At 46.1% G+C, this 254,740-nt stretch overlaps 6 protein-coding genes, 2 long non-coding RNA genes and 1 pseudogene across 22 annotated transcripts; 3 read left to right on the top strand and 6 right to left on the bottom strand.

Annotated features, from left to right (window-relative positions):
• Positions 1 to 35,631: 35,631 nt before the first annotated feature.
• On the top strand, positions 35,632 to 59,971 carry LOC145541576 (uncharacterized). The gene is made up of 9 exons (XR_014079129.1): positions 35,632 to 35,770; positions 55,097 to 55,226; positions 55,374 to 55,602; positions 55,843 to 56,413; positions 56,694 to 57,364; positions 57,443 to 57,560; positions 57,833 to 58,148; positions 58,406 to 58,730; positions 59,172 to 59,971. It is a non-coding gene; the product is annotated as an uncharacterized LOC145541576 (long non-coding RNA).
• Positions 45,462 to 50,306, bottom strand: LOC145541578 (uncharacterized). Its single transcript, XR_014079131.1, has 2 exons — positions 45,894 to 50,306; positions 45,462 to 45,715 (listed from the first exon to the last, which is right to left on the bottom strand). It is a non-coding gene; the product is annotated as an uncharacterized LOC145541578 (long non-coding RNA).
• LOC145541564 (myosin-3) lies at positions 54,247 to 95,127 on the bottom strand. Of its 2 annotated transcripts, XM_081578282.1 has the most exons (43): positions 95,039 to 95,127; positions 78,325 to 78,625; positions 74,711 to 74,826; positions 74,437 to 74,492; positions 73,598 to 73,809; positions 71,810 to 71,953; positions 71,064 to 71,220; positions 70,068 to 70,095; positions 69,622 to 69,730; positions 68,949 to 69,041; positions 68,237 to 68,300; positions 68,059 to 68,157; positions 67,183 to 67,286; positions 66,952 to 67,090; positions 66,445 to 66,563; positions 66,205 to 66,354; positions 65,521 to 65,691; positions 65,115 to 65,421; positions 64,937 to 65,007; positions 64,294 to 64,381; positions 64,091 to 64,208; positions 63,377 to 63,500; positions 63,152 to 63,288; positions 62,812 to 63,067; positions 62,256 to 62,498; positions 61,993 to 62,169; positions 61,739 to 61,884; positions 61,569 to 61,659; positions 60,793 to 61,182; positions 60,580 to 60,706; positions 60,070 to 60,188; positions 59,670 to 59,866; positions 59,142 to 59,325; positions 58,376 to 58,541; positions 57,969 to 58,093; positions 57,182 to 57,490; positions 56,862 to 57,065; positions 56,662 to 56,787; positions 55,801 to 55,971; positions 55,600 to 55,704; positions 55,349 to 55,444; positions 55,115 to 55,252; positions 54,247 to 54,392 (listed from the first exon to the last, which is right to left on the bottom strand). In XM_081578282.1, exons 5-43 carry the CDS (start codon positions 73,799 to 73,801, stop codon positions 54,366 to 54,368), a joined length of 5,823 nt encoding a protein of 1,940 aa, XP_081434408.1. In that variant the 5' UTR covers positions 73,802 to 73,809; positions 74,437 to 74,492; positions 74,711 to 74,826; positions 78,325 to 78,625; positions 95,039 to 95,127; the 3' UTR covers positions 54,247 to 54,365. The 2 variants fall into 2 exon arrangements, with proteins under 2 accessions (XP_081434408.1, XP_081434407.1); XM_081578281.1 differs by lacking the exons at positions 74,711 to 74,826; positions 78,325 to 78,625; positions 95,039 to 95,127 and adding exons at positions 74,608 to 74,643; positions 75,136 to 75,231.
• LOC145542342 (small ribosomal subunit protein uS8 pseudogene) lies at positions 83,548 to 87,271 on the top strand (annotated as a pseudogene). The gene has a single exon (XR_014079784.1). The product of XR_014079784.1 is annotated as a small ribosomal subunit protein uS8 pseudogene (transcript).
• Positions 95,128 to 97,190: 2,063 nt separating the features above from the next.
• SCO1 (synthesis of cytochrome C oxidase 1) lies at positions 97,191 to 118,034 on the bottom strand. 8 transcript variants are annotated; one of them, XR_014079125.1, is made up of 9 exons: positions 117,725 to 118,034; positions 116,461 to 116,554; positions 113,597 to 113,794; positions 113,017 to 113,109; positions 108,272 to 108,387; positions 102,841 to 103,288; positions 101,550 to 102,051; positions 99,237 to 99,436; positions 97,191 to 97,329 (listed from the first exon to the last, which is right to left on the bottom strand). XR_014079125.1 is itself a non-coding variant. In XM_081578326.1 (6 exons), exons 2-6 carry the CDS (start codon positions 116,489 to 116,491, stop codon positions 103,154 to 103,156), a joined length of 573 nt encoding a protein of 190 aa, XP_081434452.1. In that variant the 5' UTR covers positions 116,492 to 116,554; positions 117,725 to 118,034; the 3' UTR covers positions 100,244 to 103,153. The 8 variants fall into 8 exon arrangements, 4 of the variants coding, with proteins under 4 accessions (XP_081434452.1, XP_081434449.1, XP_081434450.1 ...); XR_014079121.1 differs by having other exon boundaries at positions 116,461 to 116,551; XR_014079124.1 differs by lacking the exon at positions 101,550 to 102,051.
• Positions 118,035 to 118,105: 71 nt separating this feature from the next.
• Positions 118,106 to 254,475, top strand: ADPRM (ADP-ribose/CDP-alcohol diphosphatase, manganese dependent). Of its 3 annotated transcripts, XR_014079120.1 has the most exons (11): positions 118,106 to 118,170; positions 120,960 to 121,577; positions 122,424 to 122,540; positions 214,737 to 214,799; positions 217,959 to 218,109; positions 218,883 to 218,978; positions 234,616 to 234,661; positions 240,940 to 241,063; positions 242,597 to 244,656; positions 253,647 to 253,837; positions 254,250 to 254,475. XR_014079120.1 is itself a non-coding variant. In XM_081578320.1 (4 exons), exons 2-4 carry the CDS (start codon positions 120,977 to 120,979, stop codon positions 125,883 to 125,885), a joined length of 1,014 nt encoding a protein of 337 aa, XP_081434446.1. In that variant the 5' UTR covers positions 118,106 to 118,170; positions 120,960 to 120,976; the 3' UTR covers positions 125,886 to 131,519. The 3 variants fall into 3 exon arrangements, 2 of the variants coding, with proteins under 2 accessions (XP_081434446.1, XP_081434448.1); XM_081578320.1 differs by lacking the exons at positions 214,737 to 214,799; positions 217,959 to 218,109; positions 218,883 to 218,978; ... (3 more) ...; positions 253,647 to 253,837; positions 254,250 to 254,475 and adding an exon at positions 125,590 to 131,519; XM_081578322.1 differs by lacking the exons at positions 214,737 to 214,799; positions 217,959 to 218,109; positions 218,883 to 218,978; ... (3 more) ...; positions 253,647 to 253,837; positions 254,250 to 254,475 and adding an exon at positions 125,590 to 131,519 and having other exon boundaries at positions 118,106 to 118,692.
• TMEM220 (transmembrane protein 220) lies at positions 127,729 to 144,176 on the bottom strand. Of its 3 annotated transcripts, XM_081578327.1 has the most exons (6): positions 143,898 to 144,176; positions 143,099 to 143,128; positions 138,910 to 138,970; positions 136,549 to 136,672; positions 135,142 to 135,201; positions 127,729 to 128,974 (listed from the first exon to the last, which is right to left on the bottom strand). In XM_081578327.1, the coding sequence occupies exons 1-6, from the start codon at positions 144,168 to 144,170 to the stop codon at positions 128,839 to 128,841; spliced, it is 684 nt and encodes a 227-aa protein (XP_081434453.1). In that variant the 5' UTR covers positions 144,171 to 144,176; the 3' UTR covers positions 127,729 to 128,838. The 3 variants fall into 3 exon arrangements, with proteins under 3 accessions (XP_081434453.1, XP_081434454.1, XP_081434456.1); XM_081578328.1 differs by lacking the exon at positions 143,099 to 143,128 and having other exon boundaries at positions 143,898 to 144,052; XM_081578330.1 differs by lacking the exons at positions 135,142 to 135,201; positions 143,099 to 143,128 and having other exon boundaries at positions 143,898 to 144,052.
• Positions 202,401 to 202,640, bottom strand: TMEM238L (transmembrane protein 238 like). The gene has a single exon (XM_081579649.1). The coding sequence runs from the start codon at positions 202,638 to 202,640 to the stop codon at positions 202,401 to 202,403; it is 240 nt and encodes a 79-aa protein (XP_081435775.1).
• Positions 210,128 to 221,485, bottom strand: PIRT (phosphoinositide interacting regulator of transient receptor potential channels). 2 transcript variants are annotated; one of them, XM_081578332.1, is made up of 3 exons: positions 221,328 to 221,485; positions 219,402 to 219,550; positions 210,128 to 213,795 (listed from the first exon to the last, which is right to left on the bottom strand). In XM_081578332.1, exon 3 carries the CDS (start codon positions 213,678 to 213,680, stop codon positions 213,273 to 213,275), a length of 408 nt encoding a protein of 135 aa, XP_081434458.1. In that variant the 5' UTR covers positions 213,681 to 213,795; positions 219,402 to 219,550; positions 221,328 to 221,485; the 3' UTR covers positions 210,128 to 213,272. The 2 variants fall into 2 exon arrangements, with proteins under 2 accessions (XP_081434458.1, XP_081434457.1); XM_081578331.1 differs by lacking the exon at positions 219,402 to 219,550.
• Positions 254,476 to 254,740: the final 265 nt, after the last annotated feature.

Here is a 254,740-nt window from a genome sequence, read left to right as displayed (position 1 = left end):
ATCCTCACTCACCATGATAGCCATTCACTATTAGGGCCCTATTCTGCCCTTGATCTGCCTTGAGCTCTTCCTCCCTGGACTGCCCTTGCTCACACTGTCAGGACATCTAACTTTTCACCCTCTCGCTTGACCCTGGCCCTTCCTCGCACTGATGTCTCTTGAAGCTTGAAACAACTGTGACTTCTGCTCAGCTGCTATGCTGCCCTCCCAAACTCACTCACAGCCGGTGACCACAAGGGGCCTTGAAGGCTAGACAGAAGAGTCTGACATGAATAAAATAGATATTTAGTCTCCCAAATATGGGATATTAACCAAAACAACAGTCCACGAATTCAGAATGCGATACAGTTGAGCACTAAAATCTTCTCACACGTGGTTTAAAATAAAATCTACCCAATGTTTCTCTGAGAAAATTTTATCTGACTGTGATGGGATTTTTTTAAAGTCAATTTTTAGGAATGGAAAAAGTATTCAATTAAGTCTTTCTTTGCCTTTGTACCAGTTGCAATGAAAAAAGCTCAATCAAAATAATTTTTGTTCTGCCCTGCTAAGATCATTCCCCTCAGAAAAAAATCCCCCCAAAAAGTTAATCTAGAAAAGAGTATGAATTTGGGATGAGAATGGAATTTTCATGGTCAAAAGAAGAAAGATTTTTGCTCTTTCTGTGAACTTCATATTTCAAGGAGAACTGGCTTCCTCAAAACTGCTGCTTTTTCTTTGCTTTTGGCTTGTCCCAGTTGAGCAACTGGTCCAGTGGACAGGTGTTGATGAAAACAAGGCTGAGCTCCAAGTCTGAGGAGTATTTTTAGGTCTTGAGGAGGCAGGTTTCTTTATTTGAAGGAATTATCCCCTGATAATGTCATCCAAAGCACTGGTCCTGTGTAGAAGCTAGCTCTTGGCAGGACTCAGGGAGAACACTTCAGGAGAAATGCAGCCAGGGGCCAGGCATCCAGAGACCGAACGTGGTAGAGACCCAGTTGTTCTAATGGCCTGTCCCCAAAACCTGACAGCAGACTTTTGAGTGAATTTTCTCATCCTTTGTCCCTTTTATACACTGTCAGTGAACACAGGCATTGGCCGTGTTTTGATTGTCCCATGGGAGGTTTGAGCCTCCTGTTCTGTATTCTTTCCCCCTTGAGCAACAAGAATAACCATTGAAACCCCCAAGTCATGTCATAGTGTCATGGTATGCTAGCTGACCAATCTTCAACAGTCCTCAAAGTAAACGTTCTATGAAGAAACAATGGATTGAAAATGGAGGCCTGTGTGTGTACACACGTGGGTGCACTGTGCAACCTCAGACTCATCACAGGGTAGCTGGGTGTTTAGATAGGCCTCTCCCCTGAAGTCTTATAGAGCTAAGGATTCTAAGTTAGCATTCAGGGAAATCAATAATTTAGGTGAAATAAGGAAATCGAAGTCCGAGAAACTGCCTTTAACTGAACCTTGTGATGTTTGTTCAGCTCCTCAGGTCCCATGGGCAAAGGCTTAGGAACAGAAATTCTTTATCTGTAGATTGCCTTAAATGGTCTCCTGTATTCTTGGGAAGCTTTTCCAAAGATATCAGCTTTACTCAAAATGTGTCCTTAAGACTCTTGGTCCAGCATGACTGATGATTTAGTGGTCACATAAACTTGGGACACGCTGCCCTCCACGTCCTTCTCCTGAAGAGTGACTGTGCACACTGGAATGATAAAGTGTCTGAGCATAAATCTGATTTCATTGTTCTAAAGTTTTCATATATCTACTTGGCATGGGACATTTTTTTCTTTCCCACTTTGTACTTGCACCATATTGCTAAATGCAGAAAGTATTATAACACAATGTGTGTGGTGTTCAGTCATTAAGTCGTATCTGAGTCTTTGAGACCCCATGGACTGTAGCCCACCAGGCTCCTCTGTCCTTGGGATTTCTCAGGCAGGAACACTGGAGTTGGTTGCCATTTCCTCCTCCAGGGATCTTCCCGACCCAGGGATCAAACCCACATCTCATGTGTCTGCTGCATTGGCAGGCGGATTCTTTACCACTAGCACAACCTGTAGCTTTTCCTGAACTTGATTTTTCTGTGTGTATGTCATTAATTATATCAGAGGTAATCAAAGGGGGGTCTATGTGGATGGACTGCTATATGTGCTATATATGTGTTTTCATAAACTCTCCATAGAATTCTTGTCTATACCAAAATTTGAGAAGCCCCAATGCAACTATTCAGTCAGAACTGAGACCAACAGTTATGTCTTAAGGACAAACAGTCTACCAAACTTATGGATTCTGTCCTTGGTTTTTAAGCCCCCACCCAACCCTCCACCAGTCCAGACTTAGTTTACTTTTATCCCAAACTCCACACCCTGCCCCCTGTCTCCTGTGCTTCCTCTGTTCTCACAGCCACCCAGCCTTGCTAATGCTGTCTTTACCAGTTTTTGTGCCATAGACCCCCCCCAGAATAATTTTTAAATGCATACAATGAAATATGTAAGATTTCAAGAGAAACTTACACTAAAGTTATATGAAATACAGTTATCAAAATATTTTAAAAGATATATTGATTTTAAAAAACCCATATTTGCATTTCCTATAAGATCCAGAGGCAGACCTGTGACTGTTATAATTTCACAGAGGTAATGTCTATAAACAACATTTGAAATATCTATAGTTAACTGAAATATGATATGAAAATACCTGTAGTTTCTTTTGGTGACAAAGTCACAGGTGCTGCTACTAGTCCTGGGGTTTGTCACCAAATGGATTCAGTTAATTTGTCATTACTGTGGACTGTGTTAGTCACTCAGTCGTGTCTGACTCTTTGCAACCTCATGGACTGTAGCCCACCAGGCTTCTCTGTCCACGGACTTCTCCAGGCAAAAATACTGGAGTGGATTGCCATTCCCTTCTCCAGAGGAACTTCCCAACCCAGGGATCAAACCCTGGTCTCCTGCCTTGCAGGCAGATTCTTTACCGTTTGAGCTACAGGGAAGTCTCTAATTTTTCATTAATAACTTGCCAATTCCTGCCTGCCTATCCATATATCACTTAGATTTCTAGACCCAGCAGCCTTTTTAACCCTCTCCAATCTCCACCGAGGACACACATTTCTGGATCTTTTGTGTAAATGTAACAATAACACCCAGAAAGGTACTTCATTTGTTCATAAAATTCAGCTGTGTTTTATCTCTCCCATCTCACTGTGGGTTTCTTGGAAACAGAGACTGGACTTGTGCTTCTTTTGAAATTCCCTTATCAATGGCAAACAACATGGTGATGGCAGATGGTACTCCAGTGGTTCTTAAACCTGGATACCCATCAGAATCACTGCAGATGCTTGGGTCCTGTGCCCTAGGCTAGTGGTTGTCAAACTGTGGTCCCCGGACCAGCAGCATTGGCATCATCTGAATCTAAATTTGTTAGAAATGCACATTGTTGAACTCTACTCTGAGATAACTGAATCAGAAACTCTGGAGATGGAAAGGAAAGCAGTCTGGTTTTGATAGGCACTGAAGTTTGTGACTGTCCAGAAAGTATAGGGTGGAATTCAGGAAACTGTATGAAAAAGTACCATTATTCAGTAAACCCCATGAACTGAAGGGTATGGTTCAGTTTTTCTCACCATTCTTTCTCCATTGCCTGACATATGGTCAGGACTCAGAATTATTTGTCAAAAAAAAAGAAAAAGAACCAAAATGTGATGTTTCTGAAGCCCTCTAATTAAGTAATAAACAACTGTATGTCTCAGTGTCTGATGACTTTTTTAGGAATTAGGTGAAACAAACCTTTTGGAAGTTGAGTATTTCCTTCAAAGCTGCCATTTATTGCAGGGCATCAGTTATTTAATAAATGATGTACTTGTGGCTCATCTAATAGTTCCAGCTACTGATTTAGGTTGTGGGAGAATTTTGAGAAACAAGACTTGAAACCTAAAAGTTTTAACCAAGTTAAATTTTGCATTATTTTTTTCTATTAGGAGAACTTGCCATGTTGAACTTGCTACCAAACTGAACTGGGTCCAAAGCCTGACATGCAACAAAGTGAATCTACTGACCCCAGCTTGTGGAGAAGGTAAATACAGCATTTATTTGTAGAGCACTGAGCAAGGAAAATGGGAGCTCATGCTCAAAGACCTGAACTCCCCAATGGCTGTCAGGAAAGGGTTGTTGAAGAGAATGTGAGGGAAAGGGTCACAGATGTGTGATCAGCTTGTACACAGTTCTCTGATTGTTGATGATGAGGTAACAAGGTGATGTTTTAGGAATCATAATCAACCTTCTGGTTCTAGGGATATTATCTGTAGCCCTTGCGGAAGTACCAGGAATCCTTGACTTTGTTTTATAGCTAAATTATCATTATTCTCTTTTACTTGACTGCTTTCCTGTGTGTTTTCATTCTCTCATTTCTCTGATTAAATTTGCTCTTTGGAACTCAGAAGGCCTGGGAGGCTAAAATTTTTCTATTGATACAAACAAGAGGCAGGGGACACAGTGTGAGGGTTTTCCCCATGAAGGCCCTATAGGGTCCTGCTCAGGTTCAAATTCTTTGGGGTTTTCTGACCTTCCTGACTATAGTGAGTATGATGTGAGCTCTTGTACCCTACAGAATGAAGGACAATCCTTCTGCATTCCACCTTCAGATATAGGTAGAATAAACTAGAGCTAACGGGGTATAATTTCCAGAAAACCGTAATTTACATTCGAACAAAAGGTTGTCAGAGCATATACTTTGCTCTTTAAATAGTGTGTCACTGATGTATTGATTCTACTATGTGCAAATCATTGTTTAAGACCTTCAGGGAAATCTGAGAAATATTCCTACCCTCCAAGAGCTCACAACCCAGGAGAGAAGGTGAAGCAGGAATACAGCTCTAATCCCTCCTCATCCTCTTTAGTGCTCCCCAGGGCCTTAGCCAGTTGATTTCTTTACTTATCTTTTCACTTGATTGTGACAGAGCATTCTTTTCACAGTTGAGCGCTACCATGGTTTTCTATCTCTTGCTTTTCTTTTTCTTGTAAAAATCGTTGTTATTGCTGCTTGTTCAGTCACTCAGTTGAGTCTGACTCTTGATGACCCAATGGACTGCTGCATGCCAGGCTTCCCTGTCCATCACCAACTCCCAGAGCTTGCTCAAGCTCATGTCCATTGAGTCAGTGATGCCATCCAACTATCTTGTCCTCTGTCGTTCCCTTCTCCTCCTGCCTTCAATCTTTCCCTGCATCAGGGTCTTTTCTAATGAGACTGTTCTTCACATCGGGTGGCCAAAGTATTGGAGCTTCAGCTTCAGCCTCAGTCCTCTTAATGAATATTCAGGATTGATTTCCTTTAGGATTGACTGGTTTGATCTCCTTGCAGTGCAAAGGACTCTCAAAGAGTCTTCTCCAACACATTGGAAAATGCAAATCAGTAAACATTTACTAACCCTGGATCTGGGCTAAAAGAGTCTACTTATTCCTTGAAAACTACTTCTTACTGGGGAACTGGGCCTTGGATGGCAAAGCGAACAAAAAGCCCTGCTGGCCAGGGAGGATCTGGCTGTCACTTAGCACAAACATCCTTCTCTTGTGATAGCCTCTCGCAGACTTGACAAGCCTGTCTCCAGGCTTCCAAGGCTCTTCTCTCAGGCCTCTTTCCTCCTGCCACTACGTGCTGAAGTTAGGTGAAGATAAGGTTTTTTTTGTTTGTTTGTTTGTTTTAACAATAAATAATACATTGCTCTATGTAGTGAAAAACTTTTTAAAGTGACGTATGCAGGGTAAAAGTGAATCTCCTCCTCCCCTCTCTCCAGTTTAGCATTTAGAGCAAGCCCTCCAGATCAGTTGGTATGCGGCTTCGATATAAAGACATCTTTCTGTGCATTTTTCACTACATTTTCCAAATCTTTTCATGTCAGAGCATTTGTAAATATACTGATTCCATAGCATGAATGTGCGTCATGTAAATTCCGATGGACATTTCTTTTATTTGTTGTCTTTCTCACTCTCTCCCTTTGCTGTTACAAAGGATTCTCTGGTGGATATTCTTATACACACACACACACACACACACACACACACACACATATACACACACACACACAGATTTCTGAAGAAAACTTACAATCTTATACAATTAATGAATCTTTAATGTAGCTAAGTTTTATTTTAATACATTAATGTGATATAACCGTACTTTGAAAGAAATAGATAGCCTTTGTTCCCAACCATCTATTTAATAGGCCCTCTTGTTCCTGTTGGTCTAAGATGTAAACTGTATCCTGAACTAAATTTGCAGGTATACCTGCTTCTGACTCTTCCAGTGATTTGCCTTTCGGTAGATTTATTTGTCTAAACCAACCATACTTTCCATGTCACACAGTTAGGATAATCTTATAGGATGTTTTCAAATTTGGTGGGGCGGGTCTAAAATATTTTCTTTTTTTTAAAATTTCAATTTATTTATTTTAATTGGAGGCTAATTACTTTTTAATATTATAGTGGTTTTTGCCATACACTGACATGAATCAGCCATGGGTTTACATGTGTTCCCCATCCTGAACCCCCCTCCCACCTCCCTCCCCATCCCGTCCCTCTGGGTCATCCCAGTGCACCAGCCCTGAACACCTGTCTCATGCATCGAACCTGGACTGGCGATCTGTTTCACATATGATAATATACATGTTTCAATGCTATTCTCTCGGATCATCCCACCCTCGCCTTCTCCCACAGAATCCAAAAGACTGTCCTATACATCTGTGTCTCTTTTGCTGTCTCTTATATAGGGTTATTGTTACCATCTTTCTAAATTCCATATATATGTGTTAATATACTGTATTAGTGTTTTTCTTTCTGACTTACTTCACTCTGTATAATAGGCTCCAGTTTCATCCACCTCATTATAACTGATTCAAATGTATTCTTTTTAATGGCTGGGTAATATTCCATTGTGTATATGTACCACAGCTGACAAAGAATTAATCTCAAAAATATACAAGCAACTCCTGCAGCTCAATTTCAGAAAAATAAATGACCCAATCAAAAAATGGGCCAAAGAACTAAACAGACATTTCTCCAAAGAAGACATACAGATGGCTAACAAACACATGAAAAGATGCTCAACATCACTCATTATCAGAGAAATGCAAATCAAAACCACAATGAGGTACCATCTCACGCTGGTCAGAATGGCTGCTATCCAAAAATCTACAAACAATAAATGCTGGAGAGGGTGTGGAGAAAAGGGAATCCTCTTACACTGTTGGTGGGAATGCAAACTAGTACAGCCACTGTGGAGAACAGTGTGGCAATTCCTTAAAAAACTGGAAATAGAACTGCCGTATGACCCAGCAATCCTACTGCTGGGCATACACACTGAGGAAACCAGAATTGAAAGAGACATGTGTACCCCAATGTTCATCGCAGCACTGTTTACAATAGCCAGGACATGGAAGCAACCTAGATGTCCATCAGCAGACGAATGGATCAGAAAGCTGTGGTACATATATACACAATGGAATATTACTCAAAATATTTTCATTATTCTTGTTCATTTTTTTTCCTTATGGCTGCGCTTTAGTGTTAGTTTGTCAAGTTCTACTTAAAAATTACATTGGAATTTTTTAAAAAAATTAATATATAGTAGAATTAACTTTGGGGGAAATGTACAGTTCTGTGAGTACTGACGTGTGCAGATTTGTGTAGGTACCACCCCAGCCGGGATATGCAACACTTCCATCAACCCTTTTACTGTCAGACCTTCCTCCAACCGTAGCTCCTGTCATCCACTGTCTATCCTCTGCCACTATAATTTTGTCTTTTTGAGGATTTTATATGCATGGAATCGAATAGTATGTAGCCCTCTGAGACGGATCTCTCAGTCAGCACAGTGCCTTTGAGATTCACCCAAGTTCTTGAGTTTGTTTCTTGCATTGTAAAGTAATATCCCATGGCATGAATGCATCCCAGCTTATTCATTCTTCCCTGCTGAAGAACACTCAAGTTGTTTGCAGTTTGGGGCCACTCTGAAGAGAGAGTCATCTTAAACACTCATGTACGGATTTTCATGTGAACATAAATCTTCATTTTTCTTGGCTATATACCAAGATGTGGGATTTCTGGGTTGCATGCTGAGTTTATGTTTAATTGTAAAGACTGCCAAACTCTTCCAGAACAGCAGTCCTGGGACATGACAGTCCCAGTCATGTTTGAGAGTACAGGTCCCTCCGTTATCCTCATCAGCCCTTGGCGTCGTCAGTACTTTTTATTCTGTTGTTCTGATCCGTGGGATCTCATCATGGTTTTAGTTCGCGTTTGCCTTATGATGAACGATGCTGAACACTTTTTCGCGTCCTGGTTTGCCATTCTCACATTCTCTTTGGTACAAGTGTCTGTTCACATCTTTTGCTCATTTTAAAAATGGGCTATTTGTTTCTTTATTATTGAGTTTTGAGTGTTCTTTATATATTCTGGGTGCAAATCCTTTGTTGGCAAGGGTGGCTTCAGGGGAGTGTGACCCGTGTGGTCACACAGGCCTATGCTCAAAGGAGCCCCATTTAATGTTCTGCTGTTGCAGCTGAAATTCTTAATAAGTTTTCAACAAGGGGTCCCACATTTTCAATTGGTACTGGGCCTCATAAATTATGTAGCTCATCTTATTTGTTGGATATAAGATTTGCAGATATTTTTCCCTATCAGTAGCTTGTCTTTTTTTCCTCTTAACAGTGTCTTTCTCAGAGCAAAAGTTTTACACTTTGGTAAAGTTCAGTTTATGTGTTTTTTTTTTTTTTTTGACTGATTGTGCTTTTGGTGTCATGACCAAGATCCCTTTGATCACAAAAAGTTTCTCTTGTTATCTTATAAGTGCATTACAGTTTTATGTTTTACATTAAGATATATGATCTGCTTTCAGTTAATTTTTGTGTAGTATATATGATTATGATTTAGGTTTTACATTGAAACTTTGATTGGCAATGCATTTAATTTATAGATTCATTTAGGAAGCACTAGCATCTTTACAATGCAGTATCTTTATATCCAAGAACATGATCATGTTTTTTAAATGATTCAAGTCTTTTATGTTTGTAAAACTTTATAGTTTTATTCACATATATCGTGTTCATTTTTAGTAGTTTATTCCAAGATATTTTGGAGTTTTTGTTGCTACTTGAATGAGATTTGTTTACCATTATGTTAATCAATTCCTTTATAGTTGATGGATATAGTTGAAAAGAAAGCTGTTGTGTTTGCTCTTTGATCCTGTGTCACAACTGCTTTACTAAAGGGTCTTGCTCATTGTTTTCTTTAGGCAGGTTTCCAACAGTCCCTTCCCTCCCACTTCCTGTCTTTCCTTTCTGTCCGCTAGGAGTGGGAGTGGGGTGGGGTATCGGTCTTGTGAATTCTACTGAAATGACAGATGCTGGCCAGCGCTGAGGGTCAGGAACTGACCCCATTTGCTGTGAGGTACTTAATGCTATTGTTCTCAGCTCTGGGGTTTCAGAGAACATTTTATCAGTCCATATTTTATTCAGCTCAAGTAACAGACTAGTTGAGTGACATTTACTTTTTAAGATGTGTTTTGTTTTTCTCACAAGAAATCTGAAGGTAGGCTGTTGCTGGTGTTGGTTCAGCGCTTCAATAATACCACTAGGAATCCAAACTCTTTAAGACTTTTTAAAAAATAAACTTTTTACCTTGGAATAATTTTATATTCACAGGAAAATCACAAAGAAAGTACAAAGAGTTCTCATATACCCTTCCCCGAGTTTCTCCTAACATTATCATCTCATATAAAGAACATTTGTCAAAAGTAAAAAGTTGGTACATTCTTATTAAACCACAGTTTTTTGGAATTTCATCAGTTTTTCTACTAATGTGTTTGTCCTATTCCACAGTCCAATTCAGATATCACATTGCATTTAGATTTCATGCCTCCTTAGGATCCTTGTGTGTCTCTAAGCCTTGACTTGTTTTTCATGACTTTGACACTTTTTGAAGATTACTAGCCAGTTTGTAGATGGTTCCTCAACAGGTTTGGCTGGTGTTTCTGATACTTAGCCTGAGATTGTGGGTTTTGGGGAAGAATGCCCCAGAGGTGGAGTGCCCCTCTCACTGTACCATATTGGGGGCTACATGACCTCGACATGATTAATCCCCTGTGATGTTAGCCCTGTGACTGTCAACTGGTAGTGCTAAACTTGATTACAGAAGTAGTGTCTGCCAAATCTTTCAGTCTTTTTATTATGGAGAATTTGAAACATACACAGAAGTAGAGAGAAGATGCTTGTATGTCTAACTTCAACAGTTATCTTTCTATAATTGATCTTGTTTCATCTATACTTACACTCACTTTCCCAGCAGCCCCCACTGAGCTATTTTGAAGCAAGTGGTAGATATCATAGTAGTAGTGTGTAAATATTTCAGTATGGATCACTAAAGTATAAGGACTTCGAGAAAAACAGCCACAATATCACTGGGCTTCCCTGGTGGCTCAGTTGGTAAAGAATCTGCCTGCAATGCAGGAAACCTGGGTTCAATCCCTGGGTCGATATCATTACCATTTCTTAAAAACTTTATAATCTTGAAGCTGTTTCTATTTTCCCACTCTGCCCTCCTTGGCATGTGATTCTTTATCTTGCTGTTTTACAGTTGCAAGAAAGCTGCTCTGTCTTCAGCCATCACATCGAAGTTCAAGGCAAGACACTGCAAGGCAGAGTAGCAAGAAATCATCTTTCCCAGCCCCCTCCTCCCTCCCTCACACACACAGACCTCAGAGTGAGGTCTCGCCTTTCATCGGCCAGACCTATGTCGGTGGCTGCCACAACTAACAAGGGAAGTTGGAAAACTGAGTGTTGGACTTTCCAACCTCTGTAATAGAGGATTATATGGATTAATAAGGTGGGGGATAGTTGTTAATAAGCCAACATATAGTACCTTTCACAGTAGTTTTGGGAAGGGAAAATTTCACTTGGCACCTTTCTCCATTCTGTGAAACTAATCATTAGGGCTGGACGAGGACAGAGTGGAATTGGCAGCAGGAGTAGCTGAGCTGCTGAGCCATGGCGGTGATCACGTGTTACTGCTCTTGGCCTGATGAGGCCTTCAGGCTGGAACACGAATGAGCATATTAGTGGAGGAGCCCCAGGTGTGGATGCTAGAGCCACATTGGGCTGGAGCCAGGCAGCCATTGTAATTTGTCTTCAAACTACTCAGGAACATGGGTGTTAAAGACTATCATTCCATAGGTCATAAAATTGAGGCTTTTCTAGATTACTGAGTAGGCTAAGTAGGGAATCTGAGAAAAGTTTGATTTTGATAACTTTAGTAAGAACCTTGCAAAATAAAAAAAATTAGAAAGAAGAGACCAATTTTCAATGAATCTAAGATGTACCATTAGTTTATATACTTCTAGCAACAAAAATATGCTGCCAATAAACCATGATGTGCCATTGAGTATAAGGCATATCCTGACTTCAGGAATGTTAAAATATGTGGAAATGTGTCTTAGTATTGATAAAATATGGTGTTTTAATTATGTTAGACAAGTAAATTTCAGGTTTTACATATCACAGCATTTAAACTTTGTAGAAATTGAGGCAATCAGATCAGTGGAATTTCACCTGTGTAACTACCACCAAGGTTAACATATAACACTTTTTCACCATCTCAGAAAGTTTCTTTGCGTGCTTTCTCAGTCAGAGCCAACCACAAAGGTCACCACTTGCTGATTTTTCCACCACAAATTAGTTTTGTTTGTTTGGGGACTTCATATAAATGTAATCCTTCAGTTTGTTCTCTTTTGTGTCTGTCTTCTTAATTCAGCGTTATCAGTCTATATAAAAGTATAATCATTGTTTATCTATTCTCCTGTTGATGGACATTTGGGTCTTCTACATTTTTTCTTTTTTACTATTGTAGTAAAAGCATCTATGAGCATATGTGAACAAGTCTCTGTAGAGACTTGACTTTTTATTTCTTTGGGGTAAATACCTAGATTGGAATTACTAGATCATAGCGTGGTGCAGGCTTAACTTCATAGTAAGGCACCAAACAGCTTTTCAGAGTGGTTTTACTGGTTTATACTCTCAACTACAAAGTATAAGAGCTCCAATTTCTCCATATCCCTCAAACATTGAAATTGATAGTCTTTTCATAAAATTTTAACTAAGTAGTAGGTATAAAGAAGTATCTCATTGTGGTTTTAATTTGCATGTTCCAGACGGCTAATGAAGTTGAATGTATTATCATGTGCTTCTTGACCACTTGGATATCTTTTCTTGGGGAATTTTCATTCAAATCTTTTATGTGTTTTTAATAATTGAGTGATTTGGTTTTTTCTGATTGAATTGTAGGAATTCTTAAAGAGATTCAGGGCAGACAGAACACCTGTGTCCACCCTACCGCCTCTTCCTTCCTGCTCTCCCAGTTATGTGTAGACTTTGTCAGGGCATCCATCTCACACTAAATCTGATATCATCATCTTTATATTCTTTTTGATAAAATTGACAATTACTAGTATACTTCATAGTCATTTGCTATATAGGTAAAGCCTTTTTATTATGATTCCCCAAAATTGAGAGAGTAAATGACCCTAAATGGGAATCAAGTCTATTAGCAGGACATGTGATTTCCAAATCTTTGTTTCCAACAAAATTAAGAAAAAACTCTAACTGACCTACTAACTGATCATTAAAAAAAGATTTTTGCAGACCACTGTATGATTTTGGCTATCTGACCTGTGCAGCTAATAGTAAAATATTAATTTCTTTGATAGAATTCCTTTTCTTCTGTTTATTTATATGAATTGAGTTTCAGCACTTGTATCTATAAAAAGAAAAACAACAGCAAAAGAATTAATTCTGGAAACCTTTTCCCCAAATTAGTAACATCTATCCATAGATTTATGAACTAATTAAAATATAAAAACAGCCACATCCATCTCATTAAAAAATACCTTTTCAGTACAACTTTACTATTTATGTTTGGTCATTACTTATCAAAATCTGTCATATATTTAGACTTTTTAATCAAATTTTTACTTACAAAAATTTTGATAATAGCAATGCAGAGAAACCTTATGAACTTTATGGTTACAAAAAAACTAATCTCAAATAATAGACATATTTTATTGCACAAAGGAATGATGGTTCACTTAATAGCAACAGGGAACATTCATTACATTGTGAGCAAATTCTGGGGAAGAGATAGAATAGAAATACAATTTTAAGTAATAAAAAAGAACAGTGGAAACTTTGGCCTGTTATAGAAGAGCTTGTTCACATCTTTTAGATATTGGAAACCAGATGCCATGGTATTTAGATTCTGTTGTAGCCACATAAAAGAGTGAATTAATAGTTTTATTTTAAAATGTCAAATGTTACACAAGATTATTTCTTTTCCAGCCATTTAAAACTGATAATGAAGGATTTTGGATGTCAACCTAAAAATATGGGAGGGACTCAGTTTTTCAAAATTCTTAGTGGTACATGAAGGATAACAACAAATTGATCATGGCTTCAGTTTTGGTTCAGGCCACATGCCCCCTCCATCCCTGGAGGTAGCAGGGTGGGGGGAATCACCTTCTCTGGAACTGTCTAGATACACAAACAGAAAGCGGAGAATATTGGGAAGGGCCAAAAAAGGTTGGCTGATTCAGAGGCAGGCAATCAACAAGTATAAGAGGAGAGACCATTGAAAGGTCAGTAGAGTCAAGGTAAGCTTTCCCTCCATCTTTAGCAGGAGTATATGTGCTTGTTTGAAAGCAGAAAGGAAGAAGCACTGGTTAAATGGGGTCTAGGGGTCCAGTGGTGATGTCCTGGGGGAGGAGAGGAGGGGAAGAGAGAGAGATAGTGGGTGTGTGACTTTGTAAACAGGTTGTGGCAACTGACTGACACCCCTGAGCTTGAACTGCCTGGTAGATGGACAGGCACAGCTGGTTATGGCTGAGCAGAGTCTCCTGGGGATTCCTGTGGTAACAGAGCAGCTTTTTTCTGCAAGGTCTACTCTCAAGCCACAAGAGAACAAAACTCTCTGTTGAATAAATGGATACTGTTCAAAGGGTCCAAACTTCCAGTTGTAAGATGAATAAGTCCTGGGGATCTAATGTATAGCATAGTGATTATAGTTAATAATTCTGTATCATACACTTGAAAATTGTTAAGTGAGTAGATCCTGTATGTTCTCAACAAAGAAAAGAAATGGTAATTATATGACCTGATGGAGAGGTGAGCTTAGGTTATGGAGGTAATCATTTTAAAATACATAAGTGTATCAAGTCAACACATTGTATACCTTGAACTTACACAATGTTATATGCCAGTTGTATCTCAGTAAAGCTGGGGGGAAAAGAGAGATGTTGTTGTTTGTTATGCTTAGGCATACCCCAACAAATAAAAATGCACTTCCAGGGCATAAGATTGGGTCCCTGAGCTTATTACTCTTTCTTGGTTTCAGGCAACAACCATTGCAGTAATTTGACCAGAAAAGCTCTTGGTAAATCATATCCCCTTGGTAAATCATAACTGGCTATATCTCCTGTATCTTTATATGAAGATAGCATGTTTAGTTTTTAAAACTCTTTCTTGATATATAATGTAAACACAAGAAGGTAAATATATCATAAGATTATAGCTTGATGAATTTTTACAAACCGAATCCACCAGGTGGTCAGCATCCAGGTAAAAAGAGAGCAACACCTGTACCTCACAGCCCCTTCTCCATGTTAATCTGATAGTGTTTAAATTTAGCTTAGACCTGAAGCTAGGAAAACAAAAAACAAACCAAAAAAATTATAGTCTGCCTTTGAAGTAACATGACAGTGGTTTTAGAGTAAACTGTTAACTTAGTTCTCTGAGTATTTCACTGCTGGAAAACTGATTTCAGAAACACTTTGGCCCTAAAAACCACATATTTAAGCAAAAATCTGAATTGCTCATAGAAATGATGTTCTTCTTTCCATACATCAGCAGAATCTGTCAAATGAACTGGTAGATTGGAGAGAAGTAGAGGATGTGAGTTTTTATTCAGCAACAGTGAATGAGCAGAGAAGCAAAATATTAGCCCAAAAAGTGGGGACTAGACGTTAGTAATTTGATTTAGGATCCTGCTTTATAAATGTGCTCTGTGAGTGAAGTGTACCTAGTAGCTTTGTAAAGTGTTTTATTTTGTAAAGGTGATTATTGTTTGGAGAAGCCCTTTTTTTCCCACCTTGTTTTATACTATAATAATGTCAATAGTATCTAGTCACAGTATGTAGTTTTATATTTTTATAGATCGTCAATACATTCATTTTCATTGTTCTAATTCTTTCCTTTTTTATTTTGTATCTATACAGATCTGATGTCTATCTTCCTTTGTTCTAATTAGCATACGTATGCTTATGTCAGTGGAGGGTGAGGCATGTGAGTGTGGGTATGGCACCTGTCTTTTATAAAACATTGGTGTAGAGCTCCCATTTTTTTTTTTCTTTTTCCTGGAGTAAGGTAGAAAAAGCAGTTGAGGGTTGGAATGGGAAGGGGCAGGATGGGAAGGGAAGAGATCGGAGTCTGAAAGGTCCTGGGAGTTGTTCCTGCTGAAGTTGTTGGTTAAATCAGGGGACCAGATAGCCAAGCAGTGATAGACAGGACACTTCCTCCATGTCCTGGGCTCCCACCTGGCTCTGCTGGGAGTGAGGACTAGGAGGCAGCTGCTGTTGGCTGGTGCCTTCCAGTTCCCTTTCCTCTAACCATGCCCTGGCTCCTGGGGCTGGGCTAGGTCTTTTATATGTACATTTATTCATCAGTGAACACCCTCAGCCTGGCACATCTAGCTATCAGGAAAATAGCATTGACAGTTGTTTGCTTGATTATCAACAGTAGTTAGAGAAGTCAGGTGAGTGTCAATTTGTTTTTGGTAGTTAGAACATTTAGCATGAGGGTGAGAAAAGTCAAAGTGTTAGTTGCTCAGTTGTATCGAACTCTTTGCAACCCTATGGACTGTAACCTGCCAGGCTCCCCTGTCCTTGGGATTCTCCAGGCAACAGTACTGGAGTGAGTAGCCATTCCCTTCTCCAGGGGAGCTTCCTGACCCAGGGATCAAACCTGGGTCTCCCACATTGCAGGCAGGTTCTTTACCATCTCAGCCACCAGGGAAGCCACTTAATAATTTTTTAAGTGTACAATAAATATAGTACTGTTAGCTCTAGACACAATGTTGCACTGCAGATCTCTAGAACTTTTTCATCTTGCATGACTGAAATGTCACACCTGTTGACAAGCAACTCAGCATTTCCCCCTCCTCACAGCCCCTGGCATCCACCATTTTGCTTTCTGCTTCTATGAGTCTGACTATTGTAGGTTCTTCACTTAAGAGGAATCATATAATGTTTATCCTTTTGTGACTTATTTCACTTAGTTTGCTGTCATCAAGGTTCATCCATGTTGTGACAAATGGCAGGATTGCCTTCTTTTTCAAGGCTAATATTCTATTGTGTGTATAGTATAAAACACATTTTCTTTATCCATTCACCCATTGATGTACATCTAGGTTGTTTGTACATCTTGGCTATTTTGAATAATATTGCAATGAACAGGTGAGTGTAAATACCTCTTTGAAGTCCTGACGTCAATTCTTTTGAACAGATACCCAGAAATGGGATTGCTGGATCATATGGTAGTTCTATTTTTAATTTTTTGAAGAACCTCCATACTGTTTTCCATAGCAGCTGCACCATTTGTGAATATATGATATGTTATCTTAAGTTACTTAAGTAACTGTCTCATTGCAGTATGGTCACCATGGGTATAATTACCACTTCTCAAGAAATAACCTATGCCAGTAGCTGTAACTTTCTAGGCATTTAACTTTTGATAAGAAAGGAACTTGACTATCAGAAAGGAATTTGGAAATTGGGAAGATCTTGCTCTTTGATTTTTAAAAAATATATATGATTTTTTTTTTCTATCAAAGGTAGTTACCACTAGCTTTTCCTTTTTCCTTCCCAATTCAATATTTTAAGTTTATTACTTTTTGGCTTCATTTAAATGTCCACTTAAACTAATTTAAATGTAATACATGGCCCTTAACACTCTGGTAATTTCTGTCAAAATGGACTATTGAAAATGCAGCCTTTCAAGTGAAAAGGTTTCTTCCCACAGAGTGGGATTGTATCAGTACTCTGTGAAACAACAGTGACTCAGAAGCTCAGAACTGTAGGCTACTGACATGTTGAGGTCAAGAAAATTACAAATGTGTTCCTGTTAATGGAAAATTGTGAGGGTACCTGGTGATTGGAGATCAAGTAAAATATGGAGGGAGGAGTTAAGACAGTGGGCTGAGAAGTTGGAGGGAGGAGGCTGTGGGAGTTGAGGACCAGTATAAGTTTTAGGAGGGAGGACACTGATGATGGGAGAGCAGGGCTCAGAGAGTGGAGAGGGGAGGAGAAGGAGGCAGACAGGATGAAATTAGAGAGAGTGAAATCAGATGAGACGTGGCCCCTGGAATATGAGAGAAGAGGACACCATGATACTGTAGAAGGAGGGATGGAAGGGGAGCAGAGAAACCAAGGATGGCAGGACAGGTAGATGGGAGGAGGGGCAGTGAAATTAGTTGCCAGCAAACCCACCAGCATCCTATCTGCCTGTAGAACTATAGCCTTGAAATAGCTCCCATGGAATGCTAGAATATCTAGAAAGGTAATTGGATACAGAGCATCTGTCAGTTTACTGAGCTTCGGGAAAGGCAAGAGCTTGATTTCCTGACTTGTGAATAAACATTTACTCCACTAAGAAAAATTCAGGGACTCTACCTCATCCAAAGCAAAGTGAGTCCATTTTATTTTTGATCAGCTTAAAAAAATATTTTCATTTGTCAAGGGTTCCAGAAGTAATACATAAGAATATTGGTATTATATATTTTGCTAGCAACTAGTAATAATTATATCAGGCAACAATCTTAATAGAAATGAACATGTCTTATGCAGAGATTTCTTCTTTATTAATCAGTCCATCAAAATAAAAGAGTTTAGCCAAAGAATTAAAATCTCTCAGTTGAAATGTCCTCACTGTTACTGTCCTGAAAGAATGAAATAGGTTCATATGCAGGAGAGATGCCTCCATTTAAGAAATGAAATGTGTCTGCTAGTAATGAAAGAATACTGCCTTCCCTGTGTCTTCTGAGGCTTTATGCTGCCCAGGCACGTCCAGAGCCTAGAGTGCTAAGTAGAGTGTTGCCCTTGGGCGGTTCATGATCAACTCGATGAGAGATGACTTGTGTTGAAAGACATGCCGCCTTCATCTGGAACTCGTAAATTTGAGCTGGGGACACATTTGTCACATAGCGACCTTGAAATAAATAGGGTGGCTGCTCACCCAGAAAAAAGTTTTCATACGCTGAGGGGGCTGGATTAGATGATCTTTCTGGTCTTGATACAATTCTAGTCCTCTGTAGCCCATTCTTCTGCCTTTTAAATATGCCTATGGTGAGGGGTTCTCAACTCGTGTTGCTGGTGGTATACACTGAGGCAGTGTCTCTAAGAGGGCAACTTGGGAGTATCTATTAACACTTGCAATGCAAAAATTCTTTGGCCAAGCAGTTCTGCTTCTAGAAATTTAAATTGTACCCTTAGTCATACCGGCGCACCAGTATATATGCTGAAGACTCGTTGTAGCAGGTTTGTAACAGGAAAGAAAAAAACAAGATGGAAAAGGCCTATATATCCATCACTGGGAGACTGAATGACTATGTCATGAATACGCATTCAGTAAAATACTACTAATCCATCTAATCAGTATTAGAAAAAGTATGAGATAAATTTACATGTGTTATTACCTCTGTTAAGGCATATATTTTTGTCTTTTCCCTCTCCAACACTTACAACAGTACCCAGAACATAAATAGGTACTTGTAATTTTTTTAAGTGACTAAAAGAATGATGAATGGGTTTTTTAAATGAGTTTAAAAATACCTATTATAAATGCCCAAAGAGCACTCTGTAGTTCCCAGGGCATTTCATAATTGGATCCTTGGTCTTTTCCAGTTGTAATTGTAGGAGGTATAAATATTTTACACTACTCTATCCTTGAAGAGTAGTTTGTTTTGTTTAGTAGTGATTAGGCTTCATCCCAAATTCCAGTGACACCCCCTGGGGCTGTAGACTGTGAAAGAACCACTGAAGATCCACACAAACACTGTTCACCATTCAGAGCACTCCACAGACAAGATGCTTATGGCCACAGGTGGCTTTAACTATGCTTGAAAACTGAATAGAAAAGAGATTGCCAGCTGTTTCATTTAAAAACATTTTCCTAGATTCCATGTTAGTTTTAACACAAACTCAGCAAAGTTCACTCCTTAAATGAGACAAAATATTTCAAAAGAATGTGTGTTTGCAATGAGCATGATGAAGGTTCCAGTCAAAGAGTTTAAAGTGTTAAAAAGAACCATAAGGCCCCAACTGGAGTCACTCATGCAAAGTCCCATCAAGACTGACTACCTAACCTCACTGCAGTTTCAGCCAGGAGTAGAATTTTAAACCAGGCAGACTGAAATTTCACAGTCAACACTAGTGAGCTAGTCTGCAGGAGAAGACCCCCCTGCCCTCCCTTAAGGGCACATGACCTTGCCTGAGATAATCCACTCCTTTAATCTCTGTCTGTCCTTCCTTCTGCCCATAAAAGTTTTCCATTTTGTACACCTCCTAGAGCACTCTTCTCTTTGTTAGGTAGGATGCTGCCTTATCAGGACTCTTGAACAAAGCCAGTGGGATCTTTAAATTTACTTGGTTGAATTTTGTTTTTTACTAAAGATATATACTTAGTGAAAAGAAAATAAAAAGTGTTCTTTTCTTGAATAATAATGTAAGAAACTTTTAAGTCCTACCATGAACCTATTTGTTACTGTACTTTGAAAGGTTGGAAAGCATGATTTCCTTCCCTTTTGCCATTTCATTTCTTTACCTCATGTTTATTTTTGTTTTTCTACTCTGTGCATTTCAATAAAACACCTGGGGATATACTCTTACAGGAATTTGAAATTTATAGGGCCACACTCCCAAGTCCTTTGTAGAAGAAATTATAAAGCCAAATAAATACAGCCACACCTGTTGGTAAGATACATGTTACAGGAAATAGAGCTGCCATTCATTTTCCTTTGCGTGTTTGTGAGAATATTTAAGGACTTGTTTCAAAAGAACTGCTGAAAATGTAGAAACCTAACATCATCATAAAGCTTGCTGAGATGCTGGGTGCTGGATTTACAAATACACCCCCTCAGCAATCTCGTTGCACTGGATAAGCCAAGTCTTGGCAGCCTGTCGTGGCCACTGAAATTGGTATGACTCTTGTATAGTCTGACTTAGAAACTTCGAAGAGTATAGCTTTGGATTGGCAGCTCTAGGACCTTAAGGACCATGATATTGCCCTCCACACCTTCTTATTTGGGGAGACAGAATTGAAGGAGATTAACCACGTCACTGCTTACCATGAGCTAGATCCTGCCTGCACATCTACACCTTTCTAATGGACTAACTGAGGAATGTGAAGAAATATGTTGGAAATTTAGACTCCTCATATAAGTGGAGCCTACGGCCCCTTTGTCAGTTTATTCTATGGCAACAGTTCTCCCCATTCCCCACCCCCACTTTTTATGCCTTTAAAATATCCAACAGATTTTAGTTTTTCACCTCATATTCCTTTCATGTCCCAGGAGCCTGTGCAGCACACCGCATTTCGTTGAGATGTTCATGACCCTTTAGGCTCCTCTTGGCTGTGACAATTTCTCAGACTTCACTTGCTTTTGATGACCTTGACAGTTTTGAGGAGCACTGCTCTGGTGTTTTATAGGATAGTCCTCTAGTGTCTGATGTTCTCTCATGATTAGGTGGGTTTTGGGTTGGGGATTAATATCCCAGAGGTAGAATGCCATTTTCTGATAACACTGACTTTGACTACCTGACTGGGGTAGTATTGCAGGCTCTCCACTCTAAACTCTTCTTTCCCCTGCCTGTACTGCGTGCTCTGGAAGGAAGTCACTGCAAGCAGCCCATACCCCAGGAATGGGGAGTTACGTTCCTTCTTGTTGAGGGCCGCGTATCTACACAAATTACTTGGAATTTTTCTGCTCGGGAAATTTGCCTCTTCTCCCTCTTTGTTAATTTAATCAATCATTTGTTTATATCAGTATAGATTCACAGATATTTTATACTTTGAGTTATAATCCAATTCGATTTTTTTTTTTTTTTGCTCATGTTATTCCACATTTGGCCATTGAGAGCTCTTTTGGTTGACTCTAGTGTCCCTTTGACATAATTCCCATTATTGTTTGGGGGGTGGAGTGGGGTGGGGGGAGTGTTGGTTTTATCACTTCCTTACTTTCTAGCACCATGAGATGCTCCAGGCTCATTCTGTATTTCCCTCCCAATTCTTCATTAAGCTATTTCTCCAATAAATCCTCATTCCTTTTATTGGAGAATGCTATTGGAAACAAGTATCTAGGCTTAAAGGTGTGCTTGTTGCTCCTGGGGCCTTTTAGGCCTTAATAGCTGGCTGACAGCAAAGAAATATATGTGTGCCTACTAATCTGTGTACATACACATTTCTGTATGTAACCGTCTATCTGTTAAACTAAACATGAGTTCATCTTGATGGGCTTTAATCTATTACCACAGGGCTCATTCCAGCCTCCTTCCTTTGCTTGTATGACACCTGGCTCCCAACATTGGCCATTTACTTCATTGTTCAGCTTCAGTATACATGGATAAAGCATCAGAATTATCACCCTGATCCCCAAGAAACAATTTTATAAACTAGAGCACCATGTTTATGTTGAGTCCCGTTTGCTTTTGGTCTTGTAGACTCTATTTCCAAATTACTTAGGTCAGCACTTTTTAGCCTGACTCCCTTGAGTGAAATTGCTTCATACATTTGTAATATAGTTACAGTCTCTTATAGAGCTGTTCCTTACCTCCTTACCTCCTTTAGGAGGTCCCTGGCCTCCTAAATGTTTTTTTTTTCTCCCAAATTGCATACATCAAAGTTCACCCTTCATGGTATAAGTTCTATGGGTTCTGACAAATGCATAGTGTCCAACAAGTATCATGAAGAATAGTTTCAGTGCATGTCAGACAAAGACAGAAAATACTATATGATATCACTTATATGTGGAAACTAACAACCACAACAAACTAATGAATATAACAAAAGAGAAGCAGACTCATGGATATGGAGAACAAGCTAGTGGTTACTGGTGAGGAGGCAGCCCGGCATAGGGGTGGCGGAGTGGGAGGTACAAACTATTGGGTATAAAACAGGCTTATAGGGATGTATTATGCAGCACAGGAAATGGAGCCAATGTTTTGTAATAACCGTAAATAAAAACAAAAACTTTTGAAGTAAAACTTTAAAAGAAAAGGATATAACAGATACTGTAAAATGAAACAGTTGTTTCACTGGCCTAAATATCCCCCGTGATTCACCTGTTCATGACACTCCCTTTCCCTGAGTTCCTCGCAGCCGCTGATCTTTTTAGTGTTTCTACAGTTTTGCCTTTGACAGAATTCTATATATGTAATTGGAATCACACAGTGTGTAATCTTTGAAGTTTTTTTTTTTTCACATAGTCATATGCATATAAGTTTTCTTCATGTCTTTGTGGTTTGATAGCTCTTTTGTTTTTATCATTCAGTATTCACACCACACAGTTTGTTTATACATTCACTTATTGAAAGATAATTTGACTGCTTCCAGTTTTTGACGATTTCATACAGTTGTTAATACACATTTACGTGCAGGCTTTTGTGTGGAGATAAGTTTTCACATCAATTAGGTAAATCAATTCCATTTTGACATGAAACAGAGAAATGTGAATGTTTTTAATTTAACAATGATAGGAAAGGAGAAGCCACTTTCCAGTGGTTTATGACTCTTTTTCTTTCTAAGTTCTTAAAATGGCCATGTGATCAACCTTCATCCTGTTCTTCTACCCACCGTCACCTTGAGTTTTAACTAAACACAGTTGTACTAAGACATCCCACAAGTGGTTAGGACTGAGTAGTTTTGATAATATCTATTTGAGTACGAGTACCTCAATTATAACTGACGTAATGATGGACAAATTTCGTTTTTTCCTAGCTACCCCACCCCCTAAGCAAAATCTGCCCGATGCAAGAAGCCTCAAATGAGAAAATTCTCCAATGGAAATGCAATAACCTATTCTGGGTTCCAGTTAAAGGGGTGAGAGGGTCTTAGTTCTGCCGATATTTCAAGCTCATCTTTTGTCCATGGTCCCTTTCCCTGTAGTCTCCTGGGTAGTGTTTTCCTCATAATAACCCAGGGTTTTCTCTCATAATAGGCTCCCTGTTGTGACTGGGGAGAGAGAGTTACAGTTCTTAACCCTCACTGAACTGTGATGTTTGCCTAATGCTGCATACTGGAGAGGTGAGACCTCTCCATGCTCCAAGTCAGGAGCCATGGGCAACAGGATACTGAGAGTTCAAGAAGAGAGTCGTCGTAAGGGAACCCAAAGATGAGTACTTCCAAACTGGGGAGGAGGGGGCTGCATCATTATCTTCTGGGACTCCTGCTCACTGTTACAGCTGGTGGTCTGCTGTGGTAATGGGAGAAGATGTGGAGAGTGGCCTGTGCAGTGGTGAGCTGGGTCGTAGCCTATATAAGCCTCTGTCAGAGCCCCACTCCTTCAGTGTGTGCTCGAGGCGTCCCTCGCCTGTCCTCAGGATCGTCAGCAGTGTCATATTGCAAGAAAAGTTTCCCAAGATTCTGGGTGTCAGACTCATCTATACACTACCTTGGGACCCTACAAAGGTGTAAGGAAAAGCTGGAGTTTCTTTCAGTTCTACTATGAAATCTTTCATTCCATATCTCTATCAGGTTATGATTTATATTCCACATTTATAAGCACACAGTTTGCTAAATTGCCTTCTTTTTAATATATAGGATTATAGTGGTGTTTCAAAGCCTCTTTAGCAATTCATTTCATGTACATATTTGGCAACATCAACATCCTTGTTCTGGAAGAAATTGTGGCCGGCCCTATATACAGATTAAATAAGATATTATTTAAATATCTAAAAACAGAACATCAACTTCTAACTTACCAGCAGTGAGTGACACCATTGAACTCTTTAAATAATTTTTAGTGATATGAAGCATATTGTACATATAAAGGCATGTACAAAGTATATGCATAGTTTAAATAAAAATAAGTTTTCTTCACTTTGAAGTTGTGGCCTTTCACGATGTAGAAAGACCCCATGCATGTCACCTTGGGGTCTGCAGAGGTTTTCTGACTTCCAGCAGCAGGATTGGAACCTGGTTCCACTGATTCTTGATCTAGTGGGCTTTCACTGTTCAGCTGTACAATGCTATTATATCTTCTTTTTCTCTTTCAGTTTTGCTGAGATATAGTTGACATGCACAGCATAGTGAATTGACTTACATATGCCATGGAATGGTTACTGCAATAAGTTTAGTGAACGTCCATCATCTCATGTACATACAAAAAAGAAAAAGAAAACAAGCTTTTTCCTTGTGATGAGAACACTTAGATTTACTCTCCTGACAACATTCATATATAACACACTGCAGGGTTGATTATTTTTATCACATTGTGTATTACATCCTTCTTACTTATTTTATAACTGCAACTTGTGTCTTTTGACTGCCTCCATCCAACTCCCTCTCCCCCTGCCTCAGTAACCATAAGTCTTATCTCTTTCTCTATGGATAGTCTGTCTTAAAAAGCAAATATTTGACATTAATTCTGAACAAGGACCATCTTTCAAGTCAAAGTAGGTGCCTAATGATTATTACCTATAACCATTCTCTATTACTTTTCACTTGATATAAAAGTTCCCTTGTTCTAGACCCTCAGAGGAGCAAAGACCCAAAAATTTTGATCTCATTCTTTAATGAAGGAAGTGAGTGAATAGAAATAGTTTCTAAATTCTAGAAATGATGACCACACGGCTTTCAAATAGTGACAGACTCTAACAAAGTGCTACTTAGAAGCCTCTGTACTCTGTTGCTACTCAAAGGTGGTCCACAAGCCAGCAGCACCCACATCACCTGGAAGCTTGTTGGACATGCTGTGGCCCTGCTGAATCAGAAGCTGCATTTAGCAAGACCCCCAGGTGATCCCCATGTACCATAAAGCATGCTTCCTAGTCCAGTGTCCAGGATGCATAATCAGACGTTCACCTAATTCACATTTAGGGCACTGAAGATGATTCCCCAAATTCTAGCATCTCATGAGGAAGTAAGAGTGGGGGTTTCTAGAATGGCTTTATCTCCTAACATGTTGTTTCTTATATACATACATTAATGTATACCTTAGAGTGGGTAGTCAGTCTCTCTGTCTTTGTCACCCTTCTACTTGGCCGCCTGAAGCCATCCTGAGATACATACCTAAGAGTAGGAGCCAGTCTTGTCTCTGCAGGACTCAGGGCTAGAGAGAGAGCCTATGAAATTGCAGCTAACATCAAATAAGCTGGAGTCAGCTTCATTCAGTGTCATTGTTAAATGACAGTTTTGAGGATGCGGAGATAAAACAAGGAAATCTGTTGAGTCAGCAGGGCACGTCTCAAAAATGAAACGCTCTACAGTGTGACTGAGAGTATGCATCTCTAAAATTAATTCTCATGTCTGAATTTTTGGTTGTCAATCATACGTCAAACCCCGAGCTGTTAAGTCATGAGTTTCATGGGTTGTTAGCAGATTGATTTGAAGTAACGCTTGAAATACATTTCAACATCTTAAACTTTTATCTCCCTATTCTAGGGTTTCTCAACCTCTGCCCTGTTGATGTGGTCATTCTTTGCTGTGGGGGCAGACCTGTCTTTGTGCATAGTATGTTTAGCAGCATCCCTGGCCTTTCCTCTATGAGACACCAGTAGCATCTCCCCTCCTGAGATGCAACACAACCAAAAATGTTCCCAAGGGGGAACAAAATTGCCCCCAGTTGAGAACCACCACCATATGCGAAAGTGAACATTCACAAGAAAGGTAATGTCGGTTCCTTGGGAATTCTGCCTAGGTCATGACCACAATATATACCAGTGAAGCTTTTGCCTGGTGCCTCTGCAGCCATTAGAATCTGGAGATCCTGGGAGACAGCTGTAAACCAGGTAGGTCATTGTTTGGATATGCAGAACCATCAATTCTCAAGAGCAGAATGGTGACTCTTTCAGGAAGAGCGTCACAGCTGTGGTGACCCTTGTTCTTGACCATAGCCCTGGACTCCTGGTGACCCTATAATTTCTTAGTCAGTTCAGGCTGCTCTAACAAAATAACAACAGTGTCGCATTAGAATTGAATCCAATCATTATTCTAAAATTGTCCCCAATTCTTAGATTCTACATCCAGTGCAAATATCCTCGTTGAAAAAGCTTTAGGGATGGCTGGTAATAGCAACAGCCCCTAAAATGACCTCTGACACTTTGCCTTTCTTGAGACAGATCTGCCTTGGTCACTGCAATTCACATAAGTGCTGACTCAGAGGGAGTTTCTTCTCTTGTCTTCTCCCCAGCCCTGACTGTCTTCTTAGATGTTAGCTGGGTCAAAAAAATCATCCCCCTCTAGTCTCTTTGCTCCGCTTGAGACTCCTCTGGTTCTTCCACATTCACAGTTACTCCCTACTTCATTTACCTGCCTGCTGCTTTTGCTCCTTGCCTGCTATTTGCCTAAGACTCATCTCAGTTTTCATTTGTCCAACTTCTCTCCTTTGAAATCCCACTCCCACCCCTTCCCAAGATGCTTGTGTGGAAGGAGACTCTGAGACCATCACTGACCTGTCCTCCCATCCTGGGGAGAGGCTCCTGTGCCCCACCTGTGAATATTGAAGTCATCGTCCTCTTCCCGGAGCTCTATGCCTCAAAGGTGGGGACCACTCCCGACTGCATCACTTCAGCCTCACCACACTTATCCATCTGACTCAATTGTGGCTTTTATCATTTGTGTGAAAAAAGGGGGAAATTATATCACTCTAATGGATAGTTTGTACAGTTGACTCTCATTTTTTGATGATTCTACATTTGCTAGTTTGCCTGGTTGCTAAAATTAGTTGGTACCCCACTCCCAAAATAAGTACACATGAACTTTTGTGGTCATTTGTGGATAATGCTCAGGGTGGTGAAAACTTTGAGTCACCAATCTTGGACATTCTCAGCTGAGGGAAAGCAGGGTGACGCTCTGCCTTCTCACTGAAAGTATCTTCTCAGGGTCTATTTGGTGACACCTTTTTTTGGCAATTTTTTTGTTGTTGCATTTTTATGACTGTGTTGGTGATCTTGCTGTTTAAAATGGCCCCCAAGCATAATGATAGCATTCTGTCCAAAAGCACAAAAATGCTATGATGTGTCTTATGGAGAAAATGATGTGTTAGATAAGCTTCTTTCAGTCATCAGTGATAGTGTTATTAACTGTGGTTTCAAGGTTAATGGATCAACAATATGTATTAGACAAGGTGTCTTTAAGCAGAAACACACAAAACATTGCTTATTGATTGATGAAAATATTGTGACCAAAAGTTTGCAGGAACAGAACCTTGTATTTCCCCCTAGGAGCAATCAGTCAGTATTCACTAATTTAGTGTTCACAGCAGCAGTTTCATAGTACATGACAACCATGAATAACAAGACTCATATGTGTATATCGGTGTGTATATGTGTGTATGAGTGCTCACTTGAAGGATATGCAGACCACTAGTAGCGCTGATTGCTTCAGAGACAAAACCAGGCAGCTGGAGAACATCAGGGAGGAGACTTTTTACTATAATACCTTTCTGTTTTGTGCCATATAATTAATAACCATCAACAAACTAAACTAAAACAGTTTAAAATCAAATAATAAAATGAAAATAATACAGTTTAATCATTTTCTCCTCCATTTTAGGGAAACAAAGCAGCTCCCACCAAAACTCCAATCACTCAGACTCCCTCCCTGGTCTTCTAGGCCCTGCAGAAGCCACCCCCATGCTCTGTCTCCCCAGCTGTGCTTCTCACCACCCCCTTCATGAGCATCTCAGGCCATCCATCTGGTCTGCTTATTGCTCAGTACTTTGGCAACTTTGCCGTCGCTCACTCCATACTTGCCATCAGAAACCCTTTTGTCCCCTCTTCCTAGCAACACCCTGCTTTTCCTTCAAAGTCTTTGGCAATTTTACTGATCATCCCACCCAAGGAGGTCTTTCTCTTTTCCTTGTTGGAACCCTTTAGAGAAGTCCATGGCCCAGGAGGTTTCTCTAGTTTGGTGATTTTAAAGTCTGGTCCCCAGACCAGCAGCATTAGCATCACCTGGGACATCTTAGAATTGCAACTTCTAGGGCCCCACCTCAGACTCACTGATACAGAAACTCTGGGGTGGGGCTCAGCAATCGTGTTTTAAACCCTCCGAATGATTCTGATGTATGTAGTAAGGTGTGAGAACCACTGCTCTTGAAAATTCATGGAAAAGAAACACAAATAAACAAAGGAAAGTCAGTAAACAAATGAAAAAGCACTCAACCTCACAATTAAGGAAGTAGATGAAAACAACAAGGAGATATACTTTTTATCTTTCAGATTGGTAAAAATTTTAAAGATTGATTAAAATCTCGTGTAGTAGTAGGAGCCAGGAAACAGATACTTGCGTATTCCACTAGAAGCATAAACCAATATAACATATTTGGGAGATGGGATTGGTAGTTGAATTTAAAATTTAAAATATGCACATCTCATGACCAAGCAATTCCTCTTCTCAGCTTCTCTGTTAGAGAAACACTTGAATCAGTGCATAGATAGACACACAAAGACATTCATAGTGCTGTTGTTGGCAATGGGAGGAAGCTGGAAACAACGTAAACATTTCAGTAGAGAAGTGCCTAAGCACCCCAGCACAGCTACTGAGGAATATTATACAGCAGGTAAAAAGAATGGGGTGGCTGTATATGTACACATATGGGACTTACCTTGAGACATTGCTGAATGCAAAGGCAAGTTGCAGAAATATATATAAAATATGGCACCATTTAAGTTAGAAAAAACATACCCAAAAGCTCTAAATTTTCTCTGAGTGTGTAATTATGAAAGTGCATAGAAAAGTAGAACAATTATTACCTCTGTAGGGGGCAAAAGTAAGGAGGACAGATCTGGAACGGAATTTTAAAAAGACTTCCAATTTAGCTATAATTTTAAAAGTTCTTAGAAGGTTTGTGTATGCAAGTATTTCTTGACCAATAAACAATTTTCAATAGTGAAAAAAATACCTTTGGAAATAATATACTAATTTGATGGTTCTTAATCATTTTTCGGTCATGACTTCTGAGATTTTAATAAAGATTTTCCCCCTAAATTCCACAAAGTTATAGAAGTTTTAGTTTCATTTCAGGGAGTTTCTAGATACCCCAAAGCCCACCCCTAGAGCTCTCAGGCTTTCTGGACCCTGGGCCGAGAGTTTCTGGCCTGTATGAGGATCCTTCTTTGCTTTTTGCTCTGGGCTCCATGACCCTCTTTGGCATCCGTGTCCCAGAGGAGTCATAACGTCTGACAGCTATTTTTATGAGTGTCAGCAACTCTTCTTCGACAGATTAAATTTCCCCAGAAGGTAGATTTTCGCTGACATCTTATTACTTGGAAAGGAGCGGGTGATCCTTGAGGAGTGGGTGAATTTAGCATATGGGTTGCCGAGCCACAAACAGAAGCTGATCTGTGTCGAGGAAGCTTCAAGCGCCCTGCATTTGCTCTTGGAGTTCATCAAGTTCTTTTTTTAAGACCTGCCATGTCATTCTCCCATCACATGCACACAGAACCTTTTACAGTGTTTTCCACTTGGCTGTAAAAATAGATTTTGGTTTTTGATTTTATGTTTTTGAAGAAGAAAAGGGCTGACCGCTAGCCCTTTGGCTGACCACCATTTTCAGTCCTAAAATTTTAATCAATTTTCTTTCCACTGTTTCAAAATGGTTGCCAAAGGAAGGCTTTTATTTGCCCCTTTTTAGTGTTCTTTAAACTGTGTTAAGTGACGGAGTCAGTTCTCAGAAAAATAAGCTCCCTGGTAACCTACTTCTTGTTCTGTCCAGGAGCTGCCAGTGAATTTATGGTCCTTATGTGCCAAGTCTGATCCTAAATGTGCTATGCATACCTTTGCCATGCGTGCCTTGCACACAGGCTCTCTGGGGAAGCACTTTGAACCTTCTCTCTGTGCCCTGCCCCAGTCCCCACACCATGGCAAGTTTAGGGAAGCCCTGGAGAAGCTGGCTGTGGCTGGATTTATTCATCCTTTCCCTAGCTTCTCTTTGATTTACTTGTATCCTAAGAAGGAAATGAGAGATCTACACACTGTATAGTATTTTCTAAGAAATGTGGATGGGCATTCCTTTAAAACAACAATAGCAACAACTGGGCACTCTATTCAGTAGGAGTGCAGCTGAATATCCTCGAGTGCTTTCTCCTCTTGGGGAATATTTTCTGCAGGTGGCGTGGAAGCCTCTCCATGGGCTGCTCTGACCTGTCTTCTCAGGCTCACTGCTTGCTTCCATGAACTCTTGGGTCCAGCCACGCTTTAAAAACCCCTTCCTGCTTCTGAGTGTCTGCTTGTGCCCTTCTGACCCTCCCTCATATGGCCTCTGAAATGGTTTTATTCATCATGACTCAGATTCCCATCTGAGTTTTTCAGAGAGTATTTGCAGATAAAGCCAGATGACCATCCTCATTCTCCCTGAGTGTTTACAGAACTTCTGTCTTCCACTCACAGGGGACTTCTCTGTGGAACATTCGTTGTAGCTGCTGCTCAACAAGTGCACATTGTTTGGTAAGATGCTCTGGAGGGTTTCTGTGAGGAAAAAGCACCTGAGTTGAAATCTGTGTCATCAAAGGTACCAGCCATGCAAGAGAAAGAGCGTTAAGGTCCAAGGAACAGTAGGTGCAGAGGCCTTGAGGCAGGAAGGAGCTTAGCATATGGGTGATTGAAGGTTTCCTTTTTAAAAAGACTTTTTATACAAGGACTGTATCCCCTTACAGCCTCTAGCGTGTAGTAAGGCTGCTAGACTGTCATGTCCATGAGGGTAGATTCCAGCTGTCTCACTTTTCGTGACCAGGACAGTGATTGGTTCATACCAGACACTCAGACTGGTGGAGGGATGGATGGCTGCTCATTGAGTAACTGAACGACTTCTCTCTGGCCTGATGACAGTTTTGCATCAAAGCCAGAATGGACCAAAGGACTCCTTCCCTTCCTAAATGTGGGTCCGTGCGGAGCCAGCCCCTGCAGCTCTCTGTCTAGGTGGTTCAGTGCCACCACGCATTCAGTGAAATAAGAACAGGGCACTTCCTTTTTGGAGGGACATTGTCCACATGCATGAGATCTCATCTACCAAATGTTTGGGACTTTTGGAAGCTGCTCAATAAATTCAGACAATTCCTACAACATGGCTCAGCTAGCGGGCAGCCAGAAGTCATCGTATGTGAGGTTTCACCCCAACAGCACGGGAATCCACTGTGACGGTCCCTGCACTCGCCGCCGTAGGATTCCAAAGCCTGGCACCTCTTTTAAGCTTTTGGAATGTGGACAAAGCATTCCGTCATGTTAGCGGGGCACTCTCTTCCATGCTGCTCGGCTTATTGTTGTGGTCATTCCAGGGCTTCTGTCTGGCCTTTGTCTTGCATTCTCTCATGGAGAAGCCTCTGTTACAATCACTGAGAGTAATCCTTAGTGGAATGGTGCTTTTAGTGAATTGAGAAGGCTGTCCATTGACAGAAGCAGCTCTGTAGTAAAGTCAGTTTTCAGGAGCATCAGGTCTAATAAAGAATTATAATCAAGGGCTTTGTTAAGTAATGAGCCTTCCCTCTCAAACAACAGTAACAAGCACAACAGTTAAAACGCCTGGCCTGCGTCAGCACTCGGGATAAGCATCAGAAGCATAAACTACTCTAGACATCTTTAAAATGGCTAAGTGCAATTTATCCTTTCAGTGCTCTACTTTTCAGTATTGTTTCAGGGTTATAAAATAGTAGAAATAGTGGAAATAGTGGTCACTTGTTCAGATAGGGGAGTGGGTGAAGCACTTAGATGCTCTTTCTCCAGGGATATCAAGACATGCCAGTTCACCCCACCAAGGGGTCAAATGTTCTCTAAACAGCAAAAGGAAGTGCTGGTGGAGTGATAGTTTTTAGAAAGAATTCTCAGCCCACTCCTATTTGCAAACCCGTCCTGTTGTTATTACCACTGCCAGTGGCAGTCCAGACCTGAGGCAAGTGCAGAGACCATCTATAGGCACATAGCCTGTCCTGTGGTTCATGAGCCAAGCTAAACTCATGGTTCAGCTTTGTTTTTGCACAGCAACAAATGACCTGGGCTGTTTTTCGCACACAACCTGGTTGTTTTCACCATTCAGCTTGAAATGTCAGATCCAGCACCGACCTGGTGCAGTAGTCAGAGTCACACATTGTATGGGTGCTGGTGGTGGTGGTTTATTCACTAAGTCATGTCCAACTCTTGCAACCCCGTGGATTGTAGCCTGCCAGGCTCCTCTGTCCATGGGATTTCCTGTACTAACGTATAACTGGTAAGGGTGGGAAGAAGAGACAGGATGCAATGGCAGGGTCCATGCCTCCTGGCTTAGCCTGTTTTACCATCTTCCGATTACTGTCTCAGAGGGCATTGCCTGAGATGCAGTTTGAGCTTAGACACATGGCAGCACTGGACCTAATCATATGACCCTTTTTGCAAATTGAATTGGGGGGTCAGTTTGACAGCTGAATTCCCCCCATTGTTCCCTGGTGCACAAGTCACATCTCCAAAGCATTGTCCAGCCTCTAACATTAGAGGGCCTCTACCTCCCAGGACTCACAGTCCAGATGCTGCAAGGCGAGACCACCAGTGTCCCCAGGATAACCATGCTCTGGGGTCTCTCTAAGTAGAGCCCAGTTTAGAATGAACTGAAAAGACCCTCTTAGCAGCAGGAGAGCACATCATGAAAGACTATTATTTGTCCCACAGTTATAATAAAACTTGTCTCTAGCTGGTTTCTATTTATTTCCAGAAGAAGCAATTTTCCCTCTTTCTCAAGAGGTCCCAGGAAGGAATGTTTGACTCTTAATAGTCAATAGATAAGGAAAGTCTCCTTGAATCCTTCTGGATAAAAATCTTCCCACTAGACCCTTATGTGTCATCAAATAAACTCAGTTTTAAGGGCGTAATTTCCACCTGTTAGGACTAGTTTTCATAAAAATAAAATTCATGACTAGGAGACTGAGGGTTTACTCAATGGACTATTTTAGCTTTTGCCTTTAGTTCTTGTGTGATTTGCATAATGTTAATATGACTCTGAACCAAAACTGTGAGCCCTGGAGTCTGCAACTTCAAACTGAGCCCTAGGCTAACAATGCTCTCCAAAGTCCTAATTATATTTTCAATTAAATTCAGTTTATGCCTTCACTCATACAAGATAGTTTGAACACCCAATGTAATTAGGTACTGTAGTATTAGTATTTATTCACCATAAAGATGAGTAAAATAAATCAAGAGAGAACAACCATTGCCTTTGTTGAGTCTGGTGGGAAAGACAGACATGAACGTAAATGATAAAGAGCAATATGCCAGGGACTAGATTTGTGGGTCTGACACAGTGTGGTAGGGAGAGAGAGTCATTCTTGTGGGACTAGCGGAGGTTTTGCTGAGACAGGGACAGAACTGGAATTTGTTCTTGGACAGGGCTTTGCCAGACAGAGACTAGAGAAAGCGCAGTCCCAGTGGGGAAGCCACATGGGCGGGATCTGCCATGTTGGAGATTCAGGAGATCTTGATGTGTCTGTGTGGCAGGGAGAGAGTGCAGAAGTATCTGGAGACATACTAGAGACAAGAGACAAAGGGCCTTCACTTAGAACAATTCTGGACACTGTGACACATAAGCAACTACTACTAAAGTCCAAAGGGCTCTACCATGCAATTTTTTATTATTATTATTTATTTTATTTAATTTTTTCGCTGCGCTGGGTCTTCATTGCTTCACGTGGGCTTTCTCTAGTTGTGGCGAGCGGGGCTACTCTCTAGTTGTGGTGCATGGGCTTCTCATTGGGGTGACTTCTCCTGTTGCAGAGCACGAGCTCTAGAACATGAGGTCAGCAGTTTCAGTACATGGGCTTAGTTGCCCCATAGTATGTGGAATCTTCCTGGACCAGGGATCGAACCCATGTTCCCTGCATTGGCAGGCAGATTCTCAACCTCTGGACCACTAGAGAAGTCCCTCCCACACAGTCTTACCCATAATATTATTACATTATCTGTAAAATAGGGGTAAGAGTAGCGCCTTCTTAACTGGGAACATAAGGAACAAGGAAGAGAATATATGTGATGTGGTCAACCAATGCTGACTGCTAACTATTCACAAATGTTGAATTCATGTTAAACCAAGACTAAGGCTATCATTTTGTGGGAAACCTGTGATTGATGATATAGGTCAGGTTTCCTCGGTCAGGTCAGTACAGAAGTCCGGGGTCAGGTAGATCAGTTGAGGTCAGGTAACCCCACCACTTGGTTTCTGAGAACAGCCCGGATGGGATTTACAGCTTCAGCCCCATCTCTTGGCCAAGTTTGCAGTGTTGGGAGGACACTGAGCAGCTCATTCTGTCCTCAGATTTCTTTCCATGTGGGGATCAAGGAGGGGAGCCCAAGCCTTGGATCATTAAGATGTCCTTGCTTCTCCTTGTGTAAGACGATAATGTCAAGGGTGCCTGGCACCAGCAAGGGAACGTTTCCTCCCTCCAAGGCTCCTCATCCCCACATGATGACTAGGTGCCTGCTGATATTAGACCTTGCGGACTGCCTTGAAAGCCCTTGTTTCTCTCCCCTTTTTTCTTTGTTTAATAGCTGTGTTGTAGAGTGGGTTGTGTTTATGCCTCCTGACACTGATTATTACCTTAAGCAAATTTTTAGTAGACTTTTTTTTTCTTTTTATCTATCTTATGTTCACAGCAAATTGGGCAGAAAGCACAGAGAACACCCATTTACTTCTTCTCCCCTCAAACACACAAGAGCCCTCCCCCACTACCAACATCCCCCACTGGAAGGTACATTTGTGACAGTCGGTAGACCAACAATGACATGTCATTATCATCCAGATTCCATATTTTACTTTTAGTCTTCACTCTTGGTGTTATACCTTCTGTAGGAATTGCTGACTTTACACGAGAAATTGTCCCCAGGAAAACCCGTTCAAATAATTTAGTGTGAGGCTTGTGATACTAACTTATTTTCAAATAACCTGATTTGGAGAAAAGCATTTAAGGTGGAGTAGAAGGAGAAAAGAGAGAAAGACAGACATGATGTAAGGCAGGAAAGTAAGAAAGAAGAGAAAGAACCATCCACTCACCCAGGCAGGTCCCACCCCCAATCTCGGAAGCTCATCACCAATAGAGGTTAATGATTGTTCCTGCCTAAAATGTCCATACTTTTCTCCTGTTTCCTAAGTCTGTTTCTGCCATCTCACAGTGTCTCTGGGCCTTCCTCTTCCTGGAGGGAGAATTCCACCTTTGAATCTTTCCTTGAAGCTTTTCTCACAAATCCTCCAGGCCTCCGTGATGAGGTCCCCAAAATGTGAAAGAGGAAAATTTTATTTTGAAATAGAAGGCTCAGAAACAGATTGAGACAGTTCTGGAGAGATTTTTTTTTCAGCACCTAAGATAGCTTATTTTAATTGCTCTTGTAAAGTTCTTGTGAGGAAAGCTAAGTCAGCCTCCTGGGCTGACAGATGAAACCTTCTGAGAAGTTGGCTGCCTCCAGAGCCCCGGGCAATGCTGAGACATCCTTCCAAACAGGGACCCAAACAGCTGAAGGGCTCCAGTTACCCAAGACGTGAGTGACATGGACACTTGGGCAGTTGGAGAAAAGGAAGGAGTGGGCAAGAGAGCTGGGGGAGAAAAGGTCAGAGAAGAAAGAAGGGCAGTGACAAGAGGGAGGGGCAGTGAGGAGGAGGAAGCCAGGGCTGGCTGAGCCATGGCTGTCCATCAGTCTGAGAAGATCGAACTGCCCCCTGACCATACCCCCGTTGGACTTTGGGGACAGGGTGGTGCCCTGCTTTGAGCCTCAAGGTGTGGTTGATTATTTACCAACCCTGCTCACGCCTGAAGTAGAAACCCCTCTGGCCTTAATCAGTAAAGTGCCCTCATGGCAAACAACCACTGTAAACGAAGCTGGTCATCTTGGAGCCAGCAAGCAGAGTTTGTGCTGAACCTTTGATTTAGGATTTAAAGATGTTATTAAGTTTTTTCCAAACAGTATGTTAAAAGGCACACCCATTTAAATGTTTTTATTTTACCCTATTTCTGCTCTTTTGCACTTGCTGTATTTTTCTACAATGATTGTGGATGGCACTGACAGTGATAAAAATAAACGATTTCCATTATAAACATTGAATTGGCTTGAAAAAATTCACAAAATAATTTGGAAAATTTTATAGAGAAATCAAAAATTTAACCTTGGTTAATGTGTGAGATGGAATTGAAACAAGGGATGGGACTTGCCAACTTTTTAAACCGTGTCTATATTGTTTGACCGGTAAAACCAGTGTATATTAGTTTTATCATTTATTTTAAGGTAAACGCAAGAAAAATTTTTTTATTTTTGTCATTTGAAAAGAAATTTGTTGAACAGTATTTTCTTGGCTCTTTAGCAAGTCCTTTCTGTGGATTTTGCATGTATTGGACCACCTGACAAAAATTGAATTTGGCATTTGTCCCCTATATGGGTCATAGAGGCCTTTCTGTCACAAGCAGATGTTCACTGTATGAATTCACATGTGTGCATTAATTCAGAACTTCGATAGCTTCAATAGCTTTATTTCAACTATGAAATTTCAAGCTGACAGAATAGTCTGGAAAATAACAAATATTCCTGACCCACCATTTAGATTTAACAAATGTTATTTTTCCATACTTGCTTCACATCCTTAAAAAAGTAATAATAAAATACTTCAGTTATTCATCCTCTGCTTTCATCCCGGCAGCATCTGTTTCCCTGAAGTTGGTGTGTATCTTCCTCTCCAGTGTTTTACACTTTTATGTTATGTGTGTATCCTCAAGCAATATGCACTATTATTTCATATTTTAAAAGTGAAAGTTGCTCAGTCATGTTCGACTCTTTGTGACCCCATGGACTGTAAGTCCATAGAATTCTCCAGGCCAGAATAATGGAGTGGATAGCCGCTCCCTTCTCCAGGGGATCTTCCCAACCCAGGGATCAAACCCAAGTCTCTTCTCCAGGGGATCTTCCCAACCCAGGGATCGAACCCAGGTCTCCCATATTACAGGCAGATTCTTTATCAGCTTAGCCCCCAGGGAAGCCCAAGAATACAGGAGCGGGTAACCTATCCCTTCTCCAGCGGATCTTCCCAACCCAGGAATCAAACTGGGGTCTCCTGCATTGCAGGCAGATTCTTTACCAGCTGAACTGCCAGGGAAGCCCTATTTTAAAACTAAATCCAAATATTTTGGTGCTGCATACAAAATTACTTTTTGCTGTTTTTCATCAACTTTTTTTTTGAGATTTGTCCAAGTAAATATATGTAGCTCTGGTTCATGCATTTTCATTACTGAATAGCTATTCTATTGTATGACTCTATTGTAATTTATTAATCCATTCTCTTATTGATTCAAGACATTTCTGATTTTTCCCATTGTAAAAAATGCTGCATTGGACATCTTGTCTGTGTCTTTGTGTACACTTGAGTCAGACTACATTCCTGGGTTGTTCAAGCAGTGGAACTGATGGGTCATTGAAACACCTTTCAAAATGTAAGAGGAAGAGAGAAATGTACGTAGTCTTGGGTTTTCTTCTGGAAGGTTGGTTTTAATAATAATTCTGGGTCATTTCATTTCATCTCAGGATAAATTCTTCACTTCCATTTTCCACTTCTTTCCCAAAGTTGAAAACTGGGAAAAACCTCTTAATCGAAGCCCGGATTATGGACAATCTATCAATCAGAACTCAAAGAACTGGAAATTGCTGGGTGGTCCAGTGGGGTTAGGACTCTACGTTTTCACTGCCCAGGGCCCAAGTACAATCCTTGATCAGGGAACTAAGATCCCACAAAGCCACATGGTCAAAAAAAAAAAAAAGATCTAACTCACTCTGAAGCTTAAGTGGAGACTGGCCAATAAGTTACTTTCTCTTTCTTTCCTCTCCTAATATTGCATAGCAATTTGAAACATTAAACAAGACACCAAAATCAATGAGCTTATTCAAAAAAGAAAATAGGTTTTGGTAACTAGGATGATGGATTTAGAATCCTGAATGGTTCTGAACCAGACTGAAGGACAGCCCCGTGCTGTTCCCTGATGGGGGTCCCATAACGGTATTTTCCCCTCCTTCTAGATCAATTTCAGCATGTTGGCATCAGCAGATTCTGGGTGATGGATAGGCAGCTTCATTTTAATAGCCTGTTGGTTCCAAGTGACCTATGGCCTTTCCAGAAGAGGGAAGATAAATCCTGCTGTCATTACCCTGTTCCTGCCTCACGCCAACCCTGGTATCCATCATGCCTGTCAGTCTGAGTGCCCCCAAAGCTGACAGACCTCTGTCAGACCAGCGGCTGCCTGGTACCTGTGCTCACCTGAGCCTTCAGCCCCTCCCCGTGTGAGCACCTGCCCTGAAGGTGTGCAGCACCTGCTCCCGACCTTCCTGAGACTTCTAGGTGCTGCTGGCACCTCAGCCCACGCATCCCAAAGAGTGCCACGTACACTAAGCATGACACAGCGTGGACTCTGATGGCCTAGGGCTAAGCCTGTTGCATTTTAGTAGTTACTAATTTCCAGGCATATTTCACAAATTTTATTGCTAAGGACAAAGCTAAAAGGCTAAAATAAGCATTTAAGTTAAAAAAATAATAAAGTTTTAAAGAAAAATATTAAGTGCATAAAAGTGCATGTATCTGTGACAAATGCTTTGAAGAGTGTGTGCAGGTAACTAGATTTAGGAAACATCGCCTGAACCAAAGCAGTCTGGGGTAAGGACTCTAAGTCACTGGATTTCCATGCACATCACACTCGCGTGAGGGTTGGTTTGGGCTTGTCGCTTCGATTCTCTGTTTACCAACCTGGAAAATATGGGGGTTGGACTAATCAGTGATTCTTGGCCCCGTCTTTACTTTTGAATCTCCTGGGCAGTGTGTGAGTACTGATCCTCCCATCCTCTCCAGACCCACTCAGTTAACATCTCTAGCTCAGTGTTGTTTAGAAGCTTCTCCACGTAGTTGTAGGCAGGCGAGATTGAGCCCCACTAGACACGAAGATGTCTGAGGTTCCTCCCAGGTCTAAGATTAATTGATTTTTCTGATCCTGCAGATAGAAAATGAATGCAAAGTAAGTGCCAATGCAGTAACGGCAGAAGAGGCTGACTGTCCCCTCGGGCTCAGCCCCACAGGCGTAATCTTTAACCACTGCCCAGGCCTGGGGCGACACTGAGGGCAGGGACCATGTCCTTTCTCTTGGTTTCACCAGTTCCTATGACAGCAGTTGGTGTGGAGTGGAGTGGTTAATAGATATTGGATGAAAGAATGATAAACTGAAGTTCAGGAACATGAGTTTATCGGGACATCTCGCATTAATCATGTGATCAGAGATGAGTAGACAAATACACAGGAGAGGGTTTTTGTGCTATGATTCCAGTTTATCAGTTTTTCAAGGGATCTCTCCTGGGCCCAAGAAATGGAGCCAGTCTTTGTCCTCGTGTGTTCTCTTCCTGGTGAATGGGATCAGAAGGATGCTTGGGGACCACACAGAAAACGTGGACCTCCAGTATGTGCTATTTCTGCATGGTCCTGGTGATCCCATAGCCTGGCCTCCATTTCTTTAAGGCTATTTTTACGTAAAGGGTCAAAAACCAATCATCCAGAATCAGAGTGCCTGTGGGACTTCCTGGTGACACGCTGATAGATTTTCCTCCTCTAGTTTCCCTTTGTGAATATTCACACAGACCCTCACCGCCTCCTGAGTGTCGGGTTGTTTTGGGTTGGGTTGGGCTGCTTGCTCACAGCATACTTGGGACAGACGCTTTAATCTCCGCAGTAAATCGCTCAGATCACTCTGCAAGATGGGTTACTTCTGGAAAGCCATCCTGGAGACAGCTAATCCTCTCCTTCTTGCAGGCTTGACTTATGGGGATGGCATCTGCTGATCTCGCTTTCTGAGAGCAGTCTTATTTTGAGTACTGCAGTGCTTCGTCCACCTTCTACAATTACCGCGACTAAAAATACTTCAGAGAGTGAAGAATCTTCAAGGGGACTTTGCGACCTGGCCTGTCCTCCTTGTATCTTGATGCCATATTTCAAGGCAGTATCCTTGTTGCCGTGCTACGCTGCATATTAACTGCTAGACCAATATTTCAGGTGATGGTTGATTGTAGGCCAGTCTTTATGCTGTCCTTTCTGATCTTTTTGCCTTTTCCCTACAAATGTACCCAAGGCTCATGTTGCTGTGATTCTCCTGAACGCAGTACGATCACCGTTTTGACTCAATGTGCAGAATTAGCCACCTTCCCTGTGCCACATGACAAGGCTTCATTTTCTCACATAAATGTGAGCATCCATCCATGTGTGTCAGCCATGATAACCCTTCAGGCCCCCTTCCTCTCCAACCACCAACAGTATACTTTGGGAGCTTCCTAAGAAAACTAAGACCAGAAGAACAGAGATGTATTTGTGTGGCACAAGCACTATAATTTTCTAGAGAAAATTATGAAACATGCTGCTGCAAGTCCAAACAGAACTCTGGGTGCTCCACATCCCTGTTTGCCATTGATTCTGTTACTGAATGGAACTTGAGTGCAGCAAAGCCAGTCTACTGATACCAGGTTGTGCTGAAGGAAAGTACAGGGAGCCAAGCAAGGAGAATGGGCAGCTCATGCTCGAGAGACCTGAACTCCCTAATGGCCTTCAGGGAAGAAAGACAGGGTGAGAGAGAGGGTTGTGGGTGTATGATCAGCTTCTCCATAATTCCCTGATTGGTTGATGATGAAGTAACCAAAAGATGGTTTGGAAATCTCAGTCTTCTGGTTCCAACTGGTCTGGGGTCTATATGCTGGTGGTCAGCATACAGCTAACTTCTACCTGGGGGGGTTTTAGTATCTGCAAAACAACTCAAGGATATGGCTCAGGGTATTATCTACAGCTCTTGAGGAGCAACTAAAGGTCCCTGACTTTGTTTAATGACTAAACTATTATTAATTATTATTAATTTTGTCTTGTTTGACTGCTTTCCTTTGCTTCTGCATTTTCTCACTTCTCTGATTAAATCTGTTCTTTGGAACTTGGGGAAGGTCTGGGAGGCTAAAGGTTTTCTATGGACAAGAGGTAGAGGACACAGGCGAGTCTCTCCTGGGGAAGGCCCTACAGCTCTTGCTTGGTTTCAATTTGATGAGCTTTGTGAGTGTCACTCAGTGTCACTCGCATGCCAGTCAGTTGCCAGTCCTGGATTTCAGGCATATATTTGTCAGACTCCACCACCTGCTGCCCCCTGGTTTTCAGCATGATAAATAAAAGCAAGTGCTTCTACCATATAAAAATGGAGAAGTGACTTTGAGGACTTGCTCTTGTGTTAAGGAAAATCTTTCTTAAACTTAATTTCTATGTTTCATCCTGTACTTGTAGTCTAATTGCACCATAGGGAGTGTGTGTGTGTGTTTGTGTGTGTGTGTCTGTAGGTCCTTGCATGTGATTAGAACATTTAAAGGACATACCAAAAAGTGGAAACAGTGATTACTTTAGGGAAGAGAACTGATGAACTGGGGTGGGAAGAGACATTATTTTTTTTACTTTACTTTTAACTTTTTGTGCTGCTTTAGACTTCTTTATTCATTAAATAAGACAGTATGTCTGAGATTATATGATCTTCTGAGTCCCTTCTCTGCATGTGTGCTAACCCCATAGACTGTGGCCCACCGGGCTCCTTTGCCCATGGGGTTTCCCAGGCAAGAACACTGGAGTGGGTTGCTATTTCCTACTCCAAGGAATTTTCCCAACCCAGAGATTGAACTCATGTCTCCTGTGTCTCCTACATTAGCAGGTGGATTCTTTACCACTGAGCCACCTGAGGGGCAGTCCCTTCTCTAAGAGTTTGTAGTTCTCTTGCATGAGGGTTTATTTTGTACTTTCTTTCTTCAGTCTCTTTACTGAATTCAATTAGGTTGGTTATATAGAAACTCCTTGTTTTTCCAGCATTACCTTCGAATGAAATTTTTCACACTGTGAATTCTCCAGGTTAAGGATTCTAGTTCCTTTATATTGTTGAAGGTTGGAGTAATTACAATGGAATACTTATAAGTTGTATTACATACCTTCCTACCCTCTTTTTATACAACTTTATTGAGATATAGTTCACCTACCATAACATTCACCTATTGAAAGTTGAGTGATATTCAGCATATTCACAGAGATAGGCAACCATCACCACAGTCTAATTTTAGGGCATTTCAACACCCCTCAAAGAAACTCCATACCCAGTAAGCTGTCAGTCCTGCTAATGTAGTTCTGTCTCTATGGACTGGACTGTTCTAGACATTTCGCATAAATGGAATTGTATAATATGTGGTCCTTTGTTCCTATCGTCTTAAACAGGCCAGAGTTAACAGTGTTTTACCTTTTCCTGGTAATTTTGGCTTGCTGTTGTTGACAGTATGCTTATGATGACTTCAAGAAATACCAAGGCAGGGAGGCTGTTTGCCTTTACATTCCCTGGTCCATTAAGATGTACATAACCCTCTCTGTTGCCCAGGCCATCAAGTGACTTGAATGCCTTGTCCCATGACTTTTAACTCTTGTTTAAACCGTCAGTTCTTTTCTGGTTCCCCCAATTTTGCAAAGTTGGACCAACAGTACCTAAACTAGATCAGACCCAAAGTCTCATGCCTTCTCTTGACCCAGGCTCATAATATAACTCAAATGTAAACATCTTTGGTATCTTTCCTTCTCCTGGAGTGATTAAATGAGCCGACATCTTCCTCCTTTCATTACTATCTTGAGCATCTCGTATCATCCAGTCAGCTAAATTCCACTTTAGCAATAAATCCCCCACAAGTATTTTATGATCTCTCTGGTTTAAGTGGTGTTAAACCCTTTGATTCCTTGTATCCTTCCTCTCCCCTTTCTTAAAATAGTCTGTAGCCCTCATGTCAAGGACTTTCTCCATTTCCCTTTCTCTCGAATTGCCTAATTGTAAAGGAACACTTTCTTTTTTTTTTTTATTTTTTTTTTTATTTTTTTTTATAAATTTATTTATTTTAGTTGGGGGCTAATTACTTTACAATATTGTAATAGTTTTTGCCATACATTGACATGAATCAGCCATGGGTTTACATGTGTTTCCCTTCCCGGACCCCCCACCCACCTCCCTCCCCCTCCCATCCTTCTGGATCATCCCATTGCCCCGGCCCTGAGCCCTTGTCACATGCATCGAACATGGAATGGTGGTAACGATAACCCTATATGCGAGACAGAATAAGAGACACAGATGCATGGAACAATTTTATGGACTCTGAGGGAGAAGGTGAGGGTGGGACGTTCTGGGAGAATGGCATTGAGACATGTGTATTGTCATATGTGAAACAGGAACACTTTCTCTTAAGAACGTGCATGAGCATAACATTCCTGAATGCAAACCTCCAGGCAGGGTGGGGCAGGGCAACCCCTAAGTCAGTGGGGCACATGTCTGCCAAGTCCAAGGGCATCTGAGTGTTTACAGGGAGAGAGGATACTTGACTGTCCTGGGCAGTAGCATCTCTGTAAGTACCTTCTTTACCTTTCGGTGGGCATGGCGTGAAGAGGGTGAGTTTACTCTGGGGCACTGTTTCCAGTTTGGGTCAGACTCTTCCAGGGTTGCTGGAGGTCTGAGTCAGAATGGCAGGGAGGGAGTTGTCACCATTCTGAATTTGGCCAGAGGGGCATGAGAGGGTCAGACCGGGAGTATGTCAGAGGAGTTTGGGGTTTTGTGGCTCCTTACGCTCATTGTTACGATAAGCCCAGAAGTTTGAAAGGGCACCCTTGCCAGGAGCAATTCTAAGACATGGTGAATCTGGAGACCCAAGAAAATTGAGTCTGTGTCAAGGAAACCAAGCCGTCATTGGGCCTGATGTGGGCAGGGAAAGGATGACAAGAGAGCCTGGCGCAGAGCAGACCCAGGAAGTATCTGCCCAGTGACTGAACCACAGGTGTTGAATCCGAGCAGCTGGTGGCAACTTTCTGATGTGAGATGCTGAGGAAGATTTTCAGGCTTGGCTCTGTGAGAAAAGCTGTAATTTAGGACTGACCTGCGGGGGTGCAGATGAGCAAATAGAAGTCAATGTGCGTGTGGGAGTCCTGGTGTGGGAAGTGAGAAAAGAATCCGAACTTGAAATCACTTAAGTGGCCCTGAATTGCGGGCGGGCACCAGAGAACAGTCTGGGTGCATCCAGCCCCGGACAATCTAATAGCAGGGGAGCCTGCTGACCTCAGGCCTGGGCAAGGGACACCCTGGCTCAACCTGAGATAAGCAGAATCCAGGCAGCCCCACAGCACTGTGCTTGGTGGGTTCATATTTGATGGACCAGGAACCAGTCCCTCCATAAGTGGCCCAGCACTGCCCTCTGGTGGTACACTCCATCAAACGCACACTTACTTAAAAGGATCCCTTCAGGAGCCTCCTTTATTTACAACTTAGTGGATGCTCTCAGCGTTTGAGCTTTGGGACTAATTATGCTAACCTACATGGGCCCAATCCTGCTGTGATGTGAGAATAATAATCAGTAAAAACATTGTGCTTCGTGCCTCTCTCTGGTTCCACCAATTGTCTAATCCAGTTAGCCCTAAGGAACTCCCACTTAGTAGACGTTTGAGCATGCATGCTCAGTCGTATCCAACTCTTTGTGACCCCGTGGACTGTAGCCCGCCAGGCTCCTCTGTCCATGGGATTCTCCAGGCAAGAATACTGGAGTGGGTTGCCATGCCCTTCTCCAGGGGATCTTCCTGATCCAGGGATTGAACTCGCGTCTGCAGCATCTCTTGCATTGGTAAGCAATTCTTTACCACTGAGCTACCTGGGAAGAGTAAATGTTTAGTATGTGTTCACAGGCATTGTGCTAGACCCTTTACAGGCATCAGACTAACTTGTAATTGCTAGGAGAGGTGCTCTAATTTTTCACATGTTACAGATGCGTGAGCTGGTACTAAAGGGGACGTCTCACTCTTGCTGCAAAGGGGTGACCTTCAGTTCTGAGTGCCACCAACCTGGCACTCAGGTTAGCAACAGACCCCCCCCCCGCCCCACCCTTAACAGTGGGAGTGAGAGTGGAGAACAGAATGGGTGAGGGCACTTCTGTTTTATGTTTAGTTAACATAGTTTTATGATGACTATGTGTTATTGTTCTATTTATTTTAAAATTAGGCTAAATTCTGGGTGTCCCCATGATGAAGGGATGTGGTTGGTCTAGCATATCCAGATGAGGACAGCCAGGAAGGAGGGGCAGGAAAAGGAACCACGCTCTTTCACCCTGAGAGGCAGGGATCCAGACGAGTTTGGTAGGTGAACAGTCAGGGGGAGTAGTTTATTCTGTGTGCATCCACTGGGGAGTTGATACAGGAGACTCGTTGGTTGGGCAGGGGGAGACTCATTAGAAGGTGGGCCCTCAGTTCCAAAGCCTCTGCTGTCTGTCTGTCCCCGTCATCTGCCCTCTCACCACTGGGCAGGAGTGTACGTTCTCACCTGTATGTGGCAGCCTTGACTCAGTAGGGGCCCAGCCTGCTCCACGCAGAGGTTCTTACCTTTGGCCCTGTATCTTCTCAAGGAGAAGGGGACGACAGAGGATGAGATGTTTGGATGGAATCACCGACCATCAGGGACATGAGTTTGAGTAAGCTCTGGGAGTGGGTGATGGACAGGGAAGCCTGGCATGCTGCAGTCTATGGGGTCGCAAAGAGTCGGACACGACTGAGAGGCTGAACTGAAGTTCTCACCTGAGACGGTTTACGAACTCCTGATGCCTGGAGGGTGAGAGGCGGGAGAGGGGGAAGGACAGAACCCTCAGAGTGTGATTTAGTTGGTCTTGGGTGTGGCTTGGGCAATCATAGAGCTCCCAGGTAGTTCCAGAGGGAGTCACTGAGCTGTGACTCTGTCATTTCTGTGGAGTCAGTGGCCCGCTTTTTTCACTTCTGTGCTTTCAGTGTCTTCTGCAGGGGGTGCCTGGACACACAGGAGGAAACTGGGGGCATCAGGAGAGGTGTCACAAAAAGCTGGAAAGAACACAAGCTCGTTAGAAGAGAGATAAGACCCCCCCGAAACACGGGGAGAGAGGAGACAGGAGCCCACACGGTGCCCAGGAGGGAGCAGCAGGCATTGCATTCCCTCAGGAAATGAGTTCAGTCAGGCCATGCAGAGGGCAGGGAATCCTCTAGAATCCTCTGGAGGACAGGGCTGGGGAAGTTAGACTGATCTTCTGTAGCAGGAGCTTTGGCTTCTGGCCAAGTGGTGGCATTCCTGGGATTCAGGCCTCTTTGGGGACCTGGCAGAAGTGGATCCACAGGGAGGTTGAGGATCTCCTGAGACAGAAATTAGCCTGAGAGGAATTGGACTCCTGCCATGATGGTGAACTGACACCCAAGCGCCTACCCTCAGCTCTGCTCCAGCCCAGTGTTGGTATCCACAGAGAAGGGGCCCTCCATCCATCACAGCACACACAGCTCTTTCTATAGCGCCCAGCACACTGGGGAAAACCACGCTGCTCTGGCCAGGGTGGGACGAGGGTGAGGCAAGTCTGTGTCAAACTTAAGGAGGCAACAAAAGACTCGATCTGTAGTAAGACTGGTGAGATTTGACCAATATTTTCAAAATCAGAGTTGATGCAAAAGAATGCGTGATGAACAAAATATCAACATTTTGAATTAAGGCGGGATGGGATTAGTGGGTTTTCCTTTTGCCCTAATTCCAGTGTGGCACAGCTCTGCTCTAGACTCTCCGCCAAAGCGCCGGCAAAGGGCAGAGGGGTGTCTTCTCCCACTCTCCACCTGCACTTTGCCTGAGTCACCCATCAGCTCTGGCACCTAGAGAACAAGTCTTTGGTCCTGCTGGGGACTGTGGCGGCGGGCAGAGCAGAGGTGCCACCTAGAGGGAGACTCAGGCAGAGCACCAGAGATGCCCAGATGCTGTCCAGGAGAGGGCTTGTTAGACATGTGGAAGACGTGGCTGTGGACTAGCACAGGTGGCAGTGGAAGCGGGGCAGCCAGGGGCTTGGGAGCAGATGGACCAGGCAGTGGGGAGGCATGAGCAGTGTCGCTGAGATGCTATTAGTTCTTAGGGTATGCTTCCCTGGTGGCTCGGCTGGTAAACAATCCGCCTGCAATGCGGGAGACCTGGGTTTGATCCTTGGGTTGGGAAGATCCCCTGGAGAAGGGAAAGGCTACCCACTCCAGTATTCTGGCCCGGAGAATTCCATGGACTGTATAGTCCACAGGGTCACAAAGAGTTGGACACGACTGAGCGACTTTCACTTCACTTCGCCTCTAGGGCAGTGTGCTCCCATTAGACAGTACCAGGAATCTCGATCATTAGAATCAACAGGGGAGCCTTAGATGTAGATTCCCAGGCTCCAGCTTGGTTAGAAAGCTTGTGATTGTTACAATGGCTCATTTTCCAGGTAAGGACTCAAAACCTCGAGAATGAGCTGCCCGAGATAGTGAAAGAAACTGGAAGCCACCTCAAGACTGGAACTTGAATTTTCTTACTCCTAGTTCTTCTAGTGACTAAACTCTGTATGTTTAAAATAAAAAGATATTGAGGCAGGAACTGTATTACAAAGATAAGGAAGACAGTAAGTCCCAGCTCCTTAGGGAGAGTGGAAGGAATAAAAACATGCCCTCGGAAATGTGTGCCAAGTCTCAGGTTGTGACTGCTGGTGGGTGCAGAGGACCAAGGGGGCCTGAGATATGTTCAGATTTCAACACTTGGAGGTGGCCTTGGGGTAGGTGGCCAGGCAGGAGGAGCATGTTTGTGGGCGTGTGGGACACAGGTGAGCTGTCGTCGCAGGCGTGTGTGCTCAGCTGGAGGTAGAGGGGACTGTTGATGGCGTCTGAGCAGAGCAGTGATGGATCAGAGTCGTGTTTCGAATAATATGACTCGGGAAGCCGTCTCAAGTAATTTGCATGGACTTGGCTGTGATTTTGGTTGCCTTGAACCCAATCCTGTTTTGGCCAAGTGGCCTGAGTGGACCTCAGAGCCCACGTCCTCACATTACCAGCCTTCAGAGCCCAGGAGGGGTTTCTGTACAACCGTGAAAAGCAGGAGGAAACCTATCAAAATTGCTTCATCCTTTCACTGTGATGATTAGTATTCAAACTGTCTTTTTATCTCAGGAGCCCAGGATGATTTAAAACATGGAACTGCTATTAATATTTCCTTACGGAGATGGCTCGAGCCGCAAACAAAAGCCTGTGTTCATCGTCAAGCCCATATTTCAGACAATGAAACAAAGGCAGTAGACTGCTCAGGATTACAAGGCAGGACAGGTCGAGCAGGTGTGAACTGAGTGTCAGCGCCCACTCAGGCAGTGGCGATGGTCTTGGGACCAGAATTGGGAATTTAAATCCCCGCCTGTGGAGCTGTTTGGGGTTCCTCATGGCCAACAGGACTGATTCTAGGCTTGGAGGCAATCCATTGGTGCTGCCATGCTGACCCTCCCCAGGGGGACACAAAGGAAGGGAGAGAAGAAGTGGCGGGAGACACTATTTACGGCTCCCTGCAATTGCATCAGGACCAGCTGACCCTCCAGAGGGCCTGGCCGCTGTCCGGCCACGGGCTGCTTGCTCTTGGCCGTGGGAGGTTGATTGTGGCCACATCACACTGACTCAGTGCGTCTATGGGCCACTCATGACACTACACCCGGGACCTTCTGTGGTCTGGATTCACTGTGGGACTAAAGGCAAGTCACTTAAACCGAGAAGAACTCATGTCCTTTGGTCTACTTCCAAAAGGGACCACCCCATCTTTGTTGCCTCATGGGCTGGTGTAGGAATGACCTGCAAATGCCCTTGAGAAAGAGCCTAAATGGGGTCTGGCCACCGCAGGCATGTTCCCCTCATTGCCATGTTGGGCTCCCCAGTGTGAGCAGTGGGGTGAGTGATGGGAAGGGGCCGACTTCTCTCTGCCTCCCAGACTACTCGGTGGGCGTCTCAAGCAAGCCTGAGGGTGGAAGGGAGACAGGCCTGTAGGCCCTTCAGGAGACAGAAGGAGGAGATGTTCGGTTTCTGGCCTAGGACCCTTTATAAAGGCTGACTCCGGTCCCTGGGCCTGAGGCCAGGAAACCCCCAAAATAAATGCCCATGTAAATGCATTGATCCCAGTCTCTGCACCTGTTGCCCAGAGGACAGAGACCCCAGGCCCAAAATAGGCGCAGCTGCCGCGGATGCTAATCCTGCCTCGAGCTGAGGCTGCGCCATATTTGGGAATGTTTGTCCCTCCACCGGCCGGCCCGCCCCACTCGGCCCCGGGAGCCCAGAGCAAGGGGTCTCTCTCCATGTTCCTGATCTGGCTTTCTTGGAGACTTCTGTCCGCCCGTTTCCTGTTCCTAGGCACGGAGTAGGCAGTGGGTAAACACAGGTGGATGAGTCAATGTGAGACCACAAGCCTGAGATGGCAGCAGCATTGGAGCTTGGGGAGGTGCCACCTCTGCCCCGGGCAGTCTTCACACCTTGCCCCCCACCCCCTGCACCCCCTCCCAGGGCCTCCTCACTGATACTTGACTCTCTGCCCAGGTTTCTGAGCCAGTGTGAACTGCAAACAGCCGTGCCCACACCCGCTGTTTTGGGAAGCCAGGAAATTCATGTGCGTGGTTAGGATTGTTGACAGATTTGTAAAGAACAGCTTCTGGGTTGTTATTCTGTCTTTACCAGTGACAGGAGAGACAGAAAGTCAGAAGAACCAGTTCTCCCCAAGGGCACACCGAGTGCCCCCGTCTCCCTCTCTCACCAGGGGCTGAGTTCAGCCCGTGAGTGGAGCACCTGCCATGTACAGAGCACTGTGCTCACTGCTAAAGGGACTGACTTTCTTTTGGTTTCTGACTATAAAGCATGTCGCCCTGTCATCGTCCTCAGTTCCCCATTACCTCTGCGGTTTGTTTTCCATTGTCTTTGAGTACTCTTATTTCCTTGACTGTTCTTGAGGCTCTGACTTATTGACTCTGTATCTCTGGGTCACTGGATAACCCTCTGCCGATGACAATGGTCCATTTTCTTTACCTGAGCTGCCCTTTCTCTCTGCAGGCTGGCGTCAGGGGTCTTGATGAAGGCATCCTGAGGGTGTCTAGCACCCGTTCCCCTGCTCCTCCTTGGGGCTCTGAGGACCACCTCTTGTTTGATAAAACATGGAGAAGGCCCCCAGATGCCCAGGCTTCTTGCTCCTCACTGCCGTGGAAAGCATGACGCATCTTAGCTAAAAATAATTGGTACCATCCTGGGTCCCGGCTGCTGCCACCGTGGTCTTGAGGGCCTCTGGAACGTCTAGGCCTTGCTCAGGGTAACCGGACCGTGGCTGGGCCCCAGCAAGCAGCCTCAGGACGGCTCAGCCTCAGCTGTTTTTAGCAGTGGGATTATTGGGAGGGGTAGAAAAAGACCTCCACCTTCTGGGCGGCTTCCTCAGCCCACATTCCCAGGCGCACTGTGCTTTATTAAAGCTCTCAGCTGTCGCGGGGACTAGGCATGGAGAAAGGAGGGGGGCAGCCCTCTCCAGCAGGAGGAGGAGGAGGCTGCAGAGTGCAGCCAATTGTCCCCCTCCGCACCCCCCCGACCCCCGCCGCCATGAGGACATGTGGCTCTTATTAGCAGCCAAGTCCCTTACACATTGTGAGGAAGGGGGCCCCCTGACCATCATAACTCAGGATTTCGTCACTTCCAAATAAAGCAGTCTGCCATCCTAGCCCACAGTCCCTTTAGAGTTGACAGATGTATTTTTTAAATCCTGTGTTGGTCGTGTATTTCTTGTGTAATTAAAAAATTATAAAAGGTAATAAAAAATAGAAATCTACTGCCAAGAGATTTGGCTCAGTAAAGACTTCAGAAAGAGTTTTCTGGATAGTGTAAGAATTACAGGAGGAGAATTAATAAATTCTATGTTCAAGTACCAGGAAAAAAAAATAATAAAAGGCGAGGCTATCTATACAAAGGAAAAGTAACTTGAAATGGCTCTTAATCTGAAGGTGGTGGGATTCTACTCAGAGAACTTAGCCTGAAGAGGGGACCCTCACCCTTTTTTTGCCACCCTGTTTTGGGGCTCACATGCAAAAGGACCAGGCGATATTGCAGATGAGCTAAAGGTCACCAAGTTCCTAGTGACTTGGCCTGTCTGAGGGGAGACTCTCTGAAGACAGAGTGGGCTGGGCTAATGGGACAAGAAGGGTCAGAGTGGAGGCCTGGAGGAACTTAACAGGAATGGTAACAGTCAAAAGGAAAAAACGTGTGCGCGTGGGTTTATCTGTCCAGTTCTGATGGACTCTCATCCCCAAGCCCACCTCTTCAAGATACTTGTCGCGTCTGTTTCCCAGCTGCTCAGGGAGGCAGCGTTTTGTAGTGCAGAGGAGTTTGGGCACTAGAGAGAATCCCAGTTCTCGAGGCCAGTGTGACCTTGAGCTCATTACTCTGTGGTTCTGTTTCTTCCTATGTGAAGCAGGAGCGACAGCCCTGACTTGTCATCACTGGGTCAACACTCAGTGCTGAGAGCTGGGGAAGGAGTTCAGGGGACAGGCCCGAGTCCACCCTCCCGCTTTGCACTCCCAGACTCAACTCCCCCTCCTCCCACGTGGGGCATGGCTGGGGCTTATTTGGAATGAGGTTCATGCCCTCCTTTCTCTCTGCAGTAATAGGGCTTATATTTTCTATAGTCATGGGCATCCTTTGCTTCGTGGAATAAACAAACACTGGCACAGTTGGTCACAATATTAACAGAAAATGAATGTTACCATTTTGTTGTTGTTCATTGCTCAGTCATGTCCAACTCTTTGTAACCCCATGGACTGCAGCACACTGGGCTTCCCTGTCCTTTATCATCTCCCGGAGCTTGCTCAGACTCATGTCCATTGAGTTGATGATTCCATCCAACCATCTCGTCCTCTGTCATCCCCTTCTCCTCCTGCCCTCAATCTTTACCAACATCAGGGTCTTTTCTAATGAGTCTGTTCTTTGCATCAAGTAGCCAATGTATTGGAGCTTCAGCTTCAGCATCAATCCTTCCAATGAATATTCAGGACTGATTTCCTTTAGGATAGACTGGTTGGATCTCCTTGCAGTCCAAGGGACTCTCAAGAGTCTTCTCCAATACCATAGTTAAAAAGCATCAATTCTTCGGTGCTCAGCCTTCTTTATGCTCCACCTCTCACGTCCATACATGACCACTGGAAAAACCACAGCTTTGACTATACGAGCCTTTGTTGGCAAAGTAAAGTCCCTCACCAAATCAGAGCCTAATTGGAAAGTTACAGATTGCTTTCAGAACCCATCTGCTTACCTTCTTCATGTGAAGTGTTGCTCTTTGTCAGTGTGTGGAGGTGACAGGTCCTACAGCCTCAGAGGTTTTCAGTTTTATGGCTCCGGTCTACATAAAATGCATCAGGTATCTCTCTTATCAATTCTTTGCTTGAAATTCTATAAAATGAGTTCACTTCAAAGGTGGTCTTGCTTGCCTGCCTGCCTGCCTCTTTTTTCTTTCTTCCTTTCTTATCTGTATTTTATTATGTATTTTTAAAAGATAAGGACTATTTTAGAAAACATCATCACAGTGTCACCTTGACAATGAACAATAATCCCATATCATCATCTAATATCCAGTCATTATTCACATTTTACCCGATGGGATATACATGTGTATCCTAACAAGGTCCAAGCCAAGCAGTTGTTAGATAGGGCTGAGTCTCTTTTAATCTAGAATTCCTCCTTCCATTTCTTTCATGGATTTTTCCCTTGTGATTCATTTATTGGAACAACTAGATGTTGTGTTCCCCATATCCTAGAGTTTATTGTTCTATCTTGGGTCTGTTTCTGCTTTCCTGTAAGTTGGTGGATACACTTAGGGTCTGGATCAGACCCCAGTGTGATTGCTGGATGGGCATTTTTCCTGGGCAGTGGTGTATATGCTTCTTTCCATAGGCATGTCATGGCTTGTTGTCTTATTGTTGTGATACCAGTAGCCATAATTCATCAGGGGTTCATAATTCATATAAAAATGGTGACGTGCCAGGCCTTTCATTCCTTCTTCATCTACCAGTTTGAACACCTCTGTAACAAGCTTTGTCTGCTTTTTCCATCCCCCACTTTCCCCAGAAGGTGGCCTGTAGCCATCGGTGGGCAGCAGAGAGGCTCTGGGCAAACGCAACCCTTGGCTCAGCCTCAGGCCAGGCCTGGACCAGCCTTGGTCTCACTGCTGGGATTCCTTTCAACAGCAGACCCCCCACCCCCCACCCCAGGAGGACACAGCACGTTCTAGTCACAGCGTTGCCAGAAAGGATGAAAGCATGTCAGAGAGATGTGGTCTTTGAGGTAAAATTATCTGAAATTGCTGACAGGCCACAGTGGCCTTCTTTCTGTGGATGACAAATCCCAGAAGGCACGGAGCTCCCGTGGTGCTTTAACTCCTCCTGAGTAAGTCTGGGTCATCTAATCCCCCAGAATCAGATAAAGGAGGGCACTTGACAATATTTCTGATAATGACGAACAAATAATTCCAAGTTTGATGATTCTGTTTCTGTAGCAGTTTGCCCAGGTAGTATTCTGACTTCCTGCTATATTTTCTCGTAAAGACAGGCTTACCCTGGATAGGGGTGGGATTTTCTGCTGTGCGGTTTTGAAGCCATGCAGACTGAGCCAAGAACTCAGTGGTAGATGTAGCCTAAGCTCTGGGGGGACTGGCGCTATTTCACTCATTTGTGTATTCCCAGTAGTTAGTGCAGTGCTTGCGTGGAGTGCTGCCTGACAAACTTTTCCTGTATTCCAGGGCAGTTCCCTGAGAGGGTGTAGGGGAACTCTAGCCCCTGCCTTATAACCCAATTCAACTTGAGACAGGGCTTTCCCGAACCAAGCCTTCGTGCTTCCCTCATGTTGTACTGGGAGATGACTCTTTGGACAAACTCCCCATTCTCCTGCCAGAGCAGTGGTTAACCTAATCTCAAATGTAAACCAAAAACAATCTCTCCCTGTCCCCACATACACACCCCAGAAAATATGCAGAATAGCTTTATCAAGCCATCTGCTGAGATTTCCACATTGGGCATAAATATCACCAGTGAACCATTTCTACACTGGGAAGAGAAAACAAATACAATGAAACAGCCCCAAACTGAAAACAAAGTTTATTGCATGTGAAAAGCAGTCACATGGAAAGTAAGTATCAGGGTCAGGAACCATGAAAATATGCATTTTGCATATTTTCTGTCCTGTTGCAGAGGAGGAGGCTCACTCTTCACTCTCGTGGACCACCATCTGGGGAGAAAATGGACATCTCTAGTTCTGTCAGCAGAGCCTCACTTCCTGCTGCTCCCCCCCTCCCCGTAAGCATCTGGGGTGCTTGCTTGTCTGTCTCAGAGGGCACAGGGTACTCCTTGGATCGCAGGCAAATGGATACATGACTGTCTACGTGGTGGCAGTCACCCCAGGCCTGAGAGCCTGGTCCTCAGAACAGCCCGGGGGTGGTCTTCCCTGGTGTCTCAGCTGGTAAAGAATCCATCTGAAATGCGGGAGACCTGGGTTCGATCCCTGAGTTGGGAAGAGCCCCTGGAGAGGGGAATAGCTACCCGCTCCAGTATTCTTGCCTGGAGAATTCCATGAACAGAGGAGCCTGGTGGGGTACACTCTGTGGAGTCACAAAGAGTCAGACACGACTGAGCAACTTTGACTTAGGGACCTACACGCGGTGAATGCGGTGACGGAGGCCGGCGGCAGAGGGCGCCCGAGAGCTCCATTCTCACGAAGGGAGGGCTCCCTGCTCTCCGGGACAGTGTTCTATTGGGACTCACAGACCTGGGTTTAGCCAGGCTCTTCTCAGCTGTGTGGCTCTAAGCAAATCCCAGAGAGACCAGTACTAAAGTCGAGGGTGCTCCAGGGTCCCGTCCGTCTCAAAAATGTCTCCATCTTCGGGGGCTTCCTACCTGGGAGCCACACCTCCCCTCTTCGCCCTCCCTACCCAGCGCCTCAGGACCACCTACCCGGCTGGAGGAGAAGTCCCGGGTCTTCGCGCGCAGCTTATTGACTTGAGATTCGGCAATATCGGCCCGTTCTTCAGCCTCCTCCAGCTCATGCTGAGCTTTTCGGAACTTGGTGAGATGAGCGTTGGCTTGTTCATCCTAAAATAGAGTCGAGTGCATATATGCAGTGAGCGCCTCTCTGGAGCTCCCGGGCAGAAGCAGAGCGGGTGTCGCCCTGGGGTCTCGCTGACTTACAGCCTCCTCCGCCTGCCTCTTGTAGGACTTGACCTTCACTTGAAGTTTGTCCACCAGATCCTGTAATCTCAGCACATTCTTCCTGTCCTCTTCACTCTTCAAGAGAGAACATGGGATGGCCGGTCGCCAGGAGGGGACAGGGACGCACAAGGGCCCAGTGCCTGGGCTAAAGAGTTTCTGTTTTCTGGAGAGGACCCAGGGTGAGGTTCCGCGTTACAGAGGAAATGCCACTGGGGTTTCCTCCCACTTGCCTGGTAAGTTAACTCCTTGACCCGCCGCTCATACTTCCTCAGGCCCTTGACAGACTCAGTGTTCTTCTTCTGCTCCCCCTCAAGCTCGGACTCCAGCTCTCGGATCTGTGGGAGCACTTGGGAAGTTAGTCTGGGGCTGGAGCACGACCGGGGCAGGCTGGAAAGCTCCGCTTATTATGCTGGGGTCCCTCCCGCAAGTACCCGCGTCTCCAGCTTCTGGATCTGTTTCTTCCCGCCCTTCAGGGCCAGCTGCTCAGCCTCGTCCAGGCGGTGCTGCAGGTCCTTCACCGTCTGCTCCAGGTTCTTCTTCATCCGCTCCAGGTGGGCGCTGGTATCCTGCTCCTTCTTCAGCTCCTCGGCCATCATGGCCGCCTGAAAAGCACATCATCCCACTGAGATGTAAACAAAGGTCAGGTGCTTGGAACTGTCAAAATCTGGGGACCCAGCGGACTAGAGCCATGCTGCTGACAAAGGACACAAGTGACATGATACCTGAGCCCACCATGGACTCCGGGAAGAGCTGCACCAGGCGTGTAAGCCGGACAGTGAAACCTCCAAGGGCTGCATGGGAAATGATTTCTTCCCTTTCTTAAACTGGACCCTTTGGGACCTCCCCACCCCCAAGGAAACCCCTTCTTTCATTACCAACCCGTGAGTTATAGGACTCTGAGTCTATAACCCAGCATCACGGGTGTGCGGTCGGGAGGCTAAGGGAACTGGAGGTGAGGGGATAATCGCGGGGTAGTGCTATCCATCAACAGCAGGTGGCGCTGTGGGAACCGCGAGTGCCGGGACAGACCTCTGGAGCTGGAAGGTGGGTGCTGGGGCGGGAAGCCGGCTTTCTGTGAGGTGACGTTAGGTGGCATCCAAACAAGGCGGGGCAGTGTCTCATTTTCATACGTGTGGAAGGGCACACTCTGAGTTCTAGGGGTCAGGGGAGTGCTTCTAGAGCAGAATTCACACCACATGTGCCTCGGGGAGGCCCCACCCCGTCTGATGCGAACCAGCTCAGGGCTGGAGAGAGAGGGTCTGGATGAAATGCAGGGCAGGGAGGAGCCTCACATCCGTGATGGCCTTCTTTGCTTTCTCTTCAGCGTTCCTCGCATCCCTGCTGGCATCCTCAACCTCGCTCTGGAGCTGTGTGAGGTCCGTCTCCAGCTTCTTCTTGGTGTGGATGAGGCTGGTGTTCTAGGGCAGGAGGAGCAGGGTTACCACCTGGCACGTCTGAGGCCAGGACCCTGCCCTGCGTCTCCTCCACTCACCTGGGTGTGCAGGAGCTGCACCCTCTCATTGGCATCCAGGAGCTCCTGCTCTGCCATCTTCCTGCTCCTCTCTGTCTGCTCCAGGGTGGCCCGCAGCTCCTCCACCTCGGCCTGCAGCAGGTTGGCTCTGCGCTCCACGATTGCCAGCTGCTCCTTTAGGTCCTCCTGGCCACGGAGAGCGTCATCCAGGTGGAGCTGGGTATCCTGGCCAGACAGTAATGGAAGCGTCTGCTTGAAGTTGAGGCCAGAGGACCCTGAGGCTAGCCCATAGCTATGCATGTCTGAGGATGGAGAGGTTCCCCACCAGGGAGCCCGCACACCTTCAGCTGCCCCTGGACACTCCGGAGGTGTCTGAGGGTCTCTGCGGCCTGGCGATTGGCATGGCTCAGCTGGATCTCGATTTCGTTCAGGTCCCCCTCCATCTTCTTCTTGATCCTGATGGCCTCATTCCGGCTCCGCACCTCGGCGTCCAGGGCACTCTGCATCGTCTCTACAGTTCTCTGGTAGTTCCTCTTCAGCTGCTCGATCTCTTCATCTTTTTCGGCCATTTTTCTATCAATTTCTGATTTTACTTGTGTCAGTTCCAGCTGGATTCGGAGGATCTTGGCCTCTTCGTGCTCAAGGGCAGCCTTTGAAAGACAAAAACAAAACAGAAATGGTACCAGTGATGGGACAGAGCCTGCTACACTCTTCTCTGGGGTAAGAAAACTCCAATGGACTATTTGTAACTAACTCAACAATATTCAAAACTCTTTAAAAGAAAATCCCAACTTACCTTCAGTGCAGAAATAAAATATTTCATTGCAGTTTGTTTTTATTATACTATGAAACAATAGTAACATTTAGATATTTCTTAGGCACTTAAGAGACTTTATAGATATTTTAAATTCATCTCAGCCTTTTGTAAAATCTCATTTTTAGACCTATTTTAACGTAGTGATTTTCTCCAGTAATTTCAAGATTATTCACAGGTATTCACAGGTATTTGTCCACGTAGTTTGCTAGGAAAAGAGCCAACATGAGGACTGTGACTCTGCAGACCCCGAGTAGGGCCAGGCTGGAGCCCCGCCGTCTGCTCCCTCACTGCCTCGCTGGCATTCTGCTCACCTCTGCTTCCTCCAGAGCCAGCTGGATATCAGCCTTTTCCAGCTCTATCTGTTTCCTTGATTTCTCCAGTTCATGGATGGTTTTACCACTTTCAGCGATTTGCTCCGTGAGGTCTGCTATCTCCTCTGCAAAGAGAGAAGTTTGATTGCTCTTGAACTTCCGCACAGGTTTCCAAGCAGAGTAAGCACTAGCGGAATGCTCTTAACTAGTTTATCAAGCTCTAAGGATGCTGCTGGCTGGAGATAAGATACTGGGCACAGAGAGGCTCAGAAGCAAGCCCTCAGGTGCGGAATGCTTCCTGTGCCTGTGGTAACAGACACGCAGATGAGGTCGGGTCCTGAAGTCATGCTCCTGCAGCCTCACACTCTGGAGACAGCGTGAAGGGGGACTTTAGACAAACTGCTTACGCTCCAAATTCTTATTTTCTCGTTTCACAGTTTCAAGTTGATCTAAGGCTTCTTCGTAGGCGTTTTTCAGTTTGAAGAGCTCGGTGCTCAAGGAGCGGGACTCCTTCAGAGATGCCTCCAGCTCCGCCTGGCTCTCCTCACACTTGGTTTTCCACTCGGCGAGCACCTGCAGTGCCGGGGAGAACGGTGCCTCTGTTCATGACCCCTCACCTCCAGCTTCTATCTCAGGGCCCCAGTGAGTGTGAACACTCTGAGAATCGGGGTCCCCTTGGCCGTGTCGCTTGTCTAGCCCTGTGTTCCTGACTGTTGATTAACCAAGATTTCATTCCATAAATCAACTCAAGATCAGTCACTGGTCAGTAACAACTGCCATCTCCAAAAAGCAAGTGGGCCCTTTGGGAAGGAGTGAGCTGGGCCTACTTTCCCTTTTCCTACTACAAAAATGGCCCTGCACTTGTAAATATTTCATTAAAACCTCGGTTCAAATCAACCTTACTTGTCATACTGAAGGGGAAGCTGTCAGAAACCCTCCCACTGGACCCTGAGTTAGCTTCCCACATCAGCCACCCAGACAGACCAGCCATGCTGGGGACCAAGAATGCTTGGGGCTGGATGACACTGGAGGAGGTGGCTTGTCTCCACTGAAGTGTTTGAAAGGGACCCCCACCTGCATCCCACTCCCCTTTGGTTTCGAGGGCTCGCCCAAGGTCTCGATGCTCCTGGGGCAGTCAGGACTGGGGCCCCAGCTCCTGCGCCCACCCCACACCTTGTCAAAGTTCCTCTGCTTCTTGTCCAGGGCGGCGGCCAGGGAGTTGGCTCTGTCCACGTCGACCATCAGGTCCTCCACCTCCGCTTGCAGCCTCTGCTTGGTCTTCTCCAAGGACGCACACTTCGCGTTCACCGCCTCCACCTGCTCCTCGGAATCCTGGAGGCGCTGAGCCAGCTTTTTCCTTAAAACAAATGAGAAGCAGATGCTGTTTAAGCTTCAGTCCTCTTGAACATCACTATTCATCTAGCTGGAACCACTGACCTATGTGATTCAAACACCGCTTTCCTTTCATAAGCCCAGGAGAACCTCCTGTCTGCTAAAAATCAGTGATCAGTAGCCTGCCTGCCTGCTTCTAACCAAGATCACAGTCGTTTGTCTCAATGAAATGTGCTAACACAGGTCCTCTACTGGCACAGAACTGCCTTAAAAGACAGTAACATTCACTCTCGAGCAGTGCTGATGTCAGTGCCCTCTGTCGTTTGATCATTTAGGAGTGCTAGTGCTTCTGAAGACAGAGTTGCCTACTTGGCCTCCTCCAGCTCCTCCGTGCGCTGGATGGCGTCCGTCTCGTACTTGGTCCTCCACTGGGCCACCTCACTGTTGGCCTTGGACAGAGCCCTCTGCAGCTCAGCCTTGGATTCCTGCTCCTCCTCGTACTGTTCCCGCAGCAGGTCACAGTCGTGGCGGGAGGACTGCAGGGCGTGGGCCAGGGCATTCTTGGCCTGCGGAAGTCAGGAGAGAGGAGAGGCCCAATGCATGAATATGTGTGATGCAGTCCAAGTGCGTTCCCGCTGTCATCACCTATGAATAAAGTTGCCTTTTGTTTCTGTCGGTGGTGTCCTGGAGATTAGGTCAGGGAGCATTGTTTCTGTCGGTGGTGTCCTGGAGATTAGGGAGGTAAGGGAGCGTTCCCTCAGCTACGTACCTTGCTCTCTTCCTCTAACTGCCTCTTGAGCTCTTCTATTTGCTGGGTAAATGCTTGCTTGCTTCTGGAAAGTTGCGATACTGTGCTCTCCTTTTCCTCCAACTGACGACTCAGCTCACCTGTGCCCAGAAAGAAAACATTTTTATTTCATCCATCTATTCATTCACTCACAGGTTGCTACTGTGTGTAAGGCACTGTGCTGAGATCTGGGGGTGAAGGCATGTGTCCATGACAAGAAAGCTGAGCGTACACCCTGGTGAGACCCTGCTGTAAACTCTAGAGGGTGCTCAAGGAGCAGGGGGTGTTCCGAGCCCCTCCTCACTCCTCTTTCGTTACTGAACTCTCAGTGTTCACCTCCTCCAGGGCACTCTGAATGGTCTTTCGTAGGTTATTCTGATTGCCTCTCTCCCAAAAATCTGCTTCCCTAGAAGTCCTCCCCAAACAAATCCTGCCTTTGGTTTTGACCTGCTGTCCGGGAGGCTCCGCCCCTCCCGTTCCCCGCTCGCTCACCAGCCTCTGTCTGCAGCCGGGACTTCTGGGTGCTCAGCTCGCTCAGGCTCCTCTGAATCTCCTCGTTCTTGCCCCGGGCCTCGCTTAGCTGGTCCTCCAGGGTGCGGCAGATCTTCTCCAGATTCGCCTGCAGGGTAGGGAAGGGGAGAGAGCGGAGTCGGTGCTCAGATGTGGAGGGCCACATCTCCCCCGCCCCGCCTCCCACCCCCGAACCTTAGACTTGGACACGCTCTCCACGTTGCTGCCCAGGTCGTCGAGCTCCAGCTTGAACTCGCTCTTCTCCTTCTCCAGCTTCTGCTTGACCCTCTGCAGGTTGTCGATCTGCTCCCCCAGCTCGGCCACACTGTCCGCGTGCTTCTTGCGAAGAGCGGCCACCATGGCCTCGTGCTGCAGGGTGGCCTCCTCCAGGTCACGGCGCAGCTTCAGGAACTCAGCCTCCCGCTTCTTGTTCAGCTCGATCTGGGTGGACGTGACGCCCCCCGCCTCCTCCAGCCGCTCGCTCAGCTCCTCCAGCTCCCGCGCATAGTCGCTGCGCTGCTTCTCTGTCTTGGCGCGGGTTGCCCTCTCGGCCTCGATCTCTTCTTCCAGCTCCTCGATCCGGGCCTGTGCGGGCAGGCCGTCCCCGGGAGAATCCTGACTCCCAGTGTCAAAAACAGGCTAATTTCCCCTCCCATTAGACCAGCCAAGTCTTGGGCTGCTCCCGGAGCAATCCCAACACTGCGAGTTTCCTGACATGAGTCTCTCCTGCCTCAACCTGGGCATTATCCTGCAGCGGCTGATAATGAATATCCTCCACTCTGACTACGGGTTGATATGAAATACTTCAATTACGTGTTTTGTTTAAATTGTGGAAAAACTGTTCATTGCTACTGTCAGCCTGGACAGAGACGAGGCCCACGGTCCTGCCCCTTGCACTGATAATGCACAGCAGACACGCAGGCTCACCGTGTGTGACGGAGTGTGAAAGCAAAGTCCCAAGCGCCCCCTACCTGTAGCTCTTTGATTTTCTTCTGAAACTGCAGGCCCAGAGTCTGCTCATCTTCCACTTTGCTTTGCAGTTGACAGTACTCAAAATCCTTCCTGTGAAGGGAAATGCAGAACGCATGAGGACCCGACACTCAGGCACTGGAATCCTGAGCACAGCAGTGTCAGGGCTCACTTCTTGAGCCGCTCATCCAGCTGCTGCTTGTCATTCTCCAGATCCAGGATGGACTCCTGGGCGAGCTTCAGGTCTCCCTCCAGCTTCCTTTTGTTCCTTTCCAGGTCTACACGGAGCTTCTTTTCTTGTTCCAGGGAGCTTTCCAGCTGCAAAAGGCACCATCTCCTTTTAAGAACAAATGCTTTGCACCATGGGTGTCCCAGGGGCTCTTCCTGCCCTGAACTCAGGCCTCCCAATTGGCATCCTTCACTCACATCATCCACCTGCTGTTCCAGTTTGCTCTTGATTTTGCTCAAAGAATTGACTTTGTCCTCTTCCGCTTGCAGGTCATCCAGGGTCTGCTGGTGGGCCTCCTGGAGGGCCTTCTTCTCTCTGGTTAACTTTGCAATGGTTTCATCCAACCCAGCGAGTTCTTCAGTGAGGTTTTTAACCTAAGAAGATGCCACAGGCAATTATAAGAAAAGATCAAGTTGGGTTTGTATTGACCATATCAGTGGAAAGACCCACAGGAGTGTACCTTATTCTCTGTGGCATGTTTCTCCTTCTCAACCTTGGCCAGTGTCAGCTCAAGGTCGTCTATGTCTTTCTTCAGTTCCGAACATTCGTCCTCCAGTTTCCTCTTCTTGGCCGTCAGCTCAGCATTCATCTCTTCCTCATCCTCGGCTCGCTCGGTCACCTCCTTGATCTTAGCCTCCAGCTGGAACTTGGCTTTGATCAGCTGATCACATCTTTCCTCTGCATCCAACAAGTTTTCACTTTCCTTTAAAAAAAAAAAATCATGATTTCCTTTAATGGTTTAAAGGTAAAGTTTGTGACATTCCAGTATTTTGTTGAATGAGTGAATTTGAACAAACTCCAGGAGATAGTGAAGGACAGAGGAGCCTGGCATGCTGCAATCCATGGGGTTGCAGAGAGTCGGATACAACTCAGCAACTGAACAATGACAAAGTATTTTGTTATAAATGGAATCCTTTATGAAATATACCCAGTAAAAAGCAAAATTCCCACCCAAAATCCAGTTTTCTTAGATAATCAAATCTAGGAGAAAATTTTTTAAATTTCTAGACACATACGGCTTGTACTTGCAGCTGCAGGTCATTCTTCTCTTGTACTAGAGTCACTAGTTTTTCCTCCAGTTCCTTCCTTTTTGCCTCGGACTTGGCCAGTTCATCCTTGGTTTTCTGGAACTCTTCCTTCATGGTAGCCATCTCCTTCTCCGTCTCTGCACTCTTGAGAAGGGGCTTGATTTTGAAAAAGAGTTTCATCCAGGGCCAGTGCTTGACGTTCATGAAGGCTCGGATGTTGTACTGGATGCAGAAGATGGACTCCCTGAAAGCAAAACATCAGTTATTTCTAAGAGAGATTCCACACTTCTCCCAAAGAGCTCAGATCTGAGCACAGACCCTGCTTGACCTTCTCTGCACCATCTTCTGGAATTCCACACGCATGAGGAACCCTCTGCACACGGCCTGCGTCCGTGTGATCAGCTTGGCCAGGCGGTCATCCCTCATTTCCTCCAGGGTTCCCAGCAAGCCAGCCTTGAAGAACACCTTGAGGGAAGATGGATGCTCTGGGTCAGTTTTCTGGAAGAGTCTGTCAGAGACCACAGGCCAGTGTCTGTTGGAACTGACACAGTACCTTGGTGTGTCCAAACTTGTACTGAGTGTGGTCAATGTCAATGGATGCCAGCAGCTTTTCACACGCCTTCTTACTGTCAATAAACTGCCCCTCAGGGATGGCACTGGCATTCAGCACTCGGTATCTGCCGTGTGGACACAGAAACATTGTAGGCTATTAGCAAAGACGCCAACTTTGGAAATCAGTTCAGGCCTCTCTTCCAAGAGGCAAGAAGGCCAAGGTCCTGAGAGGTAAGGAAACTCGCCCTTGGTCACAGGCCAAACAGTGGCCTGAAATCTAGGCCTCCCGACTCTTCTTTGCCATGTCCTTTTCTGCCATGTTGTGTATCAGAGAATGCCCTGAGAAAGTGTGGGAGAAAGAAGCATATATACCTTGACCAGACGGTGGTTAAGTCATTTTACATGGAGTCCACAGCTGTTCAGTAGTTTTCCCTCTCAAATTCTAGCATTTACACACCTCCTCAAGAAACAAATGGAACATTTCTATCACATATGCATGTTCAGTTGCTAAGTCATGTCCAACTCTTTGCAACACCATAGACTGCAGCCTGCCAGGCTCCTCTGTTCATGGAATTCTCCAGGCAAGAATACCGGAGTGGGTTGCCATGCCCTCCTCCAGGGGATCTTCCCAACCCAGGGATCAAACCCGGGTCTCCAGCATGGCCAGGCAGGTTCTTTACCACTGAGCCACCGGGGAAGCCCTCTTACTACGCACCTCTGTTTGAAGTCCCCGTAGAGGATCCTGTTGGGGAAGCCCTTTCTGCAGATGCGGATGCCCTCCAGCACCCCGTTACAGCGCAGTTGGTGCAGGACTAGGCTGTGCTCCATGGCACCTGAGAAGAGAAGCAACGTCAGCTTCACACAGACTCTCCTAAAACCTGACCTGAGCACCGCCTCCAGAGCCGGTGGGTGTCTCACCTGGGGTTTTGGTCTCGTTGGGAATTATACAGCGCACAAAGTGAGGGTGTGTTGTTCTTAAATTTGACATCAGCTTGTTCAGGTTTTCCTAAAAGAGAAAGATTCAATTTGACAGGGAGCCGACTGTAGGCTTTTACAAACCCAAGAGATACAGTGTAACAAAAAAAAGATATCTTAAACTTCTCATGAATTCTAATAAAGGTCTTATTTAACTCTTTTCAAAAGGTCTTTCAATAGTCCATTTGGCAAGAAGTGTAGGCAAGTAACTGATATGACAGTCTTTTGCTTCACAGTGAGCCAGAGACAGCCAAGTAGAGGACGCCTGCTGAGTTAACTCAGGGGAGCTATCCGGCTCTGCTGGGCGCCTGAGATGCTGCTGCCTTGCGTCCTTCAGGCAAGTCATAAAGTTCATGCGGAGGACTCGCCTCCCAGGCGACCCAGCCAGTTGCATGTAAGATGGTTAAATTCTGGTCCTCCATTTGTTAGCCCTCACCTACATATCATACCACCACTCTCCTAAGTGACAGTAACCAGATTAAGACCACATCACTATTCTTAAATAAACCAAGTTCAACATCTCTACGTTGCTCATTTTGAGATGACTTAAACCCATTACAAGCAAATAAACTTCTATCTTTCTTACCCTGAAAAGGGCAGAGACAGTTTGGAAGGAAGAACCCTTTTTCTTGGCAACTTTCTTCTTTCCGCTGTCAGCTGAAAGAAAAGATGGTGTGTGGTGTTAGCAGCCCTCCAGAGCTGTCTCCTTTGTGGGTTGAGGTGGGGAAGAAATGTGGATTCAAGGCAGCCTGGGAGTCTGTTACCGTCCGCGGTGGTGAAGGTGGCGTAGAGGTGCGCCAGGAGCCTGTTGGAGGACTTCTGGTACAGCCCGACCACCGTCTCGTTCAGGGGGTCCTTGTTCTTCTCCAGCCAGCCGGAGACACTGTAGTCCACGGTGCCCGCGTAGTGGATCAGGGAGAAGTGGGCCTCGGCTCTGCCCTTGACCACCTTGGGCTTCTGGAAGTTGGCAGACTTGCCCAGGTGCTGGTCATACAGCTTGTTCTTGAAGGAGGTGTCTGTGGCCTTGGGGAACATGCACTCCTCTTCCAGGATGGAGAAGATGCCCATAGGCTGGACCAAGGCAGAGTGCACACGGGCTGAGTGAGTGTGAGCTGCAGTGACAAGCACCAGGCCTGTGAGGGGCGGTTACTGAGCACACATGGCAGGTACCTTCTCGATGAGCTCGATGCAGGCGGCCAGGTCCATCCCGAAGTCGATGAACGTCCACTCGATGCCTTCCTTCTTGTACTCCTCCTGCTCCAGCACGAACATGTGGTGGTTGAAAAACTGTTGCAGTTTCTCGTTGGTGAAGTTGATGCACAGCTGCTCCAGGCTGTTATACTAACATCACAAACATAATGTCCCCACGGAAGGTTAGACTGCTTTCAAAGTCAAAGACCCACCAACCTTTCTCCTCCTCGTCTCTGGCTCCCAGCAGCTCAGCTACGCTTTCAGGTGTGGTCACACTCTTGGGCTCAGCTCACATCACATCTTAAGAGTTTTCTCCAGAACTCGAGCTAGTAGATACCTCTCTCTCTCCTAAGTCCATGGCCTGGGCCTCTCCTGGACCCTGACCACAGTTTGTCTTACCTATAGTTGGTCTTCTGTGTACTTACATACTTCTCGTCATCATCTATAAACTACAAGCTCACCTTTTATTCACCTGCAAGTCTTATACCTGGGAGACATTGACAGCATGCTCTAATGGATGTACATGCTTCTACCTGACCCAGCCTCCATCTAGTGTTCCTCCCAGATATGATACGGGGTGACAAGTGGCTGCCTGGACATCTTGCCTGTGATTCTGAGAACCAGACCCCCATACAAAGCCACCTGAATATAGGGAACGCAAACCTCGAAGATCTCAAAGCCTGCAATGTCCAGGACACCAATGAAGTGCTGTCTCGGCAGCTTGGTGTCCAGCTGCTGGTTGATGCGGGTGACCATCCACAGGAACAACTTCTCGTAGACGGATTTGGAAAGGGCATTCACGGCATGGTGCACCTGTGTCGGGGGGTTAGCACCTGTGTTGAGTCTGTGGGCAGTAGCCATTGGGTGCCTGCATCCCTTCCCAGCCTCATGGCAGTCACTTACCTGATCCACGGTCTGGCCCTTAGTAACATACTCATTCCCAACTTTCACTCTGGGGAAGCATAAAGCTTTCAGGAGGTCCGAAGAGTTCAGGCCCATCAGATAGGCTGTCTTGTCAGCCACTGGCAGGAAAGAAGGCCAGTTACAAGGGAAACCCCCAGATAACGGCAAAGCCAAAGAGCCCCTCTGAAAATTCTCCAGATGTTTCAAGGCTCAGCTTAGCTCGTCTCTGTGTGTTAACATTACATGTCTCTAAACTGCTCACCTGTGGGCGCTAAGTCACTCAGAGAATATGATAGACTTTGTGAAAAGGCAGCACTGGGTTCCAGAAAACCCTGGTCACTCCTCATTTTGTCTGAAGCAGGACCACTCGAGTGACTCAGCAGACAGGGCAGTAACCTGTCGGCATCTGAGCCCTGCAGAGGTTTATCTCTCCAGGGGGAGGAAGGATCGATCACTTTCAAGGGAGGCCCCCAGCTCTAGCGCACGGCCCAGCGGGTGACGTGGTACCTTCTGTGCCATCCGGCTCTGCCTGCTCCTCCCGCTGCTTCTGCTTGAACTTCATGTTTCCGTAGTGCATCACAGCACCTGTCAGCTTGTAGAGCCCAGACTTCTCCTCGGGGGTGAAGCCCAGGATGTCAATGGCACTCTGGCATTGCAGGAGAGCGCATCAGCTGGCTGACCTCAGTGATGGATCAGGAGCCCCCGCCACACACCCATCCTTCTCCCTGATCTACTTACATCTGTGGCCAGCAGCTCCTCGGCATCGTCAATGCTGGCCACCAGGATCTCGCCCTGGCTGATGAAGGGGTAGTCATAAGGGTTGGTTGTGATGAGCAGCAGCTCTGCAATGATGACCAGTTAGAGGGGGTCACATTGATGCAAAGGAAGCACCCCCCTCCCCCGCCCCAGGGCTAAACAGCCTCCCGTACTCAGGCTGTGGCTGAATATAAAGTCCAGGGAAGACTCTGCACCCACCCTGGCCACACAGGGTACAAACCCCAGAGAGAACATTTAAACCCTTTTGCTTTGTGTGCAGACACCACAGATCCATGTCGGTTGGGAAAGATTAATCAGGAAAACAGGCTGAGTGTGGGCCAGGACACAGAGAGCCACTGGAGGGAAGCCCAGATGGTTTGGTAGAATCGTCGTCTTTTCCAAAACCTGTTGAAAGCTGCAGCCTGTTTCCAGGATTGGGCCCCGAATGCTGAGCAGACAGAGCCAGAGAGCATAGAAGGGCACGGAACCCCTGTTAGGTGCCAAATGAAAAGCGGGGTGGACATCCACCAGCTGGCGGTTCCTCTGACTTGGCGTGGGCCTCACAGCATTTGGTGGAAGATTGGTTTTATGGCTGACCACAAGGGGGCATCAGAGGACCACTAAACGCTAAGTCACTGAGCCAGTTTCCATGAACCAGAGCTAAAGGCAATTGTGCCTCCTTCTTTTTCTGTCCATTGGATCGCATTGGATCACATTTCTCAAATTGGCACATCACTGTCAAAACAGCCACACCCCATTTCTAAAACAAATTTCCTCTGCGAGTAGGCACAACTCTCTTCGGTCCACTCACCTAAGCGCTGACATGCCCCAGACCAGCCCCTCTGGGGGCATCCTCACCTATGAGCTCGGGCTTCTTGTTGGAAAGAATCTGGTAGAAGATGTGGTAGCTTCTCTCAGCCTTCAGCTGGAAGGTCACTCTTGATTTTTCCAGCAGATCTAGGAATGCAAACACAGAAGTGTCTTCCAAACTGTTCCCCTGATGTCCCCAAACATCTGATCCTAGGAATCTACTTACATGTTTCAATATCTGCAGAGGCCAGCTTCCCTGTGGTACCAAAATGGATGCGGATGAACTTGCCCTGTCGGGTAAGGGAGACCAGGTAACCTGACTCCAGGTGTTCCTACCCACCTGGGGAGTGTGAACAGAGCCTTCTTCCCCAGGAACTTGCAGTTCAGTGTCCTTGCAGCCTCTCTCCCTGCTTTGCTGTGCCTCCTTCCTCCACCCTGCATCCACATGCCACCCCAGTCAGCAGAGTCATGTTCTGTGCAAGATGCAAATCAAACCATATCCCTTCCCTCTAACAGGATCCTGACTTCTGGAATGAAACCAGACCTTTCTCCTGGCCTGCCTGCTCCCAGGCTCCCAGTCCCTTCCCACTGCCCCTCCTTACCTCGCAGAGCCTGCCTCACTCCAGCCAGTCAGACCCCCTGGAGATCCCTTGACTCCACCAGTCCCCTCCCTGCCTCTGCAACTGTGTCCCTCCTCACCCTGTGGATCTCGGGTTCACAGGCCAGCGCCCCCCAGGAGGGCTCCCCTGCCGGCCCTGTCTAAAGGAGACCCGGCCCCCTTTACTGCCCCATCTTCTAGGGAACTGTCAGAGTGTCTTGTGGACTTGTTTCCTCCTCCTTTCATTATCCACCCCCAGGACTGCAGGTTCCTGGAAGCAGGGATCGTGCCTCCTCGCTGGCCTTGGAGGACACCCCAGCTTGACCCAGCACAGACTCACAAAGCGGGACGAGTTGTCGTTCCTCACGGTCTTGGCATTCCCGAAGGCCTCCAGTAGCGGGTTGGCGCTGATGATCTGGTCTTCCAGAGTTCCCTGGAGCAGGGAGTCAGGGCAGGAAGAGCCCCGTGTGAAGGTGAGCTCCGATGCTCCTCCTCCCCAGCTGACGCTGGTCCCTCCCCCGTCCCCTGCTTTCCAACCTAGGGCCCAAGCACATCATTAGCACGTCTCACTCAGAGCCCTGTCGCCATGTCGTGTTTGGCTCTGGTTGGGTATCTTGATATAAACCTCCTTTAACCCTTCAGCTCCTCCATTCTCCAGGTGGTGAGGTCACCTGTGTTCACATCATACTGCTGGGATATATTTGTTTTGAAAGGCAAGTGGACGCTACAGTTCTCTCCGGTGGTGTGTGTGACTCTGGTGTATGTCAGATTGACTTTTCTTAGCGGAGCCTTAGAGCTTATCTTCTTGGCAATCACAGGATCTGGTCCTGTGAGATCACCCATGCGCTGGGTCTTCTAGGAGAGCCGGCTGTCCTCTGAGATTTTCAACCCTGCCGGCACTCCTTCCCTAAGGAGGTGGGTATCACCCCCCACACATACCCTGTGCCTCCTCACTGTGAAGTTGAGAAAAGGGTTGGCAGCGGAAGTAGAGCCAGCCTGTCTCCTCTCCTTACCCTCATCTTGGAGTCCTTCTTCTTGGCGAGGTCTCCAGTCGCTGCAATTGTTGCAAAGTACTGGATGACCCTTTTGGTGTTCACAGTCTTTCCTGCCCCGGATTCTCCACTATTCAGAGCGATCGAAAGAGAGAGGAGGAGAAAAAGAGTCCTGTGAGTGTAAACAGCCTCCTAAGCCACATCAGATGTGAGATTCCCAACAAAGAGGAGACCACTCAGAGAGACAAGGGCCCTGGGAGACCCACACCACTGAACAGCCTGAAATGGGGGAACCCTGCTTCCTGAGGCCTCACACGCCTTCTGGCCTGTCCCCCGTCCATCTTTGCATCACAGACTTTGTTGTCTGTACTTTCTCACTAACAGAACAAAGCAAGTGGCATCTTCCCCTTCTGCACTGGGGACAAAGAGCCACAGCTGTGAAAACGCTCTACACCTTGGATACTTACGTGATCAGAATAGACTGGTTTTCACGATCTGCCAAAGGGAAAAATAAAATAGGGTTGATGGTATTATAAAAAGAACTTTCTCAACCTAAATGTCCATCTACAGAGGAGTGGATTAAGAAGATGTGGTACACACATACAATGGAATATTACTCAGTCATAAAAAGGAATGAAGTAATGCCATTTGCAGCAACATGAATGAACCTAAAAATTACCATACTAACTGAAGTAAGTCAGGCAGAAAGACAAATACCATATATCACTTACGTGTGGTTATATGATACAATTGAACCTAGTTAGAAACTAGAAACAGACTCACATAGAAAACAAACCTATGGTTACCAAAGGGGAAGGAGGGGTGGGGGAGAGAGAAATTAGGATTTGGGAATTAGCAGATACAAACTACTATATATAAAATAAATAAGGTCCTACTGTATAACACAGGGAACTGTATTCAATATCCTATAATAAACCATAATGGAAAAAAATCTGAATATATATATATCTGAATCACTCTGCTGTAAACCAGAAGTTAACACAACATTGTAAATCAATTATATTTCAATCAAAAATTTTTAATAAAAATAAGAAGAGCTTCCCAGTTCACATCTGCAGCAGTCAGAGTTCACTGCACAATGACTCTGCTTCGTCCTACATGGGAGCTCAAAGAGACTCCTCCTTGAAAATACGGCTCAGAGAGGTTAAGCCCCTGCTTACAGCCAGCCACTGGCTGCCCATCATTTTAGGTTGAACCATATGAAACTCTCAGTCTTTGTTTTGGGCCCACAAAAACGTCAGTTTCACATGAGGTAACCCATGCTTGCATTAAATCCAAGCATCTCACCCAGGCCTGCAAGGCCTTAAAATCTCTGGCCTCTTTTTTTTTAAGCACCTCCACCCAGTTGTGTGAACGTTGCACACTAGAGGGGCGGCTGATGCCGGACTTGCAGCCTCCCTGAGCCCTGCCTGCCTCTCCAGGCTTCCTCCTTGGAGACCCACCTGTGAGCATGAACTGATAGGCGTTGTCAGAGATGGAGAAGATGTGGGGTGGGGCCTCCTGGCGCTTCTTGCCCCGGTAGCCCTCCACAACCTCAGGGTTGTACACCGGCAGCCACTTGTAGGGGTTGACGGTGACGCAGAAGAGGCCCGAGTAGGTCTGTGGAAGCGTAAAATAGACATATTTATGTGCACATGGGTGTGTGCCTATAAAACCCTCCCCCTTTGTTATTTCACTTTTCTTTATGATAAACTTGTAAAAGAGGCAAGATATGATTTCTCTCTATGGATGAGGCAGCTGAGACTCGAGGGATGTAGTGATCATCCACAGCTGCTGGGTGACAGCACCAGGACCCAGCCTCAGCCCCACCCCTCCTCCAGTCCCCTCCTGGGCCCACTCATCTCTCACTTTCTCATCCTCCATCACTCTCATCCCCCTTTCTTCATTTCCCCTCTTTTGTTGAATGGCCTCAGTTCAGTTGCTCAGTCACGTCCGACTCTTTGACGTCCGACTCTTTGCGACCCCATGGACTGCAGCACACCGGGTGTCCCTGTCCATCACTAACTCCCAGAGTTTACCCAAACTCATGTCCATTGAGTCAGTGATGCCATCCAACAGCCTAGTCAAACACTAATCCTTCTAAAGCCCATCCCCCCATGAGCATCTCCACCCCACTCCCACCCCACCCAAGGCCCCCCAGATGAGGGGGGGACCCCTCGTCTGGGAGCCCCCAGATGAGGGCACTGACGTAGATCATCCAGGAGGTGTAGCGGTCCTTGAGGTTGTACAGCACGGCTGGCTCATTCAGGTGCGTCAGCATGGCCATGTCCTCGATCCGGTCGAACTTGGGGGGGTTCATTGCGTACACGTCCTCTGGCTTCACCACCAGGGTCTGCAAGGGAAGGGGTACGGTGCACACCTGGGCTTCTGTGTGCAGGAGTGTCTCCCACGCCCAGATCAGGAGGGGTCGCTGGAGGAAAGGCCCGTCTGACAGGGAGGGAGTCGGGGCTGGGGCTGCTCATGGTGGAGATGGAATGGGGTGCGGTTCTGATACTCGCGCTTTTGTTTTTTCCGTCTCCAGTGGCTTGAGGTGAGGGAAGGACGACAGAAAGGAGAGGAGGGTCTCAGCGGGATTAGGGGAGGAGGAGGCAGGCCCAGGAGCCAGCAGGAACCCCTCAACTGGGTCATGCTGGCTGGGCCAAAACCCGGTTCCAGAGGCTCACGGGTCTTTGCCATCTACTTAGAGGGCACAGCAGGTGGATGGCGTCCCCAAGGCAGGGACAGAGAGGAGGAGGTCGGTGGCATGGACCTCCAGGCCGGCAGCCTGTGTCATCCTGAGCTCCCTGAAAGCAGCTCCCAGCCCCCACCCTGCATCTCGCCCATTCAGCCCCACCTGCCTGAGCTGTGAAAGGGGACCCGCCCCACTGGCTTTCTGGGACTGGAGAACTACAGGCCGGAAGGAGCCACTGGGCAGAGCAGTGGTGACAGGCCTCTTCGTGCTCCCCTTGAGAGGAACAGACCCCTGGCCCAGTGCCTGGGGTGGGCGGGGGGGCGGCGTTGGAGGGCCCAGCATCGTGGCATGGAGCTCACCTTCCGCTCTCCTACCCTCCCCTTACCCCCTTCCTGACACCTCCTTTGCAGATGATGATTTTCCTGGCCCTGAGTCTGGGCCAGGTGGTGGAAACCTGCCTTCAAGCAGGGCTTCACTTAAACCATCCAGGCCACAGCCATCCAGTGAGGTGAGGGTCTGGACATCTTGGACTGTCCTCCACCAGGTCTAGCTTCTGTGCTCCCTGCAGCCTCGGAAGCCATTCCCCACTCCATCATCTGAAATGTACCGAGACCTGCCCTTGGGCTTCAGAGCTTGGAAGGTAGTTTCAGTGGGTGGTTTCCATGCTGTTTTCTTTCACATCCAACCCAATGATACTATTTCCTTTACTCCTCTTATTTAGATCCCCACCCCCATTTTTTTTAACATTTCTTAGAACATTTCCAGATTCTTCTGGTCTAAATTCCAGACAGTTTGGATGTCCTGTATTCCTCCCAGCATCCCCATGCTAGCCTGAGCAGAAAGGAATGGGCTACACTGCTCATCGCCTTCACAATATGGGGAGGCTGCTAGTTCAGTCAAGCTTGTGGTCCACTAGGGTCCCTGACCCGCTTTCCTTACTTCCTTACATACTATCACCAGAAGAATCAGGGGGAAACCTAGTTTCCCAAAGGAGAGTGCTCTGAAGGAGGTCATCCTCTTGGTGGACTCCCAACTCCACACCCTTGGGACACACAGGGCTGGTCCCCGCTGACCTAGAGTGACATGAACATCAACAAAAGCACTTGAACGTGAACTGCTTTGGCCAGCCGCAGGCAGGTGGTTCTCCCACCGTGCAGCCTGAGGCCAGTGTTCACTCTGCTTTCTCCAAGGACACCTGGGAGGCAGTCGCGTGTGGGGAGGGCCAGGTGCGGGGCAGCCACACAGACCGGGCAGCCAGGGGGGCAGACAGAGGCTGTGGCTCGCAGAGGGGGTGGGGGGGCTCACCCTGCTGTCTTCGGTCTCCACCGTGATCTTCCCGTCCTGGGTGCCCTTAATTCGCCCCTTGGCATACTCTTCCTTAGAGTCAACCACGAAGCAGTAGGTTTTGGCATCAAAGGGCTGGTTCTGAGCCTCGATCCGCTCCTTTTCTGACTTCCGGAGGAAGGGAGCGGCGATGCCGAACACTTCCATTTCGGTGTCGCTACTCATGGTGTTGGCTGGAGGATGCACCCACCAGGTCAGCCCCCAACCCCCGACTCCAGCCCTGCCCCTTGGGAGCCCTCCAAGATGGGCCCGGAGCATTTGATTTTTCCCATCCACCTGGGGAAAAATCAAATGCACACGTATTTACTGTGCCGACTCTGTGCAAAGGGCATGGAGTGGATGCCACCCAAGCTCCCCCATCCAGTGAGGCTCAGAGGCGTGAAGGAACCCGAGGGAGGGGGCAGCTCTTGGGACTGTTTCCTTTTCTGAAAAGCCCAGGCATTGCCAAGGGGAAATTTAAAAATAAACACCATCAGAAATAAACACCATTCTTCAAAGAGAGTGTGCTAAATGGCAAACAGCTAAGGAATTTGGGGACTGTTTTGATTCAAGGTGGCCAACTCCTCATATGAGGAAACTGGCTTGTGCTTCCTTCAGTTCTGTTCTGAGAACAGAGGTGGCATCTGACCTCAGCATCTGCCGAGACCCTCTCCCCAGCCTGCCCTGTCCTGGTCTAAGGTCCTCTCCAATCCATCCTGTCCTGGTCTAGGCTCCACGGGCTCTTGCCCTCCAGGCCACTGGAAGTGGGAGGACCTGGACCCTGGAGACTTCTGAACCAAGGGACCCAACCTGCTCCTCACCTGAGAGTCACACCCACAGGAGGACAGCAGACAACAGCAGCCGTGGGAAATCAGACCTGTGGTAAATATGCAAAAAGAAAGCTCAGGACACCCAAATGTGTAGTTCAGTTCTGAATTGGGTCGTCAATTAACCAAATAAGGGGAAAGGACTAATAACTTAAAAAGTCTTACCCTGGAGACAGGCTGGAAGAGCAGATGGGATGTGACCTACAAGTGATTCATAAAGGTAGTCAAAGCCCCCAGCTGCCCCCAAACCTGGCTCCCAGCAGCCCACTAACGCACCCTCCTCAGTCTGCATGCAGTGCCTCTCCTTGAGAACGAGGCAGGAAGGACAGAATCTCTGTTGAAAAGGCCTGTGGTTCCAGGCAAGGATCAGGCCCCCTCTGACTTCTGTGAACAGGGAGAAGTCTCAAATTGGCTGACCGACGCAAGCCAGTGGGGCCTTGAGAGCATGGACATCTGCTCACCAGGCGTACAGCACAGGTGGGGAGGAAGGTGAGGGTGGGGGGAGGTGACCCCACAGCCTCTGCACAGATCAGAGAGGAAGAGGGGGTCGTCAGGCCACACTGACAGGCCGAGGTCCGTGGGACATCCGGAGGGATGCTGCCCAAGGGGGCGCTCGAAGACAAAGTCAAGGGGAGCTCGGGGAGGAGGAAGTGGGGTGCGGGAGGTGGAGACCCAGCTCCACCTCTAACTAACCTCACCACAGCCAGGCAGGGCCGCACCAGGTGGTCCTCCGAGCCACACACGGAAGAGAGCCGTGCGGGGCGCCCAGACTCCACCGCCCACAGCAGCGCCAGGGGGCTGCCGCTGTGGCTTTTATAGCCTGTCCCCCCACCACTCACTCCTGCTCTATATTTGGAAAGGGAATGACCGATGCCACGAGCTGAGGGCCAGCTCCCTTCCTCACGTTTTTTTGCTGTTGCCAAGGGAGAGGTATATATAGAAATGAGCAGGATCCATAACCATTCTCCAGCTGGAGAAAGCTGGAAGTTTGAGATGCCTTTCTCTGAACCTGGGGCTGGGGCGTCTTCACTCAGTGTGAGGGGCGGCCTCGTGGGGGTCCTGCCTAAATGCCATCCTGCAGGTGCCACGTGCTTGGAAATCAGGGTGCATTCTGGGGACAGAAATCTTGTCCTGTGGGGAAAAGGAGTGAAACTTGAGGACAGAAAGACGAAAATCCTCTTGGCATTTTGGGCAAGACTTTTGTCACAACACAGGGTTGTGACAGAATTGTGTGATTATAAAACTTGTGCCAGGAATGACAACAACAATTATAATCTTCCTTCTTCTCCTTTCACTGTGTAACTTTCTGTCTCATTAGTATCATTGTTAATTTAATCCTTTCTTAAGCGCCAGTAGGACCAACAAGTAAATTAATGACAGGGAGCCACCCGGCCAGACAGTATCCACAGCAACAGCTGCTTAAGGACCTGTTGTTATTAAGATACATGACCAATTAGGAAAGACCAGCTGCTGGCCAGGGTGGGGGTTAGGGGGTGGCATGCCTGCAGAGAAACGGGGGGATGGGAGGAGAGGGTCCAGCAAGCGTGGCCCTTTCTAAATCAGGGTTGAAGGAACAAAGCCAGGAGACCAGAGGTACGGCTGAAGCTCGGCCCACTCCCGTTCGACTTTCTGTCTGCTGCTTTTCTCCCTACCTTTCCTGACAAGCCTTTGGGAGGGTGGTTGGTGGGCATCCCATTGTCATTAACTGTCAGCAGTTCCCCCTTGAGAGGAAGAGCCGCCCCTTCCCAACACACAGCACCCGCGGAAGTGGAAGAGGTGTGGGCGGGGATGGGGCAGCAGGGCTGCGGACTCCAAGATGCAGGGACATACAATAATCACCCACTGTATGCTGGCCCCAGTGCAGAGTACTTCAAGAGGGCACAAAAGGAAGAGAGATGCAGCCTTTACCTGTAATGGTTTCCAGGATAATGGTGGTTTTTGAGATTCAGGTGATTTTAAGTCAAAGCACACTTGATGAACCGCCTGCTCTGTGAGGGCCAGGCAGGCACATGGCTGCAGGGAAAAAAAACAGGAAGCCTGCCCCCCTCAGCCTGCCGTGGGCTCGCTGCATGTGCACCCCACCTCTCTGCTCCCGCTGGGCCGAGACCCCCATCCCTAGAGCCCCTCCTCATCCAAGACGACAGCCCAGTGCTCCTAAAGGGTCCGTCTGTGTCTGAAAGGGGGTGGTCTCCTTGAGGTCCCATCCTGCCTGCCCAATGACACATCAGAGTCCACGTCTCTGTCCACAGGCTGGCCTTCTCCTGGGGAGGCCTGGTCAGGACAGGTACGGGTCACCTGTGGAGCAGAGGTGGGCTGAGGAAGAGTGCGAGGGGCCCTGGCCACCTCTCAGGCATTGTGGGAGCAGGGCGGCCGAGGGGAGGGTGCTGCTGGGGGTTCCTGCCCTGCCCCCTGGGGCCGTGGTTGGGAAGGGGTCTGTGGGCAGCAGAGTAAGGCTCAGTCTGCTCTTTACGTCTTCTTGTCACCGGTTTACCTGTCTCTGTATAACCACCTCCACACCCACCTCCGGGAAACTGCAAGGGTGTTTCCCGCACAGGGTTTGAGTTCCTTGTAAAACAGTCCCAGGTCACGTTAATTGAGCCCAACGTGAGCTCTGAGATGCGCCCGGCCTCCTCCAGGTTTTCCAGGTCACGTAGCCTGTCTTCCTCTCTGCATCACACTCCTTCCTCAAGCAGGAAGAGTGTGTTCAGCTTGGAGGTCTCACAGGTGGCTGGCTGGTCAAGCTGCTTTTGCACAGGAGGAGCTGGGAGGCAGGAGGGGAAGAAGGCCTGCCCGAGGCCATAGGAGGAGGCTCAGAGTCAGGCAGAGAGCCCCGCTCTCTGGAAACCCCAAGGATGGAAGTGACAACAAAACCACGGCAGAGAAATTAGTTCTAAAACCAGGCATCAGGGATCAAAAGGTACGGCCATTTGGGGACTTCCCTGGTGGTCCATGGGTTAGGACTCTGAGCTTTCACTGCTGAGGGTGCAGGTACAATTCCTGGTCAGGGAACTAAGATCCTGCAAGCTGCACGGTGCAGCAAAAAAAAAAAAGCACAGCCATTTGGAAACTTACCTGTTGGAGGAAAGAACTGCATGGACAGCAGCAGCTGCAGGCTGTGGAATTTTGGAGTCAGATGGGCTGGGGTGTGAATCCCACAGCTCACCCTCTGATTCGCTGTGTGATGACAGGCATTGTGCCTAACTTCTCTGAGCCTCTGTTTTCTCATCTGTGATATGGGGGTGAGGGCTTCCCAGGGGGCTTAAAGAATCTGCCTGCCAATGCAGGAGCCATGGGTTTGATCCCTGGGTTGGGAAGATCCCCTGGAGGAGGAAATGGCAACCCACTCTAGTATTCTTGCCTGGAAAATTCCATGGACAGAGGAGCCCGGCAGGCCACAGTCCAGGGGTTCATAAAGAGTCGGACACGATTGAGCACAAAGTGGGGACAATACGGCTGCCTTGAAGACTGGTTATGTGCATTCAATAGGATAATAAAATGTCAGGTACACCCGGTGCTGTGTTTAGCATGTTGTAGATTTTACATTTTCTTTTCTATCTGAAGGTTTCCACATGTTACACACAGTACTACTGGTTATCTTGGTGTCGTTGAGTAGATCACATTAGATGTTTGTTTTATTGAGGTGAGCAGGGAGAAGGGACGTGTGTGTGTTTTAAAAGATTTCCATCCAAAGAGGGATAAATCTTAGAGAAGGAGCCTCGGGATGCTGAAACAGGCAGCTTTCAGGGCTAACTGGCCCTGCGGCTGGTGTGAACCCCTTCTCTGATCAGCATGGGACAGATGGCATAGCAGTGTATTATTAGCCAACTTTACGGGAACAGGAGGAGGCCTTGTTCCTCCGGCCATCACCCAGCGAGAACCAACCTGCACAGCCTGGATGGAGCACTGCATCTACTCCTGGGTGCGCTGGAAGAAAGTGTGCTGTGTCTCCAGAACGCAGGCAGCTCAGGAGGCGCTAACTGGAGAGCAAGCAGCTGAATCCCCTCCCTAGACGATGGCTTTCTCCTGAGTGGTTTTCCTCCACTCCTGTGTGATGTCTGCTCCACATATGGACACAGGGCGCCTTGGGATGGCACCCGGCCAGAGCAGGAAGTCAGCCTCGGGAGCAGATGCCTCTGGAGTCAAGTGCCTTCTCCATGTCTTGCTCGAGGGGGGTCAGGTGTCACTGGAAGCAGTGAGCTCAGTTATTCTAAGACCCTTCCCTGCCCCTGAGGTGAAGGGCAGGGGTCCTGAACCCTTGTCCAGAGCCCCAGGTGGAAATTAAAGCTGAGAGGGCCCATGATACTCCTTTAATTCAATTCAACAAACACCCACTTTCCCCACCTTTCCATTATGCACAATGTACAATGTCAAACATACGGAGAAGACAAAGCATGGCATTGAAGATCCCGGGTAACACTGCGGTTGGATTGGATGTCAAAGCCGTGCTACAAACCACCTCACTAACTATACGAGAGGAGTTTGGGGAATGGATGGTTCTAGAATTATGACATGAGCTAGAAGCTTGTGAAGTCCATCAGAGCAAACTGCTTGAAAATGTTAAACCTCAATCTGTAGGTGAAAGGATGTGCATGTATGCTCAGTCACTCAGTCACGTCCAGCTCTGCGACCCCAAGGACTGAAGCCTATCCGGCGGCTCCTCTCTGCATGAGATTCTCCAGGCAAGAATACTGGAGTGGGGTGCCATTTCCTCCTCCAGGGGACCTTCTTGATTCAGGGATCAAACCTGTGTCTCTTGCATTGGCAGATTCTTTACCACTGAGCCACCAATAGCTGCTGCTAAAAGGGGATCAGGTAAAGAGAGGATTCCATACACGCTGAAAGCCAGAGAAGAAGAGTAAAGATGAGAGTGAGAGCAGGTTTGAGAGACAGTCCCTGGCAAAGAAGATATGAGCCCGTACCTGAGGTGGGGCAGCGGCAGCCGCTGTCACAAGTCTGCATGTGATTCAGAAGATTGATGGGCCCTTGTGGTTGGCAGCCTGGAGCAACATGATGGAAGCAGGGAAGAATGCTTTGAGAGGGACAGGAGAAGACAGGCATACCAAGGGAAAGGAGGTTATAAAGAGAAAGCATGACCCAGGGCTTTGCCAGGGGATTTGGAGATAGAAACGAAGAGTGGCATACGTGGTCTGAACAATGCCATAGAGAAGGAGGCGTGAAAACTAGTCCACCTGGTGCACGCGAGCATGGAAGGTAAAGATCAAAGGTCACCAGGAGGTCACCTCTGGAAGGAAATGGAGAACAAGTGGCTCCATGATAATAGAGAACGTGGAAGAAAGGTGGTCAGTCTGAGGCATGGTGGTTGATTAATTTAAGCCATAACCCTTAAATTGAAGGATAACACTGACTTTTCATTTAAAGTTGTGTTTTTCAAGAGAAAGGACCCAAATAAACAAAGTAAGAAATGAAAGAGGAGAAATAACCAATCCTGCAGAAACACAAAGATGCCATAAGAGAATACAGTGAGTGAAGATATCCCCACCAACTAGACAACCTAGAAATGGATACGGTTCTAGAAATTTACAGCCTGCAAAGCTGAATCAAGAAGAAATTGAACAGACCCATCACTGGAGGGGAAATAGGATCTGTAATTTAAAAAACTCCCTGCGAAAACAACAACAAAACTCACTGCAAACAAAAGTCTAGGACTGGGCAGCTTCACTGGGGAATTCCACCAAACATACAAAGAAGAATGTACATCCATCCTTCTCAAACTCTTCCAGAAGACTGCAGAGGAGGGAACATTCCCAAAGACATCCTTTGAACCTACTGTCTCCCTGATACAAAACCAGACAAAGACACCACCGAAAAAGAACATTACAGGCCACTGTTTGATGAATAAAGGTGTAAAAAATCCTCAACAAAATACTGGCAAACCTAATTCCACAACACATAATAAAAGTGATCAAGTGATCACCAGGATCATCCTAGGATCACAAGGATTCATCCTAGGGTGACAAGGATGGCTCAACATACATAAACCAATATGAACAAAAGAAAAGACAAAACCCACACAATCATCTCAATAGATGCAAAAAAGCATCTGATGAAAGTCAATGTCCATTCATGATAAAAACCCTCACCAAAGTGGGTATAGAGGGACCATATCTCAATACAATAAAAACTTTTTATGACAAACCCACAATCAACCTAATACTCAATGGTGAAAAGCTGAAAGTGTTCCTGCTAAAATCTGGAACAGGACAAGGATTCTGACCATTTCTGTTTAATATCATACTATAAGTCCTAGCTACAGCAATTAGATAGGAAATAAAATGTATCCAAATTGGAAGAGAAGAGGTAACACTGTCATTATATGCAGATGACATAACTCTATATAGAAAACTCTAAAGATTTCATAAAAACTATTAGAACTGATAAACAAATTTAGCAAGGTAGCAGGATAAAAGATTAATAGTCAGAAATCTGCTGCATTTCTTTATACCAGCAATGAAATACCAGAAAGAGAAAATGAGAAAACAATCCCTTTTAAAATCACATAAAAAAAACACCTAGGAATAAACCTGACCAAGGAGGTGAAAGACATATACACTGAGAATAAAACACTGATAAAGGAAACTGAAGATGACTCAAAGAAATGGAAAGCTATTTCATGCTCTTGGATTGGAAGAATTAATACTGTTAAAATGGCTGTACCACCCAAAGCAATCTATGGATTTAATACCATCCCTATCAAATTACCCATGACATTTTTCATAGAACCAGAACAAATAGTCCTAAAATTTATATGGAACCACAAAAGACCCAGAATTGCCAAGGCAATCCTGAGGAAAAAAGAAGAAATCAGGAAGCATAACTCTCCCAGACTTCATACGATAGTTCAAAGCTACAGTAATCAAAACAGCATGATACTGGCACAAAAACAGACATTTAGATCAATGGAACAGAATAGAGAGCTCAGAAGTTAACCCACACACTTATGGTCAATCTTCAACTAAGGAGGTAAGAATACATAATGGAGAAAAGACAGTCTCTTTAGCAAGTGATGCTGGGAAAGCTGGACAGCCACATATAAATTGATGAAGTTAGAACACTCCCTCACATCATACACAAAAATAAACTCAAAATGGCTTAAAGACTTATATATAAGACATGACACCATAAAACTCCTGGAAGAGAACATAGGCAAAATATTCTGACATAAATTGTAGCAGTGTTTTCTTAGGTCAGTTTCCCAAGGCAAAATAAATAAAAGCAAAAATAAACAAATGGGACCTAATCAGATTTATAAGCTTTTGCACAGCAAAGAAAATCATAAACAAAAAGACAACCTACAGAATAAGAGAAAACACTTGCAAACAATACAATTGACAAGAGCTTAATTTATAAATATACAAACAGCTCATATAGCTCAATATCAAAAAAACCCAAACACCCAATCAAAAGACAGACAGAACACCTAAACAGACATTTCTCCAAAGAAGACATGCAGATGGCCAACAAGCACATAAAAAGATGTTCAACACTACTAATTACTAGAGAAATGCCAATCAGAACTCCAGTGAAGTATCACCTCACACTGGTCAGAATGGCCATCATTAAAAAGTCTACAAATAACAAACGCTGGAGAGGGTGTGGAGAAAAGAACCCTGCTACGCTGTTAGCAGGAAAGTAAACTGGTGCAGCCAATATGGAGAACAATATGGAGGGTCCACAAAAAACTGAAAACAGAGCTACCATATGATCCACCAATCCTACTCCTAGACATGTATCTGGACAAAACTGGAATTCAGAAAGATACATGCTCCCCAGTGTTCACAGCAGTGCTATTTACAGTAGCCAAGACATGAAAGCAACCTAAGTGTCCATTGACAGACAAATGGATAAGGAAGATGCAGTATATTATGCACAATGGATTATTAGCCATACAAAAGAACGAAATAGTGCCATTTGCAGCAAAATGGATGGACCTAGAGATTATCATAGTAAGTGAAGTAAGTTAGACAAAGACAAATATCATATAATATCACTTACATGTGGCATCTAAAAAAAATGATACCAATGAACTTATTTACAAAACAGAAAAAGACATGTATACATAAAATACAAACCTATGGTTATCAATGGAGAGAGGTTGGGGAGGAATAATTTAGGAGTTTAGGATTAATAGATACACACCACTCTAAATAAACAACAAGGACCTACTGTTTAGTACAGGGAACAATATTCAGTATCACAATATTCAGTATCTTGTACTAACCTATAATGGAAAAGAATCTGAAAAATATGTGTGTATGTGTATATATATCTGAATCACTTTGCTGTACATCTGAAACTAACAACATTCTAAATCAACTACACCTCAATAAATAAAAAATAGAGTTGTGCTTCTCAAATTTGGCTGTGCCTTAGAATCATACAAGGAACTGTTAAAAATACATAAATTTTGCATAACCAATTGGAAGATCTGACCTCCTATGGAAGAAATGACTCTGTTAGCAGCAAATACTAAAGAACAAATTTAACAAGATATGGGCAAAACCTTAAAATGATACAAAAAGACAAATGTGTAGGTTTTCCTTGCTATTGGATAGGATGATTCAACATCATAAAGATTCCAGTTATATACAAATTAATATATGAATTTAATGCAATCTCAATAAAAAATACCAACTTTTTTTCTGGAGCTATATAGTTAATTCTAAATTTCATGCATACAAAGTAAAGAAAACGAAAACCCTGAAAACAGAAAAGTAAAAGGCAGGACATCCTACCAGATATTAAAACATACATGATAAAGTCTACATAATGCAGAAGGTTGTACTGATATTTGAAGAGATAGACTGACCAAAGGAACATACTAGAAAGGCCAGTAAGAGGCCCAAATACATTTGGAAATTTGATTCAGGATGAAGGGGGCATCTCAAGTCATCAGAGCAAAGATAGATTCCTTAATAAGTGGTGGAGTGACAACTGGATGGCCATTTGGAAAAAGATAAATTTGGATCCATACCTCATACCACACACATACCACATATTAAACAACGAATGTATCACACCCAAGTGTAAAGAGATGAAACGAGTACTGAAAGAAAACATGGGTGAATTCCTTTCCAATTTTGGGTGGGAGAGGCCAACTCTGACTCAAAATTCAGAGCTGTAAAAAAAATAAATAAATAAAGACAACATCATAGCAAGGAACAAGAACTCCATGGCAAAAAATAAATAAATAAATAAAATTAACAAAGGACAAATTGGGAGAAAATATTTGCAATTTGCATCACAAAGAGCCAATGTCTTTAATACATAAATAATTTTTAAAAGCTAAGAAAAAGATTTTTTAAAAACCCTCAGATGGAAATAAGTGGCAAGTAAACAAGTAGAAAATTCACACAAAAAGATATACAGGTGGTCTTTAAACGTGTGAAAAAATGCTCATCATTATTTCAAGAGAAAAGCATATTAACACCACAATTTCTCACTAATTAGAATGGAACAAATCCAAATGCTGCGCAAAACATTCTGTTGGCAAGCTGTGATAAAACACACACTCTCCATAATTTTCTAGTGGGTAAAAATTGCATAGCAACTGCTGTGGAGGGGAATTTAGGGGGGAAAAAGAAAACCTAAATATGCAGTTTCCCCTTGACTTATCAAACCACTTCTAGGAATCAACTCCTAAGATGTATGTCCACAAATACTAAAACACTGCAAGTGCTGGGTTATCTACTGTGGTACTATTATTACGGCAAAAGATTAAAAGTAGCCCCAATATTGATCAGTAGAAAGCTTTTTGAACACATTATGCTCTACCCCCACGGTAGAATATGTGGCTTTATGGAGAGGCAGCCGTGAAAAAGAAGAACTTCCCTGGTGGTCCAGTGGTTAAGAATCCACCTGCCAATGCAGGGCACTCAGGTTCAACGTCTGGTTTGGGAAGATTCCATATTCTGCAGAGCAACTAAACCCAAGAGCAGAAACTACTGAGCCCATGGGCTGCAATAAGAGAAGTCACTGGAATAAGGAGACCGTGTACTGCAACTCGGAGAAGGCAATGGCAACCCACTCCAGTACTCTTGCCTGGAAAATCCCATGGACGGAGGAGCCTGGTAGGCTGCAGTCCAAGGGGTCGCGGGAAGAGTCGGACATGATTGAGCGACTTCACTTTCACTTTTCACTTTCATGCATTGGAGAAGGAAATGGCAACCCACTCCATTGTTCTTGCCTGGAGAATCTCATGGATGGTGGACCCTGGTGGGCTGCCGTCTATGGGGTCACAGAGTCGGACACGACTGAAGCAACTTAGCAGCAGCAGCACTGCAACTAGAGCAGGCCCCCCTCACCACAACTAGGGAAAGCACACACACAGCAATGAAGACCCAGCACAGCCAAAAATAATTTTTTAATGAGTTAAAAAAAATTAGAATGAACCCTATAAGCTGAGACGGAGTCATTTCTAGGATATATTGTCCGTGAAAAAAGAGAGGTCCAGAACATTGTATGCAGAATTCTAACTTTCGTGTAAGAAAGCAGATATAAGAATATCTATATGTATTTGCTCATTTTTGCAAAAAGAAACCTAAGAAAGATAAACCAGAAACTAAGAAAACAGTTCCCCACACTCCACAGACAGCAAATGGAAACCATGAGAGTTATGCCTTCTTACATGGTTTTGACTTTTAAACCATGCCAGTGACTTATTCAAAAATAATTTTTAAGAAAAAGGAAGGAAAAAGGCAATTCCTAAAATCAAATTTATAAAAGCACAAATAAACCCAATGCATATCAAATTAATAACATAACCACACTTAGAAAAGAATAATTCCTGTCAATTTTGAAAAGTACTCTGTGCATTCTCCATGAGATGTATTCAAAGCATAGAGAGAAGTATAAATTGGGAACCTTTCCCAGTAGGTTAATTACTAGTTGCAATCTGGGTTAAAATTGGAAACAGCTGTATGTTTTTAGATAATGCAAATGACTAAATAAATATATTCATCTTACAAGAACCAAGATTTTCACCCTAAGAGGAAAAAAAAAAAAGATGTTAGTATAAAATAAAAGAAGGTAAGAAAACCCCCATGTTAATTTGAACTAGACCTGTTCATCTGAATCAATTTGAGCATCTGAAAGAATGACCTTACTGAAATACCAACACATTGAATAAGAAATAATCTGTGAGTCCTAAGGTCAGACAGGATTGGGTGGAGTGGGGCAGTAAGGAAGAAAAGCCCTTCCTCTTTAAAGAAGAATGCCGGTCATATATGTAGACAGAATGAGAAAAAGAGGGACATTATCACCTTGCTCCTGCTAAGAAAATAAATGATCCGGGCAAGGATCATCAATGATGCTAAAACCACTGGGGGAAAGGGTTTTAGGGAAGAAGACAGTCAGTGTTTTCACCAGGCAAGGAAGCAGCACCAGTAATACTGGACAGTCGGCCAGCCTGCAACAGGGAGATGCAGGATGCGCTACACAGCACCCCCTGGGAATGGACCTGCTGGATGTCTCACCTGTCTATTCAAGCCTCTGTCCACAACTGCACAAAGTAGAGACAGAAACGAGTGAGAGACACCACGAAGAAGCAATCAGTCAAATCCAGAAAGCAAGATTCTGTAAGGACTGGCCTAGACAGTTCAAAGTGAGTCTTTTTTAAAAATGTTTTAGGGGAAAAGAGACAGCAGAGATAGGACCAAGTGTAACACATGAGCCTTGGTTAGATTCTAGGCTAAAGAAAACCGAAGGAAAAGAGAACGGAAGGGAGGGAAGGGACAAAGAACAAATCCGAAAAGGGGACAAACTGAGAACATCCGAACATAAACTTGGATGCTAGATGGTACTTATAGAATTACTTCTATTTTGCTTAGGTGTGAAAATGTGATTTGGGCTATGCAGAAAAAATGATCTTATTTCTAGATATTTCATGCTGAAATATTTAGGGAGATAGAATCTTACACAGGAACTTCAAATGGTTCAGCCAGAAAAAAAAAGAAGAAATGTATACTCACAGGTAAAGCAAATATGGCAAAGATGTAACAATACTGGTCCAGTGGTCTGATATTGGATAAGAATCCAATGGTGGTCCAATGGGTTAGAATCTGCGTGCCAATGCAGGGCACACGAGTTCAATCCCTGGTCCAGGAAGATTCCACACGCCACAGAGCAACTAAAGCCCACGCATAGCCACTCAAGTCCACACGCCCTAGAACCTGTGTTCTACAACAAAAGCCACCACAATAAGAAGCCCGTGCACTGCAGTGAAGAGTAGACTCCTCCTTTGCCACAACTAGACAAAGCCTGTGCGCAGCAACAAAGACCCAGTGCAACCAGATAAATAAACTTTAAAAGTAACAATAGATTCGCTTTAAGGAAAGGGTAAGTCTGCATTCTGCGAGTTTGAAAACGTTCAAATAAAAAGCGAGGAGCGCTCTTTCCGCCATCTTTCCGTGCCGCCAGAATGGTGCGCATGAACGTCCTGGCTGATGCTCTCAAAGGTATCAACAATGCCGAAAAGAGAGGCAAACACCAGGTCCTTATTAGGCCGTGCTCCAAAGTCATCGTCAGGTTTCTAACAGTGATGATGAAGCATGGTTACATTGGCGAATTTGAAATCATTGATGATCACAGGGCTGGCAAAATTGTTGTGAACCTCACAGGCAGGCTAAATAAGTGTGGAGTAATCAGCCCCAGATTTGATGTGCAACTCAAAGATCTAGAAAAATGGCAGAATAACCTGCTCCCATCACGTCAGTTTGGTTTCATTGTACTGACAACCTCAGCTGGCATCATGGACCATGAAGAAGCAAGACAAAAATGCACAGGAGGGAAAATCCTTGAATTCTTTTTCTAGGGATGTAAGTGAAAGTGAAGTCACTCAGTCGTGTCCAACTCTTTGCGACCCCAAAGAGGTAGCCTACCACGTTCCTCCGTCCATGGGATTTTCCAGGCAAGAGCACTGGAGTGGGTTGCCATTTCCTTCTCCAGAGGATCTTCCCGACCCAGGGAATCAAACCCCGGTCTCCTGCGTTATAGGGAGACTCTTCACCATCTGAGCCGCCAGGGATGCCTGGGGATGTAAGATATACATCCTCATAATGCCTCAGAGGTGGAAAAAAAAAAATAGCGTGGGGAGAATGTAAAAACCAACAAGAAAAGGTCCCAGCCTTGCCCCTGCCCCAGACCAACCAAATCTCTAGGCTTGAGAACCATCTGTGAGGTTCCCCAATCTAGTGCACCCCAGATTCTAATGAAAACCTGCATGTGAGTACTAACCATTCAGACTTCCAGGGGGCAGGGGAAAGAACCTAGAGTGATAGAATTTTGAAGGGAAGAGATGGATCCGAGAGCACACAGATATTCCCTGAACAGTGACTGAAAAGAGCAAGAAGAGGCTGCAGAGCCATCAGGTGTGTGTCAGGGGAGGGGTGGTTCTGAAGGGAGTGAGGAACCTCTCAAAGAGCAGCGACTGAAGCTGCAGCCAGGGGCCCAGGGATGCTCAAACACTTCTCATGAAGTAGCTGATCTAGCCGAGGTTTCTTAACCCAGACCGTATTAAGTCAGAATCTCTGGGGTCTGGACTTGGATGTGTGGGCTTCCCAAGGCTCTCCAGGTCATGCTGAGGAAGGCCCCTGGGTAGGAACTACTGTCAGACCAAGTTCTTCAGCTCCTTCCAACCCTGACGGACCTGATTCCCAAATCTGGGAGGGCTGGGCGGCCCAAGCCCTAACCGATCAGCGCTTTCCTTAGGAGGTGAGACCCTTTCCCCAGGGAATCCAGAAGCCTTGGGGAAAAGCAGGTGGTAGGGTTGTCCTCCTCCGCAGTCCCCAGCGTTGTGTCTAGACTCTAACACCTGCGGGGAATGGGGAGGGGAGGTGTGAGTGGAGGACAAAGAGCACAAGGACTTTCGGTCAAACCAATCAGCTTCCAGGGGTGGGGGGGGGCAGGTAAGAGGAGCGAGCCAGACAGCCTCGACCTGAGACTTTGGCTCATCCTTCCTCCTCACCAGGCCTCAGTCCCCTCATTTGAGAAATGGGTCTCTCTGATTTCCTAGGTCCCCAAGGTTCCCTCCTTTCTCTGGTTTTACCATTCTCATTAAAGGGAAGTATGAACATGCTCTAAAAAGGATGAGGTGGGCTCTGATGTGTCATAGTATTCATTCTCCCTTCATAGTAACGTGGGCCGGAGGCATGTGGATGCCGGGCACACCCCACTGGGTAGCCACCCCACAGTGGTAGCCCCTGGCCAGCTCTGTCTCTCTGCGAGACTGCCCTTGTGAAGCAGGTACTGACTTCCCGACTACAGGGGAAGGCAGAGAAGTAATTGCCACTATTACTTAACAGATTCTGACTTCGTTTACAAACGTCAACTTCCACCAGAGGAGAAAACTAAATTCTGTCACTTTGCAGTAACTGAGTGGATTCCAGAATTGTTCTATTGTTTGGGAAACAGTCCATTCAGGATGCTGACCCCTTCTCCTTCCTATATCCCCAAACCTGCCCTTGACATGGTGGGGGGCACCTTAAGTTTCATCCTGGGGGTGGGAGAGGAGCTCTGATCTGCAATCACCATCGTCAGACAGGGGTCACCACAGGGAAGGGGCCCTGTCCCTGCTCCTCCAGTCCCCATGGCCTCCAGACTTCAGGTCAGCTAAAACACTCTCCAGCCCCCACCCAAAATAGAGGCCCCTATGGATGTGCCCAGGCCTGTGCCAAGCAGCCAGAGCCAAGTGGTGAACCAGACAAACCCGAAACAGACAGTGCAACTGAGGGATGAATTCTGTACCTTTGACCTTTGTGGGTCGGCTTGTGCTGCAAGAGAAGATGCAGGGAGCTCAGAAAGGAGCCGGGCGAGACAGGAGGCCTCCCCGCTCTGGCACTTCAGGGACACCTTAGTTTACCCACTTATCAGCTTCAGGGCAAAACTCCAGCCCTCGCCTGTTTTGCACAAGAAACCCAGCCGCAGGGAGCATCCTATGGTTTGTGTGAATCTCAGGGACATGAGAAGGGGAGGGGCACATCACCTTCCTCCATGTTACCCCCTCTCCTTCCAGATTCCCCTCACCACCCTCCAGCCTGGGAGCCTGAGCTCCTCTCTTGGCCGTGCTGAGGAGCTCGCTCAATGTCTCAGACCTGGACACAAGCCCACCTGGGGCCTTGCCCCCCACCCACCCCAGCCAGGAGGGTTAGTAAATGTCCTTCCAGGCAGTTTCAAGACATCTCACACATATCCCTCCCCCCTCACCAAATAATACTCCTTCCATCCCAGGGCATTCTCACCCACACCCATCTGTCCCTTACACCCGCTCCAGGTGGGGCTGTAAGGGCCACCACCCGGCCCTCTGGCAGCAAAAGTCAGCTTCCCCCTGCCTTGACCCTCCTGTCACCATGTCACCCGTCAGTCACCTCATCCATTCCCTCACGGGGCCTAAGGCCTCCCTCTTCCCTCGCTAGTTTCTCTCCCCAAAGTGCGAAAGCGCCATGGCTTTCCCATCCCTGGGAGGGACCTGGGCTGTGGGCTCCGCGGAAACATGAGTCAGGCCAGGGATCGATCATCCCCCGAGCAGAACAGTCACCTCTAGAAAAGCAAGCTGTGGTCTCTTCAGGAAACTGGGAATGACAATGAGTGAAGAGTTAACTTAGAAATGACTTGAGGGACTTCCCTGCTAGTCCAGTGGTTAAGCATCCACCTACCAATGCAGGGGACACAGCTTTGAACCCTGTCCAGGAAGATCCCACATGCTGTGGGGCCCGTGTGCCACAACCACTGAGCCCGCTTGCTGCAACTACTGAAGCCCGAGCACCCCAGAGCCCATGCTCTGCAACAAGAGAAGCCACCGCAATGAGAAGCCTGCAGACCGCAACTAGAGAGCAGCCCCTGATCTCTGCAACCAGAGAAAGCCCACACTCAGTAATGAAGACCCAGCACAGCCAAAAAAAATTTATTTAAAAAAAAATGATTCGCCCCAGCCAGATCTTATGGGAAAATGCTCCCTTCCCCAAGGTTTTCTTCTGATTGTAAAATTAATATTCATACAAAAATATAAATTAAGGAAATAGAAGATGAAGGCAAATCATAACCTCCCACTCAGAGCTTAGTCACTAATGTTACATACTGCTTCCAAACATTGTATTCGTATTTGTCTTTTCAATATAAAAAGGGGGGATTTTTATGTACTTTTATCAAAGCAACACATGCTCACTGTAAAACCAAAATCCTATCATACAGAAATGTAATTGTAACCAACTTTGCTTTTATTTGACAGACTGTGGACATCCTTCCATGTCAGGGACTTCAGATTCACATCATCATTTTTTAAAATTATTTATTTGGCTGCGCTGGGTCTTGGGGGCAGTATGTGGGACCTAGTTCCCTGACCAGGGATGGAACCCAGGCCCCCTGCATTGGGAGCACAGGGTCTTAAGCCACTGGACCACCAGGGATGTCCCCACATCATTTTCAATGGGGCCACACAATTCCATCATGCAGAGGTACCATAATTTAACAAAGCTCACCTTTGAAAATATAGTGAGGAACACCCTTACCTCTTTGAACATTTATCTGGTTATTTCTTTAGGGTAAACTTCCAAAAATAGGATTACTGAATCTAATGCTTTTGGTACATACAGACATAGTAATCTGAAGGGCTATATCCATTTACAATCCCCTACCCCCACTGTGGAGGGCTCAATTCCTGTCTTCGCCAACTCTGGGTATCATCACTCCTTTGGGCCAGTTTTATAAGTGAACAAAGTGACTCACTGATGCTTTGCTTTCATCATGAGTGAGGCTGAATCCCACTTGCTGCTGCCGGTCATTTGTTGTTCTATGAATAGTCTTCATGTCCTTTGCCCTTTTTCTCTCAAAATGTTGATCATTTTCTATTTCAAGAGCTTTCATATATCAGAGATTTTAGTAATCTCTCATGTATGTTGCAAATGTTTTCCCCATTTGTTCCTCATCTCATGTGAGCCTCACAATAATCCCGGGGAGAGGGGACTGGCAGAGCAGGTGGAGTTATCCCCACTTAATTGATGTGGAGACTGTGACTCAGTGAGGGATACTGGCTGGTGGCGGGAGGCTCTGGGTGGACCATGGTTTCCTTGCTGAGTCTGGTGGCACCAAGCTGTCCTGCTGCTCCAGCAGGACCCTGATGGAATCCTTTAGTATTAATGGGGCAGGAGGAGGGTTGGGTTGTCCTTCTCCACGTATGAGGTGTAGGGTGAATGTCCACGATGGCATGTGACCAGGAGCCTTTCCTCCCTGGACTTCCCCAGGTGGGAATCCAGAGCTGGATCCTGGCCACGTCTCTCCAGATTGAACCCAAGGAAACAGTGATAAACCCCAGCGTCTCCACGTCTTGTCTGGCTGCCACACTTTATATTCCACCAGTTCTACGTGAGTGTCCATTTCTCCTGAGCCTCCTCCTTAATGGGCAACATTCTTTTTAGTGTTTTGTCAACCTGAGAGATAATACCTCCACTGATTTAATTTGCATTATTTGACCACTAGTGTTTTCTGTTGGCTTTTTTTTTTTTTGTAGGTATGGCTGTTAACTATTTGATATTCTTCTTTTCTGAACTCTTTATGTCCTTTGCCCAGCTCTCATGGGGTGCTCATCTTCTACCTCCTTATGGATTTGTAAACATTCCTTTCATATTAGTGATAGTAACCCAGTTGTACGATTTTAAGCCTAGCAATGACTTACTCGATGCTTTTTGCCTTTATTATCATGTTTACAAAAGCTTTCTCTACTATTTTAGTCTGCTTTTTATGGTTGAAGCAAAACAGAAGTTCATGAAGAAACTCCGGAGAGAGGGGGTGGGGTGGGGAGGGCAGGCACTTTAAGAGTGGGTGTAGGTGGGATCTAAACCCAGGAAGCTATGAACTCCAAAGCACTGGTCTCCAGACTCAGGAGCACATGCAACAGGGGGTGTGGGAAGAAAATATCAGCACTTCTACTCATGTGCACATAAAAATTTTACAGGAAAACAGAACATACATAAGGTGTACAAAAGCACATTCCATTTATAGAATAATATTCAGTTATCCATCCCCTGGGCTAATAACACCATTTACTTTTTGTCTTGTCCTTTCAAATTTCTGTTTTTTTCCATATGCTACCCCTGACAACCACTTGCCAAATATGTCTGTGCAGTAGCACACGTATAGTGAAAGTGAAAGTCACTCAGTTGTGTCCGACTCTTTGCAATCCATGGACTATACAGTCCCTGGAATTCTCCAGGCCAGAGTACTGGAGTGGGTAGCCTTTCCCTTTTCCAGGGGATCTTCCCAACCCAGGGATCGAACACCAGGTCTCTCGCACTGCAGGCAGATTCTTTACCAGCTGAGCCACAAAGGAAGCCCAAGAATACTGGAGTGGGTAGCCTATCCCATCTCCATCAGATCTTCCCAACCCAGGAATCAAACCGGGGTCTCCTGCATTGCAGACGGATTCTCCACCAACTGAGCAGGGAAGCCCACATGTATAATATATAATGTATAAATAAGTAAATGTGAATATATTGGTTGAGGCAGGTCAGGCTTTTGACTTTCACGCCCCCCCACCCCCAATCTCTGCCTGCTGGCTTCTTGCTTCACCCACAGGCTTCCTTTGTTGCCTGGTTTGCACCCAGTGTTTCAATTTGCATATGGCTGGTGGAGGCTGCTCTGGCCTCCTTTCTTCAGCTCCCACTGCTGATTGGCAAGGCCTTCTTCCTCTGTCCATGTTTCAGGGCTGGCTCCGGGCTGCGGTGGGGGTGACCGTGTGGTGCAGTGGGCAGCACTGCCCCCCAGGGACCCGCACATGTGGGCTGTTGCCCTCCTGCGTGTTCATTTTAAAGGAGGATGTAATGCTGGAATCCCTTTTTTCATTTTGTTAATTTCATTAAGTTGCAGTAATCATTTTTAATAATCTTCACCAGTACAATATACCACCTTTGTTATACAGTCAAGTTTGATAAACCATGTATCTGTTTCCATACTTTTGTGATTTGACCCACCTGTTGAATGCTGGGTAAGCACTACACCTTAAGTCATCATGGCTTTGTAATGTATTTTAATAACAGTAGACAAGTTCTTTCTCCTTGCTGTTATTTTTACTGTCTTCTCTTATTTGCCTGTATCTTGAACTGTTTTTCACATTTACTTTTCCAGATTAATTTCAGAATCTTTTTGTTGAGCTCTTAAAAAATGCTGCTGCAAAGTTTTAGTTTACTGAGGAGTGTATCGTGTGTGTACCAAATTACATACTCCATGCTTGTCTCTGTCAAGAGTGGGAGTTAACTCTTGCTGGGCTCCATAGCCCCAGTCTCTTTTGCAACTCAGAGGCTTTCTGAGTCTGAGCTGACCAGGAGACGAGCAGATTTAGCCTCTCCCAGCTTCATTTAATCCCATCAGCCGCTCTCATCAGCCTGACTGCACAAGGGCAGGCTGACGGTCAAATGGTCCTCATCTGGTTTCAATTCAGTATTTGAAAATGCTCAAATGGAAACACTGCAATTAACCTTACAAAGCCTGACAGGCTAACCAAACAGCACATCTCTGCTTTTTGCTGGAATTACAGCAAGTCAGTGGAGAAACCCCTGGTATCCTAAGGCTGAACAGAAGTTCTGACAGGGAATGATGTATGTCTTTGATTAAATTTTTTAAATGGACTGATCAGTTACCAGAAAATGGAATCTGTTTACTTGAGAGAGGCTTTCAAATTATGTGTTTCATGGAAGCAAAATTAATTAAAGAGCTTCCTGGTCAGGGTAAGACGAATTACTTCATTACTCCTTACTTGTCTCCGTTGGGAGAAAGTTGGTAGGCTTTGTAGTGTGGGGGTGGAAAGCTGATGTGCTGCAGAGCAGTGGCTCTCAAACAGTAATGTGCACAAGAGTCACATGGGGCCTCGTTAAACTGCAGCTTCTGACCGGGGACACCTGCATGGAGCCTGACACTGTGCTTCTGGTCCGCTCCCAGCTGACGCTGCAGGTACAGGACCATGTCTGGGCAGCCAGGCTGTAGACAGACTTGCAGCAAGGACAGACGGGATGGTCTCTACCACGTCTGATACGTGATGACACCATGTCCTCCAGGTCACCACAAAGACCTGGGAGCCCAGCAGACGCAGAGCCCAGGGCCCACGAGACTGGGGGGCTTGCGCACCGACTACAAAGTTCAGCTTGGCCTCATACCTCTGAGTCATCCTGAAGGGAGACTGGATAGGGGCCCTCAGCTGCAGACCGGCCCCACCAGGAGTACTTCACACGGCTCAAGTGTAAGGGCATTGCCCAGGACTCAGCAAGCACACAGACCACCAGCCCCGCAGCAAGACTGACAATGACCTAGTGCCGCTCACTGCACCTGAAGGGAACCTGCCAGCTCTGTCCTCCGGTTTGTCCCTGCTTGGCGTCCCGGGTCCCAGAAAGCCCCCCAAGCCTCTGCGCAAATGGCTCTGCCTCTCAGAGTGGGACTGGAGTTCACCCGGACCTCCCTCTGCTCGCCTGCAACTCTGAGTGGCGCTGAGGAGCCCTAGTCTGATGGCCCGCGACCCCTCCTCCCAGCCCCGCTTTTCTGGCCCCAACCCGCCTCTGCATCAGAGCTCTCGGAGGGTCTCCGTTCAGCCCCTTCTTACCTGCGACCTGGTGGTGCTGGGAGTTCGAGACCCGGTCCAGGCTGTTGCAGCGAAGGCGAGTGATGGCCGATGCTTTCTCTGCCTCACGCCGTTCTCTCTCAAGCCTGGCCTTCAGGAGAGCTCTTTGTCCCTTCCACCTTTTTTTTTTTTTTTTGAGCTATAAACAATCAAATGCATACATCTTAAGTTTATACTTAACACCTCTTAGGCTACATGAGCTACCACTCAGCTCCAACTCCGAGCATCTCCATGGCTCCCGGAAGGCCTCTGCGCCCTTCAGTCCCTGCCCACTTCCTGCCACAGGTGAGCACAGTTCTGGTTCTCATCACAACCTTTCATTAGTTTTCCCTGTTCTCAGTGTCTCATCTCATCCTCTGTTTTTTTTCTGTTCTACAAATAACAAACCCAAGACAAGTGAGCTGCTCTTTCTGACCTGATCCTGTAACTGAGAAGGACCCTGTGGCCTTCTCAGAACAGATTACCCTTCCCCCGTCCACATCCCCAGTCTGCCTCCTGTCTGCAGAACAGCTTCTGCCTCCTTGGCCTTCCCTGAGTTCCAAAGAGTAAAATTAATCCAAGAAGTGAGAAAACAAAGAAAGAAAGGAAAGTAGTCAAGTAAGACAAAATAAGAATTTAGCCATTAAGAAAGTCAAGGTCCTTCAGTTGCTCCTGAAGGGCTACAGATAATATTTTCAGCCATTTCCTTTGCTTTGCAGATACTGAAACCCCTACAGGTGGAAGAAGCTGACTGCATGTTGATCACAAGCACACAGACCCCAGAGTAGTTGAAGCCAGGTTGATGGAGTTGACTCCTGATTACCTCACCACCAACCAATCAGAACGATGTCCTCCAGCGGATCATGCACCCCACGACACCTTCTCCCTAGCCATGTCTTTAAAAACCTTTCTCGGAAATTCATCAGGGAAGTTTGGGCCTTTAGAGCACGAGCTACCTGGACTCCCTGTTCCGTGCTGCGATAAACGCTGCACTTCCCTTCACCACCACAGGGTATCAATAGACCGGCTTTACTGCGTGTGGGTGAGTATTTCTGCTTTATTGACTATGCCAAAGCCTTTGACTGTGTGGATCACAACAAACTGTGGAAAATTCTGAGAGATGGGAATACCAGACCACCTGACCTGCCTCTTGAGAAATCTGTATGCAGGTCAGGAAGCAACAGTTAGAACTGGACATGGAACAACAGACTGGTTCTAAATAGGAAAAGGAGTACATCAAGGCTGTATATTGTCACCCTTATTTAACTTATATGCAGAGTACATCATGAGAAATGGTGGGCTGGATGAAGCACAAGCTGGAATCAAGACTGCTGGGAGAAATATCAATAACCTCAGGTATGCAGATGACACCACCCTTATGGCAGAAAGGGAAGAAGAACTAAAGAGCCTCTTGATGAAAGTGCAAGGAGAGTGAAAAAGTTGGCTTAAAGCTCAACATTCAGAAAACTAAGATCATGGCATCTGGTCCCATCACTTCATGGTAAATAGTTGTGGAAACAGTGGCAGACTTTATTTTGGGGGGCTCCAAAATCACTGTAGGTGGTGATTGCAGCCATGAAATTAAAAGATTCTTACTCCTTGGAAGAAAAGTTATGGCCAACCTAGACAGTATATTAAAAAACAGAGACATTACTCTGTCAACAAAGGTCCATTTAGTCAAAGCTATGGTTTTTCCAGTAGTCATGTATGGATGTGCGAGTTGGACTATAAAGAAAGCTGAGTGCCAAAGAACTGATGCTTTTGAACGTGGTGTTGGGGAAGACTCTTGAGAGTCCCTTGGACTGCAAGGAGATCCAGCCAGTCCATCCTAAAGGAGATCAGTCCTGGGTGTTCATTGGAAGGACTGATGTTGAAGCTGAAACTCCAATACTTTGGCCACCTGATGTGCAGAACTGACTCATTGGAAAAGACCCTGATGCTGGGAAAGATTCAAGGTGGGAGGAGAAGGGGACAACAGAGGATGAGATGGTTGGATGGCATCACCGACTCAATGGACATGAGTTTGAGTAAACTCCGGGAGTTGGTGATGGACAGGGAGGCCTGGCGTGCTGCAGTCCATGGGGTCGTGAAGAGCTGGACACGACTGAGCTACTGAACTGAACTGAGTGGGCCCAAGTTTGATAAAGAGTCTGACCTGAATTCCATGGTAGGGGTGCTGTCCGGCTGTCTCACTCTAAACCCTTTGTGTCCTCCCTGACTGGGTGCAGACACAAACCCAGAGTTACACATGTGATGTGGACAGGACACCCCTCCACAATGTGGTGTCGTGGCTCCTAGAAAGCAAAGGACCCAATTATAAACTTGACTTTTCACTGACTGGATATTCAGTGGTATTAAGCAAAAACAGATAAACCTTTTTTGGTGTGATAATGAGACTGTGGTTATTTTTCAAAGACCAAGAAAGATGGGCACACATGCGGGACTGTGTAGGAGGGGGTGGAGGTGTAGAAGAAATAAGCTCTGCCATGTTGAGAATTACAGAAGCTTGGTGATGGGCATATCAAGTTCACTACACTAGGCCACTCTTTCTATTTAAAATTTCCCACTATAAAAAGAAAACTCAAAGCTTACGTTTTCTTTCAATTAAACATTCACAGAGATGTTCTCCTGAAATATGACACAGGGTGAGTGACTTTTAACACCCCCTAGGAGGGGTGACATTGGCACCCACAGACCCCTACATGGTCAAAGCAAGTCATGGTGGGCACCCTGGCAGGCAGATCAGATCAAGCACTGCCCTCAGCCCTTCCAGGGCCTCCTCAACACTCAAAATAAAACAGGGCCCCTGCCATGAACTCTGGGGCCTGACACATGTGGCTCCCAGCTCCTTCTCCAGCCCTCCTGTCCCTGACTTACCAGCCACTGTCACACTGGGCTTCTGCTCTTGAGTGCCACACACTCACTCTGGGGTCAGGGCCTTCGAGCTGGAAGGTCTCCCTGGATACATGGCTCAGTTTCCAAACAGCCCCCTCCTGAAGGAGTCCTTCCATGACCAATCACACTGTCACCCACCCTCATTGCCCTCCAAGACCTTACCTTCTTTCTTCTTTCCAGCACCTCTATCCGACCTACTCTATGTATTTCTCTGTTGACAGTCTGTCTGCCACACTGAAGATGAACTCCCCAGGCAGGGAGGTGCTCAGTCCCTACCCCACGCCTGGCCCGTCTCCAGCACAGAGGTCAGGCCTGCACTCACAGATGGGGAGCAGATGCATGATCAACACCAAAGGGACAGACACACAGGCTGCTGAGCACAGCACCTCCAGAAGGGTGTCCTGGGGCCAGACATGAAGAAACGCTTGCTCATGACCTGTTGATGGACCCTCAAAGGCAAGAAAGTACCACATTGTGAACCGAGTGTAGGCAGAAATGGCACAGAATCAAGCCAACTTTGCTTGCAATGGCAGGAACTAGGCCTCAGGACAATCTGAGCAGTGAGACAGAGCGACCAGTTCCTGAGGTCAAAGTGGGAGTGACACCATTGTTAAAGCCGGAAACACTTAACAGTAACAGTCATGGCCTGACAGAGCAGCTACACCTCTGGTCAAAGCCCTCGAGAAGCCAGGAGAGCTCCAACCACCTGCTGTCCTGAGCATCACATTCTAGAACTTGGAGAACTGCCTCCTCCTTTGCAGACTCAGAGCTGCTGGAAGTCCAACAGCTTCACGAGGCCCCAGCGCCCGCCCACCCACTCCTGAAGCAGAACCTGCTCTGACCATGACCATGTGCTCATGCCCTGCTGTTCCTGTCAGGACCAAATGCCTCAAAGGTCCTGGCTTCAACTTGATGGCTTTTCCCACAACTCTTCTAAATCTGGACACCATTTAAGAAAGCAGGTGTGAACAGTTCAGTAAGGCAAGGTAACCAAAGAGCTTCAGGCTCAGCTATGTGTATCAGGGTGGGGAAACAGAAAGAGGTGGAGTTCCAGGTATTAGGATACAGGTAGGCTCGAGTGGGGTAGAGGTGGAGGGAGGGTAGCTCACACACACAAACCCACTGGTGACGCCACCTGTTAAGCAAGACCCAAATCACCACCTCATCAGGACCAAAAGTAACATGAGCCACCACTCCTTGAGCACGTGCTGGTGTTCTGAACTGCTCTTACCCTCACACAGACCCTGACCCACCAGCGCTCTTAAGTTCCCACGTTACAGGTAAGAAAAGTGAGGCTTCGAGTTACCTTAGCACCGTCAGGATTGAAACCAGACTGGTTTCAGCACACGAGAAGCTATGTAAGGTGGAGAGCCAGGCTGTGTGCATGCGCTGCCCAGCAACCACACCTGCATGGGGGAAGCCAGAGTCTGGCCAGCTCTGAAGGTCCCTGGCCTGTGGTTCCCAGTTCCATGTTGTCGTCCTGAGATTGAAGCTTCTCCAACATACCTGAAACGATGGCATCATTCAGCAATGGTGAGGGTGAGGGAACTGAAGCTTGCCCTGAAAAGGCTTTTGTTCTCCAGTGAGTCCACTACATAACCTTGGCACGAGGGGGCTATTTTGGGCTACCTTTGATATTTACCAAATTCAATAATATAACTACAGAAAAAATATAACAAAACTAACAGCTGTGTAAAAAACTTGAGTGGCACATATGCTAGTTTAAATGTTCGTAACTGGAGCCTGAGAACACAGCCTGTGTGGGTCCTTAGTATTTCGGAACGATACCCAGCCAACATTTAAAGGCAGCTGCCTGTAAGGATGGTGGGGAAGTGCTGTCTAGAGGCTTAACCTCGACCTGTTAACATGTAATTTTTTAAAGGAACACGTTGGTGGATTTCCGGTACAAAGACTAAGGTTGAAGATTCAAAGGAAATGCATCCAAAGTTTCCTGGTGGGGGAACAATGCTGACTTAAACATTCCAACTTTTCTGAATATTACAAATGTTTATGTTGTAATCATGGAAAGAAGAATAAACTTTAAAATATAGTCTTAAAATGAATAGAAAACCCCTAGATTCTAAAGGGGAACATTTGGCTAAAGAGGTTATTAATTGTACCTCATTAATAGGAATAACCACCCATATCTCTACAGAGTAATGTAACTCAGAACCACAGGTAAAATGTATGAGCTGAATGGATGAAGAATGCTTGTGTGACTGGTCTTTGAAAGGGTAGCTCTCTCACACATACACACACTCATACAACTTTATGCTATATGCAAAAAAAGAAAAGACATTATTTAGAGCAGTATTGCTGATCTGAAAATTTTAATTTCTTTTAACCTTATATTTAAAAACAATTTATTTTACAATCTCTTATGCAGATATTCACAAATTCAAACCACTCATTGGGTTCACATTAGCTGTCAATCCACACAGGCTTTTTACTGGTATTCAGCGAATCTCGGCTCTTATACCTGACCTATCAGCTATCTCACCTACAGCCAGGTGCACACAGTACTTTCGGGCCTGCTGCATGGACAGGATTCTTATAATTTTCAAATAAATTCCATTTCTTAAAATATTAATTCCACTGAAGAGATCAGTGAAAACACAACCCATCGAGGTCAAGGTTTGCACGTGGTACTTTGTTGAGAGGCAGTCTTGACTTTAACTTCCTGAGGCTTACAAAGAACGGGTGCCCCATGGGCACAGTGTACCCCCTCCTCGCATCAGCTTTTGTCTGGCCCCCATGAGCACCCCAGGCTTCCCTTTTGGGTCAGCTGGTAAAGAATCCACCTGCAATGCAGGAGACCTGGGTTTGATCCCTGGGTTGGGAAGATCCGCTGGAGAAGGAAAAGGCTACACACTCCAGTATTCTGGTCTGGAGAATTCCATGGACTATTGGAGTTGCAAAGAGTTGGACACAACTGAGCGACTTTCACTTTCACAAGCACCCCACAGCCCTGGGATAGGCAGGGACCTGACCACAAACTGGGACACAACTTCTAATGCAGATCCAGGAGTGAGGCCAGCACCTAATCTCTGGGAGTATCCCCTCCTGGGTAGAGATATTTGGACGTCATCTCTGAGGTCCTCTGCCCAACTTCTAAGCCTTTAAACTTGACACTGGAATGAAGAGCAAATAAAAGGTCTTTTTCAAAAGCTTGTTCCTTTTCTGGATCATGACACAGGCTCTAACCTGCAACAGCTGAGAATGAAGACTGAATTTTCTCCGGCATAAGCTGCTGCAAAGTGATCCGCACAAATGTTCTGTGGCTTAAAACAGACCATCTTTTTAAACGCCTGGCATTTCAGATACTTAAGATCGTCTTTGTTATGTGAGACTAGGCTTTCACTGGGGCTTCCACTGTAGTTCAAAGTGTAAAGAATCTGCCTGCAATGCAGGAGACCCAGGTTCTTTTAAGTTTCTCACCTTCTTGACAAGGTTCCTAGGAAAGTCATCCCAAACCAATGACTTCTGCCTGTGTTTAGATTTATATAAACTAAATCTGGGTAATTTTGTATTAAGGAGCCAAAAGGGAGAATGGCAGTGTGGCAGTCCACTAGGCGCTGTCACAAAGCATGATAGCCCCAGCTCTTGAACAGACACTTACTGTCTCATAGCCCTGGTGGCCAGGGCTTGTTTCTGAGGGCCTCTCTCCGCGTCTTCATGTGGTCTTCTCTCGGCCTGTGTCCCAATTTCTTCTCGTAAGAACAACACGGATGTTGGATGAGGGCCCACCTGAAAGGCCTCATTTTAACTTCTGAGAGACCCTGTCTCCTCACAGTCTCATTCTGAGGCACTGCGGTTAGAACTTCAATGAGCATATGAATCCAGGGGATACAGTTCAGCCCAGAACCACTCCAGAGTTTTACTTTCTTCACACCCCTTCATGTAAATATCTGTAGTAGGCTTAACGTAAGTATTGAGAAGAGGATTTAAAAACCAAAAGATAGAGCCATGTCACTTGCACAGAACTGATGTGAAGGGAAAGTCCATGTCTGATGAGGCACCACACCTGTCAAGGTGTGTGGAGACTGGCAAAGGCTCTGCGGCAGCTTCAGGTGGAGAACAGTGATAAGACAGTGAAGTCCAGACTCCAGGGAAGTTAACTTCTGAAACAAAAGCCAGCGTCTCCCTTAATGGCTGTGACTCCAGCACTTTGTGGATGGACAAGCCAAAGATGAGCAGAGTCCTCACCCAGATCCAAACCTGCCTTCCCCACATCCCCGTGACCCCTCAAAACAGCCTTGAGGCCCCAGTCCCTCACCACTGCATCAGAGGAACCTGGGCGGCAGGTGTGAACACAGGCCTCTGCATCCTTCTGTAGCTGAGTGAACCCAGCCCTGGGCCCGGGCGCCTGCACTTTAACAAGCACCTACCCTACCAGCCCCAAGAGCTGTAAGCTGTCATCTCTGCACCCATGAGAAAGGCCATGCTTGTCCAAGCTGCAAAGCTGAGCACACCTTTATTTCAGACAAGTACAGTCTAGCACAGGCAGGCGGGTACTCTGTACACACTCATGGTCCATATTGTCATACCCTCTGGTAGGTCCCTGGAAGCCCCACACATCATACTGCTAAAAATCACAAGAAAGATCCCTAGGGAACCTGATCTAATAGTTTGTCCCAAACAACTGATTCCCTCTCTATGAGTAAAATCAGCACTTGCTGACAGGGGATCACATTGCAAACAGTGACAATGATTCTCATTCACAAGGAAGACTATACTAATGCTTTCAAGCGTAAAGATTAATTATGAATGTCAGAGAGCCTGATCTGATTGCATCAGCCACCTCAAAGAGGAAAGCAAACGACACTCCTCCTGGAAATTCAGTACAACCTGTCTGAGCAAGGCCTCAAGACGCTGGAGAGGCAGCCACATGACCAAAGGGCCCCACTCACGTGGGGAGATGCCTGGATGCGTCTTTTCTGGCTGTATCCTTCCCTGAGGTCCATTCCACTGGTTTCAAGAAAATTTGGTTCTCTGGTCTCAAGGCCACAATTTGGGAGACTTTTAGTTGTAATCTTTACAGTTCCAAGAATTCATTCTTGATGAACTCAAGCGTAACATCCCCTGTCCAAAATTTAGATTTTCTCCTGGTGTGAAGGCCTTTTTGCAGGCTGCATGTATGTACATGTATGGATTGGCTCCTACGGGAGATAAAGTCCTTCCTCTTTGGCAGCAGAATAGAGCATGGCCATGCTGTGTTAGTTATTAGCTCTTTTTCCTGTGTGTCCGCATGTGTGCAGCAATTGAACCAGCTATTTCTGCATTCTTCTTGTTCTGGCCAAAATAATCTAGAAATTCACCATCTGGCCCAATTAAGTACATTATGATTGTATGATCCACCTGCAGAGAAAAGGGGAAAGGGAAGGATGATAAAAAGTTCACCATAATAAGCGCCTTACTGTAATGAATAAACACTGCAGGTAAGATGCTAACCTCTGCAGCATCTATTATTTCCATTATTTATGGAATGGGCCTAAGTCTATTACAGTCAATTCACAACCACAAATTATCTAAAATACCCCCCCCCCGAAATTTGCCCTATTTTTGCTTGACACATCAAGCGAGAACTTGGAATTCTTTCAGTTCAATCCTTAACACACTCATCTACACAATTCTGAGGAAAGAACACACTTCTAAGAAATGGCTGCTGCTGGCCTTCACAAAGCAGCCAAAGCTGTGGATCACCGATGCCTGCTTGGAAAGAGTCCATGTTTACAAGCAAAATATTTTATCTGACCCCTTAACCACATCATAAAGAGATATCACATGGGATTAAAAGTGTTGATGAGAAATTACTTTATTTATTAAGTTCTTGGGTATGTTCTTTCATGTTTTTGGAAGAACTGGTTATCATCCATCATATCCTAAATTCTACTTACCATATTTTATGAGAAAAAAACCCAGAACACTAACTAAACACATAATATATATAAATTCCAACACAGTATTTAGTTCTGCTATTAGTGATTCAAAAGCAAACATGAAAATGAATGTTCTCTTCCCCTGGTAAGTGTTTACACTACACTGAACAATCTCACCTAAAACGAATTCCTCAGGAGCCATCAACACTATACTTCCCAGGAGTCCCCTTAAATCCATTATCCACTTTCCTGGAAAAGTTCTTAAAGTGTTCCTAGCTCGACCTAAAGTCCAAACTAGCCATCAACGTTTTGAGTCAAATGCTTCACATCCAGCGGTAAATGAGCAGAAGACATGGCCCTTGGAATCCTGGGAATTCATTCCAGGCTTGACAAAGACAGGAATGTGATCACACATACCAGACTGGAGACACCCCAAATATACCCAGACACACATGCTATGTCTGTGAAGCTGTCATGCTTTTACACACACACACATTCGTAAAGAGAGAGCAAATGGAAAGAGTCACTAGCCTACTCACATCGGAAAGAATGCAGACCTGGGGGCTCAGACAGCTGCTGATCTCAGGGGTCTGGGGATAACTCACCTCGGGAGAACAGGGACCTGCATTTCTCCAAACAGCTGACAGACTCAGAACGAGGCCTCCATGCATCTCCCAAAGCCCTACTCCACAGCTCACACTTCTTCTTTTTTCACCCCATTTCTTCCTTATTCCTACTCTATTCTGTTCTCTCTCCTCCATAAAAAACCAGAATTTCAGTGTGTGTTTGGCTTATTTTATGAGTATCCCTCATATAAATTACTTTCTAATACATAGTAAAAATACTGCCCAAACTGTCAGACTTGTCAGTGGCCACATCTCAGTGTTCACTGGGGTTGTGGGCAGAGCAAATGATCATGTTTCTACTGTAAAGTTCGAGTAGTTTTTAGTGCAGAGAAAGGACACTACCATCCGCTGACAAGCTCTTCCACGTGTCATCTTAACCCAGGAGACAGGATCATCTCCTCTGCAAGCAACAAACAGGCTCCAGGGGGCAAGTGACATAATTAGTAGGCGCCAGAGCAAGCTTAGAACCCATATTTACTGTCCCACCACCGTCTCTATAGGAATGCTGGGGAGCAACCATGCAGTGTTTCTAACATGCAAGTTTGTACACATACATACATACTCCCTCAGACTCCCTAAGTTCTCCTCAGGGGGCACCACTGCCACCAGGTCCTGCTGGATTCTTCCAGACAGTCCTTCTGCATTTATCAGTGTGTCAATACCCACCTATTTCTCTTAATGCAGAAGTGACAACACATTATGGGGCTTCCCTGGTGGCTTAGTGGTAAAGAACCCACCTGCCAATGCAGGAGACTCAGGTTTGATCGCTGGGTTGGGAAGAGCCCCTGGAGAAGAAAACGGCAACCTACTCCATATTCTTGACTGGGAAAGCCTATGGACAGAGGATCCTGGCGGGCTATAGTCTTTGGGGCCGCAGAGAGTCAGACACAAGTGAGTAACCACCACCACACTATACTTGTTTCTCCACTTGGCAATATACTGGATGTTGTTCTGTATCAGTACATGTATAGAAGCCTTTTAAAAAATGGTTGCTTGGTTTTCAGTCTTTTTACAAACAATGCTGTAGGTTATATCTGTAGGGAAAACTCCAAAAAATAGGGTCTCTAACCTAAAAAGTATTTAAATGCTTTAAATGCTGATGATAATACAAACGGCCTTCTGAAAAGGGCATATCAGTTGAAACCCATCAACAAGGCATGGAAGTGCCAGTGGGTCCGATTCACTCCAAACGCTGTAGTATTTTCTCTTTCCGCAAATAAGATCATGACAATATATTTGGCCTTTCTGATCCAACAGGTGAAAGACGATATCACATTATACAACGCACACTTCTTTTATTAAGACTGAACATCTCAGGTTTGAAAGCCATGTGTATCCTTTTCCAAAAGTATTTTCTAACTAACACTTAGAAAATAATACAACATTACACATATCACACGATGGCTTGCACACTTAGCTGTCAGGAATGTGTAGCATGTTCAGGTTATGCACACTATGGGTCTGAGGATGCCACGAGCATTCAATACCAGCTCATCTCTGTTGCTGAGATTAAGAAAATCTCATTCCTTTTTACATCTCCATCTTAAAGTACTCCCTCACTCCCTGCATGTCCTTAAATCTTAAGTTTCCCTACCATCTCCGCAAGGGACAGAATCACACTAGTATGAAAAAAACCAAGAAGCTGGAGAATGTCTCCTCCTACTGGTTGATTTTGCAAGCATATAACAGTGAACTCGCTGATTCTTATCAAAACTGCATTCTATGGTAGTAAGTAGATCAGTATTTATTTCTCAAAATGGGGTCTCAGATGGGTTCTAGAGGGTTTAAGAAATTTCCACAACATTTAAATATTCACATTTTAAACATTAAAAGGTTAATACCCATATTTTGGATTATCTGCATGGCTATCTTAGGGTACAAATCTCAGTACCTGTATTTGGTTTATGTTTATGAGCTCACTGGCACCTTGCCTTTCACTGCTGGTTATGGTCAGACAAGAAAAGATGCACTCTTACTAAGTGAAGACCCAACCAGCTCAAAGGTTTCAAAGTATTTTTATCTGTCTGTCTGTCTATCTACCTGTCTACTGCACTGCTCAGCCTCTGGATCTTAGTTCCACAACCAGGGACTGAACTTTGGCTCTTGCAATGAAACCGTGGAGTACTAACCACTGGACCACCAGGGAATTCCCTCAAGGTATTTTAAATAAAAAACGATGAGGGTCAGTTGACGATAGAGGTGGGTGTCGGACAGCAGTGTGACCCAAATCACATTCCTGTGGTAAGCAGTGCTCTGGGTTCAGCAAAGTATCTCTTAACATTAGCTGAATGTTTGAGTATTTTAGGTTGTTTGGTCTAATCTGTAAAATAAAACTTTAGAATTATGAGCTATAAGCACAAGACTAAGGAGTGTTAACTAGTTGACAACTGCATGTATGTTTAATAAATCTGTTCAACCCTGTAAGTCTGACTGACTAGTTCAACTGCTCCCACTATTATCATAAGTTAAGCTCAAAACTAGTCAGTACAACTCTTTTACAGAAAGATAAAGTCTGAAAAGCTCTCCTTTCTCCTCGGCTTCTTCTCTGCTCTTCTCATGCTGTTAGTGTGACAAGAGGAAACCACGGTAGGTCCCCCTACTTTGCTTAGAGTCTAAGAAAAAATGCTGATTTTTCTTTTTCTCCCATGAACTCAAGTTTTCCTAAGTCTATGAGGTACCAGAACTAAAAATAAGATTACTATGTGGGTTGAAGGCAAAGGGACCAGAAACACACCTTTAATTTAGGCCAAAGACTATGGGGCACCCACATGCTCCAGGTTCAAAGGTGGTGGGGAAATCACAGTGGGCTGTAGAGGTAGCACTGCAGTGAGACGTCCCCTCTGCACATCCTCCTGGAAGCTGGCCATGGTGCTGCTGGCACACCAGTGATTCAGGGTCCTGCCTGTCTTTCTACAAAACCAGCTCTGCAGCTGGAAAGTCTCTTATGATTCATCACTTTGTCGCAACAATATTACAGAGAAAATAGAGCATGACAATTGAGGAAAATCTTGAAATAATACTAAAATATACAATGTAAGCTCTTCATGTGATAGGGAAGTATGTCCACGTTGGGAAGGAAACAGGGTGGGTAGGGGTGGTGCTTACACTTCACTCAGAAACCACTGACAAGAAGAGTAACAAGGTGACTCAGACTCCTGGGTACTGCTGATGAATGTGAAGATAGCTCTCGAACGTTAAGAGCTGCAGAAGACCCACCTAACAGAATTTGTTCTTCATTAAAAAAAAAAAGCATATTAAACACCTAATTATGCAGAGCATAATAGTTGCAAGTGCAACTAAACACAAAATTATGTATATAGTTGGTATGAAAAGAAATCTTATAAAAAGTCTAACTGCCTATGGCTTTCTTTTCTCTTGGTTTTCAGAATTCTTACTCACTCAAACCCAAAAATGCAGGTCCCTAAGGCCTAACATTGCTTATCAAAAGAAGCATATTTCTTAAACCTCTTCATTAGGGGGGGCAGAGAGAACCAATACAGTGTTTATAAACTAAAAATGAGCTTTGCCCCAAATGATTAGTTTATACTCTGGTGAATTTAAGATATCCCAGATTTTAATATACTGTTCTACAATTTTATGTGCCAGGAGAAAAGTGGGCAATTAAACTATTAGAACAAAAAATATAAATTAATCATCCTTCAAAAACTATATACACTTTTCTACGCTCTCAAGCATCCCTAATTATTAAGGAATTTGCTATCATCTCAGAGTATTTACTGTCCTCATTTTGCTTTTAAAGCCAGTCATCATGGAAAGCTTATAAATGTCTGGGGCCTAGGAGCCTGCCCAGGTGTTGAAACTGAGCATTTACTTACTATGTAGTCCTCATCTTCGTCCTTGGGGCCAGGGCTGTAATACACTCTGAATGCTCTGGCCACTTGATCGATCTCTTCTTTTGTTCCAGTCAAGCCAATCAGTTTGGGAGAAAATTCTAAATAAAAAATGAGAAAGACAGTGAAAAAGAAGAGGCAAAAAAACAACCATCTCTACTTCAAAAAAACAGTTATAAAGTTACTGCCACTTTCTTCCTATGAGTCCCAAAACAGCTTTTCATGTTTCAAAGAAGAAGAAATTCATCTAAAACAAATGAAAATTTTCCTCTGTGATATATGTCACATTCATCAAGACAGACCACACTGGAATTAAACCAGAAATCAATAGCAGAAAGAAACCTGCAAAATCCCCAAAACACATGGAAATTAAACACACTTCTAAATAACACATGGGCCAAAGAAGAAATCTCAAGAGAAATTTAAAAATTAAAATGGAAACACAACTTATTGAATGCATATAGTAGAAACGAAGACATAAAACCTGTAAGTTTCTACCTTAGGATCTAGAAAAAGAGCAAATTAAATCCAAAGTATGCAGAAGAGAATTAGAGCAGAAATCATGAAACTTAAAACAGGGTATTTATAGAGAAGAGCAATGAAACCAAAAAAAGTTCTTGATAATGTATGTCAAATCCTTTCATGACTATCTAATAAAGCTGGAAGCAGTGTATTCTAATTATTTATGTCTTATCTTTTGTTAATTTAGTTGTTGTTAAACATTTAGGTGTAGTTCTGAGATATGCTGAAGTTCAAAGATATTCTTATGAATTAAGCATCACAGTTTTCCATTGTTTCATGAGAAACTTGGCTGATTAGTTCATGCCAGGTCAAAATACCTGTGCCTCATTTTCCAGCACATAATCTCACAGCATGCATTTGCTATTCAGTTTTTGGAATTTGTATAAGTAAGCTGGGGAAGTCACTTACAACACCTGGATTCATCAGACCACTGAGCTGAGTCCAGCATTTAACAGCAGCACTTTGTTTCAAAGGGAGAGGAAGCCGATTATCATTCTCTGGTCTAACTCATTCTAAATTGGAAAAACTGCTCAGAAACTGAAAAAGCTAGTTTGTCTTGCTTCCCCACTCTCTGAGCAGATGAAGAGAAGGTAAGTGAAGTCTGAATTAGCTGCACATCCAAACCTTTTAAAACCTTTTGAAACTCCAGTAATTTTCTAAATACCAACTTAAAATTCTCCCCAAATGCAACTAGAAATGGTATCATCATCAACCACTGTACTTGCTAATGAAGAATATTACCATAGGGTTTTCGTATTTCCGTTAGTTATAGCAACTCAAACACCTACTCATTTGGGGATACCTAAGTTTGGTTAATATGTGATGATAAGTAAAAATCAGTATGACACATATTTAAGATCATTTATTACCCAATGAGTTATACCTGCTTTTAAAAAATAACAATGCTATCTATTGCTCCAATTTCTGACGAACCTGTAAGCTGTGGATATAAATTCTGCTTATATGTAATAAAAATTCTAAAACTTCAATGAGAAAACAAACCTTTGTAACCTTGGGTTAGGCAACTATTTCTAACAAATGAAACCAAAAAAATTATCTATTAATATAAAAGAACAAATAAATGGAACCTCTCCAAAATGGAAGTGTGAAGTGAAAATTTAAAGTCGCTCAGTTGTGTCTGTGGATATACAGTCCATGGAATTCTCCAGGCCATAATACTGGAGTGGGTAGCCTTTCCCTTCTCCAGGGGATCTTCCCAACCCAAGGATCGAACCCAGGTCTCTCGCACTGCAGGCAGATTCTTTACCAGCTGACCCACAAGGGAAGCCCTCCAAAATGTAAACTGCTCTTCCAAATACATGGCTGACATGACAAGCCATAAGCTAAGAGGAAATATTAGCAAATCATGCACCTGATAAAAGACTTTCATCAGGAATATAAATAATAAACAAATACTTAAGTAAAATAAAACAGCTCCATAAAAATGGGAAAAAGATGTGGGGACACTTTACCTAAGACATACAGATGGCAAGTAATGGCATGAAAAGACGCTTAATGTTCAAAGTTATTAAGGGAAATGCATTACTAAAACCACAGTGAGACACCACTAACACACCTACTGAGGTGGCTAAAATGAAAAGACTGACCCTATTGAGTGCGGCAGGACGTGGAGGAGCTGGAGCCCTCATATGGTGCCAGTGGGAGTATGAAAATGCACAACCACTTTGGGAAAAGTCTGTCAGCTTCTTAAAAAGTTAAGAATGTGCCTATTACATGACCTAGCCACTCCACTCCGAGGTATTTACTCAAGGGCAATGAAGGCATGTGTCCACACAAGACGTGCACATGAGTGCTCTCAACAGCTTTATTTGTAAGAGTCAGAGACTGGAAATAACTCCAATGTCCATCAACAGGATACTACTGAACAATAATAATGAATAAACTATTGATACACATCATAACATGGATGAATCTCAACATAATTATACTGAAGGTGTGTGTCTGTGTGTGCGTGTTAGTCGCTCAGTCGTGTCTGACTCTTTGTGACCCCATGGGGTGTAGCCCACCAGGCTCTTCCATCCATTGGATTTTCCAGGCAAGAATGCTGGAGTGGGTTGCCATTTCCTTCTCCAGGGGATCTTCCTGATTCAGGGATCGAACCCAGGTCTCCTGAACTGCAGGCTGACTCTACTGTCTGAACCAACATGGATGAATCTCAACATAATTATACTGAAGGAAGTCATTAAAAAAACAGCATATACTGTACAATCCCATTTACATAAACTTATAAATTTGCAAACTAATCTGTATCGACAGAAAGCAGATATGTGGTTGCCTGGAGATAGGAGGTAGGTGCAGGGGAGAGACATGAATAGCAAGGGCACGTGGAAGCTGATGGGGTTGATGGATATGTTCACTCAGACTGTGGTGATGGTGTCCCGAGTTCTTACATGTGTCAAAAGGAACACACTATGCTGTACTTTATGTACTCTTTCTATATATCAACCATCTCTCATTACACGTGTTAAATAATACACACAGCAGGTCTTACATAAAACACATTTGAAAACAACTCAAAGTTCTCAAGGATATGTATTAGGTGTCATATAATAAAAATAATTAGAGAACTATTCATTAGTCCTTCTGACCAGTAGCTTAAATCAATTTCACCATAATTAAAATCAAAATTCCTGATTTTTAAGCACCCATGTTCCACAAACTAGTGTAACCACAAAACCTGTCTGATCAGATTTTGACTCATTATTATTATTATTTTTTTTGCTTAGTGTTTAATCACACGAATATTAACAAGTCATTCTTCTCTTTCCTTTTATATATTTTCTCTTACTTGAATTATATTTAACTGAATTATGGTTGATTTACAATACTGTGTTCTCATCACTTTTTTTAGCTAAAAAAACTTGAATTCAGAGAAATTACCCAAACTCATATGAACCTAAATTTTCACCCTTAATTCTACCATAATTTCTAGCCTTTAAAAGTACCTTCTAATAGGCTTTAAGTACATGTTGAGATGTTTGAACTGAAATTCTTCCTTAAAACAGCTATGTGTTTATCATTTATACTTTAGGTTTATAAAATATGCAGAGTTCAAAAATGTGTTTATATTTAGTTATTTTTCTTTAATCTCCCAATGAACATATTCCCAGAACGCATGTTTGCCCTAATTTTACGAAAGGGAGAATGAGGTTCTGAGCTGGAATCAGAAGCAATTCACTTCAGTTCAGTTCAATAGCTCAGTCAAGTCCGACTCTTCGTGACCCCATGGACTACAGCACACCAGGCTTTCCTGTCCATCACCAACTCCCGGAGTTTACTCAAACTCACGTCCATCGAGTCGGTGATGCCATCCAACCATCTCATCCTCTGTTGTCCCCTTCTCCTCCCACCTTCAATCTTTCCCAGCATCAGGGTCTTTTCCAATGAGTCAGTTCTTCGCATCAGGTGGCCAAAGTATGGGAGTTTCAGCTTCAACATCAGTCCTTCCAATGAATACTCAGGACTGATTTCCTTTAGGATGGACTGGTTGGCTCTCCTTGCTGTCCAAGGGACTCTCAAGAGTCTTCTCTAACTTCACAGTTCAAAAGCATCAATTCTTTGGCACTCAGCTTTCTTTATGGTACAACTCTCACATCCATACATGACTACTGGAAAAACCATAGCTTTGACTAGATGGATCTTTGTTGGCAAAGTAATGTCTCGGCTTGTTAATATGCAGTCTAGGATGGTCATAGCTTTTCTTCCAAGGAGTAAGCGTCTTTTAATTTCATGGTTGCAGTCACCATCTGCAGCGATTTTGGAGTCCAAGAAAACAAAGTCTGTCACGGTTTCCATTGTTTCCCCATCTATTTCACATGAAGTGATGGGACTGGATGCCATGAACATTAGTTTTCTGAACATTGAATTTTAAGCCAACTTTTTCACTCTCCTCTTTCATTTCATTGAGAGGCTCCTGATGAACTGCTCAGAAGCAATTACAGCCTCTCAACTCAAGGCTCTCTCTTTCCTTTTTGATATATGAAGGCGAAGTTCAACCCTTCCTCTGTGACAAAATAATTTACTTACTAGCCAGAGTCACAGTTCTGAGCCACTTTCTATCCACCTGTACAACAAGTGATGGCACCATTTGTCCCTCTATCTCACAAGGCACTGCAAGGTTCGAGTGAGCTGATCTTTCAAAATCTCTAAGCACTAAATAGACGTAAAGTATTGGAAATAAAACATACCTTTTACATAATTGGCGATGGCTTCTTTTGTGTCCCTCTCTGGGTCAATAGTGATGAAAAGCGGAGTTAAATTTGGCAGAGTTGGAATACTGTCTGAAATAAAGTTCTCATTAGTCATTATTCACAGTCTAAGGGAGAACACAAGTAGCAGTTACAGCAGTGTGCAGCACAGCAAGGCGGTCAGGCAACACAGAGGGATAGCTAACGGCGATGGGGGAGGGGAGGGGAGCCTCAGGAAGTGCAGGTACATACACGTCTGTGGTGCAGTCAGATACATATCCCAGTAAACACCCGCACCAGTGCGGACGTGCTGTTTTGTTACTCAGAATCGCATCATGTGGACACCCTGTCTTCTAATCTAATCCAGTGTTCGTAGGATTCCTGCCCCCGCCTCCCCCGACAACCATTCTGCAAGTGCCAGGAAACTGTTAATAAGGTCTGAATATCCTGGAATGATTCATTTCCCACAAACCGAATAATTACAACCCTCCACCTACCAGTAACATAATATGAAAAGCATAGTAATCTTAAGGGTATCAAGTAAACATGTACGTTTTACAGAATGAGACAGCTTTCTTACCTATTTCATCCACGACTTGAATCATTTTTTCTAGTTCTTCCGGACAGATATCAGGACAATGAGTAAAACCAAAATAAATCAATACCCATTGGCCCAGGTAGTCCTTATCAGTTTTGGGCTCGCCAGTATGAGTTGTGAGGGAAAATGGGCCCCCAAGTAAAGGCTTTCCAATGCTTCGCTGCCGTTCCTTCTCCAGTTCTTAAAAAAACACAGAAGGAGAGGGAAAAAAAAGTCAATCTAACCACAAGTACTCAAATGCCTGATCTATGGTTCACATTATATTTATGACTGAGGGCACAAAATGTGGAAAAAATAGCCTGTTTCCAAGAAGCTTAAAAAAATCTTTTAAGAGAAATAAGCATAAAGTAAAATGAAATGAAGTGCTATTGTACATAATAGGGACTATTAAAAAAATGCAGTAAAAAAAATTTTCTTCCTCTTCCAGAACAATTCAGTCCTTAGCCATTAGGTGTGGCCCTGATGGAGTGGAGGAGGGACACAGCAGAACAGAATGTCTAAGCCTGAGTGGGAGAGGTGGGTGGCCTGGCAGTGACGCTGGAGCCTGAGTGTGCAGGAGGGCAGCTGCATGTGGAGAGGACAGCAGAAACGTGACCTTAGTTACATACAGGGGCCTGATCAAATAAGTAAATATATTAAACATAAGTGTTAAAACAAATGGAAAAGGAGTTAGAACAATGGAACGAGAGAGTAGAACAAACCTTGAAGTACTGGAAAGAAATGGGAGGCAGCATATGCACTTATGGTTTCAATACATATAGATACAGAAATAAATAGAGCTATGAACACGTACATCTCTTTCCTAGCTCTGTCCACTGAAAGGATGCAGGAGCAGACACACCCCAATAGCAATGAGCTCATATCCTGACTTCCAAATATCATCATCTTTCACTAAAAGGAAATGAGGCTCTTCAGAGAAATGGCTGGTACCAGGGTTAGGGCAGAAAAAGTACACGAACCTAGAACATTCTACCACACTAGAATTAAGGACGAACTCAAAAGAATATTGGAGGACTGTTGGAAGGAAACAACAGCCTGTTCGAAGGGACTCCCATTGACCAATCTGGGCCATTGGGAGTGTCAAACTCCCACTGAATAATGGGAGTTTCTCCCAGAGAATAATGGACTACAACTCAGTGTTTTGCAAGAAAATCGTTAAGTCCACACTGACATAAACACATGAATTGAATTTGATGGGGAACAGAATATTTACATGCATAAATACAGAATATTTACATACAAAAATGGACATCACAAAACACACAATTACATCTTCAATAGAGAAGAGTGACAGACGTCACCTTAATCAAGTGGTCAGACTGAACTTTATCAGTAATGGGACAAATTGAAATCATGTGACACCTGATTAAATGCAACAAGAACACAGCATCCTCAATCTAATCAGGAGAAAATACCAGAAAAACCCAAACTAAGGGACAGTCTACAAAATAACTGGCCTGTAATCTTCCAAGCTGTCAAGGTCATGAAAGTCAGGTAAAGGCTGCAAAACTGTTACAGACTGAAGGAGAACAAAGAGAAAACTAGCTATGAGGTGTGGTTCTACACTGGATCCTTCTGCTATAAAAGGAGGGCAACAGTTGGGACTTCCCTGGCAGTCCAGAGGTTAAGACTCTGTGCGCTTCCACTGCAGGGAGTGAGGGTTCAATCCCTAGTGGGGGAACAAAGATTCCATGAAGAATGGCCAAAAAATGTTTAAAAAATAAACTAAAAGGAGGGTATCATTTGCAAAACTCGAGTAAGATCTGAAGATTGAACAGTAGTAACATTGACATCAATTTTCTGATTTTGTTGATTGTATTGTGGTCATGTTGAAGAATGTCCTTGTTTGTAGAAAATACACAATAAAGTATTTGGAGATGATGAGGCATCATGTCTGCAAATACTCTCACTTTTAATACTGTTTCATAATACAAGTTTTTACAAAACCAGATTATTAACAGAAGGTGAAAATTTCAAACCAAAGTCAAAAGAAGCTTGGGTTTTCTAGAACTGTCTCTACTATTTCTTTCCTAGATTGTCAAGTTTATTTCATTTTGAAACTGAAGCAACTTGAGTGCATATTAAAACATGAAAATCGTAATTAGTAAAACAGTGCTTGCTACACGAAAGAAATATATCTGTGTATCAATATGGTGTTTATAATCCTAAGGTTCTAAAGCGTACAAATTCTCACTCCCAGATATAAACATTATCCTTTGTATAGTGGCATCAAAAGAGACTCTCTAAAGAATCAAAACAGAGTAAGTGGTACTTTAAGGATTTACTAGAAACTTCTAAAACAAACCTTAAAAGTCCTGAAATATTCACTAAAATATAAAGTTCTTGTAAACAATTTCTAAACTCCAAGTGTTAATCCAGAGCGGCTCCTGGCATTCCCACGCCAGGCTCTCATTAACTTCCCTCTGGCCGGGCAGAACCTCATCAAGTAAAATCCTTTCCTTCTGTGTGTTTCACTGTCATGTGCACCTCAATGGCTGGACCGCACCTTAGTCATCCTTGTACCCTCTGGACTTCTTACCACCCACATCCTAATCCGTCCACAGTACGTCTTTTCACACAGTTAGTGTGCCCTGAACAGAGAGGACAGTGGAAAAATAGATGAAACCCAAATAAAGTCTGTAGTATAGTGAACAGTCATGGTTATACAAGGTGTTAACATTAGGTGAAGATACGTGAAAGATACGTGGGAACTCTTGTCATTTTTACAACTCTACCATAAACATTACATTATTTCAAGATACAAAGCTTAACACCAACACCACCAAGATGCTAGTCAATAGCCAGGAAGGGTTTTACTAAGAGCTCACTGGATGGCATCTACTTACTCTCCGTCTTTTCTTTCTTGAAGTACTTCATTCCAGCCAATAAAGCTCCTCCAATAGCAAATGTGACGGCTAAAGACTTCCAGGAAACAGGCTACTGGGGCAGAGATTTCAAAATTAAAAATATTAGTAAAGTGCATTTAATTACACTAAATTTATTACAGTAGTTTCTAAAATACATACACAGAGGCCTTGATCTTGTTAAACAGGCAGGATGTTTCACAGTACCTTGGGATGAAAAAACACAGTTGCATCTGAGCTCCTAACACAATTACTAAGGCACTGCTTTCCAAGGGAACGTTCCCTAAATCAATTTCTGTTCACGTGAAAACAGGACCCAAGGCTCAAGCACCATGACTGTTACCACGTGTGACCGAGATCCCAACTGCTGATTTAAAAATCAGTTAATCACCTGCTTGTGCGGATACTGAGAAATAAACCAAATAAATCTGGTTTCCAGAGTAACAAAACCAAAGTAGAAGAGACTTAAAAGTGGAACTTCTTGCAAATGGCATCATTATTTCTTTGTACTTTCTTCCAAGTCCCCCGATAAGTAAAATAACTCATTAATCTTCCCCCAGCATCAATAACAACTTCTCTTACTTATCACTACAGCCTAGTGGCTTCTAAGTTCTTTCGGGGTCCTAGAATCCAGGAAAAACCAAAGGGAAAAAGGCATAGCCATGACGCACATTTGCTCAGTAGCAGCATACAACACACCAAGCCTCTGAAGGGAGAGTCGAGTGACAAATTATAAAAACGTTAACTCTTTAATTATGGCAAACTTACGGTTGAGACCCCCCCCCCGAGAAATCCTGAAACTTATTTTCTTCGCACAATAGCTAACTAAAATCCAAGTCCAGTATCTTTCTTTAACGCTGGAAGTGAAAGTCGCTCAGTCGTGTCTGACTCTTTGCGACCCCATGGACTATACAGTCCATGGAATTCTGCAGGCCAGAATACTGGAGTGGGTATCCTTTCTCTTCTCCAAGGGACCTTCCCAACCCAGGATCGAACCAGGGCTCCCGCATTGCAGGCGGATTCTTTACCAGCTGAGCCACACGGGAAGCCCCTTTAATGACGAGGGTACGTGCAAAACGGAGAGGAACGCGGGATGAGATTCTGTGACTCAGGTGAGCAGGCTGAGTGGAGGTCAACCTGAGGCCAGGTAGAGTGGTTTCTGAGGTCACGACCAAGCGGTATGGGAAGGGCGCAGGGCTGACCGACAGACGAGACTAGCAAAGGCAAAGCTCTGATATGTACTCACTCCGGGCTTCGAGGGGCGCATGGGGTCTCTGCTGCCCTTCCGCTCCGATCCCGACGACCCGGGCGGGGGCGGCGTTGCAGTGCTGAGGGGGCGGCTCCCCAGGCAGCAGGCAGCGAGCCCGGAGGCTCGCCATGCCTCCTCTGGCCTCGCGCAGAGCCGTCCCAGCAAAACCCTCGCGGTCCCCTTTCCTGGGCCCCAAACCTCGAATTCGTGAGGTAAGAGACGCCAAAGTTGGCGGCCCGGAAGCCGCATTATCCGGCCGGACACGAGGAACAGCCCTGCCATGAACTCGAGAGACGGCGCCTCCTTTGACCCGCCCCTCGACTTCCGGCGCCGTTTCTACCTCCTCCGGAAGTGAGGGAGAGCCGCTCTTTCCGCTACGCTCTATGGTGACGCGGTAGCCCATCCGGTAGCCAGGGAGCATTTCGCCGAGGAGCCGGCGCGCGGTAGGTGGTTCCTCGCGGCCGGAGGCGGGGCGGACCGGGCTGGGCGGGGGTTTCGCGGGCCGGGCCGACCGGGTAGACGGCCAGGCTCGCGGGATGGGGCAGGTGCCGGAGGTGGGGGCAGCCTCCGGGGCTGGGCTCCGCGGCGGGTCCTGGGCCGAGAGGCCTGAGTACAGCTCGGGGACCCCAGGCTTCGGCGACCGCAGCAGCTGCTCCTCCCCCGGCGCCCCCAGCCTTGGAAAAGAGAAAACGGCGCCGGGAGACGGGCGGGACCGGGCAGCCCCCGTCCCCACCCTGTGGGGCGCGCTCGGCCAGCCCAGCCAGGAGGCCGGTCTTTGACCGCTTTGCACCCCTAATGTAGAAGCGGACCCATTGCACTTGAAATACTGTTTGACTTTAAAAAGAAAAAAAAATTGATTAGGAGATTTGAGTAGTGCAGAGTGACAAGGACTAGTCAAGTATGACCGAACTGCCTGGAACTTATATTCCCAAGTTATAAGGAACCGAACTACAAATAACGGCACTGTACGGAGTAGTGTTTGTTCTGTTTTATATCCCAGCCCTGGACTTGGTCCCCCTGGGCTCTGTGATTGATACAAGCCTGTATTTATTTAAGCCCATTACTAACGAGGGGTGTCTTACTTGGTAGCTCAGACGGTAAAGAATCTGCCACTATGCAGGAGACCAGGGTTGGATCCCTGTGTCGGGAAGATCCCCTGGAGATCTCCAGTACTCTTGCGTGGAGAATCCCATGGATAGAGGAGCCTGGTGGGCTACAGTCCATGGGGTCACAAAGAGTCAGACATGACTGAGCGACTGACACTAATGAGGGGGAGAGCACTCAGGTTTATTTTTCATTCCTTGCGAAAATTTAACTCGCGTTCATTCTGTCTTGCCTTTGCTTCAGCATCTGCTGTCTTAATCTTACCCTTCTCCGTCTCTGAGGCAGATTCGCAAAATATAGGGAAAAAAAAAAACAAAACATGAGAAACCGGCCTTCTAACTTCCTTAACTTTGGATCCCACTTCTGCGGGAGATTTTTTCCCAAGGTTTCTACTGAGCTGAAGCATCTGGCGATCGTGACCCTGGGACATGATATTTTCCATAAACTGGCATCTTTAGCTAGTGTGCTCCTCTGCTGGCTAACCAGGAAGTTGGTGGTCTGCTATTACCCATGTTTCTTGATTCCTGAATTATGCTGGAATTCTCTAGAATATCTGCTGGAAGTAAATATTTGCTTAGCACGTCAAATCATTTTTAATTGAACAAATTTTTCTGTCTTGAACTTGCCTATGGTTAAGGTTCCCCCCGCCCCCTCCTATGTCTCTGTTTCCCCAGAGAGAAGATATTCCTCAAATCGACAAAAAGACACAAAAGTTCCTTGCTTATTCAGGCAGTGAGCATATAAAATGTTGTTCACCTCTTTGCTTAGTTGTAGGTTAACTGATCAGACAGCCGTCAGATACATTGAAATTGAATTCAATGTTTTTTTCAGCTGGTCTGTTAACTTTTATTTGCTAGAGTGATTCTTCTAATAGCTTGTTCCTGTGTTTGTTTACTAAAGCATTTTTATACAACTTCCTCATATTAAATTTACAGTGTTAACTAAAATAGTAACTTCTGAAACAGTTTCTGACTGAACATAGGTGTCCTGAGCTTTTGATAGAATTATTTGTACTCAGCCATTAAAAAGAATACATTCGAATCAGTTCTAATGAGGTGGATGAAACTGGAGCCTATTATACAGAGTGAAGTAAGCCAGAAAGAAAAACACCGATACAGTATACTAGCACATATATATGGTATTTAGTTAATTGGTAAAGATAACCCTGTATGCAAGACATCAAAAGAGACACAGATAAATAGAACAGTATTATGGACTCTGTGGGAGAGGGCGAGGGCGGGATGATATGGGAGAATGGCATTGAAACATGTACATTATCATATGTGAAATGAATCGCTAGTCCAGGTTTGATGCATGATACAGGACGCTCGGGGCTGGTGCACCTGGATGGGATGGGGAGGGAGGTGGGAGGGGGGTTCTGGAAGGGGAAAACATGTACACCCATGGTGGGTTCATGTCAATGTATGGCAAAACAAATACAATATTGTAAAGTTAAAAAGTAGATAAATAAACTAATTAAAAAAAAATAAAAGCAAAAGTGGAAAGATAAAAAAAAGAAAAAGGCCATTAGTGGAAAACTGGTCAAATCCAAATTAAGTTTGTAGTAGTTAATAGTTTAATACCAGTGTTAATTTCTTAGTTTTGAAAAGTATATTCTGATTATATAAGACATTAACATTAGGGGAATCTAGGAGAAGAATGTGTGGGAACTCTGCACTATCTTTGCAACTCTTTTGTAAATCTAAAATGAACCTAAAATCAAAATAAAAATTCTGAAATTAAGAAAAAAAGAATTATTTGATGTCTGTGGAAGAAGGGCATGTGTGTGTGTTTAAAATTAGTGTATATTTATTAAAAATTTCACAGACTTGAATTTGACTTCACAGGAACTAGAATGCCTTTTCGTTAATATGTTAATACCCTTTTGTTAATTGCTGCTCTTTTGCAGAATAGAGGTTATCTATTTTACAGGTGAGGAAGCAGAACCATTTTGAAGATTTGATAATTTGGACTTAAACCATCAGACCTTAAAGCCCATGCACTTTTCTCTACCTAGCTACCTATTGGATTGACTATTAAGTTTAATATTAATGTTACCATTTTCTTCAGTCCAGTAGGAAATTAAGACATTTATAACATAGTTACCTTTTTCATCTTCTTTATTTAGAAAGCTATTTGGAGGTTATGGATTATAAGCCCGAACCTGAACCCCTCAGTGAGAGCTCAGAACTTCTCTTCTCCTTCGGAGTGATAGCCGATATTCAATATGCTGATTTGGAAGATGGCTATAATTTCCAGGGAAACAGACGGAGGTACTACAGACACAGTCTTCTTCACTTAAAGGGTGCTATCGAACACTGGAATCAAGAAAGCAGCATGCCCCGTTGTGTACTTCAGCTTGGAGACATCATCGACGGATACAATGCGCAGTACAAAGCATCAGAAAAGTCACTGGAGCGCGTCATGAACACATTCCAAATGCTGAAAGTCCCTGTTCATCACACATGGGGAAACCACGAATTCTATAACTTCAGCAGAGACTATTTAACAAACTCCAAACTTAACACAAAGTTTCTGGAAGACCAGATTGCCCACCATCCTGAGACTGTGCCCTCGGAGGATTATTATGCGTATCATTTTGTACCATTCCCTAAATTCCGCTTCATTTTACTCGATGCTTATGACATGAGTGTCTTGGGTGTGGATCAGTCTTCTCCAAAATACCAGCAGTGTCTGAAGATACTGAGGGAGCACAACCCAAATACGGAACTGAATAGTCCTCAAGGTGAATTATTCCTTTGAGCTGAGAATCTAATACATTGTCTTTAAATTCTTCAGCTACCTTTTATTCAGCAGGAAGATGGACGATTAAGGTAAAAGTATACTGTCCTGTTGTTCAGGGTCAGGATTTCTCACTCGCCTCATGGCACACGGAGTGGTGGCAGTTGGTTCAAGATTCATTTATGTAGCAGATATCTGAGGGCCTAATATTCTGGCCGGGCACTTTCACTAGGGCACCTATTCAGAGCTGTAGGCAGTACTGACGGCACCACTTTTTTGTGGAAGCAAGAGAAGAAAGTGTGCAGGACAGATAATAAATGAAAGAGAAGTGATAAACGCCACCAAGAACATAGAGTGTAATATTACAGAAAAGGACTGGAGGTACCATTGTAGTTAGTTGGCCAGAAATAGCCTCTCTAAGGAGAAAAGCATTTCAGCTAAAACCTGAGTGAAAAGGAGTCATCGTCCTTGGGAAGAGTGGGTGGAGCACAGTGTTCAAGACAAAAACAAACGCAGAGATGCAAAGCAGAGTAAGAGCTTGTTAGTGAAGAACGCACAAGGGTCTGGGGGTGAAAGTGACTTTAGAGTGACTCAGTGGACATGAAAACAGTCTATTTGGTATTCAGTGTAACAGGGAGCAAGGGAAGTAAGCAGAGGAGTATTGAGATCAGGAGTAAGACACAGCGTGATTTACTTTGCTCTGAATTCTTTTAGTTCCTATTTTAAGTCAACTGCTGCCGAGTATTCCTGAAGAAAAAAGCACGAGTCTCCCCCATGGCAGCTGAGTTTGGGTGCCCGAGTGAGAGAAGCGTTGACATTTGACGAGTGTAAATGACTGGATTCGTTTCAGGACTTCGTGAGCCCCAGTTTGTCCAGTTTAATGGTGGATTTAGCCAAGAACAGCTGAACTGGCTGAACGAAGTTCTTACATTCTCGGACAGAAACCAAGAAAAGGTGGTGATTGTGAGTAAGTATTTAAATGATTCCGTTACACTAGCATTTTAGAGAATGGGTTTAGTTAAAGCATACTAATAATATTTAATATTGAGATGTCTCTTTTTTATAAAATAAAAGCTTAGTTTAAAACTCTTTGTTGAGAAACAATCTGAATATAAAATTAATGTTTAAGAATTGTAAGATGAAAAGGAGAAAAACATATTAGAGATTGTGATTTGGCCTTTTAGGTTTCAAAGTAGAATTTCCCCAAGTGGGATCAATTTGTGTAGCAATGTGCGTAAGTGAAAAATCCAGTCAGGCCCCGGCCCACATCTCAGCCTCAGGAGTCCTACTGGTGGGTGCAGTGGCCTCTGCTGCCCACTGAAAGCAAAGCTGGAGTCCAGGAGACAAGTGTGAGAGGACCGTCTGGCAGGGCTGTAACTAAATCCTCCATGTGGTTGCAAGGAAATAAGTGTGTTGTTTTCATTTAGAGTCATTTTTCATGGCATACTGCCGTCAGAGATAGGAATTGGGAGGTGCTTAAAGTACACTCAGATGTAGATGTTTGTGGGTGCTTATGCACACACACACACGCACACACATGAACTGAATTTGGGTTTGCAGTATGTCTGGTGTACATGGTGTGGGGGCTGAGATTAGTTCTCCTGTTTAAAACTGACATGGCCTGAAGACTGGACTGAGGGGCAGGGGGATGGCATGCCCTCCTGGCTCTTGTTTCTGTGACCTGTGTGACTCTGGACAAATGCTCAATGTACACACTGCAGTTTTCTTATGTTGTATCAAATGAAACTATGAACACGAAGTCCTTTTGAAAGTGACAGGCTATTCAGATAGTTGATAATATAAAATTATATCCAGGGAATTCCCGGTGGTCCAGTGGTTAGGACTTTTAGCGCTTTTCACTACTGAGGCCTGGATTCTACAACCCCTGGTTGAGGAACTGCTGCTGCTACGAACCTAAAATCCTGCAAACTGCGTGGGACAGCCAAAAAATATATTTCTGTAAATCAGTTTTTACTTCTCTTTCCCTGACGTGATAAGATGGTGCACGAGATGGTGTTTTATTCTTAAATTTTATTCAGAATAAAGTGTCTCTAGAATATCAAATGTCATTCAAGGCTTGGAAAATTAAATAAAATTAAATAAGGTGCCCTCAGGGGTGATAGCCCTGATGTGACACTGTTTGGCTCTGTAATAAGTGGTCTCCAGAATGGGATACTTCTTGTCTCTGCTTCTTGGTTTTTGCTGCCAAAATGTACCTGTTAATTTTACCTGTACTGAATGTAGAAAATGTACCTGTACTGAATACTCTGATCTCTGAACCCAAAGAGACTGAACCACGTAGCTCACGGCGTACAGCTCCTGAGACAGCCCCCTTTGTCATCTCTCCCTCTGTATTCTGCTCGCGTCTTTGCACTTCTCTCAGTGCACCTGTCTGCTTAGCTTCTGATAGGTTTCTTCCATTTTGCTCTCAGCTCAGAGGCCAGGTAAACAAACCTGTAATAACTGAGTGCCTTGGGTTTTCTTTAGCAAAGTTTAAAATGGCTAATAGACATTTTATTTTGTTTCTTCACTTTCATTTTGGCTACTCAGTGATATTTGGCCTAATCAAGTTTTGGCCATTCAGTTGGAAGGATGGAATTGCTATTAGCTGAGATATGGAACACAGCAGTAGGAGGGGTTTTGGGTGAAGAATTCAGGAGTTCAGGTTTGAAAATACTTTTCAAGTGTCAGATGCCTCTTAGACACCAGGAGAGAGATTGAGTAAGTATTGTGGACATACTTGTCAGAAACTTGGAATCGAAGTTTGGGCTGGATATCTAAATGTGGAAGTTGAAAGAATAGAGCTGATGTTTAAAATCGTAAATTACTAGGAGATCACTATGCTATTAGGTGTAGATAGTGTAGTGTATCCCGAGGACCAAGCATTCGGGCAGCCCAGATAGGATGCAGAGAAGTGAGAATGCAGTAAAGGAGGGTGAGTATCAGAAGCTGTCAAGGTTGGGAGAAGAGTAGGGGGATGGCGGTGTTCTGGAGCCAAGTGTTTCAAGGAGAAGGGAACAGCTGATTGTGTCAGACACCACTGGGACTTGACAGATGCATCCAGCATAACATTGGGTCTAGAAAGTCACGTGGCCTTCTCGGACCCTCAGCCCTTATCACAGCTTGAAGAGCGGTGGTGGTGATGGTGTGTGTGTGTGTCTGTGTGTGTCTGTGTGCTAACCCTCTGTTACCGCCTCCTAGTTTTTTTTTAATAAACTAATAGTTTTTACGCAGAATAAAAATATTCAGAATAAAATTTCAGAATAAAAATAAACGGTAACAGAGAAAAAAGAAAAGTGATTTACTGGGAAGAAGTAAAGACCAATGAGCTATAGCACCCATATTTGGGCATGAAACCGCACCTGCTACGTGATGTGGCCTCACACGTGTCTTGGCGTCAGGAATTTGAAGTTCTGCCTCTGTCTCCTGGGGAAGCTAGTGTGACTGTTCCCTGCTCTAGCTTAGTTTTTTCATGTAAAATGGCTGTGACCAGGCTTGACCTCCTGGAAGTGTTTAAAGTGGCACAAATCAGTTCTTTATAAAACATCAAGTATTTATACGAACGACATATAATCCACGTGTGCCTCCCTAGACTGTTCTGTTACTTATGAGTAGCTCGTTCTGTGTGTGTAACACTCATATACACGTGGGATAGTCGACGAGACTGGCTTCCAGCATGGCATCTGCCTGACCGGTGGCTGCCTTTGCTGACCGCCCTGCCCAGGTCGCCCTCCGTCTCCCCTGGTGTTTGTGCTTGAGACCCTGAGGCCGTAGATCTCGGATTTCTGCCTGTACAGCAGCTGCTCTCCCCTTGGGTATGAACCGTCTTCCCTTTCTTTATGCTCCAGAGACGTGGCTGTAGAGTACCTAGTTTTTTGCGTATGTTGATTCTCTCTGCTCTCAGTCCAGGATAAGTGGCAGTACACATTTTCTTTTTCCCGAGTACTCGTTGTTAGCCTATTTTTTGTGAAAGAGGTATTTCTTGATTGGTTCATAACTCTTCTTCTCTTAAACAGGCCATCTTCCCATTTACCCCGAGGCCTCTGACAGTGTGTGCCTGGCCTGGAATTACAGAGAAGCCCTGGCAGTCATTTGGTCTCACAAGTGTGTGGTGTGCTTCTTCGCCGGCCACACTCACGATGGTGGCTACTCTGAGGACCCTTACGGTGTGCACCATGTCAACATAGAAGGGGTTATTGAAACAGCTCCGGACAGCCAGGCCTTTGGCACCGTTCATGTCTATCCTGACAAAATGATGCTGGAAGGGAGGGGCAGAGTTCCAGACAGAATTATGAATTACAGGAAGGAATAAGCCTTCCTTCCACTTTTTGTCTGATTTTATTTGTTGACTTTTATAGAAAGAGACTGACTTGGCATTGTGGTTTTGTTTGCCCCCCATTCCCCAAGCCTCAGTCTCATTATTTAGGATTCTATTTGCGTAACAAATAGCCATAAATGGCTTCGGTGTGTGTTAGCTCATAAGATACTCTGAAGTGTCATTTTTGGGTAATATATCCCATGCTGAAAATTGGAAAGAAGAGGAATGAAAGCAGTGTGAATAGACCAGGGAGGAGACTGAGGTGGGAAGGTGGATATAGTCCTCAAAACAGACACTATTTAGCCTTACCTGAGATGTTTTTTACTTTTTACAAGGAGAATGTATTCATTCACTGTGTTAGCCATGTAACTTAAAATTCACAATAAAAAAGTAAAATAAGCCCAGGTAAACTTTTTCCGTTTACCCAGCTGTGTGAATGAGCTGTGGACACTTTTTGCTCGTAGTACCCATCATAGTTGTACTTTTATAGGTTTATGCTCCTATTTTATAAGCCAAAAAGATCACCAATTGCCTCACAGGTGAACGAATGGCACCTCCGCTCACACAGGTAGATGTGTGGTCTCCTCGCATACCTCCTGTGATTCCAGCCAAAGCAGGACTGAGCGCCAGTGCAACTGTGCCTGCCATCCTGCCTGTCTGGGCCCCCAGCCGGTGCTGTGTGAGACTGTAGTAGGTAAATGAATTTACCCCTGACTCCCTTCATAGACAAGTGGGGCGTGTTTAACTGAGTTGTCATATATTCTGAGGGTTATTTGCAAAAACATTTACTCAGTGGCAAATGAGGACTGTTCAAGTGTAGAGAAAGTTTGATTCAGGGCCTAAAAAAGGGGATGACAAAAGCCAGTGCTAGTCAGCGTAGTGTGCCTGCTGAGTACCAAGGCACTGTAGAGTACAGCATATGCGTTTCCACTGGCTGCTGTGACAAATTTCCCCAAACTCGGTGGCATAAACAGTGTGTGTGTGTTCTCTGACAGCTCCAGAGGTCATAAGTCTGAAAACATCTTCACTGAGCTGAGACCACCATGTTGTCAGGGCCAGGGACTCTGGGGGACACTGTTTCCTGGCCATTTCCAGTTTCTAGCTGCGTGGCTTGCTGTCCTTGGCTCATGGCCCCATCCTCTGCAGAGACAGCCTCACAGCTTTTTCCAGTCTCTGGCTGCTTTGTTGTCTCGTGCCTTTCTCCTCTTATGTGTGGTCAGGTCTCCCTTTGCCTCCCTCTTGTAACAGTGATGGCATTGAGGGCTCACCCAGACAATCCTCATCTCAAGATCCTTAATCACATCTGGGAAGTACATATTGTGATGTAAGGTAACATTCATAAGAATTGGGATCCGGTTACGTTTGAGGCCCTCTATTCACTTTACAGACTTGGCTATGATGTACTCTCTGCACGTGTGTCAAGCATCGCTTGGGGGCTGGGTAGGTCCTTATGGAATTTGAAAATAAGTCTGTTTCTTCATTTCTTGACTAATAAAGTTATATATACAAAAACCATAAATATGCACCATAAATGTACAGTAGAACACTGAATCCTTTACATAAGGAGACAAACTGCCAGACTCATTTTCACTCTCCTGACATATAGTTGGTGCTAATACTTTTTGAGTCAAATATTTCCTGAATCTCAGGAAACTCTTCACTACAGAGTTTGATGCCAGCATATCATCAAACTACAGAGTTTGATACCATCAACTAAAAGAGTTGCATCCAGATGCTTTAAAACAGCACTGACCAACAGAAACAACCTGTGAGCCACCTTGGTAATTTGAAATATTTCAGCAGTCACATTTTAAAAAGTACACAAACATAAAATTAATTTTTATAATATAATTTTGTTTATTCCAATACATCTAATGTTATTTCAACATGTAATCAATATAAAAATATTTTACATTCTTTTTATACTAAGTTTAAAATGTGTGTGTTTTATGCTTATAATCCATCCATTTGGACAATAACTTTTCAATGGAAAAACTTGGTCTGTATTTAGGTACAAAATTTAGTTGAAGAAGTAGATTCACATATTTCAAGCTTAAACCAAGTGTTCCAAATACATGTTATCAGTTTCCTCATAATTGATGTTTGTAAATTAAAAAATTAAAACTTCTTCAGTACATTTCAAGTGCTCAATACAGCATGTGGCTTGTGGTCGCCAGATGGTGCAGCTCTGAAATGATCTCTCCAGAGCTACTTTTGACATTCGTTAAGGATATGTGTATAGATTTTGGTCTTAATTTTCAATTACATGGTAATTAATATTCCCTATCTGCTTCTTATTGGTCCCAAATTCCTTTATTCTAACTAACTTTCCTTTCTCTCTAAGACATAGTTGTTCACTTGGTCCACCCGAAGTCCTCATTTAATTCACGGCACCTCATTTAATTCATGGTACCAGTTCAGTCTTAACAATGTTAGTTCAAGGGCATAGCCCTCTCCTAAACACCTATCTATCATTATCCAAACCCCGCTTCCCTCTGTTACCCTGTGCAGAGGACTTTATGTTTTGAATGGTCTCATATTATCTACTTTAATCTTCACAATTATATAAATAAGTAGGCGGGCTGGTATTTATTTTATAGATAAAGAATTATCCAAAAGATAATTTCAATTATCTTTGGAATTATTTAATTCCAAAGAATTAAAGTAGATTTATATATTTGTCCAAGTCACATGGATAGTGATGAAGCAGGGTTGGAATTCATCTTTCATAACTTTCCTACTACACTATGATAGAATGTCAGACCCTTCTCTTACTAGTCCCATCCAGTCCTGTGTTGTAGGCAGGTATACAAAGTTCTTAGGATTTTTTTTTAAAAATTCATCTCTTAATGGTAACTCAACTGAAATAAATTCCTAGGAAGTCAGCTTGTTACAACCATGTTTATAAAAAATCGAGAGCTCTCACTTTAGGAGCAAGATTCCTCATTTAAATCACCGTCTTGCAGTGAGCTGGCCAGGAGGAGCGCATCTCCTTGTTTATATATATGTAGACCCAGGAGATAAACGGGAGAAGAGCGACTGTGGTAGCAATGGCCAGCTGAATTCGTCCACCACCTGGAGCCCTATAGACAAAGAAAAATGATTAGAAACAAAAATCCAATAAAAATTACAATTTGGTTTGGTGACAAATATGAAGACTGAATTTAATAAAACATCACTGCATTTTTGTACAGTGTTTTAATTTTTTAAATTGAAATATAATTCTTGTAGTTCTTTATATGTTCCTACTGCAAATCCTTGTTGTTTTTTTTCATATGTATTCTACATAGCTTTTCCCACTCACTTAATAATGTGTTGTGAGGAACTGAGGTCATTGATTAAGCAGTGTTAAAATGGATCCTCACCTAATTATTTTAGTGTCCTGTTGAGGAAAACTTTTCCTCCTCAAGGTTTTAAAGATACTAAATTATCTTTTCTAAAAGTTTCATCGTTTTGATTTTTACATTAGATCTGTAATCTACCTAGAATCGATTTTTATGAAAGTTGTAGGGGTTGTTTCTCTTTTTTCTGTATCAATATTCAATTGATCCATCACTGTTTATTGAAAAGATTACCCCAGAGTGCTACCATTGTTCTAAGTCAAATGTGTACATGGAACTGTTTCTAGACTCTTTTGTTTCATTCATTTATCCTTTTGCCAGTATGGGTTTATTGTATACTGCCAAAGAATCATTATTTAGGTGTTTTTTATTTTAATATTGAGATCTTTAATTTCTCCCATAATGTTTTATAGTTTTTATAGTTTTGCTTGTAGGGATTTTGTATATCTCTGCTATATGTAGTCCTGAGGTGTTGATATTTTGATATTATAAATGGTAATTTTATTTTGATCATTTTCTGTTATTGCTGGTTAAAAATAAGATTTTAGTAAATTGACATAGTATCCATCAATCATGCCAAACTCACCTATTTGAAGAACTTTTTAGATTTTTAAAAAATTTTCTACATATGCAATTAATGTCATCTGTGAATAAGGAAAATTTAATTTTTTCCTTCCAATCTTTGGGCCTTTTCTTTCTTTTTCTTGCCTCATTGCACTGGCAAGGACGAGAGCTAGAACGGTGGTGAGAAGTGGCAGCAGTGGCCACTTCTCACTCCTGTTCTCAGAGGAAGTATTCAGCGGCTTACAGTTAAGGGTTGTGCTTTGGTATAGCTACCCTTTATCAGGGAGCTCAGTGCCTGCAATGCAGGAGACACGAGTTTGATCCCTGGGTCCAGAAGATCCCCTGGAGAAGGAAATGGCAACCCACTCCAATATAAGTGGCTGTTGGATTTTATCAAATGTTCTTTTTGTATAGATAGTTTATTTTTGCATTCTTTTAATCTGATGAAAAACATTGGTTGGTTTTCAAATGTTAAACTCACTGTATTCCTAGAAAAAAACCCAACTTGGTGGCTGGGTCATGAATTGCAGGACTTGATTTGCTAACTTGTTTAGGGTTTTTCTGTCTGTGGTCATGAATGAGATTGCTGTATAATTTTTTTCTTTCCTTTTTTTGGGTGATAGGAGTAACATTCTTGTCAAGTTTTGGTATCCAGATTATTCTGCCCTGAACAAATAAACTGGAAAATATTCCCTCTTTTTCTGTTCTCTGAAAGAGTTTGTTGAAGGTTGGCATTATTTCTTCTTTAAATATTAGGTAGAATTCTGCAGTTATGCCATTTAGAGTTTCCTTTTAGGAAAAGTTATCTACTCAATTTCCTTAACAGTTATGAGACCATTCTGAGTATTTCTTCCTCTGTCCATTCTGACAAATTGTATTTTTCAGTGAATTTGTGCACTTCATCTACATTTTCATATTTATTGGGAAAAAGTTGTTAATAATATCCTCTTATGATTTTTGCAGTATCTGTTACATGGGTAATAACTTCCTTTTTCATTCTTGATTATTGGTGTTTTGTGCCTTCCTTTCCTTGCTCTCACTCTAATTATTTTTACCCTTTTAGTCTTGCCAGGGTTTATCAATATTATTAATCATTTCAGAGAATGAAATGTTGATTTTTTTATTTCATTGGTTTCTGCTTTTGTGTTTATTTTCTTATTATTTCTTTGGGCTTATTTTACTGTTATTTTCCTTCTTTAACTAGAGAATTCTTAACTTCTTGGAAGCTTAGCTTATTGATTTTTCAGCTTTTTTTTTTTTCTAATACATGTATTTAAGGCTATAAATTACCCCATAAGCATGCTTTTTAGCCCACAAATTTTAATATGTAGTATTCTCTTTATCATTTAGTTCAACATATTTTCTAATTTTCATTGTTACTTCTTCCTCCTGATTTCTGAACATACAGTGGTTATATAATTATTATTTTTGTTAATGATTTTTAGCTTAATTGCACTGTGGTCAGAGAACATACTCCATATTACAGTTCTTTGAAATTTGTTGGGACTTATTTCATGCTCAACATGAAGTCTTTTTGTAAATATTCAATGTTTACTTGAAAAGAATGTGAATTCTGCCCTTCTTGGTGCTAGTGTTCTATACATGTCCATTAGGTCAAGTTTTTTATTGTGTAGCTAGTCTTCTGTATCTTTATTGATTTTTTTAGATCTTCTTGTTCTGTTAGTAACTGAAAAAGTGTATTAAAGTCTCCCAAAATGATTGTTAATTTTTCAGTTTTTCTTTTTTGGCTTGTCAGTATTTATTTTATCTATTTCGAGGCTATGTTAATTATATATGTATGCTTTTTATTAATAAGTGGTGTTGAGATCACCAGAGAGCCAAAGGGGAAAAAGATAATATTGCATCCATTCTTTTTGCCATATACTAGGATAAAATCTAAACAGGTCAAAGATTTAAATGTAAAAATGAAACCATACATGTATTAGGAGAAAACTTCGGTAAGTTACTTAAAACCTGAGAGGACGGAAAGTTTTCCTGCCTGTGACTGCAGATCCAGATGCAGTAAGGGAATGGATTGATCAATTTGGATACATTAAAGTATTTTTTCATGGCAAAGCATACTTTGCATGAATAAAGTAAAAGGACAATAAAAGCAAAAAAGAATGTTCATCTTATATCACAGAGAGTTAATAGCCCTAGTATGTAAAGAGCTTCTAAAAGTAGAGAAGACCAACTGCCTTAGAAACTGGTTAAATCTACATCTCTAAGAGGTGAACCAACATGTATAGAAAAAGAAATGCAAATGGCTCTTAATCATATGAAAATATGCTCACCTTTGCTCCTGATAAGAGAAATGCAAGTGAAAGCTACTACCCATTTCTCAACTATCCAATTAGTAAAACTTCAGAAATTTGACAATACACTGTGTTGGTACTGTTTTTAATATCAAGCGATTGGATACAGTCTGAACAGTAGAGGGGTGGATGCATATACAGTGGACATATCAAAATAAGGAAAGTTTTTATATATCACAGAATGATCTCCAGGATGTAGTAAGGGTAAAATGAAGAATACAGTTGTGTATAATGTGCTACCACTGTATCTAAGACAAGCAGGAGTACCAATGAATGCATGTATTTGCTCCATTAAGAAAGCATGGAAAGATAAACCACAAAGTAGAAAACAGTTTTACCTGTAGAGAAAGGGGGGAATTAGGGTTGGGGGATAGAGAAGTTAGAGCCCTTTGAATGTCCTCTGTTTTGTAGATCTATATGTAGAACCATATAGATATTTTACATAATTATAAAACAAAATATATTTTAAATAAAGTATCCCTAAAAATTTAAAGTAAAATGAAATAAACTGTATTCACTTGGTGGGATTAGCATACAGAGTAACTATTCCAGGTAATTTGAATGTGCATCCCTTAAAGAGATATTCCCTAATGACAACAACACAAAGTACCTATTTTCCGTAATTATATTGTTATTCTGAGAATTTGTTTGTATTGTGGGATAAGTCAGATGAGTTATGTTGCGGTCTCTGAGAGTAGAGATTTTTTGACATGATTAAAAGGAAATACAGATTTAAGACTGCTGATAAGTTTAAATGGAAACCTGTGTTCCTGAATTTGAATTCTAGGATCAACATGAACTCATAAGGGATTTTATCTTTAACTATATATATGTAAAAATATATATACTTTATATATATTTTATATACTCATACATATGTATGCATATACATTTGACACATAATACACATGTGTATGTATATACACACACATACATATGTACATATATGTGAATTTCCTAGTTCTAACCACTAAAAAGAATGAACTCAACCCAGTAGCAGTGAGCACAATTTATACCCAGAATGTGACCTCTATAAATACTATTAGCTACCAAAAGTAATGAAGGCTTTTGGGGAAAATGGTTGATTCCAGGTCTGGGGCATAAAATGTACACCTTAGCTTGCAACATTTTGTCATATCAGAAAGCAAAGAAGCAATCAAAAGTTACTAAGACCAAAAAAAACAAAAGTGTACTAGGATCATGATAAACAGAATTCTGGAGCCAACGTGAATAAGTGCCACTGATCAAAGATGAAACAGTTTAAGCAACTGCCATGGACTGAAAAAACACGAAGTATGTTGAGATCTATGACTTTATAATGGTACTGTCAAATAAACAAAACTCACTGGTCACTTTTGGAAGATGCCCAGGCAAGAAAAACTCATCCTGAAAACTGGGCAATTAAGAGAATCAAGTCCTTTTCCTCTTATGATTTGTATCTGAGTAGTCAAAGAATTGGTAAGTAGAAGTTTTAGAAGTTTTCCAGATAATATCCAAGAAATGATAGAGTATCAGCATTCTGCAACTCAAATGAATTAGTGGATTTAGGCAATGGTCATCAAGATTTTATACTAACATTACAGAAAAACAGCTAGGTGTGATGTACATTATGATGGAAGTACATACCACCATCCATGAAGTGGTCTTGCTTGGTGGTGGTGGTGATGGTGGTGATGACGATGATAAGAAGAGGAGAAGGGAAAGAAGACAACAAGGATGACCAGCCTGTGCCTAAGCCTGTGATCTTACCACCAGTTTATAGGAAATACGGAGCACAGAGGGACAAGCATTTATCATACAGCTGTGGAAAAGTAAACATTGGCTGGACAACTCAATACTGAATAATTACTGTTTTATTTTTGTGTGTGTGATGGTAGTCGAGTGGTTATTTTTTAAGTGCTTACCTCTTAGAGATACATACTGAAATATATAAAACATAAAACAATATGATGTTTGAAATTTATTTCAAAATAATCAGGACAGTGATACATGATACAAGATTGGATATATAATAAATGTTGAAAATGGGTGATGAGTACATCTGATTCATTATATTCGTCTCTCTACTTTTGAATATGTTTGGATATTTCAAAATAAAAAAACAAAAATATTTTCATTACCAAAAAAAAGTCCTCTACTCTAATGCTGATTTTAAAGTCTACTTTTTAAAATTAAAATGTTTATACAGGCTTTCATTTGGTTGGTGTTTGTATACTGTGATTTTTCCATCTTTTGACTTTCAATCTTTCTGATTCTGTGTATTTAAGAGTTCTCTTTTGTAAGCAGTGTTTGGTTGGGTTTTTAATCTTTTTATCCATTTTGAAAATCTTTGAATCTTTATTGGTATATTTACATTTAATGTAATTTCTCATATATTTGAATGTAATTCTCTATCTTAACATCTGCTTCCTGTTTCCCCATCTGTTCCCTGTGTTTTTCTCTTCTCCTTTCCTGCTTTCTGTACTCCTTTTCTCTTAGTGGTTACCTCTTAGATTATTTTTCTAAGATTTTTTTTAGATTATTTTTCTAATAATCTAAGGTTTTCTCTTAGATTATTACCATGTGAATCCTTGACTTATCAAAGTCTGATAGTACTTTTACCCTTCCCAGATAATTCAAGGACCCCAGACCGCTTTAGCTCCATTTTTTTCCCTTCCAACTTACATGCTCAGTTGTCATGTATTTTTCTTTTTCTATTACTGTTTTACAAAGTTAATATTCACATATATATACCTCCAGTTTTATATTTTATTTGCTACTCACTTTTCCTCAATCTCCAAGCTTCCTTTTGAGATCACTTTCTCCCTGAAGGACACCCTCTTAGACTGGCAACTCCCTGCGATGACCAAAAACTGTGTATTGTGGTAGTCACAAAAGTATGAGTGATCATGAAACACTGAGCCAACTATTGTTAGCTTCCCTTACAAAAAGGGAAGATTTCTCTCAAAAGATTCCTATTTACATTTGTGTCAACATTCTCATTCACCTACTTGAGCACATCTGATTTTAACTGATGGGTCGAAAACTTACTTTGAAGAGCTGTGGCACAGGCCCAGCCATGCTGTGATGATCACGAGACCAAACAGCTCCCTACAAAATAGCAGAGATTTCATTTTTTTTGAAGAGGCTGTAAGTGAGATGCATATCATTCCATTTTCTCCCTGACACTTGATTCTGCTGATTGTCTGATGACTTCCTCCAAGATACAGAGCATCTACAATGACACGTGATTCTGCTGATTGTCTGATGACTTGCTCTAAGATACAAGCATCTACAAAATACTTTCAAGTCTGGCCATGACTCATAAATTACTTTTGTCAGACCCTTTAAAGCCCTCTATGAAAATAAATTTCATCTTATGAGGCAGATATGAACTTCATGATTGTTTCCCAATTTATAGATGAACAGAGAAACAACAAAAACAAAAACACAGATAAATCACTTACTTCATGTCATGGGGAAGAATACTACAGTTAAGAAGATAATCCCAGATTTGATCAGGCACTCTCTTCATATTGTTTTAGAGGGGTCAGTGTTAGGCAGGTTGAGCTCAAATCAGTAATTCAAGTACACATTGTAGGAGATCAGGTTATGTCTTAGAGGAGAGGAATGATTTGTTGAATGAGTCAGTCTAATTATTTGGGGGTGGGTATATGCTTCCAGGAATATTTGTTAAAAGGTCGTATCTTCTACACAGAGTAGAAAATAATCGTATTTGGCCAAGTACCACTTGGAAGCCCTTCTTTGATTTCACTGAATCTCGTGGGCTTCAAGTAGGTGGGGGTTGAGTCAAACCATCTGGTCTGCATTCCCATCCCCAACCGGATCTAGTTTCCAAAGATTAGGGCCTGTAACAGCAGCACAAAACCAGTGGGACTTAACCTACAGGACTCTCGATCTTGGTGGTGGCAGATGTTAGCAGTGGGACAGAAAGGAAAGGAACGGGGCTCTTTGTGAGGCCAGGGAGTCAAGGGTGGGGGGAAGCAGAGGAAGAGGTGATAAAACAAGAGCCAGTGATGGTGACAGAGAGTGCAGAGGATAGGAGACGTACAAGGGCACGGCTGGCAGAGGTCCCCCTCTGAGGAGGCCGATCACACTTGTAAGTAAAGAGTTTGGCTTGTACCAGGACTGAACCCGAGTGCTGACGGGAGTTTTCACCTCATTAGACTGGACTGAACATTACTCTGGCATCATTGCTTGTCACAAGGGGGGCCAAGGTCCAACTGCTTGATGGTAATATAAGGTGATGTGTAGCATTTAAATCCTGGCTCCAGCTCCATCACTGCCTCAGTTTCTTTAGCTTGTAAAGGAGACATCTTCCCTGCCCCTCGAGGTATTGGGGGAGTTAAATCACCACAGATAAGAAGGTGTTGTGAAGACACAGATTTCTCAGTTCTTCCCACCCACTCCGAAGAGCAAAAACCACCACTCACTCACCTGCCTTCCTCCTCATGCAAAAGGTTCTGTTTCTCATGAAGCAAGAGGTTGTATACCAAGCTGATAGCCCACAGGACACACAGGAATATGTGTATTGCAGACACACTCTTCCAAATAAAGTTACCTAAAAACAAATATCCTGGTGCTGTTAATTATGGAACCACACCCCAGAGAAACAAGATTTCTTTGTATTGGCTTTTAATCTGCCTTCAGGGAAAGCATACAGAAAAGGCTGGGGGTTTTTTTGGTTGTTGTTTTGATCTGCCCTCAAATCACAAGGTTAAAACAGAGGTGAAAACGATATTTATAAACTTAAGTGGACATTTATTATTTTGGTTGTCCATAATCTCCCATTCGGATGCTGACGACCCTTCTTTTCTCTGGGGACCCACCCTTCCCACACTCTCAGTCCTGGTGTCCCAGACAACTGGACACTAACGAGGTCAATGTATTCCATCCCTTTGGTGACAGTGATTTGTCTCAGGATGAACAGATAACCAATCAGGAGCACCAGCTCCATCCTGAGCTTTTGCGGAGCGATCAGGGAAGTGGATTCTAGATTCTGCTGGACCTAGCGTGGTGAAGCTGTGACCTTTGAGCGGCAGGGCCACTACGTGGAGCCCAGGGCTGAAGTGCAGCCGATGTGCAACGAAGACTGCAGAGAAGTGTAAGTTCTGAGCTGCCACCAGCGCCTGAAGCCAGCACCGCCCCAGCCTTTTCAGTAAAGGATCCCAGTACATCTCGCTTCAGCTTATAGGCCATTTGAGTTGAGTGTTTTTCCTTGCTTGCAACTAACGGAGCCCTAATGGATACACCTTAAAGATGTAAACAGAGTTCTAGGGGCCTGTACAAGGAGCCCGTACATCTGGGCAACGGGAATTTTCCCCACCCAGGTGGGAATCATTTGTCTTTATTTAAGGCCCTGAGAAATTTCCAGCCCCACTAGTAGAAGCTGATTTAAAGAAAGTGAAGAATAACCTGCAGGACTAATATTCTCCACTAACAACAAAATGTTAGTAAACAATGTAAAAAAAATTTTTTTTTCTGCTATAAGACACTTTTATAGAATGAAACTGTCCAACTAAGGTTTAGTGAATTTTTAGGGCCGTAAAAGGTGAAGCAGCTATGTTTTGCCCCTGACTGAGGTTGGTGACCTGTGGCCCATACAAACCAGTTATTTTAAGTGAATATTTTATATGTATTCTCACCTGGGATATATATGTAAGGAGTCCAAGGAGTAGGTTATGAAACAAACACACGATAAAGCCTTTGTGTTATACAGCCATTCATTGACTCAACAAGCACTGGGTACATGAGTTAGACATGATCCTGCTTTTAAGGGGCCTACAGTCTAGATGGAGGAAACGTATGTAAAAGTGTGCAGGAAATTGCTGGAGTTACTGTGATGGATTCCCTGGTAGCTCAGACGGTAAAGAATCTATCTGCAATGCAGGAGACCCAGGTTCAATTCCTGGGTTGGGAAGATCCCCTGAAGGAAATGGCAACCCACTCCAGTATTCTTGCCTAGAGAATCCCAGGGATGGAGGAGTCTGGCAGGCTACATACCATGGGGTCACAAAGAGTCGGACATGACTGAACAACTTCACTTTCACTTTAACTGTGATGGTACACAGGGAGACTAGAAAGGGCATTATGTATTAATGAGAAATCCAGAGATTTGTTACAGACATTATAGACAGTTTCTATATAATAGTATGGAGAAGGAAATAGCAACCCACTCCAGTATTCTTGCCTGGAGAACCCCGTGGACAGAGGAGCCTGGTGGGGTCCATGTCCATGGGGTCGCACAGAGTCGGACACGACTGAAGCGACTTAGCATTAGCATATAATAGTAGCAATTCAGATACATAGGTATCTGATACATAGCAGTTCATTCATTTTGAATGAATTCAAAATCAGAAAATGATGAACCAGAGTGGTATTGGGAGAAGGATTTGTATAGAGTAGATACATAATAGACATTGATTCCCACTGAGTATGGAGACAAAGTTAGCAGTTTGATTGTTGCTGATATTCCATTAGCTTAGTGGCTTAAGAAATAAGCACAGTGACTGAAGCCCTTCTCTCTCGGGCTACACGGCCTAACTGCTGTTCCACATCAGCATCAGAGATGCCGGGATCCAAGTGCATAAAGCCTGTCTTAGTGTGGCACGTCTGCATCAAGTTTTCCTGAAGATGGAAGGGAATGATCTAGATTGGAATTAGCCTCCTCTTAGGATCAGAAGGAAGAAGAAAGACATGGAGGGCTCCAGTTTTTTACTGGGAGTTGGGCAGACAGACTCTTGTTATTAAAAGGAAATCTGATATTCCTTATCACCATTGAGAATTCAAGGTTCATACCTGTGACAAGAGGGTTAAGTCCAACAAGCAGGGTCAGAGTGGCAGGAATCGTATACACAATCTGTGAGCAGAAAGAGAGGAAATGACAGGGGTAAGAAGGATGCCCAATACAGGAGATGTTCAGAGATGTTTAGGGAGTAAAGAAAGATGACACCAGTGGTGGCCCCACACACCATGATTTACCTCCAGCTTTTTAGCAACAACCAAGGAAGTGGTAACCTCTGCTATCATGGCACTTACTGTGTCAGGGTGTCATTTTATCTGCCTTCTTCCTAGACCGTAGGCTCTTCCAGGAAAGACTTATTCATTTTCAAGCTCTAGCAGTGAGCAGAGCTTTGACCTCAAGATACAGTGACCTCCTAATCTCTCCCAAGCGACATCCATGCCTAAATGGCCTTCCCCTACTTTTCAAAAATTGCTCTATGAAAAGTAGGACCCGAGCAGCCATAATTAGCTACGTGGCCCTGCTGGGTCTAGACCATGGACCATCCAGCCCCATACTCCATCTCTGCAAGTGAGACCACATAAAGTTTACTAACAGTGTATGGATCACATGTGCCCAATAAGATCAGGTTCTTCATTTCTGAAACTGATAACTTGGTTTGGAGTTACGAAGACTGGCCCTGAAGAGGCCTCATTCACAGCAAGCAGGCAGATTCTAGAAAAACCTATTGCTTGTGTGTCGTGAGCAGAGGACAAGCTGAGGTGGGAGGTTTGTAAGAAGCATGGGGGCCTCCCCAGAAGTGTAGCTGTGAGCCACATCAATCGTGATGCCGAGTTAGAAACCATTAGTTTATCTGGACATTGTCAGGGCTCAACATTTTAAGTGATCTGCTGTCACTGTGAAAACACACCTGTCTTGACCCTGGGGAGAGATGGTATCTGTATTACAGACCACGTTCATCCCTCCCAAAGGGTCCCCAGTGATGACTGGAATATCAGCCAGTACTGACATTTGCAAGGACAGCCATGCTGCTGAGGGTTAGACTAGACATTAGTGTGCATATGAATTATCTGGAGGTCTGATTAAAATGCAGATCTGATTCCAGAGGTCTGGGGTAGGGCCCAAGATTCTGCTTTTCTAATAAGCACCCAGGGGACACTGCTGCTGTTGTTCCAAGGACCACACTTAGAGCAGTAAGGGGTTAGTTAGTTCTCCCCAGTAAAAAACTACATGACTTAACAACCGAGGGAGAGACAGAGACAGACAGAAATTAAACACATACACATCATACAATACAGTTAACTGTGCTCTCCATAAGAAGTGTTTGGCAGAGATTTTTAAATGTGCGTTTAAGTATAACAGATATCTGTGATTCATAGATTAAAGGGTCCAAGATCTTCTTATTTCAGTGTATTGTAAACACATGAACAGGACAAATCTTTAAGTAATAGTTTCCCATGGTAGCTGTGCCATGTTAATCTTTATTTAAATGCTTATCTCTGTTTTGAACGAGATTAAGGATTTTTTTTTTTTTACATGCAGAGAGACTGAAAGTAATTGTTTTTAGTACATAAGTAAAAACAATGCACAGTATAAACACTCAGTAACGAACTCAGTAGAATCCACATATAATGGTCTTTTATCTTTTTGTTGGTGTATTTTTTAAACTAAAGGGTATTGTAATATTTATTTACTGTATTTAGTTTAATTGAACATATAGCCACTGAGAGCCATGACAGTCATTTCTAACAATGCTCTCCCCTGTCTCCCTGCCACTATAAAAACTAGAAAATCCAATTTGTTTTCTTAGCCTTTTTTAGCAGTGAGGGGCCATCATGTTCCAGCTGATACACAGAGCCGTTAACACTCAATATGCATGGGTACTGACCAAGCAGGATGGATCCTAGACCATAAGCCTTATTAGTGGTAATATGTACTAACTGGATAGTAGCCTGTCTGGGGAGCTTCTTGGGAAACGTTTGCTCCCTGATGAAAGGGAGAAAAAGCACAGGAGGAAAACTGGTTTTTCCTCCTGGCTTGTTTCTTCCTACTTGTGATGCTTTTGTCTAGGGATGAGATGTCTGGAGCTGCAGCAGCCATTTTATAAACATGAGAGGATATATCACCTACCCATTGAGGATTGGCAGAGAAACAAGAAAGCAAGCCCAGGTCCTTGATGACACTGTTGACCATTAAGCAGCTGCCTCTGGACTTCTTCTTATGAGATGGTCTGTATGTTTATAACCTGATGCTAGTCAGATATTCTATTATTTGCTCCTGTATGCATCCTGATACAAGTATACTCCATGAGCAATTTATGGTAGGGAACATGGACATCAGTCAGGTACAGTACAAGCCCCCAGGACCCAGTAACCTAGTATCAGTTCACCTGTGTGTTCATTCTTCCACTCTAAGAGTCAATTTGGGAAGGGCTGCCATAGAGAAGCTCTATGCTAGGTTGCCAAACAAGAAGAGGGAACTGGCCCCTGACCCCTGGGAGCTGGCTTATACAGAGCCAACTCTAATGCAAAGCAGAATGAGTTAGTGCTACAGTGAAGGTTCAAAGGAAGGATGCTTGGAACTTATAGGAAAGAGGTGGAGAGATTTTGTGGTGAGATGGCATTTGGAATAGGCCTGGACACTTGAACAGAGTCTGACACAGGAATTCTCAGGGCAAGGCACAGAAGTACTATAGGCGGACTAGGCTTCCAAGACCAAGTTGGGAAGGTAGGTTAGGGCCATATTGTGGAGGGACAACTTAGACGTCTTGGAAAATGACGAAAGTTTCTGAATCAGGAAGCAATATGTGGGAAGAATTATAGGAATGTAAGAGATTAGAGGCAGCTCAAAGAATTAGAAAGGATCCATAAGGGTCCACATGGGAGGCAGTGGGCGGCTAAACTGGAGGTGAGTAAGGATGTCTGTGGGGGTCTGGTGTTGATGCTCAAATTCCATCATCCAAGCATGATGTAAAGGGTAAAATGTACAGATACTGTACAGATAAGCAATTAGACCTACAATGCTTTTTGGTGGATTTCTTTGTTCTTCATTTTGTTTTTTGAAGGGCCCTCAAAGACAGTGGTAAGAAAACAGAGATATTAGAGATGGCTGAGGTTTTGAGCAAGGATGACTCAGAATGACTCTGCTGATAACAGAAATGGTGAGTCAGGAGGAAGAGTGGGTTTTGGAAGGAAAGATACTAAAAAGGACCTTGTGCGTATTTGAGGAGCCAGTGTGAAGTACTGGTGGACAGATCTAGGAGTCTTTTGGAAATTCACCATTAAGCTGGATAGTTGGAACTGCAGGAGAAATAACATTTGGAACTAAGGACATGGACCAGAGTGCTGAGGAAGAGGCAGTTCGATTTGATGCAGGGGCATGAGACTCTGGACAATAACAGTATCAGAATGTGGTTATATTTATATGTGACATTATATGTACTCTCATTCCAAATGCTTTCACTTGTTGCTACTTGTACAAAGTCAACATTATTCCAAAGCTTAAAATCATCTCATGAGTGATACTGTATAGTCTTAGGTGCCTCTATTAAAAGAAACAAAATCCAGATATTTCAGAAAATGTATGGAACAAATCCCCCCTCCTCTAAATGGTTTAGTCAGAGCATCAGTTCAGTGTATACTGTAGGTTTTATGGGCTTTAATTACTTTTTGTGGATATAACTCACTGAATTAGCAGAACCACAAACCTTAAGCCTGCCATTTTCTGGTCAAACATTTGTTGGAGTTTCTGGGTAGAAATTCATGAGGATTGGTTCATGTGACCTTGAGAGGGCTACTCTGTCTTCAGAAAAGTGTTCTCAGTTGGCCTGTTTTATTCAAAGGGAATACAGCTGAAAGGCCCCTGTATCTCTGGAAGATTCTGAATTCTCAATTTGATTCTTCTCCTAATGTTTTCACATTTCCCTGGTGGCTCAGATGGTAAAGAATCTGCCTCCAATGCAGGAGATCCAGGTTCGATTCCTGGGTCAGGAAGATCCCCTGGAGAAGGCACTGGCTACCCAACCCAGACTGGTGGCCTACAGTCTATAGGGTCGCAAAGAGTCAGATATGCTTGTGTAACAAACACTTTCACTTTCCCTCCTAATATTTTAGGAAAAGGTGCTTACTAAGGATTTGATTTCTAAGCTCTTAAGTACATGAAGTAGGGAGGAAGGCAAACAGACACACTGCATCTTTTGTTCAGTTCCCTGGCTCTTTTAGGTATGGGAGAGCAGTCCATACTCACCATCCACAGTTCTGCATCAGGATCGTTCACCTGGAATGCGAGAACAGCAGCATTAGCCCCACACTGTCACAGTTCTATTCCAGTATTTGGTCTGCTCTTCATTCATGTCAGCCATTTGCTAAGCCCAGCAGGAGGATACAAATAGGAGTAAGACAGTCTAGCTGACGGGGTGTGTGTGTGTATGTGTGTAGGGGGTGCTTCTGGCTGTGTGTGTGTGTGTGTGTGTGTGTGTGCGCGCGCGCGCGCGTGTAGGGGGTGTTTGTGTGTGTGTGTGTGCGCGCGCGCGCGTGTAGGGGGTGTTTCTGGCTGACCCCAGCACCTGGTTTGAACACACAGCCATACTTATTTGTAAAGAAGTGCACAGAGGCTCTGCGAAGTGTGGGCCAAGCCCAGAATGGGCGTTTAAACGGCCCTCCAGTCTCAAGAAATGAGGAAAGCTATCACGAGGTGGCCCCAGATCGTACTTGAAAGTATAATTAGCTGTGAGGGGTTTTGTTCTGCTTGCTCGCCGAGCTGTGCGCAGCCTCTCCCCCGGGCTGCCTTTTTAGAAAGGTCTCTGCAAAGAGACACGCGCCAAACCAGCTCCTTCCAGCTAGTGAGCAAACGGGGTCATGTGACCGCATCTGTGTCTTAGCCCAGACGGGGTGGGGGTTCCCCAAGCATCAACCCTAACTCCCGCCCTCACCGTACCGGGCCGACTTCGGCGACCCCGCCTATCGGTCGGTCTACACCGCACCAGGCCTGGCGTCAGAGCCCGGGGCTCCCCTCCCGCCGCCCCCTGCCGGCCCGGGGCGCTGACCTGCACAAAGGCCGCCAGCGCGAAGAAGGCGCCCATGAGCCAGTTGCAGGCGCGCCACAAGGCCCGCGTCCCGCGCCCCGCCGCCGGCGCCATGGTCGGGCGGAATGGCCGGGACAGGCCGGGCCGGGCGGGGCGTGGGTCCACCCGGCGGTGCGGTCCACCTCCGGCCCCTCCTCCCGCCCTGCCCGCTCGCTCGGCGGAAGGTCCGGGGCCACTGGCCGGCGCGCGCCGGGTCGGGAGGGGCGCCGAGCAGGCCTTCCTATGGGCTCCCATTCGCTCCTCCCCAAACGTGGGGAGGCGCGGGGGTCTGCCCATTTCACAGACGCGGAGAGTGAGTCCCAGGGCGCCCTGGTGGCCGTCCCAGCATTTCACAGCTGGTCCGTGGGGGCAGGAATTTGCACTTGAACCCAGAGAGATGCAACTCCAACACCAGTTTTCACTAAGGCTGTCTTCCTCACATTTAAAAAAAATTAGAAGAAATTAGAAGGGAGGGAAAGAGGAACGAAGGAACGAGGAAAAAAAGTGTGTGTGTATGCGTGTGAGTGCGCGCCTTCTGGTTAGTGTTTATGCATTTCTTTTCAAAGCTCGGAAACTTTCAAAGCGCTGTAAGCATTATGGTAATTTCTTAGAGTGACGACAGTGATATTAGCATCTCATACAGCTCACAGCTTTTCTGAAGACAGCCTCGTTTATCTTCATGGGCTTTTATTATCAGAGGTATTTACATATTATACATATTTACAATTCTTTCCCACCACCAAAACCAACAAGATCTCCACACGTTTTGCTCATGAATTTATTATGAACTAAAGACACTTGAAATACTCACTGTTCTCCCCTCGCTTGTTTTATGGGCCTTTTTCTGTTTTGTAATTTACCCTTCTGATTAGTTCTTCGTGGGGCTCATTTACACATCCATAGGCCTCATCATTTTTGCTGTTCTAAAAAGTCTTAATCCCTTCAAATCATGAGCGTGTACTCCTGTGCTCCTCTCCTTTTTGCTAAATCTCCTAAAACTCTTTTAGGGCTTTTTCTTTCTTTCTTTCTCTGTCTCATTCCTTTCAAAGAATGCTTATTTCAGAAACATTATCTGTTAGCTGCCTGGTCCCCTTACTTGGTGTAGGGACTGCAAAGGGGGCTTGCTGTGCGCACTCCAGGAAGGTTCGAAGATTGGGTCTTTAAAGAGAAAATTACGGTCAAATGAGGTCACATGGGTGAACCCTTATCCAGTATGACCAGTATCCAGGAAGAGATATATACACAGACATATACCAAGGACATAGCGATAAGACAGCCGTCTGCAGACCAAGGAGAGTGGCCTCGGGAGAAAACAGGCCTGCTGACACCCTAATCTTGCCCTCCCAGCCTCCAGAATTATAGTCAGATAGTAGGTGTTTGTTGCTTCACCTCCCCAGTCTGTGGTACTTTGTTGTAGTGGTCTTGCAAAGAAATACAGGAAGTGATCACAGTACCCACTCTGCCAGCCAAACAGAGGTATGGGAGGAAAGAAAGAGTGGTGGGCAAATGCCTTATAAACTGTTGTGTGCTGTACAACCACCCAGAGTTTTCTATTCTCAGTGTTGGCCGGGACATTCGTGGCCATTGTGTGGACATCTGTTGTTTTTGCTGGTGCAGGGTTCATCCCCCTGCTTCTAGGGTCAGCATCCCAGTTATTGGGGAGGGACCCTGTCTCCCAACATCAGGGCACATGTACTAGGAGGGCTGACATGAGACAGGCAGGTGACCCTTGTCTGCTGGCTGGCACAGCCCATTCTCCTGACCATAGCAACTGGGTCTGAGGTGGTGTGTGATTCAGATCACCCAGATGCAGTCCTAGCAACTGTACTGGAGGGAGGATTGCCAGATAGTATACAGGATGTCTAGTTGCATTTGAATTCCAGATCAACAAGGAATAGTTTTTTATTGTAAGTGTGTCCCAAATATTTGCTAAATCCAGTAACCCTGGCTGGAACATTAAAGAGAAGTGTGTTGAGCTGGTACTGTGTAAGGTAGAGCTGCCGGGGGAAAGCTTTTCTGAGGTTGAGTCCAGGTGGGGGAAGCAGAGCTCAGAGATAAAGAAGGCAGGTACCTGGTAACATCACAGGAGGCTCTGGGTCCAGCCCGACTGGGAACTTCTTGCCACCCTTCAGCTTCGTGAGTCAACACAGTCCCTTCTTCCATATAAGCCTGTGTGGGTGGGTTTTTTTTTTACTGCTCAGGACACAGAATGATGACTTTAAAATCACAATTCGACAGTTACGCCAATGCTTGAAATGCTCTAAATCCCCCTGCTGTATGTTTGTCCAGCTTTTGCAAACACAGGGAAGAGAAGGCTTAGCCTGAGAAGTCATAAGAAATAAGTTTAAGTGACTCCAGTTTCCCAGAGAGCTCTGCTTGAGAAGTCACTCCATTTTTTTCCCTCCTCATCTGCAGTGTTACCTGCGGCAGGGAGGACGAGGTTTGGAAGGAAGCAGCGGCCTGTCAGTGCTGGCTTCCCTCTGCAGAAAGGCTGGCAGGAGGGGCCTTCAGGCTGCTGGACTGCCCCAGTCTGCCGGGTCAGTGACAGCGTCTGAGAGCAGTCGGGACACTGGGTTGTATGTGGGTCATCCTTGCTCCTGGACTGTCCCACAAACTGCTGGAGGAAAGGACTATAACTTACCTATTTTTATTCCCCTCCCACAGTACCTGGCATACCTGGATACCACTGGTATCCGACAGTGAGTGGGGATGCCTTGAGATGTAAGGATATTGCTGAAAGCTGGGTTTGATGGTGGTGGTTTGGGGTGGGTGGGGAGAGGGGAACATGCTAGTTAACAGGTATTGGGCCTGCTGGCTCAGGCAGTCACCTGAGCACTTTATTTAGGTTAACTAATTTCATGTCCACAACAGATCAATTACATAGACACTGTTATTACCCCCATTGAATAGATGAAGAAACTGAGGCATAGACTAGCCTTTGAATACACTGGTTGAGAAAGACCCCAGCTCTCTGAGCTTTGAGTCAGAACTGGACATCTCCAAGCCAGTGGGGAGGCTTCCTCTGGGTTTGTGGAAGCCGTGGGCGGGGTGGGCCCAAGGCGCTCCCACCCAGGAGAGAGAAGTAGCTGCTCCTGCCGCATAGCCTGGGGAGGAGACCTTGAGACACAGGCAGGAGGGGCCGTCCCTCAGGGCCTGCTGGGAGCCATCTTCCTTATTTCTTAGATATTTTCAAGATCAGAGAGATTTTCCACCCAGACCTTGACTTGCAGAGCCTGATGAAATGAGGCTATATGTGGAGGTAGGTAGGTAGGTCTTTGCAGCCCCTTCTCTCCAGTCCTGATTCTGATTTCACACCAGGCGGAGAACTGTGGGTGTCCACAAGGTGGCGAGCTTCTGCCGCCAACGGCCCTGCTGGGAGGAGGGAAGGGAGGGCAGAGAGGGCCGGCGGTGCTCCCCGGGGCTACCTGTACTACGTGGCTGTGATGTAGCCTTTCCAGGTGGATATGAGGTTGGTATCAGCCTGAGGTGAAGAAGGACAAACAGAACTTTGTACCAGGAAGTGCTGGTCCCCGCTGGGGTGTTGCTGACACGGAGCTGCGCTTTGCCCTGTGTCCTGGCAGAGCTTCAAACTGCCCTCCCAAGATTCCAGCAAAACCAAATCTGCTTAAGAGGAGCCATCGCTTCTAATATTGGAGCATTCCAAAACCAAATAATAAGGAGAATAGCTATCATTTATTGAGTATTTTCTGTGAGCCTGGCTGCTGTCCTTTCAGCTCCTTGACATCTTAGAGTCACAAATTCTATGTTTCTAAACCTAAATTCTTCCTCCCATCCCACAAGACCTGCCCCCCAGCTCCCCCTACGCCGCCCCCCACTCCGGGACCGAACCTTCTGTTTAGTCACTCATTGTGTTGGTTGCCTGGGGCTGCCTTAGCAAAGGATTGGTCACCAAACCAGTGGCTGCAAAGAGACATATGTGCTCTTTCAGAGTTCTGGAGACCAAGAGCTCAAATTCAAGGTGTCAGCGGGGAGCATGTCCTTTCTGTCTCTTCCAGCTTTGGGGACCTGGTGGCCACACTAGGGTAGTCGCCACCTTTCCAGTGTCTGGGTCTTCTCCCCTCTGTCTCTTATAAGTAAAGTTGTCCTTTAATGTGGGTCCACCCGGGTAACGAGGGATCATGTCATCTCAGTTGTATCTGCAGGACCCTCTTTCTAAGTAAGGTCACATTCACAGATTCCAGAGGTTGGGACACGGACATGCCTTTTCAGGGGGCCATCATTCAGCTCACCGCACGTTAGGAACCTAGGAGTTGCCCTTGACACCGAACTTAGGAATTGACACCTCCCTTCCCGTCCCTCCTCGTGATGTCCTCCACTGATTCCAGTAGCTTCTTCTGCCCGGTGTCCCTTCACTGTCACCGCCAATACCTAGTCCACGCTGTCAGCACTGCCACCCTAATCTTCTGACTGGAATCCACATGTCCACCTTGCTGTGGACTGAACTGTGCTCCCCTGCCCCAATTCGTGTATTGAAGCTCTAACCCCCACCGTGACTGCGTTGGGCAAAGGGCCTTTAAGGAGATGCTGCTGCCGCCACCGCTGCTATTTAATCACTCAGTCGTGTCTGACTCTCTGCGACCCCGTGGACTGTAGCCTGCCAGTCTCCTCTGTCCGTGGGATTCTCTAGGCAAGAATACTGGTGTGGGTTGCCAGACCTCCAGGGGATCTTCCTGACTCAGGATTGAACCTGCTTCTCCTGCATTGGCAGGTGGATTCTTTACCACTGAGCCACCTGAGAAGCCCTAATTAAAGTTAAAAGAGTTTATAAGGGTGGGGCCCAAGTCTGAGGGAACTGGGGCCCCTTTAAGAAGAGGAAGAGACACAAGTGATCTCTCTGTCCCTACATGCACTGTGAAAAGGCTGTGAGGACCCAGTGTAAGGCTGGCCATCTGTGAGCTGGAAGAGAGACCTGATGGCACCTCCATCTTGGGCTCCCATCTCCAGGGCCCTGAGAAGATGCGTTTCTGCCACTCCAGCCCCAGCCTGTGGTGTTTTGTCATGGCAGCCCAAGCAGCCCCAGTGACTCTGAGCTTCCGCCCAACCCCAGGCTCCATGAAAGATATGCATCTCAAACCTCTGCTTGCTGGCCTCTCGCCCTCTTGCCTCTCCCCAAATCAGTGCAGGTGTAGCTCTGAGCAGGAAGAATGAAACAGGACAGTCTTGTGTGATGCCGCCCTGGCTGCCCAAGGCTGTGCGGGTAAAGTCCTACATTTTGAACACTGTCCATAGAGCCCGGCCTGTCAGCCTCCACGTATGCCCCATCTCCCTCCGTCCCCACCACTTGCCCCGCGCAGGAGCGTCTTCTACACAGCATTCGTAGGCTCCTCCAATGGACGGCTCCCACCTGGAAGGCTCCCCGGGCCTGCCTCGCTCTGGCTCATACGACACTCTCAGCCTTGCTCTTGCTCAAACGACACTCTCAGCACCCTGAGCGCCTCTGTCAGGTGCCCTCAGCAGCTGTCACAGCTCCCCTTGCAGCACCGAGAACAATGGCAATTAAACAATTTATTGTGCAGTTAGTTGTTTGGTGTTCATGTTGCCCGCTGGACTGAAAGCCCATGAGGTCTAGGCCCGCTTTTGTTTCCCATTGTTTTCCCAGCACTTAGGGAAGTCAGAATAGCAGACACTTGTTAACTGCAGTTCATGAGTGAGCCCGGGACCGAATACATGGCTCTGATCCTAGTACGCATTTCACATCCTTTAGATTCTTCTGCTTCCAGTGTTCAGATGTGAGAAGCAGGGCACAGTGCATGTCTGTAACTGGCCCGAGGGCTCCTGGAGCTGAAGTCGGAATCCAGAGCTTTCTGATTTCACAGACAATTCACAGCCACAACTCAGCCCTGGTTTGTTTCAGACGATGAGCAGATGCTTAACAGAAAGGCAGAAGCATCCTAACCAGAAATTCATCAAAGGGTAATTTCCTTTATTAAGATAATCATTGCGATCAGCAGCAGGATGGATGAACCACTTGCAATACAGTCATTAGTGGAACAGGAGTAGCAGGAAAGGGAAATGGACTACCCATAACCCGCTATTGCATCCACCAACTGCAGTAACATTATGCTGAGCTAAACAAGGCAGACACAGAGTACACACTCTAGGATTCTATTTATGCAAAACCCTGGGAAAGGCAAAGTCATCTACAGTGAAAAACATCAGATCAGCAGTTGCCTCTGGGGTGGAGGTGGAAACCCACTGGGCAAGGGGGTGAGGGAACTTTCCAGGGTGATAAGGAAACCTATGCATCTCGACAGAGGTTTCAGTTACCCAGGTGTGAAGGTGTTTGTCCAAATTCAGCATATGTATGCATGACAGGCGTTGATTTCCCTGTTTTTGCAAAATTTATCTCAAAAAAAAAACCTCTTAAGCAAATATTGAACTCTAGTTAATGATATACCCACCAAAGTGTTCAGAGGTAAAGTGTACTAACATCTGCCTTTTACTTCAAAATGCCTCAAAAAATAAAATCAACTGGTAACAGACAGCAGGATAAATAGATGGGTAGATGGGATAAGGCAAAGTAGAAAAAAAATGTTACATGTAGACGCTAGGTGGCGGTATAGACGCTAGGTGGCGGTATATGGGCGGTCACTGCACAATACTTTCAACTTTGCTGTTTGAAAATTTTCATAACGAGCTGTTTAAAAAAAATAACATAATCTGAAAAAAAATGTATTTCAAAGGTAGCTAATGTTTGCTGTAATCCATAAGACAGTCCAAAGATGCAGGAAAAGAAAATCACTCATTGTCGTTTCGCATTAGTTTCAAGGGGGTGATAGGCACAGAGAAGGGGGACAGCGGCCACCCGCTCCCCTAGTCATCAAGTGGTCAGAGTTAGCCCTCAAAACTACCTCACCAAAAATTGTCCAGTTACAAACGATAACGTTTTTAAGATGTCATCTTGAAGCTAGGCCGAGAGAAAACCCAGTAAGTTTTAGGAGTCAAAACAATGAAAACGGAATGCCAGGCTCATGTTTTGAACCATGTCAAGCTGCCTTCTAAAAGGACCGCCTGCTGACACCAACCTCTTGGCAGTAATGTCAGGTCTGTCTTCTCGGGGGGCCACAGGAGTGAGGAGCCTGGATGGCTGGGATGTGATGACCTTGATAGGGGCACAGATACATCCACACTGCAAGCCTGTCCCTGTCTCTCACTGCTGACGTGGCCCCAGGGGCACCACTGAGCCTCTCCGGCCTGTCTGCTCAGTTCCAAGGTCAACCCCTGGTTTTCCGTTACTCATTTACCAGCAGCTTTTGACACGGCTGATCTGGTCCTCCATGGAATACTTGCTGCCCTCTGGCAGGGGTCACCTGTCTCTCCTGGGTCCCTCCCAGCCTCCCTGCCACTCTTTCTCAGCCTCCTTTGCCCCATCCTCACCTTCTCAATCACCGGGTGGACTCCCCTGGGATTAATTCCTCAGCCTTTCAGTCTCCCTGCGCCCAGCCTCAACCCTGATAACCCATCTGAAGTCAAATCCTGGATCCGCCCCCACCCCCTCACAGGCTCCGCCCTTGAGTCCTCAGTGCGTCCATGGCACCACCAGTTCTCCCAGGTATTCAAGCTAAAGTCCTTGCGGTCATCCTCCACTTATGCTTCTCTGTACTTAATTCAGCGACAAAACCTGTTACTTCTGCTTCTAAAATCCATCCATGGCAGCCCCTCCTCCCCGCCCTAAAATCTCTCACCTCAACGATTGCATTTACTGCCTCACTGTGCCTCTACTTCCACTCTTGTCCCAGACTCTCCTTTCCCTTCAGAAGCCAGAACCGTTCTTAAAAAACAAACAAACAAAAAAAAAAAACAAGATTCTCCCCATCTCACAGCTCTCCAATGGCACTGGAATAAAATCCCAAACCTGGACCTTCCCACATGGCCCATGACCTCCCTGGTCCCTCGTCCTACTGTCTCCCCTTTGCTCGCTCTGCACCGTCCCTGCTAACTTCCCAGCTCTTCCTCCAGCAAACTAAGCAGGCTGTCACCTTTCTCGACCCGATTTCCTCCACTCAGACCATCCTTCCCTCTCCTGTGGCTTGATCTCTCACTTCCTTTAGGGTTCTCTCAAATGGCACCCCATCCTAAAGACTGTACTACTCTGTCAGAAATGGCATTCCTCTTCACGTTCTATCCCTTTACTCTGCTTTGTGTTTCTTCTGAGCACTTCTCATTGCTCGATATTCTGTATTTATATACTCATTTTAAATGACCTGTCTCTTCCCACTGAGAACCCAGGCTTCATGTATTTTATCCCTCACTGTCGCCCCAACACCCAGAACAGCCTGGCACTCAGTAGTTGGCCAATGAAGACCTATAGGATGAATGAACAGCTGAAGAGTTGCCCAGCTCAGCGCTGGCCTGGAAAATGCACCCACAGAATGATTTTTCATTACCATAATGATGGTCCTTTATGGAGAAAAAGGACAAAATTTGTGGGGGAGGTCTCATTTGTGGTCCCAAAGTTGGGAGCTGAGTGGAAAAAATCCTTAGTCCCTTGGTCAGGTTCATTATGGGTGTGGATCAGACGTTGCTTTGGTGAACTGGAAGCCAGAATGTCACGTGACCCAGAAATGGCTGCTCCCACTTCCTGCTCAGTAGTCTGCCCTCCTGCCTAAAGCCCTTTCTTCATTTGATTGCCTGATTCTACCTGGGAAGCATTTCTTTGAAATGACCCTAACTTACCACCACTCAGAGTCCAGAGCTTTCCAGTGGCTGCAAGGCAGTGCTGTTGGACATATCAGCAGAGCCGGTTAAAAGACTGACCAGAAGTCTGCCAGGAGTGCTCTGAAATTAGTTCAGCTTGGACACTGCCCTTCTTATCTCTGCAAACACACAGGTACGGCCCATTGTACCACCTGCAGGAAGTGGGCTCTTTTGATCTCTGTGAGGAGACCCATGTTATGGCTCTTAAAAATCAAATTACATTCTAAGTGTGTTTTAAGGCCTCATAGTCTATGGAAATAAACAGGATTCACTTATCAGAAAGGAGATTTGAAGTTCCAGAATCATACTACAAATATTGAGCGCCTACTTGGTTGATAATATAGTAACTGTGTTTGATCAAGTTCAAATACCTGATAGCAGCAAAACAGAGAGAAGGAGATGGAGGAAAACACACCTGCATGCAGAGAAAGGGAGGGAGGAGGGATAGAGGCGAGAGAGAAGGAGAAAGAGACCTTTCACACTTGATGAGCACAGTCCTAAGGGTTCGTGACTGATGTGGGTGTCACTGTATTTTGCTTCTGCACCTTGTTGGTGAGCTGGGAACTCGGGGCAGAGTGAGCCATGCTCCTTCCTTCCTTGTATTTTCCTTTCTTAGATTCTAAACTATCTGGGCAGAAGATAATTTGCCCACCTTCCTCAATACTTGACTCATTCTCCCACCTGCCTGTGTGATCATGCATTTCTAGTGGGCACTTGTGTCTTCCTCTGTGAATCCATCTACCCTCTATCCTCATGCTTGGGACTTGGCTGGGGTTGACCCCACCCCCAGCTCTAGCAGCCCCTTGGCCACAGGGATGGGTTCAGAGAAAGGCCTGTGCCCCAATTTAGGCTAAAGAGAGAGTGACCCCTCCTTTCCACCCCACCACCATCCCTAGAACATATGCTGCCATTATCGAAGTGGCCTGCTCTCTTCTCCTGGACTTTGTGGTGTGAGGACATGATCTGGGGGATCTGGGCCACCAGGAGGAACCTAACGATGACACAAACACCACATGAGATGAGAGAGACAGAGACAAGACAGAGACGTTGAGCAGAGATTGATTAGGTCCTGGATGCCATGGTTTGAATTACTGATCAAGTCTCATTTGAAGCTAGAACTATTTCTGAACATCCCAGATTTTTTTAGCCAATACACTCCTTTTTTTTTTTTTTTTGCTTTGGCTAGCTTTAACTGAGTACTTAACTGGGTGACTTGTAGCCCTGAAGAATCCTGACTGACATGTCATCTCTAATTAACATTTAAGGGGTGACTGCCATGGTCTAAGGTCTGTGCCCAGCAGGCACAGTGAACCTAGTGAAGTTGGGAGCCGCCCACACTGTGGGGAAAACTCACTGGGAAAGACAGACAATGGCACAAGTGATGACAATGAAGTAAGTTCATCCTACTGTTAAAAAAGCAGGGTGGAGAGTACAATGGGCCCATTTTTTTTTTAAGGTATTTACAGATTTTTATGTGTGCCTGTATGTAGAATAAAATCTGGTAGCACGCTCTGATCTCTGGGCACCATGCAGTGTGATCTGTTTTCTTCTCTTATAGTTTGCTTTATTTTTGCAATGAACCTCCATTGTTCTAATAATCAAAAGGGGGAAATGTTAAAATCAAAATAAGCATGGTAAGTGTTATGCTGGGAGAAGGACAGGATGCTTTAAGAGTGCTCAGCAGCTGCACAGCTGTTCAGGGAACTGAGAAGGAGGTTCAGGGAGACCGTCCTGCCTCAGCCTGTAGGGGCTCACCCTTGGCCTGGTTCCCAATCGGGGGAGCCAGCTGCCGGCCCCTTCCCCAGGCTCACTGGAGCAGGTCCCTGGTCCGGCCATGAGGTGCATTTCCGCAGCTCATCCTTCTACATTGCCAGAGGAGGGGAGGGCGGGGTTACTGGAAACACAAGGCCCTTTCCTCTCAGAGCTCCAGAAGCTGAACATTAAGAAACCATTGCAAATAGAGTAATTGCTCAGAATGAACATTAGTATCCTATTAAAAAGAGGCAGCGGCTGTGACTGTAACCTCTAGTTCAGCAGCGTTTCCTGAGAAGCATGTTAATGTGATTTGAGCTAATTCCCTCCCTGCAGCCTGGGGGTCCAGTCCAGAGGGGTCCTGGCTCCTGCCCTCAGTCTCTGCAGGAGCATAAGAATCCTTCACCCCTCTGTGTGGCAGGGGTATTTGGGGGCTCAGGTGGAGGCAGGCATCAGTCAATCAGCAGACTGGCTGTTGACTTTCCCCTCTTGTGCTTGACTTCAGATTGGGGGCTGAGGAGGGAGAAGAGGAGGGGATGGGAACAAGGTAGGGGAGGGAATGACATTTATTAAATTTCACTAAGTGCGTTTGAGTCATTAGGCATTTGTCTAAGGTGAGTTCAGCTGTGCTAAGAAATGAACGAGTTGGAGAAGAGCACAGTACAGTAGCAAATGTACTCCTGGTTCAGTTTTCCATCCTGATCCTGGTGTTGGGGGATGCACTGTGGATGAGGAAGCTCTGGTTCTGCTGTCAGGAGCTTATATTCTAATGAGAGGGATCAATTGCACATCAACTGCTTTAGCCACAACAGTGTTTTTATGATGCGTGAGCACAAGGTGCTTTGAGAGGGTAAAAGAGGATGAGGTGGGAGATGACCTGGCCAGGGCAGGGGGGTCAGAAAAGCTTGCTGGGCAGGAGAGATCTGAAGAATGAACAGGAGCTCACAGAGACCCCAGTCATCACAGTCTAAATATCTCCAGACTTGGCCAAATGTCCCTGCAGGGGGCAGAGAGACAAAATTATTCTGAGTTGGGGTCCACTGATTTCCATGATTCTGAAAGAAGAGAGGGAAAAGCAAAGTATTTCTCTGCCTCCCTTGGGGATTTCACACCAAAGAACAGACACCCCCCAACACCTCCCAGCATCCCCAAGATATGGCCTCATCCTCACCCCTCCACCCTTATCTTTCCTTGCTAGACAGGTCACAGTGGTGGCTGCCTGCTCTCCTCACAGGGGAGGGCCCAGCAACCACTGTGTCTTTCCAGGAGGACCTGATCCATAACTTGACAGGCCCTGGAGGAAGCCCTCAGCACAGGTCATGGTCCAGATGAGGACATTCTGCTCCCATCACAAATGTCTGGATCTGGGAGCAGGCAGGGCCTTCTCACCCCAACGACCTGAAGGTCCTCCTTCACCTGGAAGCTCAGTGATGTGGTTGCCTAGCAACGGCACGGGCCTGGCAGCCCAGGGGAGCACAGGGTGTGGACACAGAGCACAGGACACAAAGGGTCTTGCGTGCTCATTGTGGGGTTGTGGGGCATTGTGTAAGTATCTGCTCTGGAAGCTCCTGGCCGCCTGTGGGCTCTGCTTGCTGGGGAACAGCAGACTGGCCTCTGCCCTCCTCAGCAAGACCATTAATCAGAGCTCTGAGCCACAAAGGCTCTGAGAAAGGACTTGGGGAGGAGATGTCCTGGGCCTTCTTAGGAAGAGCTGCATGGAGGCTAAATTCATTCACTCACTCAATACATGTATTTTTTTTTTTTTTTTGCCTCTACTATGTATATCAATCGAGCCACTAATCTGTGTACGTCTCTGGAAGTATCAAGTTGGTTGAGACATGGGTCTAATATTCCGTGCAACAGTGTGGAGTTTAAAATATGGACCTTGATCTCCAGGAGTTTTTTAATCTGCTTGGAAAAACCATACACTCCCAGGAAAGCTATAGAACAATATAAATATCCTATAAAATATAAGCAGGCAGGAGGAGTTGCCAGGCAGTCAGTGATTGAGGGGTGGGGTATGGGGACCTTTATTGTGAGCTCCTGAGTGATGGAGGGAGTGGGGCATGGGGACCCTTACTGTTGTGAGCTTCTGAGTGGGAGACTCTGAGCACAGGTCAGTCCATTGAAGAGCTCGGATGCTGAAAGTGGGGCTCAGGGAAGCGAAGAAGGTGTCCAAGTGTATCTCTACTGCTAAAGGCAAAGAGGGCTTTGATGGGTTGAGAATTGGTCCCCTTTTACTATCACAGCCCAGTTGGCTGCCTTGAAGTGCTCTTAGACTCATGTCTGAGTTGCTGGTCTCAGCACCTCCTTGAAATCCCTCCTTGGCTTTTGTAGACAATGTGCTCTCCTGAGTGTCACTTCTGAAGCCAGGACTTGGGACTTGCTGGACCATGACTGTTCAGGCCAGTGCTGGTCTACAACTGGGTGGGGCTGGGTGGGGCTCAGTGAGGATGTGTGAGTCACCATGGACAAAGAGATTAATCCGGGAGCTATCTGTTTTGGACACTGCCTGGTAAGCTTTCTGGTTCTGTTTCAGCAACTGCCCCTCTCCCTCATCTCCAACTCCTGTTTCTAGGAGTTTGCCCTTGTCTCCCTTGAGGCTGGCCCTGGAGGCAGTGGCTGTTCACTCTTACCACTCATTTCATCTCCCGTGAGCTCAAAGCCAACAATTAAGGAGGCCATTGCTGCTCAGCCAATTTCCTAACACCCAAAGGGCAAATGGCATTTGCTGGTTTGCTCTTCTAACACATCCAGCGCTTTCTCCCTTCTGATTTATGTAGGCTGCCCCAGGGGGAAGGTGGGCATGTGTAATCAGGCTGTTGGCGGAGGGCCCTGGTGGGTACCTTTTTGAAAGAGCCCACATCCCCTATCCTCTTGGGTGGGGCAGCCCCAGGCATCGGGGGGAGCCACCAAAGGGCTGGAAAAGGGCATTTTCAAAGAGGTATCACAGTGGTGAAGCTTATCTTCCCTCACCATCAAGCAAACACATTTTAATTAAATCACAAAGATAAAAATCTCTGGTTCCTTCTTGAAATCCATCAGAAAATATGCCGGAAGAGCTTTATGGAGGGAGAATATCCCAGGGGGGTAGTATTTTGTAGTTGAGAACATCAGCAGGGGTGGGTGGGAGAAGCACAGGAGTGGTTATCTTTGCAGCCCCAGCCAAGCCTCTCGCCAAAAATGGCCTAGAAAAGAATTCTCACCTCACAGGGTTATGTTTATTTGAAACTTGGAATAACTGTTTGTCTCAGTTGGCTGATCCTCCTCTCAAGGAGAAATTATAGGAATTAAGATGGGGAGGGGGCGGGGAAGCCCTGAATGGAGGGGGGTCCTGGAGATCTTACTATTGCTGAGATAAATAGGTGGCTGTCAGCTCTTCCACTGCAGAGCCCTGTGGAGAGAGCCAGGCTCCGAGTCCCCTCCTGATTTCCAGTCACTTCTGTGCTCTGAGGGCATGGGCTCCTTCCTGAGGATGTGGAGTCTCAACTTTGCCACGTCCCTGCTGTGTGACCTTGAGTGAGTTACTGAACCTTTCTGAGCCTCATCCACTAAACAGAGCTGATAATCAGCTGTACCTTTCAGAGTTGCTCTGAGAAGGCAATAAGACTGTCCACGATGTCCCCCTTTCCCTTCATCCTCTTCTTCCATCAGGGGCTCCGCTCTTCCTCCAGCAGCTTCTGGGAATGGGTGAACTCTGCCCCCCTCCCTCATCTGTCCATGCCCTTTGGTTATGCCTTGCTCCATCCTTGGCTCGAAGTGTTGATTTCTCTACGTTCCTGTCTCTCACACCTCCTTCCGGGACTGGCACCCTCAATGCCACCACCCCCCCACCTCCATGGGCTCCCATCTCGATCCTTGTCTCTGTGGGTCATGTGATCTCTGTCTCATCACATTGAGACCTCTCCCAGCACAGAGCCTTGCACGTCCCTGCTCCCAGCTCTGCCCACCCTGCCCTTCCTCACCTCCCTTTCCTCCAGCCCCTCTTGATCTCTTTCCCCCAGCGGTTCTCAGATTTTCATGTGTGTCAAAATCACCTGGAAAGCTTGTCTACTGTTGTTTCCCCTCCGAGCTCTATTGGGGTATAACTGACAATTAAAAATTGTGTACATTTAAAGGTGTACGATTTGCTGATTTGGTATATGTATTCATTGTGAAATTACCCTCAGTCAACATAGTCAAGCTAGTAAATTTACCCATCACCTCACATAGTCACATCCTTTTCTTTGTTCTTTTGGTAGTGAAAATAAACTTAAGATCTACCCTCTTATTGGGCTTCCCAGGTAGCTTAATTGGATAAAGAATCTGCCTGCAATGCAGGAGACAATGGAGACACAGGTTCGATCCCTGGGTCGGGAAGATCCCCTGGAGAAAGAAATGGCAACCCGCTCCAGTATCCTTGCAAATCTCAGGGACACAGGAGCCTGGCAGGTAAAGTCCACGTGGTCCCAAAGAGTCAGACATGACTGAAGCGAGTGAGCATGCATGCACCCTTTTATCAAGTTTCCAGCATACAGTGCAGTTTTGTTAACTATAGTCAGAATATTATACATTAGCTTTCCAGAATTGCTGAGGGGTTGATATCCACAATAGACAAGGAACTCATACAATTCAACAGCAAAGACAGCAAACAACACGATTTAAAAATGGACCAGGGACCTGAATAGACATTTCTCCAAGGAAGACACAGATGGCCAGCAGGTACATGAAAAGGTGATCAGCTTCACTGATCATCAGTTCAGTTCAGTCGCTCAGTCATGTCCGACTCTTTGTAACCCCATGGACTGCATGCAGCACGCCAGGCTTCCCTGTCCATCACCAACTCCCGGAGCTTGCTCAAACTCATGTCCATCAAGTCGGTGATGCCATCCAACCATCATCCTCTGTCGTCCCCTTCTCCTCCTGCCTTCAATATTTTCCAGCATCAGGGTCTTTTCCAATGAGTCAGTTCTTTGCATGTAGCCAAAGTATTGGAGTTTCAGCTTCAGCATCAGTCCTTCCAATATTCAGGACTGATTTCCTTTAGAATTGACTGGTTGGATCTCCTTCTAGTCCAAAGGACTCTCAAGAGTCTTCTCCAACACCACAGTTCAAAAACATCAATTCTTCGGTGCTCAGCTTTCTTTATAGTCCAACTCTCACATCCATACATGACTACTGGAAAAACCATAGCTTTGACTAGATGGACCTTTGTTGGCAAAGTAATATCTCTGCTTTTTAATATGCTCTCTAGATTGGTCATAACTTTTCTTCCAAGGAGCAAGAATCTTTTAATTTCATGGCTGCAGTCACTATGTGCAGTGATTTTGGAGCCCCCCAAAATAAAGTCTCTCACTGTTTCCATTGTTTCCCCATCTATTTGCCATGAAGTAATGGGACCAGATGCCATGATCTTAGTTTTCTGAATGTTGAGCTTAAATCCAGCTTTTTCACTCTCCTCTTTCACGTTCGTCAAGAGACTTTTTAGTTCTTCTTTGCTTTCTGCCATAAGGGTGGTGTCATCTGCATATCTGAGGTTACTGATATTTCTCCTGGCAATGTTGATTCTAGCTTGTGCTCCATCCAGCCTGGCATTTCCCATGATGTACTCTGCATATAAGTTAAATAAGCAGGGTGACAATATACAGCCTTGATGTACTCCTTTCCAATTTGGAACCAGTCTGTTGTTCCATGTCCAGTTCTAACTGTTGCTTCTTGACCTGCATACAGATTTCTCAGGAGACAGGTCAGGTGGTCTGGTATTCCCATCTCTTTCAGAATTTTCCAGTTTGTTGTGATCCACACAGTCAAAGGCTTGGGCATAGTCAGTAAAGCAGAAGTAGATGTTTTTCTGGAACTCTCTTGCTTTTTCGATGATCCAACGGATGTTGGCAATTTGATCTCTGGTTCCTCTACCTTTTCTAAAACCAGCTTGAACATCTGGAATTTCACTGTTCATGTATTGTTAAAGCCTGGGTTGGAGAATTTTGAACATGACTTTGCTAGCGTGTGAGATGAATGCAATTTTGTGGTAGTTTGAACATTCTTTGGCATTGCCTGTCTTTAGGATTGGAATGAAAACTGACCTTTTTCAGTCTTGTGGCCACTGCTGAGTTTTCCAAATTTGCTGGTATATTGAGTGCAGCACTTTCACAGCATCACCTTTTAAGTTTTGAAATAACTCAACTGGAATTCCATCACTTCCACTAGCTTTGTTTGTAGTGATGCTTCCTAAGGCCCACCTGACTTCACATTCCAGGATGTCTGGCTTTAGGTGAATGATCACACCATCATGGTTATCTGAGTCGTTAAGGTCTTTTTTGTACAGTTCTTCTGTGTATTGTTGCCACCTCTTAATATCTTCTGCTTCTGTTAGGTTCATACCATTTATGTCCTTTCTGTGCCCATCTTTGCATGAAATGTTCCCTTGGTATCTCTAATTTTCTTGAAGAGGTCTCTAGGCTTTCCCATTCTATTGTTTTCCTCTATTTCTTTCACTGATCATCAGAGAAATGCAAATCAAAACCTCACACCTGTCAGTATGGCTGTTATCAGAAAGAGGAAAGATAACAAGCCTTGGTGAGGTTGTGGAGAAGATGGATTGTTATTGTTTTGCTGCTAGGTCATGGCCAACTCTTTTGAGACCCTATGGGATTGCCAGGCCCCCCTGTTCATGGGATTTTCCAGGCAAGAATACTGGACCCATTTCCTTTTCCAGAGACTGTCCGGTTTGCGATGTTTAAATATTTACTATCTGATCCATGGATGGAAGAGCCTGGCAGGCTACAGTCCATAGGGTCACAAAGAGTCAGACACGACTGAAGCAACTTAGCACACCTTTACAGAAAAGCTTTGCCAACCCCTCTTCAGAGCCTGAAGGGGTCTGGTGGACAGTGACAAAGGACTGTTCTGTGCCTGACCCAGGCCTGGGCCCTCCACACCATCACTGCATATTAAAGAGGAAGGGTGGGAGCAAAGAGGGGTTCCTGGGTGACGACTGCCTGCCATCCAGCACCCTCAGGATGTTGCTGCACAAGGAGCACGAGATCTGAGTTCCCACCCCCAGTGGGGCATCCAGCTTGGGTGGGCTGGGGATTTTCCACTGCTGCCTCTTTCATGACCCAGCTGTGTTTAGCTCTTTTTGACCAGCCATGGCCTCTGCTTATCTACCTGGGTAAGCAAGAGCCCTGCACACAGCCCCTAAAGAAGGAGCCGAGACAGCCCATTCTGGGGTTGACAAGTCACACAGTGCCATGTGTACACAGCATTCAGTTCTGATACTTCAGTAGAAAGGGAGGCATTGTAGCTACTTGGCAGGAGGAAGGACCCCTCATTCATTCATTCACCCACTCATTCATTCACGCATTCTTTTCTTGTGGAGTGCCTGCTGAGTGCTTGGCCCCACGTAAAGGACACAGTAAAGGTACTGTCCTCCCCTCTTGAGTCTGACAAGTTTTGGGGTGACTGTCAAGGAAGGAGTGATTACCCTGGGGAAGCATAGGGGTGATTTGAACTTGGAAGAGGCACTTAACCTGTCCTGGGGTGGGTCAGATAAAAGACACTAAGTCCTGTTCATAAACCATGAATCTGCTCTGCTCCCCTCCTTTTAACAGAAGTGCTTTAAACCCTTAGATCCATCCCTAAATGCTCTGGCATCAAATCTATGCTCTGATCTTCATATCTCCATGAGCCAAGCCCTCTGCTCCTGAAACTGATCAGCAACCTGTGGGGCCTTCCTCGAGACAGACCACTCTCTGTGTCCCCTGCCTCTTGTAGAAAAGTTTTAGCCTCTTAGGGCTTCCCCAAGTTCCAAAGAGCAAATTTAATCAGAGAAGTGAGAAAATGCAGAAACAAAGGGAAACAGTCAAACAAAACCAAACTATATAGTTTAGCTGAAACATAAAACCAAGAACCTTAATAACCTTGAATTACTTTGTAGCTACTAAAACCCACACCAGGTAAAAGAAGTTAACTGCATGCTGACCACCAGCACGTAGACCTCAGGATGGTTGGAACCAGTTTGGTCATGTTGACTCCTGAAATACAACGTGGTGACCTCACCATCAGTCAGTTAGGAGAATGTCCACGAGGTGATCAGACACCCTCAACCCTCTACTTCACCTTGCCTTGAGAAACCCTTTCCTGAAAACCCTCAGGGTAGTTCCATCTTTGAGCACAAACTGCCTGTACTCCCTGCTTGGCACCTTGCAATAAATGCTGCATTTTCCTTCATTGCAACCCGGTATCAGTACATGGGTTTTGCTGTGTTTCCAGCAAGTGGACACAAGTTTGGTTTGGTAGCATCCCCACAGCCTTCCCCCCGCTTCTGTTGCACAAACCATGAGGCTGCTTTCAGTGACTGAGTCGGGTGGGTGCAGGGTTGCAGATTCTGTGATGTCACCTATGCCAGGACCCCTGCTGGCTGATCCTGCTTCCCTTTCTCCTGGCCCATCTCAGTCTAGATCAGCTTTCCCAAGGCCATCACAAACGCTTCCTACCTGTAAAGGGTGTCAGTAGTATGGGTTGGTCTTGCCTGGAGAATCCCAGGGACGGGGGAGCCTGGTGGGCTGCCATCTATGGGGTCGCACAGAGTTGGACACGACTGAAGCGACTTAGCAGCAGCAGCAGCAGGAGCAGTATGGGTTGGGAGTAATTTTTGTTGATTGTTTTATGTAGGGGCAGTTTCAGGACCATGCAGCCTTCATCTCTGGACTCTTTACAGGCTCACCTGCACCGTGCCTCCCCTGAGGTTCTCAGCAAGTCTCAGAAGTGAAGGAATGAGTGGGCTCCTAACACGATGGATGTGAAGGACCTGAGGAAGCGGGTGTTGTCCAGTTCTTGTTCTTTATAGCTGACTGGCACCTTGCAGTTTGCAGTGCACTTTGAAACCTTACCTCTTTAATCCCCCAGATGTTGTGAGGTCAGCAGAGTGGATGTTATTTCTCAGAATTCTTCGGTGGTAAGCAATGGAAGGCCTTCCCTGGTGGCTCAGATGATAAAAAATCTGCCTGCAATGCAGGAGACCTGGGTTCTACCCCTGGGCTGGGAAGATCCCCTGGAGTAGGAAATGGAAACCTACTCCAGTATGCTTGCCTGGAGGATTCTGTGGACAGAGGAGCCTGGTAGGCTACAGTCCATGGGGTTGCATAGAGTCAGACATGACTGAGCTGCTTTCACTTCGCCTTCAAGCAGTGGAAAGTGGCTTTGGCTCATTTACTCAGAAAGGACAAGATAGGAGAGCTCACTGATTTAGTGGAAAATTGAAGGACCAGCTCTCCAGAAGGACCCTCCAGAGCAGGAGCAGGGCTCTCTCCAGAGCAGCCCTATAGATTGAACGGCCCTGTGTCCTCTACTCAAGGTTCCAACTCCAGGGACGGTGTCTGATGGGCTGAGTGAGGGCAGGTGCCCCACGTCTCAGGCCGTGTGCTGGACAAAGGGCCCCATGAGGCCCACAGGCATGGCTGACACACAGTGTGCAGCCCTTGACTCATTCTCTCCACCTGCTCTGCTTCCCCAAACAGTTTGCCAGGTCTGCATCCTCCCCCAGCCTTTCCCCAGTTCAGGTATTGGTACCTCTGTCCTCCTGGCTGCCCGCACTGGGAGTGGGGAGCCCTCCCTCTTCTCCTCCAGGCCTCCAGCGTGGTGCTGACTTCACCTCTTTTGCCCATGACCCTCCTCTCCATTCCTACGAGCACTGCTGAAGTTCAGGCCCGCGGCATCTCTCCTTCTCCCGAAGGCTTGGCCCACATGGAGCCAGCAGCAGAGGCATCTCTGTATATCGCAGATCTGGTCCTATCACCCCTGTCCTTGCTGTGCTGTGCTGTGCTCAGTCGTTTCAGTCATGTCTGACTGTTGGTGACCATGGGATTTTCCAGGCAAGAATACTGGAGTGGGTTGCCGTGCCCTCCTCCAGAGAATCTTTCTGACTCAGGGATCAAACCCTCATCTCCTGTATTGCAGTTGGATTCTTTACTAATGAGCCACCAGGAACGCCCCCATCCTTCATAAAGCTTCAAATAGTGCCTTTTTGCCCACAGGCACAGCTTTCAAAGTTCTATGACCTTGACCTACAGGAATAAATTTATTTTACATTGCAACTGATTTTACAATGCACTTATTTGTATAACTGAGGCAACATTTTCAAGAGTCATTACTTACCTGAGTTGCCATCCTATATCACTTTTAAAACTTCTGGCCAAGACCCACTGAACTGATTTCACCATCCACTAGTAAGTCATGATCTGTTTGAAATTCACTGGCTGGAAGAAAGAAGCAGAGCTCCCTGGGAATGGCACAGAAAGCTCCTCAGTGACCCAGGTCCTGCCCAGCTCCAAGGTCTCACCTCCCCCCACTCCTATTGCAGGTTCTTGTCAGTCTCCAGCCTCCATTTCTTTGAGTTCCTTTGTACATCCCACGCTAGGCCTCACTCTGGTGCTTTTTCTCACCCCATCCCTTCTGCCTACATCATCATCCTCCCTGTCGTCACCTACCCCTGGCCCTTGTAATTCAAGCCTCAGCTCATCCCTGTGTGTTAGGTTTGTTAGGTCAGAGCCTCCTCTGTGCCTGCAGAACATGGGGTCACGGCACCCGCATGGAGACTACCTGCCTCAGCTTCACGTATGTTCCCCAGCATAGGCTGACCGGATCAGAGTAGCGTGGCCTGTCTGCATTGTTACCTGATTACCCGGGTTCATTCTTACACACATTGGCATTAATGTTTGACAACACTTTCTGGTCTGGAAACAGTCAGTTCCTCCAGGCTGCAGGCTCTGCTGCTCACTCACGTACACCCTATGGAAATGGCCGTCCAGCATCTCACCCTCCCTATGTTTGGAGGATTCCTGGCCATCTTGCCCTGATAGAAGACAAAGCTGACTTCCCCACAGAAGCTGAAAGATCCAAGTCCTGCCCTCCTAGCCCCCTGGCACAGGGACATGGGCATGTGGACTCAGCCAAGCAGTCTCACTCTCCTGGTAATTTGAATTGGAAGCTGGGGACATGGAACAACAGACTGGTTCCAAATAGCAAAAGGAGTACATCGAGGCTGTGTGTTGTCACCCTGCTTATTTAACTCATATGCAGAGTACATCATGAGAAACACTGGGCTGGAAGAAACACAAGCTAGAATCAAGATTGCCGGGAGAAATATCAATAACCTCAGATATGCAGATGACACCACCCTTATGGCAAAAAGTGAAGAAGAACCAAAGAGCCTCGTGATGAAGTGAAAGAAGAGAGTGAAAAAGTTGGCTTAAAGCTCAACATTCAGAAAACTAAGATCATGGCATCTGGTCCCATCACTTCATGGGAAATAGATGGGGAAATAGTGGAAACAGTGTCAGACTTTATTTTTTTGGGCTCCAAAATCACTGCTGATGGTGATTGCAGCCATGAAATTAAAAGACGCTTACTCCTTGGAAGGAAGGTTATGACCAACCTAGATAGCATATTTAAAAGCAGAGACATTACTTTGCCAACAAATGTCCGTCTAGTCGAGGCTATGGTTTTTCCAGTGGTCGTGTATGGATGTGAGAGTTAGACGGTGAAGAAAGCTGAGCGCCGAAGAATTGATGCTTTTGAACTGTGGTGTTGGAGAAGACTCTTGAGAGTCCTTTGGACTGCAAGGAGATCCAACCAGTCCATCCTAAAGGAGATCAGTCCTGGGTGCTCATTGGAAGGACTGATGTTAAAGCTGAAACTCCAATACTTTGGCCACCTCATGCGAAGAGTTGACTCATTGGAAAAGACCCTAATGCTGGGAAGGATTGGGGGCAGGAGGAGAAGGGGACAACAGAGGATGCGATGGTTGGATGGCATCACTGACTCGATGGACATGGGTTTGGGTAAACTCCAGGAGTTGGTGATGGACAGGGAGGCCTGGCATGCTGCGATTCATGGGGTCGCAAAGAGTCGGACACGACTGAGCGACTGAACTGAACTGAACTGACCCGAAGAAGCAGGGATGGGGGCCGGAGCGGGGGATTCATTTGGGTGATGGCACCTGTAGAGGCAGTGGTGAAGCAGAGCAAGCTGGAGAGCCTGGGCTTCCAGGGACAGAAGTCATGTGACTTGCTCTTTGGCATGATTTTGGCTCAGCCTCCCTCTGCGCTGCCCATTCCCAGAACCTGGCTTCCAGAGCTCATGGCCATTTCACTCAATGTCCCCTCGATAATTACTTTTCTCCTTAAATCAACCAGAATTGACTTCTTTTGCCACTTGTGTGTACAAACCCTCACAGATGCACCGGTGCCTCTCAAATAGTAAACATTTGCTGATCAATGCCAGCTTTCATCCTCGTCTCTTTCAAGGCCATCCTTGGTCTTCACCCTGAGCACTCAGTGACCAACCCTTGACCTTGGTCATCTTTCCAACCAATGAGCCCTGAGATCGGCAGAGACAGAGCTTGTGTGTCTTTCTTGGGGAGACAGGGTTCATCCTAGCCTGTCCTCAGTGATGGCTGTGGTTAAGGGTGTGACAAGCTGGCAGGCTGGTGGGGTGGGGAGAGTGCTCCTCCCCCTGGAACGAGGATAATGGATTCAGGCTTTCAGATTCCCATGCAAAGCACAGAAAAGCAGCAATTAGAGTGTTCTCTGGCTCCGGCTTGTGAGCGGAGTGGATCTGATTATCCTCTGGAGGCAGGGATTCTTGCAGAGAAAACACGATTTCTCCTCACTGATGATCATCTTCTCACTTGCAGTGATCACAACCCAACCAGATGAGAACAGTGAATAAGGCTTAGGGGTCCAACAGAGAGAGAGAGAGCCCAACAGTCGAGAAAGACTCCCTGAGGTAGTGGTGGGGGGACAGTGAGACGATGACAATGAAAGTAACAAGACAGTACCTGCAGGTCTGGCCAAAAATGATTACATTACCTGCGGAGCTTGTTACAGGGACTAGTTCCCAAGGTGTGGGCAGCATTAAGAGAAGTCAGTGGGGAGAGTCAGTGAAGCCCCCAGGAGCACATCCCTACCACCCCCAGGCCTGAGAAACTGGAGAGGGGCATTGTGGGAGAGGCCCTACAGGGGCTGTGGCCTTACGTGGAGGGACTCAGCTTGGTGGCCACACAGGACGGAGGGGTAGCACCAAACATCCTGCCCTCTCTCTACTCCCACCCTCTGGCTTTGTGTCAGCACTTCTCATTCAGTTCATTTCAGTTGTCAGTCATGTCTCACTCTCTGCAGCCCCATGAATTGCAGCACGCCAGGCCTCCCTGTTCATCACCAACTCCCGGAGTTTACCCAAACCCATGTCCATCGAGTCAGTGATGCCATCCAACCATCTCATCCTCTGTCGTCCCCTTCTCCTCCTGCCCCCAATCGTTCCCAGCATTAGGGTCTTTTCCAGTGAGTCAACTCTTCACATGAGGTGGCCAAAGTATTGGAGTTTCAGCTTTAACATCAGTCCTTCCAATGAGCACCCAGGACTGATCTCCTTTAGGATGGACTGGTTGGATCTCCTTGTAGCCCAAGGGACTCTCAAAAGTCTTCTCCAACACCACAGTTCAAAAGCATCAATTCTTCGGCGCTCAGCTTTCTTTATAGTCCAACACTCACATCCATACATGACTACTGGAAAAACCATAGCCTTGACTAGACGGACCTTTGTCAAACCATTCAATATCACGGTAATCCAAGCCTATGCCCCAACCAGTAACACTGAAGAAGCTGAAGTTGAACGGTTCTATGAAGACCTACAAGACCTATTAGAACTAACACCCAAAAAGGACGTCATTTTCATTATAGGGGACTGGAATGCAAAAGTAGGAAGTCAAGGAACACCTGGAGTAACAGGCAAATTTGGCCTTGGAGTACAGAATGAACCAGGGCAAAGGCTAATAGAGTTTTGCCAAGAGAATGCACTGGTCATAGCAAACACCCTCTTCCAACAACACAAGAGAAGACTCTACACATGGACATCACCAGATGGTCGACACCGAAATCAGATTGATTATATTCTTTGTAGCCAAAGATGAAGAAGCTCTATATAGTCAGCAAAAACAAGACCGGGAGCTGACTGTGGCTCAGATCATGAACTCCTTATTGCCAAATTCAGACTGAAATTGAAGAAAGTAGGGAAAACCACTAGACCATTCAGATATGACCTAAATCAAATCCCTTATGATTGTACAGTGGAAGTGAGAAATGGATTTAAGGGACTAGATCTGATAGACAGAATGCCTGATGAACTATGGACAGAGGTTCGTGACATTGTATAGGAGACAGGGATCAAGACCATCCCCATGGAAAAGAAATGCAAAAAAGCTAAATGGCTGTCTGAGGAGGCCTTACAAATAGCTGTGAAAAGAAGAGAAGCAAAAAGCAAAGGAGAAAAGGAAAGATATTCCCATTTGAATGCAGAGTTCTAAAGAATAGCAAGGAGAGATACGAAGGCCTTTCTCAGCCCTTCTCATAGGTTGAAGCCAACTGGAAGCTGGAGGACAAGGGACCCGTTGATGTGGTCCACAAAGGCCAACCTCCTGGAGGACAGAGTGGGGCAGAAAGAGTGGAGAGTGGGTCAGGAGGGGCTGATGGAAGAAATCCAGCATAGGAGCTTCCATGTCACTTCCTATGAGCATTATGAGCACACAGTATACACAGCAATTCATGTTACATGTATGCAACTTGTGAAATTCTTGGAAATTCTGGGGTCACACCATTTTACAGATAAATAGAATGAGGCTAAGTAATTTAGCCAAAGTCAGTGTGGGAGTAGCTGCAACTCAAACCCAGGCCATCTGAACAGGCTTTTGTGTTCTTCACCGCCACATTGAGTTGTCCAGTGAGGTGGCCAGTAGCTACACATGGCTGTTTAAATACAAATTAGTTGAACTTAAATAACATGAAAAATTCACAAAGTCCCATGAGCCACATTTCAAAGACTCACAACCCACATATCGTCAGTAGCTACCATATTGGACAGAACAGATGGGAAACATGTGCATCTTCTCAGAAAGTTTGGCTGGAGAGCTCGGCAAAGCCCTGGACACTGTGACCCGGACCCTTTCAACCCCCTAACCCCTTGCAATACACATACACACATACACGCACTACTCTCAGTAGCTCTGTATTCCTGGGGCAGACATGACAGGGGTCACACTGATTCGAAAAATTTTACGCCATTTCATTGCCCTTTTAATGGCTGTCAGATAATGTGGCCTCAGCGCAACTCAAATAAGAGATAAATCTGAGATAGTTTGATGTAGGCCATGCCCTTTCTCACATTCTAAAATCCCTTTTCTGTTCTACCCTCCCTTATTGCAGTACCCAGGACATCCCATAATAAGCAGCAGCATTTATATCAAAAGAGGCAGGAGAAATGGCTGGCTCTCAACCCTGCCCCATTTCACAGATACTTGTCCTCAGGGCTTATGAGATGCTGGCTTGCTCTGATCTACAGCATCCTTCCACCAGCTCCCATGAGACAATTCTCAGTTGGATTTAATGATCTCCACATGTTGACACCTCTCCTAAAGGCCCAGAATTAGCAGACAAGATGAATCCCGAAGATGATACAAATCCTACCTATCAAACAGGCTAAAGGTGAAGTCTAACTCTGTCTGGACTGTCAGGACATTGTAAAAAGGAATGTGAGTCATATCACATGACCCTCCTACACATAAAGAGATGTGGGAAGGAGGGAGATGTGCAGGGTCTTGGGAGTCTACAAAAGCACCTTCTGGGAGAGGAAGCAAAAAGGTATAACTCTAAACCGCCTGGAATTCTACCTCCCAGCAAACATTAGCACTGGTGTTATATATACGTTTTCTCTCACGTGATCCATTATACATTGACATGTATGATTTTGCTGTGGACGATCTTCTTTGTTCAGTGAACTTGTGGACATTTTTGCATCTCATTAGATATATAACATATAATATAGTGGTAGCTACCCTTGATTGCTACTTATTGTGTGCTGAGGTCTGTGCACTTGATATGTATTATCTCAGTTCTCACAATAGTGATTGTAAGTTAGGCATCATTATTGTTTTTAATTTACAGATGAGGAAACCAAAGCATAGAGGAATCAAGCATCTTGCCCAAGGTCACAAGACTAGTTTAGTGTCAGAACAAGGACTATAACTAGGTCTGTTTGATTCCCAAACTCATGCCATTTCTGCCAGGATGCTATTCTACAACAATGTTATGCAAACTTCTTTAGCCCTGGAATGCATTCTTTAAGGGACTTCTTCTGTAAGCCTAATATGTAAAACAAAATGAAGTGGACTGTACTGAATAGGAGTGGAAAGCTCTGTCTTACCTGTTCCTGTCCCCTCAACCCTCCCTAGCTGATAATCCCCCCCATATAACCCCCACCAACCAGAGGCAACTGCTGAAGCAGCCCAAGGAACCCCTTGGAATTGGGAAAGACCAGTTTGGAAAACACAGTCTGCATATTCTTTTAACAGACTTCACAGGATTCACTTTTATGGATATAGCATCATTGATGCAACCAGCTGCCTCCTGCTGTGAAAAGCAATCTTGATGATGCATTTTATACACAATCATGATTTTTTTTTCCTGGATACATTTCTGAAAGTGAAATGTTTGGGTCAAAAATATGCCAATTTTGATACCAAAACTCCTTTGGGAAGATAAAACCACATAAATTCCCATATGCAAAACCAGGTTCTGCACGTTCTCCCCACAACTAGATGTTACTGTGTAAAGCCAATTTTTGTCAATTGTATAAGCAAAGGTACATTGCAATTGTTTTAATTTACATTTTTTGAGTTACTGAAAATATCAGACAATTTAAAGTTTGTTGACTAACTTACTTTCCTTCTTTTGTACATATTCAGTTCATATTCTTTGCCTTTTACTTTTCCTCTACTGGGGCAATGATCTTTTATTTTCTATTTATAACATCTATTTTTAATGTAGGAATATATTAATCCTTCATATGTCACATAGAATGTAGACTGTTAATATATTAATATACATATAGAATATGTCACATTGAATTTTAGCTTTTATTTCTGCTTTTTTTTAAATTTAAAAGTGTTAATTTTTAGTCCATAGGATCAGATAAACATTCTTCTATATGTTTTAATTCTTTGATTTTTAAAAAATCTGAATTCTTTAGTCTGTTTGAAATTTAATTTGTTACATTATATAAGGAAGTGAACTAACTTCCTTCTATAACTAACTCGCTATATTTAATTTTCTTATTGCAATGACTAGAACTTACTAGGCTTCTACTATATAAATTACATTGCATTATATATATTGTAGCTGCAGAGTTATGACTTGGTGTGGTGGTTCTCAACCTTGAGCGATGTTACCTCCTCAGGGGACACTTGGCAACGTGTAGAGACATTTTTGGTTGTTACAACTTGTGGTGGGGAGGAAAGTGTGTGCTACTGGCATCTAATAACCGGTAACCAGGGATGCTGTTAAGCATCCTACAGTGCACAGGACATTCCCCCACAACAAAAAAATTACTGGCCCCAAAATGTCAATAGTGCTGAGGTTGAAAAACCTCATGTTAAATAATAGCAAAATTAGCAAATCTCTTTTGCTTTTTGTACTTACTCCATTGCAAAGCAGAGTTTTACTTGTTAATGACAGCCTGCCTTACGGTCTTTGTGATGATCCCTCTGGAATGCCTCTGTAGATTTACTCTCTACCCACAGAAGAGTGATGCAGACAGTGCTATGAAGGATATAGATGCCTCGGTCAACACTGAGAAAAGGAGAAAAAAAAGCAATGCAGTCACGAGTAACACATCAGTAGTGTGTAGTGTTGGTTTTCCTGTCTTGAGACCTCTGTGTTCCCCTGACAAGGAGGAATAAGAGCCTCTTCAACTACCTTCCTGTTGGTTCTCTCTAGGAACTCACAACCTCCATCAGTTAAAGATACATTCTTCACCTTTGTGTAGATGCTCTTCATGAAGACCTGGGTTCAAAACCCCAACCCCCTCACTTGCTGGCTGTGGGTGTGAGACCCTGGGCAAGGTCCTTTCTTCACTGAGCCTCTGAGCCTGTTTTCATATGACATAACCTGGGATGCCATGAAGTGCGCTTTCAACTTTATAAGTAGATGCCTGGCTCAGTATCTAGAATAAGTGTATGCGTGTATTTAGTCGTTAAGTCATATCTGACTCTTGTGACCACACAGACTGAAGGCCCACCAGGCTCCTCTGTCCATGAGACTTCCCAGGCAAGAATACTGGAGTGGGCTGCCATTTCCTTCTCCAGGGGATCTTCCTGATCCAGGTACCAAATCCACGTCTCCTGCATTGGCAGGCGGATTCTTTACCACTGAGCCTCCAGGGAAGCCCCATCTGGAATATAGTGAATGCCTATTATACCTCCCCATGGAGTCCCAGCCATGGGCAACTAATGCTGCTGATCTCTTCATGCCTGGTTCCGAGAAAGGCAAGAAAAGCAACCTGCAGGCTGGTGCTCTGGCACAGCCCCTGGGAGCCCTGAAGCCAAGAGGGACAAGTTACAAGCACTTTCACAGAGTGTTATTTTTTACATCTTTGCTGTAAACTATGAGGTATGCCATTTCATTATTGCCCTTTTCTAGAGAAGGAAACCGAGGCACACAGAGGTTAGTACCCTGGCTAAGGTCACTGAGTCCTTAGATGGGGAAACAATGGAAACAGTGACAGACTTTATTTTCTTGGGCTCCAAAATCACTGCAGATGGTGACTGCAGCCATGAAATTAAAAGACGCTTGCTCCTTGGAAGAAAAGTTATGGCCAACCTAGACAACACATTAAAAAGCAGAGACATTACTTTGCCAACAAAGGTCCGTCTAGTCAGAGCTATGGTTTTTCCAGTAGTCATGCATGGATGTGAGAGTTGGACTATAAAGAAAGCTGAGTGCCGAAGAATTGATGCTTTTGAATTGTGGTGTTGGAGAAGACTCTTGAGAGTCCTTTGGACTGCAAGGAGATCCAACCAGTCCATCCTAAAGGAAATCAGTCCTGAATATTCGTTGGAAGGACTGAAGTTGAAGCTGAAACTCCATACTTTGGCCACCTGATGCAAAGAAATGACTCATTGGAAAAGACCCTGGTGATGGGAAAGATTGAAGGCAGGAGGAAAAGAGGACGACAGAGGATGAGATGGTCGGATGGCATCACCAACTTGATGGACATGAGTTTGAGCAAGCTCCGGGAGTTGGTGATGGACAGGGAAGCCTGGTGTGCTGCAGTCCATGGGATTGCAAAGAGTTGGACACCACTGAGCAGCTGAACTGAACTGAACTGAAGATCACTGAGATAGTGAATGGTGGAGTTGGGTTTTTATAGCTTTCCCATAATCAGTGGTAAAGAATCTTCCTGCCAATGCAGGAGATGCAGGCTCAATCCCTGGGTTGGGAAGATCCCCTGGAGAAGGGAATGGCAACCCACTCTAGTATTCTTGCCTAGGAAATCTCATCGACAGAGGAACCTGGTGGGCTACAGTCTTTGGGGTCACGAAAGAGTCGGACACGACTTAGTGACCAGACAAGACCACATAATCACTTAGTCACGCTTCCTCCCCATCCCTCGCAGCCCCTGCCCCGCAGCTGCTGGGCTGAAGGACCCCAGTCCAGCTACCCCACCTCCAGGGTTCTTCCCATGACTCCTCTGGAGTCCCGAGGTTTTGGCCTGAGGCCCGGGGGCAGTGCTGAGTACGGGGTGGCTGTTAAGAAGAAGGGGGTGGCGTTTCATCTGAAGTCCTTGCTCAGAGCAGCTGCCCGGGCTGCCACCAGTTGACAGAAAGAGTCCTCTGCTCAAGCACTGTCCCCAGAGGGCCTGACGCTTCCCAGCACCCCGGAATGTCCCCACGGAGCTCTGATGGCGGCCTGCCTGGCTTCGCGGTCTCAGAAAATGTACTTAAACGCTCCATGCCTCAGCTGGCGTCTGGGAGGAGATTCAATTACATGGTAATGAGCCTGAATCCTGCAGAGTCTACCTCTTAATCACCAGCTGGAAAATGCAACCATCTAAGACACAGGCAGGACACCCTGGCCACGACCTCACTAACCTAATTCTGTTAGCCTCCTCCGCTCCTCTTGGCTCAGCTGCAGGACTGCCAGGGTGACCTTCCAGGACAGAGGTTTCCTTGTCCAGGGATGCTGCGTTTGGGCGGGCCATGCCTTGGGCATGGTGCAGGCCCGGCCATGGACGGATGGGTGGGGCAGGAGCTCTCCTGGCTGGACCTAGAGAAGGCCAGGGAGAAAGCTACATGCCCAGGTGGTACCAGCCTCCTTTTCTGCAGGAATCCCAATTGTAGGGTGCTGTCTCCTAGCCCTGGGTAGGGGAGTAGAGGCTGAGCTTGAATGCACAGCTACCCCAGTCCCAACATCACTGGCTTCAACACAGGTGTGCAAGATGCCAGACAGGTGACGGAGATGGGAGGTATCAGACTGTAGACTTGACTCTTACCCAGTCTTCACCAAGCACAGAAAATGTTGTGTGACTTACCAGGTGACACTCGAAGTTCAAGAAATCCAGTTGTTCCAGCTTTCTGTGTGGACGGCTCTGGGGCAACCTCTTCCCTTGTGCCGTGAATGGCTTGACCCGAGACCTTTCTGGATGCTGTAGTTCTCTGAGCAGAGAGAGCAGGAAGTGGGCTGGGGTCTGGCGGGTTTCCTGAGTTCTGATTTCTGCGATGATTTCAGTAAATGCAGAGGAGTCCCATAATCCTGGAGGGGCTGTAGAAAACGGGGAATCTCCTGTTTAGGTTTGGGTATGAGTTAGTTGGAAAAGAGGGCAGGTACTAATGTGTCCCTTTGTTATTCAATCGCCAAGTCATGTCTGATTCTTTGCAGCCCCGTGGACTGCAGCACGTTAGGCTTCCCTGTCCTTTAGGATCTCCTGGAGTTCGCCCAAGAATATCCCTTATATAGTGTCAAGTCGTTATACGTGTGTGTCTGTGCCTGTGTGTGTCTAGGCGTGTGTCTCTCTGCATCCCTGAGGGTCTGTCTGTCTGCAAGTACCTGTGTGTGCTGAGGAGAAGGGCCTCAGAGGGCCGACTCCGGCCTCTGTGATGTTCAGAAGTCTTTGGTGTGTCTGGTGTTCTAGTGGCCATAAGCTCTCTGAGACTGAAGCATGATGGCTTTCTCTGCCGCTGTGTCATTCCTTTAACAACGTGGTTCTCCATCCCGGCTACACGTTACCTCACTTCACCTGGAGAACTGTATAAAATACTGATTCCCCGGGTATCACCCCACACTGCTTAAATCAGAATTTCCCAACTCAGGACCTAGGCCCCGCTGTGTGTCTGAAACTCTGCAGGTCACTCCAGTTGCAGCCAGGCCTGGACTCCCCTGCTAGGAAAGCAGGGGAGCTCTGTGTCAGGAGGCTTCAGCGAGACAGGGGGACACAGCTTTGAACTTGGAGCCGGGATGGGGAGGGGGGATGCCTTTCAGAACTGGTTCCCTCGTGAAACCATCTAGGCTATTTTGTCTTTCTGGTCCTTAGTTTTTCCTTCTTGGTGAAACAGGGATCATTACAGCTTCTTGCCTGCCTCCTCTCCATGGTTTGAGGTCATTTATGTGAACAGGCTTTGAGATTCTGAAAGGTCACCCAAATGCAAGGAAACATTATTAGCATTATTTGTGTTAGCCCTTTGTAGAGACCGAAAGAGGGAGGCCAGAGGTGGGTGGGCAATTAGAGCGAGGTCGTAGTGAAAGAAAAGCTGTGAGCATGCACCCTGGTTGCTCTGTGATTTAGCTTTGTTGTTGTTGTTTAGTAGCTAAGTTGTGTCTGACTCTTTTGCAGTCCCATGGACTGTAGCCCACCAGGTTCCTCTATCCTTGGGATTTCCCAGGCAAGAATACTGGAGTGGGTTGCCATTTTCTTCTCCAGGGGATCTTCCTAAGCTAGGGATCGAATCTGAGACTTCTGCACTGGCAGGCGGATGCTTCACCATTGAGCCTTGGATTTGGCTACTTGCAAGGCTTCCCTGGTGTCTCAGATGGTAAAGTATCTGCCTGCAGTGCAGGAGACTCAGGTTTGATCCCTGGGTCAGGAAGATGCCCTGGAGAAGGGAATGACAATCCACTCCAGTATTCTTGCCTGGAGAATTCCATGGACAGAGGAGTCTGGCAGGCTACAGTTCATGGGGGGAGGGGGGGCGGGCGGGTGGTGTCTCAAAGAGTCGGACACGACTGACCTGCTAACACACACACACACACACAAGGGAAGCCTTGCAAGTAGTCAAATCCAGTTAATACCTGTGCTTGTAATTCCAGGAGCTGACACTAGGTGGTGCCTGATCCATGAAGTGAACCAGGAGGATGTCATTTGGGGCTGGGTTTTACCCCCTTTGATTACAATACATTTACTGACATAATCATACCAGGAGAAGGGCTTGAATGCCCTTCTCACAGTGTCATTGCACAATCAGGTGATGGTCTTCAGTCTGCCCAGAGGCACCTTCTTCTTTTCCTCCTCTCCTGAAACTTCTGGCAGCTGCAACACCGGCTCTCAGTCCAGGGCCTGGAGTTGGCTCTGCCTGCCCACCCAGACTTCAGAGCTACATCAAAAAGCTTCACTTGCCGGCAGCGTCCCAGCAAGAGGCCCGCTTGGCTCCTGTGCAGACTTAATTAACTCTTGAGCTGCTCCCCTATCAATCTGGCCTTCTCTGCTCCTCCCTCCTCGCTGGCATTCAAGGCGGGGAGAATCTCATTTCTTCTCCCAGGGGCCCGTTCCTTGCAAGTCTCTTTAGCTTCCTTTCCTCTCTGTGATCAGGAGAGCAGGATGGAGGTGTCAAGGCAGTAATTGTAGAAGCTGATTGACACTTGTTCCTGAAGTTAAGGAAGAGCGGCTTTGGAAATGAAGCTACATCTCTCATTCCCCCTGCTGTCTTTGAGCTTGACCTCCTGGTACCAGTTACTTTGCATAAAATCACTCAGTCCTTTCAGACAGCCAACCCAATGACTTCCATCCAGCTTTCTTATAGGAACCTAGGATGTTTGGGCTCCCCTCCACTCTTCCTTTAACAGTTTGAAAACACACCTGAAATCCACAGTTGTGGGTGTCACACATGGCTTGGCATGGGTGAAAACACACAAACTTTTGGAACAGCACACTTGAGGCTTCCCTGGTGGCTCAGACAGTAAAGAATCGGGAGACCTGTGTTCAATCCCTGGGTCAGGAAGATCCCTTGGAGAAAGGAATGGCTACCCACTCCAGTACTATTGCCTGGAGAATCCCTTGGACAGAGGAGCCTGGTGGGCTACAGTCCATGGGGTCACAAAGAGTCGGACACAACTGAGCAACTAACACTTTCACTTTTCACTTTCATAGTGACTGCCTCTGGGGAGGGGACTAGGTGTTCGAACTGGCCTGTGTTCTCATGTGAAATCTCCCATGACAGGGAGGCTCGGGGGTTCTTCGGCTGATTTAGTGCAGTCTTACTTCACTCCTGCTGCTGCTGCTGCTGCTGCTGCTAAGTCGCTTCAGTCGTGTCCAACTCTGCGCGACCCCATAGACGGCAGCCCACCAGGCTCCCCTGTCCCTGGGATTCTCCAGGCAAGAACAGTGGAGTGGGTTGCCATTTCCTTCTCCAATACATGAAAGTGAAAAGCGAAAGTGAAGTCGCTCAGTCGTGTCTGACTCTTAGCGACACCATGGACTGCAGCCTACCAGGCTCCTCCGTCCATGGAATTCTCCAGGCGAGAGTACTGGAGTGGGTCGCCAGTGTCTTCTCCATACTTCACTCCATCAGATCCTAAAAAAATAGAAACAGAAGGAAGAGGATGCCCCTTAATCCATGGTCTCACTCCCAGCCCAGGTCCCCTGTCACCCTTCTCTTAGGCTTATGGGAGCTTGGAGGCACAGAGCGTGGTTTTTCCAGATGAGAAACTCAGATAGGGACCGAGTCGAGAGGTCACGGGGAAACTGCTGGGTGTGGTCAAAGTGAATTCCTCTCTGGCACCTGTGAGAGGAACAGCCCAGGTGGAGGCAGGAAGCCTGTGCAACCTCTGGACTCCACGAAACCTTTCACAACAATCTTTGCCAGGTTCTCACCGCACCCCCAGCTCTTCCCAAGTGCATGCAGTCTCTGTCTTGGTCAAATTCCCCAGCATCTTGCCCAGCTTGCTGCCAATCCCCTCTTTACATCTGCCTCTCTTCCCTTCTTCCTCAAACCTCCTTCAAAGTCTGTGAGGAATCCTTCCTGTCTCCAAAAAGGCAAGTCTTTTCACTGTAGACTGCGATGGCCCATCAGACCTGATCCTCTGTCAAAGAAAGATTTGATCTCTGGACCGTAGGTCTTCTCAGAAGGCGGAGATAAGGAGCCAAAACAAAAAGCATTAATGTTTCATCTTACAGTGATCTGGCCATTGATAAACTGGTGATTGAAACCTCTTCGTGTTTAAATACAAAGTGCCATTGTTCAGTCGCTAAGTCGTGTCCAACTCTTGGAGACCCCATGGACTGCAGCACACCAGGCCTCCCTATCCCTCACTATCTCTTGGAGTTTGTCCAAGTTCATATCCCATTGAGTCAGTGATGCCATCCAACCATCTCATCCTCTTCTGCCCTCTTCTCCTTTTGCCTTCAACCTTTCCCAGCATCAGGGTCTTTTCCCATGTACTTAACAGAAGTACTTAATGTATTTAAACAGAAGTACATATGACTAAAATAGAAGGCAGCCCAGTGTGCTGAAATCCATGGGGGTCACCAAGAGTCAGACACAACTTAGTGATGAAACAACAAAAAAGTCAAGGTTCACTAGCTTTGCCTTTTGTTCCAGCCACAGTGGGCATCTCTCTGCAGCAGGCTCTGCAGCTCCACCTCCAGGACTTGGCATGCACTTTCCCCTCTGCCTGGAGCACACTTCCTTCACTGCTTCTTCACTTTTCTGACCCCTGTCTTTTTACAGGGTTCCCTTTGGGCATCCTGGCATGTCTTCATCCTGTAGAAGCATCATACTCTGACAGAGTTAATTCTTAGCCTGTGCCAAACTTTCATTCAACTCATGAATGAGGTGTGGTAAGTCATTCCAACAAGGTCTCCAGTTCATCCACGCCTCCCCATATCTGTACTTCCCACCCTGCCACATACCAGTGACAGGATAGCAAAGGAAATACTAGCAGAGACTGGAAAAGTATATGCCTAACAGTGCTTGCCCTCACTTGCTGCTCTTGGAACCCAGCAACTACTGTATGAAAAGCTGGGGTTAGTCTGCTGGGTGATTGGAGATGCAGTTACGGTTGTCCCTCTTGCTCTGGTCAGCAGCCGGCCAATCACCTGCCAGGGAAGCAAGGACATTTTCGATCACTCAGGGGCCGGGTCCCATTCCCATAGTGTAGTGGTTATCACGTTTGCCTCATACTCAGGGTAGGCGAACACGGTAGGGTGTTCTGCCAGCTAACTACAAGCACATAATCATGTCCAGTAGAGACCACTCATCCATCCCAGATCCGAAGAACTTCCCAGCCAACATACCGAATGATGAGTGAAATAAATGGCTCTTGTTTGAAGCCATTTAGTTTGGAGTTTTGTTGCACAGTTGGAGCTACCTGATACATGAGGGGATTAACAGAAAGAAAAATAGCTGGTTCACTAAAAGATATGAGAAATCGGGATTTATGCAGTCAGTGGGGGAAAAAAATGCTGAAAGAAAAGTACCGATTCACTTTTTGCAATTCAGTGCAAAACTGGTTAATATTCAACCGGGCAATAAAAACATCACCCATTATCTTCCATCAGAGGCTCAGAGGTGATAGTGTTTAGGAAATGAAAGAAAAAGTTTACCATCAAAGATGTCAGGGAGTGAGACTTCAGAAGGGCTGACTTGCCAAATATAAAACATAATGAGCCCTTAAAGAAAAAAAAAAACCTCTGTAAAATCACCAAGGTTATCAAGTTTAAATCAGCCTTTTCATGATGAAAAACATCAGCTTTCTCTGATCACTATCATAATCCCAAAGGTCATGGCATATCTTCAGATATCAGGATAGCAAAAAAATCAAGGGTAAATGGAAATTGTTAGGGAGGTGTTGCAGGTTTATGGGAAATAGACAAGGTTTTAGGTGTAGACGACCAGAGGTAGGCAAGGTGACCCTGTTCTTTTCACTTTAATTTTCTTCCTAGCTGTGGTATATAAACAGCTTGATCACATTGGACTGCAAGGAGATCCAACCAGTCCATCCTAAAGGAGATCAGTCCTGGGTGTTAATTGGAAGGACTGGCGTTGAAGCTGAAACTCCAATACTTTGGCCACCTGATGCAAAGAGCTGACTCATTTGAAAAGACCCTGATGCTGGGAAAGATTGAGGGCAGGAGGAGAAGGGGACAACAGAGGATGAGATGGCTGGATGGCATCACCGACTCAATGGACATGGGTTTGGGTGGACTCAGGGAGTTGGTGATGTACAAGGAGGCCTGGCGTGCTGCGGTTCATGGGGTTGCAAAGAGTCGGACACGACTGAGCGACTGAACTGAACTGAACTGATCACACTGAAATTAGAAAGTATAAGTGATTTTTATTTCCACACTTGTGACTTCCCTGGTGGCTCATATGGTAAATACTCCCCCTGCAATGCGGGAGAACTTGGTTCAATCCCTGGGTCAGGAAGATCCCTTGGAGGAGGAAATGGCAACCCACACCAGTATTCTTGCCTGGAGAATCCCTTAGCCAGAGAACCTGGCTACAGTCCATGGGGTTGCAAAGAGTTGGGCATGACTGAATGAATAAGCATAGCACTTATTTACTGGACAGAAAAAAAAATTGTGTCTCTGTTTTATAAGAGGTAACTTCTAATTTTATGCATGAGTTCTAATTAAGAATTTGGCAAAAATACATTCTCTTAGAGGGTCAAATAACCCTCCAGCGGACTTTCTGGAGAATGCTCCATTGCTAAACAATCTGCCTGCAATGCTGGAGATGTGGGTTCAATCCGTGGGTTGGGAAGATCCCCGGGAGAAGGAAATGGCAACCCACTCCAGTATTCTTGCCTGGGAAATCCCATGGACAAAGGAGCCTGGGGGGTACAATCCATGGGGTCGCAAAGAGTTGGACACGACTGAGGGACTAACACATACCAGCATCGATTTAAATTCCAAGTCATGGATAATTTTCCCAAACACGTAAGTCCCTGATGCAGGAGTCCAGGTCAGATGCCCCTCCTTGTGTTGTCTCAGCACCTGGACCCACTTATCACAGTCCACTGTCATATTGTAAAACTGGCTTTGGAAGGCTCCTCTAGACTCTGGCCTGCTTGAGGGTGAGGACTTTCCCAAAGTCTAGCACAGGGCCTTGTTTAAACCTTGTTGAATGAATGGGTCAGCAGATCATTTCCTCAGAGACCCAAGGACAGCGTTCCCCACACTCGACACCACCAAAATTTCCAGGGGTGCTTTGCTAAGCATCTCCCCAGATGATGCCCAACAAGTGAGGGGCTGGAGCCGCCTGGTCCCGCCTGGTGAGCGCTGACTCTGGTGAGCACATTTCCTCAGGACTCTGGTTCAATGACGTCACGTTGGTGGTCTGAGACTGGGCATGGTGGGAAAGGCTTCCAGTGAGGGTTTTGGTTTGTGAGAGCCAGCATGTCACTGACCTTCCTCTTCTCTGGTCCAAGGACTAATGTTTGAGAATCGTTGATCTAGGATATGGTCAGCCAACCGCAGCCAGTGGGCTAAATCCAGCCAGCTGCCTGCTTTTGTGCTGCCCATGGCTGCAACAGTTTCTTTAGAGGGTTGTCAGAGGAGGAAGAGAATAATAGAAATAGGAGGGGAGGAAGGGGTGGGGGGAGGGGGAAATGAGATTCTATACAGTCTGCAAAGCCTAAAATGTTTCATATCCGGCCTTTTATGGAAAAAGCTTGCTGACCCCTGACCTAGACAAGTTTGAAGAATCTGCAGGTAAAGAATCTGCCTGCAATGTGGGAGACCTGGGTTCAATTCCCTGGATCAGGAGGACCGCCTGGAGGAGGAAATGGCAACCCGTTCCAGTATTCAAGCCTGGAGAATTCCATGGACAAAGGAGCCTGGTGGGCTACAGTCCGTGGGGTCGAAAAGAGTCAGACATGGCTGAACGACTAACCCTTTCACTTTCACATTCATGGTTACTTTAAAGTGGGTTTCCAAACTTTACCCTTTAGCCCTGACTGCACAGTAAAATCACCTTGGAGACTTTTCATACTTTTTAGTGCTTGGATCCCATAATGCCCAAGGTGGGATCTGGGCGTCTGTGTATTTTCACAGCTCCCCAGGGGACTCACATTTTTCTGTCTGGAGTCCCAGGTTTCCTGGCTGTTTCCCCACCTTGCCTGTGTTCCCAGTTCCAACCTCTTCCCAGCTTCCCTGAGTGTTCCCTGTCCTGGGGGAGGGTCTCTTTAGGGTTGCCTTGGATCTGAAAGGCATTTCTTTAGCCTGGAAACAAGTGATGGGGGTGGGGCTGGGAGTGGGCAAGGCTTCCAAGTGAGCACAGCTGAAGACTGGGGGTGTGAGGAAGGTGCTGATAGCCGAGCTGTTCTTCACTCACCTTCTTACTCCCACTCCAAATCCTGGAGCTCGCCAAACACATTGGGCAGAAATATTATTCCTCATTTGGGGTAAACTGGGTGGGGGAGAAGGTGTTAATCTTCTACGTCTGAGTCAGGGATTTGACTTGCCCTCTCACGCTCACTGAGCATCCTTGCGAAGGAAGGGGATGCAGGATTCTGGAAGCTGCACCCCTCACCTGCCACCCAGGTGTCTGCTTGCTTTGAGGTGTGACTCCAAAGGAGTGAGGTGGGCGATTTTTAACCAACATACTGGCTCCAACAGTACATCTCTGGGGCCTCGGGTAGAACACGTCATCCCAGAAGACTGCCGTTACCCAAGCAGTTGGGAAACTTTCTTGGGAGTTACTTCCAGAGCCTGCAGCAAGTTCTTCTGAGTTTATTCTGTGTTGGTGATTTCCTCTGGAGGAGAGCTTACTTTTTAGGAATCACTAAAATCCAATTGGAATAAAATGGATCGATACAACTTGAGGTTAAAAAATAATCCAACAATTTGTACAAAAGAAAGAAATTGAAAGTACCAATAAGTGGTCTAGCTTCATGGTTAAGAACATGGGTCGTGGATCTTGATCATTTGGGTTCAAAGCCAGCCTCTACCATAGCCACTGCTAGCCCTGCAAACTTGATCAGGTTGCTTAAACTTTGTGCCTCACTTTTTCTCATCTGTAAAATGGGATCCTACCTCAGAGAGTTGTTGTGAGGATTAAACTATACATTAATACATAGAAAGGGCTCAACTCTTCATTGTTAGTGCAGCCCATACTCGCTTGGAGGCTATTAAAAATATTCTAGAAATGTTTTGGGCAATGGCAGTGGCATGATAATATCAAGTGTACAGCTTCCCAACTTGGCCATTTCAAATAATGTATTTGGATGTATGTATGGGGCTTCTCTGGAGGCTCAGAGGGTAAAGAACCTGCCTGCAATGCAGGAGACCTGTGTTCAATTCCCTGGATCAGGAGGACCGCCTGGAGGAGGAAATGGCAACCCGTTCCAGTATTCGAGCCTGGAGAATTCCATGGACAAAGGAGCCTGGTGGGCTACAGTCCATGGGGTCGAAAAGAGTCAGACATGGCTGAACAACTAACCCTTTCACTTTCACATTCATGGTTACTTTAAAGTGGGTTTCCAAACTTTACCTTCTTCTGATCACCCAAGGAGGATGCTAGCCTAGCCCGTTTTATCCCCACTGTCATTGCAGGTCCTCCCTTACTAGAAGGTTTCTTTCGAATTTTGTAAGGCCAATTGGGAAGCAAAGGGAGAGAAGGGAGGTCTGAGGGCAGTTTGTTGTTGTTTAGTCACTAAGTCACGCATGCAATCCCGTGGACTTTAGCCCACCAGGTTCTTCTGTCCATGGGATTTCCCAGGCAAGAATATTGAAGGGGGTTGCCATTTCCTCCTCCAGGGCATCTTCCCAGTCCAGGGACTGAACCCACATCTCCTGCATTGGTAGGTGGATTCTTTACTGCTGAGCCACCAGGGAAGCCCCTGGGGGCAATAGCCTGCTCCATTATTTCCATATGGGAAGAGCTTAGGGGTGCCAGAATGATTGGAAATGGGGAACATGAAACTGTACTTGACATTGGACAGGTCTACTGCCAATGCTAAAGGCTGAGGGGAGGCTCACATTCCCCTGACCCCCATTGGCACCTGCAGAGGGAGGTTTGGAGTACAGTTCTATGACTTTTAACCCATGAATAGGTTTGTTAACCACCACCACAATCGGGGGGGGATTCCAAGTGGCTCAGTGGTAAAGGGGCTTCCCTAGTGGCTCAGATGGTAAAGAATCTGCCTGCAGTGCAGGAGACTCAGGTTCAATCCCTGGTTCAGGAAGATCATCTAGAGAAGGGAATGGCAAGCCACTCTGGTATTCTTGCCTGGAAAATTCAGGGTTGCAAAGAATTGGACACGACTGAACAACTAACACTTTCCCTTCCCTTCAATGGTAAAGAATCTGCCTGCCGATGCAGTAGATGCAGGAGACACAGGTTCAATCCCTGGGTTGGGAAGATCCCCTAGAGGAGGAAATGGCAAACCACTCCAGTATCCTTGCAGGGATAATCCCATGGACAGAGGAGCCTGGCAGTCCGTGGGGTCAAGAAGAACCCAACACAACTGATCACGCAAGCAACAACAACGACAATCGACAATCAGGATACAGAGCAGTTCCATCATCCTCAACCCTCCCTTGAAATTCCTTTGAAATCACACCCTCACCTCAACCCTAACTCTGATAAGTACCTATATCTTCTCCATCACAGTGGGTTTGTCTTTTCATGCTTTATCTACAATCACACAGCCTGTAACCTTTGAGACGGGCCTCTTTCACTCATCACAGTGCCCTGAGATTTAGCCAGATTGTATCTGTAACAAGTTTCTTTTTTTTTTTACGGAGTAGCATTTCACTGTATGGCTGTACCATAGTTTGCTTATTGAATCACTCCTTAAAGGACATTTGAGTGGTTACCAGTTTGGGACGGTTATGAGTAGAGCTGTGATAAATATTTATGGTTTTGTATGAACATAACTTTCCATTTTTGTAGGGTAAATATTCAGGATTAGGTTAAATGGGTCATCTGGAAAGTGTGTGTTTAACGTTATAAGAGGTTGTCAAATGTGGAAAACAACTTATGGTTACCAAAGGGAAAAGGGAGTGAGAAGGATAAATTAGGGTTATGGGATTAACATATAGACACTACTATATATAAAATGGGTTTCCCCAGTGGCTCAGCAGTAGAGAATCTGCCTGCAATGCAGGAGATGAGGGAGATGTGGGTTTGATCCCTGGGTTAAGAAGATCCCCTGGAGAAGGAAATGGCAACCACTCCAGTTTTTTTGTCTGAAAAATCCCATGGACAGAGGAGCCTGGTGGACTACAGTCCAACTGGTTGCAAAGAGTCGGATACAACTGACTAAGCACATAGTAATAAGTGTGCAGTAATGTCTTGAAGTGGATTTAATTTACACTTTCCTCAGGCCTATTGATGTTGAACTTATTTATTATCATATGGTGAACGTTGGTGAAGTGTCTGCTTAACTCCTTGCCTGTTTTCAAATTGGGTTTGTCAACTACAAATTGGCACTTGCCATGGGTGCTTGCCATCTGCCTCCACAAGGATTAAATCAGGTGCTGCTGCAGCTCTGGATTTTCAACACCACTGACAGGAGTTCAGGGTGAAGAGCAGAAATGTGCTGGGGGAAAAACTGGCAGAACAGGTCTTCAGATAGTTAGATATTTTCAGAAGCCTATTTTGTGAGCTCAATTCTTGTATCTCCTCATATCTCGAAAAGCATTAAAAATCCTTCAAGGTGACAACTGCTCCTCATGACTCACAGCAACTTTGTGCAAAAAATATGTGCTTGATTGCATGCACTCTCCCTTCCCCCAAATCACCTGTATAGTGACCTTCCCCCCTGCCTCCAACTTGAGTTTCCCAGAGCTATCTGAAATGCTGTCTCTTAGGCTGCAGCCTTCATTTTACCCCAAATAAAACTTAACTTGCAACTCTCAAGTTGTGATTTTTTTTTTAAGTTGACAGGTTGTTTTCTTATTACTGAATTTTGAGAATGCTTAATATGTTAAATTCTTTATATACTCTGGATGGAAGTGTTTTGTTGGATATGTGATTTGAGAATCTTTTTTTTCCCCGTCCATAGCTTCTCTTTTCATTTGTTTAACAGTGTCTTAGACAGAAGAAAGGATTATAATTTTGATGAGGTCCAATTTATCAATTTTTAAGAGTGGATCATTCTTTTGGTGCCACGTCGAAGGATTTTTTGTTTAACCAGCCTCACATTCCTGGGATAAACACCACTCAGTTGTGGTATATTGTTCTTCTGTAGCTGAAATCAATTTGCTTACATTTTATTGAGGATATTTGCATCTATGCTCATGTCACCCAGGCTTCCCTGTGTGTAGTCTGGGCCTTCAGAGACATGTCAAAGCAGCTGGTTTTATCTTAAAAAAAACAACTCACTTGAGGTTTGCACTCAGAAGCTTTCCCTTCCTGGTAGTTCTCAATGCTGGCTGCACATTAAAGTCGCCTGGATACTTTAGAATATGTGTGAACATGCCGCCCTCTCCCCCACCCCACATCAGAGGTTGATTCAGTTGGTCTAGGAGGTGATAGATAGGTACATAGAACCACCAAGAATTGTTCAAGTAAGAATTATTTTGGTGGCAGAGAATGCAAACTTGCAAATGGAGATGAAAGCACCCAGTAACCGAAACATCCGTAACCCCCATGTCTGCTTCAGAGTATTTTGTCCTTTCACAGCCATGCAAAGAAATTCCCTCCCACAGCTTTCTGTCAGCATCATTTTCAAACATACACAAAATAGAGATAACCCAGTTCTGAATATTATCAGCATTTCGTCCATCTTGTTTCATCTTTCCTGCCCCCACCCTGTTTTTTGTGTTGGATCATTTTAAACAAATCCCCAATATCATGTTATTCTTCGCTGGCTTTTTAAAAAAAATCCTCCCCAAGTGATTTTAATGTCAGCTGAGATTTGAAAATGCATGCAGCAAAGCCTCTTAAAGTCATGGGCAAATGTTTAAGCCATTTAAGGAGACCAAATCCTTCACAGTGCGTCGTAATCAAATAAAGCCTCAGAATTCAGCTGACACGAGTGTAATGCATGTGTAGTTTCTCATGTGCTGAGTAATCCCGCATTAACGGTAAGTAGCTCGTGTAAGTAGGTAATTAGCACCATTCAGCTAAAATGAGTTTTCATAAATTTTTCTCCCTGCCTTTGTTCTCCAAAATCTATAAACAATACTAATGCAGTTTAATTTTCATGACATACTCATAATCACAAAAACACACCACTCTACAGACCTTTCTCCCCTAAAGCCAGTGCACAGGGTACCTGGGCCTGCCTGGGACCCAGAGGTCTGGTCCTTTCTGATTAAACCCCTCCTTTCTCCCCCACACTCCATACTGCCATGACCTAATGTTGTAGGCAAAATACCTCCAGTGGCTTCAGATTTACCTGATTTGAACTCATTTGCAATACAATAGTAGGCTGTGAACACATGACATTAGATTGACTCTGCTCTCAGTGGAAAAACAGCTAATAAACAATGGAAAAACAAATGGTCTTTTGATTGGAAAAGAGAAACAAGGATTATTTAGAATGTTTATCATTCATTCCTTCCGTGAGTACTTGCTGAGTATCTGTGCTGTGCTGTGTGCTTTGCTTAGTCACTCAGTTGTGTCTGACTCTTTGTTAACCCATGGACTGTAGCCCTCCAGGTTCCTCTATCCATGGGGATTCTCCAGGCAAGAATACTGGAGTGGATTTCCATGCCCTCCTCCAGGGGATCTTCCTGACGCAGGGATTGAACCTAGGTCTCCCACATTGCAGGCTGAATCTTCCGTTTGAGCCACCAGGGAAGCCCAAGATTGCTGGAGTGGGTAGCCTATCCCTTCTCCAGGGGAACTCGCTGACCCAGGAATCAAACCGGGGTCTACTGAGTATCGACTATATGCCAAATATTGTTCTAGGTGTTTGGAATATATCAAAGAGACAAAGATCCCTGCTATCAGGGTGCTTACCAAAGGAATTGCATTGCACCTCCCCAGAAAGAGTGCCCACAATCTGCCTTGCCCACCCATCGACTTTGTTACTCCTGTAGTCAGTTGTTGCCAGCACATCCCCGTCGCAGCCTCCTTGTTCCAGGAGGCCGGCACCATAGAAAGCATCTATAGCAAGGGGAGGTGGGCAAGATGGGGAAGTGGTATATTTCTCAGAACACTCCAAGCTGGACTTGGGATGGACTGACAGTTTGGGCAGAAAGGATGAAGAAATAAGTGTCAAAAGCACAGACAAAGCCAAGTGATCAGTTATCTGACGGTGGACCAAGGAGAAGGACTTGGGATGAAGTTGGTGGGTGTTGTACATATCTGTAAATTGCAGGAAAGCATTGTGGTCAAATGACAATAACTGCTGTGGACTCTGGAATGGGGAGTAAAAGAGGTAGTTACTTTTAATCCCTGTGCTAAAAATTTGAAATCCCTCTCACCCTAACTCCCTTCCTTCCTGCCCTGCCTCCAGTGATACGTTTTCTGTTCCTGTAGCTTAGTTTTCTTGAGTTTTATGCAGAAGAAATTATACAAAATGTGCTCTTTTATACATTCATCCAGTTTCTTTTACTCTGTGTTATAATCTGGAGATTCATCCTCATCGCTGGCTGTATCAATAATTCATTGTTGCTGAGTAGTACTATTCCGTTGTATGATACGCAACAATTTGTATCTCTGTTGACCTGTTGAAAGATTGATGACTATTCCAGTTTTGGCTATTACAAATAAAGCTGCTATAGTCATCTGCATACAAGTCTTTGTACAGATGCAGATTTTCTTTTCCCTTGAGTAAATATCTAGGATTAGAATGACTGGATCACATGATAGGGGTTTGTTTTACTTAAGAAGCCGCCAGCTGTTTTCCAAAGTGGTTGTACCATTTCGCATTCCTGTCAGCAATGCGCGGGACTCGCAGTCACGCTGTATCCTGGCCAATGATTGGTGAGGTCGGTCTTTTAAATCTTAGTTCTCTGAATATGTGATGTGTATAGGGATATTTAAATCAATATTCTAAAAACAAAGTTTAGGTTACTGATCTGAGACTTTCTTTTCTAATACAAGCATTTAAAACTATAAATTCCCTCTGAACTCTGCTTGAGCTGATTCTCACAAATTTTAAGTTGTATGTGCTTTTTATTCAATTCAAAAATGTTCTGATTTTCCCTTTGAGTTATGGACTCTTTACAAGTGTGTTACTTAGTTTCCAAATATTTGGAAGATTTTCTAGATATCTTTATGTAAATGGTTTCTAATTTAATCCTATTGTGGTGAGATAATATGCTTTGTATAATTTCGGTCATTTAAAATTTATTGGCACTTGTTTTACGGCCCAGAATACGGTTTGTCTTGGTGAATGTACTATTGTCGTTAGGTGGACTGTTCTATAAATGCCAGCTGGTCAAGTTGGTTGGTAGTGTTCCAGTATTGTATCTCCCTGCTGATTTTTTCTCTCTATTTTTTTTTTATCAACTATTATGGCAGGGTGTTGAGATTTGCAACTACCACTGTGGAGTTGTCTATTTTTCATTGCATTTCTATTAGTGTTTATCTACTACATATTGAAACTTTATTATCAGGTACATATGTGTTTAGGATTGTTACATTATGAATCCATCCATTTATCACTATGAAATGACCTTTATCTCTGGTCATATTCTTTGCTCTAAAATCTATTTTGTCTGACATACTGTGGCCACTCCAACCTTCTTTTGAATAGTGTTAACATGGAATATCTTTTCCCATCTTTTTGCTCTTAACAATTTATGTCCTTATATTTAAAGTACATTTCTTGTAGGTGGCATATTTTGGTCTTTTTTTTTTTTTTAAATCAAATCTGACAATCTCTACCTAGGGGGTGTTTCAACCACTTATGTTTAATTTAATTGTTGATGTGGTAAAGTTTATCATCTTACGATTTGTTTTCTATTTGACCCATCTGCTATTTGTTTTCTTCAGCTTTATTTTTTCTGTCTTCTTTTCAGAAAATTGAATAACTTTATTATCCACTTACCTTTTCTTTGTTGGTTTATTAGCTATAGTCAGTTCAGTCTCTCAGTCATGTCTGACTCTTTGCGACCCCATGGACTGCAGCACACCAGGCTTCCCTGTCCATCACCAACTCCCAGAGCCTGCTCAAATTCATGTCCATCAAGTCAGTGATGCCATCTAACTGTCTCATCCTCTGTCGTCCCCTTCTCCTCCTGCCTTCAATCTTTCCCAGCATTAGTGTCTTTTCCAGTTATTAGCTATAAAGTCTGTTACAAAAATCTATTTTCAAGTAGTATCTACCCCTTCATGTATAGTATGATTATACTTTAATTTGTCTCCTCCTGGCCTTTATACAATTTTTGTCATGTATTTTACAAACAAGTAAAGTAAATAATTTGATTATTTTGAGTTTTGCTTGTAAATTTGTTATGCAAGATCAGAGAGCATTTAGTCTAGAACTAATGCTCTCCACTACTGAGGCAAAAGCCTTCTGAGTACTCTGCTTAATGCATGACTTATGTGAGTTTTCAAAGTGGTTTGTGGGTCCAGGCTCTGTCAGTTACGGGTGGCATGGCCTTGGCCGAGTCACTGAACATCCTGGACCTCAGCTTGCTTACCTCTGCCCTGAGATGCTTCAGTTGACCAGTGTCCCAGGCAATGAGGAGCAGGCCCATCCAGCTCAAAGCAGTAGGACAGCCTTAGTCATCAGAAGGGGAGAGGGATCCATCACCTGCCTTCATCTCGTCTCCCATGAGTTCGTGTCTGAACAGGGGCTCTGTAGGCAGAAATGGGGCAAGTCATTTCTTTATCACCTAGAAACACAACTGGGTTCAGAGATGACCTGACCGTGGGGAGTAGGGGGTTATTCCACAACTCAGCCACAGCTGTCCCCTTAGCCTGGCGTCTTGTAGGGGCTCCGGTGTGTTCAACGGTGGAGACTAAAGATGACTCCAGTGTTTGCAGGAGGAGGAGAGTCTGGGGTCTGCCATGGGGGACGGGGTAGGAGCGAGCAGAAACAGTAGCCACTGGCCAAAAACCTCCCTGGATTAGGGCTGGCTTGTTCATGAATCTGTAAGGTGCCCTTTGGAGAAACCCAGAAACAGGGGTGGGGTGGGGTGCAGTTCCTGGAGGGGGCAAAGTCCTGAGTGACTGCAGCAGGATTCTGCAGGCGTGTTGTTGATTGCCGCACTGTTTCCTTCTCCTGCCTCTCTTCACTCCGGCAGCCGAGGCCTGGGATCTCTCATTTCATCTCTTCTTCCCCAGGTCCCTAGGGGTTCACGGTGGTTGTAATGGATTGTTTTAAATGTTTCAGAAACTCTAATGGAAACCATAATCCATCTGTTTTCTGCTTTTTGCAGACCCAGTTATGGATGTGTTTGATTAATAAATAATGGGGAAATGAATTAATTATTCCTTAATGATTAGTCTCTTCAGCAGACAGCCTTTATCAAGACAATATGGGAGAAATGGGAGAAAAATAATAAAGCAGGGTCTCAATATTGAATAGGTCAGAAAGTAACAGAGGATCAGAGGCTCCTTAGGGTTCTTTCCAGGCCCAAAACCCTTCTAGAAAAAGGCCGCACAGTCTAGAACTGCCCAAGGCTGGTGGTATCAGTGGTCTGGGGGAGTGAGGGAGGAGAAAGGCATGTTACAGCTATTTCTTCCCAGCTGTGCAAAATCAGGAAGTTATTAGGCCAAGAGGTGTTATGTATGAGAAGCACGTCAGGACTCTCTTCTGAGTCACCATACCCCAAGCAGAAATTCAAAAAACACTGAAATTCAAGATCAAGGTGCAGCCTGCCTGCTTAAATACTAGGTTGGCCAGAAAGTTCATTCGGATTTTACTCTACCATGTTATGGAAAACCTGAACGAACCGTTTGACCAACCCAACAGAACTATTCAGCCCAGTGGTTCTCAAACTGTAATGTGCATCACAGTTACTAGGAAGACTTTTTATGTTTCCTTCTCTTCCTTTAAAAAAAAATTTTTTTTTTAATTTTATATTGGAATATAGCTGATTAGGGCTTCCCTGGTGGTTCAGTGGTAAAGAATCTACCTGCAATGTAGGAAGACTCAGGAAACTCAGGTTTTATGTCCGGGTCGGGAAGATCCCCTGGAGGAGGAACTGGCAACCCACTCCAGTGTTCTTGCCAGGAAAATCTCATGGACAGAGGAGCCTGGCGGCCCACAGTCCATGGGGTGGCAAAGAGTGGGACATGACTGAGCACAGGTAGTCAATTAATGATGTTTTGATAGTTTCAGGTGAACAGCAAAGGGTGGGAAGACTTTTAAAAACACAGACAAGTGGGTCCAACTCCCAGAGTTGCTGGTTGCAAAGGTCTGGGGCTGGATCAGGAATTTCCACATAGAACATGGTCCCAGGCCAGGCTGCTGCGGCAGGTCCAGGAAGCACACATGAGAAGCACTCGTTTCCCATTTGCTTGCACTCCCTCCGTGCCTTCTACCCTTTCCCTCTAGACTTTTCTCCTGCCTCTTCCCTCCTTTTTTGTCCATCTGCTCCAGCAGCTTCCCCCTCTTGACTTTCTTCTGAAACAGCAGGAAACTTAAATGTCTTAAAAACTGAAATGCAGAAGAAGCAAGAGGAAAGAAAATCCACCCCTGGCTGGCAAGGGACATGAGTGGCAGCTGACTCAGGACAGCATGGGCTGGCCAGGATGTGAGGTCCCTCAGAGCTGACAGAGACACCTGGGGCTGGTCCAGCCCGTCCAGGACTCCATGTGACAGAGGCAGCGGTGGAGGAGATGGGGTCAGCTGGGGGGCAGCCTCCAAGCACAAGCTGGGCTTCAGAGCTCCTTCCCCATAGAGGATCCAGGACTTGAGTGTGCACTGGAATCCCCAGGGCTTGGAGAGTCTGGCTGCAGGGCCCTGTCCCCGAGGCCTCTCAGTTCAGGTCTGGGGTGGAATCCCTAAGGCAGGAAAACCAGGATGAGCTGGTCACGCAACCAGGGCTGGAGCCCTCACCCTTCTTAGAAGTTCCCAGTGAGGCTGACCTGCTGGTCCCAGGACCGCACCTTGAGAGTCCCCCTTCATTGCTCCAGGTGACAGCAGAGGCTAGAGTGGCTGCAGTAGCCTGGATTCTTCAGAAGGGCAAAAGGAGAAGGGGGCGACCGAGGATGAGATGGTTGGATAGCATCACCAACTCAAAGGACATGAACCTGAGCAAACTCTGGGAGATGGTAGAGGACAGGGAGGCCTGGCATGCTGTAGTCCATGGAGTCACAAAGAATCAGACACACAACTGAACGACTGAATAATAAACAACATTAGCACCTCCATGTGTCACTTTTCTGCCAGATATCATTGTGTTTACCAGGAACCAACACAACCCAGGTCTGTGCTGGGTGTGCCTGAGTGACAGTGTATGGGCCTTTGTGTCTTATATAGGTCTTTACCCCAAGCTTTGCCTAATCATTCTTATAGCCCTTCTTCCCTGAGGACAAGCAGGGGTGTGGGAAAATGCAGGACACTGGGCATGCCTGTGTGAAGTAGTTGTTGCTGGACCACACTTGTCTGCCTGACTTTCTTTTCCCTTAGTTAGTGTTAGTGTTAATCGCTCAGTCTTGTCTCTTTGTGACCCCATGGACTGTAGCCCTCCAGGTTCCTCTGTCCATGAGATTCTCCAGGCAAGAATACTGCAGTGGGGTGCCATTTCCTCCTTCAGGGAATCTTTCCAACCCAGTGATCGAACCTGGGTCTCCTGCCTTGCAGGCAGATTCTTTACCATCTGAGCCATCAGGTCTTTACCCAGAAGGTTCTTTGGTCCTTCACTTAAATACATTTTGGAACCGGCCTCCATGCTGAGGGGCTCAGCTTCTGATCCACCTCCTCCACAACACTGTAATTTTACTGTGAGATGAGTTGACTCAGAGGGGCTTTAAGGCTGTTGATTGGGGGTGGGCCGTAGAGCCGAGATGGACCAACTCTGCCCCCTAGAATGCCCCTCTGCCCTGGCTTTGTGGGTCCCTGTGGGTCCTGTCTGCAGTAAAGTGTGGAAACAAGGTTGTGTGAAGTGTAGACTTGATTATTAGTGGCAGTCTTGACTGTAAAAAGCTTTACAGGTGACCGGTCCTGCAGTCCTGGAGTCATTAGGCATCTGAGGAGGTGACCTAAACTTCATAGCTCTGTTTTGACTTCTGCAAAAGGGGGAACGATACTCTGTGAGGTGTTTACACTCAGGAGGTTGTGAGTCTCAGAAAGCCAGCACTGCATGACACCTGGTCCTGTGACTGTGATGTCATTATTGTTATAATATTATCCCCTAACAGGCCGGGATCACCTGTAAGGTCACTCAGCTTGTAAGTGGCAGAGTGGACTGAGTCAGGTCACTGAAAAGACCAGTTTGTCTCTCAAGGGAACAGGTAGGAAGAGGGGCCATGAGGGCTGTAGGAGGCGTCCCATGCCCAGCCCACTGGATCAGACCTGGCCCGGCTTCGTGTGGCCCTGCCTGGTGGAAACACAGCCCCTCCTTGTCCTCCTTGCTCTCCCCCTGCTTGCCCTGTGTGGCGGGTGCTCACGGGCTCACGGCCCTGTCACCTGCAGTGACACAGAGCAGCGTGGAAGCCTGGTCAGTGTCACATTCCTGGTGCCTGGCACAGCCAGGGTGAAGCGCGAGGCATGCTGGTTCATGACTCACCTGCAGTGTGAGGTGCTCACCTGCCTTGGCTGCTGCCCAGCTTGCTCCAGCTGCCTGGGGCTCCGCAGGGCTCAGGGAGAGTCTGTCAGCAGCTTAAGGTGGGGTGGGGAGGGCGGTCAGAGAGGGCTCGACAGGCAGCCTGCAGACCTGGGCCCAGTCCTGGCTCTGCTGCTCTTCAGCTGCTTGAACTTGGGAAACTCAGGTCACCTGCAGGCTTCAGAGTCCCCTTCTCTAAATGGACAAGGTTATTCAAGGTCCTCACTCTTCAAAGTGTCTTAAGGACACCTTAAATGCAGCAGTGATACTGTCTGGTGCCTGTAAGAAATGGAAGCCCTCCCTGAATTGGAGTCTGGTTTCAATGAGACCCCTGGAGGATCTGCATCCTGTTGGCAGGGTGCTGCTCCCATCATCTCTGAGATGGAGTGTGGAGCTTGTGGCCTCTACTTCTGTGCCATCAGGGATCCCTGAGATACTGTCCTGCCCAGGCAGATGCTCAGTTGCAGACCAAGCCTTGCCCCTAAGGGAACACCCCAACTTTGCACACACATTGCCTAAGTGTGCCTTCTCAGTTCCCGCTCTTAACCTGGGTCCTCAGGTGCGTGCATGCGTGCTAAGTTGCTTCAGTCGTGTCTGACTCTTTGTGACTTTATGGACTATAGCCCGCCAGGCTCCTCTGTCCATGGGATCTCCCAGGCAAGAATACTGGAGTGGATTGCCATGCCTTTCTCCAAGGGATCTTCCTGACCCAGGGGATCGAACTTGGGTTATTCTACCATTGCAGGCAGATTGTTTACTGTCTGGGCCACCATCTGAGGGGAAGCCCTCAGATTCCCAAGTCCAGCCTAATTCTGAGAAGCCAGGCTGGTGGCCGAGCACAGAGCTTCCAGAAGCTTCCATGGTGTCAGGATAACCCGTGTGCTGTCTCCATCCACACGGTTCTATGCGTTTCTTCCCAAGAGGTGCTGAGCTGAATATACGATTCCAGTATTTGCACAGAGGCAGGTGAAACAAATGAGAAGAAGTTGCCCTAAAGCTGAGGGTTTGGGTATTTTTATGGAACCACATAGACTCAGAAACAGGTTGTGTGTGTATGTGTGCATGCTAAGTTGCTTCAGTCACGTCTGACTCTTTGCGATCCTATGGACTGTAGCCATCTGGGCTCCTCTGTCTGTGGATTCTCCAGGCAAGAATTTTGGAGTGGGTTGCCATGGCCTCCTCCAGGGCATCTTCCCTACCCAGGGATCAAACCCATGTCTCTTATGTCACCTGTATTGGCAGGCAGGTTTTTTTTTTTTACCACCAGTGCCACCCAGAAAGCCCCAGAAACAATTAATGTCAAGTTAAAACAAAAGGCCAGTTGACTCTTATTTAGGTAACTACCTCACACCATAAATGATCCGAGGCAGCTTCTAAGAAACACACACACGGTTAGGGTGAGAAATAAATAAAAGTACAAAATTAGGCCATGGAAAATATAAATTAGTGATGATGAGCTTGTGAAGGTTGACCACCACCCCATCTTCCCCATCCAGGTACTCTAGTTGGGTTGCACTGAATTAGATGCAGTTGAATCAAGATAAAAATAGAATACTGCTCTTAGGATCAAGAAGTGAGTGACGCAAGGACAGTGCATGGGAGCCCAGCTTGCTTGTCAGAAAAACCCCAGAGGGTTTCATTTGACCAAAAGCTTGACGTGAGCCACCTCACGTGGTCCAGCTGTGCAAGTCGGGGGCAATATTGGTGGTTCCCAGTGTCCAGAGCCAAGGAAGGGGGCCCCTGCCCTCAGCACTGGCTCTGCATCTGCCTTGTCAGCTGGCAAGTTGAAATATGCACCCATGTGCTGACTGGACGACACGGAAGGATGAGTGAGGTAGACCATCCAGGGGCTCACACAGTCTGTCTGAAGAGCCGAAGGAGCAGCAATTCCACATGATGCGTGCTCGCAGAAATCTCACTTGGACTTCTATACTTGGTTCCAATATTTCTTTTTTTAAAGGGACATTAATGAGAGGAGCCTTGGAGGACGGGACTTCTCGTTGACTGCCCAAGCCCACTGTGGAGTTATTGCCATAAAACCCCACTGTGCGAATTTTAGGGGCTCTCCAGACCCTCACAGACAGTTGGGGCGGCGGCAGCAGTCAGCCAGTGGCCAGGGGCAGGGGTGCGGCTGTCTTGATGGAGCCTGGCCCTCATAGCCATCCCTGGACATCCTGGTGGGCGTTTTGAAAGCCTCTGGCTCCTGTGGGTTCTGTTAGAGGAGGTGCCGCAGAGACAGGGCATCTGTTTGCTTCTTCTCCATCAGACGGCACCTGGGCCGAATAAATGAAGACGAAATAGATCAGTCCGAGACTTGAACCTGTCAACTCAAGCCTGGACAGGGTGAAACAAGCATGGTTCTCAGAGCCTGCTGGATTCGGGTATGAATTCTAGTGCTGGCCCTCGACAGTTTCAGGGCTAGTCGTAAAACTACCTTGAGACTCAGTTTTCTCACCTGTAAAATGGGGATCTGAACCACAAACCCACAGAGTTGTAAGCAACAAATGAAGCCTTGAAAGTAAGTGACAAGCCCAACGAATACTGACCCACCTTCCTTCCTTCTGCCATCCCACCCGCTTCAATACCGTCCACAGTCCTGTCTTCAGCCCCTGCCTCCACCTCCACATATGAGCCCCTTTCTGAGTGTAAACTCTGCACATTCAAGGTCTGTTGGGCAGTTCTGCTGATCAGTATCCTGTGCACCCTCAGCTCTGCACGTGCAGAGGAAAACACCCGATTTTGAACAAACCCATGCTTTCCCCTGACCTCTCCTGATTCCATAATGGCAGTGTTTTCTGAAGCCTGTGACAGGACCACACCCCCTCCCCGTTGAGGGAGACCGGGATGTCTCCTGGGCATCTGTTGTCCAACCACATGGTCTCTGTCCCTCTCCCCTCCTCCCTGCACCCATCACTTCGGTTCGGTTTCTTGTTATTGCCCTGCTTTCAAATGGCCCCCACCCCCCGCCTCCCCTGCAGTCTCCATGCCTCTCCTCCCCAGCCCCTGCTGCAAGGGACACCAGGTTGCTCTTCCTCAATCAGAGCCTAGCCAAGTTGCCCTCCAGACCACGGAGTCATCAAAAGTCCCTCCTTGCTTTCCAAATGCCAGGTTCCTCATGTGGCTTTCAACGTCCTCCAAGTTCAGCAGTGAGGACCCCGAACCCCAGTCCCCGGCGTCTGCTCACCTTTTCTGGGCCACCCTGTCATTCTTCCCTTCCTTTCTCTCTGGGCCTTCCCAGGTGCCGGCTCTGCCCGGCACGCTCTTATCTGTTGCTTGGGACCCAGAAGCTGAAGCCACACATCATCCCCCTTCTCCCTCAGCCCTCTTCCTCATGTGGGCTTTCAGGCCCCTCTGAGACCGTGCTTCTTCCGTGTACTTTTGCGAGGCCCTGTGTACTTGCTTACTGTCTCCTTCTAGACTAACAGTTCCTCTGGGACTTAGAGAAAGTCTAGTTCTTCTTGCAGCCCCAGAGTGCGCACTGCTCAGGTAGGCAGTCCTTTCCAGCCGGCTCTGCTCCGAGCCGACCTGGCAGCCTCACTGGCCCCTCTGAGGCAGAGAGGAGAGCCTGTGAGTGGGAAGAAGTGCTCTTCCCAGGCTCAGGGCTAGGCGCCTTTCCACACCTTTCGGCATTGGTTGCCGGGGGGTGGGAGTGCTTGTTGCTGTGGGGATGTGTTTCTGGCATGTGCACGGCAGGTGTGAGGGCCTGTTTGTGTGTGAACATGGCAGATGGGATGCGGAAGCCTTGTGAGTGTGAGGTTTTTATGTGTGTATGAATGTGTGTGTGCAGCGGGTGAAGGACATGTGATGCGTGCGCGTGCGTGGGGTGTTGATGTGTATGGAAGGTGTAGGTGAGGAATGTGGGTGTGGGTGGGTATATGGGGAGAGACTATCGGGGATAGACTGTGTGCAAGTTGGGTGTATGTGATGGGAGAGGTTGGCGTGCACGTGGAGTGTGTGTGACTGTGGGCATGTTTATGAGGGGACGCAGAGGGTGTTTACATTGGGAATGTGTGCAGAGGGCGGGGATGTGGGTACATGTGTGTGGTGTGTGTGTGTGCATTTTGAGGGGGAGTGGCGTCCTCCCCTGGCTTTGAGGAAACTTTATCCACAAGAGATGCCCAACCAGGAGAGTGTGGAGCAAGCAAAGCTTTGGAAAATAGAGTGACTGAATTACAAAACCTCTTGGTACATAGTCAAGGGATAAAAACAAGCCGCACATCCCCAAATTCCTGGAATGTCTTGGAGGTTTTAGAGACTGGGTGGCCCTACCCCATCCTGACGGCTGCCTGGGGGGTGACCTGCTTGCTGATCTCCGTGTGGGTGGGGTGGGGGTGTCCTAGCAACCACCCCACCAAGACTCTGGGGCACACACTCTTCCCTTTGCTCCACTCCGAGGACTGCAGAACTGGCTGAGCCAGTTATAAACTGCCCATAAATCGTGAATATGGTTGGAGAGAACATCAGGGACACAGGTCACAGAAAGGAAGTGGGTGGGTTGAGGCATTTCAGAAATACCTTTTAGCATCAAAACTTGGGTTCAAATTCATGAAGTCTTATGTGAAGTTCTGGTATGAACCTTCATACTGGAAACCCCGCGGCTCTGGTGTGTGTGTGGTGGGGCAGGTGGGCTATGGGCATTCTGCCTGCCTACTGCTGCCCCAGCCCCTGGCGGCCTCTGCAGAAAACAATCTGAAACCTCTCCTGGGGACCAAACCTTCTACTCCAAGAGGGACGTTGGACGACTTGCCCGAGGTCGTCCAGGGGTTGGTGAGCACCCCCTGAACGGTGGGTCCTGGCCAGCTGTAACCTGTCACTCTGGGCGGCCCCAGATACCATCAGGGATGCGGGGTCCAAGCTGAGCTGGATGGAAGGGCCAGCTGACTCTCAGGTCCTGTAGAACTCGGAGTTTGGGGACTGAACCAGTGAAGGAGATATTTGCCTGATTGTGTTCAATAAGACCACAGCGGACCCACAACTTTTGACGTCCCTTTGAGCCTAGACAGAAGTCTGGAGTTCTGGGGCGACCCTCACTCATATCCACCGGGGAATCTTAACACCATATGCTGTTGCTTGAGAAACTGGTTGGGAAGGCTTCCGGGATGTCTGTCTCCAAGGAAGGTCCCACCCCGCTGTAATGGGCTGGCTACCCACATCAGGACACAGGTTTATTGGAGGGCCCCTTGTTTCATCACCTGTCACTTGTACGGTGCCGTACTCACATGAACTGAATCTCTGCAGCACCCTTATGAGGGTGGGGATATCATTAGCATCATCTCTGAAATAGAGGCTATTATTAGCACCCTCTCCATTTTCCAGATTTGGAAACTAGGTCACGGAGTCATAACTAGTTTATAACTAGTCTATAACTTGCCCCAGGTCTTGTAGCTAGTAAGAAACAAGACTGGATTCAAACTAGACAGTCTGAGTCTTGACCTGTGGTCTTCATCACTGGGTTATTGAACTACTTTCAATTCAATGAAGGGAGGATGTGCAGGACAAGGAGACTGAACTGGGGACCACTTGTTGCTTAGGCAAGCAACTGAACTCCCCAGATGGGCTTGCATGGGTCACCATCATTGTCATCCGTGCCTTTGGCCAAGGTGGTCTTTTAGAAACAGATCAAATTATATCAAGTCCCTACCCCTTCCTACATCTTTTTAATGACTTCTTATTGTTCTTGAAATCATGACTAAAAGGATTTTAGGCCCTGCCTGGTCTGGCCTCCCCCTGCTGCGGGGCCCTGAATTTCCCCTGCACTTGCCGCCTGTCCTCAATCACTCTGCTGTCTTCTCTTTCCTGCTACCCCAGGATCTTTGCCTCCCTCTGTAAGATTCCACCTTCTGGGTCAGTTTCTCTACTGAACATTCCCAAGGAGCAATATCCCTTTTCTTCCTAGTCCTCACCAGACTGTTATTGTATTGATGCCTCATTGGTCAGGCTATTTGACTCATGTCTATCTCTCACCTGATGGGAATTTCCTGAGGATAAAGAGCTCGTGTGTCTTACTCTTCACAGCATCCCCAGCTCCTTGCACAGTGCCTGACACATCCTTGTGTTACAGCAACAAGGGCAGGTCATTATCACCAATTTACAGATGGAATTGTAAATAGGGAATACTGAGGCGTGATGCCTCCTGAGCAAACAAGTGGTGCTGCTGCAAGCAGGACCCAGGTGCTCTGACTTCTCATCTCTGTGCTTTCTCATCTCTGTCCCCTTTCACTGGGGACAATTCAGCCTCACCTTCTGGAATGTCTCCAAACCACTGTTCCCTCTCCCCCTTCCAAGGGTCAGGTGGAATCCCCCAGAAAAGACACGGTTATTATTGCCTCCTTCCAACCCGAAGATGACCTTTGCTTTCCCATGCAGCTATCAAAAGGGAGTGCCCAACTGTGCCTGGGGGGCAGGATCCAGCCCACCTGGAGGAGGAGATGATGACCAAACTAACCAGGACTCCCACTTCAGTCCTCTGGGGAGAGCTGCCCACTTCTAGCTCAGGGTTGTGGGGGGCTGGACCAGCTTCGTCTTTTGCATTCCATGTTCATGTGAAACACCTTACAATTATCTGCCTCCCTGGTTACACACAGTCAACCCAGTGCTGGCCCAGCTGGTATGAAATGGTCAGTCATGGTCCCTTGGCTTCCAGGTCTCTCAGGCTGGCTGGGGATGGGCGGTGGGGGCACGGCTGCCTGGGAGCATGGGGTGGGGGCACGACTGAGAGAAGAGGCAGGTGTCCTGAGAGCAGACATGGAGGCAGGTCTTGACCCCTTCTGCACGTCCCATCTGGGCAGGTGCTGGAGGAAGGAAGTGAGAAGGGCCATCCTGGAAGGTTTTGCTCCGCTTCCTCCTGCAGCAAGCAGCCCACAAGGTGAGGGCATAAGCGGCCATCGGGGAACTTTCCATCCTCTTGCAGCGCTCAAAGTTCTCCCCAGCAAGCATTCTCCTAAACAGAGAGTCCAGGTGGGCTCCTTACTCTGCATTCTAAGCTGAAGGGATAACTTCCTGTTCTGCACGGCAGGACCCTTATGGTGGATCCAAAGTAATAGTGTCTGTGGAGACCCCCTTTCCAGTTTCCATGAGAAAAGGGGTCCCCAGGGAGGGAAGTGCCTGCCGCTGGAACCCAGGTGGACAGAGTCCCCAGCCAGGGAGCGGTCCTCGGGCTACCTGCCCCTTCCGCCTCCCCCCTGTTCGGTCCAGCCTCCCGTCAGCCCTGCAGGCTGGTCAGGGGCACTCACCTGGTCCCTGACTGGGCAGCATAGCCCTCCACTCCTCCACCTGCCAGAAGCCCGCGTCCCTCCTCCTCTGCCCACGGCCAGACTACAAGTCCAGTTTCTCAAGAGGTACTTCCATGTTGAGGGTGTACCAGGCGATCCAGAAGAGCAGGCTGAAAGCCAGGATCAGGGACCCTGTGTAGATCAAGAAGTCCCAGAAGTCAAGGGAGGCGAAGATGCCCACGAGCAGAAGGACCAGGCCCACGACGTCAAGCAGGAGGGCCAGGCCGAAGAAGAGAACACAGCGTCCGAGGTGGCACGTTCTCCGCAGCTTCCCCAGGAGCATCGCCGGGAAGGCAGGGGCAGGAGGGGCCCAGCTGCACTCCCCGGGCCGGCCTGCATGGGCAGAGGTTGGTGCTGCCAGCCGCTGCCTTCTCTCCCCGCCAGGCATGAGCAAGCGAGAGAGAGAGAGAGAGCCGCCCTTTCTGGAGCCACACGGAAGTACAGGTGGATGTCCCTTTATGAGTGCGGCAGCCAGTGGGGCAAGATATTTCTTAACTGTTTCATAGCTCAGGTATGACCCTGATGGAAGCAGCCTGACATCACCGCTGGTGCAGCCTGACATTGTCGTCCCTGGGGGCCAAGTGAATGGCGTGGCAGGGGAGGGGTCTGGGTGCCCTTGTTGGTCTGGAGGAGGGGCTGTCTTGGCCCCTGGCCTCTCCAGTCCTAGGCGGGTCCTCCTGGGGTCCTGAGACGTGCGGTTGGCTGGGGTCATCCCCCGCCAGCCCGCCGCCTTCTGCCCTACTCTTCTGGGCAGGGACGGGAGGCTTCGTGTAAAATTTAGAGAAGAGGGTTTGTCCATGTAAATAGATCTTGAAATTGTGCTATAAGAAGCAGTCCATGTCAGCAGCAGGAAAAGCCTGTGTGTCTTGTAGATTCTCCACTCTGAAGCCCCCCAGGCCGGAGCTGCCTGCAATTGAGCTGGTTACAGCCCTCTGGCCTGAAAGCAGATCCTGGGGAGAGGTGGCGATGGAAAGGACGGGGAGGATGGGGCAGGGACACCAAGGAGGGAGGGGACTTGTGGCCTCAGTCTGGGTGGGATGGGTGTGCTGGGTGTGGACCAGGAGGCAACTCCAGGCCAAAGTCAAGAAATGTTTACCTGGTTCTCTGGCAGTGTGTGTTTTCCAGACTGACTGACTCCCCGTTTGCTTTCTGTGTTGGGGCCACTGCACGTGATCCTGAGGGGTTATGTGTGAAACAGGGGTGTCTTATCACCCAGCCCCTCCCAGGGTGTTGTGGAGAAGTGAGTGTCAGCTGAGAAACACGCCGTACCGGCCTTCAGCCATCTCTGCGGGACTGCATGGCCATCTGCCTCTGTGTCCCTGGTTAATCGTGGGCCTTGAACAGGGCACCGAACCTCTCTGGGCCTCCCTGTCCCCACACAACTGAAAAGTCATTTCTACTTTTTCTTTGGCCTTCTCCTATGGACGAAAATGGCTTCCCAGGTGGCTCTGGGAAGATAAAGAAACTGCCTGCAATGCAGGAGATTCAAGAGACACGGGTTCGATCCCTGGGCTGGGAAGATCCCCTTGAGGAGGGCATGGCAATCCCCTCCAGTGTTCCTGCCTGGAGAATCCCATGGACATAGGAGCCCGGTGGGCTACAGTCCATGGGGTCGCAAAGAGTCGGACACGATGAAGTGACTGAGCACGTGCACACACGTGGATGAAAATCAATATGGGGGGGATCAAATATAGTTTCCTATGAGTAAACTAAGCAGGATGAGTGAGAAACTTTCAGGTAAAAAGCATCGTGGAGGGAGTGTTATAAGTTGTAGATTTTAGGATCTGAAACACAAGACTTGACCAAAGCCAGGGAGCCAGTTCAGAGCATCAGCATCTCAAAGTGAGAAATCGCTAAAGCCAAGCCCCCAGCCCGTATCCACATTGTCTCCCCAGTCTGTCCTCAGAAGGGATTAGGTACCTACGCAAGAACACCTCCCAGGACACAAGAACACCTCCCAGGGCAGAAGCAGCGGCTCTTCCCGTCTGTTGTCCCCCGCTTTGGCTAGAGAGAGTCTCTTGGGAAGAACAGTTGAGGGACAGCTCTGCCCTCTTTAGGGGCAGGAGGAGGGCCTCTAGGGTGGGGGGTGGGCAGCACCAGGCTGGTGTGTCCCTGCCTGCCTGTCCACAGGTTCCCAGGCTCCTGGGCAGCATCCTGTGTACGTGTGTGTGAATGACAACTTTAGTGTGAAAATTCCTGGATGCCAGGAAGTCTCTGAGTCCTGGGCCACCTGAATGGTTGGTCACCATGCTTCTGTCTGACATGTGGGGTCAAAGAGAAGCTGGTGTGGGGAGGGTGGGGTTGGGGGTTGAAGAAGAGTAAATTAGGAGTTTGGGTTAACAGAAGCACACTGGTGTTCAGTGTTAGTTGCTCAGTTGTGTCTGACTCTGTGACTCCAGGGACTGAAACCCACCAGGCTCCTCTGTCCAGTGAATATTCAGGCTTGATTTCCTGTAGGAGTGACTGATTTGATCTCCTTGCTGTCCAAGGAACTCTCAAGAGTCCTCTTCAGCAACCACTGTTCGAAAGCATCAATTCTTCGTTTGAATGATAAAATATGATGGAAAAAATTACAAAAATGGGGAAATGCAAGACAGCAGGCATCTATTATGCTTTCTGAACCATGAGCGTGGTGTGTAGAGCGCAGCTAGATGCCAAACCCTGGCCAGTGACTCCGAGGGCTGGTCCCTTAGGGCCCTCTCCTACCCCTCCACTTCTGGGAATCCTTGGGGCTGAAGCTGCCCCTGCAGCTCAGAGAGATCTCTGCTTCTGCTGTCACCACACAGTCCTGCCTCCTCTTGGCAATGGGGACCTGGTCACTCCCTTGGCAAAGTCACCACGGTCTGTCATGCCTGTGACGTCACACCTCTTCATGACCTGGATCCTACAGATCAGGCAGAGACAGAGACAGGGACAGGCCAGCCAGGTGCTGAGCTGACCCAGAGCCATAGTTCCGGGCCTGACTCTTTGAATGACAAAGGCTCGGTCACCGCCTGAGTGGCAGGGCTCGGATCCTGAGCAAGTCTGACCACACGAGCCTGTGCCACTCATCAGCTGTGTGACCTTGGAAAAGTCACTTGCCTTCTCTTGGCCTCGATTTCCTCGTTGTAAGATAATCCCTTATTTCATATGATTACTGTGAAGATTAAGTGAGTTCATAGGTGTAAAGTGCTTGGAACCTGCACGTTAGGACACAGACAAGTGTTACTGTATGGTTGTCACTGGTGTCTTTTATTACATCCTTTCTGCCACAGTGCTTCTTTAGGGAAAACCTCAGGTTGGGAGGGACCTGCCACCAACTCTCTTGCACCATCATCCTCTCCCCTTTTTCAGTCTTGGCTTCACCTGGGGCAGCTCCCTGTCCCCCTGTCCCCCTGCCCCCACCCCCCACCCCCCCTAGGTCCATGCTGATCCCTCCCTCCATCCTTTTTATTATTATTTACTTACTTATAGTTGTTCTAGATCTTTGTTACAATCTAGTTGCAGCGAGAAGGGACTACTCTCTAGCTGTGGTTCAATGGCTTCTCATTGCAGTGGCTTCTCTTGTTGCTGAGCATGGGCTCTAGGGTTCTCAGGCTCAGTAGTTGTGGTGCATGGGCCGAGTTGCCCCGGGGCATGTGGAATCTTCCTGGGCCAGGGATTGAACATGTGTCCCCTGTGTTGGTAGGCAACTTTTTAGCCACCGGACCACAAGGGAAGAACCTGCCTCCATTTGTGATGGCTACAGATTCATCCTTGATGGAGCCACTGGCCTCATGAAATGCTTTTCCAGTCCCCAGTCTCTCATCTCTACTCTTTATCGTCATCACTCTCGAATCTCTCCACTTGCTCTACTCTTCAGTTCAGTTCAGTTCAGTCGCTCAGTCGTGTCCAACTCTTTGCGACCCCATGGACCACAGCACGCCAGGCTTCCCTGTCCATCAGCAACTCCCAGAGCTTGCTCAAACTCATGTCCATCACAACGGTGATGTCATCCAACCATCTCATCCTCTGTCATCCCCTTCTCCTCCTGCCTTCAATCTTTCCCAGCATCAGGGTCTTTTCCAGGGAGTCAGTTCTTCCCATCAGGTGGCCAAAGTATTGGAGTTTCAGCTTCAACATCAGTCCTTCCAATGAATATTCAGGACTGATTTCCTTTAGGATGGACTGGTTGGATCTTCTTGCAGTCCGAGGGACTGTTGGAGAAGTCCAACATCACAGTTCAAAAGCATCAATTCTTTGGCGCTCAGCTTTCTTTATAGTCCAACTCTCACCTCCATACATGACTACTGAAAAAACCATAGCTTTGACTAGACGGACCTTTGTTGGCAGAGTAGTATCTCTGCTTTTTAATATGCCGTCTATGTTGGTCACAGTTTTTCTTCCAAGGAGCAAGTGTCTTTTAATTTCATGGCTGCAGTCATCATCTGCAGTGATTTTGGAGCCCCCTAAAAAAGTCTCTCACTGTTGCCGTTGTTTCCCCATCTATTTGCCATGAACTAATGGGACCAGATGCCATGATCTTACTTTTCTGAATGTTGAGTTTTAAGCCAACTTTTTCACTCTCCTCTTTCACTTTCATCAAGAGGCTCTTTAGTTCTTCTTCACTTTCTGCCATAAAGGTGGTATCATGTGCATACCTAAGGTTATTGATATTTCTCCCAGCAATCTTGATTCCAGCTTGTGTTTCATCCAGCCTGGCATTTCGCATGATGTACTCGGCATATAAGTTAAATAAGCAGGGTGACAATATACAGCCTTGATGTACTCCTTTTCCGATTTGGAACCAGTCTGTTGTTCCATGTCCAGTTCTAACTGTTTCTTCTTGACCTGCATACAGATTTCTCAGGAGGCAGGTAAGGTGGTCTGCTATTCCCATCTCTTTAAGAATTTTCCACAGTTTGTGGTGATCCACACAAAGGCTTTGGCATAGTCAATAAAGCAGAAATGTGTGTGGGTGTAGAGAGAGAGCTGTCCTGTTTCTTCCTGTTTTTATGATGTCATTAATCCATCCTGAGGGTGTCACCCTCACAACCTCATCTGAACCCCATTACCTGCCAAAAGCCCTACCTCCATATACCATCCCCTGGGGGCCGGGACCTCAACATATACATTTTGGAGAAACACAAAGATGCAGTCTGTACCATTTCCCTTGGTGACTTGGATCCCGGCTCCTGGCACATAGTGGCTCCTCCCCACAGAGCTAGGAGAATAGGCCCACTTCCTATTAGGTCTGGCCCAGCAGAGTCAGTGCTGATTCTGCTCTCATGAGCCTATCATGTGGTCACACCTGGACCTCAAGATTCCCCGGACGTGTGGACTTGATGGGCCAGCTGCTTCACTCCTCACTCTGATGGGGAAACATGGATTTTTCTGGACAGTGAGTGAGCTGCCTATGCCTTGAACAAATGGCCATCCTTGAGAGATAGAAATTGTAGGCTTTGATTAGGGCTTCCCAAGTGGTGCTAAGGTGATGCGATGGCATCCGGTCCCATCACTTCATGGCAAATAGATGGGGAAACAATAGAAACAGTGACAGACTTTATTTTCTTGGGCTCCAAAATCACTGCAGATGGTGGCAACCATGAAATTAAAAGACGCTTGCTCCTTGGAAGGAAAGTTATGACCAACCTAGACAGCATATTAAAAAGCAGAGACATTACTTTGCCAACAAAGGTCCATCTAGTCAAAGCCATGGTTTTTCCAGTAGTCATGTGTGGATGTGAGAGTTGGACCATAAAGAGAGCTGAGTGCTGAAGAATTGATGTTTTTGAATTGTAGTATTGGAGAAGACTCTTGAGAGTCCCTTGGACTGCAAGGAGATCCAACCAGTCCATCCTAAATGAAATCAGTCCTGAATATTCATTGGAAGGCCTGATGTTGAAGCTGAAATTCCAATAATTTGGCCACCTGATGCAAAGAGCCGACTCATTTGAAAAGACCCTGATGCTGGAAAAGATTGAAGGTGGGAGGAGAAGGGGACAACAGAGGATGAGATGGTTGGATGGCATCACTGACTTGATGGTTGTGAGTTTGAGCAAGTTCTGGGAGTTGGTGATAGACAAGGAAGCCTGGCGTGCTGCAGTCCATGGGGTTGCAAAAGTTGGACACGACTGAGTGACTGAACTGAACTGAACTGAAGTGGCTCTAGTGGTAAAGAACCATCTGCCAATGCAAGAGACTTAAGAGACATGGGCCTGATCCCTGAGTTGGGAAGATCCCCTGGAGGAGGGCATGGCAACCCACTCCAATATTCTTGTCTAGAGAATCCCCATGGACAGAGGAGTCTGGTGGACTACTGTCCATGGGGTCACAAAGAGTCGCCCATAACTGAAGTGACTTAGTGTGAATTCACGGTTGATTAGGATGGATTGTGGAGCAGAGGGGAGGCAGAAGTCAAAAAGGTCAGAATGAAACTGTTGGCTGGTGGCATCAGGCCCCCATTCACCAAACAGCACAGTGCATGGTGAACCCCTCAACCTCCCAATTCTCTTTTTCCAATCAGCTCACACTTAGTTGTATAGATCTGCATTCTTTCCTTATATAAAACCATTCAGGAGAATACACTGCCTGGTGTAGTCCATTAACATTAATAATGACTAATATTTAGGGTTTAATACATAAAAGCCTTATGTAGATTATCTCAATTAATTTTCAGGAAGAGGCAGGTGCTTTTATTAACCCCATTTGCAGTTGTGAAGATGGGGGTATGGATGAAAATAAACACTAATCCCAAAAGATATCTACACCTCCATGTTCATCCTGAGGTTATTTACAATAGCCAAGATATGGAGACAGCCTGAGGGCCCATCAGTGGGTGAATGGATAAAGAAAATGTGGTATATGTGCAATGGAATACTTGTTGTTGTGCAGTTACTAAGTCATGTCCAACTCTTTGCAATCCCATGGACTGTACCTGCCAGGCTCCTCTGTCCATGGGATTCTCCAGGCAAGAATACTGGAGTGGGTTGTGATTTCCTCCTCCAGAGGATCTTCTTGACCCATGGATTGAACCCATGTCTCCTGTGTCTCCTGCATTGGCAGGTGGATTCTTTACTGCTGAGCCACCTGGGAAGCCCCTAAATTAATATTACCTCAACAGAAAAATTAAAAATAAATAAATGAGCATACACACACACTAAAATGGAGGCATGCAGAAATTAAGTAAGCTGTCTAGGGTCAAAGACCTGGCAAAACCAGATGGGATGTGAGCCCAAGTGGGCTGTCTCTAGAATCTGTGCTCCTGACCAATACAGAATCCTCTGTGTTGTGAACTTAGGTCACTTTAATGTTGACCTAAATGTGGAGATTGAAATCAGGGAGAAAGAGAACTGAGTGTCTAGGTGTCTCCTCCCGTTAATGATTCTAGGTTAATAGAACCCTCTATAAACCGACCACACTCTCCCACCCACTCCTGCCTCAGCTCTTAGAGTAGGTGGGGCAGCCCGACTGGTTACAGAGGCTGCCAGGTGCCCCATGTGAACCCCACTCTTTCTATGCCCATCACGCGATGGCCAGGCTGAGGGAGGTCCCTGCTCCCCAGAGACAGGGGGGCAGGAAGTCTGGCCCCACCGTGGTCTTTCTGTTCTGGCTTTCCCCTCCCACGTCTCTCTCCTTAGAGACGTAGTGAATCCTGGAAGGATTTGGAGGAAAGATACACTGCACTGATTTGGAGCTTATTTGTGAAAGTCTTTGTTCTAAATGTATCAGTTCTGGGTCTCATCAAGTAGTGGAAGAAAAGAACATAGAGGCTTAGAGGAAGAAAAGAACTCTGTCCCCAGACTTGCCACCTGTGTGTAAATAGGAATTTTATTTGGCTGCAAGTAATGGACCCAAAAAATAGTGGCTTAAATGAGATGTTATTTGTATTTCTTGTAAGACATGGTTCCAGGTAGTCCAGTCTCTTCCCCTGGACCACTGATTCATTCAGGAAGGTTCTTTTTCCATCTCTCAAGACCAGGCTTGTGGGGAGGGAAGCAGGAGCTTCTATTCTGTCTGCTGTCAGCATCTCAGAGTGGGGTCATCAGCTCCCACGGGGTCCCCGAGGAACCAGGTGTGAAACCCACACAGTCCCGTTTCTCCCAGATAGCTCATTGCCAGGAAGGGCATGTGGTGATGGGGTAGGGTGGGGGGCATTTTAGAGGATTGGATTAGTGGAAGAGTCTGCAATTCCTGATGGAACAGAATGAAAACACAGTGGACACTGTCAAACAGGATACAATTTAACATCCCATCAGTTTTTTCAGCACTTAGATTAACTGGAATTCTCCCAAACAGAACAGCCATGGGTGGAGTAATACAATCCAGTAGCCAGATGCACGGATGCTGGTCCTGACCTTGCATCAACAGCATGGAAGGAGGCATGGTGGGGATGGGGTTTTTTTGCCAGAAACGTGGCATCTGACCAGGCACATGCATTCCTCAGACTTCTGTGTGGCAAAGGTCTTTGGCAAAAGCCCCTCAGCCTTACCCAGGCATGCTCCTTGGTCCACAGTCATATGGGGAAGCCCAGAGAAGGGGGTGGTGAACGATGCTTGGAATCTTTCCTCATTCTCCTTACTGAGAAACTAGCCTAAGAAGCAGGGAATGTGGGCGAGACTGCGGGAGCCTTCAAGGTGAGTCCAGATCTTGGATGCCTTCTGGAGTCTTGTGGTCCCCAAACTGCCCTCTGCCAAGACAACAGGTGGTAGCAATATGCACCTGGCCCCCGTCCCATGGCTATGCCCAGAGGACAAGCTTGTAGGGGGAGGAAATGAGACTTGGGGCATGTGGATGACCATCGAACCAGCCAGGAGTCCTCCCTGCTTGCTCCCAGGTGGGAAAGCATAGAGGACTCTGAGAGTGACAGAGTAGGGCCGTTATGGAATCTGCTTTCATGTCAGAAGCCATCCGTAAGCCACCTGAGGTGCTGGAACCACAGTGAGTGACAGTGACTGGCAACACCCCATGACGGGCCTTGACTGCCTGTGTGCAGGGGCCAGGTGACCACGCTGTCTGAATGAGAAACATGGTCATTCTGGCTGAAACTCCCTGAACTCTGGCTCCTTGGGTGGGCAGGGCAGGGTGTGTCCCCATGTCAGAGGTACCTGCCGCCACAGAATTTCTCATGTTGCAGAGCAAACAAGGTGGTGTCCTGACTGTGCATATGGAAACACCGCCATAAAGATGCAGACACCTGGAGGCCTCTTAGAGACAGAGAGGTTGCCATAGTGACGCAGTCCAGGGCAGGGGTGGAGGCGGGGGCAGAAAGCTGAGGTGACCCTCCCCTGGTGATCAGACGCTGTCCACTGGGCCACAGGCCTGTGGGAGCCTGGCTTTCTCACAGGTACCCTCCTGGTCTGACCACCTCTGGATGCTGCAGGAAGCCCCTGTTTTGGGGAGCACTTACCTCACGGGTGATTTCTGTGTGGTTAGCCCCGGGTAACCCCCACCCAGTCTCTGCCACAGACCCAGGAGGGCCTCGAGGGGAAGCTGCAGTAAGGCACTTGGGGAAGCAGGAGGCAGGGCGGGGAGCAGGCCGAGGGAGGGGCTCAGGTGACCATTCCAGATCAGGGAACTTGCTCCGCAGTTTCCTGATCATATCCTGCTCCCCTCCCCCAGCTCTGCACACACTGTTCCCGCCAAATGCTTTCCCTTCCTGCCTGTGCCAGTTCTTCTCTTTCCTCCAGTTCTGTTGGCTGCACAGCCTCCAGCTAAACCAGACCGCCCCCCTCCACCCGCTATGTTCCTGCCCCCACCCTCACTGCCCCAGAAAGGACTCAGCACCAGGTGTCCGGCCGCCTGTTGGCCTGGCCGTGTCTTTCTCTTCATGTGGAGGATGAATGCAGGGAACGGCTGTCTAGCTTGTTCCGTCCAGGGGCCTGGCCCAGAGCTGAGCCCTCACTGAATGTCTGTGTGTTGGGTGGGTGGGGGCTGGGAGAGCAGAAGTCGGGACTTTCTGAAGTAAAAGTCGTCTCTGGAAACCTCCAGATACTCAGATGTGGAGTCGAATCTCTGGGTTGTGATTCTCGACGGGGATGAAGCAGAGCAAATGCTTACAGCAGCCCTCCGCAGCGGCTCTCTCCACCCAGCTATTCCAGAATCGTGGGGTAGAGGCCGGGGTCGGGAGAGAAGGAAGTTAGGGCAACACGTGCTTGTCCTTGGCTAAGTGTCCAGTTCAGACGGAGAAGTCACAGAGAAGGAGTTAGAAGGTCAAGGGGAGACTGTGATACCCCCTAGCGCATGCCACCACCTCTGGTGTAAATCCTGTATAACTTGAGGGTTAAATTGCTGCTCGGACTAACTCCCAGAGCCATTACCAGGGGAGAATATGCCTTCTTGGAAAGTGTTTCTCCCCAGCTACCCTTCACTTCTCACTCTTTGGAATGTTTGGTACTTGTGACTTATCTGATCTCTTGAAATGCAAGCTAGCAACTCGCCCACAGAGAGAGCTGGGGTAGGTAATCCCAATGGTCAGGACTTCCCTCCTCTCTGCAAAGGGCCTCTGCTGGTCATTCTGGGTTCTGGAAGGAAGCAAATGCAGGATCCAGTTCAGGCACTCAGAAGTGTAAGCAGGAGGTTCTTCTCAGGGGATAGTCCATCTCAAGGAATTTCCCAACATGCATAGCACTTGACAGAGCACGTTCATTAGATGAGTGACACCTGGATGCACAGGCCGGGATGACAGCCATGGAAGGCGACAGCTGCGGCCAGGATCTGGGGGGAAGCATCGGACATAACAGAGACTAAATGAGATCATCCAGCGGTGCCTCCCAGCCACACGGAGGGCGCAGCCCTGAGCTTGCTTTTTCCCATGGGGCCCAGAAGAGGGTTTGCCTGCATCAGTTTTATGGCAGACTCCACCACCCAAGGGACCAGAGATGTTGGACTTTGGCCATCACACATTCTCCTGGACAAGGTGTCGGGGTGGTGGGGTGGACAGAGGGCAAGGTTGCCATCAGCGGTTCAGGAAGAAGGACTTGAGGTTCTGGAAGAACACCGACTTCTGTCTCTGCTTCTGTTTCTTCTTAATGATGGGCACCCAGACCAGCCCACACACCAGCATCATGAGTCCCAGAGACAGGAAGGCAGGCCCTACCATCTTCAGGACCTTGAGGCTCATTTCACCCAGGTTCAGGGTGTAGGCCAAGCAGGTGATGACTACACCAAAGAGGAGGACGGCACCACCCACGGACATGATAACGATGGGTTTGCGGTAGATTTCCCAGTTACTCCGGGGGGTGGCGGTCCAGACGGACTCGCTCCTGGAGCTGATGCACAGGGAGCTGGCCGTCTGGCTGGGCAGAAGGTCCTTGGACTCGGGAGACCTCTCTTCGACCTCCAGGGACTTGGGGAGGGCCTCCATGGTCACGGCCCCTCCGGCCTGGGCACCTGGTACTGGCAACGGTTAGAAGCAAGGGCGAGGACTCCTCACACACCCTTCCTGTTCTCAGCATCCGTCTCCAGCCTGGCTCTCAGTGCTGAAGTCAAAAGGAAAAGCAGATGAGATCTACAAAAATAAGAGGCCTCTCAAGCTACTTTTTTTTTTTTTCCATGTGAGAGATAAATGGGCTTTCCTGGTGGGCTCAGACAGTAAAGAATCTCTCTGTAATGCAGGAGACCTGGGTTTAGTCCTTGGGTTGGAAAGATCCCCTGGAGAAGTGAATGGCAACCCACTCCAGTATTCTTGCCTGGAGAGTTCCATGGACAGAGGAGCCTGGCGGGCTATAGTCCATGGGGTTGCAAAGAGTCAGACACGACTGAGCGACTAACACCTTGATCAACTGTTCTTATTATTTAAATCAGGAAACAGTGATGTCCTTTAAAAGAACAAGTGAAAGCTACAATTTACGAAATGGCATCTTATTTTCAGACTCAACCACTTTCCAGCTGTGTGATCTAGAGCGAGTTACAGCCCTGGTCCTTGGTATCCCTTCCAGTCCCCGCTCCTGGTACCCCACATTCTTCCTCTTCCTTTGTGTTTCCTGTTGGGGCACCTCAGGCCCCTCTCAAACAGCATTTACTAATATCCCTTTGTGTGAGCAGGATGGGAGAGATTTCTGTACACAGCAGTAAATTTACTGGGAAGGTGGGCTGTGTTGGATGAGGACTGAAGCCCCAAGGGGCTGGGCTGGGAGGAATCAGTGGAAGGAAGGTCTGGGGTGCGGGCTTCCTGGACTATGCATGGATTTGCATGTTGGCTCAGCCCCCAGGGGAGCAATTTGAGAAGGGAGATGGAGGTCCTTTTCCCTTGGAGGCCACTTCTGGGGTGTCAGGAGGCAGGTGTAGTGCGTGCAGTTGTATCAATATCTGTTGCACAGAACTAGGGAAGGTCAGGCTGCAGGCTGGTGCAGGAGGGAACACCAGCCTGGGGCTCCAGAGCATGAGAAGGAGAGAATGATCCCTACGTCTGTTCGTGCAGGACCCCAGACATGAGGAAGAGAAGCCAGATGCTATCTTCCATTTACAGAAGACTCAAAAACGTGTAAGACAATCAAGGCCGCATAGTGGTTACCTTCAGCTGGGGTGGTGACCGGAAGGGGGACTAGACGGAAACTTCTGGAGTGCCATCATGGTCCAACTCTCTATCTGGCCACAGCCTGTTACATGGGCCAGTTACATGGGCTGTTTACTGTGACATGACTACTCTCACACACGCCTATTAAAGATCAGTAAAATGGCATGGACCTAGAGACGATCATACTAAGTGAAGTAAGCCAGACAGAGAAAATATCATATTGTTTACATGTGGAATCTAAAAAAATGATAGAAGTGAGCTTAAATACAAAACAGACACTGACGCGTCGACATAGAAAACAAACTTATGGTTACCAAAGGGAAAAGGGAGAGAGGGATAAATTAAAAAAAAAAGAAAAGATCAGTAAAATATTTCAACAAGAAAAATTTAAAAGTATAACTAAATACAATATGTTCCTTTTTTGGATTCTAACTAGAACAAACCAACCGGTACATTTTGGGATAGCTTTAGGGAAGTTTGGCTTTAGTTTGGATGTTGAAGGCCACTCAGGATTTAAAATGTGTATTTGGGGGCTTCCCTGGCAGTCCAGTGGTTAGGACTTGGTGCATTCACTGCTGTGGGCCTGGGTTGGATCCCTGGTTGGGGAACTAAGATCCCACAAGCCCTGCGGTGTGTCTAAAAAAAATTTTTGTATTCGGTATAATGACGATACTGTGGACACAGAAGAAAGCGTTCTTAATGAGTATGGAGGTACATCTTGAAACCACATACAGGGATGAAATGTCTCGATGGCATGATACACATGAAACATGAACCTCCATATCAAATATGACAGCATGTTACGGGTTATAAAATCTTTTTATGGAAGATGGATGTATGGAAGTTGATTATCTTAAGTTGTTTATCCCACTATAAACATGTTTGCAGATGTCTGTAATAGATGAGACACTGAATATACAAGTGGACAACAGCCAGACATGTATAAAAGCAGAACTCAGACCCACAACTTGCAGCAACCAGCCTGAGAAACCACCAGCCCAGGAAGCCAACCCTCTCTCTGAAAGTCAAACTTTCAGGAAATCACACCACTATTCCTAGTAACCAGCCCCACAAGCCAAACAGTAATTGCAGACAACTACTTTTGACAAATACACCAAAACTATTCCACAGGGGAAAGGGAAGTCATTGCAACCAGTGGTGCTGGAATAACTGAATATTCATATGGAAAAAAATGAAACTTGTCCACACGTCATACCATCAACAAGAAATGAATTTGCAATGGATCATGGGCAAAACCTGAACATAAAAGTGAAAACCATAACCTTTTCTCTTAGGAGAAAAAAATAGGATATCTTTGTGACCTGGAGGTTGGCAAATTTCTTAGGACAGAGATGGCAATAACCAAGGAAGAAAAAAAAAAATCAATAAATTAGATTTCATCATAATTTAAAACTCCTGCTCATTAAGAGCTACCGGAAGAAAATGAATAGGCAAGCTGTGGACTGGGAGAAAATCTTAGCAAAATATGTATTGTCAAAAGATTTGTATCTGGAATATGTAAAGAACTGCCACATGGGATTAATATCAACACAAACAGCACAATTTGAAAAATGGGCAAAAGATTTGAACAGATCCATTACAGAGGAAGACAGAGGAAGAAGAAACCCATGAAAAAAACCTTGAGATTGACATGCAAATTACATGAAAGATGAAATGCAAATTAAAATCACAAGGAGATGCAGTCACTCGCTAGAATGGCTAAACTTTAAACATCTCACAACACAAATGTTGGTGAGCGTGGCGAACAAATAGAGCTCTTGTGCACTGCTGGTGGGAATGTAAAGCTGGGCAGCCACTTTGGAACCAGGTCAAATACTTTCTTACAAAGTGAAGCACCCACCTTCCCTTTGAGCCAGCAGTTCCACTTCAAGATAAATGGAAACCTACGTGCACCAAGACTTGTTTAAGAATATTCATAGCAGCTTTGTTCATAGTAGCCCCAATCCAGAAAACAACCTCGATATCCATGAACAGGAGAAAAGATGAACACACATTGTATGTTCACAAATAGACAAAATACTATTAAACAATAAAAAGGAACCAACTTTGGATACACACGCAACTTGGATGAGTCCCATAGATGTGGTGGGTGAAAGAAGTCAGATATGAATGAGCACATATAGTATATGTTTCCACTTATATGATCTTCTAGAACTTTCTAAGGGCTAATCTAAGGTGACAGATCTCAAAACAGTGGTTGTAGGGGTGGGAAGGAAATAACTGGGACTTTCTGCGGCCAATGGAAATGTTCCATCTCTTCATGTCAGTGTGGGTTACACAGAGGATCCATTCGTCAATGTGGTACACTAAGATTTGTGCGTTGCAATGTGTATAAATTATACCCAGTGAATAAGAACTGTGGAAGTCGTAGTAATAATAATCAAGTGGGTCAGTCTGGGGAGCAGGTGAAAGTGTAGTTAAACCAAGAACAGAGGAGTGTTGATAATGGTTGAAGTCCTATGACGGAAATCGGGATCCAGGGTAGAGGTGTGGGCAGGAAGCATGTTACCCCAGGAAAGGAAAGTGGGGGTGTGGGCAGGGGCAAAGTGACCCCAGAATAGGACAGAGAAGGAAATCTGTGAGGTGAGAGTGTCACCTGGCTCTTACAGGAACCTCCGTGCTGATTCTGAGAAAGAGGAGATCCTGAGAGAAAGAGAAGGTACATTTTTGAGAGACTGGGATTTGGGGACAGAAGATGGACGTGGATATAGAAGTGGATACAGAGGTGGAGATGGAGACAGAGGTGGAGATGGACATGGAGATAAGAGATGGAGATGACAACAGAGATGGAGACAGAGATGAGAGGGGAAGATGGAGGCAAGAGGTGGAGTTGAGAGATAAGGGAGAGGACAAGAATTTTACTGTTTTCACCTCATCTCTGGAAAGATACCATCCCTTGAAGGAAAACAGATTTTTAGGGAGCCAGGAGGCCCTGGACAGAGCAAAGACAGGGTTTGGTTGGCAGAACTAGTATATCCAGAAGAGACTGTCTCTAATCTTGTTAGAGTGCATCTGCTTATCTGTGGCGTATTTGTAATGGGCCAGGTATTTGGAGACCCTACGAATATCTCTTCAGTATTTACCCTTTGACCTTTTGTTCCTCAGGTTGCGCCACAGCACTAGCCTCACAGTGCTCCCTGACACTGCACCAAACTCTGGACGTGGAGCCACAGACACAACTCAAACTACGTCCCTCTCCGAAGAGGAGCTCTGGGCATCCACATTTCCTGGCTCAGCAGCATCTCTGATGAACGAGGTAAAGTGACATCTCAAATGAGAGGGGAGAGAATGCAGGAACTTTCTGGCTCTTTCTCACACACTCATAGGCTCATTCCCCAACGGGCGGTTGGGTGGGTGGCACGGATCATGCAAGCTGGTGAGCAACACCGAGTGTTCAGGATAGTAAGGACCATATAGTTTTCCCTCCGGTAGATTCTCGAGTGTCAGAAAAGCACCACTTAACGGATGGCAGTTAAAAGTGAAATAAGCGGGTCACTGCCCTGGAGGTGACCAGAGGCATGTCTGTTCTTACGGGGCTGGACGTTCTCCAGTCCCTCCCCGAGTCCTTGCAGGGCTGGGCCTGGGGCTTCCTCGGCTTCCCGTGCCCTCCAGCAGGTAGCTCAGCACCTGGCTGGTGCTTGGGGATCACCAGTCATGTGTTAAATGACTCACTAAGCAGCGGAAGTGCGACGGGAAGATTGAGCATTGAGGTCAAGTCTCCATTGCCGTTCCTCCCCATCCATCACCAGTCCCCTTTGCTCTTACAGGGGGTGGAAGGATGGGACTGGCTAACTTGGGGGCAGGAGAGGCAGCTGTGAGGAGCAGGGGGACCCTCTGACTGCCCCCTTCTCTCCCTGGTCTCTGATGGACAGACCTCTCACCAAGACTGGGTGCCTCCTGAGGGTCGGCCTTCCTGAAGTCTCCAGGGTGCCCCAGCGCCTTCTCCAAACAGAAGCAGCGCCTGGTGTGTTAGGGGAGGGTTGACACTTCATACAGTAACAATAACTGTCATTTCTCGACTCTTACTAGGGGCTGAGGACCACGCTGAGTGCCTTTTCGGCAGTGCGTCATTTCCCTCTCCTGACAAGTCACTGAGATTGGGACAATTATTATCCCATTTTGCAGGTGAGGAAACTGAGGATCAGAGAGGTGAGGTGATTTGCTCAAAGTTACTTAGCAGGTACATAGAGAACCAGGCTAAAAATGGGAGTTGTGGATCCTGTTTGGCTGCAGAGCCTGGGTTTGAGTCTATCCCGCTCCCTGTTGGGAAGGTTTTGAAGTTTTGGTTTTCTTTTTAAACTAGGGGAGTGGTGAGTGCAGAGTGCAATGGGGGCAAGGGGCCGTGAACAGAATCGCAGGGTGGCTGCTTCGGGTGAGGCATTAGGCTGATATTGCTGGGTGAAACTGCTGAGGATGTGTGAGCTGGAGCCTGGGGCCCTGGGCTGCAAGTAGCAGAGCAACAAGAGGCCTGTGACAGTGGCCACAAAGCACACCCTCCCCTCCCACCACCACCGCCGTCATCCCAGTAGAGCACAAAATGCCTGGTACCTGCCACTTTCTTCACCTGGAGCATCTCTTGATAGCTCCAAGAGGTTATTGTTGTTGTTTAGTCGCTAAGTCATGCCCGACTCTTTTGTGACCCCATGGACTGCAGCACACCAGGCTCCCCTGTCCATGGGATTTCCCAAGCAAGAATACTGGAAAGTGAAAGTGAACATGTTAGTCACTCAGTCTTGTCCGACTCCTTTCAACCCCATGGACCGTAGCCCAGCAAGCTCCTCTGTCCATGGAATACTCCAGGCAAGAATACTGGAGTGGGTTGCCATTTCCTTCTCCAGAGGATCTTCCTGACCCAGGGATCAAACCCAAGTCTCCTGCATTGGCAGGTGGGTTCTTTACCACTGAGCTACAAGGGAAGCCCCAGCTCTATGAGGGTGGTACTGTTATTATTATTCCCATTTTACAGATAAGGAAACTGAGGCTCAGAGCTGCCGAAACCCAAGTCATGGTCCTTATACTCTACTGTGTTTGCTCAAGGAAGAAGCCTGCCCTTCCCCTTCACTTAACACTGTCAATATTAATAGATTGCCTGATTTGGCCAATAAAATGTCAAAATGCCCAGTTAAATTTGCATTTCAGATAAGCAACGGATACTTTTACTTATAAGAATGTTCCAAAGGTGACCTGGGACATCCTTACACCGAAATGCATTTGTTGTTTGTGAGAAATTCAAAAGTATCTGGTGTCCTTGTTAATATATCTGCAACCCTGATATGGTAGAAGGTCCCATTGTGCTTGGGGCTGGAGTTATCAGTCCTTTCTCAAGCTTCTCATCCCTGATAGGAGCTGGACTATTCTGGGAATTGAGAGACTATTCAGGGACTGAGAGAAGGGGAGACAGGGCTCATGTCTCCCAGCCAGGAGGTGGCCCAGAGGGAAGGGTCCTCTGGAGGGGCAGGAGGAGAGGGCAGGTTGCAAAACACAAGTGACAGAGATAAGAGGATTCCTGAGAAAGACGCAAGCGTGAGTTTCTGTTTGGAATTCCCGAGACTTGGAGGGTCTAGCCTCTCCCCACTGGGGTCCCCACAGCACCCCCACCCAGCTGTCACTGCTGGCCGCTGGCCACCCCCCAACCAGACATTCCATTGGTGACCCCGTCCCCGATGAGGTGAGTGGTGCCCTAGTGCTTGAACTGATAAGGTTTCTGAATCTGCTGCTGCTGTCCCCCGGGCAGGGCCGCCCGTCTGTCACCTGCTCCCAGGGCTTCTAGGAAGGGAGGTTCTCCAGCTCCATCTAGACAGGGCCACTCACCTCACTCTTCACTCCACGCAGCTGGAGCCCAGGCCCTGCCCAGTAACAAGGTGGAAAAACAGCTCAGGTGGTAACGTCTGCTTTTCCCTGGGTGTGTGGTCCCCAAGGCACACATCTCCCCTGCATGTTTTGTCCATGTTTATATGGGCCAGCCTGGTTTCCCCTTCCTGACACGGAGCCTGCCCAGCCCTTGCCGGCACCTGCCCTGGGCGCCTCCCACACCTGCAGCTGAGAGGGATGGACTGGCAGACACTGAGGTCTGATGAGGATGCCTCAGTCTCGTTCTGTGCCCTCCGGACCCGAGGACGCCTTGCACTTGAAAGTCAGGTTGTTTGGCTCCTGTCTCAGTCAGTGGTCAGGAGGGTGGTCCCCGCCCATGGCTGTGGAGTGTGAAGGCTGGTTGCCCTACTACAGGGCAGAGGCAGCCGCCTGCACCCAGCTTCCCCTCCTCCAGGTGCAGCGCAGAGGGGCAGCCCACCCCATCACCTCTCTCCCCGCTGCCCTCCCAGGGTGCAGCCAGCCCGCCTCCCCTTAGCCGGCTGTGCTCATCTGCCTCCCACCTCCTGCTCACAGGCTCAAGGTGCTCTAAAGCAAAGTTAAACCCGGCTCCTTCCTCCAGGGAAGTGGAAGGAGGGGCAGAGGACCAGTGGCCTCCTTACTTACTGTGCTCAACGCCCCCCGGGGAGGATGGGGGAGACCTGGGGATCGCACACAACTGGCGCCAGGAGGAAGCGGGCAGTGAGTTCCTGCTTAAGTCCTGCACCCCAGCCCTGGGAAGAAGCCTCCCTGGCCCCTCCAGGAGCCACGTGCAGCGAATCCCAGCGCAGAGCCGGCTCCAGCGGGGTGAGCTCACCAGGATGTGGGCTAATGGGTTAACCCTTGGTGGGCCGCCGGCAGAAGCGCTTGTGATAGGGCTTTGGCTCAGCTCTGCTCAGCCTCTAGTAGATGAATCTGGTGAAAAATTAATGAAGCTTCTCTGCAGTTGGTCTTCAGGTTTCGGGGAGATGTGGATGAGGCTGGTGTGTGGGCAGGGCTGCTCCTCCCAACGCCAGGCTCGGAAATCTGGAGATGTGGGTCCCTGGGTCAGTGGAGTGTGTGACCGTGATGGTGATGGCTGCCAAAAAGTGGATCACTCAGAGTCTACACTAGCTTGGTCCAGGGCAGGTCTTGGCCATGGGACCTAGGGGGCCTGTTTGTTCTGGATGTAGGAGAAAGCAAGTGTAGACTTTTTTAACATCCTCGGTTCCAAGACAGCAGGAGTACTTCCGGGAGTGCCCCGAGGCCCATGTGTGGGCACCCTATGTGACCCAAGGCCAGGAACCCACAGCTGAAGGTCAGAGGAGCTCATAGGGTCCTACCCCATCCCCGCCCCCACTCCTGGGCCCAGACATCTCTGAACTGGGGGCAAAGCAGCACGTTCACCCTTGCTTCTCCCGCCTTTCCTGACTGCACCCCTGTGCTTTTCATGTTACTTATCATGGTGATAAGAAGCCAATGAGAAATGTCACTGCAGTGGAGGGGCAGGGTTTCCATCTCTCTTAGCAGTTACCACATTGTGCTGTCAGAAGCCAGGTGTGAGGTGATGAAGAATGAATGCGAGTCTGCACCCTAAAGCCAACAAGAAAGCTAGGCTGACCCTCCATTCTCACACCGACTCCAGAAGGATAAGCCTCTTTTCTCACTGGTTGGGAGCCCCAGTTGAGGCTGGAGGGGTCCCTGCTACGGTAACAGGACTGAGTGAGGACTCCCTAGGTGGCCTAGAGGGGAGGCTCTCCTAGGAGGGAGCTGGGACGTGCAGACCAGGCAGGAGTGGGAATCTTGTGAGATGAAGTTTCCAGTGGGGGAAGGCTCTGCAGAGGTTGATGTGGGATGAGGGGCCTGAGAAGCAGAGGGCCGGAGGGCCAGCTGTCCAGCAAGCCGCCAGAGGGGCTTGAGCTGAGGGGGCTTTTCCTCTGGCCTCTTCTGGAAGCTGAGCCTTCTCTGTGCAGGGGCTGAGTGACCAGGAGACCTGGACTTGGAGGCTTTTGAGAATGTTGCTTACTCTGCTATAGCTGCCTCTGCAGTCCTACAGTCGGTTTGTTAAGCCCAACGGCCTGGCTGGTGAAGAAACCCGGGGGTGACTTACTTTGCAAGGCAAATAATCAGATCATTTCTTTTCCCCTAGTTCAGATTTCTATGCTTTCCTCCACCGTCTGCAGGGTGTGGCAGGCGGTGGAGTAACAGCCATCAGAAAGACAAACCCTTATTTAGCATTTCCACTGTGTCAGGCACTGGTCTGAATACTTTCTATGTACAGCAATTCACTGGTTCCCCCACAGAATCTGATCGGGAGGGATGTGAGGTATATTGCTATCCTTATATTTGGTTTTGCACAAATTACTTAACTTCTCTGAGCCTTAATTTTTTCATTTGTTAAGTGGATGTGATCATTGCTACCTTAGATAGCTTTTGTAAGGCTTGTATAAGAAAATGCATATAGCAAGGCTTGATGAATATATGTACAGCTTTCCTGTAGCTCAGATGGTAAAGAATCTGCCTGCAGTGCAGGAGACCTGGGTTTGATCCCCGGGTTGAGAAGATCCCCTGGAGAAGGAAATGGCTACCCACTCCAGTATTCTTGCCTGGAGAATCCCACGGACAGAAGCGCCTGGCGGGCTACAGTCCATGGGGTCGCAAAGGGTTGTACATGACTGAGTGACTAACACTACTACATACTGTATATGAATATGTAATTCACATATTATATAATCATAATATGTAATATGTGATATATGATTAATATATCACATATTAGCTATAATGTGTATATTATGTAGAATGTATGTATGTATACAATATCAATGTATATATGTACACACGTGTGTGTGTGTGTGTGTATACGTATACGTATATATACGTATATATATGTATATAAGCACATACACAAACTGGGGGGATCTGGGCCCAGGAACAAGTGTCCAGGTACGAGCTAGCTGTCTGCACGCTCCTCCCTCACAGGACAGAGGAGGGGGCATGAGATGCCAGCTTGGGCCCCAGACAGTGACTCCAAATGCCCCCGGGTGGGGCAGTGGGTCAGGACTGCTGCTGCAGTTGTGGTATCGAGGGGGCAGAAGGCAGGCCCCGGCCCTGCCTGGGGGATATCTGTGTTCCCCCCTACCCCATCCTGTAGCTCACAGCTGCTCTGGCTCAGCTCGGCCCCCCTCACCCGGCTAGCCCAGAAGTCCATGTGCCAACGGTACAGGATGGCCAGCCATCACTGACAGTATGACAGGGTAGCCAGTGCTCATTCTTTTTCATTTGTCACCCTTCTACACTTTTTTTTTTGACTGCCCCATGCAGCTTGTGGGTTCCCAGTTCCATGGCCAAGGATTGAACCCGGTCCATGGCAGTGAAAGCACCGAGTTCTAATCACTAGAAAACCAGGGAACTACTCCGTATCTACCTTTTTTTTTTTTAAGTATTTTAAAGCAAATCCAAGAATTTTTTCCCTCAGTAAATCCTTGCAAGTGGAGATGTGTATGTCTAACGAGGACTTCCTTCCTTCTTCTCTTTCCCTTTTTTAAAACAATAACCACAATGCCATCATAAGCTCACCTGAAATATACACATTCCTTAATGTTAATAACCACCCCCAACTCATAGACCCCGATTGCCTCAGAGACGTCTTTTTATGGTCAGGTCTCCATGAAGAGGGTCCTCCCAAGGGCCAGCCTGACACTGTCATCGTGTCTCCCAAGCTTCGTCTCATCCATAGGGGCAGCCCCCATCTCGGCTCACACCATCTGGTTACTGAAGATTCAAGCATGTGTGCCTTGGAGAACCTGCATTCCAGACCTGGCCGGCTACTTCAGATGACTGAAGACTTCCAGTAAGAGAAGTGGAAATTGGAAACCATGCTAACTTGCAGAGCTTAAATGGTGTCATCTCACATTTTCCTCTTTTCTGCAAGGGCTGGGTCTGGACTTCTGCCTCTACCCGGGATCCTAGGACAGGGCCTTGGCAAAGAGGTGCTGGTGGTCAGCGTGGAATAAACAGCCAAGAGAACATTCACAAGGCACCTTACAATTTATAGAGGCCGTTTGCTGTACTATATACATTGTATATGAATACGTAATTCACGTAATTATATACCTGACACTGGGTCCTCAAAGCAGCCCCGTGACACAGGCAGGGCCACACTTTGTGTCTGTCTCTCAGTAGGTCACCTCGACGGGAGAAGCTTTTTCTAGGGCGCTGGGAGATCATGCCAAGCAATTGCTCAGATCAGGGAGTCCCAGGGAGAAGCCACCACCTTCTGCCTCCCCTTCTCAGCCCCTACAGTGTTAATCTCTGCTTCCCTTCCTTTTCCATCAGAGGTGCCCTGGACAAGGAGCCGGGACTCTGGCCCTGAGTCTCTCCGGGTCTGACCCCTTGGTCCTCTTGACAAATTCAGTTAAGTCAAGTGTCCCCCTCACCAGTCTCTCTGGCTGGTCAAGCCTCTTCCTCTCTAAGCCACACAGCGCCCAGAGCTAGGTTCTTACGGCTGCCTCCTCCGGCGCTTCCATCTTTTGCTTTTCTCTACTTGTGTCTTGAGATCCTTTTTTCCCCTCATCTATCTGTCTGTCTTCCTCTTGGGTGCTTGTATTTCTCCTACATGACACTTCTCAAGATGCCCGATTTCGCTGGGAGGCACTGCCCCTTTCTTTCCTAGTGCATATTAACTGAGCAGGTGGTTTGCAGCTGGGTTGGATCCTGCATGAGGAATCGGATCGCCCTGTAGGCAACGGGAGTTTTATCAAGTGGGGGCTGGCGGGTAGAGAAGCCGGGACATGAAGGAGGAAGAGACTGGTGGCATTTATGAAAACAATGAGAGTGGAGTGGGGCAGGAAAGAACATGTTCTGGGGATGTGGTTCCAAGGGTCATCAACACCTGCCAGGACCTGCCCTCATCTGGTGATCTGAGATCTCTGAAGGAGCAGACCAGAAGGTGGACAGCCACGGGCAGGGTGTGGTCAGAGGGCAGGAATCGCCTGCTCCTGGGGCGCCGCTGCCATCTAGTGGTAAGATTCGGGTAGTGTTGCTCTCTGAAGTTCAATCAGTCCATGCCCAGCAATAATAGGTCTCCGGCCTGGTATTTAACACTGGACTTGATCTGGTCCCATCACTTCATGGCAAATAGATGGGGAAACAGTGGAAACAGTGACAGACTTTATTTCTTGGGCTCCAAAATCACTGCAGATGGTGACTGCAGCCATGAAATTAAAAGACGCTTGCTCTTGGGAAGAAAAGTTATGACCGACCTAGACAGCATATGAAAAAGCAGAGACGTTACTTTGCCAACAGAGGTCCATCTAGTCAAGGCTATGGTTTTTCCAGTAGTCATGTATGGATGTGAGAGTTGGACTGTAAAGAAAGCTGAGCGCCGATGAATTGATGCCTTTGAACTGTGGTGTTGGAGAAGACTCTTGAGAGTCGCTTGGACGGCAAGGAGATCCAACCAGTCCATCCTAAAGGAGATCAGTCCTGAATATTCATTGGAAGGACTGATGTTGAAGCTGAAACTCCAATACTTTGGCCACCTGATGTGAAGAGCTGACTCATTTGAAAAGACCTTGATGCTGGGAAAGATTGAAGGTGGGAGGAGAAGGGGACGACAGAGGATGAGATGGTTGGATGGCATCATCAACTCAATGGACATGAGTTTGAGTAAACTCTGGGAGTTGGCAATGGACAGGGAGGCCTGGCGAGCTGCAGTCCATGGGGTTGCAAAGAGTTGGACATGACTGAGCGGCTGAACTGAACTGAACTGACTTTGGAAAAGTCAACCGGTCACAATGTTTGCTGATAAATACCCCAAATAGTCTCCGCAGTTTAAAAATCTGAAAAAATTATTATTTTCTAGTTTTTGAATAATTTAGATGATTCATGTAGTCATCACATCATCAATATTTACTGTAGGTCTATTTCATGCCAGTGCTTCCCTGGTGGCTAAGTTGGTAAAGAATCTGCCTGCAATGCAGGAGACCCTGGGTTCAATTCCTATGTCAAGAGGATGCCCTGGAGAAGGAAATGGCAACCGGCTCCAATATTCTTGCCTGGGAAATCTCATGGACAGAGGAGCTTTGCAGGCCCCAGTTCCTGGGGTCACAATGAGTCCAACATGACTTAGCAACTAAACCACCATTACGAGCCAGGCATGTTTCAGGCTAGACATTGTAAATAAAGAGGTGACCTCAATGAACTGTACGACTTATATGGCAAATGAAAGCCAGCTACAATTTCAATCTAGAAGGAAAAATGCTTCAGTACAGATATGTCTGTGCTGTGCTTTGAGAATACAAAGGAGGGTTGTCTTAAGACAGATTGGTCTAGAGTGGTAGCTGGGAGAGAAGGGGGAGGCTTCTTGAAGGAGATGCTGGCTAAGGTGAGACTTAAAGAACATATCAGAGCCAGAGAGAGTGATGGAGGAGTGGCAAGTGGTGGAGATGGAGGGAGTGGTGATGATCAGCAGACAGAGAAAACAGACCATGGGGACACGTTTTCAGTTTCTCCCTTTATGAATTCCTCAAGCATTCAGTTATGACTATAAGGGCTTCTCTTGTGGCTCAGCTGGTAAAGAATCCGCCTGCAATGCAGAAGACCTGGGTTCGATCCCTGGGTTGGGAAGATCCCCTGGAGAAGGGAAAGGCTACCCACTCCAGTATTCTGGCCTGGAGAATTCCATGGATTGTATAGTCCATGGGGTCGCAAAGAGTCGGACACACTGAGCGACTTTCACTTTCACTTCATAAGGAATTCAATCTAAAATGTGCAGAATGTGTTCTAACCAAGTATTTGATTAATTATTATTATTTTTTAAGATTCAGAGTTTTTCTCTTTTTTATTTTCTACTTATTTATTTTTGGATGTGCTAGGTCTTGTTGCTCTGCTTGGGCTTTCTCCAGTTGCAGAGAGCGAGTGCTACTCACTGCAGTGGTTTCTCTGGTTTTGGAGCACAGGCTCTAGGCACACAGGCTTGGTAGTTGTGGTCTGCGGGCTCTGGAGTGCGGGCTCAGCAGTTGTGGTGCACAAGCTTTGTTGCTCCAAGGCACATGAAATCTTCCAGCACCAGGGATCAAACCCATGTCCCCTGCATTGGCAGGCAGATTTCCATCCACTGTGCCACCAGGGAAGCCCCTTGATTTATTATTGTACTAGTATTATAGAATTTTGGAGCTGGAAAGGATCCCAAAGAACTTCTATCTAATGTGTTTACCAATTCTTCTGCCGTATTTACACTGTGTCCATTTTCTCCTGCTAAAACTGCAGCATCTTCCTATGCTTTGGGCTGTTAGGCTGCGGCCTTGATGAAGTCCAGTGTGGACTATGTAATAGTCTGCCCAGGGGTTTCCCTGCCTGGGTTAGTTCCCTCATCTGACTTCATTGCAGAAGGAAGAATCCGATGTATTTCTTCCTTCCCTTCATTTTTCCTTCTCCCTTCCCTCCCTCTCTCCTTCCATTTATTCTTTTGTTTGTTTGTTTGTTTTTAATCCAACAAATAGTGGTGACTACCTGCTATGTGCCAGGCTGGGCATTTTTCTATTGGAGGACAGAGTCAGTGGGACAGAGCACTTAGGACCTGGAGACACACAGGGACACCCTGGAGGTGGAGGTCAGCCGGGCAGCCCATCCTCTGCGGTGATCTTTGTAATCACTTCCAGAGCACACCGGACTTTTTGTGGCATCGGTTACTGGAGACTGGGTTCTCCATTTGGCTTGAGAACCCCTCTCCTGAAAATCAGAATAGCAACTAAGGAAAGCGTGGGGAGTGTATTAACCCATTTAAGTAATGAGGTCACTTGTTCTGCTGATAATCTCACTGGGGACTTTGAGGAAGACTGCAGCAATGGATTACAACCACCCAAGGGTGGACATTTCCTCTTTAGCCGGTAAAGTCCCCATCCGGTCCTGCAAAGCCAGTCGCTGGTTTTAAGTGACCTTATCTTGTCCTTCCCACTAATTTTTCTGTGAACCCGTTTGACTCAAGCCAGCCTCCCTGGTGGCGGGGCCGGAGGAGCAGGGCAGATCCTCAAAATGGATTATGCAATGTCAGCCAGTGTTTGTAGCATGCTGGACCCCTGTCCTAAGAATGATGACACTGCAAAGCTATGATGTCCTGCTTTTTTCCTGCTAACCTTACAAAGTGCAGAACTCTGGTGTCTGACCTCTGCCTTCGCCAAGATGATGACTTTCACGCGCTGTCTCTTTCCATGCAGCCCAGACAGGTGGACACGCATCGTGGATCCTGCCATGTGAATGCAGGGGTAGCCCTTCCTGAGTCAATGCTCTGTGAAATTTACAGGTGCCTGCAGGCATAATTAAAGTTTTTTTTTTTCTTTTTAAAAACACAGAAAGAAAATTATTCATCAAATCTTTGCTAAAAAGGTAACATTGAATCATCAAGTCTACTAAAACATGACTCAACACTTACATCATTATGTATAAATTATGTTCAGTGTGGGTAGAGTTTGATTTGTTTAATATGATGTAAGATTGGATGTCTCCAAACATAAAGGTAGCTACCACCTTTGAAAGTCCCTAAACGGCCTTGAGAGCTCCTTGAAATTCAGGTAAGATTTTTCTAGAATCCTGAGGAGATTCAAAGTCCTCCCTATGGTTTCTGCTATTTGCTGAGTTTCTGCTGCAGGCATGCCTTATAATCACATGGCTGCCCCAGCTCCAGGAACTGCCGAATTAATGCTAGACTGCGATCTCTCTGGGCTTCCCTGGAGGCTCAGTGGTTAAGAACCTGCCTGCCAAGTAGGAGACCTGGGTTCAATCCCTGGGTCAGGAAGATTCCTTGGAGAAAGAAATGGCAACTCACTCCAGTATTCTTGTCTGAGAAATCCCATGAACAGAGGAGCCTGGTGGGCTATAGTTCTTGGGGTTGCAAAGAGTTGGACACAACTAAAGTGACTTAGTACACACACATGGACAGGTCACAAAGTGATTACTCCTGGGATCCTGTAAATTAAAGTTAATGTTTGAGGCCCCCTCAGAAATGTTTTCCAAATCTCTGGGTACTTAACTGGTTGTCAGTTTGATTCTGACATGTATAACGACCCCTCGACTCCCTCCTCAGGTTCCATGATTTGTTAGAACGGGTCACAGAACTCACAGCAGTAGTTGACTTCCGTTTCCTGTTTACCGTGAAGGAGACAGTGTAGACAGAGCTGGATGCACTGGATACCCAGGGTGAGGTACAAGGATGTGTGTGTGGGGGGGGGGGGGCAGAGTTTCAATGCCCTCACCAGCACACCACCCCCCCAGCTCCTCCATGGGGTCACCAACCCTGAACCTCTCTGAGCCTCTTCAGTTTAAGGTTTTTCTGGGTGTTCCGTTTCATAGCGTTAAAACCACTGGCATTCCTGCCCTTGAATGAACAAAGTATAACAGCCCACAGGGGTGAATGTACATATTTTATCCCCATCTTTCACTTACATCTGGGCAGGAGGATCCCTGTCCTGGCCCCCATGCTTAAGAGTAGGGTTCAGCAAATCTTTTCTGTGAATATTTTAGGCTTCATGGGTCCTAATGTCCTTGTCACAACTACTCAAGCCTACTGTTTCAGTGTGAAAGCAGCCACAGACAATACATAAATGATGGGTGTAGTTGTGTCTCTATCAAACTTTATTTACAAACACGGGCAGTGGGCCGGTCTGGCCCCTAGATTGTAGTTGGCCACCAGACCCAGCGGTGCTAAATTTGCATACTCACAATTTCTTCAGTTATTTAAGCTAGTACACTCCTTTTTCTCCCTTAAGCCCATTTATGAGATGAGTTTCTGTCTTGTGAACTAGAAACAGAACATTGTTGTTCAATCGCTCAATCACGCCTGACTCTTTGTGACCCCATGGACTGCAGCACGCCAGGCTTCCCTGTCCCTCACTATCTCCTGGAGTTTGCTCAAACTCGTGTCCATTGAATCGACGATGCCATTCAGCCATCTCATCCTGTTGTCCTCTTCTCCTGCCGGTCAGAAACAGTCCTTACTGACAATGTAACAGTGAGGAGGAGGATAAGGAAGAGGGGCTGCTTTAAGTCCTTGCTTCTCAGACCTTCCTGCGATAAGAATCACCTGGAGAGGACACTGACCCTAATACTGTTAGGCTCACCTGCACCCATACTAGTTCAGCAGATCTGCAGGGGGACCCAGAATTTGCATTTTTAACAAACTCCCAGGCAGTGCTGATACTGGTCCCTAGACCACATGTAGAAAAAGCTGTCCTAGATCAGTGGCCCTCAGGTCTCAGAGAACCTCAGAGGATTCTGATTCGAGCATCAGAATCACTGGAGGGCTTGTAAAAACACAGGTTCTGCTCAGAGTTGGTGATTCAGTTGGTCTGGGGTGGGGCCAATAGTTTGCTTCCTAACAAGCCCCCAGGGGATGTTGCTGCTGGACCCGACTTTGAGGAATGATTTTGCAGGACCCTTGCATGGCCCTCTTCCAGCTTGCCCCTTCTCCAAAACAAAGATGTCTATGGGGTCAAGAACTCATCCTCTCTGCTCCTAGATCAAACTCTGGGCACTTGAGATCCCAGAATTTTTGTCCAGGCAACCTTGAGCCAGCTTCCAGAACCTCCATGGGGTCATTTCATGTGAAATGGAAAAGAGAATGAATGGAGGTGGAGGTATTGGTTAGGTTGGGGGTGGGGGGTGGTCCAAAAGATGCAGGAGGCCCTTGCAACTCAGAATGGAGCCAAGGTGGGGAAGAATGGGAGGGTGAGACCCACACCACCACCACCACCCCCTGCCCAAACCATCCTTCCACAAAGGAGCAGGTGGAATGGCTTCCCCCATTTGGGGCCACCCTGATTGGGAAAAGGGCTCATGAGCCATGGTCTCTGGAGTCAGACACACTTAAGTTTGATCCTTGACTCTGATACTTATTTACTTAGTGACCTCAGGCAAATTACTTAACCTCTCTGAGCCTTGTCTATAAATCTATACAATCCATAAATATGCCAAACATCGCTATTTTGGGCTTCCCAGGTGACTCTGGTAAAGAATCTGCCTGCCAATGCAGGAGATGCAAGAGACGCATGTTCAATCCCCTGGAGGAGGAAATGGCAACCCACTCCAGTATTCTTGCCCGGAAAATCCCATGGACAGAGGAGCCTGTCGGGCTACAGTCCATGGGGTCACAAAGAATCAGACCCAACTGAGCAACTAACACTTTCGCTTGACAAATGCAGTAAGGTTTTTGAAGCATTGAGCATAAGCCTTGGCACATGATAAATGTTGGACATTATTATTCTTGTTGGTATCAATGACTGCTTCATTCAGTCCTTGGGGGAAGCATGTTATTTGTGACTGTCCTTTCCGTGCATCATCAGAGCTCTGGTGTCATCAGTACCTTGTGAGCAGGGACGCAGCTCTTCTGTAGCTGCTTCCCACTCTCTGCACTCACAGCCTTGAGTCTCAGTCTTGAAGAACACAAGTAAAGGATATTAGAACCCAGAAGATAACACGCCTTTTTACAGATAGCTAATCAAAGCTAGTAATTTTATAGGAAAGGAGTGCTCATCATTTTTTTTGCTGCTGTAATTAAAAGGTTCAGGGAACTATCTATTTGTAGTTCAGACAATGACAATTATTGAAAGCGATGACCCATAATTATTTGACCCTTGCTCCTATTTTCCATCTGAGCCACCAAGGCTTTAATTATGTTTTTGTTGCTTTTGTGACTACCTACGACGCGGCGGTGACATACGAGTGCTTCGGCAGTCTGCGATGCCGGTGCTCAAGGCGTGTGGCCGTGTGTGAATGGGTGTGTTTCCTCATGTGTGTACCCCGGGTCTAACCTCCGGCAGTGGTACTAAGACTATGACTTGTTGTTTATTTGCACCAGGTTGTATCGTTGAAAATAGTGATGCGGGTAGAACTTTCTCCAATCACAGAGATGTCCTCTGTGTATGCATCTGTTACCTATCCATTAACCACCTGTCCACGAAGCAGGGCTTACCTGGTGACTCATTGGTAAAGAACTGCAGTGTGGGAGACCTGAATTCCATCCCTGAGTCAGGAAGATCCCCTGGAGGAGGGCATGGCAACCCACTCCAGTATTCTTGCCTGGAGAATCCCAAGGACAGAGGAGCCTGGTGGGCTGCAGACCATAGGGTCGCAAAGAAAGGGACATGGCTGAGCAACTAACACACAACCACCACCTGTGGTTATGAGCATGGAAAAGGTGGCTAATGTGACTAAACTAAATGTTAAATTCTGTTTAATTTTCATTAATTTACATTAAATAGCTGCCTAAACACAAGTGGCTGCTGCACTGGACAGTGTAGGTTAAGAAGGTCTTTGCTCATCTGATCACTACAATCCCTCTGAGAGAGCAAGGGGGAAATGCATCATTTTCTGGACGATGAAGCCGTTCACCAGATGGTCACCTGGGCAGGTGAAGCAGGTGGCCATCGCATCGTGTGATTTAAGATGTGTATTGCAAAGGGCCCTTTCTGCACTTCCTTAGAATGGCTCTGCCATTGGGCCATCACAGGGGATGTTATTTTCAGCAATTAAATGAAGACACTGGCAGGAATTTTTTATTTTACAAGGTACTGGTTTACCCTATACTCCCAAATAATTGAGCATTCCTTGGCTAAAAAGTGACATGATTAAAATAGAGATATTTTTTCCTTGCCTTTGGAAGGAAATATCAACATTTTGACTACTGCATAATTTGAGCTGAGGCAGATCATCAAAAAGAGCAAATATTTGTTGTCTTTTAATTTTTTTGGCCATGCCTCACAACATAAAGGCTTAGTTCTCAGACCAGGGATTGAGCCTGCGCTCCCTGCATTCGAAGCTCGGAGTCTTAACCACTGGACCACCAGGGAAGTCCCAGAAGGGAGCAAATATTTGAAATGTACATAAGCAGAGTTAAACTACTTCATATGTAAGAAGTTCTCATTAGTTACTCTGGACAGATCAAGCAAATCACATACTGGACACCGTGCCATCATTTGAGATGCCAGTCACACGAAAGCCCCTTTCTGTGGTGTACCTTACTTCTAGTTCTTTATGCCCCTAACCAGTGGGTGATTTTGACCTCCAGAGATCATCTGGAAATTTCAGGAGATATTCTGGTTGTCACAGCTTGGGGTCAAGCTGCTTCTGGCATCTAGCAGGTAGAATCCAGTGGTGCTACTGAGCATTCTACAATGCATGGGACAGTCCCCGGCAACAAAGAATTACCTGGCTCCACATGTCAGGATTGCTGAGGTTGGGGAACCCTGCTCTAAGCCCTTGGTATTCAAGGTATGGGCTGTGGATATCTGTATTTACAAAGGTCACAAATGTGAATGTCTCTCTTGCTTCATGTTTTAAAACTAACTTTGACTGAGGTACTAACCATGGCATCAGTGGCTCAGCATCCCCCTCTGGGTTGGGTTTGGAATCAAGCCTCACCTCCTGATCTTGGCTGCAGGGTCCAGGCTTGAAGTTGGGCTCCCGTGTTGCTGCCTGAATCATCTTTGAAGCTGACTGCATTTTCACCTTCCAGGAAAAGTCCCGGGATGTGTTTTCCCTGGGTCACTATCCTCCCCATGTTCTCCCTTCTTTGCTTTCTCGGTCATGTTCTGTCCTCCCCACTAGGTCTATTTACCACTGGTAAGTCAGAGAAGTATCAGGGTTAAATAGATTCCCCCATCGTTTTAAGGGGAACGGGGTAGATCTATAAGACTATGTAAAGCTCTTGTGAAAGGCAATAGGGGGAGAAATACTAACTACAGAAACCTTGAACCCATATGGTAAGTCACCTACATACGAACCTTCAAGTTGAAAACTCAAAGATGCAAACGTGCGTTCCATCAGCGTCAGGTGTAAGCGGCATTGCAGCTTGCCCTCTGTCTCCTATTGCCAACGACCCTTCAGTACTATATAGCCGATTGTGTGAGCTGGATACCTAGACTAGTTTTGTTGGACTTAGGAACAAAATCGGACTTCTGAACGTGCACTCGGAATGGAACTCTTAGGTATGTACGGGACTTACTGTACTCCCATCTCTTAAGGGTGGAGGAGTGTCCAGAAAAATCCCCCAGGTTATTTAAAAATCCAAGCAGGTTTTTTACCCTTTCCATCTTCTCCTTCAGTGTCTGAAATTGAGATTCAGACGGTGCCTGACATACAAAGCCAGACCCCGCCTGGGCTACTTCCACTCTGCTGTCTCATGCATCCAATCACGACCACTTACCAGGACACATGGCTTCTTTTCCTGACCACTCTCCAACCCATTCCTGCCTCAGAGTTTCAGGGAAATGAGGTGAGAGACCCAGGAGGTGGGACCCGGCTCTTGCTGGCTGTATTCTAGAACAAACCCCTTTAAATGACTTCTGAAGGGTCCCCCAGGCTGGTGGTTGGGAGAGCAGGAATGAAGCGGCAGTGAGGAAGTGAAATTATCACCTATTGCTTCACCTGTATAATTGGGTTAATAATGAAAACATAACTAGCAGGGGCCTCATCCACAAGGAGTCATTATGTGCTTTTTTTCCTGACCATTGTCACAAAATATGAAAAGTATGTCTCATAAGACGAGCATGCTCAGGACCGCTTAGCAACCTCCGCTGTAATTGTCTCCCAGTTTATAAGAACACGAAATTAATTATCGTATCTCATACCTAGAATAGTAAGTGTGTGGGAAAGTCACGGAGATGGATCCTCCTTGTCCTGAAATGGATCACTTACTGTCGGCTTCCCCTGAGAACATTTCAGGGTTTGTCTGCTGGGAGAGCCTTGAAACGGCCTTCATCAGAATGTATTGTCATTGTTTCATTGCTCAGTTGTGTCCGACTCTTCTCGACCCCATGGACTGTAGCCCACCAGGCTCCTCTGTCCATGAGATTTCCCAGGCAAGAATACTGGAGTGGGTTGCCATTTTCTTCTCCAGGGGATCTTCTTGACCCAGGGATCGAATCCGCGTCTCCTGCTTGGCAGGTGGATTCTTTACCACTGAGCCACAAGAGAAGCCCTTTAGAATGCATAATTTCATGATAAAATAGTACTGTGTCTCCACGGTGGATGGCATCTCTTTCTAACCATATGGCCGTTGTTGTACCGGAACAATTGCTGAACAAATCCAGGTTTTGTGTGCTCATTCATGACAAGAATTTCTGTCTCATAAAAATTCTTGGGAAAACTGAGGGGTGATAACATCAGTTCAGTTCAGTCGCTCAGTTGTGTCCGACTCTTTGCAACCCCATGAATCGCAGCACGCCAGGCCTCCCTGTCCATCACCAACTCCCGGAGTTTACCCAAACCCATGTCCATCGACTTGGTGATGCCACCCAACCATCTCATCGCGGCCGAGAGGATAACATCAGGTTTGGGAATAAAGAGATTTGAGTTCTCTTGCCACTTCTCCTGCCACTGGTTTATGGACTTTTACACAAAACTTTTCTCATTAAATCTCAGTTTCTTTCTCTGTGAGACCAGTAGGGCTGAAAGTCTGGGCTGCTGTGCCTCTTGCTTCTACCGATAGCTGGGAGTCAGCAGGCAAAAAGGGGTACAGTCATTGCAGTTATTAAAATGCTGATATATTTCTGCACTGACTGGCAAAGACCCACCCACCCCCTGCCCACACCCCTTGCCCAGGGCCTCTCTGGTGCTCTGGCTACAGATTCCCTCAACTGACCATCCCCCAGCCCCCACCGCCATCACTCATCAACTAAGGTTTAATGTCTGGTCCAGCAGGAGCCCTTAACACAGCATTATTGCTGTGCTCAGATGCTCAGTCATGTTTCTTTTCGACCCCGTGGACTGTAGCCCACCAGGTTCCTCTGTCCATGGGATTCTCCTGGCAAGGATCCTGGAGTGGGTTGCCATTTCCGCCTCCAGGGGATCTTCCTGACCCAGGAATCAAACCCGCATCTCTTACATTTCCTGCATTGGTAGGTGGATTCTTTACTAGTAATGACACCTGGGAAGCCCCTACATTGCATCATTGCTGCTACTGCTGCTGCTAAGTCCCTTCAGTCATGTCCGACTCTGTGCGACCCCATAGACGGCAGCCCACCAGGCTCTGCCGTCCCTGGGATTCTCCAGGCAAGAATACTGGAGTGGGTTGCCATTTCCTTCTCCAGTGCATGAAAGTGAAAAGTGAAAGTGAAGTCGCTCAGTCATGTCCGACTCTTCGAGACCCCATGGACTGCAGCCGACCAGCTCCTCTGTCCATGGGGTTTCCCAGGCCAGAGTACTGGAGTGGGGTGCCATTGCCTTCTCCATTGCATCATTATCAGGACCTTATTTTAGGACATCCGTAGCTCTGACTTGCCCAGGTTAAACAGTTTAAGTATTACTCCTGATGGTCACAATGTATTTAGGGAAGAGCATTGCCCACATTATGAATTAGTAGCTGTTTACATTTCTGACGAACAAAGACAAAAGGGATATTTTTTTTAGAGTTTTCCATCTGTGTCTTTGTTCTTAGCCAGCTAGGGTCAAGCACTGACCCTCGACTGTGTCTACTGATACACACAGTTGCACTTGGATTTCATAAACAGAAGAAAATCCCATCAATGACAGAGTCTTTGGATAATTCAGGCAAGGATTAGACTGAAGATGACCTTGACTTTGGAGATAATTAGATTTAATTATGCAAATACAATTTGAATACTAAGAGCGCATAAATAAAACTGTTTTCAAGCACCACCAAAGTTGCTCTTTACACGGTGGTCACTGAAGTGCTTCCAATTACATCAAGACAGTCCCTGTAAGCCATCCTTGAGTTATTCATACAAAGGGCAACAGTGAGATGGCATTTCTTTGCAAAGGTCCCATCAACGGCCCTGTTCACTTATTGTAAATTACTAAAGACTCAGGGTATGTTTCCTATATCATCCAGATGCGAACCTTAATATTTTCAATGCCCGTGACATATTTATTCATTCATTCAACTGTTATTAAGACTTCATGCCAGGCACCCAGGCTAATTGCTGGGAATAAAGGCATGAAAACATCTAAACTAAAGGAGCTTTCGGTCTAGTTGAGAAATAGACATAGTAATAAAAAAAAGTATAAGACGATAAATAAGTTGAGTGGGCTCTTTCCCTCCGGCCCCTTGGTGGTGCTTATCCAAGATAGCATCTCCATTCTTTCTGAAACGTCTACTTGGCAAGACTCTTGTGGTGTCCTGCTCATCTCTCAGGCTGCTCTTTTCAGTCTCTGTCCTGGGCTTATTTTTTCTTCACTCCCTGGATACTTAGAACAATTAGAAGTTTGAAACCCCCTGGGACCTCTCCCCAAAACCCCTTCCTCTTCTCATGCCCCACGATTTCCCTAGGCCATTTTTTTCACTCCCGTTGTTTTAATTATCACCTTTTGCCAGTCTCTTAAGAACAGCTCTCTTCCAGACCTATATATCCAACAGCCCACAGACCACTCCAGACTCCACTGTCCCAAACAGAATTCATCGCTCTCTGCACTGTGCCCACCCCAACCCATTGCTCTCCCCATGTTCTCCTTGTTTTATCCATGACATCACTGTCCACCCAGTTGGTCAAACCATAAACCTGACCATCGCCTGACGTTCTTCCCCCATTTAGACCTCCTGGACAGCAAATCGTTGTCTTGTTATTTGGACCTCCCCAATACCCCCTGTTTGTTAGCTTGTTCTACAGTTTGCTGGTTTGAGCTCCCCAATGTCTCTCGGGCATTCCCTCAGCCCCACAGCCACCACTCTTGACTCTGGTCCTCACTGCCTCTCACTTGGATGGAGTCCCCTCCTAGTGTCTCTGGCTCCATTGGAGCCCCCCTCCTGTCCTTTCTCCCAGGGGTGGTGCGGTCATCTGTGTAACGTGTGGGTCTGATCATGTCCGCAGTAGTTGCCATTGGAGGTGTGCTAAGCCTGGGAGCCAGTGCCGCCTCTTGTCTGAGACCCGTCCCACCTCCTGGAAAGCACGTTTTTATTACAAGGTCTTGAGCTTCACCCGTAGCTTAGTGAATTAGGGGCAAATACTCTGACCCAGGCTGACTCAACTGAGTTCTTTCTCCAAGCATTTTGATTTGGGACTCATAAACACCATTGTGTCTCTCTGTATGGCTAGAACTGTAACTTATGGGGCTTCCCAGGTGGCACAGAGGTAAAGAAACTGTCTGCCAATGCAGGAGGTGCAAGAGACGCAGGTTGGGTCAGGAAGATCCCTTGGAGAAGGAAATGGCAACCCATTCCAGTACTCTTGCCTGGAGAATCCCATGGACAGAGGAGCCTGGTGGGCTACAGTCCATGGGGTCACAAAGAGTCAAATACAACTGAATGACTAGGCACACGCACCCACAGAGCTTATAACCTGAGCACTGAAAGACTGGCTGTTGTCTACCCTAGTTTTGGAGAAGCAGAGAAAGAGGAAGTGCAAAGAGAGAAAGAGAAAATAATAGAGCAGACACACAGAGAAGTGGATGTGGCAGAGAGAGAGACTAACTCTCAGATTCCAGAAGAGTGCTCCAGATTCTGACTCCAGGTCCTTCCTGAGAAATATTCATGCTGTTAGATTCCATTCAATTTCTGGGAATTTCTAAGAAATGCCCCAGTTTCACTTGAGCCTCCCTGAGCTGATTTCCATTCCTTAAGACCAAGCGGTCTTCGCTCACATTGACATCATCATGTGAACCCCGCACCCCGCTCCCCTGGACCCTGGGACACAGGTGCAGGTTTCCCAGGTGGCCCAAAGGCCCTGGTAGATTCTCTAGGCTTCTTGGGGTCCCTCCTGCCTTTCCTCTCTGTACTCCAGTTGCCACAGAAAGTTTTTAGATCCCAGACATATCATCCTCTCTTCAGTCCCTGACCCTGTCATGCAGTTGTCTGGGGTCCCCTTAATGCCCACCCTGCCCTTCCTTCAGGTCTCAAGGTAAATGCCGGGTCCTCAGGAAGCCAGCTGACTTGAGCGCCCAGGCTGGGCCTCCCCCCTCTGGAGGGGAACCCCACTTGGCACTCCCCACTCTTCCCTCCCCTACCACACCTTAGCTTCCCCAGGGCAGGAATCATGTCTGGTTTATGCCAAGCCATATGCCCAGCCATCCGTGTTATGCCCGGCACACGGACAGCCCTCAGTACACATCTGTGGATGAACTGAGTGCCAGCGATGGGGAGCAGGAGAGCCAGGGAAGGATTTGTACGGAAGAGAGTGTCTGAGCTGAGCTTTGAAGGACGGACACAGGAAGCCCTCATTGAAGCCACTTCCAAGAATTTAGGGAAACAGATGGGGTCCTTGGTGAAAAGTCCGGGCTTTCAAGTCAGATGCTCCTCCAACTGTGGGACTTTGGGCAAAGTCTTACCTGGAAAGGCCAGTGTGAGGATATGAAACAGCAAGTATGGAGTTGCAGACAGTGCTTTATCATCCCATTTTATTTAGCTCAAAGCATCCCACAACGCTCTGGGGCCTTGCCCAAATTGTTTCGACTCTCCAAGCCTCATTTTCATGATCTGTGTTATCTCTTATCTTCTCTGCCACCTTAGATTGTCGTAGGGGTGACTTTTCTGGACTCTGAAACCCTAAATAAACTCGTCGTTATCTGGATTATTAAAATTAGCAATTATAACAGTCAGAATTTGGGGCTCACACCGAGGTGCCCCTTCTTTCAAGAGCCAGGCCATCATTCTTTCCCTTGGAGAATTAAGTTGTGAAATATGCAAAGTCACCAGAAAGATACAGCCTGGTTCCCACACCAGCAACATCTGAATGTAACTTGGTTGAATAGATTAACATATTAAAAGACAGTACGTCAATCACAGAATGCAGGGACAGAAGAAGTTATCACAGGTGCAAATGGGCTCAACTTGGCCAGGGCAGGGAGGAAAGGCAGCTCAGCCCCCAGGAACGATGCATTTCTGTTTCCAAAGATAAGGCCATCCCTGGAGTCAGCAGACGCACGGAAGATGCCAATCCTTGCCTCCCTACACCCGATGCCTCTTAAAGATCTCACCTACCCCGCAGCTTCAGATGCCAGAGGCCTTTGTAGCAGGTGCTTGCTCCCATCCCCACCCTGCTGACCAGGACAGAGAGCGAATGCCAGATTGATATTCCCCATAAATACCCACTGGACTGAATACAATCCAATACCAGATTAATACCAGTCTATCATTTTCTCTGTGTTCTGAACATTTTGTGGGGACGAGGCAGGCATGCAAGGAATTTTTCTCTTGTTTTTATAAAAGTTATTTTTTATTGGAGTATAGCCGCTTTATAATGTTGTGTTACTTTCTGTTTGTTGTTTAGTCACTAAATTGTGTTCAATTCTTTTGTGACCCCGTCGACTGTAGCCCACCAGGCTCCTCTGTCCATGGGATTTCCCAGGCAAGAGCACTGGAGTGGGTTGCCATTTCCTTCTCCAGAGGATCTTCCCTTACTGACCCATGGATGGAACCTGCATCTCCTGTTTGGCAGGTGGGTTCTTTACCACTGAGCCACCTGAGAAGCCTGTGTTACTTTCTATTGCACAGCAAAATAAATCAGCCATACATATACACGTATCCCCTGCCTTTTGGACTGCCTTCCCATTCAGATCACCACAGTGCCCTGTTTTGGACTGAGGGTGGGGAGACTGAATCAGTTGGCTGTGGGGGAACCAAGTTGGAAGGTTGGACAGTCCCTGGGAGAGAAGCCATCATCTTGGGATGGGCACGCTGCAGCCTTGCACAGAGGAGTAAGGCAACAAGTATCTGCCAGAAGAGAAGAATAAATAAGCTATGCGTGGAAAAGCAGGGCAAGGGAGAGTAAGGGAGGAGAGAGAAAGACCCATTGATTTTTCTGGTTCCTTAAGTCTCGCTCTGCTTCTAAACGGCATTCCTTTTTAATTTAAGCTTTGGTGAGTAGGGATATGCAATGAAACCATTCCTCACAAGGATGGAATCTTAGCTAACAGATCTATCTCAGTTTGCCTTGGTAAGATCTTCCTACTGCGAGTGAGATGATGTTCCACTGGGCTGTCTGGAGCAGACACGGTCAGGCGGGGATTTGATCCAGGGGTGGGGAGAGGGGCCTCTGAGATTTTGTGGCCCGCACCATAAAAGTTAGCACCTCTTTGCATGGCAATTTGGTTTCCATGTGCTGAACTAGTTTTCTACGGCTGCTGAAGCAAATGACCACATTAGAGGTGCAAAACAATATAATTTTATTACTTGTAGTTCTGAAGGTTGGAAATTCAAGTAGACGTGGGTCTCACTGGAGCTAAGATCAAAGGGTGGGCTGGGTTGTGTTCCTTCCAGCAGCCCTAGGAAGGAATCCATTTCCTTGTCCTTATCTATCTTCTGGAGGCTGCCCGCATTCCTTGTCTCCTGGCTTCTCTCTCCGTCTTCAAGGCCAGGAAGATAGCAGCTTTCTCATCTCTCTGTCCCCAACTCTCTCTTCTGCCTCCCTCTGCCATGTCTAAGGTCTCTGTGATTGCATCATGTCCACCTGGATAAGTCAGGCTAGTCTCCCCATCTCAAGGCCAACAGACGAGCAATCTTTATCCCTTTTGTAACCTTAAATCCTCTTTTCCAAGGAACTTAGAATTTCATAGGTTCTAGGGATTAGGGCATGGACATCTTTGGGAGGGGACATCATTCTGCCTAATAGATGCACCTTGACAAAATGAGGACAAAGGACAAAATGCTGCCACATATATAACATTTAAGAATACTCATTTCAGCTTAGGAAACTTTGGTGCCAGATGAGTAAACTTGTAAATTTCCCTTCTCTGATGGGCACAGAAAGATCTGATTCTGTGGTTTAGTGAAAAGAGTATGGACTTTCCACTCCTCCAGGCATGGGTTCCATCTTACTCGGTCTCTGTTTAATCTCTCTGTATTTCAGTTTCCTTCTCCATGAAATATATAGATAATAATAGTATTGTTTGAAGGATAATATGAAATCAAATATGTTATTTTTTAAACTTGATAAATGCTTTTTTTTCCCCCTCCTTTCCTTCGTTTTCAGATCTTGGTTGTCTGGAACCATGAAGTGACTACACGGAGTATGCTTCTAAGTGAGGGAGGGTCTACTATGTCTTGGCAGCAGAAGGGGCCTCATGCCAGGAATCAGACATGAGCATTATGCCGTGATGACTATCCATAATCTTTCCTTGCTTCTTCTCCCCCATATTTTAGGTTCTTTTGTCTCTCAGAGTGGGAACCACCCCAGGGTTCCTTTCTGTCTTTCATTCCTCGCTGCATAAAATGGTAAGTGTCAGGAGCCAAGTGCAGGAGGACAGAGACTGCCGAGGAGGAGCTGCCAGGACAGTGGTTTTCAGGGCCTGAGTGATGGGAGGAACTAGACAGTTGCCAATGGACTGCATCCTGGCCCTGACCTACAGAAAGCTCTGTCCCTGTCCCTTTGAGCAGCTTCTTGTTCCTCTAAAGGATTCGCTGTCTACAAGGGTGGGTGAGCACTGGGCATGGCTGTGACCACAGTTCTGGGCTTCTGATGGAAACGTTTGATGTTTGATGTTCGAAAGAGCTTGGGAGCCTTTCGTTCACCGCCCTAGTGATTCAGGATGGAATTAAGTGAAGAATGGCTAAGCTTGTTCGTACCAGGAAGCCTGGCTGGGTTTAAATGATGCCCCTGTGGAGATGCAGCCAGTTCAGATACCAGAGACTTTTGCAAAATGTTCTAAAATGTGAGTCCCATTTTCGCTGAAAAAGCAGTCTGCTAATTAGGATGTACAGTTCATTTCTAACTTTCTTTTTCTTTCAGTTTCAGACGTGGCACCTATGTAAGGTCATTGGCAGCTCAGAAAACAGCTTCACATATGTTAGCACTTTTTTTTTTTTAAGACTCTTGTGTTTCCACTGGAATAGAAATCTACTCTTCCTGTCCAGAGACAGGCCAGTGTAGAAATCCCAGCTCTCTTGAAACCAGTGATGTTACCTAACCTGGGTTTTAGTTTTCTCAGCTGTAAAAAAGCATGCTAATAGTTACTTCTTAGGGTTGTTGCCTTGATTGAAAGCTCTTAGGTGGCACTGCTAATGCAGGAAACATAAGAGATGCAGGTTCCAGCCCTGGGTTGGGAAGATTCCCTGGAGGCGGGCATGGCAACCCTCTCCAGTATTCATGCCTGGAGAATCCCATGAACAGAGGGGCCTGGCGAGCTACAGTCCATGGGGTTGCAAAGAGTCGGACGTGACTGAAGCAACTTAGCATGCAGAGTATAGATCTAGGCCCTTATTAAGCATTTGGGAGTTAATATTCACCTATTCCTTTTTGGGTTCTGAGTACCCAACACTTGTATGTCTCTTAATTAAAACTAGTTCTGCCTTTCAAAGAGCTAATACTTGAGTATAGAATGCAGTACTTGTCTGCAGAACCTTCTATACCTTCCCCTCAGCCATCCTTCCTGGGGTACAGTAAGTTGACTTTTGTTTTTCTGAATTTGGGAATGAAGGGAATCTGATGGAGAAGGCACAGCTTCCAGGTGGGCAGGCCCTGCCGTCACCAGATAGATAGCATTACCGTAAATAAAGAATGTGTCCATCAAAGTCAGGACTGGTCAATGCTGAAGGCAAAAAGGCATGGGAGGAAAATGTCAGCAGTGTCCATTCTGGAAAACTCCAGGGAAGAGGGAGCCTTAAGCAATGATGGGAAGGACTCAGTAGGGGCGGAGAGTGGAGCCCCACACTCAAAATGTCTCTGGTCCCATTGGAAAGACCATCCCTCTTGGAGATGCCAGGCTGCCTCAGCTGGACCCAGTAACATAGGATTATTAAATACCCCTTGTTCTGTTCCAGGCACACCAGAAAACTCGCAGATTGCAATTTGGCTTCTCTTGGAGTCAGCCTTTGGGGCAAGAAAGGGCTAATCCTACAGAATTCGAGTTTTTTTAGGTCTTTGCATCGGTAATCTCTCACTGTGAATGAAGAAAGAGACATTTGAGTTTTGTATTAATACATCAGTGCTCCATGCTTTCTTAAAATGTCTCTACCGAGAGATGGATCCCTCTTCAGATTCTGTAGTGTCCAAGAGTCAGACATCAGATGGAGGATCATGAGAAATTCCTCAAGGTCAGTAATACCAGTTTATGAGACATCTTGGTAAACAGTCTGCTGGCCTTTCCTCTTAGTGACTACCTTCTGGCCTTTCAGAAGAGAGAGGCTTTCAAATGTTCACGTTAACAGTCCTCTCCATGTTACTCAGCAATAGCCACAGAGGCAGTGTTGCCTGGTGGAAAGACTCTGGGATTTGGAATCAAACAGGTTTGGGTTTAATAACATCTCTGATGCTTATATGAACTTGGGCATATAATTGAGCATTTCTGAGCAACAGCTTATCCATTTATAAAATGGGATGCTTTCAAGGGCTGTCGCAAGGATGAAAGTAACTATGATTATGGTGTGCCCTGAGAGGGCCCATCACATGGGAAACATGATAAAGTTTGTATCTTTTGTTCTATAATACACTGAGAATCTATTATGTGCAAAATCCCTATACTCTTCTTTCATCACTTTAGCCTGTTTTATATTTGAAAATCACAAGTAGGGGATGGTTTGCATCTTTTCCCATGGTCTTAACAGCCTTGAGCTTCCACAAGGCTCTTGGAGATGAGCGTAGATGCACAGTGGCTTTGCCTGTGGCCTCAATTTGAGTCCCCAAAGTTTCAAGAAGTGGCTTCTAGCAAATTCGTTCTTACAGGTCTGCACGTGTATGTGGATACCCACTTTTTGATCTTCTTTGGAGCAGAAATTCCAGCCTCCTGGAGCTATTCAATCAGAACTTTGGCAACTGGTTCATTGAATGAGTGAGATTCAAGCAGAAAACAGTGTCACTCTTTCTCACCTCTGCTCATTGTTACCTGCTCTCTCCCCCTAGAGAACATTTTGGGTCAACGCAATAGCTGTTTTGGTCGCTCTTAGACAACAATAAGAAAAAAACAAAGTTATTCAGTTACTTTTGGGTCATAGAAAACCTAATCCCGGCTGATAAATGAACTCCAGACTCTCTGTCACTTTGGTCTATTCCAGGCTATTCTATTCCAGGGTGAGGGAGGGAACTGGAGTGTTGCTCCCTTCATTCCCATTCACCTCCCCTGAACCTCCAGCAGGGATTTTGGGAGCCTTCTCTGAAGGCGGGGAGGAGAGGAAGGACAGAATAGAGCTCTCAGGGCAGTTGTGACCGAGGGTGTTGGGTGGGACAAAGGACATTTTCCATGTGACATTCTTGTGAATTTCTGGGCAGCCATCTGACTGCAGACCCCGAAGTTGGTGCGAATGGCACCCCGTCAACTCCTTCCCTGAGATCCCTTCACCCCTGCCAGAAAGTCCTTCCCTTCCTCTTAAAAAAAAGTTACCTCGAGTGTGCTTGCTCAGTCATTAAGTCACAACAAACCCAGGAGGCAGGTGCTGCTATTCACGGCCTCCTTTTCGCCGATGAGGGAATCAACACAGAAAGAAGTTAAGTAACTTGGCCAAGGACGTCCAGCTTGAAACCTTGACTCCAGAATTGACACCCCCAACCCTCCCTGGCCTTCTGCCTACTTCACAACTTCATGAGGCTTCCCATTACCCCTTGCCTGACCAGGAGCTCTCCAGGGTGCTGGAGAGAGGCCCAGAGCGGCCCAGACAGGCGTGGCCACGGTCATAACAAGGTCCCTTCCCCCTGTGAGAGTGAAGGCAAACCACAGGCATCTAAGGGAATGGCTGCCACTTCTGACTGTCACAGCCAGCTCTCCGGCTGCATCTCTATTTAGCACGTGGGAGCTGGCTGTTTACGTGCCCACCTCTCCTTCAAGACTGGAAATGTGTAGGGACCATATCTTAGTCACTTTTCTAGCTTCTTCATGCTGTCCCAGTTATACAGCACAGAACTGGCATATATGAAATGTCTAGCACATGTTTGTTGGATTGTTAAAGGGGGAATGGATTTTTATCCTGTTACTGAGGTATAATTGATGTACGATGTTATATAAGTTTCAGGTGTATAGCATTGCAATTCACAATTTTAAAGGTTATACTCCATTTACAATCATTATAAAATACTGGCTATATTCCCTGAATTGTACAATATATCCTTGTACAGTAGCTCATTTGTTTATACATTGTAGTTTGTACCTCTTAACCCCCTTCCCCTATCCTGCCCCTCCCCAACTCCCTCTCCTCAGTGACCACTAGCTGGATTCCTAATTGTCTTAAAAAATTTCGTGTTCCCACAGCTCAGTTAATTTCAGAGAGACTGAGGTATATTTCTACAGCATCATGGCAATAATAATGAGGCTATTAATAGCAGCAGTTACTATGTGATAAGCGTTATGTGCCAGGCACTGGGCCAGGTATTTTATATTAACTCTTGTATATAGCATATATGTAAACTTTAAGCAGACTTCCCAAGGGTGAGACCTACCTGGGTGGGCGAGTCAGTCCCAGGAGTGGAGCAGATGGCTTCTCGGGTGTGACCACTAGGTGGCGGTGTGACACCACTGTCCCTGTGCCTCACGGTTGGGTAGTGAGCCGCTTGGACCAGATCTAAAGGGCTGGCAGGATGACCCGGGGAGGGGGGGCCTCCTGGTGACCAAGACGGCCAAGATGGGGCCCCTACATCATGCCCTGTCTCTGAGGTCGAGGGCTTTCCAGTTTATCGCCATGAGTGGGCCTTGTGAGACGACCCTCCCAAAGCCAGGGCACATTTTCTCCTTGCTGATCTGAAAATTACTCACTTCCTATTAATTCACTTTAACACGGAATCATTGAGTCTCAGCTCTCGCCAGCCACCTTCTTTGTCTTCACACCCTCTATTTTAGATGAAGTTGGAGGTCAGGGGCCAGGAAGGCCATTAGGCCTGGTTCTCACTTTCACGAGAGTCATGTTTAGGGATTTACTGTTACATCCAGATAAGGTTCTATGTAGGAACACTGGATTCCTCCCAGTGTTCAAACTGTTTACTTCTTCCAAGAAGATTACTTAAATTATACCACTATTTCTGGTATAATTTACCTCTTGGGCCAATGGGATGCCAGTGAGAATGACACACACAGAACTTGAAATGGACTTGCACTCTGAGACCCTTCTTTTAGCATATCTTCATCTTCTAATGTATCAGCATCCTCAAAAATTCAGTGCTCGGAGCACTTCTCTGGATTTTTGAAGCACCTCAACTGAAATGCTTGAAGTTCCACCCACATGACTAACTGATCACATGTTCTCTCATCTCATGGTTTCTGTGCTAATTCCCAGTCCTGGGACTCCTCTCCCTGCCCCTTCAGTCGACTAACTCCTGCCTGTTCTTCAGATCTCAGTTTGGACGTCATCTCCTCTGTAAAACAAGCCTTGTTAGGTGCTCTTAAAATGCCTAGAGGAACCCTCATAGTGCTTCATGCACTGTGCTGTAATCCCTGTGTTCTTCACGAGCCCCTTAGAAGACCGAGTGTTCCCAACTTGGGATCTACCGACATTTGGGCTATTCATAAAGCCCTCAGATTTTTGAATTATTAACCAACTGCCGCAATAATCAGGAGCAACCAGCCACAACATCTCAGTGGCCTCCCACAGAAACGGCTGTTTCTGATGTGTCTGGAGTCAACCGGGGTTCTTTGAGGGATTCTGCTTATCTGGAGTTATTGTTGTTTTTTAGTTCCTCAGTCATGTCCGACTCTTTGCGACCTTATGGACTGTAGCCCTCCAGTCTCCCCTGTCCATGGAATTTCCCAGGCAAAAATACTGGAGTGGGTTGCCATTTCCTTCTTGAGAGGGTCCTCCCGACCCAGCAATCGAACCCGCTTCTCTTGCATTGCAGGCGGATTCTTTACCGCTGAGCTGTCGGAGAAGCCTGCTTATCTCAAATGGGCTTGTTTAAATCTCTGGGGGGGTACCTGGCTAATGACTGATAGAGACTGGCCTTTGCTGGGGCATGTGGGTTCCAGTCACGTGTTTCTCATCTCCCTTCTGGGCCAGAGAGCTGGTCCAGGCTTGCCCTTCTCAAAGTGGTGGTGGAAATGCAAGAGAACGTGTCTCAGAGTGCAAGTCCATTTCAAGTTCTGTGTGTGTCATTCTCACTGGCATCCCATTGGCCCAAGCAAGGTCCAGGGACGAGCTCAAAGCCAAGTGGTGGGGCAGGTCACCCCCACCCCCCCATCCCACCCACAGTGGAAGGTCCTTCCAAGCTACATGGCCAATGGCGTAATACAGGGGAAAAAAAGGTGAGGAATCAGGGCCAGTGCACTTACCTACCAAGGACTGTGTGCCAAAATATGCATACTTTCCAGAAATCTCAGATCAGTCTAGGATCTCAGACTAGTTTTTCACTGTAGCCCATATATAACAAGCAGATGTTTGTTGAATGAATGAATGAGTGTCTTCTGTACAGTCTCTGTGCTAGATTCTGGGCAGACAGAATTAAACCAAGGAGGTTTCTACCCTCAAGGTACTGCCACTGTCCGCGGTTTCTGAGAGCTGCTGCTCAGAGGCTGGGGTCAGGAGGTAGGAGGACAGCCTTCAGCCTCATTGAGAATCCAGTTTGCATCATGATGAACTCTTGGGGTTGAAAGTCAAGGAATGATCAGCTTTACAGGGGATACAATATGTGGATATGCTTGACTTCCCAGGTTTCCTGACTGGATGATCATGTAGAGACCATAAACTTTGCAAATAAACATACATGTGGACTTATAAAATGCAAGCGGAGACCTCCTATTTATTGGTGTCACACAATGAATAATGCATTTTCTTAGCAACTAGCTCCAGAATCGCTTTCAGAAAAGGAAATTGCCTCTGTCCAATGGAAATATCTTGATAAGCTGCTCAGGGCAGAAGGCAAGACCCCAAGGGCATGGATCAATTTGTTTCCACCTCACTAGGAAGGAGAGAGCAAGGGGGCATGAGGATGGCGTAAGGGGAGGAGATAAGACCTGGGGTGGCAAACCACAGCCAAGACCTGAGTCAGAGAAAAGAGCAAGAAATCCCTGAGAGAAACCAGTAAAACATTAAAAAAAAAAATCCCTGGGCCTTTGCAGAAAATGTCTAGTAAGTGGTTTTCGGTAGATTGCCAAGAGGTGTTCTGTGCTTGTGACCCTGAAGTTTACAGCATGCTCCAGTGCATTTTGTTTGTTCGGGTTTCATTGTTTGTCTTTATTACGCTTTTGTGAGAACTGAAAAAAGGACAGAACTACTCACTAGGATCAGTGTGGTCCCAAACACAGACAGGTTTGGAAGCAGAGCCAGGGAGGCAGAGGGGCCCAGGCTTACCTTAGGACCTGGGGAAGGATTTGGACACCCAGAGATCGTGGAACCCAGGGCTGGTCCAGGCTCAGTGAGCTGGCACGTCTGGGGGTCTATGTCTAATATCTGCCAATGACACTCTCTGGGCTTCCCTGGTTGCTCAGTGGTAAAGCAGCCACCTGCTGATGCAGGAGATGTGGGTTCAATCCCTGGGTCAGGAAGATCCTGGAGAAGGAAATGGCAAGGAAAGGGCCCTCTGACGTTTCAGAGTCTGGAATATGGACAGGGACCAGGAGAGTAGAAAGAAAACCTAGAGAAGAGCATCCAGTAGACTTGCGTAGAAAATCCCATGGACAGAGGAGCCTGGCAGGTTACAGTCCATGGTAGCCCAAAAGAGTTGGACATGACTTTGCAACTAAATAACAGGTAACTCTCTCTACTTGTGTAACTTTAGGCTGGTTTCTTAAATTCTTTCTGCCTCTTGTTTTTTTCATCTCTCAGCTGGGATATACTATTAGGGTCTCCATGAAGTCCTTGGGAGAGTTTGGTGAATTAATGGATAAAAGGCACAAAAGGCAGCTCAGGATATATACATGCACGTGTGTCAGCTATCACTGTCTGAGCTATTGTTACTGTTGTTTTGATTATCAATAGCTGACATCTGGGTAGCACTGGAAGAGCAGACAGGAAGTAACACAGGACTAGGAATCAGAAAGCCAGTGAGGAGTCTTAACTCTGCCCCTGGGTGTCATGTGACCTTGAGAAAATCACCTCACCTTTCAGGGCTGCAAGCTTCCCCCACCCCTTTAACTGGAGGGCGCGTGAAGAGGTTCTCGCCCGGGGTTGTCTTCCCCACATCGACCTGCAGGAGGTGCCGTGGCCCCACAGCTCAGCCCTCGGGCTCCCGGCCCCACACAGCCTGACTTGACATTGAAGGAGGAGCCCGGGGTTGCAGTCCACTCAGAAATCCATTTTCCCCACTCAGCATAATGCTGAAGTGAGGCTGACTTGGTGTGTTTGCTTACGCCCCTTGGGAAGTTATTTCCCTCTGCCCGTAATTACCTGATACCCAGACACTGCTGTGCAAAATTCGCCTCAGATACATTTTGTAAAGTCATCTAGACCAGCTCGGCTTTGATTAAAATGTGCAATCTTCCCCCAGGCTTTGGCACCTCGTTAAATAATTGCACCTCCAGTGAGAAAGTAAACAGCACCCTCTGGGGCACAGAGAACAAGATAAATGTGGTTCGCTTCTGGCAGATAATTTACCCTCCACCCACCCCCCCAAACCGGGGTCAAGTGCAATGAAGCAGAACAGAGTCCCTCACCCTGTCTTGGCTCCACCACTGGCCGAGGGCCCCATCCTGCGGAAAGACTGGCCAAGAGTTTTTGCTCACTGGGAACCCAGCTGGGCCCCAGGCAGCATCATGAAGGGATGTCTTCCAAACTGCCCAGGACTCATTGTGAGGGGTCAGGGCAGGCACCAGACCCACTGCTCCTTGGAGGGCACTGCCAAGCTGCAGTGAGGGTGACAATGGTAATTCAGTCTCACTGTTCCCACAAATTAGAGATGTTGTTGTTGTTCAGTCGCTAAGTCGTGTCTGACTCTTTTTGACCCCATGGACTGCAGCACACCAGGCTCCCTGTTCTTCACCATCTCCTAGAGTTTGCTCATATTCATGTCCATTGAGTCAGTGATGCCATCCAACCATCTCATCCTCTGTCACCCCCTTCTCCTCCTGCCTTCAATCTTTTCCAGCATCAGGGTCTTTTCCAATGAGTCAGCTCTTCACATCAGGTGGCCAAAGTATTAGAGCTTCAGCATCAATCTTTCCAATGAATATTCAGGGTTGATTTCCTTTAGGATTGACTTGTTTGATCTTCTTGCTGTCCAAGGGACTCTCAAGAGTCTTCTCCAGCACCACAGTTTGAAAGTATCGATTCTTCGGCGTTCAGCCTTCTTTATGTCCAACTCTCACATCCATACATGACTACTGGAAAAACTATAGCTTTGACTATAGGGACCTTTGTCAGCAAAGTGATTTCTCTGCCTTTTAATACACTGTCTAGGTTGGTCATGGCTTTTCTTCCAAGGAGCAAGCGTCTTTGAATTTCATGGCTGTAGTCACCGTCTGCAGTGATTTTGGAGCCCAAGAAAATAAAGTCCGTCACTGTTTTCATTTTTTCCCCATCTCCTTCAGCATCTCACTTTAGCCTTTTGGTCTTCTTTTCTTCTTTTATGAAATGAGGAATTTGACATTGCAGATAGCCCTGGGTGAAACCCACTTTTGCCACTTGCTTGTACTAAGACCTTGAGCAGGTGACTTATAAATACCTCTCCAAAACTCAGTTTTTCATCTTGAAAAAGTGGCTGAAAGTTGACGTGAGGATTAGATCCCTTGAGTCATGTGTTTAATGTGTAACCACAGTATCAGGCACAGTGATGGTACGTAGCATGGTGGTTTGGAACAAGCCAGGGTCAGATTTGGATTTGAAACTTCAGTTCAGTTTGGTCACTCAGTCGTTTGCAACTCTTTGTGACCCCATGGACTGCAGCACACTAGGCTTCTCTGTCCATCACCAACTCCCGGAGCTTGCTCTAACTCATGTCCATCGAGTCAGTGATGCCATCCAACCATCTCATTCTCTGTCGTCCCCTTCTCCTCCTGCCTTCAGTCTTTCCTGCATCCTGCATCAGGGTCTTTTCCAATGAGTCGGCTCTTCGCATCAGGTGGCCAAAGTATTGGAGCTTCAGCTTCAGCATCTGTCTTTCCAATGAATATTTGGGACTGATTTCCTTTAAGGTTGACTGATTTGAAACTTGGTCCTATCAAATTTTGGCTGTGGCCGTGAGCAACTTGCTTATCTTCTGTGAATCTCTGTTTCCTAATCTGCAAATAAAAATGATAAATATCTATTTTTATAAGGTGAGAGGAGGGTGAGATTGCAAGAGATGATCGGTATTACGGCTGTATTAATGGTCTTATATAGAGTAAGTGCTCCCTAAGTGTTTGTGTAAGAGTAAGTGTTTTGGCCAAGTGATGATAGTGACCAATGGCACAGTGAGCTGGTTTTGAGCTCCAGAATCTTTGGGAAGTCAATCCAAGATGACGTCCTAACTACTGAGGTCCAAGAAGACACGGATGCTGTTTGGAGAGACTGTGAAAAGTTATTTTCGCTTGTATTCCAACTCCAAGATATGGGAATTGAGAATATAATCATTAGACTGATGTAGATTCTTCTTGAATTTTCCTTCTTGTTCTGAAGAGTATGGCAAGGAACAAGAGTGGGGAAAAAGCAGACCATCGGACACCTTTTCAGTTTGCTGTTCATCCTTCCATCCACCTCTCCGTTCTTCCATCCACCTCTCCAGTCATTCACTCATCCAACCATTCATCCCTGGTTAAGCTCTCATTAGGTGGCCAAGTGGGGGTTAGCAGACTGTGAACAAGACCCTCTTTCCCAACACAATCTACAGCATTTGTTGTTTGAGTGTTGGGAGTGAGAAAAAAAGCAAAGGAAAGAATGACTTCAAGGTTTTGGATTGAAGAATTGAGGCGCTAGTTACTGAAGATTGTGCGGGATCGTGTGTGTGTGTGTGTGTGTGTGTGTGTGTGAGAGAGGTGAGTCAAGAGTTGGGTTTGTAAAGTTTGAAGTGCCTATTAGAAACCCAACTGAGATGTAGAGTTGAGATGAGATGTCTGGAATTTAGGGGAGAGGTCCAACTTGAGATAGAAATTTGGAAGCTATCAGTGTAAATGCCATGAGACTGGATAAGATCCCTGGACAGGAAGGTAGAGAGGTAAAAGAAAGCTGAGGGCTGACTCCAGGACCCTCTGACGTTTCAGGGTCTGGAATGTGGACAGGGACCAGGAGAGAAGGCCAAGAAAGAGCAGTCGGTGATATAGAAGGAAAACCTAGAGAGAAGAGAATCCTGAAAGCAAGCATTAAAAGGTTTCACAGAGAAGGAAGAGTCAGACTTGGTCCAACGTTTCTGAGGCTATATAAGATGAAGACTGGGACTTGACCATCGGACTTGGTAACCTAGAAGATATTAGATGTCCTACGTAGAACTGTGGTTGAGTAATGAGGAAGTAATTCAGGGGGGATTGGATTCAAGAGAAAAAGAGACGAGAGAAAGTGGAAGCAACTCTAGTAAAGGATCCAAGAAGCGGGAGTCAGAGCTGGAAGGGGTTAGAGGCACAGGAGGGCCTTTTTTTTTTTTTTTTGTAGGTGATGGGAACGATTAAGAAAAGGGGGAAAATTCAGTGATGCAGGGAAAAGGATTGTGGTGACCCAAGGGTGAAAGAGCAGATAAAACCAAGGAGGGTCTTGGAATGCAGGAACGGAAAAACCTGACCCTTATCATCCTTCTCTCCCCCATATTGTAACTATTAATGGATTTCAGGTCCTCCTGAGCAGTATAACCTGTCTCCTCTCCTACCCCATAGGGAGAAGTTATTTGCCTTACTCTTCCCCACACCCAGTATACGTGCCTCATCCAAACAGCAAATGACTTGCAAGACTCCTATCCTACTCCATGTACCCTGGCTATAAAAGTGGACTAAGAAAAAAAAAAAGTGGACTAAGGACCCCCTGTTCAACGTCAGTTCTCCCTTGAGCTGGCCCGCTCTTCTTACAGTGTCTCCCACTCTAATAAACTTTATTCTCCTCTCATTCTGCCTCATGTCTGGAAATTCTTTTCCAACCTGCGCCTGGACCATGACAAGGATGACTGACTGATCAATGACTTTGGTGTTGAAAAGAGAATGAGGCTATGGGATTCAAACTGAGGGCTTGGCCTTAGAGAGGAGCCTTTCCATTCATCCACAGTAATTCAAGGGAAGTGCCTGTAGGGACCAGATGCCCTGAGGCAGGTATATGTGTTGGCAGGAGGCTGTGAAATTCTCTTCAGAGCAAGCCCAGTTGCTTGGATGAAGAT

The sequence above is a fragment of the Giraffa tippelskirchi genome, chromosome 3 (assembly GCF_054371585.1).
Source record: "Giraffa tippelskirchi isolate mGirTip1 chromosome 3, T2T-mGirTip1v1.2.pri, whole genome shotgun sequence".
Taxonomy (NCBI): Eukaryota; Metazoa; Chordata; class Mammalia; order Artiodactyla; family Giraffidae; genus Giraffa; species Giraffa tippelskirchi.
Note: the sequence above shows the minus strand (reverse complement) of the source record. Positions and strands in the feature narration are given on the sequence as shown.

Bases quoted from the DNA above. Each gene is read 5' to 3' on its own strand.
- LOC145541564 (XM_081578282.1), bottom strand. From the start codon at position 73,801: ATGAGTAGCGACACCGAAATGGAAGTGTTCGGCATCGCCGCTCCCTTC. The intron at 69,731-70,067 runs GTAAGTATCCAA...CGCTCTGAATAG, and splicing joins AACCAGTCTATTCTGATCAC to TGGAGAATCCGGGGCAGGAA. The intron at 55,972-56,661 runs GTGAGGCTCCTC...TGTGCTTTTCAG, and splicing joins CAAAGAAGGCCATCACGGAT to GCGGCCATGATGGCCGAGGA.
- SCO1 (XM_081578323.1), bottom strand. From the start codon at position 118,009: ATGGCAGGGCTGTTCCTCGTGTCCGGCCGGATAATGCGGCTTCCGGGC. The intron at 116,552-117,724 runs GTGAGTACATAT...CTGCCCCAGTAG, and splicing joins TGCGCCCCTCGAAGCCCGGA to CCTGTTTCCTGGAAGTCTTT. The intron at 113,110-113,596 runs GTAAGAAAGCTG...ACTTTATTTCAG, and splicing joins TCAAGTCGTGGATGAAATAG to ACAGTATTCCAACTCTGCCA.
- ADPRM (XM_081578320.1), top strand. From the start codon at position 120,977: ATGGATTATAAGCCCGAACCTGAACCCCTCAGTGAGAGCTCAGAACTT. The intron at 121,578-122,423 runs GTGAATTATTCC...GATTCGTTTCAG, and splicing joins GGAACTGAATAGTCCTCAAG to GACTTCGTGAGCCCCAGTTT. The intron at 122,541-125,589 runs GTAAGTATTTAA...TCTCTTAAACAG, and splicing joins AGAAAAGGTGGTGATTGTGA to GCCATCTTCCCATTTACCCC.
- TMEM220 (XM_081578327.1), bottom strand. From the start codon at position 144,170: ATGGGAGCCCATAGGAAGGCCTGCTCGGCGCCCCTCCCGACCCGGCGC. The intron at 135,202-136,548 runs GTGAGTGAGTGG...GCTATTTTGTAG, and splicing joins TTGCATGAGGAGGAAGGCAG to GGAGCTGTTTGGTCTCGTGA. The intron at 128,975-135,141 runs GTAAGTTTTCGA...CTTTGTCTATAG, and splicing joins CTGTGCCACAGCTCTTCAAA to GGCTCCAGGTGGTGGACGAA.
- TMEM238L (XM_081579649.1), bottom strand. From the start codon at position 202,640: ATGCTCCTGGGGAAGCTGCGGAGAACGTGCCACCTCGGACGCTGTGTT.
- PIRT (XM_081578332.1), bottom strand. From the start codon at position 213,680: ATGGAGGCCCTCCCCAAGTCCCTGGAGGTCGAAGAGAGGTCTCCCGAG.